The sequence below is a fragment of the Triturus cristatus genome, chromosome 4_1 (genome assembly GCF_964204655.1).
Source record: "Triturus cristatus chromosome 4_1, aTriCri1.1, whole genome shotgun sequence".
NCBI lineage: Eukaryota > Metazoa > Chordata > Amphibia > Caudata > Salamandridae > Triturus > Triturus cristatus.
In genome coordinates, this window is record NC_140585.1 from 205,749,538 (window position 1) to 206,037,895 (window position 288,358).

The 288,358-nt window shown below is 44.2% G+C and overlaps 1 pseudogene; it reads right to left on the bottom strand.

The window, feature by feature from the left end:
- Nucleotides 1-129,300: 129,300 nt before the first annotated feature.
- On the bottom strand, nucleotides 129,301-130,323 carry LOC146854056 (olfactory receptor 5AR1-like; annotated as a pseudogene).
- Nucleotides 130,324-288,358: the final 158,035 nt, after the last annotated feature.

Consider the following 288,358-nt stretch of genomic DNA (forward strand, 5'->3'; position numbering starts at 1 on the left):
ATAGCGACAAGGATAAATGTTATGGAAGGTACAACATCTTCCTATTTTACAAAAAACAAATTAAAACATTACAAAATTGTCATATCGCTTTGGAATCCTGACCTCCCTGCCAGACATAGTCCTCTTAACATTTAAGTTAGTTTGACGTTGAAAAGAATCATCAATATTGTCAACAATAACATTTTCTGTTTTACTTTCATTTTCATTTGCCTCATGTGAAATATCAACTTGTTCAAGTGAATTTCTGTCATTAACAAATAAACTATTTCTTCTGATGGTGTGTTTGTGTTTCTTTCTGGTATAGATGAATCAAAAGTATCATTTACATCATAAAAACTATTGTTACAAGATGATTTGTTTTCATAGTCCATTAAATTCTCATTGTTAATATCATCCTGTTCAGAATTAGCTTTCATTATAATCTTTTCCTGGCCTTCCTTCAACTTTACTACATCATCTTTGCTCCACCAACCTTTTTTCCCAAGGTAAACAGCCCCTTTAGAAACCTCTTTTACACAAAATTGAATAGTAAAAGTAGATTCACCTTTTGGCACTTTGTATGGTTTCTTTATTATGACCCAATCACCTTTCTTGAAGCGATTATTTTTAGCCTTATTTCTCAAATCAGTATATATTTTAGAGACCTTTTGCTTAGCTACAATATTCTCTTTTACTTCTATTACATCATCATTTACAGCATCAATTGTGTTACCCCTTTTATACCATTCATTGTCTTTAGGTGTAAGTATAGTGTTACAATGCCTACCTCTCATTAAATAAAAATGAGTGTGCTTTTTTGTATCATTGATAGTGTTATTGTAAGTACATACTTTATCTTTGATGTGCTCTTGTATATTCAAATTTGATGCTATTGCTAGCTGAACCCCTTCCTTTAAAAATCTATTTACTCTCTCCACTTGCCCATTAGAATTAGGCCTATAAAGTGGTGTTTTTTCTTGTTTTATTCCAAGTTTAGTAAGAAAATTACTCATTTTTTTAGATACTAATTGAGTTCCATTATCTGAAACGATAATTTTAGGTTGACCTTCCAATGCAAATATTATTTTAAGGAACTGTATTACCAAACCTGTAGTTATGTGAGGCAAGAACCCATTTGGAATAATAATCAGTTAAAACCACTAAATATTTACAGTCATTTTCCAGAACATTAAACTGACCTGAAAAGTCAATGGCAATTTTAGACAATGGTCCATTTGGTATTTCAACCATTTGCATTTCACTTTTAGACACTTTCCAATGTTTGTCTGCTTTCAAATATTGTTCACACTTATCAATGTAAACGTTGACATCACTGTTCTTTCCTGGCCACCAATAATAGTTTTTTAAAATGTTCTTTGTCGCAGTACATCCAGGATGACCCTTGTGAGCCAGGTTTATTAATTTTTTCCTTATCTTTAACGGTGGTACGAAGAGATCATTTCTTTTTTAGAATCCATTTCCAATAGTTAGTTCATCGCTAACTTCTTAAGCTTTTCAATTCCACGTTTAAGTTTCTAATAGGAGCCATTTAGTAGTTAGATACTGGAAAACATTTTTTTAAATAACATCCCTTTCTTGATTTTCCAACCATTCTTTACTGCTGATAGATCCCTCGCACATAATAGTTGCATCAATATGTGCCACTACACATTCAGTATCGTCAAGTATATTTTCCTCATTATCATCAACAAGCAAACGTGATAAGCAGTCTGCTCGACAATTTAATCCGCCTTTAATGTGTCTTATTTTGAAATTAAATTCTTGTAGTTTTGATAATAGTCTTATTAGTCTAGAACTTGCTTTTCCATTTCCGCGACCACATCGGTCCATCATCTAAATTAAAGGTTTATGGTCTTTTACAATTTCAAACTCTTTTCCCCATAAAAATGTCTTACATTTTTCTACAGCCCATACACATGCTAATGTTTCTCGTTCAATAGTACTGTAGTTTCTTTCAGCATTACTAAGTCTTCTGGAAATAAAGCAATTGTCTTTTCTTTTTCATCATTCTATTGGCAAAATACTGCTCCAATTCCCAAAGCGCTGGCATCCACAGTTATAATGTTCTTTAATGTGAGATCAAATGGTTGAAGTGTTGGTGCTTCTACGATACTCTTTTTAATTGGTTCAAATGCAGTGTTTTCTGTTTTGTTCACTTCTCCATTGATATTTTACACCTTTCCGCAACAATTATCTTAAGGGCTCAACTTTATCAGCCTATCCAGATATAAATCTAGAATAATACTCGCTTAGACCCATGAATGGTTTAAGTGTTTCTTTGTCATTTTGTTTCGGAGCTTCTCTAATGGCTTTTATTAAGTCATTTTTGGGTTTAATTCCCTCAGATGTCAAAACATGCCCTAAGTATTCAAAATTATTTACCAAAAATTTGCATTTATCCTTAGATAGCGTCATACCTTTCTCGTTTAATATTTTTAATACGTTGTTTAATATTTTATTGTGTTCTATTTCTGTTTTCGCATGAATAAGAATGTCATATTGAAAAGCCTCTACCCCAGCAATTTCTCCAAAAAGAATGTCCATAAATTTCTTGAAAACACTAGATGCAGATGCTAATCCAAATGGCAATCTAATGTACCTGTATGCCCCAAATGGGGTCACAAATGTAGTTAAATACTTGGATTCTTCAGATAAACACACTTGATATGCCGGCCTTAAATCTATCAATGAAAAACTTTTTGAGCCGGCAGTAGATGTTAAAAGCTCTTGAATCTTTGGCAGGAGATGACAATTTACGATAATGCTTTTATTAAGTGATCTAAAGTCAGCACAAAGTCTAATCTCTCATGCTTTCTTTTTCTTTGAGACAACAATTGCTGAAACACACTCTGAAGAATCATTTGGTTCGATTACTCCTTCTATGCACAATTTTTCTAAAAGTAATTTTAACTCATTCTTTACTGATAGAGGAACTGATCTTACTTTATGAACTATTGGTATTGCACCCTCTTTAAGTTTTATTTTATGTTCAAAACCCTTCACGCAACCAATTTTGTCTTTAAAAACATCCTTGTTATTTTCCAATATTTGTTCAATACTTTCACATTTTTCATGAATTTCCAAGTTATTTACGTATTCTTCATCTAGAACAATAGGGTCTTCTGCACCAGGTTTTAAAATAATTCCAAGCTTAGCTAAATCTTTCCAACCTACCAGGTTACGTCCACATTCTGCAACATAAATTTTAGTTTTAATTGTTCTTCCTTTAAATGAAAGTGTGTCTTGAAAGTAACCTACCATGTCGATATCATATTCCCCAAATGCCTTTGGGTTCACATCGGTTTCAGTAAGTTCCATTTTATTCCATTTTTCACCAAATGTTATGTCTGAAATTATAGTTATTGGTGAACCTGAATCGGCCATGACTTCCAATTCAACGTCACCACTTAGGACTCTACCAAGTGGTCCTTTAATTTTCCCGTCTGCTGAGTCAATACATAAAACAATATTAGCACACATGTCTTCTTCAAAACCCTCATTTGCATTTACTTTAACATTACTTCTTTTGCTTTTGCACAATGTTTTGAGTTGCCCGTACGTTTTACATTTGATGCATCTTTTCCCATTGGCAGGGCATGTTTTACAATCATCCAGATGCTCATGCGAACCACATCTAAAGCATGCAACATTTTTACCTTCAATCTTCTTAACACTCTTATTTTTATCATAGTTCTTGTTATCATTTTTCTTTTTATCCTGTAAATAGAAAACATTGGTGTTAGAATCTGTGCTTGTCAACTCTTTTGTAGAAATTAAAGACCTCTCTATTCCCTTCGCAATGTCAATTACTTCTTGCAAAGTTGGGTTCCTGCAAGCAAGTAGCCTCTCTTGAATTTTCTTTGAGAAGCAGTAAAAAACTAGTTGGTCACTTATATAAATATCGGTCATATCCTCAAATTCGCAATCTTTAGCTAAAACTCGCAAAGCAGCTATATATTCCTCGATTGTTTCTTCCTCATTTTGTTTTCTCAATGCAAATTTATGTCTGTCAACCATTACGTTAGTTTCTTCAGTAAACTGTTTTTCCAGTGTCTTAATTGCCTCTTGGTACTCATCCAGTGGAATAAAAACACCAGGTGGGCTTTCATACTCTGGTAAACTATCGAATATTTCCTGTCCTGCATTACCAAGTATCCCAAATAATAATGCTTTTTTCCGTTCTGCAGAATATCCTTTACCATCAATAGATATAATGTAGTTTTCAAATAATCTTAGCCAGTTTTTCCATGTTATTGTTGGCTTTCCTGGCTCATTTAAAAAATGTTGTGATACACAAAAATTGTTACTTTGAGCCATATTCCATTTTTCCTTTTTTATAAATTAAAATTATTTTACCTTTATAGTCTCATTATTTTCCCTTATCCACTCTTCGCTGTTTTTTAACCAGGATTAATATCGCTGTATGCTTATTATATTGATTTTTCCATTTACCGTTAATGCGCGGTGTTTAATTTATTCAATTTCAGTCAGATGATTGTCTCCAAAATGGCTGCACGTTTCTACCCGCAGCGCGTTCGTGTGACGTCTCCGGCATTCATTTCACAAGAAGCAGATCGAATGCCTACGTCACAACAACACGCTTGCGGTGAGACCGTTAATCTCCAACTGCCAAACGGTATCTTTGATATTTTTTAATAAAACTAGCGACTTACTTTTCTTTACCTGTTTTGATGGTAAAATGCGCTCTACTTGCTGAACGAAGCTTCTGGTCTTCTGCCGCATACGTTACAGGATTTCACTTGAACACGAAGTCACAAATTATATTAATTCAACTTCTCTGTGGGCCAATCTGTTTCAACCGTCCTCGTCGCCAAATTGTTAAGAAAAGAAGCCAGGACGATCAGTAAATGTTAAGTTAAGAGTTTATTTAAGTAAAATAACTTACAAAAAGGCCCACAGGCAGCAAAGAGTAGACAGGCTTATCAGTTGTAAGAACAAACAGCAAGTGTCCGTAAGCGTTCTATGACGTCACTTAAGTATCTGATGAGGGTTCTAATGTGACACATAGAAGCGCGAGGCAAAAGAAGAGAAATGGAAGAAATACAACATGGTAATGTAGAAAGTGGAAAACGAAAAGAATATATAACGACAAGGATAAATGTAATGGAAGGTACAACACACTGTATTGTTTAAAAGCTAACAACAATCTCTCATAGTAGGCATGTACAGATTATTTTACTTCTTGATGAGTTTTATCAATTTTTTACCCAATCAGTTTCTTTAGGAGGCACTATATTTTTCAGAAAGGTAACTACTTGTTCATATTTTCTCATTACTTCTGGATCAGGAGCACCTGTTTTTGGATCTCTAGGGTATTCTCGAGTAGGCCAACCTATTGTAATTTTTAATTCTGCCCATAGGTCTGCTGGCACAATTATGTCAAATAAACTATTCAAATCAATCCATAGTACTTTTGATAATTTTACAAACCTGTCTACCTGCCTGTACCACTCAAACGGCTTCTTGCGCAAAGTCATTGGTGAATGATAAAATGTCTTGTCTGGTCCAGAGGCCATGCACATAGCCTCCGCCTGGAATCTCCCTCATGGGACATTCAGTTACCACTTTTTCTCTTTCTCTTACTGGGAAAGCTGCAAACATTTTGTTTGTTGCATCGTCTCGTTTTCGAAACCACCTACTTTTCCATTTGTCTACATCGCCCTATTTTCTCAGTAAAATAATTAAATCTTTAATCTGAGTAATTCTTCCTGCAGTATTCAAATTTTCAATCTCTTTTTCAGAAAAGTCTACTCTGTATGGTTTTTGTAATGACTTTACTTTTTCAAAGTCGATACACATTTCACTTGCTACTTCTTCCAATATTTCATGTAAATTTCTCGCTCTCCATGTTATACTTTTGCATGAAAACATTAGTTCTTCATCCTGGTAGGCTTTTAACTTTTCTGTGGGAATAGTTCCTACTATTAATTCTTCTAAAACTATTTTTAATTTAGACACATCTAAAGGTCGAGGTTCAGCATCTTTTTGCTGTAAACTCCTTAACCATTCACTTAATTCATCAGAAGTAGGACCTACAGGAATCGTTTCATTTTGTGTTTGTTTTAAACCTTTTGGTGACCCTGTTACTGATTCTGTTGTCATTATTGCTCTATTCACTAGACTCTGATTTACTGTCAAATTTTTAGGTGTACTTAGTCCAGATGTTCCTACCACTTGTCCCCATGGATTTTCTCTTGAACTTCTTCTTTCCATTTCGGTTTGTTTATTACTGTTAGAAGAAATCGACAGACAATGCTCACTATCCTTTTGCTTATCAAAAATAGGCATTACGGGACCTATCGTTACAGGAACAGTTACAGCTTCCATGTTTTTAGTCAATACCCTAATCTTTTCAGTTAACTCTAAAGTAGTTCTGGCTAATTCAGCTGAATTCACAATTGTCATTTTACCAGGTTGTGTATTTTCTATTTCTCTAAAGGGATTATTTCTTCCTACCTCAGGTGGTATTGACTCAAACTTTATATTTTGTGGTGATTCTTTTACTGGGGCACTTGGTGTCAATAATGTGGAATTTGGTTGGTACGGGGTATATTTTTATAAAACATGTCCTGAAGAACATCATTCTCCGACTCAAGCACACCATACTTATAACCTTCTGATCCTGTATTATTTCTCTTTTCTGTACATTTTTTACTACTAGTCTCTTGGCCACGTGTGTGGCGGCCATGTTTTTTAAGGCAGGCATTGTGCTTTTGCCATAGGCTTACATTGACTGTTCCAAGCTTGTGGCCTAGTCTGCCAGTAGGCCCAGAGGTAGTCAGCCTCAAATCTTTGGTGCGTTATTTAAATTTACAGTTTGTGTTGTCTGTTGATTTTCTTTTACACCATGGATGGCTTTGGATTTTATTGCAAAAGGTGTTTTTTGGGGTGGAATTGCATTTGTGGGTGTGTGTTAGATAAATAGAGCTTTTTAGCTAGTATGTAACCCTAGGGATTCAGCTTGCGTACTTTTGGTAACTCTGCACAGCGCAACAACGCGGACTTACATTTTTCGTCATTTTCGCGCTCGCAATATGTGTGTTCGCGCACGCGATAAAGCCTTTTTGTACAGTTCGCGATCCCGAACACGCAGCTTTTGCAATCTGGCAAACAATATCTCGAATCCTTCTCGAAAACGCTTTTTTGTGCATTTCTGCTAAAAAATCTCCTCAGGTTGTCATTCAGCTGTAGGTTTGGAGCACGGAAAAGCTTTTAATTTTTGAAAAATATTTTTATGAGAGGAAGTAAGTTCCACGGACACTACAACTTCATGTTCCTGTCCTTTGTAATCACTTTTGGTTATTTGTGGTGTGTGGCCTGTGCATGTGTATTGCGGCCATTTTAGGAAGGCAGGCATTGTGCTTTTGCCATAGGCGTACATTGACTGTCTTCCATTTCTTGTGGTTGTGGGTGTGTGGCGGTTATTTTGTGGAGCCATCCAAGCAGTGTGCTTGCTTTAGCCATTCTGTTCCAAGCTTGTGGCCTAGTCTGCCAGTAGGCCCAGAGGTAGTCAGCCTCAAATCTTTGGTGCGTTGGGGTGGAATAGCATTTTTTGGGTGTGTGTTAACTTAAGAAGTGCCACGGGCCGATCTAATCGGCCCTGTGTTAAAAGCGAGAGTGCTCAGGCCGATCAGATCGGCCCAGGAGCTAACACTCATTTGTGAGTAGTTTCTTTCATGCTATACGTCTTGGAAATGGAAACTGGCCTCTAACATTAACCCCTTCGCTGCTGCGGACATTCCGCTGCTGCGCTGGGGGGGCAGGGGGGCAGCGCGGTGGGCCTGTGCTCATGACGGAGCCGCTCCGTCATGAGCCACAGTTGAGCTGTGCTCATGACGGAACGGTTCCGTCATGACTCCGCCCATTTGCGTTGTCGCCCCGCACAGGCGGGGAAACAGCGCCGCGCAGGCGGAGCGGCCGCCAACAGGATTGTCATGATGGAACCGTTCCGTCATGAGCACACGCCAACCGTGGCTCATGACGGAACGGTTCCGTCATGAGCGGGGAAGGGGTTAATCTGGAACACCTCTCTGTTTCTTTACATAGCTGTAGTTGGCAGAATTCCGACCCGCTCACAGAGATTTCCTCACTTAAACGTAACGGAGAAATCTTGTTCTCGGGATGTAAATCAGCGTCTGCTGAAAGCTGCACTGGCCCTGGTTTACCAGTAGAGGGCGCAGACAGCTGAAAGACATTGCTGTAATCTGCCAAAAGCCCCAGAGACAGTGCAGCAATTGTGCGCGCTCGAGGTGTCCACCGCTGCTGGCCTTGATCGGAAAACAAGAAACCAGTGCAGGTATGGCTCACCAAATAGCACCAATTAATTAGGTACTGTGGTGAGTTTAGCTCAAATTCATCAATCACTTTAATTGAAAAATGTTGAATGTGCCACGATCCGATCTAGTCAGCCCCAGCCTTCAGTTCACTCGTTCCCCATTGTAGTATTCCTTGGAACGGTAAACAATTATAGAGCTTTAAAAAAAAAAGTTACGGAGTTTTGAATCGACATAATCTGTGTTTTGTTCCGGGCAGCTGAGGTACGTACCCAGTGACAGCCTGGAGAAAGTTAGAGACGATACTCGAACGGCTGCAAAGGAGGCAAGGTTACACCATATGTAAAAAAAGTTTCCTTACTTTGCAATATCTGCACGATGTTTTTAGATGCCCAGCGTTATGCTACAATACTTTGCAAAAGTTATGAGGGTTATAATTGGGCCTGTAACAGGCATTCCCACAATCGAGGTAGCAATGAAGGAGGCTGGTTGGCTACGTGTTTAACTTATCTAAAAGAGGCCGCTGCTGTAAATGATCCGTGACTAGCTTGTATCTCACATACCTTCAGGATAGAAAATAGCTGTCAGCAACCTTTTAAAATAACATTCACGGCAGACAGGGGTGGAGAAGGTGGGCGGGGACAGCAGTATTATATGCTTTTTAAACTTATTTATGGCGCGAACTGTACCCAAATAGATTAGTGCACTTTACATGGGCACCAGTTACATTACGCTAGCACACACTCATTTTTTGGTAGGCACTGGGAAATTGTGATTAGTCCAGGAGCAGACGCCGAGACTCGAATCCCAGCTCCAAAGTCGGCAGAGAAGTAAGCAAAATGCAAGAAATGAAATTGCTTGTATGGCAATAAAAACACGTTGATATAGATTTAATTTCTTGTACTTTGTCACTGCGCTTACCTCTATGCTGACCTTGGAACTCTAACCCCAGCATTACTCATGTTATTATGTTGAAAGTTAAGACTTTCAAGATATGTAAAATGAGGCACTTGAAAATATCAGTGAACATATTTTCTGTATACTTCAGCTTACCTGGTTGGGTGGGGTAAGTCTTTTCTCTACGTTTTAAGGCATGGGCAAAACCCAGCCTTTCAGGGGCCCCCGTGATAGAGCCAGCTCTGTTCTGTAGAGTCTTGCCCCGAAGACCTTGACTAGTATTTAAACAGATGGTTTTAAATACCGTTTTCTTTACATTTATTTTTAGAGTGTGTAATTTGTGAGAAATATTATAGACAATTTGAAAAAAATGTGTTTATGTTTCAAGCAACATCCATCAAAAAAGTTTCTTTTACATCAAAGCAGGACCTCATATGAGAAATGCGAGGTTGTCACAGAGATTATTTGCAGTAATACTAGCTAGCTGCTGCTGTGTCACAATTTTGAAAATGCGTCACTATTCAGTCATGTTAAATTTCAACACATTTAAAATTTGCACCATTGTCCCTGTGCACTGCCAGTAGCCTGGCCAAAGAGGGCATGAAAGGGCTGAAATTGGGTCATAAATTCAAAGCTGTTCTGATCAGAGGCCCCCAAAATATGATTGGCTCAGGTCCCCAAAAATCTTTAAGATGCCACTGACCTAATTTCCTCAAAGAACAGCTTAACGAAATTTCGTAGCATTTTCCTTCAAAATCATTGCAGGTGTATTTGTAACATGCAATTTTATTAATGTGTGTTTGCTGGGCTGGCCAGTTCAGCCCATAATCTGAAAGTCGGCGTCAACCAAAAGCATGTGTCTGAGTAAAAAAAAGCTGCTTTCATGAAATGAACAGTTAAACAAGAAATGTGCAGAGAGAGACTCGGACTGATGGGCAATAATAAATGGTTGCACGTTTGTATGTGTGACTATGGCTGCAAATGTGATTTTGGAACAAATTGGCAGCTTGCAGTCAGACGACAACTTCGAGCTGGGGACGCATAAACTCTTTAGGTTTATGCAGCTATTGGCTCTGAAGTCTGCCCTGCAAGTGGTGTAAGTCCCAGAGACAGGGCAGCATGTGGTCTCAGCAGATCATGACTTTTGCTCACTTCCCACACACACCCTGCATCTGTACTACTAGGCATTTATTGTGCTGTGGAATGTTTCTCAGGCCACTGCAGTAGGCATGGGTCAGGTGAGCCGTTACCTTGGGTGTAGTGCCAGGCATCACCAAGGGATGGCACACACCAAAGGTAAGGTAAGCACAACGGCAGAGAGGATGAGTCTGAAGTGGAGCAGCAATATTGCACAAGATGGTAGCTGTAAAGATAGGCACCCTGTATGCTAAGGTACGCACTTGTATGACTCCCACTGGGAAAGCCGCAGAGGCTGAGAACACACTCGTTTTTATTTTCTAAAACGTCTTAGTACCAGGCCACGGTTTATATGGCTGGGTGTGGAGCATATGTGGCACAAAATGCAGTGGGAAATTGGTAGCCACCCATTTCCCAGCTGGTGCCTGTAGAAATGCCGTTCCCAGCAGGTCTGTCCTCTTAGGGGCACCACTCTAGGCCACTGCATGTACTATGGACTAGCCAAACCTTAAAGGAGATCGGAACGTTGGCGGGACACATGATGCTTCCTTGACTGCGATAAAGTAAAGGCTGCCTCGGCATAAGCAGTGGTTGGCAACATGAAATGTAAGGAGCAGTGGCAGATTGGAGAGGGCTTTTCTATCCTGGCTCCAAAAACATGGTTAATACTTTGCATTGTGCAATGTTTTCTGGAAAGAACCAACCAGTCGATTGCAGTGGTTAGTGAATGATGAGGTAGGTTATATATAGGGCTCCCGGTTTTCTGTTTTGACGGATTTTTACATATAAATACAGACGGAAATCTATATTTCCTTTGTCTGTATTTATATATAGAAACGGCGAAATACTAGAAAACTTTGCCGCGCTGCCATGCTCAAACCCTGAGTTCTCTCCAGGCCCCCTTCCTGCTGCTGGAAATTCTGTCCCGAGCAAACACAAAGCCACACCAGAGTACTTCACAGGTCTTTTGAAAGACCATTTACTTGTTAATGAGGCTTTATTGTTCTTTCACCCCATGCCGTAGCCTCCCCCAACGCCCCTGACTCCTCCTGTCCCAGGCCCATACAGTGCACGTTTTAAGCACTTAAATTCACAGTGCTACAGCAGCGCATCCTGGCACTCGGCTTTTTTAAACTACAAGAAAATTGTACTCAAGGGCGTACAGAATTAAGGCGAGATGTCAGGGGCTCGGGAGTATTGCTTTCAGTAGAAAATGTCTTGCACAGGTAAACCTCAGGTGTGCAGGTCTTCTATTTTCTTAACGAGCCAGTCTTAAGCCGGTGAGATTTTCATGAAAAATCGTGACAATTAATTTGGTGAAGAAGTATTCATAATATACTGTATTATATCGGGGGGTTCGCTTATGAGGTTTAATGAATTCCAGCAGTCGGTGGCTTACGTAATGAGGTTATCCATGCCTCAAGGATGGTTGTTTATTTATTCCAAAAAAAAAAGAAAATGACTGCAGAATACATTATTAATGTCCAGGACAAAAGACTAAAAAGAAAACGTCTTTGCTCTGAACGAAAACTAGTGGATTGTCCTTCAAGACAACTCAGGGAAGACTGAGTTGATATCTCTCCTGTCTCTGTCTCTTTTGGCCTTTTCTTGCTCTTCCTCCTCTCTGGTTCTCTTGGAGGTTAGGCTGACTCAGTCGTCTCGTGATGAGGATAAAAAAAAGAAAGGAAATAGGAAATGGGATCAGTCTAACGGCTTGTCAGCCACTGTAAGTGCTACCGTCACCAAAACAAATAAAATGGATTAGAGATCACCAGGGTGAGGAAAAAGGTGTGAGGAGGCGATTGATAGTCGGTGTCCCCTGACCCCCCTCCTATTTTTTGCTGCTCGCTATTCGGTCTCCTGCTTCTGACCTCCCCGCCCCGTAAGCCTTTTCAATATCTGTAACCAGTGTACTTGCCTGGAGCTACGGTCCTCCTGGACCGTAGCAGTGGGTATCGGGGCGTCCTCTTCCTCTCTGGGACGCCCGGATACTACAGCGTCTCTCCGCTCCGACAACGAGCCTCCACTGCAGTCTTCTCCCTCTACGCCAGCAGCCTCCTCTGTTGTCTTGTGTCCCGTGCGCTCCTCGTCTTGTCCGCGTCTCCCTCTTCCGTGTCCTCCTCTCCTCCGATGACCACCGAGTCCGTCTTCTCCACTCCTTTTCCACCAGCGTCTGACGTCATCGGGGAGCGCCGGTCGCCAACTAGACCGCTAACCGCCGTGTTGAGGAGGGCAGTGTCACGATCCACGCTGGAGTTCTTGGTCAGCTGGGGTTCCGTATAACATATACATAAGACAAAATAGAATTGCACAAGATTTTGCCCAGCTATTTGTGAAAGTGCACCCATACAGCTGAATACATGGGCATAACTTTTTAGTGTGCTAGAAAGGACGATGGAAAGCTGACACAGTTTTACCACCAGACTGAGCCTTCCTTCTGCTGTTTCACTATATACTGCTAGAAGGGGCTGCAGCTCATGTCAATCCGAGAAAGACATCAAGGCGCTGGAACATAAAGATGTTGAACCTTCTGTGTCCCAGCAGGATGGGTGACTGAAGAGGAGAGAAACAAAGACCTCCACATGACCTTGAAGGTTTCCTTGCCCTGGGCTGTGTTCTGTGTTCTTCCGGTTCACGGACGTGCCTGTGAGGGAAAGGAAGGAGAATGTGGAGTAGATTGCTGGTGGCAGAGAGGCGAACGAGGGGAGGTGGAAGGAATGTAAGACTACCCAAGAAAGAGGTAATGAGGGAAAGGTAAAATGTGAAATGCATGGAATAATAGAAAATTATTGCATTTTTGTAAGGACAGCATCTGTTCTGTTAACCAGCATCAGGTAATTTTTCACCCAAGGAGTTCTGTCTATATTTTAAATTTGAAAGTTAAGCTTGATGTGATGAAGCATTTCATGAGGCAGATCAAATGCAGTTCAATTTGTCACAAAATGTCCATCTGCCGTGGAATACCAATTTCACACAGCATTCTGTCTGTGGTTGAGAATGATCATTTTTTGGCACAGCTTCATATGTTCATGCCCTTCGAACTTTGCTGTGGGTGTGAGAAAACATGGATGGAGTGGAATAAGTGACAATTTATTCTGCTCGCTGGGATCACCCTAGAGTGGTTTAGCATCTATTTTCAGTTGGTGAACCTTAGACTGAGATAGTAACTTTCAGGGCACGTGGTGTGTAGCTTGGGATCTATTTATCTGTCTGTCTAACTACACATAAACACACCACCACCAATATAGGTAACCTTACGTACTTTCTGTGTGAAAACCATAGACATTTGAAGGCAGATCTCTAGCTGGCTTTAGATGGAAACACAGAAGCGCTGGCACATGTTTGCTCCTGATAAGTGCTTGTACTCTATCCTAAAGTGTTTTTATAGCAGAACTGAGAAGCACAGGTACTCTCCTTTTCAAATTACTCAGTACCGGACCATTTAAAGCACTGCTAAAGCCACAACAAATCGCTAGTTTAAGTGAGCGCATGTGTGTATTGTCATTTTAAATAAATGTGGAAAAATACAAGCTGTAGCATCGTCTTTTACTTGTGGCAAAAATAAATGTGGATAAATACAGAAAAAATGGACAAAAAATAAATATGGATAAATACAGACGGAAATGGCAAAAAAATAAATACCATAAAACCGGGAGCCCTTGTTATATAATATGCATAATACTGCAACATTTATAATTTTATTGAGGGAGTGATGTGTTTTGGGAAAGAGCTCATAGCAGGTGCTTGAAGCTTTCTAATATTCCCCTAACTCGTACACAGAGACTAGGCTTTTGGCTGTCTGGATGGAAGGTGTTTGCATGATCTCTTGGTGGTGAACAGTTGGAATCTTGCAGTTATTGTGGTGCTAGGTAAAGAATGATAAAAACAGGAGACTGCTGTTGAAGGAAACACCCAAGTTGCTGGGGGACAGGGAAGAATTTAAGCTAACTGCAAAAGACCAAGCTCACAGATGCTGAACACCAGGAATTGGCTGAGCAGATGGTGACTGTTTTTGAAATGTACACATGACTTCCTTTGCAAATGTAGCTTTGAGAATAGGGCCCTGTATGTTCATTGTTGGCATTACTGGTGGTGATGTGAGGTTTTCAGAGGGATGACATTAAGTTCATTGTGAAGTGTATCAGGTTGCGTGGTCTTTTGATTGTGTTTGGGGGCATTCAGAGTGTGTCATGTGGAGGTGCATGAGGCAATCTTGTGTACTTTGGGATTGTTTGCTTGAGTGTTAGTGTGCATGAGGCATTGAATAGGTCTGATATGCTCATGCACATCAGAGCAACCTCCTCAGTTTTTGAATTCCACAAGAAATTGAAGACCTGACTCTTCACATAGCCCCTACTCTGGCCTAAACATTTCCTGCTGCAGGACCAGGATACACTTCCGGGATAATATGACAAAACATGGATATCTGATATCCTGCAAAGGTATCTGCCTTTGTGCCTCTTGCTACATGGCTTGTTTGGTGAACCTGAATCAAGCATTGGTCTCTTGGTATCTTGTAAGGGGGATGGTCAGGTGGGTTGTTAGTCTAGAAGGCAGGGTCCTGTTCTGTGATTATCTTTTGATCTAGGCTTGGAACAAAGAGCTTAGCCTTGCATGACCTTGCGGACAGTGCAGAGTAAATAGAATGGCTCTAAGAAATAGCAGTCTAACTTAACAGTAAAGTACACGGAGAAGCATGCTTTGTTGACTGACAAGTGGGTTGATAGAAAGTAGTGGTAAGTCAGTCATGTTTGATGTGGGGGTGAGAGAGGGTGACCTATGACTTTTTGGTAGTGATTTGTTTGCCCTTGGCTTGGCACTACATGGTTTCACTAATATCAACCATTTTCTGCATGAGAGCTTCTGATAGGATGCTTTGCCTCTGAAAGTGCTACTTACTATCCAACTGTGCGTGGTAAGAGGGTGAGTGTAATAGAAATGGTTGGGTGCAATTTGGGGATGTGTGACTAGTAGTACTTAATCATTGAAATATGTTTTTTCTTATCACTGTGGAAAACGAACTCATGAGAACACTTTGATGATGTCTGTGATGAAGATGAAGAAGATGAACACTCACGTCAGGCTGGCAAGACTGTTGGATGTTGCCAAAGAAACATCATTCAGGTAAGTCGGTGACTAGAAGGTATACCAAATCTGTGGGCGTCCTGTGAAGCATCTTGGTATACGCTCTAGGAATCCGGATCTAGTTCTTACTCTTTCAACAAGAGGAGCATAGGGTCAGCTTATAGACATTCTCTTTTTTTCCTCCTAGGTGGACCATGAACTTTAACAATCGTCAACTACACATGTTTAACCTAGGGACAGCTTGTATGTTTATGGCAGCTTGCCTTGTGCTAATGCCCTCACTGAGGTGCTTTTGGTGTCAGGAGACCCACAGCACCACTTTGTACAGTTGGTTCAAGGCCAAATTTTGGACCAGTATCTGTGTGTTGCTCTCTCTGCTGCGAATTCGTATATTTTGCGGTCGCTTACATCAACCCCACCCATTCCTTTATTGTAGTCTAGAATGACCTGAGGTTTGATGATTGACTTCCCAGACCTTGTCTGTACAGTCACATCATCTGCTAGGCTAGAGGTGGACAGCAGTAGAACAGGCTTGCGTTGGCTTTTCTTTTCTCTAAAGGCACATGCCAATACCCCTTTCTTTCTCATATACTTAGACATTTCTGCCTGTAATTTGGCCCTTGCAATCTCTGGAGGCAGCCCTTTAGAGTTTGCCCGCACTGTGCCTGTTAATAGAGTTTTGTTCTCAAGTAGGTCCTCCGCTAGACTGACACTTGTGTAATAGTTGTCAGTCATTAGATGATACCCTTTACCTAGTAAATCACATGAGCGGAGAAGACTCATCACCTTGTTGAACACAAACCCCTTTTCTGTTCCTATTGTTTTATCCTTCCCAGAATATAAATCTACATGAAGGACATAACTGTTACTGCTGTCACATACCTCAAATTTCTTAATGCCAAACCTAGCATGCCTTTTATTAGGCATGTATTGAATGTAAGCCACCCTATTTTTCATGCCAATCATTGATTCGTCAATACAAATCACCTGATGTGGCACATAGTACCGCTTGAAAGCATGGTTTAGTGAATCAAGTACTGGCCTAATCTTATGCCACGGGTCATAACCTTCAACTCCCCTCACCTTTGCAGTGGCATTGTCATTTATGTGAAGCATTCTTGTGACAATAAGGTATTGCCACAATGGCATGACTTGCCCAAAGAAAGGTGTGGCCTGAGAAGGGTGTGACAAATCCCAGTAATGTTTCACATTGCGTTTCTTTATGAGGCCCATGTTAATAGATAAACCAATCCATTTTTTCAAGAGGCCCACAGTCAAGCCCCCATTCATCCATCGGCGTAGCCGTGAATGGGGATGCTCACTGATCCAGTTTGCCATTTTGTCCAGCAAATCTCTTGCATACTTGTTTGTTTCACGAACTATGTGTACAAGCAGTTCCATAGTTAAAAACAATTGCAAATATGCAACTGGGGGGGAATTTCGTGGTGGAACTTTCCGGACTCCTGGATTCCTCACAGTAAATTCAATACCATAACTGTTGTTATCATTGCCTGGTGCAATTTCATCCCAGACAGTCTCATACACATCTTCTTGAGAAAATTCCTCTTCTTCTCCACTCTCACCAAAGTCCTCCTCACCTACACTCTCTTCCCCACTGCTGGACTCCTGCCCATCCCCAGAATCCACCTCAATGTCACTGTCACCCTCTGAATAAATATCTGGAGCTTCATCCAAAAATTTGAACAAAGATTCCTCTGTGTCAATCTTAAATCGTTTGGTGTTCATGTTGTTAGTTTGAAAAAAAGCACAGGTGAAAAAATTAGCACCCTCCCTCACAAGCCTTAGTTGTGTAACTTCTGTGAGGTAAAAATCATTAACCAACACTTCCTACACCCAAAAAATTGGTGAGGACTATGGTTAATTAAAAAAACAAACCACACAGATAAACAATCCAAACCCTCCTTCACACTGCCCAATTTTTACTAATAATAATTAAAAAATTAAACCTAACACACCCTATATATTCACAAAAAAAGAATCTGTAGCATTGAAAAAACAAAACAATTGTAGATCAGTAATTCTCTCACAAGCTCCTAAAAACCCAACCACTCTCCAGCACACCCAAATCCCTGTCAGAGAAAATTCTGTAAGCGAGGGGGCTAATGTATCTTTTTGGCTGCTCATGGCAGAGTATGCTGACAGAGAGGAAGGACAAGCAGACACAGTGCACCTTTCAGTGGAAAGAGTCGGCCATTTTGTAATAACTGTTTGAGGTAATTTAGAAAAGCATTGCAGCAATATATGTTTTTCACAAACTGAAAAAGATAGCCTAAAACAAATTTGATCTTACCGACATGACTTATTTTTCTTCGGCTAATTCTTCTTATAGCGAAATAGGTATTTACATATATTTTCACAGTTAGTTTTGAATAGCTGATACTACTTTTAATACTGGTGACTGAATTAGATTGTAATGTTAACCTATACTGTAATGATGGCCTTATTTCCATTTCCTGGTAGTTAATCACTTTGAATCTCTCCATTGTATCCACCTTTGCCCTTGCTGACAAGCACTTGAACATGATTAAAAAGGGCTATAACTACATGTGACACTGCCATTCTCCCATGGCATTCCTTATTTCATGCTGTCTTGTTACTTTCTTGTTTTTAATTGGCCATAGACTAACAACGGTCCGCAGCATTACACTTGCATTTAAGCAGCATGATTGAACAAGACTCTGGGCACATTGGTGTTTTTAGGCATAGGTGAATGGCGCATTGAAAAGGTGTCATTCTCAATCACACATTGTGTCCTTTTGTGGGTTTTGAAAGTCCTAGAAAAAAATTAAGATGGCTTTAAGTTCTGTGTTTAACTTTTCACATTTGAAGGTGCTTCACAGACAGAGGTCAAATATCTAGCTATGTCTTCTGACAAATTGCTGCAGCATTGATGTTTACTTTTCTTTCTCTGACTTTAAAGTGAGAAGAGTTTTTATAGTGAATTATGTGAAAGAGTGTAGGAAGTTGGCTCTGTATATGATATTGCCACTAGGTGGTAATACCGTGCACAGCGTCCAGTGGTTCCCCAAAAGTGTACATGGGTCAATGTAAAACCCAAAACGCTCTATTAGTGGTACTGTGGGCAAGGAGCCTTAGGTCTAACACAGAGGAGTGTTGGACATTTATTGCTCGAAAATGATCAATAATAGACACATGACTCAAAAAGGAGATCCACAACAATTTAGAAACATATACTTTGTATTTTATTTTAAGACTTAGATCTTCACAATCAGATGTGTTAAATAAAAATACTTTTCACTTTCAAAAGTCGACAATTATAATATTTTCACAACAGTTCAGTGTTATTTTATGGGGAAAACAATATTGTGGCTAAACAGGTAAGTACCACACTTACAGTTAAAGTCTTTGAGGCCAAAGGTCAGCATGGGCAAAGGGTCAGGTGAGTGCCAAACCTGCACCTCCAGTACACAGGGGCAGCTGGGTGCAGAGGTCAAAGTTGGAGTTCGGCCCAGTGTGTTTCAATGGAAACTGGGGTGCATGGAGCCACACTACTTACAGGTAAGTATATCAGTTTCAGGAGGCTAACGTTGGGGGGTGGCATGGGGAAGGGGACAAAGCAGCACCAAACATACACCCCCAGCAGCACATGGGGGCAGAGTGCAGGGTACCACTTCAGCGTAAGGCACCTAATGCTTCTCAGTGGAGTTTCTTCTTTTGACAAACCAGCTGCAGGCATCGTTACAGAGATTGCAGGAGGGAGACCAATGACAGTAGAGGTAAATAGAGGTGTAGGGGGCGTAGCGGCAGGAAATATCCATCCATACTGGATTAATGACCTTGAAAGACTTAGAATAGTGGAATTAGAGGTCAACGGTCTACAGACATGAGCCCCCAACACCAATTAAACCAATGAAAATGAAAGCATTTTTCAAAAACATTGCAATGCAACACTAGTAACAAATGATCCAAGGGTAGTGCAATAACGACCTTGAAACACCTAAACAAGTATAATTAGAGGTCAAAGGACAAAAAGCATAACCTCCTGCAACACAGTAACTAAATAGGAATTAAGTACTTGTCATGATAATTCCAATAATGACTCACTTGAAACAAATGATCTAACTGTATTGGATTAATGACCATGAAACACATAGAACAGTGAAAATAGAGGTCAAAGGTCAAACCACATGACCCCATAACAATTTAAGCGTAATGTATGTCCTTATCATGACAATTCAAACACTGCAATACTTGCCAAAAATGAACAAGCAGTAATGGAATAAACAACTTGAAACACTTACAATAAGTGCAAATAGAGGTCAAAGGTCAAATATTATGACCTCTCCAACAATTTGAACAAATATTTTTTTGTTGCTTTTCTTGACAAGTCTGATAATACCACACTTGCTGTAATTGATCCAAGGGTAACAGAATAACAACTAAAAAAAGTTACAAGAAAACGTGTATTTAGGGGTCAAAGGTCACAGTTTTTTAACCTCTTAAAAAAATTGACTAGTTGACCCTTGAGATCAGACAATGACTTTTCAAATGATACCTCACTTTGCATAAACAATATCAGTGTTACAAAGATACATCCTTTGCACACTTCCAGGAGCTACCATTTGGGGTCAAAGGTCAAAGACTGTGACCTTCAAGAAACTATGCATGAAATCATCTGCCACCTATTCACAAAATAGGCATCACTGCATTACATAAAAGTCAGAAAATACATTTTGAGATGTTAAACACATGTCCAATAACAAAATTGAGACCATTATATGAAAAACAACAACAGACGAAACAGCATGTCGGCCATTTTGTAGTACGTAAAGTGCTGTCCAAAGCAGGAAAAATATGAATTTTCATGTCTTTACTAACCACCATCTCTGAAACATCAAATTTACTACTGTGCACCAATTTGACTAGGCTTATAACTTTAGATTCTGCAGAATAATAGAAACACGTGAAAAATGTATGTGCCTTATATGTATGTCATAGTAAGATAGATAGCCCTAAAAAACACAAAAACATAAAATAAATTCAAAACCTGCCTTTTTACCTGGTGAGCTAACAGAACAATAAATATGTATGTGTATCTGCATTTGGAAAACACCATTTTTTTCATTACCCTACCAACGCGGTCATTTACACTTATCATTTTCACCGTCACCTGTCGGCCATCTTGAATTGTGTCATGTGACTTCAGGCTGTTTTATAAATGTATGTTTTAGATATAAATTTATAGTACAAGAAGTACTGAAACCAAAAATATATAGTTTAACAACATTATAATCGTAATTACAGAAACTACAGCATGTTAGAGCAAAGCATTACAGAAAGTCATAAAATGGCTTGGCACTGAAGGATTTTCAATGGGCACTAATAGGGTTAAATAAATAGAGCTTTTTAGCCAGTATGTAACCCTAGGGATTCAGCTTGCGTACTTTTGGTAACTCTGCACAGCGCAACAACGCGGACTTACATTTTTCGTCATTTTCGCGCTCGCAATATGCGTGTTCGCGCACGCAATAAAGTCTTTTTGTACAGTTCGCGATCCCGAACACGCAGCTTTTGCAATCTGGCAAACAATATCTCGCGAGCAACATAGATCCTTCTCGAAAATGCTTTTTTGTGCATTTCTGCTAAAAAAAACTCCTCAGGTTGTCATTCAGCTGTAGGTTTGGAGCACGGAGAAGCTTTTATTTTTTTTAACTTATTTTTATGAGAGGAAGTAAGGTCCACAGACACTACAACTTCCTGTTCCTGTCCTTTGTATTCACTTTTTGGTTATTTGTGGTGGGTGGCCTGTGCATGTGTGTGGCGGCCATTTTAGGAAGGCAGGCATTGTGCTTTTGCCATAGGCGTACATTGACTGTCTTCCATTTCTTGTGGTTGTGGGTGTGTGGCGGCCATTTTGTGGAGCCATCCACGCAGTGTGCTTGCTTTTGCCATTCTGTTCCAAACTTGTGGCCTAGTCTGCCAGTAGGCCCAGAGGTAGTCAGCCTCAAATCTTTGGTGCGTTATTTAAATTTACAGTTTGTGTTGTCTGTTGATTTTCTTTTACACCATGGATGGCTTTGGATTTTATTGCAAAAGGTGTTTTTTGGGGTGGAATAGCATTTTTTGGGTGTGTGTTAAATAAATAGGGCTTTTTAGCTAGTATGTAACCCTAGTGATTCAGCTTGCGTACTTTTGGTAACTCTGCACAGCGCAACAATGCTGACTTACATTTTTCGTCATTTTCTCGCTCGCAATATGCGTGTTCGCGCACCCGATAAAGCCTTTTTGTACAGTTCGCGATCCCGAACACGCAGATTTTGCAATCTGGCAAACAATAACTCGCGAGCAACATAGATCCTTCTGGAAAACGCTTTTTTGTGCATTTCTGCAAAAAAAACTCCTCAGGTTGTCAATCAGCTGTAGGTTTGGAGCACGGAGAACCTTTTATTTTTTTTTACTTATCTTTATGAGAGGAAGTAAGGTCCACAGACACTACAACTTCCTGTTCCTGTCCTTGGTATTCACTTTTTGGTTATTTGTGGTGGGTGGCCTGTGCATGTGTGTGGCGGCCATTTTAGGAAGGCAGGCATTGTGCTTTTGCCATAGGCGTACATTGACTGTCTTCCATTTCTTGTGGTTGTGGGTGTGTGGTGGCCATTTTGTGGAGCCATCCAAGCAGTGTGCTTGCTTTTGCCATTCTGTTCCAAGCTTGTGGCCTAGTCTGCCAGTAGACCCAGAGGTAGTCAGCCTCAAATCTTTGGTGCGTTATTTAAATTTACAGTTTGTGTTGTCTGTTGATTTTCTTTTACACCATGGATGGCTTTGGATTTTATTGCAAAAGGTGTTTTTTGGGGTGGAATAGCATTTTTTGGGTGTGTTAAATAAATAGGGCTTTTTAGCTAGTATGTAACCCTAGGGATTCAGCTTGCGTACTTTTGGTAACTCTGCACAGCGCAACAATGCTGACTTACATTTTTCGTCATTTTCTCGCTCGCAATATGCGTGTTCGCGCACCCGATAAAGCCTTTTTGTACAGTTCGCGATCCCGAACACGCAGCTTTTGCAATCTGGCAAACAATATCTCGCGAGCACCATAGATCCTTCTGGAAAACGCTTTTTTGTGCATTTCTGCAAAAAAAACTCCTCAGGTTGTCAATCAGCTGTAGGTTTGGAGCACGGAGAAGCTTTTATTTTGTTTTACTTATTTTTATGAGAGGAAGTAAGGTCCACAGACACTACAACTTCCTTTTCCTGTCCTTTGTATTCACTTTTTGGTTATTTGTGGTGGGTGGCCTGTGCATGTGTGTGGCGGCCATTTTAGAAAGGCAGGCATTGTGCTTTTGCCATAGGCGTACATTGACTGTATTCCATTTCTTGTGGTTGTGGGTGTGTGGCGGCCATTTTGTGGAGCCATCCAAGCAGTGTGCTTGCTTTTGCCATTCTGTTCCAAGCTTGTGGCCTAGTCTGCCAGTAGACCCAGAGGTAGTCAGCCTCAAATATTTGGTGCGTTATTTAAATTTACAGTTTGTGTTGTCTGTTGATTTTCTTTTACACCATGGATGGCTTTGGATTTTTTTGCAAAAGGTGCTTTTTGGGGTGGAATAGCATTTTTTGGGTGTGTGTTAAATAAATAGGGCTTTTTAGCCAGTATGTAACCCTAGGGATTCAGCTCGCGTACTTTTGGTAACTCTGCACAGCGTGACAACGCGGACTTACAGTTTTCGTCATTTTCGCGCTCGCAATATGCGTGTTCGCGCACGCGATAAAGCCTTTTTGTACAGTTCGCGATCCCGAACACGCAGCTTTTGTAATCTGGCAAACAATATCTCGCGAGCAACATAGATCCTTCTCGAAAATGCTTTTTTGTGCATTTCTGCTAAAAAATCTCCTCAGGTTGTCATTCAGCTATAGGTTTGGAGCACGGAAAAGCTTTTAATTTTTGAAAAATATTTTTATGAGAGGAAGTAAGTTCCACGGACACTACAACTTCATGTTCCTGTCCTTTGTAATCACTTTTTGGTTATTTGTGGTGGGTGGCCTGTGCATGTGTATGGCGGCCATTTTAGGAAGGCAGGCATTGTGCTTTTGCCATAGGCGTACATTGACTGTCTTCAATTTCTTGTGGTTGTGGGTGTGTGGCGGTTATTTTGTGGAGCCATCCAAGCAGTGTGCTTGCTTTAGCCATTCTGTTCCAAGCTTGTGGCCTAGTCTGCCAGTAGGCCCAGAGGTAGTCAGCCTCAAATCTTTGGTGCGTTATTTAAATTTACAGTTTGTGTTGTCTGTTGATTTTCTTTTACACCATGGATGGCTTTGGATTCTATTGCAAAAGGTGCTTTTTGGGGTGGAATAGCATTTTTTGGGTGTGTGTTAAATAAATAGAGCTTTTTAGCCAGTATGTAACCCTAGGGATTCAGCTTGCGTACTTTTGGTAACTCTGCACAGCGCAACAACGCGGACTTACATTTTTCGTCATTTTCGCGCTCGCAATATGCGTGTTCGCGCACGCGATAAAGTCTTTTTGTACAGTTCGCGATGTTATGTTATGTTATGTTATAAATTTTATATAGCGCATCTGTTACCCGTGGGTGTCCTGGCGCTGTTTGGAGGTCATCCTTCAGGTGAGTGAGATAGTCTAAATTGCCTATTAATGCACAAAGAGCCAGGTTTTTAATGCCTTCCTAAAGCTGAGGTGATCCAGAATGCCTCTTAATTGTGGTGGTAGGTTATTCCAAGCCCTAGTGGCTCCAACCAGAAAACTCCGACCACCCCAGTTGGCTTTTTTTGCTGGTGCAATTTTGGCCAGTTTGGCCTCTGAAGAGCGTAGAGTTCTCTTGGGTTTATACCAGTGATTGTGCTTGGTAAGATAAGAGGGCCCTTTGCCCTGGAGCGACCTGTGCACAATACACATTGCTTTAAACAAAATTTGTTTTTTTACTGGAAGCCAGTGTAATTTTTTGATTTCTGGTGAAATAGCTGCATACTTGGGAATCCCTGTGATGAGTCGGGCTGCTGCGTTTTGGAGCAGTTGAAGTTTATTCAAAAGCCCTTCCCGCATATTTAAATATAGGCTATTGCAGTAATCTAGTTTAGAGAGCACAAGTGCTGATATTACCGTTCTTAGACTCTCTTTGGGAAGAAGGGGCAGGATTTTTTTGCAGGATCTAAGAGTGAATGAGGTGGCCGAAGCCACCGCATTTATTTGATCTTTGTGGGATTATTGATTGTCTATCATTATCCCTAGATTTTTAACTTTCCTGCTGGCTGTTGGAAGTGGCCCCATTGTGTCTGGCCACCATTCTGGAGTCCAAAAATGTAGGTCATTCCCAAAGAGGACCACCTCCGTTTTACTAGAGTTCAGCTTGAGGCAGTTTTGAGCCATCCATTTGCCAATCTCTGTCATGCAGTCCCTGAACCCAGAAGTAGTGTTCTGGTGTCCACCTGGTTGCAGGGACACCACAATCTGGGTATCGTCGGCGTATGAGGTGAGAGAAAATCCGAAGGATTCCACCAGCGGGGCTAGCTGTTTTACATATATATTAAAGAGAGTAGGGCTAATGGATGAGCCCTGAGGGACTCCACAGGAAAAGGAGAAAGGTTTGGCTGAGAAATCTCCCAGACTGACTGTTTGCACTCTGTGTTCCAGAAAGGATTTTATCAATTTCCAAGCCAGACCGCGAACACCGATCTCCTCTAGTCGGTCCATCAGCAGTCCGTGGTGGACCGTATCAAAGGCTGCTGATAGGTCCAACATGATCAGTGCCGCTTTTCCTCCTTTATCTAGGGTGGCCCTGATCTCTTCCGTCGATTTGAGGAGTGCCGTTTCTGTGCTGTGACCCGCACGAAAACCATATTGTGTGGGGTCCAGCAGCTGGCCTGTCTCCAAAAAGTCACTTAGTTGAATATTCATAATTTTTTCCACGATTTTAGCCGGGAACGGAAGCCTAGATATAGGCCTATAGTTGTTGGGGTCATTATTGTCCAGTTGGGGTTTTTTCAGGAGCGGTAGGATAGATGCTGTTTTCCAGGCTAAAGGGAAGTGGCCTTTTGTAAACATCTCATTAATTATGGATGTTAGAAATTTTGTCACTGGATCAGGGGCGAGTTTGAGAACAGATACCGGACATGGGTCCAGTGGGGATCCTGATTTTATTTTGGTCATTAGTTTCCCTAGTTCTGGTGCTGAAATAGGGACAAACTGGAGTAGCTGGTTTGGTGAGGGATTAGAGTTATTCTGATTAGACGTGTTTGGTTGGGATTTTTGAGGTAGTTGAGAAAAAGTAGAAAAGATTGCATTTACTTTGTCAAACAAATGATTAGCTATCCTGTCGCAGAGTTCTTGGGAGGAGATTAGAGGGGGGGGAACAGGGTGTGCCAACATCATAACTGTTTTAAATAATTCTTTAGAAGAGTTTATATTCTCTCTAATTTTAAGGGCAAAAAATTCTTGTTTCGTTGTGTGCACCAGGTTTTTGTATTCCTTAATGCACTCTTTATATGATGATTTTTCTGCTTCATCATAATTTCTCCTCCAGTTTCTTTCAAGTAATTTGCATCTAAGTTTTTTTTCTCTAAGTTCTGGTGTGTACCATGGGGACGTTGGTCGTTTCCTCGTGTTCTTGCATATTTTTTGTGGGGCTAGCTTATTGCTGGCGGCTTCTACCCAGCTATGGTAGTTTCTAGCGGCGTCTTCTAGATTAGAGGGGAGGTTAGGAGAGGTGGCACCTAATAAATTGTTTAATTCTTGTCCATTAACCTTCCCCCAAGCGCGATATCGCCGAAGTGAGGTTTTACCTAGAGCTTGGTCAGGAGAGGGGGAGGTGACAGAGAAAATTACTGCATTATGATCAGACCAGATCACTGGGAAGATGTCCAGGAACGTGAGTAGTTCATTGTTAGAAAAGATTCCGTCTAGGGTGTGCCCTGCTTTGTGTGTGGGCCCCTGGACCATCTGTTTCAAATCCATTGAGTTCATGAGATCGATTAACGTATTAGTATCTAGGTCTCCTTCTTTCTCTAAATGAAAGTTAAAATCCCCTAGTATCGTATAGGACTTTGAACCAAGTTCGTTTTCGATCCAGCTGGAGGCATGCGAGAGAAATTGAGATTTAATACGAGGGGGCCTGTATACCAGAGTCCCTTTGAACGTATCGCGTTGGGAGAGATAGAAACAGAAGTCCATTGCTTCACAATCTGGTGTTGTTGAGCCCTTAAACATGGCCTTCAATGACTCATGAAAGATTACCGCAAGCCCCCCTCCTTTCTTGTTCGCTCTATTGAGTGAATGACAACTATATCCAGGTGGAGTGGCTTTGACCAGATCTGGCCCTGAGGCCTCATTCATCCAGGTCTCTGTAATAAAAGCTATTTTAATTTTTTCATTTTCTATAAACTCCGCACACTCCAGACTGTGTTTGACTAGTGATCTTGTGTTTAGCAGCAGGCATTTAAATGTTTTGTTTTCGTGTGCTCCCTTAGTTCTTTTTTGGCTGATTTGTGTCTTCATTGACACGCCCTTGTGGTGTAGTAGGATCCTTCCGTTACAGTTGGGGCATGATATCTGGTCTATTCCTGGGAGTGTGTTTGGGAAAAGGCCGATACAGCCTGAGTTGTGAAATTTGCTGTTAAGATCATGCACTTGGGAGCTTGAATATATCTGCCGTATTGCTGCTTTACTAGTAAAGCCGACATTCGGGCTGGCACTGGTCGCTGATCGTGCGCGGACGGGTGGAGACGGGCTTGCCTTTGGCGCGCCTTCGGCGCACCAGCGGCGCGCCCGCTGCGCGCGTCCGCTGCGCGTTCGCTCCAGCTTCCGGCTAAATAGCCTGCAGGAGCGAACACTAGAGCGCCAACCAGCCTTCTGTTACTCAATGGCGGTTAGCGGTATGACGTGTGGACCCGTGAGGGGCAGGGCATCCACGAGGTAAAATTACAATTAAGTATCACACAGTAATGTTAAAATACTTAAAATTCGTTACCTAATTTTAAAAGCAGGATAAAACACAGTACGAGCTACAGTGAACACTTGCAATGTCGACCCGGCTCAAGCCTCAGGTGACGTCCGCTCGCGTTCGCTCCGGCTTCCGGCTAAATAGCCTGCAGGAGCGAACACTAGAGCGCCAACCAGCCTTCTGTTACTCAATGGCGGTTAGCGGTATGACGTGTGGACCCGTGAGGGGCAGGGCATCCACGAGGTAAAATTACAATTAAGTATCACACAGTAATGTTAAAATACTTAAAATTCGTTACCTAATTTTAAAAGCAGGATAAAACACAGTACGAGCTACAGTGAACACTTGCAATGTCGACCCGGCTCAAGCCTCAGGTGACGTCCGCGATCCCGAACACGCAGCTTTTGCAATCTGGCAAACAATATCTTGCGAGCAACATAGATCCTTCTCGAAAATGCTTTTTTGTGCATTTCTGCTAAAAAAAACTCCTCAGGTTGTCATTCAGCTGTAGGTTTGGAGCACGGAGAAGCTTTTATTTATTTTAACTTATTTTTATGAGAGGAAGTAAGGTCCACAGACACTACAACTTCCTGTTCCTGTCCTTTGTATTCACTTTTTGGTTATTTGTGGTGGGTGGCCTGTGCATGTGTGTGGCGGCCATTTTAGGAAGGCAGGCATTGTGCTTTTGCCATAGGCGTACATTGACTGTCTTCCATTTCTTGTGGTTGTGGGTGTGTGGCGGCCATTTTGTGGAGCCATCCACGCAGTGTGCTTGCTTTTGCCATTCTGTCCAAGCTTGTGGCCTAGTCTGCCAGTAGGCCCAGAGGTAGTCAGCCTCAAATCTTTGGTGCGTTATTTAAATTTACAGTTTGTGTTGTCTGTTGATTTTCTTTTACACCATGGATGGCTTTGGATTTTATTGCAAAAGGTGTTTTTTGGGGTGGAATAGCATTTTTTGGGTGTGTGTTAAATAAATAGGGCTTTTTAGCTAGTATGTAACCCTAGGGATTCAGCTTGCGTACTTTTGGTAACTCTGCACAGCGCAACAATGCTGACTTACATTTTTCGTCATTTTCTCGCTCGCAATATGCGTGTTCGCGCACCCGATAAAGCCTTTTTGTACAGTTCGCGATCCCGAACACGCAGCTTTTGCAATCTGGCAAACAATAACTCGCGAGCAACATAGATCCTTCTGGAAAACGCTTTTTTGTGCATTTCTGCAAAAAAAACTCCTCAGGTTGTCAATCAGCTGTAGGTTTGGAGCACGGAGAACCTTTTATTTTTTTTTACTTATCTTTATGAGAGGAAGTAAGGTCCACAGACACTACAACTTCCTGTTCCTGTCCTTTGTATTCACTTTTTGGTTATTTGTGGTGGGTGGCCTGTGCATGTGTGTGGCGGCCATTTTAGGAAGGCAGGCATTGTGCTTTTGCCATAGGCGTACATTGACTGTCTTCCATTTCTTGTGGTTGTGGGTGTGTGGCGGCCATTTTGTGGAGCCATCCAAGCAGTGTGCTTGCTTTTGCCATTCTGTTCCAAGCTTGTGGCCTAGTCTGCCAGTAGACTCAGAGGTAGTCAGCCTCAAATCTTTGGTGCGTTATTTAAATTTACAGTTTGTGTTGTCTGTTGATTTTCTTTTACACCATGGATGGCTTTGGATTTTATTGCAAAAGGTGTTTTTTGGGGTGGAATAGCATTTTTTGGGTGTGTGTTAAATAAATAGGGCTTTTTAGCCAGTATGTAACCCTAGGGATTCAGCTCGCCTACTTTTGGTAACTCTGCACAGCGTGACAACGCCGACTTACAGTTTTCGTCATTTTCGCGCTCGCAATATGCGTGTTCGCGCACCCGATAAAGCCTTTTTGTACAGTTCGCGATCCCGAACACGCAGCTTTTGCAATCTGGCAAACAATATCTCGCGAGCACCATAGATCCTTCTGGAAAACGCTTTTTTGTGCATTTCTGCAAAAAAAACTCCTCAGGTTGTCAATCAGCTGTAGGTTTGGAGCACGGAGAAGCTTTTATTTTTTTTTACTTATTTTTATGAGAGGAAGTAAGGTCCACAGACACTACAACTTCCTTTTCCTGTCCTTTGTATTCACTTTTTGGTTATTTGTGGTGGGTGGCCTGTGCATGTGTGTGGCGGCCATTTTAGAAAGGCAGGCATTGTGCTTTTGCCATAGGCGTACATTGACTGTATTCCATTTCTTGTGGTTGTGGGTGTGTGGCGGCCATTTTGTGGAGCCATCCAAGCAGTGTGCTTGCTTTTGCCATTCTGTTCCAAGCTTGTGGCCTAGTCTGCCAGTAGGCCCAGAGGTAGTCAGCCTCAAATCTTTGGTGCGTTATTTAAATTTACAGTTTGTGTTGTCTGTTGATTTTCTTTTACACCATGGATGGCTTTTGATTTTTTTGCAAAAGGTGCTTTTTGGGGTGGAATAGCATTTTTTGGGTGTGTGTTAAATAAATAGGGCTTTTTAGCCAGTATGTAACCCTAGGGACTCAGCTCGCGTACTTTTGGTAACTCTGCACAACGCGACAACGCGGACTTACAGTTTTCGTCATTTTCACGCTCGCAATATGCGTGTTCGCGCACGTGATAAAGCCTTTTTGTACAGTTCGCGATCCCGAACACGCAGCTTTTGCAATCTGGCAAACAATATCTTGCGAGCAACATAGATCCTTCTCGAAACCGCTTTTTTGTGCATTTCTGCTAAAAAATCTCCTCAGGTTGTCATTCAGCTGTAGGTTTGGAGCACGGAAAAGCTTTTCTTTTTTGGAAAATATTTTTATGAGAGGAAGTAAGTTCCACGGACACTACAACTTCATGTTCCTGTCCTTTGTAATCACTTTTTGGTTATTTGTGGTGGGTGGCCTGTGCATGTGTATGGCGGCCATTTTAGGAAGGCAGGCATTGTGCTTTTGCCATAGGCGTACATTGACTGTCTTCCATTTCTTTTCGGTTGTGGGCGTGTGGCGGTTATTTTGTGGAGCCATCCAAGCAGTGTGCTTGCTTTTGCCATTCTCTTCCTAGCTTGTGGCCTAGTCTGCCAGTAGGCCCAGAGGTAGTCAGCCTCAAATCTTTGGTGCGTTATTTAAATTTACAGTTTGTGTTGTCTGTTGATTTTCTTTTACACCATGGATGGCTTTGGATTTTATTGCAAAAGGTGCTTTTTGGGGTGGAATAGCACTTTTTGGGTGTGTGTTAAATAAATAGGGCTTTTTAGCCAGTATGTAACCCAAGGGATTCAGCTCGCGTACTTTTGGTAACTCTGCACAGCGTGACAACGCGGACTTACAGTTTTCGTCATTTTCGCGCTCGCAATATGCGTGTTCGCGCACGCGATAAAGCCTTTTTGTACAGTTCGCGATCCCGAACACGCAGCTTTTGCAATCTGGCAAACAATATCTCGCGAGCAACATAGATCCTTCTCGAAAACGCTTTTTTGTGCATTTCTGCTAAAAAATGTCCTCAGGTTGTCATTCAGCTGTAGGTTTGGAGCACGGAAAAGCTTTTAATTTTTGGAAAATATTTTAATGAGAGGAAGTAAGTTCCACGGACACTACAACTTCATGTTCCTGTCCTTTGTATTCACTTTTTGGTTATTTGTGGTGGGTGGCCTGTGCATGTGTGTGGCGGCCGTTTTAGGAAGGCAGGCATTGTGCTTTTGCCATAGGCGTACATTGACTGTCTTCCATTTCTTGTGGTTGTGGGTGTGTGGCGGCCATTTTGTGGAGCCATCCAAGCAGTGTGCTTGCTTTTGCCATTCTGTTCCAATCTTGTGGCCTAGTCTGCCAGTAGGCCCAGAGGTACTCAGCCTCAAATCTTTGGTGCGTTATTTAAATTTACAGTTTGTGTTGTCTGTTGATTTTCTTTTACACCATGGATGGCTTTGGATTTTATTGCAAAAGGTGTTTTTTGGGGTGGAATAGCATTTTTTGGGTGTGTGTTAAATAAGTAGGGCTTGTTAGCCAGTATGTTACCCTAGGGATTCAGCTCACGTACTTTTGGTAACTCTGCACAGCGCAACAACGCGGACTTACATTTTTCGTCATTTTCGCGCTTGCAGTATGCGTGTTCGCGCACGCGATAAAGCCTTTTTGTACAGTTCGCGATCCCGAACACGCAGCTTTTGCAATCTGGCAAACAATATCTCGCGAGCAACATAGATCCTTCTCGAAAGCGCTTTTTTGTGCATTTCTGCTAAAAAAACTCCTCAGGTTGTCATTCAGCTGTAGGTTTGGAGCACGGAGAAGCTTTTATTTTTTTGAAAATATTTTTATGAGAAGAAGTAAGGTCCACAAACACTACAACTTCCTGTTCCTGTCCTTTGTATTCACTTTTTGGGTATTTGAGGTGGGCGGCCTGTGCATGTGTGTGGCGGCTGTTTTAGGAAGGCAGGCATTGTGCTTTTGTCATAGGCGTACATTGACTGTCTTCTATTTCTTGTGGTTGTGGGTGTGTGGCGGCCATTTTGTGGAGCCATCCAAGCAGTGTGCTTGCTTTTGCCATTCTGTTCCAAGCTTGTGGCCTAGTCTGCCAGTAGGCCCAGAGGTAGTCAGCCTCAAATCTTTGGTGCGTTATTTAAATTTACAGTTTGTGTTGTCTGTTGATTTTCTTTTACACATTGGATGGCTTTGGATTTTATAGCAAAAGGTGCTTTTTGGGGTGGAATAGCATTTTTTGGGTGTGTGTTAAATAAATAGGGCTTTTTAGCCAGCATATAACCCTAGGGATTCAGCTCGCGTACTTTTGGTAACTCTGCACAGCGCGACAACGCGGACCTACAGTTTTCGGCATTTTCACGCTCGCAATATGCGTGTTCGCGCACGCGATAAAGCCTTTTTGTACAGTTCGCGATCCCGAACACGCAGCTTTTGCAATCTCGCAAACAATATCTCGCGAGCAACATAGATCCTTCTCGAAAACGCTTTTTTGTGCATTTCTGCTAAAAAATCTCCTCAGGTTGTCATTCAGCTGTAGGTTTGGAGCACGGAGAAGCTTTTATTTTTTTGAAAATATTTTTATGAGAGGAAGTAAGTTCCACGGACACTACAACTTCATGTTCCTGTCCTTTGTAATCACTTTTTGGTTCTTTGTGGTGGGTGGCCTGTGCATGTGTATGGCGGCCATTATAGGAAGGCAGGCATTGTGCTTTTGCCATAGGCGTACATTGACTGTCTTCCATTTCTTGTGGTTGTGGGTGTGTGGCGGTTATTTTGTGGAGCCATCCAAGCAGTGTGCTTGCTTTTGCCATTCTGTTCCAAGCTTGTGGCCTAGTCTGCCAGTAGGCCCAGAGGTAGTCAGCCTCAAATCTTTGGTGCGTTATTTAAATTTACAGTTTGTGTTGTCTGTTGATTTTCTTTTACACCATGGATGGCTTTTGATTTTTTTGCAAAAGGTGCTTTTTGGGGTGGAATAGCATTTTTTGGGTGTGTGTTAAATAAATAGGGCTTTTTAGCCAGTATATAACCCTAGGGATTCAGCTCGCGTACTTTTGGTAACTCTGCACAGCGCGACAACGCGGACTTACAGTTTTCGGCATTTTCACGCTCGCAATATGCGTGTTCGCGCACGCGATAAAGCCTTTTTGTACAGTTCGCGATCTCGAACACGCAGCTTTTGCAATCTGGCAAACAATATCTCGCGAGCAACATAGATCCTTCTCGAAAACGCTTTTTTGTGCATTTCTGCTAAAAAATCTCCTCAGGTTGTCATTCAGCTGTAGGTTTGGAGCAAGGAAAAGCTTTTATTTTTTTGAAAATATTTTTATGCGAGGAAGTAAGTTCCACGGACACTACAACTTCATGTTCCTGTCCTTTGTAATCACTTTTTGGTTATTTGTGGTGGGTGGCCTGTGCATGTGTATGGTGGCCATTTTAGGAAGGCAGGCATTGTGCTTTTGCCATAGGCGTACATTGACTGTCTTCCATTTCTTGTGGTTGTGGGTGTGTGGCGGTTATTTTGTGGAGCCATCCAAGCAGTGTGCTTGCTTTTGCCATTCTGTTCCAAGCTTGTGGCCTAGTCTGCCAGTAGGCCCAGAGGTAGTCCGCCTCAAATCTTTGGTGCGTTATTTAAATTTACAGTTTGTGTTGTCTGTTGATTTTCTTTTACACCATGGATGGCTTTGGATTTTATAGCAAAAGGTGCTTTTTGGGGTGGAATAGCATTTTTTGGGTGTGTTTTAAATAAATAGGGCTTTTTAGCCAGTATGTAACCCTAGGGATTCAGCTCGCGTACTTTTGGTAACTCTGCACAGCGTGACAACGCGGACTTACAGTTTTCGTCATTTTCGCGCTCGCAATATGCATGTTCGCGCACGCGATAAAGCCTTTTTGTACAGTTCGCGATCCCGAACACGCAGCTTTTGCAATCTGGCAAAAAATATCTCGCGAGCAACATAGATCATTCTCGAAAACGCTTTTTTGTGCATTTCTGCAAAAAAAACTCCTCAGGTTGTCATTCAGCTGTAGGTTTGGAGCATGGAGAAGCTTTTATTTTTTTGAAAATATTTTTATGAGAGGAAGTAAGGTCCACAGACACTACAACTTCCGGTTCCTGTCCTTTGTATTCACTTTTTGGTTATTTGTGGTGGGTGGCCTGTGCATGTGTGTGGCGGCCATTTTAGGAAGGCAGGCATTGTGCTTTTGCCATAGGCGTACATTGACTGTCTTCCATTTCTTGTGGTTGTGGGTGTGTGGCGGCCATTTTGTGGAGCCATCCAAGCAGTGTGCTTGCTTTTGCCATTCTGTTCCAAGCTTGTGGCCTAGTCTGCCAGTAGGCCCAGAGGTAGTCAGCCTCAAATCTTTGGTGCGTTATTTAAATTTACAGTTTGTGTTGTCTGTTGATTTTCTTTTACACCATGGATGGCTTTTGATTTTTTTGCAAAAGGTGCTTTTTGGGGTGGAATAGCATTTTTTGGGTGTGTGTTAAATAAATAGGGCTTTTTAGCCAGTATATAACCCTAGGGATTCAGCTCGCGTACTTTTGGTAACTCTGCACAGCGCGACAACGCGGACTTACAGTTTTCGGCATTTTCACGCTCGCAATATGCGTGTTCGCGCACGCGATAAAGCCTTTTTGTACAGTTCGCGATCCCGAACACGCAGCTTTTGCAATCTGGCAAACAATATCTCGCGAGCAACATCGATCCTTCTCGAAAACGCTTTTTTGTGCATTTCTGCTAAAAAATCTCCTCAGGTTGTCATTCAGCTGTAGGTTTGGAGCACGGAAAAGCTTTTATTTTTTTGAAAATATTTTTATGCGAGGAAGTAAGTTCCACGGACACTACAACTTCATGTTCCTGTCCTTTGTAATCACTTTTTGGTTATTTGTGGTGGGTGGCCTGTGCATGCGTATGGTGGCCATTTTAGGAAGGCAGGCATTGTGCTTTTGCCATAGGCGTACATTGACTGTCTTCCATTTCTTGTGGTTGTGGGTGTGTGGCGGTTATTTTGTGGAGCCATCCAAGCAGTGTGTTTGCTTTTGCCATTCTGTTCCAAGCTTGTGGCCTAGTCTGCCAGTAGGCCCAGAGGTAGTCAGCCTCAAATCTTTGGTGCGTTATTTAAATTTACAGTTTGTGTTGTCTTTTGATTTTCTTTTACACCATGGATGGCTTTGGATTTTATAGCAAAGGGTGCTTTTTGGGGTGGAATAGCATTTTTTGGGTGTGTTTTAAATAAATAGGGCTTTTTAGCCAGTATGTTACCCTAGGGATTCAGCTCGCGTACTTTTGGTAACTCTGCACAGCGTGACAACGCAGACTTACAGTTTTCGGCATTTTCACGCTCGCAATATGCGTGTTCGCGCACGCGATAAAGCCTTTTTGTACAGTTCGCGATCCCGAACACGCAGCTTTTGCAATCTGGCAAACAATATCTCGCGAGCAACATAGATCCTTCTCGAAAACGCTTTTTAGTGCATTTCTGCTAAAATATCTCCTCAGGTTGTCATTCAGCTGTAGGTTTGGAGCACGGAGAAGCTTTTATTTTTTTGAAAATATTTTTATGAGAGGAAGTAAGTTCCACGGACACTACAACTTCATGTTCCTGTCCTTTGTAATCACTTTTTGGTTATTTGTGGTGGGTGGCCTGTGCATGTGTGTGGCGGCCATTTTAGGAAGGCAGGCATTGTGCTTTTGCCATAGGCGTACATTGACTGTCTTCCATTTCTTGTGGTTGTGGGTGTGTGGCGGTTATTTTGTGGAGCCATCCAAGCAGTGTGCTTGCTTTTGCCATTCTGTTCCAAGCTTGTGGCCAAGTCTGCCAGTAGGCCCAGAGGTAGTCAGCCTCAAATCTTTGGTGCGTTATTTAAATTTACAGTTTGTGTTGTCTGTTGATTTTCTTTTACACCATGGATGGCTTTGGATTTTATAGCAAAAGGTGCTTTTTGGGGTGGAATAGCATTTTTTGGGTGTGTTTTAAATAAATAGGGCTTTTTAGCCAGTATGTAACCCTAGGGATTCAGCTCGCGTACTTTTAGTAACTCTGCACAGCGTGACAACGCGGACTTACAGTTTTCGTCATTTTCGCGCTCGCAATATGCATGTTCGCGCACGCGATAAAGCCTTTTTGTACAGTTCACGATCCCGAACACGCAGCTTTTGCAATCTGGCAAACAATATCTCGCGAGCAACATAGATCATTCTCGAAAACGCTTTTTTGTGCATTTCTGCTAAAAAAACTCCTCAGGTTGTCATTCAGCTATAGGTTTGGAGCATGGAGAAGCTTTTATTTTTTTGAAAATATTTTTATGAGAGGAAGTAAGGTCCACAGACACTACAACTTCCTGTTCCTGTCCTTTGTATTCACTTTTTGGTTATTTGTGGTGGGTGGCCTGTGCATGTGTGTGGCGGCCATTTTAGGAAGGCAGGCATTGTGCTTTTGCCATAGGCGTACATTGACTGTCTTCCATTTCTTGTGGTTGTGGGTGTGTGGCGGCCATTTTGTGGAGCCATCCAAGCAGTGTGCTTGCTTTTGCCATTCTGTTCCAAGCTTGTGGCCTAGTCTGCCAGTAGGCCCAGAGGTAGTCAGCCTCAAATCTTTGGTGCGTTATTTAAATTTACAGTTTGTGTTGTCTGTTGATTTTCTTTTACACCATGGATGGCTTTTGATTTTTTTGCAAAAGGTGCTTTTTGGGGTGGAATAGCATTTTTGGGTGTGTGTCAAATAAATAGGGCTTTTTAGCCAGTATATAACCCTAGGGATTCAGCTCGCGTACTTTTGGTAACTCTGCACAGCGCGTCAACGCGGACTTACAGTTTTCAGCATTTTCATTCTCGCAATAAGCGTGTTCTCGCACGCGATAAAGCCTTTTTGTACAGTTCGCGATCCCGAACACGCAGCTTTTGCAATCTGGCAAACAATATCTCGCGAGCAAAATAGATCCTTCTCGAAAACGCTTTTTTGTGCATTTCTGCTAAAAAATGTCCTCAGGTTGTCATTCAGCTGTAGGTTTGGAGCACGGAAAAGCTTTTATTTTTTTGAAAATATTTTTATGAGAGGAAGTAAGTTCCACGGACACTACAACTTCATGTTCCTGTCCTTTGTAATCACTTTTTGGTTATTTATGGTGGGTGGCCTGTGCATGCGTATGGTGGCCATTTTAGGAAGGCAGGCATTGTGCTTTTGCCATAGGCGTACATTGACTCTCTTCCATTTCTTGTGGTTGTGGGTGTGTGGCGGTTATTTTGTGGAGCCATCCAAGCAGTGTGCTTGCTTTTGCCATTCTGTTCCAAGCTTGTGGCCTAGTCTGCCAGTAGGCCCAGAGGTAGTCAGCCTCAAATCTTTGGTGCGTTATTTAAATTTACAGTTTGTGTTGTCTGTTGATTTTCTTTTACACCATGGATGGCTTTAGATTTTATAGCAAAGGGTGCTTTTTGGGGTGGAATAGCATTTTTTGGGTGTGTTTTAAATAAATAGGGCTTTTTAGCCAGTATGTTACCCTAGGGATTCAGCTCGCGTACTTTTGGTAACTCTGCACAGCGTGACAACGCGGACTTACAGTTTTCGTCATTTTCGTGCTCGCAATATGCGTGTTCGCGCACGCGATAAAGCCTTTTTGTACAGTTCGCGATCCCGAACACGCAGCTTTTGCAATCTGGCAAACAATATCTCGCGAGCAACATAGATCCTTCTCGAAAACGCTTTTTTGTGCATTTCTGCTAAAAAAACTCCTCAGGTTGTCATTCAGTTGTAGGTTTGGAGCACGGAGAAGCTTTTATTTTTTTGAAAATATTTTTATGAGAGGAAGTAAGTTCCACAGACACTACAACTTCCTGTTCCTGTCCTTTGTAATCACTTTTTGGTTATTTGCGGTGGGTGGCCTGTGCATGTGTGTGGCGGGCATTTTAGGAAGGCAGGCATTGTGCTTTTGCCATAGGCGTACATTGACTGTCTTCTATTTCTTGTGGTTGTGGGAGTGTGGCGGCCATTTTGTGGAGCCATCCAAGCAGTGTGCTTGCTTTTGCCATTCTGTTCCAAGCTTGTGGCCTAGTCTACCAGTAGGCCCAGAGGTAGTCAGCCTCAAATCTTTGGTGCGTTATTTAAATGTACAGTTTGTGTTGTCTGTTGATTTTCTTTTACACCATGGATGGCTTTGGATTTTATTGCAAAAGGTGTTTTTTGGGGTGGAATAGCATTTTTTGGGTGTGTGTTAAATAAATAGGGCTTTTTAGCCAGTATGTTACCCTAGGGATTCAGCTCACGTACTTTTGGTAACTCTGCACAGCGCAACAACGTGGACTTACGTTTTTCGGCATTTTCATTCTCGCAATAAGCGTGTTCTCGCACGCGATAAAGCCTTTTTGTACAGTTCGCGATCCCGAACACGCAGCTTTTGCAATCTGGCAAACAATATCTCGCGAGCAAAATAGATCCTTCTCGAAAACGCTTTTTTGTGCATTTCTGCTAAAAAATGTCCTCAGGTTGTCATTCAGCTGTAGGTTTGGAGCACGGAAAAGCTTTTATTTTTTTGAAAATATTTTTATGAGAGGAAGTAAGTTCCACGGACACTACAACTTCATGTTCCTGTCCTTTGTAATCACTTTTTGGTTATTTGTGGTGGGTGGCCTGTGCATGCGTATGGTGGCCATTTTAGGAAGGCAGGCATTGTGCTTTTGCCATAGGCGTACATTGACTCTCTTCCATTTCTTGTGGTTGTGGGTGTGTGGCGGTTATTTTGTGGAGCCATCCAAGCAGTGTGCTTGCTTTTGCCATTCTGTTCCAAGCTTGTGGCCTAGTCTGCCAGTAGGCCCAGAGGTAGTCAGCCTCAAATCTTTGGTGCGTTATTTAAATTTACAGTTTGTGTTGTCTGTTGATTTTCTTTTACACCATGGATGGCTTTAGATTTTATAGCAAAGGGTGCTTTTTGGGGTGGAATAGCATTTTTTGGGTGTGTTTTAAATAAATAGGGCTTTTTAGCCAGTATGTTACCCTAGGGATTCAGCTCGCGTACTTTTGGTAACTCTGCACAGCGTGACAACGCGGACTTACAGTTTTCGTCATTTTCGTGCTCGCAATATGCGTGTTCGCGCACGCGATAAAGCCTTTTTGTACAGTTCGCGATCCCGAACACGCAGCTTTTGCAATCTGGCAAACAATATCTCGCGAGCAACATAGATCCTTCTCGAAAACGCTTTTTTGTGCATTTCTGCTAAAAAAACTCCTCAGGTTGTCATTCAGTTGTAGGTTTGGAGCACGGAGAAGCTTTTATTTTTTTGAAAATATTTTTATGAGAGGAAGTAAGTTCCACAGACACTACAACTTCCTGTTCCTGTCCTTTGTAATCACTTTTTGGTTATTTGCGGTGGGTGGCCTGTGCATGTGTGTGGCGGGCATTTTAGGAAGGCAGGCATTGTGCTTTTGCCATAGGCGTACATTGACTGTCTTCTATTTCTTGTGGTTGTGGGAGTGTGGCGGCCATTTTGTGGAGCCATCCAAGCAGTGTGCTTGCTTTTGCCATTCTGTTCCAAGCTTGTGGCCTAGTCTACCAGTAGGCCCAGAGGTAGTCAGCCTCAAATCTTTGGTGCGTTATTTAAATGTACAGTTTGTGTTGTCTGTTGATTTTCTTTTACACCATGGATGGCTTTGGATTTTATTGCAAAAGGTGTTTTTTGGGGTGGAATAGCATTTTTTGGGTGTGTGTTAAATAAATAGGGCTTTTTAGCCAGTATGTTACCCTAGGGATTCAGCTCACGTACTTTTGGTAACTCTGCACAGCGCAACAACGTGGACTTACGTTTTTCGTCATTTTCGCGCTCGCAATATGCGTGTTCGCGCATGCGATAAAGCCTTTTTGTACAGTTCGCGATCCCGAACACGCAGCTTTTGCAATCTGGCAAACAATATCTCGCGAGCAACATAGATCCTTCTCGAAAACGCTTTTTTGTGCATTTCTGCTAAAAAAACTCCTCAGGTTGTCATTCAGCTGTAGGTTTGGAGCACGGAGAAGCTTTTATTTTTTTGAAAATATTTTTATGAGAGGAAGTAAGGTCCACAAACACTACAACTTCCTGTTCCTGTCCTTTGTATTCACTTTTTGGTTATTTGTGGTGGGTGGCCTGTGCATGTGTGTGGCGGCTGTTTTAGGAAGGCAGGCATTGTGCTTTTGCCATAGGCGTACATTGACTGTCTTCTATTTCTTGTGGTTGTGGGTGTGTGGCGGCCATTTTGTGGAGCCATCCAAGCAGTGTGCTTGCTTTTGCCATTCTGTTCCAAGCTTGTGGCCTAGTCTGCCAGTAGGCCCAGAGGTAGTCAGCCTCAAATCTTTGGTGCGTTATTTAAATTTACAGTTTGTGTTGTCTGTTGATTTTCTTTTACAACATGGATGGCTTTGGATTTTTTTGCAAAAGGTGCTTTTTGGGGTGGAATAGCATTTTTTGGGTGTGTGTTAAATAAATAGGGCTTTTTAGCCAGTATATAACCCTAGGGATTCAGCTCGCGTACTTTTGGTAACTCTGCACAGCGCGACAACGCGGACTTACAGTTTTCGGCATTTTCACGCTCGCAATATGCGTGTTCGCGCACGCGATAAAGCCTTTTTGTACAGTTCGCGATCCCGAACACGCAGCTTTTGCAATCTGGCAAACAATATCTCGCGAGCAACATAGATCCTTCTCGAAAACGCTTTTTTGTGCATTTCTGCTAAAATATCTCCTCAGGTTGTCATTCAGCTGTAGGTTTGGAGCACCGAGAAGCTTTTATTTTTTTTTAAATATTTTTATGAGAGGAAGTAAGTTCCACGGACACTACAACTTCATGTTCCTGTCCTTTGTAATCACTTTTTGGTTATTTGTGGTGGGTGGCCTGTGCATGTGTATGGCGGCCATTTTAGGAAGGCAGGCATTGTGCTTTTGCCATAGGCGTACATTGACTGTCTTCCATTTCTTGTGGTTGTGGGTGTGTGGCGGTTATTTTGTGGAGCCATCCAAGCAGTGTGCTTGCTTTTGCCATTCTGTTCCAAGCTTGTGGCCAAGTCTGCCAGTAGGCCCAGAGGTAGTCAGCCTCAAATCTTTGGTGCGTTATTTAAATTTACAGTTTGTGTTGTCTGTTGATTTTCTTTTACACCATGGATGGCTTTGGATTTTATAGCAAAAGGTGCTTTTTGGGGTGGAATAGCATTTTTTGGGTGTGTTTTAAATAAATAGGGCTTTTTAGCCAGTATGTAACCCTAGGGATTCAGCTTGCGTACTTTTAGTAACTCTGCACAGCGTGACAACGCGGACTTACAGTTTTCGTCATTTTCGCGCTCGCAATATGCATGTTCGCGCACGCGATAAAGCCTTTTTGTACAGTTCGCGATCCCGAACACGCAGCTTTTGCAATCTGGCAAACAATATCTCGCGAGCAACATAGATCATTCTCGAAAACGCTTTTTTGTGCATTTCTGCTAAAAAAACTCCTCAGGTTGTCATTCAGCTGTAGGTTTGGAGCATGGAGAAGCTTTTATTTTTTTGAAAATATTTTTATGAGAGGAAGTAAGGTCCACAGACACTACAACTTCCTGTTCCTGTCCTTTGTATTCACTTTTTGGTTATTTGTGGTAGGTGGCCTGTGCATGTGTGTGGCGGCCATTTTAGGAAGGCAGGCATTGTGCTTTTGCCATAGGCGTACATTGACTGTCTTCCATTTCTTGTGGTTGTGGGTGTGTGGCGGCCATTTTGTGGAGCCATCCAAGCAGTGTGCTTGCTTTTGCCATTCTGTTCCAAGCTTGTGGCCTAGTCTGCCAGTAGGCCCAGAGGTAGTCAGCCTCAAATCTTTGGTGCGTTATTTAAATTTACAGTTTGTGTTGTCTGTTGATTTTCTTTTACACCATGGATGGCTTTTGATTTTTTTGCAAAAGGTGCTTTTTGGGGTGGAATAGCATTTTTTGGGTGTGTGTTAAATAAATAGGGCTTTTTAGCCAGTATATAACCCTAGGGATTCAGCTCGCGTACTTTTGGTAACTCTGCACAGCGCGACAATGCGGACTTACAGTTTTCGGCATTTTCATTCTCACAATATGCGTGTTCTCGCACGCGATAAAGCCTTTTTGTACAGTTCACGATCCCGAACACGCAGCTTTTGCAATCTGGCAAACAATATCTCGCGAGCAAAATAGATCCTTCTCGAAAACGCTTTTTTGTGCATTTCTGCTAAAAAATGTCCTCAGGTTGTCATTAAGCTGTAGGTTTGGAGCACGGAAAAGCTTTTATTTTTTTGAAAATATTTTTATGAGAGGAAGTAAGTTCCACGGACACTACAACTTCATGTTCCTGTCCTTTGTAATCACTTTTTGGTTATTTGTGGTGGGTGGCCTGTGCATGTGTATGGTGGCCATTTTAGGAAGGCAGGCATTGTGCTTTTGCCATAGGTGTACATTGACTGTCTTCCATTTCTTGTGGTTGTGGGTGTGTGGCGGTTATTTTGTGGAGCCATCCAAGCAGTGTGCTTGCTTTTGCCATTCTGTTCCAAGCTTGTGGCCTAGTCTGCCAGTAGGCCCAGAGGTAGTCAGCCTCAAATCTTTGGTGCGTTATTTAAATTTACAGTTTGTGTTGTCTGTTGATTTTCTTTTACACCATGGATGGCTTTGGATTTTATAGCAAAAGGTGCTTTTTGGGGTGGAATAGCATTTTTTGGGTGTGTTTTAAATAAATAGGGCTTTTTAGCCAGTATGTTACCCTAGGGATTCAGCTCGCGTACTTTTGGTAACTCTGCACAGCGTGACAACGCGGACTTACAGTTTTCGTCATTTTCGCGCTCGCAATATGCATGTTCGCGCATGTGATAAAGCCTTTTTGTACAGTTCGCGATCCCGAACACGCAGCTTTTGCAATCTGGCAAACAATATCTCGCGAGCAACATAGATCATTCTCGAAAACGCTTTTTTGTGCATTTCTGCTAAAAAAACTCCTCAGGTTGTCATTCAGCTGTAGGTTTGGAGCATGGAGAAGCTTTTATTTTTTTGAAAATATTTTTATGAGAGGAAGTAAGGTCCACAGACACTACAACTTCCTGTTCCTGTCCTTTGTATTCACTTTTTGGTTATTTGTGGTGGGTGGCCTGTGCATGTGTGTGGCGGCCATTTTAGGAAGGCAGGCATTGTGCTTTTGCCATAGGCGTACATTGACTGTCTTCCATTTCTTGTGGTTGTGGGTGTGTGGCGGCCATTTTGTGGAGCCATCCAAGCAGTGTGCTTGCTTTTGCCATTCTGTTCCAAGCTTGTGGCCTAGTCTGCCAGTAGGCCCAGAGGTAGTCAGCCTCAAATCTTTGGTGCGTTATTTAAATTTACAGTTTGTGTTGTCTGTTGATTTTCTTTTACACCATGGATGGCTTTGGATTTTATAGCAAAAGGTGCTTTTTGGGGTGGAATAGCATTTTTTGGGTGTGTTTTAAATAAATAGGGCTTTTTAGCCAGTATATAACCCTAGGGATTCAGCTCGCGTACTTTTGGTAACTCTGCACAGCGCGACAATGCGGACTTACAGTTTTCGGCATTTTCATTCTCACAATATGCGTGTTCTCGCACGCGATAAAGCCTTTTTGTACAGTTCACGATCCCGAACACGCAGCTTTTGCAATCTGGCAAACAATATCTCGCGAGCAAAATAGATCCTTCTCGAAAACGCTTTTTTGTGCATTTCTGCTAAAAAATGTCCTCAGGTTGTCATTAAGCTGTAGGTTTGGAGCACGGAAAAGCTTTTATTTTTTTGAAAATATTTTTATGAGAGGAAGTAAGTTCCACGGACACTACAACTTCATGTTCCTGTCCTTTGTAATCACTTTTTGGTTATTTGTGGTGGGTGGCCTGTGCATGTGTATGGTGGCCATTTTAGGAAGGCAGGCATTGTGCTTTTGCCATAGGCGTACATTGACTGTCTTCCATTTCTTGTGGTTGTGGGTGTGTGGCGGTTATTTTGTGGAGCCATCCAAGCAGTGTGCTTGCTTTTGCCATTCTGTTCCAAGCTTGTGGCCTAGTCTGCCAGTAGGCCCAGAGGTAGTCAGCCTCAAATCTTTGGTGCGTTATTTAAATTTACAGTTTGTGTTGTCTGTTGATTTTCTTTTACACCATGGATGGCTTTGGATTTTATAGCAAAAGGTGCTTTTTGGGGTGGAATAGCATTATTTGGGTGTGTTTTAAATAAATAGGGCTTTTTAGCCAGTATGTTACCCTAGGGATTCAGCTCACGTACTTTTGGTAACTCTGCACAGCGTGACAACGCGGACTTACAGTTTTCGTCATTTTCGCGCTCGCAATATGCATGTTCGCGCATGCGATAAAGCCTTTTTGTACAGTTCGCGATCCCGAACACGCAGCTTTTGCAATCTGGCAAACAATATCTCGCGAGCAACATAGATCATTCTCGAAAACGCTTTTTTGTGCATTTCTGCTAAAAAAACTCCTCAGGTTGTCATTCAGCTGTAGGTTTGGAGCATGGAGAAGCTTTTATTTTTTTGAAAATATTTTTATGAGAGGAAGTAAGGTCCACAGACACTACAACTTCCTGTTCCTGTCCTTTGTATTCACTTTTTGGTTATTTGTGGTGGGTGGCCTGTGCATGTGTGTGGCGGCCATTTTAGGAAGGCAGGCATTGTGCTTTTGCCATAGGCGTACATTGACTGTCTTCCATTTCTTGTGGTTGTGGGTGTGTGGCGGCCATTTTGTGGAGCCATCCAAGCAGTGTGCTTGCTTTTGCCATTCTGTTCCAAGCTTGTGGCCTAGTCTGCCAGTAGGCCCAGAGGTAGTCAGCCTCAAATCTTTGGTGCGTTATTTAAATTTACAGTTTGTGTTGTCTGTTGATTTTCTTTTACACCATGGATGGCTTTGGATTTTATAGCAAAAGGTGCTTTTTGGGGTGGAATAGCATTTTTTGGGTGTGTTTTAAATAAATAGGGCTTTTTAGCCAGTATATAACCCTAGGGATTCAGCTCGCGTACTTTTGGTAACTCTGCACAGCGCGACAATGCGGACTTACAGTTTTCGGCATTTTCATTCTCACAATATGCGTGTTCTCGCACGCGATAAAGCCTTTTTGTACAGTTCACGATCCCGAACACGCAGCTTTTGCAATCTGGCAAACAATATCTCGCGAGCAAAATAGATCCTTCTCGAAAACGCTTTTTTGTGCATTTCTGCTAAAAAATGTCCTCAGGTTGTCATTAAGCTGTAGGTTTGGAGCACGGAAAAGCTTTTATTTTTTTGAAAATATTTTTATGAGAGGAAGTAAGTTCCACGGACACTACAACTTCATGTTCCTGTCCTTTGTAATCACTTTTTGGTTATTTGTGGTGGGTGGCCTGTGCATGTGTATGGTGGCCATTTTAGGAAGGCAGGCATTGTGCTTTTGCCATAGGCGTACATTGACTGTCTTCCATTTCTTGTGGTTGTGGGTGTGTGGCGGTTATTTTGTGGAGCCATCCAAGCAGTGTGCTTGCTTTTGCCATTCTGTTCCAAGCTTGTGGCCTAGTCTGCCAGTAGGCCCAGAGGTAGTCAGCCTCAAATCTTTGGTGCGTTATTTAAATTTACAGTTTGTGTTGTCTGTTGATTTTCTTTTACACCATGGATGGCTTTGGATTTTATAGCAAAAGGTGCTTTTTGGGGTGGAATAGCATTTTTTGGGTGTGTTTTAAATAAATAGGGCTTTTTAGCCAGTATGTTACCCTAGGGATTCAGCTCGCGTACTTTTGGTAACTCTGCACAGCGTGACAACGCGGACTTACAGTTTTCGTCATTTTCGCGCTCGCAATATGCATGTTCGCGCATGCGATAAAGCCTTTTTGTACAGTTCGCGATCCCGAACACGCAGCTTTTGCAATCTGGCAAACAATATCTCGCGAGCAACATAGATCATTCTCGAAAACGCTTTTTTGTGCATTTCTGCTAAAAAAACTCCTCAGGTTGTCATTCAGCTGTAGGTTTGGAGCATGGAGAAGCTTTTATTTTTTTGAAAATATTTTTATGAGAGGAAGTAAGGTCCACAGACACTACAACTTCCTGTTCCTGTCCTTTGTATTCACTTTTTGGTTATTTGTGGTGGGTGGCCTGTGCATGTGTGTGGCGGCCCTTTTAGGAAGGCAGGCATTGTGCTTTTGCCATAGGCGTACATTGACTGTCTTCCATTTCTTGTGGTTGTGGGTGTGTGGCGGCCATTTTGTGGAGCCATCCAAGCAGTGTGCTTGCTTTTGCCATTCTGTTCCAAGCTTGTGGCCTAGTCTGCCAGTAGGCCCAGAGGTAGTCAGCCTCAAATCTTTGGTGCGTTATTTAAATTTACAGTTTGTGTTGTCTGTTGATTTTCTTTTACACCATGGATGGCTTTGGATTTTATAGCAAAAGGTGCTTTTTGGGGTGGAATAGCATTTTTTGGGTGTGTTTTAAATAAATAGGGCTTTTTAACCAGTATGTTACCCTAGGGATTCAGCTCGCGTACTTTTGGTAACTCTGCACAGCGTGACAACGCGGACTTACAGTTTTCGTCATTTTCGCGCTCGCAATATGCATGTTCGCGCATGCGATAAAGCCTTTTTGTACAGTTCGCGATCCCGAACACGCAGCTTTTGCAATCTGGCAAACAATATCTCGCGAGCAACATAGATCATTCTCGAAAACGCTTTTTTGTGCATTTCTGCTAAAAAAACTCCTCAGGTTGTCATTCAGCTGTAGGTTTGGAGCATGGAGAAGCTTTTATTTTTTTGAAAATATTTTTATGAGAGGAAGTAAGGTCCACAGACACTACAACTTCCTGTTCCTGTCCTTTGTATTCACTTTTTGGTTATTTGTGGTGGGTGGCCTGTGCATGTGTGTGGCGGCCATTTTAGGAAGGCAGGCATTGTGCTTTTGCCATAGGCGTACATTGACTGTCTTCCATTTCTTGTGGTTGTGGGTGTGTGGCGGCCATTTTGTGGAGCCATCCAAGCAGTGTGCTTGCTTTTGCCATTCTGTTCCAAGCTTGTGGCCTAGTCTGCCAGTAGGCCCAGAGGTAGTCAGCCTCAAATCTTTGGTGCGTTATTTAAATTTACAGTTTGTGTTGTCTGTTGATTTTCTTTTACACCATGGATGGCTTTTGATTTTTTTGCAAAAGGTGCTTTTTGGGGTGGAATAGCATTTTTTGGGTGTGTGTTAACTAAATAGGGCTTTTTAGCCAGTATATAACCCTAGGGATTCAGCTCGCGTACTTTTGGTAACTCTGCACAGCGCGACAATGCGGACTTACAGTTTTCGGCATTTTCATTCTCACAATATGCGTGTTCTCGCACGCGATAAAGCCTTTTTGTACAGTTCGCGATCCCGAACACGCAGCTTTTGCAATCTGGCAAACAATATCTCGCGAGCAAAATAGATCCTTCTCGAAAACGCTTTTTTGTGCATTTCTGCTAAAAAATGTCCTCAGGTTGTCATTAAGCTGTAGGTTTGGAGCACGGAAAAGCTTTTATTTTTTTGAAAATATTTTTATGAGAGGAAGTAAGTTCCACGGACACTACAACTTCATGTTCCTGTCCTTTGTAATCACTTTTTGGTTATTTGTGGTGGGTGGCCTGTGCATGTGTATGGTGGCCATTTTAGGAAGGCAGGCATTGTGCTTTTGCCATAGGCGTACATTGACTGTCTTCCATTTCTTGTGGTTGTGGGTGTGTGGCGGTTATTTTGTGGAGCCATCCAAGCAGTGTGCTTGCTTTTGCCATTCTGTTCCAAGCTTGTGGCCTAGTCTGCCAGTAGGCCCAGAGGTAGTCAGCCTCAAATCTTTGGTGCGTTATTTAAATTTACAGTTTGTGTTGTCTGTTGATTTTCTTTTACACCATGGATGGCTTTGGATTTTATAGCAAAAGGTGCTTTTTGGGGTGGAATAGCATTTTTTGGGTGTGTTTTAAATAAATTGGGCTTTTTAGCCAGTATGTTACCCTAGGGATTCAGCTCGCGTACTTTTGGTAACTCTGCACAGCGTGACAACGCGGACTTACAGTTTTCGTCATTTTCGCGCTCGCAATATGCGTGTTCGCGCACGCGATAAAGCCTTTTTGTACAGTTCGCGATCCCGAACACGCAGCTTTTGCAATCTGGCAAACAATATCTCGCAAGCAACATAGATCCTTCTCGAAAACGCTTTTTTGTGCATTTCTGCTAAAAAAACTCCTCAGGTTGTCATTCAGTTGTAGGTTTGGAGCACGGAGAAGCTTTTATTTTTTTGAAAATATTTTTATGAGAGGAAGTAAGTTCCACAGACACTACAACTTCCTGTTCCTGTCCTTTGTAATCACTTTTTGGTTATTTGTGGTGGGTGGCCTGTGCATGTGTGTGGCGGGCATTTTAGGAAGGCAGTCATTGTGCTTTTGCCATAGGCGTACATTGACTGTCTTCTATTTCTTGTGGTTGTGGGTGTGTGGCGGCCATTTTGTGGAGCCATCCAAGCAGTGTGCTTGCTTTTGCCATTCTGATCCAAGCTTGTGGCCTAGTCTGCCAGTAGGCCCAGAGGTAGTCAGCCTCAAATCTTTGGTGCGTTATTTAAATTTACAGTTTGTGTTGTCTGTTGATTTTCTTTTACACCATGGATGGCTTTTGATTTTTTTGCAAAAGGTGCTTTTTGGGGTGGAATAGCATTTTTTGGGTGTGTGTTAAATAAATAGGGCTTTTTAGCCAGTATATAACCCGAGGGATTCAGCTCGCGTACTTTTGGTAACTCTGCACAGCGCGACAACGCGGACTTACAATTTTCAGCATTTTCACGCTCGCAATATGCGTGTTCGCGCACGCGATAAAGCCTTTTTGTACAGTTCGCGATTCCGAACACGTAGCTTTTGCAATCTGGCAAACAATATCTCGCGAGCAACATAGATCCTGCTCGAAAACACTTTTTTGTGCATTTCTGCTAAAAAAACTCCTCAGGTTGTCATTCAGCTGTAGGTTTGGAGCACGGAGAAGCTTTTATTTTTTTGAATTTATTTTTATGAAAGGAAGTAAGGTCCACAGACACTACAACTTCCTGTTCCTGTCCTTTGTATTCACTTTTTGGTTATTTGTGGTGGGTGGCCTGTGCATGTGTGTGGCGGCCATTTTAGGAAGGCAGGCATTGTGCTTTTGCCATAGGCGTACATTGACTGTCTTCCATTTCTTGTGGTTGTGGGTGTGTGGCGGCCATTTTGTGGAGCCATCCAAGCAGTGTGCTTGCTTTTGCCATTCTGTTCCAAGCTTGTGGCCTAGTCTGCCAGTAGGCCCAGAGGTAGTCAGCCTCAAATCTTTGGTGCGGGTTTTAAATTTACAGTTTGTGTTGTCTGTTGATTTTCTTTTACACCATGGATGGCTTTTGATTTTTTTGCAAAAGGTGTTTTTTGGGGTGGAATAGCATTTTTTGGGTGTGTGTTAAATAAATAGGGCTTTTTAGCCAGTATATAACCCTAGGGATTCAGCTCGCGTACTTTTGGTAACTCTGCACAGCGCGACAACGCCGACTTACAGTTTTCGGCATTTTCACGCTCGCAATATGCGTGTTCGCGCACGCGATAAAGCCTTTTTGTACAGTTCGCGATCCCGAACACGCAGCTTTTGCAATCTGGCAAACAATATCTCGCGAGCAACATAGATCCTTCTCGAAAACGCTTTTTTGTGCATTTCTGCTAAAAAAACTCCTCAGGTTGTCATTCAGCTGTAGGTTTGGAGCACGGAGAAGCTTTTATTTTTTTGAAAATATTTTTATGAGAGGAAGTAAGGTCCACAAACACTACAACTTCCTGTTCCTGTCCTTTGTATTCACTTTTTGGTTATTTGTGGTGGGTGGCCTGTGCATGTGTGTGGCGGCTGTTTTAGGAAGGCAGGCATTGTGCTTTTGCCATAGGCGTACATTGACTGTCTTCTATTTCTTGTGGTTGTGGGTGTGTGGCGGCCATTTTGTGGAGGCATCCAAGCAGTGTGCTTGCTTTTGCCATTCTGTTCCAAGCTTGTGGCCTAGTCTGCCAGTAGGCCCAGAGGTAGTCAGCCTCAAATCTTTGGTGCGTTATTTAAATTTACAGTTTGTGTTGTCTGTTGATTTTCTTTTACACCATGGATGGCTTTGGATTTTATAGCAAAAGGTGCTTTTTGGGGTGGAATAGCATTTTTTGGGTGTGTGTTAAATAAATAGGGCTTTTTAGCCAGTATGTAACCCTAGGGATTCAGCTCGCGTACTTTTGGTAACTCTGCACAGCGTGACAACGCGGACTTACAGTTTTCGTCATTTTCGCGCTCGCAATATGCATGTTCGCGCACGCGATAACGCCTTTTTGTACAGTTCGCGATCCCGAACACGCAGCTTTTGCAATCTGGCAAACAATAACTCGCGAGCAACATAGATCATTCTCGAAAACGCTTTTTTGTGCATTTCTGCTAAAAAAACTCCTCAGGTTGTCATTCAGCTGTAGGTTTGGAGCATGGAGAAGCTTTTATTTTTTTGAAAATATTTTTATGAGAGGAAGTAAGGTCCACAGACACTACAACTTCCTGTTCCTCTCCTTTGTATTCACTTTTTGGTTATTTGTGGTGGGTGGCCTGTGCATGTGTGTGGCGGCCATTTTAGGAAGGCAGGCATTGTGCTTTTGCCATAGGCGTACATTGACTGTCTTCCATTTCTTGTGGTTGTGGGTGTGTGGCGGCCATTTTGTGGAGCCATCCAAGCAGTGTGCTTGCTTTTGCCATTCTGTTCCAAGCTTGTGGCCTAGTCTGCCAGTAGGCCCAGAGGTAGTCAGCCTCAAATCTTTGGTGCGTTATTTAAATTTACAGTTTGTGTTGTCTGTTGATTTTCTTTTACACCATGGATCGCTTTTGATTTTTTTGCAAAAGGTGTTTTTTGGGGTGGAATAGCATTTTTTGGGTGTGTGTTAAATAAATAGGGCTTTTTAGCCAGTATATAACCCTAGGGATTCAGCTCGCGTACTTTTGGTAACTCTGCACAGCGCGACAACGCGGACTTACAGTTTTCGGCATTTTCACGCTCGCAATATGCGTGTTCTCGCACGTGATAAAGCCTTTTTGTACAGTTCGCGATCCCGAACACGCAGCTTTTGCAATCTGGCAAACAATATCTCGCGAGCAACATAGATCCTTCTCGAAAACGCTTTTTTGTGCATTTCTGCTAAAAAATCTCCTCAGGTTGTCATTCAGCTGTAGGTTTGGAGCACGGAAAAGCTTTTATTTTTTTGAAAATATTTTTATGAGAGGAAGTAAGTTCCACGGACACTACAACTTCATGTTCCTGTCCTTTGTAATCACTTTTTGGTTATTTGTGGTGGGTGGCCTGTGCATGTGTATGGTGGCCATTTTAGGAAGGCAGGCATTGTGCTTTTGCCATAGGCGTACATTGACTGTCTTCCATTTCTTGTGGTTGTGGGTGTGTGGCGGATATTTTGTGGAGCCATCCAAGCAGTGTGCTTGCTTTTGCCATTCTGTTCCAAGCTTGTGGCCTAGTCTGCCAGTAGGCCCAGAGGTAGTCAGCCTCAGATCTTTGGTGCGTTATTTAAATTTACAGTTTGTGTTGTCTGTTGATTTTCTTTTACACCATGGATGGCTTTGGATTTTATAGCAAAAGGTGCTTTTTGGGGTGGAATAGCATTTTTTGGGTGTGTTTTAAATAAATAGGGCTTTTTAGCCAGTATGTTACCCTAGGGATTCAGCTCGCGTACTTTTGGTAACTCTGCACAGCGTGACAACGCGGACTTACAGTTTTCGTCATTTTCGCGCTCGCAATATGCGTGTTCGCGCACGCGATAAAGCCTTTTTGTACAGTTCGCGATCCCGAACACGCAGCTTTTGCAATCTGGCAAACAATATTTCGCGAGCAACATAGATCCTTCTCGAAAACGCTTTTTTGTGCATTTCTGCTAAAAAAACTCCTCAGGTTGTCATTCAGTTGTAGGTTTGGAGCACGGAGAAGCTTTTATTTTTTTGAAAATCTTTTTATGAGAGGAAGTAAGTTCCACAGACACTACAACTTCCTGTTCCTGTCCTTTGTAATCACTTTTTGGTTATTTGTGGTGGGTGGCCTGTGCATGTGTGTGGCGGGCATTTTAGGAAGGCAGTCATTGTGCTTTTGCCATAGGCGTACATTGACTGTCTTCTATTTCTTGTGGTTGTGGCTGTGTGGCGGCCATTTTGTGGAGCCATCCAAGCAGTGTGCTTGCTTTTGCCATTCTGTTCCAAGCTTGTGGCCTAGTTTGCCAGTAGGCCCAGAGGTAGTCAGCCTCAAATCTTTGGTGCGTTATTTAAATTTACAGATTGTGTTGTCTGTTGATTTTCTTTTACACCATGGATGGCTTTGGATTTTATAGCAAAAGGTGCTTTTTGGGGTGGAATAGCATTTTTTGGGTGTGTTTTAAATAAATAGGGCTTTTTAGCCAGTATGTAACCCTAGGGATTCAGCTCGCGTACTTTTGGTAACTCTGCACAGCGTGACAACGCGGATTTACAGTTTTCGTCATTTTCGCGCTCGCAATATGCATGTTCGCGCACGCGATAACGCCTTTTTGTACAGTTCGCGATCCCGAACACGCAGCTTTTGAAATCTGGCAAACAATATCTCGCGAGCAACATACATCATTCTCGAAAACACTTTTTTGTGCATTTCTGCTAAAAAAACTCCCCAGGTTGTCATTCAGCTGTAGGTTTGGAGCATGGAGAAGCTTTTATTTTTTTGAAAATATTTTTATGAGAGGAAGTAAGGTCCACAGACACTACAACTTCCTGTTCCTGTCCTTTGTATTCACTTTTTGGTTATTTGTGGTGGGTGGCCTGTGCATGTGTGTGGCGGCCATTTTAGGAAGGCAGGCATTGTGCTTTTGCCATAGGCGTACATTGACTGTCTTCCATTTCTTGTGGTTGTGGGTGTGTGGCGGCCATTTTGTGGAGCCATCCAAGCAGTGTGCTTGCTTTTGCCATTCTGTTCCAAGCTTGTGGCCTAGTCTGCCAGTAGGCCCAGAGGTAGTCAGCCTCAAATCTTTGGTGCGTTATTTAAATTTACAGTTTGTGTTGTCTGTTGATGTTCTTTTACACCATGGATGGCTTTTGATTTTTTTGCAAAAGGTGCTTTTTGGGGTGGAATAGCATGTTTTGGGTGTGTGTTAAATAAATAGGGCTTTTTAGCCAGTATATAACCCTAGGGATTCAGCTCGCGTACTTTTGGTAACTCTGCACAGCGCGACAACGCGGACTTACAATTTTCGGCATTTTTATGCTCGCAATATGCGTGTTCGCGCACGCGATAAAGCCTTTTTGTACAGTTCGCGATCCCGAACACGCAGCTTTTGCAATCTGGCAAACAATATCTCGCGAGCAACATAGATCCTTCTCGAAAACGCTTTTTTGTGCATTTCTGCTAAAAATCCTCCTCAGGTTGTCATTCATCTGTAGGTTTGGAGCACGGAAAAGCTTTTATTTTTTTGAAAATATTTTTATGAGAGGAAGTAAGTTCCACGGACACTACAACTTCATGTTCCTGTCCTTTGTAATCACTTTTTGGTTATTTGTGGTGGGTGGCCTGTGCATGTGTATGGTGGCCATTTTAGGAAGGCAGGCATTGTGCTTTTGCCATAGGCGTACATTGACTGTCTTCCATTTCTTGTGGTTGTGGGTGTGTGGCGGTTATTTTGTGGAGCCATCCAAGCAGTGTGCTTGCTTTTGCCATTCTGTTCCAAGCTTGTGGCCTAGTCTGCCAGTAGGCCCAGAGGTAGTCAGCCTCAAATCTTTGGTGCGTTATTTAAATTTACAGTTTGTGTTGTCTGTTGATTTTCTTTTACACCATGGATGGCTTTTGATTTTTTTGCAAAAGGTGCTTTTTGGGGTGGAATAGCATTTTTTGGGTGTGTGTTAAATAAATAGGGCTTTTTAGCCAGTATATAACCCTAGGGATTCAGCTCGCGTACTTTTGGTAACTCTGCACAGCGCGACAATGCGGACTTACAGTTTTCGGCATTTTCATTCTCGCAATATGCATGTTCGCGCATGTGATAAAGCCTTTTTGTACAGTTCGCGATCCCGAACACGCAGCTTTTGCAATCTGGCAAACAATATCTCGCGAGCAACATAGATCATTCTCGAAAACGCTTTTTTGTGCATTTCTGCTAAAAAAACTCCTCAGGTTGTCATTCAGCTGTAGGTTTGGAGCATGGAGAAGCTTTTATTTTTTTGAAAATATTTTTATGAGAGGAAGTAAGGTCCACAGACACTACAACTTCCTGTTCCTGTCCTTTGTATTCACTTTTTGGTTATTTGTGGTGGGTGGCCTGTGCATGTGTGTGGCGGCCATTTTAGGAAGGCAGGCATTGTGCTTTTGCCATAGGCGTACATTGACTGTCTTCCATTTCTTGTGGTTGTGGGTGTGTGGCGGCCATTTTGTGGAGCCATCCAAGCAGTGTGCTTGCTTTTGCCATTCTGTTCCAAGCTTGTGGCCTAGTCTGCCAGTAGGCCCAGAGGTAGTCAGCCTCAAATCTTTGGTGCGTTATTTAAATTTACAGTTTGTGTTGTCTGTTGATTTTCTTTTACACCATGGATGGCTTTGGATTTTATAGCAAAAGGTGCTTTTTGGGGTGGAATAGCATTTTTTGGGTGTGTTTTAAATAAATAGGGCTTTTTAGCCAGTATATAACCCTAGGGATTCAGCTCGCGTACTTTTGGTAACTCTGCACAGCGCGACAATGCGGACTTACAGTTTTCGGCATTTTCATTCTCACAATATGCGTGTTCTCGCACGCGATAAAGCCTTTTTGTACAGTTCACGATCCCGAACACGCAGCTTTTGCAATCTGGCAAACAATATCTCGCGAGCAAAATAGATCCTTCTCGAAAACGCTTTTTTGTGCATTTCTGCTAAAAAATGTCCTCAGGTTGTCATTAAGCTGTAGGTTTGGAGCACGGAAAAGCTTTTATTTTTTTGAAAATATTTTTATGAGAGGAAGTAAGTTCCACGGACACTACAACTTCATGTTCCTGTCCTTTGTAATCACTTTTTGGTTATTTGTGGTGGGTGGCCTGTGCATGTGTATGGTGGCCATTTTAGGAAGGCAGGCATTGTGCTTTTGCCATAGGCGTACATTGACTGTCTTCCATTTCTTGTGGTTGTGGGTGTGTGGCGGTTATTTTGTGGAGCCATCCAAGCAGTGTGCTTGCTTTTGCCATTCTGTTCCAAGCTTGTGGCCTAGTCTGCCAGTAGGCCCAGAGGTAGTCAGCCTCAAATCTTTGGTGCGTTATTTAAATTTACAGTTTGTGTTGTCTGTTGATTTTCTTTTACACCATGGATGGCTTTGGATTTTATAGCAAAAGGTGCTTTTTGGGGTGGAATAGCATTTTTTGGGTGTGTTTTAAATAAATAGGGCTTTTTAGCCAGTATGTTACCCTAGGGATTCAGCTCACGTACTTTTGGTAACTCTGCACAGCGTGACAACGCGGACTTACAGTTTTCGTCATTTTCGCGCTCGCAATATGCATGTTCGCGCATGCGATAAAGCCTTTTTGTACAGTTCGCGATCCCGAACACGCAGCTTTTGCAATCTGGCAAACAATATCTCGCGAGCAACATAGATCATTCTCGAAAACGCTTTTTTGTGCATTTCTGCTAAAAAAACTCCTCAGGTTGTCATTCAGCTGTAGGTTTGGAGCATGGAGAAGCTTTTATTTTTTTGAAAATATTTTTATGAGAGGAAGTAAGGTCCACAGACACTACAACTTCCTGTTCCTGTCCTTTGTATTCACTTTTTGGTTATTTGTGGTGGGTGGCCTGTGCATGTGTGTGGCGGCCATTTTAGGAAGGCAGGCATTGTGCTTTTGCCATAGGCGTACATTGACTGTCTTCCATTTCTTGTGGTTGTGGGTGTGTGGCGGCCATTTTGTGGAGCCATCCAAGCAGTGTGCTTGCTTTTGCCATTCTGTTCCAAGCTTGTGGCCTAGTCTGCCAGTAGGCCCAGAGGTAGTCAGCCTCAAATCTTTGGTGCGTTATTTAAATTTACAGTTTGTGTTGTCTGTTGATTTTCTTTTACACCATGGATGGCTTTGGATTTTATAGCAAAAGGTGCTTTTTGGGGTGGAATAGCATTTTTTGGGTGTGTTTTAAATAAATAGGGCTTTTTAGCCAGTATATAACCCTAGGGATTCAGCTCGCGTACTTTTGGTAACTCTGCACAGCGCGACAATGCGGACTTACAGTTTTCGGCATTTTCATTCTCACAATATGCGTGTTCTCGCACGCGATAAAGCCTTTTTGTACAGTTCACGATCCCGAACACGCAGCTTTTGCAATCTGGCAAACAATATCTCGCGAGCAAAATAGATCCTTCTCGAAAACGCTTTTTTGTGCATTTCTGCTAAAAAATGTCCTCAGGTTGTCATTAAGCTGTAGGTTTGGAGCACGGAAAAGCTTTTATTTTTTTGAAAATATTTTTATGAGAGGAAGTAAGTTCCACGGACACTACAACTTCATGTTCCTGTCCTTTGTAATCACTTTTTGGTTATTTGTGGTGGGTGGCCTGTGCATGTGTATGGTGGCCATTTTAGGAAGGCAGGCATTGTGCTTTTGCCATAGGCGTACATTGACTGTCTTCCATTTCTTGTGGTTGTGGGTGTGTGGCGGTTATTTTGTGGAGCCATCCAAGCAGTGTGCTTGCTTTTGCCATTCTGTTCCAAGCTTGTGGCCTAGTCTGCCAGTAGGCCCAGAGGTAGTCAGCCTCAAATCTTTGGTGCGTTATTTAAATTTACAGTTTGTGTTGTCTGTTGATTTTCTTTTACACCATGGATGGCTTTGGATTTTATAGCAAAAGGTGCTTTTTGGGGTGGAATAGCATTTTTTGGGTGTGTTTTAAATAAATAGGGCTTTTTAGCCAGTATGTTACCCTAGGGATTCAGCTCGCGTACTTTTGGTAACTCTGCACAGCGTGACAACGCGGACTTACAGTTTTCGTCATTTTCGCGCTCGCAATATGCATGTTCGCGCATGCGATAAAGCCTTTTTGTACAGTTCGCGATCCCGAACACGCAGCTTTTGCAATCTGGCAAACAATATCTCGCGAGCAACATAGATCATTCTCGAAAACGCTTTTTTGTGCATTTCTGCAAAAAAAACTCCTCAGGTTGTCATTCAGCTGTAGGTTTGGAGCATGGAGAAGCTTTTATTTTTTTGAAAATATTTTTATGAGAGGAAGTAAGGTCCACAGACACTACAACTTCCTGTTCCTGTCCTTTGTATTCACTTTTTGGTTATTTGTGGTGGGTGGCCTGTGCATGTGTGTGGCGGCCCTTTTAGGAAGGCAGGCATTGTGCTTTTGCCATAGGCGTACATTGACTGTCTTCCATTTCTTGTGGTTGTGGGTGTGTGGCGGCCATTTTGTGGAGCCATCCAAGCAGTGTGCTTGCTTTTGCCATTCTGTTCCAAGCTTGTGGCCTAGTCTGCCAGTAGGCCCAGAGGTAGTCAGCCTCAAATCTTTGGTGCGTTATTTAAATTTACAGTTTGTGTTGTCTGTTGATTTTCTTTTACACCATGGATGGCTTTGGATTTTATAGCAAAAGGTGCTTTTTGGGGTGGAATAGCATTTTTTGGGTGTGTTTTAAATAAATAGGGCTTTTTAACCAGTATGTTACCCTAGGGATTCAGCTCGCGTACTTTTGGTAACTCTGCACAGCGTGACAACGCGGACTTACAGTTTTCGTCATTTTCGCGCTCGCAATATGCATGTTCGCGCATGCGATAAAGCCTTTTTGTACAGTTCGCGATCCCGAACACGCAGCTTTTGCAATCTGGCAAACAATATCTCGCGAGCAACATAGATCATTCTCGAAAACGCTTTTTTGTGCATTTCTGCTAAAAAAACTCCTCAGGTTGTCATTCAGCTGTAGGTTTGGAGCATGGAGAAGCTTTTATTTTTTTGAAAATATTTTTATGAGAGGAAGTAAGGTCCACAGACACTACAACTTCCTGTTCCTGTCCTTTGTATTCACTTTTTGGTTATTTGTGGTGGGTGGCCTGTGCATGTGTGTGGCGGCCATTTTAGGAAGGCAGGCATTGTGCTTTTGCCATAGGCGTACATTGACTGTCTTCCATTTCTTGTGGTTGTGGGTGTGTGGCGGCCATTTTGTGGAGCCATCCAAGCAGTGTGCTTGCTTTTGCCATTCTGTTCCAAGCTTGTGGCCTAGTCTGCCAGTAGGCCCAGAGGTAGTCAGCCTCAAATCTTTGGTGCGTTATTTAAATTTACAGTTTGTGTTGTCTGTTGATTTTCTTTTACACCATGGATGGCTTTGGATTTTATAGCAAAAGGTGCTTTTTGGGGTGGAATAGCATTTTTTGGGTGTGTTTTAAATAAATAGGGCTTTTTAGCCAGTATATAACCCTAGGGATTCAGCTCGCGTACTTTTGGTAACTCTGCACAGCGCGACAATGCGGACTTACAGTTTTCGGCATTTTCATTCTCACAATATGCGTGTTCTCGCACGCGATAAAGCCTTTTTGTACAGTTCACGATCCCGAACACGCAGCTTTTGCAATCTGGCAAACAATATCTCGCGAGCAAAATAGATCCTTCTCGAAAACGCTTTTTTGTGCATTTCTGCTAAAAAATGTCCTCAGGTTGTCATTAAGCTGTAGGTTTGGAGCACGGAAAAGCTTTTATTTTTTTGAAAATATTTTTATGAGAGGAAGTAAGTTCCACGGACACTACAACTTCATGTTCCTGTCCTTTGTAATCACTTTTTGGTTATTTGTGGTGGGTGGCCTGTGCATGTGTATGGTGGCCATTTTAGGAAGGCAGGCATTGTGCTTTTGCCATAGGCGTACATTGACTGTCTTCCATTTCTTGTGGTTGTGGGTGTGTGGCGGTTATTTTGTGGAGCCATCCAAGCAGTGTGCTTGCTTTTGCCATTCTGTTCCAAGCTTGTGGCCTAGTCTGCCAGTAGGCCCAGAGGTAGTCAGCCTCAAATCTTTGGTGCGTTATTTAAATTTACAGTTTGTGTTGTCTGTTGATTTTCTTTTACACCATGGATGGCTTTGGATTTTATAGCAAAAGGTGCTTTTTGGGGTGGAATAGCATTTTTTGGGTGTGTTTTAAATAAATAGGGCTTTTTAGCCAGTATGTTACCCTAGGGATTCAGCTCGCGTACTTTTGGTAACTCTGCACAGCGTGACAACGCGGACTTACAGTTTTCGTCATTTTCGCGCTCGCAATATGCATGTTCGCGCATGCGATAAAGCCTTTTTGTACAGTTCGCGATCCCGAACACGCAGCTTTTGCAATCTGGCAAACAATATCTCGCGAGCAACATAGATCATTCTCGAAAACGCTTTTTTGTGCATTTCTGCAAAAAAAACTCCTCAGGTTGTCATTCAGCTGTAGGTTTGGAGCATGGAGAAGCTTTTATTTTTTTGAAAATATTTTTATGAGAGGAAGTAAGGTCCACAGACACTACAACTTCCTGTTCCTGTCCTTTGTATTCACTTTTTGGTTATTTGTGGTGGGTGGCCTGTGCATGTGTGTGGCGGCCCTTTTAGGAAGGCAGGCATTGTGCTTTTGCCATAGGCGTACATTGACTGTCTTCCATTTCTTGTGGTTGTGGGTGTGTGGCGGCCATTTTGTGGAGCCATCCAAGCAGTGTGCTTGCTTTTGCCATTCTGTTCCAAGCTTGTGGCCTAGTCTGCCAGTAGGCCCAGAGGTAGTCAGCCTCAAATCTTTGGTGCGTTATTTAAATTTACAGTTTGTGTTGTCTGTTGATTTTCTTTTACACCATGGATGGCTTTGGATTTTATAGCAAAAGGTGCTTTTTGGGGTGGAATAGCATTTTTTGGGTGTGTTTTAAATAAATAGGGCTTTTTAACCAGTATGTTACCCTAGGGATTCAGCTCGCGTACTTTTGGTAACTCTGCACAGCGTGACAACGCGGACTTACAGTTTTCGTCATTTTCGCGCTCGCAATATGCATGTTCGCGCATGCGATAAAGCCTTTTTGTACAGTTCGCGATCCCGAACACGCAGCTTTTGCAATCTGGCAAACAATATCTCGCGAGCAACATAGATCATTCTCGAAAACGCTTTTTTGTGCATTTCTGCTAAAAAAACTCCTCAGGTTGTCATTCAGCTGTAGGTTTGGAGCATGGAGAAGCTTTTATTTTTTTGAAAATATTTTTATGAGAGGAAGTAAGGTCCACAGACACTACAACTTCCTGTTCCTGTCCTTTGTATTCACTTTTTGGGTATTTGTGGTGGGTGGCCTGTGCATGTGTGTGGCGGCCATTTTAGGAAGGCAGGCATTGTGCTTTTGCCATAGGCGTACATTGACTGTCTTCCATTTCTTGTGGTTGTGGGTGTGTGGCGGCCATTTTGTGGAGCCATCCAAGCAGTGTGCTTGCTTTTGCCATTCTGTTCCAAGCTTGTGGCCTAGTCTGCCAGTAGGCCCAGAGGTAGTCAGCCTCAAATCTTTGGTGCGTTATTTAAATTTACAGTTTGTGTTGTCTGTTGATTTTCTTTTACACCATGGATGGCTTTTGATTTTTTTGCAAAAGGTGCTTTTTGGGGTGGAATAGCATTTTTTGGGTGTGTGTTAACTAAATAGGGCTTTTTAGCCAGTATATAACCCTAGGGATTCAGCTCGCGTACTTTTGGTAACTCTGCACAGCGCGACAATGCGGACTTACAGTTTTCGGCATTTTCATTCTCACAATATGCGTGTTCTCGCACGCGATAAAGCCTTTTTGTACAGTTCGCGATCCCGAACACGCAGCTTTTGCAATCTGGCAAACAATATCTCGCGAGCAAAATAGATCCTTCTCGAAAACGCTTTTTTGTGCATTTCTGCTAAAAAATGTCCTCAGGTTGTCATTAAGCTGTAGGTTTGGAGCACGGAAAAGCTTTTATTTTTTTGAAAATATTTTTATGAGAGGAAGTAAGTTCCACGGACACTACAACTTCATGTTCCTGTCCTTTGTAATCACTTTTTGGTTATTTGTGGTGGGTGGCCTGTGCATGTGTATGGTGGCCATTTTAGGAAGGCAGGCATTGTGCTTTTGCCATAGGCGTACATTGACTGTCTTCCATTTCTTGTGGTTGTGGGTGTGTGGCGGTTATTTTGTGGAGCCATCCAAGCAGTGTGCTTGCTTTTGCCATTCTGTTCCAAGCTTGTGGCCTAGTCTGCCAGTAGGCCCAGAGGTAGTCAGCCTCAAATCTTTGGTGCGTTATTTAAATTTACAGTTTGTGTTGTCTGTTGATTTTCTTTTACACCATGGATGGCTTTGGATTTTATAGCAAAAGGTGCTTTTTGGGGTGGAATAGCATTTTTTGGGTGTGTTTTAAATAAATTGGGCTTTTTAGCCAGTATGTTACCCTAGGGATTCAGCTCGCGTACTTTTGGTAACTCTGCACAGCGTGACAACGCGGACTTACAGTTTTCGTCATTTTCGCGCTCGCAATATGCGTGTTCGCGCACGCGATAAAGCCTTTTTGTACAGTTCGCGATCCCGAACACGCAGCTTTTGCAATCTGGCAAACAATATCTCGCAAGCAACATAGATCCTTCTCGAAAACGCTTTTTTGTGCATTTCTGCTAAAAAAACTCCTCAGGTTGTCATTCAGTTGTAGGTTTGGAGCACGGAGAAGCTTTTATTTTTTTGAAAATATTTTTATGAGAGGAAGTAAGTTCCACAGACACTACAACTTCCTGTTCCTGTCCTTTGTAATCACTTTTTGGTTATTTGTGGTGGGTGGCCTGTGCATGTGTGTGGCGGGCATTTTAGGAAGGCAGTCATTGTGCTTTTGCCATAGGCGTACATTGACTGTCTTCTATTTCTTGTGGTTGTGGGTGTGTGGCGGCCATTTTGTGGAGCCATCCAAGCAGTGTGCTTGCTTTTGCCATTCTGATCCAAGCTTGTGGCCTAGTCTGCCAGTAGGCCCAGAGGTAGTCAGCCTCAAATCTTTGGTGCGTTATTTAAATTTACAGTTTGTGTTGTCTGTTGATTTTCTTTTACACCATGGATGGCTTTTGATTTTTTTGCAAAAGGTGCTTTTTGGGGTGGAATAGCATTTTTTGGGTGTGTGTTAAATAAATAGGGCTTTTTAGCCAGTATATAACCCGAGGGATTCAGCTCGCGTACTTTTGGTAACTCTGCACAGCGCGACAACGCGGACTTACAATTTTCAGCATTTTCACGCTCGCAATATGCGTGTTCGCGCACGCGATAAAGCCTTTTTGTACAGTTCGCGATTCCGAACACGTAGCTTTTGCAATCTGGCAAACAATATCTCGCGAGCAACATAGATCCTGCTCGAAAACACTTTTTTGTGCATTTCTGCTAAAAAAACTCCTCAGGTTGTCATTCAGCTGTAGGTTTGGAGCACGGAGAAGCTTTTATTTTTTTGAATTTATTTTTATGAAAGGAAGTAAGGTCCACAGACACTACAACTTCCTGTTCCTGTCCTTTGTATTCACTTTTTGGTTATTTGTGGTGGGTGGCCTGTGCATGTGTGTGGCGGCCATTTTAGGAAGGCAGGCATTGTGCTTTTGCCATAGGCGTACATTGACTGTCTTCCATTTCTTGTGGTTGTGGGTGTGTGGCGGCCATTTTGTGGAGCCATCCAAGCAGTGTGCTTGCTTTTGCCATTCTGTTCCAAGCTTGTGGCCTAGTCTGCCAGTAGGCCCAGAGGTAGTCAGCCTCAAATCTTTGGTGCGGGTTTTAAATTTACAGTTTGTGTTGTCTGTTGATTTTCTTTTACACCATGGATGGCTTTTGATTTTTTTGCAAAAGGTGTTTTTTGGGGTGGAATAGCATTTTTTGGGTGTGTGTTAAATAAATAGGGCTTTTTAGCCAGTATATAACCCTAGGGATTCAGCTCGCGTACTTTTGGTAACTCTGCACAGCGCGACAACGCCGACTTACAGTTTTCGGCATTTTCACGCTCGCAATATGCGTGTTCGCGCACGCGATAAAGCCTTTTTGTACAGTTCGCGATCCCGAACACGCAGCTTTTGCAATCTGGCAAACAATATCTCGCGAGCAACATAGATCCTTCTCGAAAACGCTTTTTTGTGCATTTCTGCTAAAAAAACTCCTCAGGTTGTCATTCAGCTGTAGGTTTGGAGCACGGAGAAGCTTTTATTTTTTTGAAAATATTTTTATGAGAGGAAGTAAGGTCCACAAACACTACAACTTCCTGTTCCTGTCCTTTGTATTCACTTTTTGGTTATTTGTGGTGGGTGGCCTGTGCATGTGTGTGGCGGCTGTTTTAGGAAGGCAGGCATTGTGCTTTTGCCATAGGCGTACATTGACTGTCTTCTATTTCTTGTGGTTGTGGGTGTGTGGCGGCCATTTTGTGGAGGCATCCAAGCAGTGTGCTTGCTTTTGCCATTCTGTTCCAAGCTTGTGGCCTAGTCTGCCAGTAGGCCCAGAGGTAGTCAGCCTCAAATCTTTGGTGCGTTATTTAAATTTACAGTTTGTGTTGTCTGTTGATTTTCTTTTACACCATGGATGGCTTTGGATTTTATAGCAAAAGGTGCTTTTTGGGGTGGAATAGCATTTTTTGGGTGTGTGTTAAATAAATAGGGCTTTTTAGCCAGTATGTAACCCTAGGGATTCAGCTCGCGTACTTTTGGTAACTCTGCACAGCGTGACAACGCGGACTTACAGTTTTCGTCATTTTCGCGCTCGCAATATGCATGTTCGCGCACGCGATAACGCCTTTTTGTACAGTTCGCGATCCCGAACACGCAGCTTTTGCAATCTGGCAAACAATAACTCGCGAGCAACATAGATCATTCTCGAAAACGCTTTTTTGTGCATTTCTGCTAAAAAAACTCCTCAGGTTGTCATTCAGCTGTAGGTTTGGAGCATGGAGAAGCTTTTATTTTTTTGAAAATATTTTTATGAGAGGAAGTAAGGTCCACAGACACTACAACTTCCTGTTCCTCTCCTTTGTATTCACTTTTTGGTTATTTGTGGTGGGTGGCCTGTGCATGTGTGTGGCGGCCATTTTAGGAAGGCAGGCATTGTGCTTTTGCCATAGGCGTACATTGACTGTCTTCCATTTCTTGTGGTTGTGGGTGTGTGGCGGCCATTTTGTGGAGCCATCCAAGCAGTGTGCTTGCTTTTGCCATTCTGTTCCAAGCTTGTGGCCTAGTCTGCCAGTAGGCCCAGAGGTAGTCAGCCTCAAATCTTTGGTGCGTTATTTAAATTTACAGTTTGTGTTGTCTGTTGATTTTCTTTTACACCATGGATCGCTTTTGATTTTTTTGCAAAAGGTGTTTTTTGGGGTGGAATAGCATTTTTTGGGTGTGTGTTAAATAAATAGGGCTTTTTAGCCAGTATATAACCCTAGGGATTCAGCTCGCGTACTTTTGGTAACTCTGCACAGCGCGACAACGCGGACTTACAGTTTTCGGCATTTTCACGCTCGCAATATGCGTGTTCTCGCACGTGATAAAGCCTTTTTGTACAGTTCGCGATCCCGAACACGCAGCTTTTGCAATCTGGCAAACAATATCTCGCGAGCAACATAGATCCTTCTCGAAAACGCTTTTTTGTGCATTTCTGCTAAAAAATCTCCTCAGGTTGTCATTCAGCTGTAGGTTTGGAGCACGGAAAAGCTTTTATTTTTTTGAAAATATTTTTATGAGAGGAAGTAAGTTCCACGGACACTACAACTTCATGTTCCTGTCCTTTGTAATCACTTTTTGGTTATTTGTGGTGGGTGGCCTGTGCATGTGTATGGTGGCCATTTTAGGAAGGCAGGCATTGTGCTTTTGCCATAGGCGTACATTGACTGTCTTCCATTTCTTGTGGTTGTGGGTGTGTGGCGGATATTTTGTGGAGCCATCCAAGCAGTGTGCTTGCTTTTGCCATTCTGTTCCAAGCTTGTGGCCTAGTCTGCCAGTAGGCCCAGAGGTAGTCAGCCTCAGATCTTTGGTGCGTTATTTAAATTTACAGTTTGTGTTGTCTGTTGATTTTCTTTTACACCATGGATGGCTTTGGATTTTATAGCAAAAGGTGCTTTTTGGGGTGGAATAGCATTTTTTGGGTGTGTTTTAAATAAATAGGGCTTTTTAGCCAGTATGTTACCCTAGGGATTCAGCTCGCGTACTTTTGGTAACTCTGCACAGCGTGACAACGCGGACTTACAGTTTTCGTCATTTTCGCGCTCGCAATATGCGTGTTCGCGCACGCGATAAAGCCTTTTTGTACAGTTCGCGATCCCGAACACGCAGCTTTTGCAATCTGGCAAACAATATTTCGCGAGCAACATAGATCCTTCTCGAAAACGCTTTTTTGTGCATTTCTGCTAAAAAAACTCCTCAGGTTGTCATTCAGTTGTAGGTTTGGAGCACGGAGAAGCTTTTATTTTTTTGAAAATCTTTTTATGAGAGGAAGTAAGTTCCACAGACACTACAACTTCCTGTTCCTGTCCTTTGTAATCACTTTTTGGTTATTTGTGGTGGGTGGCCTGTGCATGTGTGTGGCGGGCATTTTAGGAAGGCAGTCATTGTGCTTTTGCCATAGGCGTACATTGACTGTCTTCTATTTCTTGTGGTTGTGGCTGTGTGGCGGCCATTTTGTGGAGCCATCCAAGCAGTGTGCTTGCTTTTGCCATTCTGTTCCAAGCTTGTGGCCTAGTTTGCCAGTAGGCCCAGAGGTAGTCAGCCTCAAATCTTTGGTGCGTTATTTAAATTTACAGATTGTGTTGTCTGTTGATTTTCTTTTACACCATGGATGGCTTTGGATTTTATAGCAAAAGGTGCTTTTTGGGGTGGAATAGCATTTTTTGGGTGTGTTTTAAATAAATAGGGCTTTTTAGCCAGTATGTAACCCTAGGGATTCAGCTCGCGTACTTTTGGTAACTCTGCACAGCGTGACAACGCGGATTTACAGTTTTCGTCATTTTCGCGCTCGCAATATGCATGTTCGCGCACGCGATAACGCCTTTTTGTACAGTTCGCGATCCCGAACACGCAGCTTTTGAAATCTGGCAAACAATATCTCGCGAGCAACATACATCATTCTCGAAAACACTTTTTTGTGCATTTCTGCTAAAAAAACTCCCCAGGTTGTCATTCAGCTGTAGGTTTGGAGCATGGAGAAGCTTTTATTTTTTTGAAAATATTTTTATGAGAGGAAGTAAGGTCCACAGACACTACAACTTCCTGTTCCTGTCCTTTGTATTCACTTTTTGGTTATTTGTGGTGGGTGGCCTGTGCATGTGTGTGGCGGCCATTTTAGGAAGGCAGGCATTGTGCTTTTGCCATAGGCGTACATTGACTGTCTTCCATTTCTTGTGGTTGTGGGTGTGTGGCGGCCATTTTGTGGAGCCATCCAAGCAGTGTGCTTGCTTTTGCCATTCTGTTCCAAGCTTGTGGCCTAGTCTGCCAGTAGGCCCAGAGGTAGTCAGCCTCAAATCTTTGGTGCGTTATTTAAATTTACAGTTTGTGTTGTCTGTTGATGTTCTTTTACACCATGGATGGCTTTTGATTTTTTTGCAAAAGGTGCTTTTTGGGGTGGAATAGCATGTTTTGGGTGTGTGTTAAATAAATAGGGCTTTTTAGCCAGTATATAACCCTAGGGATTCAGCTCGCGTACTTTTGGTAACTCTGCACAGCGCGACAACGCGGACTTACAATTTTCGGCATTTTTATGCTCGCAATATGCGTGTTCGCGCACGCGATAAAGCCTTTTTGTACAGTTCGCGATCCCGAACACGCAGCTTTTGCAATCTGGCAAACAATATCTCGCGAGCAACATAGATCCTTCTCGAAAACGCTTTTTTGTGCATTTCTGCTAAAAATCCTCCTCAGGTTGTCATTCATCTGTAGGTTTGGAGCACGGAAAAGCTTTTATTTTTTTGAAAATATTTTTATGAGAGGAAGTAAGTTCCACGGACACTACAACTTCATGTTCCTGTCCTTTGTAATCACTTTTTGGTTATTTGTGGTGGGTGGCCTGTGCATGTGTATGGTGGCCATTTTAGGAAGGCAGGCATTGTGCTTTTGCCATAGGCGTACATTGACTGTCTTCCATTTCTTGTGGTTGTGGGTGTGTGGCGGTTATTTTGTGGAGCCATCCAAGCAGTGTGCTTGCTTTTGCCATTCTGTTCCAAGCTTGTGGCCTAGTCTGCCAGTAGGCCCAGAGGTAGTCAGCCTCAAATCTTTGGTGCGTTATTTAAATTTACAGTTTGTGTTGTCTGTTGACTTTCTTTTACACCATGGATGGCTTTGGATTTTATTGCAAAAGGTGCTTTTTGGGGTGGAATAGCATTTTTTGGGTGTGTTTTAAATAAATAGGGCTTTTTAGCCAGTATGTTACCCTAGGGATTCAGCTCGCGTACTTTTGGTAACTCTGCACAGCGTGACAACGCGGACTTACAGTTTTCGTCATTTTCGTGCTCGCAATATGCGTGTTCGCGCACACGTGATAAAGCCTTTTTGTACAGTTTGCGATCCCGAACACGCAGCTTTTGCAATCTGGCAAACAATATCTCGCGAGCAACATAGATCCTTCTCGAAAACGCTTTTTTGTGCATTTCTGCTAAAAAAACTCCTCAGGTTGTCATTCAGTTGTAGGTTTGGAGCACGGAGAAGCTTTTATTTTTTTGAAAATATTTTTATGAGAGGAAGTAAGTTCCACAGACACTACAACTTCCTGTTCCTGTCCTTTGTAATCACTTTTTGGTTATTTGTGGTGGGTGGCCTGTGCATGTGTGTGGCGGGCATTTTAGGAAGGCAGGCATTGTGCTTTTGCCATAGGCGTACATTGACTGTCTTCTATTTCTTGTGGTTGTGGGAGTGTGGCGGCCATTTTGTGGAGCCATACAAGCAGTGTGCTTGCTTTTGCCATTCTGTTCCAAGCTTGTGGCCTAGTCTACCAGTAGGCCCAGAGGTAGTCAGCCTCAAATCTTTGGTGCGTTATTTAAATGTACAGTTTGTGTTGTCTGTTGATTTTCTTTTACACCATGGATGGCTTTGGATTTTATTGCAAAAGGTGTTTTTTGGGGTGGAATAGCATTTTTTGGGTGTGTGTTAAATAAATAGGGCTTTTTAGCCAGTATGTTACCCTAGGGATTCAGCTCACGTACTTTTGGTAACTCTGCACAGCGCAACAACGCGGACTTACGTTTTTCGTCATTTTCGCGCTCGCAATATGCGTGTTCGCGCATGCGATAAAGCCTTTTTGTACAGTTCGCGATCCCGAACACGCAGCTTTTGCAATCTGGCAAACAATATCTCGCGAGCAACATAGATCCTTCTCGAAAACGCTTTTTTGTGCATTTCTGCTAAAAAAACTCCTCAGGTTGTCATTCAGCTGTAGGTTTGGAGCACGGAGAAGCTTTTATTTTTTTGAAAATATTTTTATGAGAGGAAGTAAGGTCCACAAACACTACAACTTCCTTTTCCTGTCCTTTGTATTCAGTTTTTGGTTATTTGTGGTGGGTTGCCTGTGCATGTGTGTGGCGGCTGTTTTAGGAATGCAGGCATTGTGCTTTTGCCATAGGCGTACATTGACTGTCTTCTATTTCTTGTGGTTGTGGGTGTGTGGCGGCCATTTTGTGGAGCCATCCAAGCAGTGTGCTTGCTTTTGCCATTCTGTTCCAAGCTTGTGGCCTAGTCTGCCAGTAGGCCCAGAGGTAGTCAGCCTCAAATCTTTGGTGCGTTATTTAAATTTACAGTTTGTGTTGTCTGTTGATTTTCTTTTACACCATGGATGGCTTTGGATTCTATTGCAAAAGGTGCTTTTTGGGGTGGAATAGCATTTTTTGGGTGTGTGTTAAATAAATAGGGCTTTTTAGCCAGTATGTAACCCTAGGGATTCAGCTTGCGTACTTTTGGTAACTCTGCACAGCGCAACAACGCGGACTTACATTTTTCGTCATTTTCGCGCTCGCAATATGCGTGTTCGCGCACGTGATAAAGTCTTTTTGTACAGTTCGCGATCCCAAACACGCAGCTTTTGCAATCTGGCAAACAATATCTCGCGAGCAACATAGATCCTTCTCGAAAATGCTTTTTTGTGCATTTCTGCTAAAAAAAACTCCTCAGGTTGTCATTCAGCTGTAGGTTTGGAGCACGGAGAAGGTTTTATTTTTTTTAACTTATTTTTATGAGAGGAAGTAAGGTCCACAGACACTACAACTTCCTGTTCCTGTCCTTTGTATTCACTTTTTGGTTATTTGTGGTGGGTGGCCTGTGCATGTGTGTGGCGGCCATTTTAGGAAGGCAGGCATTGTGCTTTTGCCATAGGCGTACATTGACTGTCTTCCATTTCTTGTGGTTGTGGGTGTGTGGCGGCCATTTTGTGGAGCCATCCAAGCAGTGTGCTTGCTTTTGCCATTCTGTTCCAAGCTTGTGGCCTAGTCTGCCAGTAGGCCAAGAGGTAGTCAGCCTCAAATCTTTGGTGCGTTATTTAAATTTACAGTTTGTGTTCTCTGTTGATTTTCTTTTACACCATGGATGGCTTTTGATTTTTTTGCAAAAGGTGTTTTTTGGGGTGGAATAGCATTTTTTGGGTGTGTGTTAAATAAATAGGGCTTTTTAGCCAGTATATAACCCTAGGGATTCAGCTCGCGTACTTTTGGTAACTCTGCACAGCGCGACAACGCGGACTTACAGTTTTCGGCATTTTCACGCTCGCAATATGCGTGTTCGCGCACGCGATAAAGCCTTTTTGTACAGTTCGCGATCCCGAACACGCAGCTTTTGCGATCTGGCAAACAATATCTCGCGAGCAACATAGATCCTTCTCGAAAACGCTTTTTTGTGCATTTCTGCTAAAAAAACTCCTCAGGTTGTCATTCAGCTGTAGGTTTGGAGCACGGAGAAGCTTTTATTTTTTTGAAAATATTTTTATGAGAGGAAGTAAGGTCCACAAACACTACAACTTCCTGTTCCTGTCCTTTGTATTCACTTTTTGGTTATTTGTGGTGGGTGGCCTGTGCATGTGTGTGGCGGCTGTTTTAGGAAGGCAGGCATTGTGCTTTTGCCATAGGCGTACATTGACTGTCTTCTATTTCTTGTGGTTGTGGGTGTGTGGCGGCCATTTTGTGGAGCCATCCAAGCAGTGTGCTTGCTTTTGCCATTCTGTTCCAAGCTTGTGGCCTAGTCTGCCAGTAGGCCCAGAGGTAGTCAGCCTCAAATCTTTGGTGGGGTATTTAAATTTACAGTTTGTGTTGTCTGTTGATTTTCTTTTACACCATGGATGGCTTTGGATTTTATAGCAAAAGGTGCTTTTTGGGGTGGAATAGCATTTTTTGGGTGTGTGTTAAATAAATAGGGTTTTTTAGCCAGTATGTAACCCTAGGGATTCAGCTCGCGTACTTTTGGTAACTCTGCACAGCGTGACAACGCGGACTTACAGTTTTCGTCATTTTCGCGCTCGCAATATGCATGTTCGCGCACGCGATAACGCCTTTTTGTACAGTTCGCGATCCCGAACACGCAGCTTTTGCAATCTGGCAAACAATAACTCGCGAGCAACATAGATCATTCTCGAAAACGCTTTTTTGTGCATTTCTGCTAAAAAAACTCCTCAGGTTGTCATTCAGCTGTAGGTTTGGAGCATGGAGAAGCTTTTATTTTTTTGAAAATATTTTTATGAGAGGAAGTAAGGTCCACAGACACTACAACTTCCTGTTCCTGTCCTTTGTATTCACTTTTTAGTTATTTGTGGTGGGTGGCCTGTGCATGTGAGTGGCGGCCATTTTAGGAAGGCAGGCATTGTGCTTTTGCCATAGGCGTACATTGACTGTCTTCCATTTCTTGTGGTTGTGGGTGTGTGGCGGCCATTTTGTGGAGCCATCCAAGCAGTGTGCTTGCTTTTGCCATTCTGTTCCAAGCTTGTGGCCTAGTCTGCCAGTAGTCCCAGAGGTAGTCAGCCTCAAATCTTTGGTGCGTTATTTAAATTTACAGTTTGTGTTGTCTGTTGATTTTCTTTTACACCATGGATGGCTTTGGATTCTATTGCAAAAGGTGCTTTTTGGGGTGGAATAGCATTTTTTGGGTGTGTGTTAAATAAATAGGGCTTTTTAGCCAGTATGTAACCCTAGGGATTCAGCTTGCGTACTTTTGGTAACTCTGCACAGCGCAACAACGCGGACTTACATTTTTCATCATTTTCGCGCTCGCAATATGCGTGTTCGCGCACGCGATAAAGTCTTTTTGTACAGTTCGCGATCCCGAACACGCAGCTTTTGCAATCTGGCAAACAATATCTCGCGAGCAACATAGATCCTTCTCGAAAATGCTTTTTTGTGCATTTCTGCTAAAAAAAACTCCTCAGGTTGTCATTCAGCTGTAGGTTTGGAGCACGGAGAAGGTTTTATTTTTTTTAACTTATTTTTATGAGAGGAAGTAAGGTCCACAGACACTACAACTTCCTGTTCCTGTCCTTTGTATTCACTTTTTGGTTATTTGTGGTGGGTGGCCTGTGCATGTGTGTGGCGGCCATTTTAGGAAGGCAGGCATTGTGCTTTTGCCATAGGCGTACATTGACTGTCTTCCATTTCTTGTGGTTGTGGGTGTGTGGCGGCCATTTTGTGGAGCCATCCAAGCAGTGTGCTTGCTTTTGCCATTCTGTTCCAAGCTTGTGGCCTAGTCTGCCAGTAGGCCCAGAGGTAGTCAGCCTCAAATCTTTGGTGCGTTATTTAAATTTACAGTTTGTGTTGTCTGTTGATTTTCTTTTACACCATGGATGGCTTTTGATTTTTTTGCAAAAGGTGTTTTTTGGGGTGGAATAGCATTTTTTGGGTGTGTGTTAAATAAATAGGGCTTTTTAGCCAGTATATAACCCTAGGGATTCAGCTCGCGTACTTTTGGTAACTCTGCACAGCGCGACAACGCGGACTTACAGTTTTCGGCATTTTCACGCTTGCAATATGCGTGTTCGCGCACGCGATAAATCCTTTTTGTACAGTTCGCGATCCCGAACACGCAGCTTTTGCAATCTGGCAAACAATATCTCGCGAGCAACATAGATTCTTCTCGAAAACGCTTTTTTGTGCATTTCTGCTAAAAAAACTCCTCAGGTTGTCATTCAGCTGTAGGTTTGGAGCACGGAAAAGCTTTTATTTTTTTGAAAATATTTTTATGAGAGGAAGTAAGTTCCACGGACACTACAACTTCATGTTCCTGTCCTTTGTAATCACTTTTTGGTTATTTGTGGTGGGTGGCCTGTGCATGTGTATGGTGGCCATTTTAGGAAGGCAGGCATTGTGCTTTTGCCATAGGCGTACATTGACTGTCTTCCATTTCTTGTGGTTGTGGGTGTGTGGCGGTTATTTTGTGGAGCCATCCAAGCAGTGTGCTTGCTTTTGCCATTCTGTTCCAAGCTTGTGGCCTAGTCTGCCAGTAGGCCCAGAGGTAGTCAGCCTCAAATCTTTGGTGCGTTATTTAAATTTACAGTTTGTGTTGTCTGTTGATTTTCTTTTACACCATGGATGGCTTTGGATTTTATAGCAAAAGGTGCTTTTTGGGGTGGAATAGCATTTTTTGGGTGTGTTTTAAATAAATAGGGCTTTTAAGCCAGTATGTTACCCTAGGGATTCAGCTCGCGTACTTTTGGTAACTCTGCACAGCGTGACAACGCGGACTTACAGTTTTCGTCATTTTCGCGCTCGCAATATGCGTGTTCGCGCACGCGATAAAGCCTTTTTGTACAGTTCGCGATCCCGAACACGCAGCTTTTGCAATCTGGCAAACAATATCTCGCGAGCAACATAGATCCTTCTCGAAAACGCTTTTTTGTGCATTTCTGCTAAAAAAACTCATCAGGTTGTCATTCAGTTGTAGGTTTGGAGCACGGAGAAGCTTTTATTTTTTTGAAAATATTTTTATGAGAGGAAGTAAGTTCCACAGACACTACAACTTCCTGCTCCTATCCTTTGTAATCACTTTTTGGTTATTTGTGGTGGGTGGCCTGTGCATGTGTGTGGCGAGCATTTTAGGAAGGCAGTCATTGTGCTTTTGCCATAGGCGTACATTGACTGTCTTCTATTTCTTGTGGTTGTGGGTGTGTGGCGGCCATTTTGTGGAGCCATCCAAGCAGTGTGCTTGCTTTTGCCATTCTGTTCCAAGCTTGTGGCCTAGTTTGCCAGTAGGCCCAGAGGTAGTCAGCCTCAAATCTTTGGTACGTTATTTAAATTTACAGTTTGTGTTGTCTGTTGATTTTCTTTTACACCATGGATGGCTTTGGATTTTATAGCAAAAGGTGCTTTTTGGAGTGGAATAGCATTTTTTGGGTGTGTTTTAAATAAATAGGGCTTTTTAGCCAGTATGTTACTCTAGGGATTCAGCTCGCGTACTTTTGGTAACTCTGCACAGCATGACAACGCGGACTTACAGTTTTCGTCATTTTCGCGCTCGCAATATGCGTGTTCGCGCACGCGATAAAGCCTTTTTGTACAGTTCGCGATCCCGAACACGCAGCTTTTGCAATCTGGCAAACAATATCTCGCGAGCAACATAGATCATTCTCGAAAACGCTTTTTTGTGCATTTCTGCTAAAAAACTCCTCAGGTTGTCATTCAGCTGTAGGTTTGGAGCATGGAGAAGCTTTTATTTTTTTGAAAATATTTTTATGAGAGGAAGTAAGGTCCACAGACACTACAACTTCCTGTTCCTGTCCTTTGTATTCACTTTTTAGTTATTTGTGGTGGGTGGCCTGTGCATGTGAGTGGCGGCCATTTTAGGAAGGCAGGCATTGTGCTTTTGCCATAGGCGTACATTGACTGTCTTCCATTTCTTGTGGTTGTGGGTGTGTGGCGGCCATTTTGTGGATCCATCCAAGCAGTGTGCTTGCTTTTGCCATTCTGTTCCAAGCTTGTGGCCTAGTCTGCCAGTAGTCCCAGAGGTAGTCAGCCTCAAATCTTTGGTGCGTTATTTAAATTTACAGTTTGTGTTGTCTGTTGATTTTCTTTTACACCATGGATGGCTTTGGATTCTATTGCAAAAGGTGCTTTTTGTGGAATAGCATTTTTTGGGTGTGTGTTAAATAAATAGGGCTTTTTAGCCAGTATGTAACCCTAGGGATTCAGCTTGCGTACTTTTGGTAACTCTGCACAGCGCAACAACGCGGACTTACATTTTTCATCATTTTCGCGCTCGCAATATGCGTGTTCGCGCACGTGATAAAGTCTTTTTGTACAGTTCGCGATCCCGAACACGCAGCTTTTGCAATCTGGCAAACAATATCTCGCGAGCAACATAGATCCTTCTCGAAAATGCTTTTTTGTGCATTTCTGCTAAAAAAAACTCCTCAGGTTGTCATTCAGCTGTAGGTTTGGAGCACGGAGAAGGTTTTATTTTTTTTAACTTATTTTTATGAGAGGAAGTAAGGTCCACAGACACTACAACTTCCTGTTCCTGTCCTTTGTATTCACTTTTTGGTTATTTGTGGTGGGTGGCCTGTGCATGTGTGTGGCGGCCATTTTAGGAAGGCAGGCATTGTGCTTTTGCCATAGGCGTACATTGACTGTCTTCCATTTCTTGTGGTTGTGGGTGTGTGGCGGCCATTTTGTGGAGCCATCCAAGCAGTGTGCTTGCTTTTGCCATTCTGTTCCAAGCTTGTGGCCTAGTCTGCCAGTAGGCCCAGAGGTAGTCAGCCTCAAATCTTTGGTGCGTTATTTAAATTTACAGTTTGTGTTGTCTGTTGATTTTCTTTTACACCATGGATGGCTTTTGATTTTTTTGCAAAAGGTGTTTTTTGGGGTGGAATAGCATTTTTTGGGTGTGTGTTAAATAAATAGGGCTTTTTAGCCAGTATATAACCCTAGGGATTCAGCTCGCGTACTTTTGGTAACTCTGCACAGCGCGACAACGCGGACTTACAGTTTTCGGCATTTTCACGCTCGCAATATGCGTGTTCGCGCACGCGATAAATCCTTTTTGTACAGTTCGCGATCCCGAACACGCAGCTTTTGCAATCTGGCAAACAATATCTCGCGAGCAACATAGATCCTTCTCGAAAACGCTTTTTTGTGCATTTCTGCTAAAAAAACTCATCAGGTTGTCATTCAGTTGTAGGTTTGGAGCACGGAGAAGCTTTTATTTTTTTGAAAATATTTTTATGAGAGGAAGTAAGTTCCACAGACACTACAACTTCCTGCTCCTATCCTTTGTAATCACTTTTTGGTTATTTGTGGTGGGTGGCCTGTGCATGTGTGTGGCGAGCATTTTAGGAAGGCAGTCATTGTGCTTTTGCCATAGGCGTACATTGACTGTCTTCTATTTCTTGTGGTTGTGGGTGTGTGGCGGCCATTTTGTGGAGCCATCCAAGCAGTGTGCTTGCTTTTGCCATTCTGTTCCAAGCTTGTGGCCTAGTTTGCCAGTAGGCCCAGAGGTAGTCAGCCTCAAATCTTTGGTACGTTATTTAAATTTACAGTTTGTGTTGTCTGTTGATTTTCTTTTACACCATGGATGGCTTTGGATTTTATAGCAAAAGGTGCTTTTTGGAGTGGAATAGCATTTTTTGGGTGTGTTTTAAATAAATAGGGCTTTTTAGCCAGTATGTTACTCTAGGGATTCAGCTCGCGTACTTTTGGTAACTCTGCACAGCATGACAACGCGGACTTACAGTTTTCGTCATTTTCGCGCTCGCAATATGCGTGTTCGCGCACGCGATAAAGCCTTTTTGTACAGTTCGCGATCCCGAACACGCAGCTTTTGCAATCTGGCAAACAATATCTCGCGAGCAACATAGATCATTCTCGAAAACGCTTTTTTGTGCATTTCTGCTAAAAAACTCCTCAGGTTGTCATTCAGCTGTAGGTTTGGAGCATGGAGAAGCTTTTATTTTTTTGAAAATATTTTTATGAGAGGAAGTAAGGTCCACAGACACTACAACTTCCTGTTCCTGTCCTTTGTATTCACTTTTTAGTTATTTGTGGTGGGTGGCCTGTGCATGTGAGTGGCGGCCATTTTAGGAAGGCAGGCATTGTGCTTTTGCCATAGGCGTACATTGACTGTCTTCCATTTCTTGTGGTTGTGGGTGTGTGGCGGCCATTTTGTGGATCCATCCAAGCAGTGTGCTTGCTTTTGCCATTCTGTTCCAAGCTTGTGGCCTAGTCTGCCAGTAGTCCCAGAGGTAGTCAGCCTCAAATCTTTGGTGCGTTATTTAAATTTACAGTTTGTGTTGTCTGTTGATTTTCTTTTACACCATGGATGGCTTTGGATTCTATTGCAAAAGGTGCTTTTTGGGGTGGAATAGCATTTTTTGGGTGTGTGTTAAATAAATAGGGCTTTTTAGCCAGTATGTAACCCTAGGGATTCAGCTTGCGTACTTTTGGTAACTCTGCACAGCGCAACAACGCGGACTTACATTTTTCATCATTTTCGCGCTCGCAATATGCGTGTTCGCGCACGTGATAAAGTCTTTTTGTACAGTTCGCGATCCCGAACACGCAGCTTTTGCAATCTGGCAAACAATATCTCGCGAGCAACATAGATCCTTCTCGAAAATGCTTTTTTGTGCATTTCTGCTAAAAAAAACTCCTCAGGTTGTCATTCAGCTGTAGGTTTGGAGCACGGAGAAGGTTTTATTTTTTTTAACTTATTTTTATGAGAGGAAGTAAGGTCCACAGACACTACAACTTCCTGTTCCTGTCCTTTGTATTCACTTTTTGGTTATTTGTGGTGGGTGGCCTGTGCATGTGTGTGGCGGCCATTTTAGGAAGGCAGGCATTGTGCTTTTGCCATAGGCGTACATTGACTGTCTTCCATTTCTTGTGGTTGTGGGTGTGTGGCGGCCATTTTGTGGAGCCATCCAAGCAGTGTGCTTGCTTTTGCCATTCTGTTCCAAGCTTGTGGCCTAGTCTGCCAGTAGGCCCAGAGGTAGTCAGCCTCAAATCTTTGGTGCGTTATTTAAATTTACAGTTTGTGTTGTCTGTTGATTTTCTTTTACACCATGGATGGCTTTTGATTTTTTTGCAAAAGGTGCTTTTTGGGGTGGAATAGCATTTTTTGGGTGTGTGTTAAATAAATAGGGCTTTTTAGCCAGTATATAACCCTAGGGATTCAGCTCGCGTACTTTTGGTAACTCTGCACAGCGCGACAACGCGGACTTACAGTTTTCGGCATTTTCACGCTCGCAATATGCGTGTTCGCGCACGCGATAAATCCTTTTTGTACAGTTCGCGATCCCGAACACGCAGCTTTTGCAATCTGGCAAACAATATCTCGCGAGCAACATAGATCCTTCTCGAAAACGCTTTTTTGTGCATTTCTGCTAAAAAAACTCCTCAGGTTGTCATTCAGCTGTAGGTTTGGAGCACGGAAAAGCTTTTATTTTTTTGAAAATATTTTTATGAGAGATAGTAAGTTCCACGGACACTACAACTTCATGTTCCTGTCCTTTGTAATCACTTTTTGGTTATTTGTGGTGGGTGGCCTGTGCATGTGTATGGTGGCCATTTTAGGAAGGCAGGCATTGTGCATTTGCCATAGGCGTACATTGACTGTCTTCCATTTCTTGTGGTTGTGGGTGTGTGGCGGTTATTTTGTGGAGCCATCCAAGCAGTGTGCTTGCTTTTGCCATTCTGTTCCAAGCTTGTGGCCTAGTCTGCCAGTAGGCCCAGAGGTAGTCAGCCTCAAATCTTTGGTGCGTTATTTAAATTTACAGTTTGTGTTGTCTGTTGATTTTCTTTTACACCATGGATGGCTTTGGATTTTATAGCAAAAGGTGCTTTTTGGGGTGGAATAGCATTTTTTGGGTGTGTTTTAAATAAATAGGGCTTTTAAGCCAGTATGTTACCCTAGGGATTCAGCTCGCGTACTTTTGGTAACTCTGCACAGCGTGACAACGCGGACTTACAGTTTTCGTCATTTTCGCGCTCGCAATATGCGTGTTCGCGCACGCGATAAAGCCTTTTTGTACAGTTCGCGATCCCGAACACGCAGCTTTTGCAATCTGGCAAACAATATCTCGCGAGCAACATAGATCCTTCTCGAAAACGCTTTTTTGTGCATTTCTGCTAAAAAAACTCATCAGGTTGTCATTCAGTTGTAGGTTTGGAGCACGGAGAAGCTTTTATTTTTTTGAAAATATTTTTATGAGAGGAAGTAAGTTCCACAGACACTACAACTTCCTGCTCCTATCCTTTGTAATCACTTTTTGGTTATTTGTGGTGGGTGGCCTGTGCATGTGTGTGGCGAGCATTTTAGGAAGGCAGTCATTGTGCTTTTGCCATAGGCGTACATTGACTGTCTTCTATTTCTTGTGGTTGTGGGTGTGTGGCGGCCATTTTGTGGAGCCATCCAAGCAGTGTGCTTGCTTTTGCCATTCTGTTCCAAGCTTGTGGCCTAGTTTGCCAGTAGGCCCAGAGGTAGTCAGCCTCAAATCTTTGGTGCGTTATTTAAATTTACAGTTTGTGTTGTCTGTTGATTTTCTTTTACACCATGGATGGCTTTGGATTTTATAGCAAAAGGTGCTTTTTGGAGTGGAATAGCATTTTTTGGGTGTGTTTTAAATAAATAGGGCTTTTTAGCCAGTATGTTACTCTAGGGATTCAGCTCGCGTACTTTTGGTAACTCTGCACAGCATGACAACGCGGACTTACAGTTTTCGTCATTTTCGCGCTCGCAATATGCGTGTTCGCGCACGCGATAAAGCCTTTTTGTACAGTTCGCGATCCCGAACACGCAGCTTTTGCAATCTGGCAAACAATATCTCGCGAGCAACATAGATCATTCTCGAAAACGCTTTTTTGTGCATTTCTGCTAAAAAACTCCTCAGGTTATCATTCAGCTGTAGGTTTGGAGCATGGAGAAGCTTTTATTTTTTTGAAAATATTTTTATGAGAGGAAGTAAGGTCCACAGACACTACAACTTCCTGTTCCTGTCCTTTGTATTCACTTTTTGGTTATTTGTGGTGGGTGGCCTGTGCATGTGTGTGGCGGCCATTTTAGGAAGGCAGGCATTGTGCTTTTGCCATAGGCGTACATTGACTGTCTTCCATTTCTTGTGGTTGTGGGTGTGTGGCGGCCATTTTGTGGAGCCATCCAAGCAGTGTGCTTGCTTTTGCCATTCTGTTCCAAGCTTGTGGCCTAGTCTACCAGTAGGCCCAGAGGTAGTCAGCCTCAAATCTTTGGTGCGTTATTTAAATTTACAGTTTGTGTTGTCTGTTGATTTTCTTTTACACCATGGATGGCTTTTGATTTTTTTGCAAAAGGTGTTTTTTGGGGTGGAATAGCATTTTTTGGGTGTGTGTTAAATAAATAGGGCTTTTTAGCCAGTATATAACCCTAGGGATTCAGCTCGCTCACTTTTGGTAACTCTGCACAGCGCGACAACGCGGACTTACAGTTTTCGGCATTTTCACGCTCGCAATATGCGTGTTCGCGCACGCGATAAAGCCTTTTTGTACAGTTCGCGATCCCGAACACGCAGCTTTTGCAATCTGGCAAACAATATCTCGCGAGCAACATAGATCCTTCTCGAAAACGCTTTTTTGTGCATTTCTGCTAAAAAATCTCCTCAGGTTGTCATTCATCTGTAGGTTTGGAGCACGGAAAAGCTTTTATTTTTTTGAAAATATTGTTATGAGAGGAAGTAAGTTCCACGGACACTACAACTTCATGTTCCTGTCCTTTGTAATCACTTTTTGGTTATTTGTGGTGGGTGGCCTGTGCATGTGTATGGTGGCCATTTTAGGAAGGCAGGCATTGTTCTTTTGCCATAGGCGTACATTGACTGTCTTCCATTTCTTGTGGTTGTGGGTGTGTGGCGGTTATTTTGTGGAGCCATCCAAGCAGTGTGCTTGCTTTTGCCATTCTGTTCCAAGCTTGTGGCCTAGTCTGCCAGTAGGCCCAGAGGTAGTCAGCCTCAAATCTTTGGTGCGTTATTTAAATTTACAGTTTGTGTTGTCTGTTGATTTTCTTTTACACCATGGATGGCTTTGGATTTTATAGCAAAAGGTGCTTTTTGGGGTGGAATAGCATTTTTTGGGTGTGTTTTAAATAAATAGGGCTTTTTAGCCAGTATGTTACTCTAGGGATTCAGCTCGCGTACTTTTGGTAACTCTGCACAGCATGACAACGCGGACTTACAGTTTTCGTCATTTTCGCGCTCGCAATATGCGTGTTCGCGCACGCGATAAAGCCTTTTTGTACAGTTCGCGATCCCGAACACGCAGCTTTTGCAATCTGGCAAACAATATCTCGCGAGCAACATAGATCCTTCTTGAAAATGCTTTTTTGTGCATTTCTGCTAAAAAAAACTCCTCAGGTTGTCATTCAGCTGTAGGTTTGGAGCACGGAGAAGCTTTTATTTTTTTTGAAAATATTTTTATGAGAGGAAGTAAGTTCCACAGACACTACAACTTCCTGTTCCTATCCTTTGTAATCACTTTTTGGTTATTTGTGGTGGGTGGCCTGTGCATGTGTGTGGCGGGCATTTTAGGAAGGCAGGCATTGTGCTTTTGCCATAGGCGTACATTGACTGTCTTCTATTTCTTGTGGTTAGTGGGAGTGTGGCGGCCATTTTGTGGAGCCATCCAAGCAGTGTGCTTGCTTTTGCCATTCTGTTCCAAGCTTGTGGCCTAGTCTACCAGTAGGCCCAGAGGTAGTCAGCCTCAAATCTTTGGTGCGTTATTTAAATGTACAGTTTGTGTTGTCTGTTGATTTTCTTTTACACCATGGATGGCATTGGATTTTATTGCAAAAGGTCTTTTTTGGGGTGGAATAGCATTTTTTGGGTGTGTGTTAAATAAATAGGGCTTTTTAGCCAGTATGTTACCCTAGGGATTCAGCTCACGTACTTTTGGTAACTCTGCACAGCGCAACAACGTGGACTTACATTTTTCGTCATTTTCGCGCTCGCGATATGCGTGTTCGCGCATGCGATAAAGCCTTTTTGTACAGTTCGCGATCCCGAACACGCAGCTTTTGCAATCTGGCAAACAATATCTCGCGAGCAACATAGATCCTTCTCGAAAACGCTTTTTTGTGCATTTCTGCTAAAAAAACTCCTCAGGTTGTCATTCAGCTGTAGGTTTGGAGCACGGAGAAGCTTTTATTTTTTTGAAAATATTTTTATGAGAGGAAGTAAGGTCCACAAACACTACAACTTCCTGTTCCTGTCCTTTGTATTCACTTTTTGGTTATTTGTGGTGGGTGGCCTGTGCATGTGTGTGGCGGCTGTTTTAGGAAGGCAGGCATTGTGCTTTTGCCATAGGCGTACATTGACTGTCTTCTATTTCTTGTGGTTGTGGGTGTGTGGCGGCCATTTTGTGGAGCCATCCAAGCAGTGTGCTTGCTTTTGCCATTCTGTTCCAAGCTTGTGGCCTAGTCTGCCAGTAGGCCCAGAGGTAGTCAGCCTCAAATCTTTGGTGCGTTATTTAAATGTACAGTTTGTGTTGTCTGTTGATTTTCTTTAACACCATGGATGGCTTTGGATTTTATTGCAAAAGGTGTTTTTTGGGGTGGAATAGCATTTTTTGGGTGTGTGTTAAATAAATAGGGCTTTTTAGCCAGAATGTTACGCTAGGGATTCAGCTAACGTACTTTTGGTAACTCTGCACAGCGCAACAATGCGGACTTACATTTTTCATCATTTTCGCGCTCGCAATATGCGTGTTCGCGCACGCGATAAAGCCTTTTTGTACAGTTCGCGATCCCGAACACGCAGCTTTTGCAATCTGGCAAACAATATCTCGCGAGCAACATAGATCCTTCTCGAAAATGCTTTTTTGTGCATTTCTGCTAAAAAAACTCCTCAGGTTGTCATTCAGCTGTAGGTTTGGAGCACGGAGAAGCTTTTATTTTTTTGAAAATATTTTTATGAGAGGAAGTAAGGTCCACAGACACTACAACTTCGTGTTCCTGTCCTTTGTATTCACTTTTTGGTTATTTGTGGTGGGTGGCCTGTGCATGTGTGTGGCGGCCGTTTTGGGAAGGCAGGCATATTGCTTTTGCCATAGGCGTACATTGACTGTCTTGCATTTCTTGTGGTTGTGGGTGTATGGCGGCCATTTTGTGGAGCCATCCAAGCAGTGTGCTTGCTTTTGCCATTCTGTTCCAAGCTTGTGGCCTAGTCTGCCAGCAGGCCCAGAGGTAGTCAGCCTCAAATCTTTGGTGCGGTATTTAAATTTACAGTTTGTGTTGTCTGTTGATTTTCTTTTACACCATGGATGGCTTTGGATTTTTTTGCAAAAGGAGTTTTTTGGGGTGGAATAGCATTTTTGGGGTGTGTGTAAATAAATAGGGCTTTTTAGCCAGTATGTTACCCTAGGGATTCAGCTCGCGTACTTTTGGTAACTCTGCACAGCGCGACAACGCGGACTTACAGTTTTCGTGATTTTCGCGATCGCAATATGCGTGTTCGCGCACGCGATAAAGCCTTTTTGTACAGTTCGCGATCCCGAACACGCAGCTTTTGCAATCTGGCAAACAATATCTCGCGAGCAACATAGATCCTTCTCGAAAACGCTTTTTTGTGCATTTTTGCTAAAAAAACTCCCCAGGTTGTCATTCAGCTGTAGGTTTGGATCACGGAGAGGCTTTTATTTTTTTGAAAATATTTTTGTGAGAGGAAGTAAGTTCCACAGACACTACAACTTCCTGTTCCTGTCCTTTGTAATCACTTTTTGGTTATTTGTGGTGGGTGGCCTGTGCATGTGTGTGGTGGCCATTTTAGGAAGGCAGGCATTGTGCTTTTTGCATAGGCCTCCAAGCTTGCGGCCTAGTCGTACAGTTGGCCCAGGGGTACTACTCATCAATCATCACGGGTGCATGGAATTTAAATAACTGTTTTTGTGTTGTGCGTTAAATTTCAACATCATGTATGGCTTTGGATCGAATTGTAAAATGTTGCCTTTACTTTTTTACGGGGTTAGATTTCACTTTTTGGGTGTTGGAAATAAACGCCTTTAGTTTTTATGTGTATATGTTCGCTGTGTTGTTGCTCCCTGATGCTGCATCAATCCCATAAGATTCACACATTTTTATTTAGGTCAAACAGGCTAGACTACATTTATGTTTTTGTTCCTTGCTATTCTTCTTCCTGAGTGTACACAGTACAAATACAACAGGATCCCTGGCCTTGTCAGTCTCTTAATGGCTGGCTATACTGTTGTTGTTCACTGACTTCATAAAATGTAATAATTGTGATGACCACCCACCAGACACTAATAAGTTATATATTATATTATGTATGTTTTGACTGATGTTCTTCTGGCTTTTTTGCTTTTAGGTGCACAAAATACTGAGGAGGTGTATCATCATCATCCACTGTTGTGGTGCCAGACCGACGTCCTGCTGCTGTACACAACGTGACGTGTGAGTGACCTGACCAGGCATCTCTGCAACTTGTGCAACTGAGTGCTGTTTTGACATCTGTTGAAGATGCCCCCAAAGAAAGTAGGTAGCAGGTCTTCCGGTACCAAGAAAATTGCCATGGAGAAGAAGGAACAGAAGAAGAAGGAAGTGTTACTTAAGTCTGGTGTGCCTCCCAAAACCTTTTTTGGTACACCAAAAATGACGCCTGCAGCAGCGGTGTCAGGGGGCCAAGCTGGGGGCAGCACCTCCACATCAGTGGGCCCAACCCACCAACCCAGGCCCAAGCAGATGAGTGTGGAAGAGGTAGCCAGCCTTATGGTGGAAAGCAGTGATGCTGAGCCTGAACTAAACTTATCGCTATCTCAAAGTAGTACACAATCAACGCAGGAGGGAACATCAACACAGCAGATAAATGGTCAACAGCCGCAGCCACCGCCCGCAATAGTAGCTGTTGTTCCTTCCGAAGTAGTGGCAGTTCAGGAAATTGAGCCTCATGCAGAGGAAGAAGAGGAAGCCACTCCTTTAGAAGTTCCTTTGGCTTCCAAATCCCCAGCATGGAAAAGGAGGGTTAGTACATCAAGTTCTTCACCAAGCCCCCCTTCTGATGATCTAGATGCCACTTGGAAGCCACAAACTGAGTCTGAGAGGGAAACACATCACAAGAGCAGGCATGGGAAAAGGAAGGTTCCAGAAAGCCTTACACTTATGGATGTTGATGTAGAAGAGCAGGATGATGATGATGATGATGATGATGATGAGCCAGTCATCACAAACATCACTCCCGGGCCTGAGGAGATGGAGACCAACATTTTTACACTATCCAAAATGGATGCGAGGGATGTAGCACGCATACCTCCAACACAGGTAACACCAACACGACCTCCAGCTTCCATATATACATTAGCAAAGGGCCGGCAGCGTCCTACATCCAGCACAACAAGCACCACCTCAGCAGAAGTAGGTAGTGGTCCTGCACAGAGTCAAATTCAATACACACCCTCCAGTTCATCCGGCATTGAAAGTGGGAGTGGCACCTCCAGCAGGAGACAAAAGTTAAGCTCCCCAGTGTGGGACTTCTTTACGGTTAACGGAAAGGAGGAGAACATTGCTATATGCTCCGTTTGTCATACCTCTGTTAGTCGTGGTAAGCTTGGTACAAACTATGGTACCGGAGGCCAAATGACCCATCTGAAAAAACATCACGCAATCCAGTGGGAAGAGCACCTTAGTCGCTTCAAAACTGGAACCATTGCTGTTGAGCATTAACGAGTAGAAAGTCCGCTCCCGGTGGAACAGGAAGAAGAGGGAGACATTCTCTGTGGTAGTGGTACACAAAGTAGCCCTGTCCCCAGCACTGCAGTGGTAACGCCCACATCCTCAGCCACATCTCATTGGCACAAGAGTAAGAGTCAGCCTGAGACACCAAGGAGTACTGCTGGCCCAAAAAGTGCGACATTGACCACAGGAAGGAATACCATGCAGCCTACCATTCTTAGCATGTTTAGTAGGCCGGAGGGGCAGTACGAACGCAACCACCGAATAGCACGTTTGTACAATGCAAAGCTGGCAAAAATGTTAGCACTGGACCCTCTCCCTTTCTCTTTTGTTGAAGGGGTGGGTTTTCTTGAGTTTGTGACCACCATCTGCCCAAAATGGAAAGTTCCCAGCCGCTACTATTTCGCAAGAGTTGCTGTTCCAGCACTACATCACGACATGCTGGAATTGCTTGGAAAAGCCTTAAAACAGAGTTCTGTTCAGAGTATACACCTGACAACAGACATGTGGACCAGTTGCCAAGCCACTGATTACATGTGCATCACTGCACACTGGGTCTCTTTTTCGGGTGTTAAAGATAAGATATCTGACGGTGTTGTTGACACCGCTGAGATTTTTAAAGACACTCGCAAACATGCAACTGTAGCCATGTTTGCTATGGAGAAATCTCATACTGCTGCAAACATTTTGGATGAGTTTAACAGCAAGGTGTTTGAGTGGCTGCGACCAAGAGGGCTTACCATTGGTTTTGTTGCCACGGACAATGGCAGTAATGTAGTTAGGGCCATGAAAGATGGTGGCTATTTCAGGGTGCCATGTTTGGCACACTGCATTAACATTGTTGTTCAAGACTTTCTGAAAAATGAAAGCAAAGTCAGCAGCTTACTGACCACCTGCAGAAGAATATGCACACATTTCAATCATTCTTTTAAAGCCCGGAAGGAGCTGAGGGTCATTCAACGTGAGCATAAAATGCCAGTCAAAGCACTCATCCAGGAGGTGCCAACACTTTGGAACTCAACGTATTACATGCTTGAGCGTCTGTTTGAGCAGTACTTACCACTTAATGCTTATGTCATGAAAAGGTCAGGGACAGTGAGGGACAGTGGCGCATTGATTTAGTCACTTCATTTGGAAAATGCTCAGTTGCTGCAGTGCATATGACATTTCTCTGGCTCGCTCAAAATGTAAGTAAGGGGTAGGGTGCCTGGCCTGTGCCGCGGTTCTCCTGTTCTGGCTCCTGAGTCCTGTCCCGTTGTTGTTGTACCTTAATGCTGTAGAGTAGACACTTATGTATCCTATCCAAGCTGCCTCAGTCTGATAGTGTTCTCTCCAGAGTATTGTCTTCTCGTCTTGCACTCCACTGTAATTGAGTTTATTGTTTTAAATGCAGTAATTTTTCAATACCCCATTTGTTTTTCCATCTACACTTACAGGCCGTCCTTTAACCTGTGCTATAGTGGGATAAACGACTCACACTTACCTTACCAATCCGCATCAGGCAGACAGTGGTACTCAAGATTGATGTGCGGAGTCGGAGTGTCCATGGAAGGGAGGACCAAGAGGAATGACGATAATGATGCAACTCCACATTTGGACCAGGATAATACAGTAACTCTAGTATCATTCATCATTGGTCTTTAAATGTATTTGATTGTTTTTTCTCTTCAATCATTACGACTGTGTCTTGTGGTTTGTTTGGTAATTGATCCCTACAACTATTTTTTAATTTCCTTTGCTTGCTTGAAAAATAAAAGTAAGCCCGGTACAGCATGTAATTGGGTTCGGTCTGAGCTCTGAGGGCGGCAGACAGGTAAGGGAAATTTTTCAATTTCTTCCCTGACTGTACTGTCTCATTGGGTAATAGTAGTTATAGTAAGTACAACTCATTATCATTACCATCAAGTTCTCTTCCTCAGCATGCATGCATTTGCTTTTTCTCACTTTATACTTTGATTTCTTTGATAATGGATCATGGTCGTCTTACAAGATTGTATTTTACTTTTGTTGTGTCCATGCATACTGTCTGTTTTTCTTTCTCAAACCTTTCCCAAAACCCCACTTCCCATCCATTCTTCAATCCCTAACCCTCTTCCCCCGGGCTGTGTGATTTATATTGAGGTGTGATGTGATGACTATGGACACCAATTGATCACACGCTTGCTGGGGCAGATGTGGTGAAAGCAACACTAATTGAATTTCAACTGAGGCTGTGCAAGGATCTTCTTCTGCTAGCCCACCCATGCTGCAGTTTACTTTGTGTTCTGTTCTACTACTCCTCCCACAGTCTCTCAGTCAAGTGACTTTCTCTTTCTTTTTTCAAATGCTATTGTCAGTGTCTACTACTACCACCACAATAATGGCATCTTGTCCGTTAGTTTGGGAAACCAACCATGCAGCCATCAGTGTGGCGAACTTCATCATCAATTGCAGGTAAGATAAGTTTGGTGGGAGGTATGGACCAGGAGGAGAGACTGACAGTACTATTATGACAATTAAAATAACTCAGTGAGGGGTACTGCATCTATCGGTTTGTGTGTTACAAAATCGGCAGATCTTTTAAATCAAACACTGGCTGTGGGCATGCAGCAGTACGGAAACAAAGTAAACAACCAAGTAACTTACATTGAATTCGGAAAACTGTAACCCACCAAAAAACATTAACATCGTATAAGTAAATAGTATATATTTAATATCCCTAACAAAAATAAACTACCCCACTCTGACCTAACCCACTCCCCTCCCTAACCCCAACCAATGTCCAAAACGAAAGTTCCAAGTCCCAAATGTCTGAAAAAATCCCCAACACCCACAAACCCACCCACCAACAAAAGGAATTAAAAAAGGGGCAAATGACGAGGTCCTCTATCGTCAGCGGGCCTTAAGGTGTTTACCCACCAGGATCTTTACCCGCTCCTCCAGGTTCTCCTCTAAGCGGGCCATCCGGCGGAGCAGCTGGCGGCGAAATGCCCTGCAGTTACATGCAGGGTTTGGGGCAGCAGTGCTTGACATTGATGGGCGCCGGCGGCCGGCTGCCAGACCACGGTGCCGTGAAAGTGGAGGCAGGGCCTGACTGGGGCCTGGGGCATTGGAGGAGGCTGCAGCTGCAGCCGCCTCCTCCTCCTCCTCCGCCTGAGCCACCAGCCGGCGATAATATTCACAAATGGCCTCCAGTTTCCGGCGCCGGGCCCTAGCGGCCAACTCCTTCCGAGAAGGTTTTGTTGGTGTGGAAGGAGTATCTATATCAAGAAAGAAAAAGAACATGTTGTAGCCAATACTCTTAACACTGAAATCATTCAACACATAGTGTCACAGTATCACTAGCTAGCACAGTTCATAACATTTGTGATTTGGTGGTAAGTATCTCTACTCCTACTTCCTTGGACTCTAACATTTGTGGGAGTTTCCGACATTATAAATATAATCGTACTATGTACTCCGGACCGGTACACCAGTCGTGTTGTTCTTATCTGTAGTTTAGCCCAATTACATAACCTTGTTGTAGCCGGCATGCCAGCTCAGTCAGCTAAGCTTGCACCCAAGAGAAACAGATATGAGCCACATGATGCAGACTCACGTTAGTTTTATTTACTACTACTGTCTGCAGGTGGGGAAGCTCATATTTTTGTACGACGCCTTACGGCCGTTGGCACTGGCCATACTCTGTTACATTTTTATGTTGATTACCTGTATTTGGCCGTAATACACAGTTTACTCGCCAGTGCCACCCACCCGTCCCCTCCCCATGTCACTGCCCGCAAACACTCCCATCACCAACCGCTACTGCAGAGGGTACTTTGCTTTCATTGATTGTGTAACCAATAACCATAAACAACAGATAGGCCACCCTTTGCAGGCTGGCTGCCACAATCGAAAATACATTCATAATAATAGGTAGGGAGTGGTCCCCAGAGTGTGAGGAAGGGGCTTCCGCTTGATAATGTATATATATATAAATACATATGACGTGCTTGCAAACTACTGCAAGAGTACTGTATCCTGATAATACTACCTATATTCCCTAGGCTTTGCTACTGTCGCGCAGTTTCTTTTACATTTTATTCAAAGTAAGAATCTCCAGTGACACTTTCCAATCCTATACTGTCTATAGTACATCCAGGAATACATCCATTCAAGTAAACGTTTATCCTTCTTTTTTATATCTCTCATACTTAGTTGGTTTCACCAACAACCACCCATGCTTCCACTCCTTCCTTGCTTGCCTTGGCTTTGAGTTTGAATTTGAACCAAACAACGCTGATTTTTGCTATCTAGCACTATCCACCCATACTTTGTCGCCCACCCAGGCAGGCATTCTTTCACCTTCCACCCATCCTTCAACAACCCATGCATCTGATCTGATTACTATCAGCCACCTATGCATGCTTCCAACAACATATCCTTCTCTGCCAGTCAGTCATATTATTTATCTCGCCCGTCCTTCCACCCTTAGTTCTTTCCCTCTTTGTTCAACACATCCATCAAGGTCATCTGATCTGAGTTTGTCTTCTCCATAAAACCTTCACAGCTGATTTTGGAGTCAAATCGAAGAGGCCATTGGTTACTCTACTCACGCTGCTAATGCTAAGTAAAGGGTGTCTTCTTCACCCGTTGTATAATAATAAGTTGCACAGTACAGTGAAATAGTGAACACACTTCCATCTAGTAGTAATGTCAAGAATTAATGAATATAACTTACCGCCGCCGGCCACTGCTGCTGCATCCCCCCTGTCTCTCCTGCAGGTGCCGCCAGTTTGCCTTCCCCATCCGGAATGGCCCCATCGCTGGCCCCGACGGCACTGGTGGATGGTAGTGTGCCTAGAAAAAAACATCACAAATTTTCAGATGCCTGGAAACCTCCCCCTATTTTAAGTGTTGTTCACTTGGAACATTGAAAAAAAAATGAATGCAACATACAGCAGCACCAGACAGTATGTACAGTCAGTAGTCAGACACTATTGGTGATATGGTTCCACTTCCAAGGGTCATCTAGTCCTACTCTACTCTTTTGAAAGTTAGCCTGAGCCATGTGTAACCCTTTTAGATTCATCATGTGGACTACTACTCTTTTGGCGCATATTTAATTATACCTGCAAGCTTAGTGAGATGTGCAGTAGAGTAGATGCCTTTGAGGCCACTTGACTGTTGCGTACAAGTGACGAGGTCGGAAAAAAACACACTTATTGAGTTTGTTTACTTCATATTGCTTAGCCATCACATACATGTTACAATTTTTGCCCTGACTGCAAAATGCTTCCATTCACCAGTCTACTATCTAACGGCTAACTCGCAGCATTTTTCTCATATAATAGGCAGATGATTCCCTTCTACAAACCAGAGATTTACAGAACATATTATGATGCAAGATTATGTAACCAGTATTTCTACATTCTACGGTGAGGGGTCTTCCAGAATTCTAAAGATCTTGGCTCTTGTTCTTGTTGTCATGCACTTGTAAATGTTTACTGTTTTAATGTTAGGCTTTTTGCTGGCTTATTGACTATGGCTGTAGTAAAATAAATTTCATATTAACGATGTACAGAGTTTGATACTTGTTTCAAATAAACCTTTTGAACTTACACATAGACTCTGTGGTATTTGGTGTGGTGGGGTGGACTTACACAAGTGAGTGTGCAAAATGGTATTATTATGTTCTGGGTTGTCTGTCTCAGTCATCATCAACATTTTGTATCTTCTTCGTGGGGGGGGGGGTCGGGAGTGGGACCCTAATGTGAGACACTATAGCTAGTCGGTCAGGGGATCCTGGGTTCTTCGGGCTGAGGTGTGATCAGTAAGTTCCAACCTCCCATCAGCAACATCCTATTTTGTTGTGCATAGTTCTGTATGTGGCTCTGCAGAATCACTAGACAATAGTAGTATCATGTACTATCCGATCAAAAATACTAGTCAAATATCTGGTTGGCCATTTTGTTTGTGGTAATTGTCAAAGCCTCAACATTGAGAAGACTTGAAGAGGACAACCCAAAGGACAGGACACAGTGGCTAGAGCTATTGGTCAATCAGAGTTTTATTATTCCAAAGAAAACCTTCTATAAAGAGTGGGCAACTGTGCAAGCTTCGCTACAGACAGAGTAATATAATAGTAATAGTAGTAGTAGTAGTACAGAGAGTCATAGCAGAGGCAGTTAGAAGCAACTTAGTTAGAGGCAGGGATACACAGAATTTGGAAACAGATAGTCAAGGTCAAAGAAGTAAGCTTTTGTAAATAGAATTAGAAAGTGGAACCATAATTTATAGTTCGGAAAAAAAAGATGCAGTAAAAGTTAGGGAAATATAAATGTCAATATAACCACTAGAGGACTTACTGGGGCCAGCAGCAGGAGCCTCAGTAGAGGAGCGGTCCTTCTGTGGTTCCCCCGCCGACTCCGACCCCGTCTTCTTGCCCCTGGGTGGTGCTGATGATCATGTAAAATATAATAAAGAAAGAGACAAACATTAAGGAGTGCTGTGAAAGAAATAATAATAAATCATTTGGAAAAATAAGTCAAACAACTCTTTCTCACAAGCCTACCAGTGCTTTGCCTCCAGGATCGTGCTCCCTGTGCTGGACTTGCATCTCGTGTCCTTCAGTCTCCCGCTGCCGCGTCTTCAACTTTCGCGGCCGCAGTGGGGAGACCAAAAACTACATCTCCCAGCACCTCTTGCGGCAGGAGAGCCGCTGAACCTGATTTGCGCGCCAGGAGGCGCATAAAACTGAGTAACAGCCCCGGCAGAGCGGGTTTTACTCTTTCTCACAAGCCTACCAGTGCTTTGCCTCCAGGATCGTGCTCCCTGTGCTGGACTTTCATCTCGTGTCCTTCAGTCTCCCGCTGCCGCGTCTTCACCTTTCGCGGCCGCAGTGGGGAGACCAAAAACTACATCTCCCAGCACCTCTTGCGGCAGGAGAGCTGCTGAACCATGATTTCCGCGCCAGGAGGCGCATAAAACTGAGTAACAGCCCCGGCAGAGCGGGTTTTACTCTTTCTCACAAGCCTACCAGTGCTTTGCCTCCAGGATCGTGCTCCCTGTGCTGGACTTGCATCTCGTGTCCTTCAGTCTCCCGCTGCCGCGTCTTCACCTTTCGCGGCCGCAGTGGGGAGACCAAAAACTACATCTCCCAGCACCTCTTGCGGCAGGAGAGCCGCTGAACCATGATTTCCGCGCCAGGAGGCGCATAAAACTGAGTAACAGCCCCGGCAGAGCGGGTTTTACTCTTTCTCACAAGCCTACCAGTGCTTTGCCTCCAGGATCGTGCTCCCTGTGCTGGACTTGCATCTCGTGTCCTTCAGTCTCCCGCTGCCGCGTCTTCACCTTTCGCGGCCGCAGTGGGGAGACCAAAAACTACATCTCCCAGCACCTCTTGCGGCAGGAGAGCCGCTGAACCTGATTTCCGCGCCAGGAGGCGCATAAAACTGAGTAACAGCCCCGGCAGAGCGGGTTTTACTCTTTCTCACAAGCCTACCAGTGCTTTGCCTCCAGGATCGTGCTCCCTGTGCTGGACTTGCATCTCGTGTCCTTCAGTCTCCCGCTGCCGCGTCTTCACCTTTCGCGGCCGCAGTGGGGAGACCAAAAACTACATCTCCCAGCACCTCTTGCGGCAGGAGAGCCGCTGAACCATGATTTCCGCGCCAGGAGGCGCATAAAACTGAGTAACAGCCCCGGCAGAGCGGGTTTTACTCTTTCTCACAAGCCTACCAGTGCTTTGCCTCCAGGATCGTGCTCCCTGTGCTGGACTTGCATCTCGTGTCCTTCAGTCTCCCGCTGCCGCGTCTTCACCTTTCGCGGCCGCAGTGGGGAGACCAAAAACTACATCTCCCAGCACCTCTTGCGGCAGGAGAGCCGCTGAACCTGATTTCCGCGCCAGGAGGCGCATAAAACTGAGTAACAGCCCCGGCAGAGCGGGTTTTACTCTTTCTCACAAGCCTACCAGTGCTTTGCCTCCAGGATCGTGCTCCCTGTGCTGGACTTGCATCTCGTGTCCTTCAGTCTCCCGCTGCCGCGTCTTCACCTTTCGCGGCCGCAGTGGGGAGACCAAAAACTACATCTCCCAGCACCTCTTGCGGCAGGAGAGCCGCCTAACCATGATTTCCGCGCCAGGAGGCGCATAAAACTGAGTAACAGCCCCGGCAGAGCGGGTTTTACTCTTTCTCACAAGCCTACCAGTGCTTTGCCTCCAGGATCGTGCTCCCTGTGCTGGACTTGCATCTCGTGTCCTTCAGTCTCCCGCTGCCGCGTCTTCAACCTTTCGCGGCCGCAGTGGGGAGACCAAAAACTACATCTCCCAGCACCTCTTGCGGCAGGAGAGCCGCTGAACCTGATTTCCGCGCCAGGAGGCGCATAAAACTGAGTAACAGCCCCCGCGTCGCGGGACCGCGCGCGGGCTAAGCCCGGGCAAAGGGCGGGCCGTCTGTGGCCGTCCGGGGCAGGAGGAGGCAGGGCTGGGCCCACTCTCTGACCGGTAACATCTACCTGCGTGCACCCGATATGACCATCTGTCCGTGAGTTGATTTACCGTCACATTGTATATTTTCATCTTGCCCATTGTCCTTGCACGTTATAGTGACATTCATTTTCCTGGCCCGTATTATATAAAAAAAAAAAAAAAGAAATTTTTTTTTTCAACCATGCCATCGAGAACCCCACAGAGAAGATCCTCATTGTTGGGTGGCTCAGTACGGGGTACATTGGACAATTTCATCACAAGGGCTGCGTCAGTACTGGAAAAGGAGATTGTTATGGTAGAACGGCGTCTATCATCGGAGCTCCTACAGAACAAACGCTCCTCAATCGGCCTAATCCAGACGGCTATTTCACCGCCCTCGGCTTCACCTGTCTCCCCCCTGATAACTAACATTTCGAAAGCCTGTGGTTCTACTTCGTGCACGTTAGATTCAAATCTCCCTGTAGATTCTCCATTATCTACTTATAATCCATCCTCAAACCCTCCACCTAATGTCAGCACTTCGGTTCCCAAACATAAACTCAAAGCTAAATCTAAGGGACCTTCTATTGCAGCTCCGCCATTAAAGAAAAGAAAGAGGGGAGGGAAAACGAAAAATAAAACTACTATTCCTGTCAGTATCAACACTTCACTCGTTGAGAACCAAGAAACTATTGATTCATCTTCGTCTGCTACAAACTTTTCATCCACGACGATTCAGCCAACTCCTTACAATTTTGACTCTTTAATAGTTGAACTATCGGCCCATTTGGAGCAACTCATAAAATCCCTTCTTCTCCCATTCCAAGAGAGGTTAAAAGGAGTTTCTAACAAACTCGGCACCATAGAGAAAATGCTCAAAAATAACACTGACTTACTTAAAGACATCTCGTCTGAAAGGTTAGCCTCCTTAAAAACTCCCGGTTTTCCCAAATCATCTCTATCAAAGGGAGACGCACAATCAGGGATCGAGGCCGAAAAACACCCTCTTCACCTACCAGGTCCAGATCCAGGGGCAACTAGTAGGAGAAACAAAACATACTTACAATCTGGCCAGATACCTGCCACCTCCCAAGCAACTGGGTCTGACTCTTTTTTTCGTACTACTCGTGTTACTGATCCATTGGCAAACTCCGATGGCATAAACTATCAACACATAGATCTCCCCCCAGAAGCGGCCCCATATGCCGTAATTTTGGCAGGTGTTCCTATTTTACAACCGGGGAAAAAAGAGGGCTATCACGATCTGAAGAATAAGGTCATTTATTGGTTAGGGCAAAATAGACCTTTACCTTCTCATATTGACGGCCAAATTCTGAATGTCAGAAGACTTGGATGGGTAGGCTCACGTCCAAAGGACATTGAGGGAGACGTGATTGTAATCAATTTTAGAGACCAAAGAGCCACTAGGCACATAATAAACTGGTTTGATTATTTAACCCAAAGCACTATCAAAACTTTCGATCTCACTTATTTTTATCCCCAGGCCTTAGCAACAAAAAAACCCCCGCCTACTTTTTATCAACGATTGGAATTAGGGGGTCCAAGATTTTACATTCCTACTTCTAATCGCTTTCTCCCTCTTAGGGGCTTAGAGGAAGTGGATTGACTTCCCACCCGAGAACCTACTAGCACTCCCCATGATCTTGGTTTTAGGGCCAATAAGAGTAGTGACAATGTTCCTCCGGTTTTAAACTTTGATTCCCCTTTAAATGTAAAATCGTCAGACAAAGTAACAGGTCTGGATTTTCAGTCGTTGAACAAGAAGCAAGGATCGCTTCTATTACCAACAACCCCTCTAATAATGACTGTGCAGGAGCCCCCTAAATCTAAATTAGAGATTGCATTCTTGAATATAGCAGGGCAACGCCATAACACGGGGAATGATGTCTGGACCAATTTTATCTCAAATTTTAATATCCTGTGTTTGCAGGAAACATGGCTAACCACAGCAATTCATCTAGCAATTCATCTAGATGGGTTTAAAACATACTTTTCACCCGCCCAACCTTCTCAATCTGGTAGGGCAAAGGGTGGACTTACGATCTACATATCAAACTTGATTAAGATTCATGAGATTGGGGTTGTTAAGCTTCAATTCCTCAGTCTCAATGTTAATTCAAAGGACACAATTTTATTGGTAAACTTCTATAATAATCTTCCTGACCTGGATGCAGTAGAAGTAATTAATAATATCTGCTCCCTGATAGTTTCCATAACACAGAAATCAATTAAGGAGCCTACCATCATATGGGGAGGTGATTTTAATTTGTACCCTTGTAGTCCCGCAAATCAAGTCACATGTGGTTTAACCGACGAGTTCGATCATCCCATCTCTCATTTTATACATTCTATTCTTGGTAATACTTTTAATGAAATTTTCTTTAAATTAGATATGGTAATTGCCAATAACTTTGCTAACCCTACCCTGAATATGGCCCCAACCTTTCATGGGAGAGGATGCAATTCCACCATCGACTATATACTACTGTCCAATGGTGCAGTAACCAGGGACACTATTTTTTGTATCCATCAGATTGTCCTTGGCGACCACTATCCTCTTAGTATCAGCCTCTCTCTTCTGGATAGGCCCGACGTTAAAATCGCAAGCCTTTTGGATGAAAATGCACTAGCCCTAGCTACAGTTAACGGCTATTCTCTTAAATGGGACATGGTCGATCCAAATGAAATTATTAATACTGTGATAACTGAAGCTTATTCATCCATTATCAATTGTCTGGACGTAAACACCTCAGACGTTGATGTCATTACTAACTTCACCACTGTGATGCAGTCAATCAATAAAGCCCTCACAGTAAAAAAGAAGAAACGCCCAGGGATCAAGCAGGGCTGGTTCAATCACTCCTGCACGGCAGCTTATTCTAGATTAAAACTAGCGTTGCATAAAACGGTAAGAGATCCTATTGAGATTTCAGATCTGAGAAGGGCCTATAAATCCGCCATCAAACTAAGGAAACTAGAGCTAAAAAGGCAGCTCTGGGACCAGCTGCATGATAGTTGCTCTAGTAAAAATAGCGCAGCTTTTTGGAAAGTTGTGAAATCTCCATTCCTGTCGGAAAACGATTGTTCTCCAAGAATGGAGGTGGCTATTGACGAAAAGAATTGGATAGAGCACTTCTCCAAGATTTTCATGTCTGGCCAGCAACCAATCCCTATTGACGAAAGCAGCTCCCATGACCAATTGGTCTCATCTCCTAAAAATCTGATCATTTCCCTAGACCAGGTTACACGGGCATTAAGTGCTTGTAAAAAAGGGAAGGCTCCAGGTCCTGATGGAGTACCAATAGACTTCTTCAAAATCCATACCGATCTGTGGATTCCCTTCCTAACTAGGGTATTAAATTCGCTGTGTATCGCTGGAATACCTGAGTCATGGAAGAAGTCTATTTTGGTCCCAATCTTCAAGAAAGGGGACAGGAGCTCAGTATCCTGCTATCGACCCATTTCCCTTTTAGATTCCACAGGGAAAATGATGGGTAGGATAATTCTTGATCGTATGCAGGAGTGGGCAGAGGAAAATAACATCTTGTCTGATTTGCAATTTGGGTTTCGAGCAGGCATGGGGACAATAGACCAAGCCTTAAATCTCTCGTTATTGATAGACAAATATGTAAATATAAAGGCAGGAGCCCTCTTTATGGTCTATGTCGATTTATCGGCAGCATTCGACTGTGTGAGCCACTCCAAACTATGGACTATCCTGCTTGAATTGGGGCTGGATCAAACTATAGTTACCTTTGTGAGGGAACTTTATAGTAACACGACAGCCAGAGTAAGGTTTGGGACCGGAGGAGAACTTACAGCGCCATTTGGTGTAGAGAGGGGCGTTAGACAAGGCTGCGTTCTGGCTCCATTCCTCTTCACTCTTTACACGAATGGATTAGAGGAGGAGATGTTGAACGAAGCCCGTGACCTCCCCATGGCAGCCAATCGCCCCATACCAGCTCTCTTGTACGCCGATGACGCGGTAATACTGGCCCGTACTCCAATCGAACTTCAAAGGGCCCTAAACAAATATGCATCCTTTATGGCAAAGCTAGATCTAAAAATTAACATAGGGAAAACCTTTGTCATGAAAGCAGGCAAAAAAGGAGTAACTAAAGCCAAATCCATATTCCTGAAAAATGAAAAAATACTGACCACTGACAAATACCCCTACTTAGGTGTCATGATGGACCACAAATTAAGTTGGAAGCAGGCAGTGGAGGTTAGGAAACTACAATTTATGAGAACGACAAACGCACTCGTAAATTTCTCTAGGAAGTTAGGTAGAAAACCACCGGTCGAAATGATTAAAATCTATAAAGCTAAATGTATATCGGTGGCATTATACCGAGCGGGAGTCAGGGGCCACGCAGCAGTGGGCCCCATTCAGGCAGTAGAAAACACCTTTCTGAGATACCTGCTTGCTCTACCACCCTCCGCGGCAAATTATTCTTCCCACCTAGAATTGGGCCTCCCTTATATCACTGACCTGGCGAGAATCCAACCGTTGCTATTGTGGCACCGAATTTGGTCATCGGAAAAAGCAGTTTTTACTCAAAAAATCATTCAAGACTGTTTAGCCCTTGATAATGTGCATAAATCTAAGTGGTTGGTTTACATTAAACATTTTTTAACGGATCTGGGGCTACCAGAATACTATGCTGACCCTATCTCGATTTCCAAGATTTCTCGGAAGTCCTTTCATAACCTTTGCTCTGACCATCTAGAAGAGTTACGATTAACTACAGAGATCATGAAAGAATCGGTCAGACATAGTCTAATAGTTCAGTCTACATTTGGTATTCAACCATACCTAACCTTAAACATAACATCATATGAATTGTTCTTATTGGTCAGGTTTAGGCTGAACCTTTTCCACCGGCTAGTTCTTTTCCCGTTGGGAAGTACCTGGGAGAAAATCTTATTGCCCTGCCCCTGTGACGGGACTTCCTCCCAATCTACTATTCACACCATTCTCTTTTGTAAATTATATGAGGAACATCGGAGAAAACTTCTTATCCCAGTCCTAAAGAGGGAGGGCTTTAGAACTTGCCGCCCAGCACTACTCTTCCTACAATTATTGGAGGGCGAGAGTCTGATTTATATTGTATTAAACTTCTTAAAACTTATCATGAGACATAGACCAAATTTAGGATGATCTTAAATACTTGTTCCCAGATGTTTTTTACTTTATTGTCATGTTAAAATTGTGATGAAATTGCTGTGTAATACTTCGTTTACTGTATTTTTTAATTAAGTAAAATTGTTTTTTTAGTAACTTTGCTTTTATATTGCTGTATTTGCACATGTATCTTTTATGACCTTTCTTCGGGAGGTCGAATAAAGAAAGTTTTGATTTGATTTGATTTGAAGTCAAACAACATTTTAGGAAACAACTATTGCAATAAAATCGAACTATATAATCAGATGGATCAACTACTGGCTTCTTCCTGCATTCACGGATCGTCCACTTATTTATGAACACTCCAGTGTTCCATAATCATTCTGATTACAAATACTAACGAAGCCTAGTAAGTACCACCTGACCTACACCACCTATTCCAGACGGGCCAATTGTTCACTAAGTCTGCATTTCCATTTTTTTTCAGCCATCAAATGCATAGATGAGATGGAGGACACATGGATACATTAGTGCATACATAGAAGATACAACAAATTGTGGGTTGGTTCGGTTGCATGATTCTGATCTAGTTCTGCTACTGACTGACCATGCTAAGCCTACCACTCACTAAACAAAGTACAAAAGGTTCGACGGAGGACTGGGGTAAGCAGCACTCAGTGACAGAGGAGGCGTCACACAGACCGCATAAAACAATTATTAACTAATACTAACAAACTAAACCTAGTATCCAATATCCATCCACCACTATTTCACAGTAGAACAATGGAAGGACTAGAGTCTCTCTAGAAAATCGCATTACCTAACTTCAGTTCTCTAAAATAAACTTACAGAATCTGCACAAGCTAGCGCAAAATAAGTTGCAAACAAGTAAGAGTACCACCGAGCACCTTAGTCCTTAAATCAAAGAAGATTTTGCTTTTTGGAACATAATTTAGTAGCGACGCGTAGCACGCAGCAGTAATCTTGTTGTTCGTCAAATTTAATTTATACACAATAAGTTACTCACCAAGCCCGACGACCTCGACACCTAACAGGTCCTGCTCCCGGTCCAGGATGTCGGATCACCGGTGAGCCAGCTGATTATGGGTGCGCCGGACCCCAGAGCACCGGAACACTGCCCGGCGCACCTTCGCCCACCAACGGTGCCGCTCCTGGGTAGCGTAACCGGAGCCGGGCCTGCCGCCTGCTGCCAAGGTCAAGAGGAGGTGGCGCTGAATGAAAAAAACAAGGGCGGCCACCTCCTCCTCCCCAAACAGTTGCCGGGCCTGCACCCCTGCAGGACGCATTCTTCCGCAAGGCAGACGGCCCTTCTCTGCTCCTGCAGGTCCCTTGCCCTTGCCACTCGGTGTGCCCTTGGCCATGGTTCTGGGGTGGGTGGGAGGTGGAAAAGAAAAGTTAGAAGGGGAAAAAAAAGTTAGGGGGAAGAAGATAGAAAGAACTTTATAAAAGTAACAGAAACACAGTAAAAGTAGAAATAAAATGGAAAATATAAACTTAGGCAAAGAGAGAGATAGATAATAATTTTAAAAAGTCAGGAAAAATGTTTTAAAGACAAAGGATGGCAAAGATTAAGGGAGGATACAAAAGTAGGCCCAGAACCATAGTATAGAGTGAAAAACAAGATGGCCGCGCCCATTCGCGACCGCGTGGGTTAGTTCGCGCAATATTTCTCGCGAACATGTACTATTCATCGCGAACAAGTAAAATGCGCTCCCGAACACGTCAATGCACATCGCGAACACGCTATCCACGACCCGGAACAGGAAATAAGGCATCGCGAGTGGGCGAGACAATAGAAAAACAAGATGGCCGCGCCCATTGGCGACCGCATGGGTAAGATCGCGAGATATATCCCCCGAGCATGCAAACAGCTCCCCGAACATGCTTACCGCGCTCGCGAACAAGAAAAAGCCATCGCGAACAGGTAGCCACAAGCAACTACGCAAGTTCGCAAAGCTACGCGAAGGTCGCGTAGTGCAATGACATCTTCGCGAAGCTTCGCGAAGCGCGGCTATGCGAACTACGCCCAGGGTTACTTCTGAACTTCATTTTGGACGCCATGATTTGGTAGGCCCAAATGCCAACTTAAGCGAAACAATCACAAAAGAGTAATTAATACAAAAAAATGAAGATTCTAATGTTAAACCCTCACTAATCCCTTTATGTTTTAGTATTTTCTTAGCCTTTAGCGACATTTGAAACAATAAAACTCACCCTTACGGTCCAAAACGGGAACGCAAACATCACAAAAGCAACATAAATCATGCGATATCTTATTACCACATGTACCACTATTAATATGAGTACATAATTTAGTTATTAGAGTTATTCTGCCCTGCAAATAGCAACGTCCCACGTGTAAATGTTGTCTAATAAAAATGCAAATAGTTGATTAATATGACACAGCACACTGTTAGTCAAATTATAATATAAGTAGGTTATATAATTAGTATTTTCATGCAAAATAGAGGAGGTATACAAAATTTAGCTTTACCTGCTCCATCACCATGTTCGCCATGGGTAAATGTCATACTGCTGTAAACATTTTGGAAGAGTTTCACAGCAAGGTCTTTGAATGGCTGTGCCCAAGAGGGCTTAAGATTGGTTTTGTTGCCACAGATATTAGCAGTAATGTACTTGAGGCAATGGAGCTTGGTTGCTATTTCAGGGTCCCATGTTTGATGCACTGCATTAACATTATAGTTCAAGACTTTTTGAAAAAAGAAGCTATAGTTAGCAACTTATTGACCACCTGCCGAAGAATATGCACTCATTTCAGCCATTCTTTTAAACCTCGGAAGCAGTTGAGGATCATTCAACGTGACTATAGAATGCCAGTCAAAGCACTCATCCAGGAGGTGGCAACATGTTGCAACTCAACCTATTACATGCTTGACCCTCTGTTTGAGCAGTACAGACCAATCAATGAATATGTCCTGCGAAGAGGGGATGCTACTGTGAAAGGCATGACCCTTCAGATGGACCAATGGTGCCTAGTTAAATGCCTGACAGAGATGCTTCTTCCTTTTGAGGTCTTCACACATGAAGTCAGCATGGAGGACTGTACAATGGGCCAAGCTATCCCATTGTTGCACCTGCTAGAGCAACAGCTGAAGGAGGTGCCTGAAGCGTACAAAGGTGTAGAGGAATAAAAAGAAGCATATGAGTTGGTGGAGAGCTTATCCCGTTGCTTAGCTAACAATACAAGGGTGCAAACTAAGATTTTGTCACAAGGACATTACATTTGTGCCACAATTCTGGATCCATGGTCCAAATCAGCACTGAACAGTAAGATATTAATTCCTTTTTCAGAAGTGGATGTTGCCCGGTACAAAACTTGGATGGTTGAGGCAGCCAGTAATTTGGAAAATGAACGGCTGGTAATTAAAAGCCCGCTACATAAACCCACAACAAGTACTGCTGCAGGGCATCCGGCGTCAAGTTCAACTTGGAAGCCTGAGCACAGTACGTTTGGCTCAGAACACTCACCAACACTATCGACAACAGCAAAATCTGGCTCATCGGCCCCAGTAAAATAGTTAAAGGATTGATATTTACAGCAAGGTCTTGGTAGGTCCAGTGCTGATGCAAAGCCAAAAGAGGCCAAACAAAGTGTAGCACCCCTGAACATTGAGTGGATGGTACAGGCCCATCTGGATGACCCAACAGAGGTGTACATTGATAAAAACCCATTGCGGTATTGGTATGGGAAAAAGGGCCAATAGCCAGTGCTCAGCAGGCTCGCAAGTGTCTCTTCTGAACATGTTTTCAGTGCTGCTGGTTCCATTGTAACAGTGAGAAGGACCAGTCTCTTGCCCCAAAATGTGGAGAGGTTAACCATGATCAAAATGAATCAGCACTTTATACCACCAAATTACACAATACATGAATCAATGGCGGTAGATGAGGACAGCGGTTCAGGTGACGGAAGTAGTGTGTTAGATGATGATTACCTACTTCTGGTTGAACCCCCAGAGTTTGAAGACGAGAATACTTCCTTGAAAATTAGGCTTGCACTTCTTTCTGTCTTCCTCCCTTATTTACTTTTATTTGTGTGTCTGTCTTTCTGGTTGGAAATTTCGAATCACAACAAGTCCATCACCACCGCCTTTTAGTCTTTTTATTGCCACATGAGTTTCAGCTGTCTGCATTTCAGTCCACTCTTCCGAGTCCTGCTCCTCCATCCTCCTGAATCACCCTAAATCCATTGCCCTTAAGCCAGATGATGATTGGATGTAGCATAATAGAATAAAAAAAAAAATCTTGCCTCGTTGAGTACCTCCAAAAGAAGTGCAACATGATGATGACTACTATAAGCTATCCTACTTTCCGAGCCAAGAGAGACTGCCTATTAACTGAGGATGAGAAGGAATAGGTAATGAATGATGCCATGCATTGGACGCAGACCGAGTGATTTTGTGTTGCTGTTGTTTGTTGTGCATGAAGTTAATTCATTGTGTACTATATATAATCTACACACTAAAAGTAACTCAAGACAATGTTTCCCTTCTTGTTTTTTAAAAACAAATTTGTACTTCTACTGCAGGCCGATCCATTGCATTTTGAATATGGAAAGGGGACTCAATCTGTACACTGCACATTGAGTTGGACAATACCATGATGATGACCACAGTCAATATCTTCGCAGTCACCCAGTAGGATCGGAGATGATTGATGGAATAAGTCAGGGCGTTAAATGAGTGGCATAAAAAAGGTAAACAACTCAACAACAACCACAGCAGACCTACATGTCTGTGTAGTGGTGGAGTCGAGTGTAGGGGTATGACTGACAGCGGTCCATTGATTTAGTCACTTAATTTGTAAAATGCTATGTTGCTGTATATGTGCTTTGTCTTACTCTGTCAAAAAGTGTACGCTAAATGGAGGATGGGTCAAGGGTGCCGTGGGCCTGCTCTGTCCTGTTGTTGTTGTAGGTTAATGCTGGAAACAGACTAGAGTAGACATGAAGTATCCATGTCCCCTCTGAAAGTGTTCCTGTTGCACTCCACCGTAATTTATGCATTTTTGTTTCTATTTGATTTATCAATATCCCGTTTGTTTTTCTATCTACAATTACAGGCCGGCCATTACCCTGTGCTATACTGGGAAAAACAACTCACACTTACCTTACCAGTAAATCAACATCTGCCAGGCAGGCAGTGGCATCACCCAAGATTGATGGACGGAGAGTCCATGTAAGGGAGGACCAAGAGGAATGCTGAGGAATGCCGATATGCAACTCCCCCTTTTGACCAGGATAACATACAGTAACAGTATTAACTTTCATCATATTTTATAGAATTTTATTCATTTTGTGTCTTCAATTGTTACTACTGTGTGTTGTTATTATTATGTTTGCTCTCTGCTTATAATAATTCATCCCTACAGCTATTTTTGAATTTTCTTTGCTATCTTTAAAAGTAAACCCAGTACAACAGAACAGAAACTGTATATAATTTGGGTCTCTCTGAGGGCAGACAGGCAAGGCAAATTGCATAATATACTGTTGCCCTGTACTGTCTAATTGTCTAGTAATAGTTAGTAAGTACTACTTCTCATTAACCATCAAGTTATCATCATCATGCATACATTTCCTTTTTCTCCCTTAACATATTTATGGATATGGTCGTCTGCCAAGATTGTGTTTATTTGTTTGTCAATGCTTACTGTTTTTCTTTGTCAAACCTTTCCCAAAAGCCCCCTTCCCAACCATTCATCAAACCCTAATCCTCTTCCCCCGGGCTTTGTGATTTATTGAGGTGTGACTAAATTAAATGTACACCAATAATTGATCCCACGCTTGCTGATGTGGCAAAAGCAACATTAATTAAATTTTAAGGCAGGGCAAGGATCTTCTTCTGCTTGCCCACGCATGATCAGTATATTTGCCAGGTAATTTTTTTTTCAAAAGGAACCAAATCCATCATCATTAATTGCCAGCATCGATTGGATTTGTCATTCTCCTACACAGCACTAAAGGTGGCAATTGTGTTGAATGTAGGCCTACTAGAGTAACTCGACACAACTACAGTTTCTAAGTTGTTATACGAGGCTATCCCCGCCACCATTATGTTTTATTTTATTTTGGCATATTATTGTTTGGCAGTAATTTCTGTACTGTACTTCGTTCTACTATTCCTCCCACAGTCTCTCTCAGGCGACTGACTGTCTCATTTTCTTTTTTGGCAAATGCTACTGCTAGTGTCTACTACTACCACCACAACCATGGCATGTTGGGAAGCAAACCAAACCATCATCATCACCATGCAGACATTGCTGTGCCTAAGTTAAACATCAAGCACAGGTAAGAGAAGGTGTTTGGGGGAGGCATAATTAATATTGGAACATTTTTCATTAGTTCACACACCCCTTGAGTCCAGTTACAGAATGCATAGACTAGGAAGAGAGACTGACAGTACTAGTAGGATAAGTCACTCAGTGAGTGGTACCACATCTGTCTGTTTGTGTCTTACAAAGTCAGCCGAATATTTAAATCAAACACTGGCTGTGGCCCTGCAGCATCAAGGAAACAGTGTGACTTAAAACTGTAACCCCACCCACAAAACATTAACAACATCGTATGTAAAGTAAAAATATAGTTTAATCCCCTAACAAAAATAAACTATGCAATAGATCCCCCAAAATAACACCTGACCCACCTCTCTCCCTAACCCCAACCAATGTCCAAAACTAAAAAGTCCAACCAATTATCCATGTCCATTATAAACCCCAACACCCAATTTTTACCCACCAAAAGAAGCAATAAAACAGGGTCACTCATCGGCGGGTTCGCCTCTCCAGGACCTTAATCCGCTCCTCTAGGTGGGCCATGTGGTGCTTCAATGCGTGACAATTGCATCCACGGGAGGGCAGTGAGAGCTATCGAAGTGTGGTGGCGGGTGATTGCCAGACGGCGGCGCCGTAACGCTGGAGGGGCCTGGCTGCTGGGGCCCGGGTCATTGGAGGAGGCTGCAGCTGCTGCCACCTCCTCCTCCTCCCCTGCCAGAACCACCAGCCTCCGGTATACATTGTAGATGGCCTCCAGCTTCCGGCGCCGGGCCATGGCTGCCAACTTATTCATTGTTGGTTTTGCTTTGGAAGGAGTAGCTATATCAAGAAAGAAAAACATACTATTGTTATAACCAATACTCTTAGCAAAACAGTAACACAAAATGAATTCAACACATAGTGGCACAGTAGCGCTAGCAAGCACAGTATATAACATTTGTGGTATGTAGCTATCCTCCCACTTCCTCAACCTCTAACATTTGTGGGAGTTTCAGGCATTATACTAGCACTATGGACTCAAGTACACAGTACACTAGTCTTCTTCTTCTCTCTTGCTTAACAAAATTACGTAACCTTGTTGTAGCTGGCATGCCAGCTCAGTCAGCTGCTTGCGCCCAAGACAAACATACTCGAGTCATGACGCAGACTCACTTTAGTTTTATTTACTACTGTCTGCAGGTGGGGAAGCTCGTATCCTTTTCTTCTCTGCCAGTCATAAATACTACATCTCGCATACCCTTCCTCCTGCCACCCTTCTTCCCCTTTTCGCTCAACCCATCCATAAAGGTCATCTGATCTGACTGTTAGTCTTCTCCATAAAACTTTCACAGCTGAGTTGAAGTCAGATAGAAGAGACATTGTTTACTAAACACTCCCACCACTAATGCTATTGCTAATGCTAAGTAAAGGGTGTCTTGTCCAACTGTTCACAACAACGTCTTACTTACTAAGTCTCAACAGTACAGTTTACAGTACAACCTTGCAGCAAGTGTAATCAATGTCAATAAGTAAGGAATGTAACTTACCACCGCCCGCCACTGCTGCTGGCTCACCCCCTGCAGCTCCAGCAACTCCCGCATCTCCTCCTGCTCCATTTGTGGCCGCATCGCCATCGCCGCTGGCCCCGGTACTGGTAGTCGTCGGTATTATGCCTAGAAACATTACACATTTTTTAGATGCCATATACACACATCCCCCTATTTATACTTTTCACTAGCAAGATTGAAAAAAAAGTTAAAAACATATATAACATACATCAGTAGTATAAATTGGGTACTAGAGTACAGTAGACAAAAGTAGTGTTATATCATGGTTCCTAGGGTCATTCTAGTCTTTTCTACGTTAGCCTGAGCCATGCAACCATTTTAGCTTTGTGTCTTTTTTTGTGTGCACGTTAACTCGCAGCTTGTTGTGTAAGACGCCTTTGAGCCCATATGAGCTCATAGTACTGCTACTGTCTAAGCGTTGCGTACAAGGTTGCAAAAACAAGCCACTTTGTTATGGAGTTCTGTTGGTCAGTCCGTATTGCTTAGCCATAACATGCTACACTTTTGGCATGACTGAGAAATGCTTGCAATATACTAACGTGCGCCATTTTCTCGTAACAGACGGAAGGTTCCCTTCTACAAACCAGAGATTTGGGGAGCTTATGATGCAACCAGTACTTCTAGGTTCTTGTAAGGTGAGGGGTCCCCCAGAATTGGCTCAGAGATCTTCATTTATAATTTTATATAAACTACATTTCTAGCAAGGGAAGGGTGGTTCTTCCACCACTGTTCAGTTATCATCATGATTGGTTTCCCCTTTTGTCTTCTATGGACTTGTAATTGTAACAATGTTTATTGTTTTAATCTTATGCATTTTGCTGTTGGTGCTGGCTCATAATATACTGCATTATAGAACAATGTACAGAGCTTGTTAGTTGAAAATAAACCTTTTGAACTTACATAGACTCCGTAGTATTTGGTGTCGACTTAAACGAGTGAGTGGATGAAAGGGTGTGAGAGGTCGGGAGTGTTGTGTTATGTTCTGGGTTGTCTAATCATTGGGTATCTTATGGGGGTTCGGGGAGCTAATGAGACACTATAGCTAGTCGGTCAGGGGATTGTGGGTGAAGACGGTATGAGGAAGGTCCAACCTCCTATCACCAACATCCTATATTCTTGTGCATAGTTCTGTATGTGCAGAATCCCTACAACAGTAGTAGTATGTCCTATGTATCCTATCAAAAATTAGTAAAATATCTGTTTGGGCATTTTGTTGGTGGGAATTGTCGAAAAGCCTCAAGATTAAGAAGACTAGAAGTGAAAAACCCAAAGCACTGGACTCAGTGGCTAGAGCGATTGATGAATCTGAGTTTTATTTAAAACCTTTACATAAAGAGTGGCCACCTGGGCAAACTTAGCTACAGAGTAGACAGACTAATAGTAGTAGTATAGAGAGTCATAGCAGAGGCAGTTAGAGGCAGGGATAACAAGAATTTGGAAACAGATTGTCAAGATCAAAGATGATTTTGTGAAAAATAGAATTAGGAAATCGAAATATTAGTTCGGAAAAAATAAGGTGCAGTAAAAGTTAGGGGAGTATAATTATCAATATTAACAACAGGAGGACTTACTGGGGCCAGCAGCAGAGCCCTCGTTAGAGGAGCGTCCCTGTCCCTGAGGGGCATCTTTACCAGCTCCCGTCGATTCCAACCCCGTCTTCTTGCCCCTGGGTGCTGGTCATGAAAAATGTAAGAAAGAAAGAGACAAACATGGATGATTGGTGTGAAAGTGAAACAAATAAAATATTTTGAAAAATGCTCCAAAAAACATTTATGGTTACAACAATTGCAATAAAATTTACCTATCCAATCTGGTCGACTAGTATTGCGGGATTCGCGGTCCATCTTATTATTTACAACACTAATCCAGTGTTCCATTCTGATTCCAAAATACTAACTAAGCCTAAGTACCACCTGATCTAGCCACCTATTCCAGACGGGCCATTTGTTCACTAAGTCTGCATTTTCATTTATTTTGTCCTCAAAAATGCATAGATGGAGGACACATGTATACACTTTAGCATACACCGAATTGTTGGTTGGTTGCTGCTGATGTTCTGCTAGTGATAGGCCTATTACCACTCACTAAACAAACTACAAAAGGTTCTACTAAGGACTGGGGTAAGCAGCACTCAGCAACACGGACGTGACGTGATGGAGGATGCGTCACACAGACCACAAAAAAATTACCTACTAATGAGTAACTAAACCTATCAATCCACCACTACCTCTTCTTAGTGGCAGGAGGACAAAGGAAGGACTAGAGTCTCTCTACCATTACCTAACTTAAATTCTCTGAAGTAAACTCTTACATAATCATGCCAAGCGAGCGCAAAGTTGCAAACAAGTAAGATTTCTAGCGATGGGCACCTGTGTCATAACAATCACAGAAGATATTTACATGCAGCATTCTTGCTGTTTGGGAAAAAAATATATCCGCAATATATAACACAGAGCAGAAGAACACAAAGTAGTAATATTAAATAGCTACTCACCAAGCCCTGGGACCTCCACTCCTAGAAGGTCCAGAAGATCCTGCTCCCGGTCCAGGATATCAGATCACCGGTGCATCAGTTGGTTAGGGATGTGCCAGACCCCAGAGCAGCGAAACACTGCCTGGCACACCGTTGCCCATCGCTGCTGACGCTCCCGGAGCCCGTACCTGGACCTAGGCCTGCCGAATGCTGCCAGTGTTAAGGGAAGGTGGCGCCGTACAAAAATGACAAGTGCGGCCAACTCCACTTCACTAAATAAGGCCCGTGTCTCCACCCCGTGTGGGCGCCGCTGTCAGCAGGGCAGGCCGTCGCGGCTGCGAGCAGCCTTGTCATTTGACTTGCCTACACCCTTGGGACTCAGGGGGCGGAAAAGAAAAAGGAGGAATTCGAAAAGTAGGTAAAATAAATGAAAAAAGCAAGTTATAGAAAAAGAGTGAAAAAGTAGCAAAAAAAGTCACAAACAGTAGGAAAAAAAGTCAAAATATAGAATCAGGAAAATAGAGAAATAGATAATAAATAAAAAAGATTTTAAAAAAGTGTACAGAAACAAAGGATTGCAAAGATAAAGGGAGGATAGAAAAGCAGGCCCAGAACCATAGCAATAGAGTGAAAAACAAAATGGCCGCACCCATTTCCCCGGGAGCATGCAAAAAGCGTCGCTAACACGTAATACGCGTTCGCGAAGAGGGAATACTCATCACAAACAGGCAGGAGCACGCAATACCCAACCCGGAACAAGAAATAAGAATTGCGAGAGGGCGGGACAAGTGAAAAACAAGATGGCTGCATCCGTTTGCGACTGCATTAGCAAGTTAGCGATATATTTCCCTGCGAGCACGCAAAAATACATCGCGAACGGGCGGGACAAGCAATTCCACGTCTTCGCGAAAGTTCCGCGTGCTCGCAGAGATTTTTTACATTTTTGCTATAATTTGCGTAGCGCGACTACGCAAATTCCGCCCACCCCTAGTCTCCGGATCCTATTTGAAATAGAAGTCCCTCAGCATTTAGTGAATAGATGAAACTCAGCTGGTTGCAGGATCTTGTCTCTAGTATGTATCTAGCAGAATGTGCTCAATCTACAGACAATAGCATATCAGGGTGTACATGAGTGTGTTAAGAAAGAGAGAGGATCAAGGAAGGTTAGTGGGATGGGTAGGAGAAAAGCAAGTCCCTGTGTTGGAAATGGGAAGCGTGGTGCAGAGCGGGTGGGCCAAACTCCGGAGGAAATGTGCAAAGCATCCACGCAGTACACACAGGCGACACACAGGGCACACTCCAAAAAGAGACGCTACACAGGATTGTGTAAGAATAACTTTTGTATTGTAGAACACAGGGTAAATTCCAGTAATCTCTATACCGCGCCAACCGGCGCCAGGTCAATATTTACAGGGGATAGTATATACATGACAGGGCCAATCGGGCCCCTGCCAGAACCATTGTGACATACAAGACACTAAAGATAAGTCCATCAGCCTCAATCCTGCAACAAAAACATCCTGGCATCAGACCTAAAAGGAAAAACAAGCTTACAGGCCAGGAGGCCTCACCTTAGGCATAATGACGTCGACAGGCCTTGGGGGAAAATATCGTCATTATCATAGAACATTAGGCCTAAACAGGTTAACCTTGGCCACATCACCATACAACCTAAAGCATTATCTGCAGGCACAATCCTGTGGGCATAAATCACATTAGATTCGGCATAACATTAGCAGTAGGCACATTGGCATTAGCCTAATCACATTAGAATGGGGCATACACATAGTAGCATTTGGCATCTTGCTAGCCCAGGAACATTAGCTTAGGCCTGGCAGCCGCATAGCAACCCTGAGGGGAAAACGCTGGGTAACATTATGGGCATACTGACATTATCCGGAGGACCCTCAGCAGACCCAACCCCTTCGTAGTGCCCTCCTTGCTATTCAAAAAATGTGCCCCAAGTTGCTACTGCTCACTGTCCGTCGGGGCAGTGGCGCAAAATAGTCAGTTCCAAGGCACGTTGGAGTCCCCTCCCTGGGACCCTGGTAGTCAACAAGGAATGATGTGGCCCACGAAAATAATGGCCCAGCACCGGGGGTGGGCACCGGCTGTGCCCCGACACACCCCCCAACCACAGGACATAAGAGCCCCACTCACCGGGCTCCTCTCGCGGTCTCCGCTCCTTGGGCCACAGTCAGGTCCCTCTGGCCGCAGCTCCGACGACCTGCACAGGGACACGGCAAACCCACACAGGACTCTTCTCTCCCCTGCTGGGGAGGCTTCCACGGCCCTCCGGGGATGTGGCGGAAATCCCAGGTGGCAGGGGCAGGCGCTGACAATGCGCCTCGGGCCCTCCCTTCCGCCTCACTCCTGGGCAGCTGCACTTGCGGGGCTCTCTTCACCGCGCGAGAGCCCTGCCCACAATGACACCGTTCGGGACTTCACCCGGCCCCCCTCCAGGGACCCGGGTCTTCTCTGGGCAGATGCGCGGGGCTCCCCTCACTGCATGGGAGCCCTTCGGGAGTGCTGACGTCCTCCGGCCACCATCCAGTGTGGGGTAGGCTCCCACCTGGATTCTTCTTCCGGTCGGCTTCCTGCTGCAGGGCAGGAATTCCCCTCGGGCACTCCTCCCAGCGCCAATCACAGCGCGGCTCCCCTCACGTCACGGGAAAGCCTGCGCTGCGGCAGTTTCACTTTCGCGCACAGAGGGGTAGGCTCCCTCCTAAGTATCAAACAATGTCAGAGGCGCCAAAACCGCGGGGTGGGCTCCTGCGGGTTCCCAAATAAGCAGGGACGCCATCTTCTTCTTACGGGATCAATGCGGGGTAGGCTCCCATTTTTAAATAAAGCGCCGATATGGGGTAGGCTACCGTTGAATCAGCATAAAAACCACGGGGTGGGCTCCCGCTGGTTTGAATAAGCCTGGAATCGCCACAATGCGGGGCCGGGATATATATATATAGCGCTCACCAGGCGCTAGATAGCAGAGGGGTGCAAGAATAAAGTCGATAGCGCTCCTCTTCTGGGAAACAGAAAATAGTGGCCACGAGGCTCTGGAGGGCAGGTAGGGCAGTGAATCCAAATATAGCTCCCTCCGATACAGCGCTGCAGGTGTCAGCTCCTCACTTCTGGGGTAGCAAGACCGGCGCTCCTCTTCTCCAGGCGTTAGCCAGCAGGCAGGGCCCAGTCATAGCGCTGGGTAGCAGAGCAGCAGGCACTACTGGGCAAGGTCAGTAGTCAGTGGGCACTCATCAGAACAGGGCTGAAAGTCCGGTGAACCATCATCCTCTGTAACGTGGCACTCCTCCTGATACAGCAGCCTTCACTCCAGCAGCGGGGCTGTCCCTAGCCCTGTGGACAGCAGAGGGGTTACTGTTGGGCACAGGGGCCAGCACACAGACCAAGGTGGCGGTACCTCCTGGCAGCAGGTCCCCTCTCTCTCAGGTCCACGCTCTGACTGAGCACATGGCAGCCCAGCTCCACCTACCAGACAGTGCCAGAAGCTTCTAGAAGCATCTGTGGAAAACTGGTTCTAACTGGCACATTGGGAGGTGTCCAGCAACCTGGGTGCCAGGCTTCCATCCAAAAGCTGGGGTTGCTGGGAAATAACAACTGGACTGGTAACCCAGCTCAGTCAGGCGGCACAACCACACAGCCATGGCATCCATTTTAAAAGTAGCATGTTTAAATATGGAAACTCAGTCTGCGTACACCATTGCACAGAATTCAACATTTGCATTTAACATGCATTCACATAACATGTGGTTTCCCATAAAAAGCGAAAAAATTCAAGGAAGAGGGCCAAGTCCAACACCCTGCCAGTCTCCTTCACAATTAGAGACTAAACATCAGTACTTCAATGAGGTCCCTCAACCGTAGGTTCAGGAAATCCTCAATCAAAGTATTAGTTCAAGGATTTGAAGTCGAGGAGAAAAATGAAAACAACAAAACCAATTAAGAACTGAGAGGAGAGGAAAACAAAGGAAGAAGCTCATAAATACTCTTAATGGAAGACATGTTTCCACAATTGGAGATAAAACACCTTGTTTTGAGTTTAGAGTTCAGTGGAGCAGAACATATTATTTGACATCAGTGCACGCATAGGACTTTAGATGGGACAACAACACATTTTTGGCAGATGCTCTGAGTCCGCTCACCTCTTTATAAGACCCTAAGTTCCGTCATGTGATGTGCCCTACTATTGTTTAAACAAAGGCTCTGGCTTAGTTCTACAATGTTTGACCTTACCCCATGGATGCCAAAACTTGGTTCAATCAGTTCACCAACACATGAGGGTGATGGTCCAGTCAAAACCCTACTCAACATACTGATTGATGTAGCATCTGTGCTTTATGGGTTACTAACGTTCCTTATGAAAAAGGGTCATGTACGCGGTAGTAATTCAAACCCAATTTCATTCTGTAGAATATCACAAAAAAGTATTGTACTAAATAAAGATATTTTCTGCTTAAAAGTGTTTATTTCACCAGTATCATCTGTTGCTCAGCACATGAGTAAAAAGCACACTAAATATTTTTGAAATAGCATTAACGCATGTCACTAACAATGAGAATGGTATAAACATTTCTAATATGGTTGGAATGTCATTTGGCAATCTAACCCCCAAAGACTACTTCTATGCTCTATACTATGAGAGCATAGAGTAACTTAATTTGCATCAAGAATTTATTTGGATTCAGGCCACCACATTCGTGTTTACAGCAAGAGAAAGGTCTAATTATCAGAAGACCAAGAGAATGTTTACTCCAAAGGAAAACACACATCAGCTGGTGTCAGTTCCTCCCAAAATTTGCTTGCTATCAGCTCTCAGCATAGGAACAGATGCTGTGGCAGTACAGCGGTCTGGCAGTCTCTGTCAGGATCTTTGAGAGGATCGCATGTGATAATCTGGAATTAATACCTCTCTGCCTCAGTGGCCACATCATGGATATTTCACAGTATTGGCCACCGACCTTTACCTTACATGAGTAATTCCCATTAAAATCTAGACATAACCAGTATGCATCAATATGGTAGTCTGAAGACAAACCAGTTTAAACTAATACGACAAGAGGACATAAATTCGGACTACACTGTTTATGTTATATTTCACATCTCCCATTACCCCGAAAAGCAAACTTTAAAAACAAATTGGTACAATAAACAAATACTGTAGCTATCTGCACTCACCTTAAAATAGGGTGGGTTAAATGTACCTGCTCTTGTTCATAATTAAACTGAAAGAATCACTCGTAAGTGGGCGCAGTTAAGTCCTATTAGAGCCCTGAATGTCCCACGGTATTGCTACCATTGCTGTTTGCAGATCTTTTGGGAATGATTGCCCAGCTACCGGAAACAACTAAAAAAGACAGTGCTGCAGAAGGTATTACTGGAACGAAGGGACCAAAGGCTAGGGTCATGCAGTCGACTTCAGTAGACTTAGACGAAGTGCATATCCTGCACACACGTATAGAGTCTACTGTCTGTCCCTTTAATATATCTGCAAACGCATTTTCTGATCACTCGTAAGGCCAGTCAGTGGGTTACAAATAGCCCCTGCAGCATTTGGCAGTGTGTGGGGCCTTGAGCTCCAAGGGGCCCCCTCCTGCACTGTGCATGGGTGGCAGCTGAGTGCTCCTGACTGGGTCCAGAGCATGGGGATTCCTCCTCCATGTACTTCGCAGGAGGGCCCCCTCTAGTTATGTTCTTTTTTAAAAATGTATTTATATATTTATATAGCAGAACTAATACCCAGAGGCGTCTAGGTGCTTAACGTCCAACCTCCTGCCAGGCATGAGAAATGAAGACTGAATTTATAATGGGAAAAGGAATAGAAGCAAGTTGCCGTAACTAGGCCCTAAAAAGACAAGTCTTCATTCCATTCCTGAAAGATATCAGGTCTGGTGAGTTTTTCAGTGAGAGTGGCAATTGATTCCACAATCTGGTAGTAATGTATAGGAAACTTTTGCCACCCCAGTTGGAAAGTTGTCCATTGGGAACTTCCACCAGCAGGTGTGAAGAGGACCGCAGCATTCTGGAAGGTGTGTACCAGCAAAAGTGGTCAATCAGATATGCAGAGCCCTGGTTGTGCAGAGCCCTAAAGGCAATGCAGTGTGCCTTAAACTTGATCCTTTTTTCCACCCGGAGCCAGTGTAGAGAATTAAGGGCCCCCTTGGCAGAAGCATATTTTGGTAGTTTAAGGAGCAGACCGGCGGCTGAATTCTGTAGGACTTGCAGTTTGACAAGGAGGGTTTTGTTAATTCCGATCAGAAGTTCATTGCAGCAGTCCAGCCTTGATAGAACTAATGCCGAAACCACTGTTTCCTGTAGGTCAGGTGGTATAAAGGGGAAGATTTTCCTCAGAATCTTTAAGGTGTAGCCGATAGCTGAGGGTTTTGCATTCACATGGTGGGGGAATGAGAGGGTGGTGTCAAAGATGACTCCCAGTTTCCTTGCCTTGGGGACTGGAATGGGAAGTTCGATAGGTCACCAGTCCGAGGACCAAAGGGAAACATCTCTGCCAAAAAGAAGAACCTCTGTCTTATTGGAGTTCAACTTGAGACAGTTCTCTGACATCCATCTACTCACCTGTCTTATACAAGAATGAAAGTTATGAATAGTGTTGCGGGAATCCTCTGAGATGGATACTATGATCTGGGTGTCATCGGCTTATAACACCATGGCATATCCAAAGGATTTGATGAGCCTGGCCAGGGTAACCACAAACAGATTAAAAAGAGTCAGACTAAAGGACGAGCCCTGTGGGACCCCACACGGAAGATTAAAACTCTGAGAGCTAAGGCCATCCATCTCCACAAATTGTTCCTGGTTGGAGAGGAAGGACATGCCACTGAGTAAGACCATACAAAACGAGGTGCTGCTCTCAGGCTCAGTTAAACACTAAAATCTAGCAACAAGACACTTTTTAGAGGTAGCAGTTGAAAAAGGAAGAGAATAGCAATGATGGAGAGCCTCAAGACCATCAAGAACATCAATTGCATAGGCCAAAATGATGTGTCTGCCCAATCAGGGGAAAGAAATCTTGGACCATGGAGAAACTCCTGAGACATTATTTCATTATGAAGGTCCCAGAATTACATAAAGAACAGAAGCCACTCAACATCCAGTAAAAAGGTAAAACTTAGCTGGGTGTAGGTGCTGGGCATAGGTGTGTCTATTGTTTTACCTCAGGAGCTCCTGGACAATCGACAGACAGTGGCATGCTGGGGTGTGGGCATAGCAATCAATCTCCCTTGCTGAAAGTTACCTAAACAATAGGCTACTCAAATGAGCTGGTAAGCACAACAACCTTAAACATCAGTCCCTGATGGATTGCTAAACACTTCACCCATTATGAAAGACCTGGGACCACGACCAGTTAACAAACACATTTGTGATTGATGTCTTCCTGTCATATCTCCTCTATATCCTGTGTTTAAAAATGTTCTTTTTACTTTGAGTCCTACTAAAGCTAGGAAAGTCAACATGTTACCACCGGACAACAGATAGCAACCTGCATAGAACTGTGTAGAACAAAATATTACAAGCTAAGTTGAGTGTAATTCCAGCATGGAATTGGAGTTCACTCAAACATGAGTGGGCTGTAGTTCCTACACCTGAACATACTGAGCATGAAAACTACTGGGTGGAGGGACTTTTTCTGGCCCCTGTGCAAGCCCCTTCCAAGGTACACAGGGAGCATTTAATGAATGATTCCATCTGCCAAATAATGTCCAATGCTTCCCTCTTCCACCTGCTGTTCCTCTCTCTCCAAACCGCACGCTACAGCAGCCACTAGCTCACATTTATCATCTGCTCAGAGTAGGATGTTAATGAAAGTATTAAGCCTTACCGAAAAGTGAATACCATGTGGAATTTTACCCAATAAAACCATGTGCACATAGTTATTACTGAAATACCTACACAATAAAGGTACAGACCGAATTACACACAGGCAGGTACGGTGCTATGCCCACATCCTGACATGCCACTGACTGATGATTGTCCACATTCTCCTGGGGTTGTCCCCCTTTCTTTAGAGATTACCTTGCAATTGCACAGTACTGGTGGTGGGTTATTTTTGCAGAGCAATCCTTCCACCAATAACATCCATCATTACTAAGGGATTTTCTTCAGACACTCATCTCTTCAATGGTTGAGTTTAATGTTCAAAACTAGGCACTCGGAGACATCTTAATATGTATAGTTTCTTCAAATGCTTTGCTTGTGAGTATTCAAGTACACTCCATTGCACTGATTAAGCTTAAAAAAATTAAACAACTTATCACTGAGATGTGGTGAGGAAAATACAAATATGGAAGGATTTTCCTGAGGATAAAAAGCTGGCATAAGCAACTCCTAGCAACAGAGTTTACTTGAATTACAAGAGCAAGTGAAAAACTGTAATATCTCCAAGATTACAAACCTGTTTAACAGTAATGAGACAGAAGGCCAAAGCAGAAGGCCAGTATGCATATGAGCAACTTCCCTATAGTTAAATAAAAATCTGGCTGGCAAAATCACATGAGAATCAGGCTTCAAGAGCACTCTGGGCCCTGTCTTTAGTTGCTGCCTGACCCCTTGTATCTCATGGTAGGAGTATGGAATGCTCCATCATGTAGTTTTGACGTGGTTTCTGAGCACCCATAAAACATCCTTGTAAATCCAGGTCATCAGATAAAAGGTACAAGTGCTGTTTTATCTAGCATAGTGTTGAGTTTTTTAGCCAATCAAGGCAAACCTTCCCAGCTCTGTAAGTAGTTACTACCCCTGAATATTCACTCTGCCAATCTCTCATGTCAGGACTATGTGCTATAATCCCACGATGTTACCCTGGAATCTGTCTTGACATTTGTTAGTGTCCAGCGGCCATATTAATCCTCCCCTCAATTGGGGTCTGATGAGTTATGTGTACTCTTCCGCAGCATATTATCAATAGTGTGTTCATTTTATGGTGTTCTGGCAAACTATTGTGACTTCTGCAGCGCTGTTCAGCATTGTCAATTCCCACTCCCCGTTCAGAAGCAGAATCCTCAAAGAGACATGGCAGATTTTTAGTCTGGCTACCTTGTCCTTTTTAAATTAAGGTTTCGATATCTTAGGTGTATCCTCTTGCTTCATTATATATTCAGGTGAGCATTGTGATTTTTTTCTTTGTTTGACATGCTCTTCTGTTCTCCTCTCTGACCATCCTCCTCTCTCCAATCATCTGTCTAGTGTATACTGAAAGGAACGAGAGGAATGTATATCGGTATCCTGGTGCCTATCAGGTGGTTTAACTTTATCACGGTTACGTAAGTTGTAACATTTTTCAGTAGATTCCTGTGTGGGAGACCCACCCTGTGATTTTGTTTTTTCTTTATTTTTATCATTGTTCCACTTCCTCTTTGTGGAAGAGTCGAGTGCTTGCTTAGAGTTATCCTTTAAGAATTACTTTTTACCTGTGCTTTCCCTGATATGACTCTCAAATTGTCTTTACCCAGCGTAGCATAGGTCTCTGACTGATGATTGTTGCTTTACTTTAAAAAATAAATAACACATTACATATATCACATTTATAGTCACAACTAAAACAATTATCTAACTTCACCCCTAGGGGAAGTTTCCAGCATACATTTGAATATTTAACATAATATAAAACAATTCCATATAGCTCCTGAAGAGTATCACATTTGTAATCACAGTTCAATGTGCAATTACCATCTTTCACCCCTGGGGGTGCTAACAAACAGAAAAATCTCTGTTAAACCACTTCAGACCGCAAGAACTGAAGCCATAGTCTCTGCCCCTAGAGAGCGCAGTACTCTCTACTATAAAGCAAAAGCTCTAGCCTTGGGAGGGTTTGCAAATTCACCAAAACCCTTGAGGGGTTTCCTTATTTGTTGAAAAGTGGTTTATTAGTTTTGGCAAATAGGCATCTAGCACTGGCAATAGGGCCACTATTACAGTCTAGGGCTCAGCACAGGTCTCAATAAATTAATCACATGCTCTACCCTGGTTATCTTGGGTGTGAGCAGGCAGGATTAACTTAGGCCTAATTTAGGAGACAGGTATATAAAGCATTTAAAACAACCAATTCAGTAACTAATTAAAGACACAACACACAATAGAAATCCAACACCAATTTATAAGAATAGGAAATATTTAAAGATTTACACTATATAGCACTTAGGAACCTTAGCGCCCCTCTGGAACATCTGGTCGTGCTTGACAGGGACAATGTTAATGTTTCAGGCCAACTGCGATGGATCCCTGCTCAGATACCCCTCACAGTAGGCCTCAGTCAAAAATTAACTTTTGGACTTAGAAACTTTTCTGGATCCCTCGATGCTCTTCACCAGTCCGAATTCGGTGAGGGATCACTGGCTTGCTCTTCAGGGAGCTGAACCTGCAAAGCTTTTCAGCAGGAGGAGCCAGTAGTTCAGGCCCTCTTGCGGTTTAAGGTGGCTGGCTTGGCTCTCGCAGTTGAGTCGGTTACCTTATGGAGCAATGTTTCCAAAGTTGCTCCAAACTTCTCCAAACTTCTCCCTGAAGTTCCTCTTAAGGGTCCAAAATGTCCAAAACCCAACCAAGGGTCTGGAATATCCAAGATGGTCCTTGAAATGTTGGGACCACAATTCCCACAAGGCACCGATACAAACCACTTACATATCCACTGGACGCACTCATGGTGCTGATGTTAACCTGTAGCTTGAAGGGAGTCTACTCTTTAATCCTTTTGAAGCAAAATACAACCACTGGTTTGTAATTCCAGAAAATGCAGCAGGTGCATTCTGTCAGTCAGAATGCAGGGCTTGATGGTGTAAGTCAGGTTTCAAGCTCAGCAAACCTTTTTCTTCTTTTAGTTTCAAGCTGAAGATCTGAGAGGCTCTGCTCCTCTCACATATTTATTCAGTGTAAGCTGGGGTCAAGCAGGAGAGCACTCCCTTCCAAGGAGTTGAAGGGCAACAAACCAGAGCATGACCACTTCCACTAAAGTGTGGCATAATCTCCTCCCAGAAAGCACTATTTTTCTAAAATTCAATATGGCAGAAATCTCAGCAGATGAGCAAGAACTAGTTAAATCAGCCTCCAGTATGAATCATTTCCATACGTCCCTCTACCATCTGCAAATGCCTGCATTAAGGCCGCCCTCTGTCTGGGTCAGAGGGGTTGGTGGTTAGATGAAACTGGCATTCCCTGACCCTCCTATCTCCCTTTGAAGCTTCATGCTTTATGACCCCTTCTTCCTGCTCGGTCATTCCGGTGTAGTAGAGCTTTCTCCGCCAGTTGACTTTTCCCTGGGTGAGCCATGTATCACTTCATCAAAGCAGCCTAGCTAATCCGGTTAACTTCGACCAATCAGGGCAGTGGGCAGGAAGGCTGAATTGTGGCTTACAGACAAGAGAGTATTATAACTGCTTTTCTGTATACTTTAGAATAAATTCAACCATGGCATATTGTTGGATGTATCAATACAATTCTCCTAAGTCCTTCAATTATACGTTTTATTTAATTCCTAGCAGTAGAAAGGTGTTCAGAAACTATTGCAATGTTATCACCAGGGCATATAAAGCATCTTTTATAAATGGCCTTCTAATAATTACATGGGGCACCTAGGGAGACTTTAGGGGTCCTAAATAGGCAAACATAGTGTAGATCCTCACTCAACTGTGCTACTATCACCTAAGTCAATTTTGAGAGGCACTTTACTGCAATGGGGAAAATGAAAATGTGCAATTTCTCTTTCCCCTAGGCACATAAATTATCTGTTATAAGAGCCCACCAAATAAGTACGTAGCCCCTCACCTCAGTGACACCTGGGGGAGACCCTGGGAGTATCTATTTTGCCAAATTATTCTAGATTATCACATTGTAACTCGAGCCTGGGTGCAATTTATTTTTATAAGCAGTGCTGCAACACCGGGCTGCTTTAAAATGACCTCTGGCTCTCAGCAGTGCACACATACAAGTGCAACAAAGGCTGATGGTCTCTAAACTGCCTTGCCCTAGAATAAACTATGGACTTAAAGGTAGTTTTAATCCCCATGCCCTATTATCCACTAGGGACGTATAGGGTAGGTCATGTCAGTCATAGGTGTACCCTAACACATAGTATACCCTAAAGTATGTTCATGTTTTCACCTGTATTTTCAACATAGCACTGGCCCTGGGCCTGCCCAGCAAAATCCAAGGCACTCTCAGAGTCAGAAAAGAAGCATCCAGGGGTCTCAAATGGGGCAAAAAGTGGGGGGACACTGCAAAGAGGTCCTGATTTCTAATGCTCTTGAAGTGCCTCCTAATTTAAGGAGGGGACTTTTGATTACCTTTTGATGGGGAGCTGCACTGTTCTTGTATCTACCCCGCACCGGCTGACCCTTTTACTGGTGAACCGACTCTCTTGGGTCCACCACAAAGCCAAAACAAGGGTTATTTAGTGAAAATGCAGGCCAGACCCAGCAAGGCATTATGCGGCGCTCCTTGCGCTTTCCTTTGAATTTTCGATCAGCCGTTCTCCTGCTGTGCCAGCGGGAGCTACATCAGTTTCCTCTTTTTATTTTTATTCAGCCTTGTGCCATGTGTCTTTTTCTTGGGGTTCTCTGTCCCACCAGGGCACCCTGTGTGCATAAACTTGGTTGAAGGGAAGCCTGGGAAGCCCACCTCCAGCTGTCATCACCGACTCCCGAAGCAAACAGCACTCTGGCCTGAGCACTCCTGCGGGCAGATGTGCACTCAAGGTCTGGCCTTACCACTCCCACCAGACATGGTACTGGGAGTGGGAAAGGCAGGACATGTGGGGAGTCCAGCAGCACTCCCCCCAACCTCCTCATAGTATTGGGACCCAGGCCATTGCAGGGAGCACAAAAGCGCTCCCTCACCAGACTCTTAAGCCGGGGCCCCTTCAGAACATCATGGGGGTGCAACAGTGCTACTACACTTTACCCTTCGTCATACGAGGACCGAACCCAATCCCCATTTCGGTGGGTAGTGAGAAGGCACTCTCGTTAATTCCTCCTCCTCATAGGGAAAGTACAACAGCGTTTACTCACATTTTTCCTGTTTTGGGGGCAACCTCCGTGCTGCAGCCCACCCCGGAGGCAATTTGAAAAATAGCAGAGAAGACCCACGCGCTTTGTTGCTGTTGCTGCTAAAGGTCAAAGGTTTCCAAAACCTTAAACAGCCAGAACCCGAGCCCCCTAGGGGCAATTTTGATGGTCGATGGCTCATTCTGCTCCTGGTGGCAAGCCCTAGCTGCCCATACCACTTTCATCAGCCCTTCTGGCCTATAAGGGTGACAAACTGTGCAGGGAGCTGGTTTCACTGGCTCCCTGTACCAGTCTTGCACTTGGTCTTCCTCTGGACTTCACTCCTTCCAGCGCAGAAGCCCAGTCTTTTCCCCAACTGTTCCTCAGGTTGTGTAAGGGGACCAGCAACTCTAGTCCTGGAGGAAGTACCCCACTGTTCCTGGGATCAATTAGAGGCATGGTCCTTAGTCCAGATGGCAGTCAGGGGGTCCTTCCTTCCAATTGTCCATGGTGTTAGCCTCCAGTCCAGGGGCTTATTTACAAGCCCTTTGCACCTCCGGAATGTCACTTTTCCCCATATTAAATGTTATGCTCCAGCGGCACAAGAGGCTTGTAAATAAGCCCCCCAGTGCTCAGCAGAACACCACATCCAAGAAAAAGCTCTCCTCCTGCGCAAGACCTTTTAAGTGGGGGTGAGGTTCCAGCAGAGATGTATCTCTGGCACATTGTGTTGGGCCACATCTCCCCTCTGCACTGTCCCAACCTTCCTGAACAGCCTTCTGGGACACCCAAAAATGGTGTCACTCAGGAGCCACTTGCCACATGTGCTCTAGGGTCCACCCTTCACTGATATCACTGCTATGACCTGAATCAGAAAAAACTACTCAGGAGACCTCCTGCAGGTTTTGACTCCAGTGTCTGGGCACCCTGCCTGTGGGCTTGGGCCAGCCCTCTTCCTGGCAATAGATTACAGCTTACTGATTGATGCTGAGCAATCCACCACACTCATTCCTTCTGAGGAATGGGAGGCCTTTGTTCCTGCCGCTGGACAAAAAAGTTATAACAAAGGCCAGAATGATGACAACAGGCCTAGGCTCTGATCCTGAGCTGAGTCAGAGAAATATGACATTCCTGGATGACCCACAAACTGTACAGAAATTCTTTTGGACTTTACCAAATTGTTCTTTTTACACAGGTTACAGTGTACATTGGTGCAAGTCTGGAGTTTGTAGACCAAAGAGAATTTGAGCTGCACCCTAAGGCAGCCTTCCCATAGCAGTATATGGAGTGTCACTACAGTAAAGATAGTAAAGCACACTGACTTTACCTACATGTGTACACACACATTATAAAGCCTATTCCTGGTTACCACCCAACCCTGCATAGTCCTTTCTGCACCAGGATAAGAGTGCACAGTTCCTGGGCTGCGCACAACAGGAGTCTTCCACACGTAGCCATTACATGTAGACAAACAAGTGTGCACCATGTGTTCCACGTGCAGCCAGTCTAGTGTCCCTTACCCTTACTGCATTGCTGAGGCCTTACTTTAAAAGATGGACACTGGCGGGAAACATGTGCAGTCAATTCTACCACGAGTTTACCATGGGTGAGTCACAGGTTATGAGGCTCTCCCGCAGTAAATGCTCAAAAACCAGGTGATCAAAAAGCGAACAATTCCGGTGGATTAGATTGTCAGAGCCACCTTTTCACATCTAGAGGAGCTAGACATGAGAGTCCACTGGTCTCCTAAGGAGCATGGGTTACATATCAACTTGCTCAATTTACCTGGCCCTGACGGCCCCCCGTCCTCTCTTCAAGGTTGATCTGTCCAGGTCTTGACAGACAACAAGACAATGATTTTGTATGTGAACAGATAAGCAGCAAGAAGCAATGAGACGGTGTGCCTGGGCTCAAGTGCAAAAGATCTGTCTGGATACCAACCACCAGGAAGGTTCCTTGAACACAAGAGCAGATAATCCAAGTCTACCTCACCTTGCTGACTTCAAGAGGTGTCTCTACCTGGAGGTGGTAATGACCACTTTGTCCTCCCGTCATGCATCCAGCCGATCTTTTTACTATGGGAGAAAATGTGTATTTCTCACTGTTCTATGCCTTACAGTTTTGATTGCAGGGAGCCTTTGTGGATGTTTTTCAGCTGATTTGGAATTGTTCACTAAACTATGCATATCCCAAAGGGCCTCGACCCTAGAGTACTGAGGTAGCTTAGCCGTGTATGGTTCTCCAGGAATATTGAGAGTTTTTTTGTCTGCAAATCTTTCCAAACTTTCTCTGAGCTCCCCCTTTCATATGCCCTCAGAGTGGACCTCTCTCATCGTTAGGTGAGCATGTCCTACTTGCCAACTTTCAGAGTCTCCACTTTGAAGCCTGGAGATCAAGTGTGGGCATCAGAGCTTAATACATCCTGTCAATGTCATCCTTTTGGTGTATCAGCCCTAAATTACTTTGGTGTACTCCAGATGGTGTAACAATGGGCTTGGTATATGACTGAGTGCATTGATCCACTGAAAGTGTTTCTTCCTGATGTGCTGAGCTTTGCACTTTGGTTGCATCTGCAAGGTTATGCAGTGGGCACAGTTCAGGTCTATTTTGTGGCCTATGTTATTTGATTGCCAGACCAACCCTCTATGTTAATGCCTCTGATCATTATGATGTTTTGAATGGATTGTCATTCATGTTTTCTCCCTCCCATCCATTATGCCTCATTGGAACATTCACTTGGTCTTAACCTTATTGATGGTGGCTCTGATTGAGCATATGCATATTTGTGACCTGCACATCATTGATTTACATGTATTATGACCAGACCACCTTCAAGCCTTTCTTCACAGACAAGCTGGTTCTTCTGCAATGTAAGGCACCCTTATTTCTGAAGGCGGCTACCCCATTCTATGAGGGGCAGTCCTCAACTCTCTTCACATTTTTCCTCTGCACACCCCACCAAGGAAGAGAAGAGGCTCTATAAGCTGAGCTCTCATAGGGCAATCAGAAACTATGTCAGAAGGAGGAAGGATTTTGGATCCAATGAACAACTTTCTGTCAGATGTGTAGGCAACAAGGAGGGCACTTGTCTTGGTGAATTGTGTTCTGTATTAAAATGGGTTAAAACCCAACCAAAAAGGAACCAGCTGGCATCAGAGCTCATTCTACTACAGGTAAAACAACTTATTCGGCTTTGTCCAGGGGGATTCCTATGTCATTATTGCTTGGATTTGAAAGCACAAACAGATGGTCATTTAACTTGTTCCATCCAGCAGCACTTTCTGGTGTGACCATTCCTTCAGACACACCAAAGGTAACTACCCATTTTCAATGGACTCCAAGTTAGAAATGTGATGTGACACCAAGGTCCTGACTTGCTATAATTTTGTGTCCGGTTTGAATCACTTTTATGGAGCAGCTTTGACACAAAATATTTTTGACAAGTAACAAGCCTTGCACAGTTTATCAAATAGATAGTTAGGCAACCTAGTGCATGGGCACTGCATCGAATGACTTTGCGCAGGGAAGCTTTACATGGGGGGGAGGCGATAGGCATTCCCATGATTCACCCATTCATGTATTTTGATGCAAATCGACATTTGCAAAGACTTTCAAACCTGGGTTTGCACCAGAATTATGTGACTAACCGACAAAGGCATAACAAGGAGAAAGATCCTTTTTCTGCAGCTCAATAGAAGAGGAATATGCCTCTAAAGAATGTTTTTGTGCATGGAGGTATCCCTTCCTTCCCCAAACCATCCTGTCCGTAGCACAGGCACCCTTGCTTCATGGTGTTGGCGCTAGGGATCACACAGTGCTCCAGGGCAGTGAGAGAGGGGAACTGCTCTATATCTATAAATATGGGGCATTCTGCACTCTCATTTATACTCAACGTGGAGCATGAATTAATTGTGAATGTGCCCCTTGATAGTTATAAGATGCACACAAATGAATGATTACTATGACAAGACATGTTAAACACCATGGTAGGTGTAATACATCTAGTCTATCTGGCATTCAAACTAGGATGAGAGGCATTACACTCCCTAGGATTGAACTATTATGCCCTTGTTATATTATAGATAGTAAAGAAATGAATGACATGGATTTGTATTTTTGAGATATGTGTTTTCTAATCCTATGATCATAACATTTCTCAGATATTTAAGTATCTTGATCGGAGACCAAACACTTAACAACCAAAACTCAGGTTTGTTGAATTTAACATATGTCCAAGGTCTGCAGCACTATACAAAAGATGTATGGCCCAGTTTTATCAATATTTGATGCGGTACAATGCAGCAAGACAATTTACTGAACTATATTAAAGGGAGAAAGCAGGAAAGTGTCATATTTACCAACATATGGCACATTCTTGTTTTCTATCTGTACTGGAGCTCTGTGTGCTGCTTAGCACCAACGCACCAATGAAAAGAGAGTCATTTTTTCACATATACCTAGCAAAGAATATCATTTTAAAGTGCTTATTCATTACATGCCTTAGGTTTTTGCTCTTACCATATCTGTCCAAAGTCTACGGATGTAAGGGACGATATATTTTCTGAAAGAACAAGTACTCTGCTTGACAGATACTTTTTTTAAATAAAAATATCTAACCTGATATATACTCTACCTATACAAATAATATTGTCTTGTATCATCAGGGGCATATATGTCTTCTCATTATTGAACTGAGGCCATATCAGACGTACTGTCTCTCAAAAACTGAGCCATAACCAATTTTCCTTGATTTATGTACAAATTCTCTGGATTTTCGTCATAATTTGAAGTAAGAATACTTCGTCAATTTCTAGAATAAAGCTTTATTGTTTGTGTGTCATCAAGGGAACAACTTGAGACTTAGCTTTGCCTATTAGATAGTTTCATAATATATTGGAATCAAGTGGGCAGCAATTTAACTATCTGAGATAGGTGACCATTATACTTCTTCTATTTTAGGGACTAAGTTTGGCCGTATAGTATATGAGTAAATTTGACATAATGATATAGAACATATCAGATTACTTAAAACTAATATAACTTTATTTTTTAGATTTGGATTTGCTCCTCTACGTAGAATATCTGCTGATTTACTATATTTTTGGACGCTACAGTGACATTGATTTTCACACTGATTTTCGAGTAAGTGTCAACACTTTACCCTTATAAAACTCAGAATCTAGGCAACCTTTGTCTTTTTAAATCAGATATATGTGAAGGGCTTACACTGACTAATACTCTGCCTTTTGCTATTACTCTAATCGAGACCGATTGAGAAATAATCTCACTTTTTTCTGTTACTTTTTACACACGGGTGATAACTTTTTCTTAACTAAGAATAAATATTAAAAAGAACACATGGTAATTATTGCTTTTTTCCATGTCCTACTAGAGGTCAACCATTGTTAACTCGCATAATCCTGAAGATGGTCTTACAGATGACAGTTTAAAGACCGAAACGTTGACAATTGCACTTATTTTCTGTGCAGTGTTACCATAGGCTGTATTCTTCTGTATTATCCATTTGATCTGCCTTAGTCTAATCTGTAAAAAGTGTACACAATTGTTACTGTGAAGTACAAAAACATCTTTATTTCTCCACATCTTCCTGTTTCATTGTGTGTTTGATGAATCAGTACCCTTTATTATCATTGTTTATGATAAAATGTGTCTTTTAATATACACCCGTAGGTTTTGATATTTCCTGATATAATCTGATGTTTTCATATTTTATTAAAAAAACACAATTGTATATGAGTCGTTTGTACATGAACAGTCTAAAATATACATAAAGAAATTAATCTGCATGTAAGATATAAGAACTTGCATTAAGTAAAGAGCAAAAATCGTTTAAAAATTGGGGGGCATATCCGCAACAACCGGCGATAATTATCGCTAAGTGCACTTAGCGCTAGGATAATTATTGCCGGCTAGCGTGGATTTTTATCGCTGAGATAGCGTGCTATTAACAAGGCTTATCTCAAAAGCGATAAAAATCCTAGCGCTAACTGCCAAACGTGTGATTATCGCTGGAAACCCAGCGATAATCCCACGAAGTTTGGCGATAGCTTGCTGATAGGGCCTCACATACTTAGCCATGATATCCACCTTCCATAGGATATCATGGCTAAGTCAGTTTCAAAGCAGGCGTAAGGAAAGGAGCGATAAAAGAGGTTATCGCTACTTTTCCTGTCACTATGCTGCTTTGCGTGAGGCTTGATAATAGGAGAAATGTTGCTTAGCAACATTTCTCCCGTTATCCTGTGGAGGAACGCCGACTTTGCATCTCATTAGAGATGCAAAGATGGGTGTTAAGGAAAATGGAGATAAGGCAAGGTTTCACGTGATAGCGTGACCTTGCAGATAAGGTGATAAAATTATCGCCGCTTTTCATCCGAAAACGTACGCAAAAGCGGCGATAATTTTTTAACGCCCACTTGCTGATATGCCCCCTAGTATTTAAGCAAATCCCTTGTAGGCACACCTACCAGTTCATACCATATTGCCCAAGCCGTCAAGGGTTGATTGGGTTTCCCAATGTACTTAATGCATACCTAGCACCAATGCAGGCACCCTTGCACCATGGTGCAATCCTTAGAGGTGTTTCCTCTTAACGCAGCACAATTATAAAGGGGAAAAGTGAGGAGAAATACATATACTTATTCTTGTTGTGCCTCTATCAGGAAGGAATACAATTTTGACACATTCCCAGGTTTACTTGTCTTGGTAAAACTGGGAATAATCCATAATAAATGGGGGCTACGTTTTTTTATTTATTTTATATATTTCCAGAGTTTTATATAGCGCAAACTTGACAGGTATTTGAGCACTTTACACCAGCACCACTTGCGTTACACAAGGACACATTAATTTTTGTTAGGCACGGGGAGGTTAAGTGACTTGCCCAGAATCACAGGATGTTGAGTGTCATTGCCAAGACTCGAACCCTGTTCCCCAGATCGGAGGTCGACCGCCATAGCCGTTAGGCCACATCCTCTCCCAGTGTCGGGACACACACTCTCCGCCCATGTAATGCCTTCCCAGCACAAAGTAACGCAAAGCAGCATATTGCGCTGCCTTGCATTACTACAAATTTACCAGGCCATGCAGGGCCATGCAAGGTGAGTTTGCATAGCTTGCTAAATCTGATTTAAAGATGGCTTTGCCCATCTGTTTCTTTGCTTGACACAATGGCAACGCAATCCTTTGATGGTGGATCGCAGATATTCAAGTTTTTTGTGGAGTGAGGCATTGCACATAATGCAGAACTGATTAAACGTTATTCTGGCTTCTAATGACAATAAAGGTCTTTGAGAATTGTCGTGATGTGATGATAATGTTTGGTGCCAATTATACTTATGTGAGCAGTGTGTCAGTGCTTTGATGGGTATAAATGAGGAAGAATGAATGCCAGGCTGGGTAGTTGTTCTTTATGTACTTTGAATAGAGCCAATTTTTGTTCAGACTTTCTAAACCGTTTAGTCTGTTTGGAAGGGTTTGAGATTTCTAAACACAACTGATAAGACTTGTGGTTTAGAGGCTAGATAGTAAACATTAAAAGCCATAGATAGATGTCTGTTGCACTAATGCCAAGAAAGTTCACCTCATTTGTAACGAGTTTGAAAAGCCACTTTTTTTTTACTTTGGAGTAGATTTCACCTCAAACAGCACATATTCAGTGTTTTTCCTAGGTTCTATTTAAAGAAGTTAGCATACATCCAATCTTAGGGGCATATTATCAAGACAGGCGATAACTTTATCATGTGAAGGACATCTAACATGGGCTTCAATTGGAATTCCATGGAGCATATTATCAATCCCATTATCGCCGTTTTAGCGGCCGTTTTCTGCCACTAAAGCGGCGATAATTTTATCGCCTGTCTTGATAATATGCCCCCAAGTTCTTCCCTAACGAATTCTGTGGCATTCATACAGTGATAAATAGCCAGTCCTGCCTTTCACATCAGGGAGGTTTTATGAACAGTCACAACACAGGAGCCACGATTAAATGCTTTGCAACCTCACAGAAATCAAGAGTAATCTTAGATGCACAGATCCATAAGGTAAACCGTTGTTTACAATCAGTCAAGAACAAGCCAAAGCACATGCAGGTTTCCAGCGCCTGCAGGAGTCGGTGATTATTAATGGTGTGAAAGACATCAGCAGAATTACAAAACAGTTTGCCTAATAATGGACTAATTTTTTTAAGGCTCTTTTCACGTCATGATTTCTAAGACTGTAGATCATTGGATTTAACATAGGTATCACAACTGTGTAAAACAAGGACAGCACTTTATTCTGAGTCATTGAAGAGCCGGTTTGCGGTTGTAGATAAATGATGAAAATAGTTCCAAAGAACAAAGTCACAAGTGTAGAGTGAGAGGCACATGTTGAAAATGCCTTAAATCGTCCTTTCACAGATTGAATCCTTAGGATTGTAGAGATGATATAGCAGTAAGAGGTAGCAATTATTGCACATGATGCAATACCAACACAAGACGTAAACACAAAAATGACCACCTCATTAGTGGAGGTGTCTGTGCAGGACAGTTTCAGGAGTGGTGAGAAATCACAGAAAAAGTGATCAAGTACATTAGAGCTACAAAAATAAAGACTAAAGGTAAGGGTGGTTTCCCCTACTGCATTAAGTAGACTCCAAAGATATGGGCAAACTACAAGATGAACACAAGTTCTCGGATTCATTATAACTCGATAAAGTAATGGTTTACAAATAGCCACATACCGATCATATCCCATTACTCCCAACAGGATCATCTCAGAAATCCCACACACTGTGAAACAGAAGAGTTGAAAGGCACAAGCAGAATAAGCTATAGTCTTATCAACAGACAATAAGTTTACTAGCATATTAGGTGTAATTAATGTGGAATAAAAGAGATCAACACAGGAAAGATTACAGAGGAAAAAATACATGGGTGTGTGGAGTTTAGAATCAACCACTATCAATACACACATAACAGAATTACCCAGCAGGGTTAGAATATAAACCATGGTGAAGACAAAAAAGAGTAGCACTTGCAGCTCAGGATCATTGGCAATTCCCAAAAGGATGAATTCAGTCACTGAAGTGCGATTCAAACCTGTCATAACTTATTATATGTGATGTTGTGAAATTGAAAAATCTGTGCTGATTATCGATAGGAACGAAAAAATGCTACACTGCTAGTTTTTTCCTCATCCTTTTAAATTTCAAAAGTGAGAGCACGCACGTCCATCTGGATGAAAATCTTCCATAATAACAATCCAGATTGTGAACTGTAAAAAGAAACAGAAGAATATATTTAATTTTGAATTAGTTCTTTTGAAACAGAGAGCTGGCAATTTTATTAAATAGTCTGACATAATTTTGCATAGCAAACAATGTTCTGATTGGACTATTGAATCTGAAAATGGCACATTAATCATGACTTTTAATTAAATAAAGCATCTACATTAGAACAAAATGAAAATATTAAAACATCATGTAAGACCTTACAGCCTTATTGTAGCCTTCCTCACATGTTTTGCTTTCACCCCAACTGTTTTCTGAAATTTGATTTTCTTAGCATTAGGACTCAAATGAAGCTCTTCATCTTCAGTCTAAGTTCCCCCTTTTTCTTACCCACTGCCCACCACAAATGGCACCACATTAAAAGGCAAAGAATTTAATTTTGAGGACAACCCATAATACTCCTACCATTTATCCCAATGTTTTGGGAATTTCCTCAGACAACCCTGAGCATTATAGGTCAGTTCCACCTGTATGGCACACCAGTCCATATCAGCATGCCATTGCTTCAACTTCAGCAGGTCAGTTTGTTTCCAAGATTGTGCTGTGTCTCTTTTGACCACCAGAAACCTATCACCCCAGGATTCCCCAAGGTTGCCCATAATATCCAACATTGCCACCTTTGGACTCAGTTGGATTAAGGTGTCCAGAATAACTGAGAGGGTAGTGCTAATCCGGGATCAATAATGAGCAATCTGTGGGCTTTGTCAAAAAATTTGAAAGAAAACTGCTGTTGGGGATTGACAGCAGGCACATCTGGAGTCTGAAAAGATACCTTCTTAAACTAGTCTTTGGGAAGTTATGTAGGTTTGGTGTAGGTATTGCAATTGGAACAAACGTAGACGGGCTGGGATCACTAGCTCTCTAGGAGCCATATTTTTCACCACTCAACCTCCTCCAGCTCCCCAATCCACCCCTCCCATTTCTTTGAAATTGATTCCAGTGTTTCCGGCTATTGCCTGTAAGGGCCGAATAAAGTGGGTAGATACCCCTTTTGTCTAAGTTGCCCCATCAATAATCTGGCCTCTAAGGGGGTAGAATCCCATAACACCCAAGGGCGTGATGCATCTGTTGGTATTTATGAAATTGGGTATGAGGGAGAGTAAATTGGGTATGATGACTGGCTAAGGAGAACATGGTGGATATGTGCCACATGTCAGTCAATAGAGTGATCCCTATGAAGTCCCAACGGGGGAAACCCTCTAAATGTGCCTGCTGTCCCAACCAACAGTCCCTCCAAAGGGGAGTCTGTCCAGTCAGGCATCCACCCCAGCCTGTGCTGAGCTCCTCTCCCCATCAAAAAGATCACTCTTGTAACCCCTGGAAGAGTGAGGGGGAGTGGGTGGCCATATAGATAGTGCATCACACCATCGAGGCCAAGGATACATAGTTCAAGCTGGTAATCCGGGTCATTCCAGCCGCCCATTCACCTGTCATGTATAACGAATAGGTGGGATGCCAAGTTATGGAGGTAGATGTCCCCTGCTCCAACAACTCCTTTGTAAATAGAGCAGCAACATTTAATCTAGGTAATGCGACAGCCATGCCAAGGAAAGGATTAAAACATCACTGCCACTTGTTTGAGCCAAACATTGGACATGTGGAGTGGGAAGTTTTGTAGGATATACAGGAATCAGGGCAATTTCATCATTTTATCTACTTTTTGCAGCCTTTTTAGTCCAATAGAAATAGCTGTGTCCCACAATCCACACTCGAAGCATTTCAAATTGAAGGAGCAATAGTAGTCAGTACCCAGGAGTAGGCTAGAGCTTAATGAGTTTGTTTTTCAAATGAAAACCAGTTAAAATGGGCATGTTTTAAAAAAATATATATTTCCTTAGATGCGGCTGTCAGCATGAAAGTGAATAAAACTTGGTAGTGTGTTGGATGTCTTAGCAAGAAGTCCTATTATTGGGTGTAGTTTAACAAAAGGAAATGTAATGCAGACATGGATGTGCTTTTGAATCTGTGGAGAAAACCACACCTGCGGTATCTCATTTGGCAGTAGCATGTTCCTTCTGGATTGTGCTGTCAACTTGTGACCTACTAGTTCCAGTGGGTTCCTAGGTACACTGAACTAAGAGCGTATTGGGGGTGCGGATTTTAAAGAGACAGAACATATTTATGACACAATTGACATAATGTCAAACTAGAATTTCCAACTCAGGTCTATGTAATAAACTGTTGTGCAGTATGTAAATAAAAAACCTGAACCTAAATATTGGTTTGGACTCCTGGTCTTTTTCACCATCACTCCTCGCTGGAGATGCTATTTTTTTATGATTATAGAGTTGAAAGTTGAAGAAGTTGCCGTTTTAGAGTTGCTTTCTAAAAGAGTAGTGTACGATTCTTGTGCTTAGTTTTTACAAATCTTAACAATGTCAAAACTCGAGAAAGAGCAAAAACAACAATATAATCTATAAACTCAATTCACTGGTATACATATAACATTTTAATTATTTAAAAAAATGTACATTAAAAATAAAGATATATATATTAAAAAGTGTATCACAGTGATGTGAATAAAAATATCAGATGAACTGTGTCTTGCAACAGGTTTGTGTTCAAGATGTTAGCACTGTTGAAAATTAGCATGAGCAATGCTTTTAAAAATGACAATGTTTTAAGGGCCAGAAGTATGACGGTTTTTACAGTGTGCGAACGGGTCTAGGACACGTTTGCGCATGATAAAAACAGTGCACCCATGAACAAACCGTATTTTGCGACTCGCAAATAAATTGCGACTCACAAAGTACTGTTATGCAACTCGATATTTGGAAGGGTCAACTCCATGGCCATGTACGAATGTTTTGCGACTGCAATTGCGTTCACAATACACTTGCAAATTACCTCCTACTTCAAGTAGGTGGAAATTTATTCACAAATGGGAAAGCGTCTCCAGGATACCCCTTCCCTTTTGCTAATGCATGCAAAAATATTTTTAAGGTCAGGCAGTGGTCCTTTGGACCACTGCCTGCCCTTAAAAAATGAAATGAAAATGTTTCTTTTTTTTTTCCTGTAAGGAAAACGGGCTGCATTTAAAAAATAAAAAAGCTGCTTTATTTAAAAGCAGTTCCAGACATGGTGGTCTGCTGAGTTTAGCAGGCCACCTTCCCTGGGAGGGCCAGCCATCCCCAATGGGGTCGCAAAATGCGAGTGGCTCATTAATTTTCAAGAGCCTCGCATTTTGCCACCCCATTGGGAATCGCAAACAATATCCAAGACACTGTTGTACATGCCAAATAGCGAATCGTAAATTGCGACTCGCAAAAGCGTTGCAATTTACTAATTGCTATTTGACCGGTTGTACATCTGGCCCTAAATGCCTAAGCATTATGTGCAGAATAGATACATCTATATTATTTGCATTCTGTGAGTTTGGTAGGTCTAGACACAGTATAATAAATAAAAGACAAGAACATGTTGTTACGTCTGAATATGAATTATAAAGTAGTAATACTTGTTAGATATATATTGGGAAGTGTTTGTCAATGTAGTTTTTAACTTATATGACTGGTTTGCATATAATTATATGGTGTCTTATGTTTTTTTGTGGTTGCAGATAGTTAGATGTACAATGAGACTCCTGAGTTCACTTAAAGATGTAAAGAACTATATATTTTAGTAAAGATGGCCTTAAGGTGTATATCTATGATGAAATCACATATATGTTTACATATATGTTCTTTAAGGCTGTTGTAAATTCCATGTATAGAGCGAGGGTGGTGTATTTCTTTAAACATGGTATGTTTAAAATTGTGGAGGTATATAGTGCAGCTTACTCTTGAGAGGTCTTGTGCTAGCTTCACTTGGCATGTAACATTTCTTTGTGAAATGCTGAATGTCTGTTTTAAAGACAGAAGAGATATTTGTGAAATATGCAGCTATTTTTATAAGAAAGGGTATTGTGCTTTGAAATGTTTTTTTCCGGTTTAGCATTGCCACGCTGAGTCATAGAGTAATGTATGCTCTTAGAGAGCCAGGGATGCAATTATATATTAAGTGTGATATCTAGACTTATTCAATCACCCAGACAGTACACATGTACTCTTCTAATCATGCAGGCACTAATTATGTACTCATTGATCTACGCAGGCAACACCCATGCATTCATCCGATCATCCAGATAGTCACAATATAGTCATGCGAATACACAACCACTACTTATGCAGATATGGGACTACTAATGTTGTTCCTACATACTCAGGGAATCATGCAGGCACTCCTTATATTCTGAGGGAATCACCTAGGCACTATCTATGCACTAATGCATTCATACAAGGCGTATTGTCTATTGTCGTACTCAACCACAAACACATGTAATTCCAAGTTTTAGTGAGCAATATGTAGTCTTTTAGAACCATCTGGTGAATTATATATGTAATCTGTCATACACTGTTTGCATGTACTCAGAAGAATTTGGACACTATATGCTGTATTACAGATTAATGTGCACATTTTTATATGCAGTGTTTCTCAAAATATAAATCTGACACATCGAAGTAGAAAAGTACTCAAACACTAATTTAACCAGTGACACAGTGGTAGAGAGGTACAGAAATAGCTGTTATGTTGTGTTTTCAGATTTACAGTATTGATTCACTCAATGTACTTTTACATTTTGGTTGATGTTTATTTAAAAATGTTCTAGAAAATGGATAAAGTGGTTGTTTACTGTGTATAAGTGAGAACTGAGATATGGTGCAGCTGTTTTTTAGGAGATGGTGCTATAATATTAAAAGGTAACTAATAAATTAAGTTTTGTATTTTGGTTTGGGTTTGGTAAGTTGAAGTATGTTATGTAGCTAGGTTCATCTGTAGATTTGAAACTGCAACATAACATAAAAACTGTTTTCCATTATTTATAAACCAGAAATAAAATAGTTGGTACATTGGCTAAAATAAAAATTAAAATACATGTATTTTGTTTATAGCACAATATCTGCTGAACTACAAACAGAATGCCTAAAAAAGCTCAGAGGCAAAAGGATTCGAAGCAACTACAGTATCTATGCAGAACTGAGACAAAAACGGGGTAAAATGAAGAAAAAGTGGTAGAAGGAAATAGAGCTACTGGTTAGAGGATAAAGTCATTTCTTAAAAATATATGTGGACATTTCTGAAGATTACTAAATAATGAATATACAATTCAGACTATCACAAGAAAGAATGTAACAACGATGGACACATCTTAAACAGGAGACAAAAGCAGTTTAATGAAATCAGAGCCAGGATATGTAATAGTAGAGTAGATAAATCTACTGAGAACTAGGAAAAAGTATAGAAAAAGGAGAGAGGCATTGAAACAGAAAGAACACATTGATAGACTAGTTGATAAGGCCTTTGCTTTGAAGGTGCAGCTTTCAATTTTGATTCTAAAGAGAATGAAGACTCTTGACAAAATGGTGTTGTGCATGAGGTGACAAAACCAGAAAGAAAGATTAGTGAATAGAAGTAACTTTCATACAGTTTTTAGTGTAGAATGCTTACATACGTCTAGTACACAGTCTTTCTTTAAAATGAAGAAACTGTGTCCGAGATAATAGATCAGTTCCGGCTATTAATTTCAACAGACGATGTTATAAAATGAAGATTGGCACTCGTATAGTGAAAGAGGAGTTGGTACCTACAAATATAGAGCAAGTTATTGGAGAACAGGTACAAGAAAGGCGGAGTCAGGCACCTGTATAGAAATTGAGTTGTAGTAGTCTTTTTACTATTCAACAGCAACCATCGATATGTTAAAGACATTTCTACATATCTTTCCTCTGCAAAGATTAAAACAGAAAATAAGTACTTTACAAGGATTGGACCATTGCATACAAATTTGCAGGGACATTCACTAGCTTGTTTATCAAACAAAGTGTGCCAAAGAACCTTTCATTATTTCAGGATGTTTGCTGTAAACCACTCAACAATGCAAACTTTAGTTAGGAGGCTGTACTATGTGAAAACTCCTGCTTTATGTTAGGAGAATAGGATAGAGCACTTTTGCATGGTACTGTGGCAGACACAAAAAAGGTTTCATTTAGTTGGTCCTGAACAGGATTCTAGGGAAAATTAAGTGTTGTTAAGAGGAGGAGTTGCAGAACAGGGCACATATATTACAGTTGATAATTTTGAAGAAGAGATTACAAAATGTAACGCAGCGTGGCCTAAAAAATCAGCATATGTTTGTATGTGTTATCGATGCATTCACTCGAAATTTAAAAAGCAGACTGTTGACTCATTTAAAAAGTGAAAAAGTAAATAATGATACATGGCAATATTTAGCGGTGTATTTATTTGTAGAGGAACGCTTTGACTTGTCCAAATGGCAAGTTATATGTAAGTAGTGTTACAATAAATTAGAGGAAAATAAACTGATCAACACATAGATATTAGATAACCATTTTATATGTAAAACTATGAAGGGCCAAAAATAAAAAATATATCAACATTTATGATTCTTTATGGACTGCTCTCCAGCACTCACTAAAACTCAACAAGCCATGCAGTATAATGCCCTCCTGGTAAACTGTGGAGCCAAATCTTAAAGTGTAGATTAGACATCTGATGGGACTGTCTGCCCCAGTGTTGTTGTGGCTGCTATTGAAGTTGAGGGTCCTTCAACCTCGTGTTGCTTTCTTGTCGCTTTTACAATATTGCTTTGGCATGTTTTTAGATGGCAAAGCAAGGACATAGTCTTAAAAGAATATTTTTATTTGTGCCCCTTGACAATGTCCTGTAACATATTGTGCATTGGTCAATTCTGCTCCTTATGAAGTCCTCTGAAAGATTGTTCAAGATAGAGAAATGTGTGTGTTCTTATTGTTTTAGTTGTATTATCCAACGGCATTCTCTTTTTTCCCAATTACTTGATTTTCTGGGTTTTTTGGGGGATTTTTCTTTTTTAGTGGATTTGAAAAGTTGTAAGTACATTTTTGTTCATTTTTATGGTAACAAAAATAGCAAATTGCCCAAGAGGAGTTTGAAATCCAGAGATGTGCACTGAGAAATGTGCAAAAAATATAAAAGGGAAAAAATTAGCTTGTATGATTTTTTGCAGCATTGTGATTAGCTTCAACACAATGCTCACCAGCTGTTATAACAACACTACAGTCCATACAATAAGCAGCCATTCTTGAAAACTCTGGAGCCATATCTGGTGCAGAAGTCTGCACGTCTGAATGGAATTTCTGGCTGGGAAATGTTGTTACTAATACTGATTTAGTTGGTCCTCTAGCTTCCCTTTGCTTGATTGTCAGTTGTAGATGTTGTTTATGTTAGATTATAAGATGACAGAACATGGACATCATCCCACATGAATATTTTTTGTGTGACACTCTAGACAGGGTCTTGTCACAGATTGTGCATTGCACTAGTTTAGCAGCCATTTTTGATTCCCCATAAGTATGTGTAACAATGGGTAGTTATGTTCTATTTGTGAATTCAGATATTGAAAGTTATTTTTTGAAATAGTCGTTTTTGTCAAATGTGTTGTTAAAGTAAAGTTATACCAGTATGTTACTAATCAACTCACACTCTGTAAAATATGTTTATATATCTGTTTTACACTTTGTAAATTGTATTTGTGACTCTGATATTATTGCGACCTCCGATGTTACTGTGAAGAAGAAAAATGCATCTTTGATATAGTTATTTTGACAAATGGATAAAATGGAGGAAAGTTCAATTTGTATCTTACTAAATAGCTACACTGAATCTTTGTGTAAAATGTACCTATATATGTGTTTTACACTTTGGAAAAAAAAAAGGTATTCACAGAGTGTCCTTGGCAATTGCACTCATAGAATCACACAGGCACTACCTGTGCAATCATCAAGGATGTAATTTCTCTACCACTCTGCAAACGAACCTCCTGGGACAAAACAAGTTTGGAAATGAAGTGCCCTTGGCTACTGAGGACTTCAGAGGCCACAACCCCTTTCTACACCACTCTTGGATGCTAAGAGACCTTGTGTCGGTGACTGTATAGGTGTGTGAGTATGCTTTAGTATCTGTATGAGTAAGTGAGTGAGTGTGTGTAACTGTATGGATGCGTGAGAGACTGTGTGATTTACTGTAAGGGTGAATAGGTGTGCTACTAACTCTATGGGTGACTGTGAGTGGCTGTATGAGTGGATATGTCAGTGGTTGTATTAGTGAGTGAGTAGGTGTGAGTGCCTGTATGGGTAAGTGAATGGTTATGTGTGTTGATCTATGAATCATTGACTAGCTGTGTAAGTACTCGTGCAGTGTGTGAATGGGGTTGAGAATGGTAGTTGAAAGTTGGAGTGGGTATATGAAAGATTATATCGGGGTGTGAGTGAGTGCATCAGAGATTCTGTAGATTATGTCATCAGTGATGTCAGTGACCATGTTATGAGTGATGCAATATGTGAAGCCAAAAGCAGTGCATTGCGGGATCATGAGTTAAAGTTAGCTCAGTTTGGCAGTGGTTTCTGCATAGAGGGTGTTGCCGTAGTCCAGCCTGCTGCTGACGAGGGCCTGGGTGACCGTCCTTTTGGTTCCGGTGGGGATCCATTTGTAGCCTTGCAAAGCATGCAGAGGGTGTTGAAGCAGGAGGAGGAGACGGCGTTGACTTGCATGGTCATTGATAGTGATGAGTCCAAGATGAACCCGAGGTTGTGTGCGTGGTCGATGGCTGTTGGTGCAGCTCCCAGCACGGCCGGCCACCAGGATTCGTTCCAGGCAGATGTGGTGGAGCCGAGGACCTCCATCTTGTCTGAGTTCAGTTTCAGTCGACAGTTCTTCATCCATTCGGCGATGGCCTTCATTCATTTGTGGAGGTTGGTTTTGGTGGTGGTGGGGTCCTTGGTGAGGGAGAGGATCAGCTGGGTGTCATCAGCATATGAAACAATGTTGAGGTCGTGTGATCAGACGATGTTGGCGAGCGGTGCCATGTAGATGTTAAAAAGGGTTGGGCTGAGGAATGATCCTTGGGGAACGCCGCAGGTGATCTTGGTGGCCTTGGATTGGAATGGGAGAGTTGGTCTCTCTGGGTTCTGCCAGTGAGGAAGAAGGTGATCCAGTCCAGGGCTTTGCTGCGGATCCCCATGTTGTGGAGGCGTGTGCGTAGGGTGTGGTGGCAGACGGTGTCGAAGGCAGTCGAGAAGTCCAGGAGGATGAGGGCCACAGCTTCACCTTTGTACATTAGGTTTCTGATGTCTTCGGTGGCAGCGATGAGGGCAGTTTCGATGCTGTGGTTGCTGCGGAATTTAGATTGGGACGAGCCCAAGGTGTTGCTCTCCTCAAGGAAGTGGGTCAGTTGCCTTTTGACAAATCTTCTTGATGACTTTCGACGGTAACGGTAGCAGGGAGATGGGCCAGAAGTTCTTGAGATCCTTTGGGTCTGTCTTGGGTTTCTTGAGTAGGACATTGATCTGGGCGTGTTTCCAGCTCTGCGAGAAGGTGGCAGTCTCAAAGGAGCTGTTGAGGATCTTCCGGAGATGTGGTGCAATGCTGGAGCTTGCCCTGTTGAAGATGTGGTGGGGGCAGGGGTCTGATGGTGTGCTGGAGTGGATGGTGTTCATGATTTGATGGTGTCGTCAGCGTTGGCGTGGTTCCAGGAGAGCAGGAGGCCGGTGTGGCTGGGGGCGGTGAGTTTGAGGTGTCGGCCGCTGTTGGGGGGATCTGGGTGTTGAAGCTGTCATGGATGTCTGGGATCTTGTGGTGAAAGAAGTTGGCTAGGGATTCGCAGAGGTCTTGCGATGGCGGGATGTCCTTGGAGCTGGATCTGGGGTTGGCGAGTTCCTTCACAATGTTGAAGAGCTCTTTGCTGTTGTGCGCGTTTTTGTTGATGCGCTCCTTGAATTAGGTCTTTTTGGCGGTTTGAATGAGTTGGTGGTGCTTGCGGCTGGTGTTATTGAGGGCAGGGTGGTTGTCTGGTGTCTGTTTGTGGTGCCACTTCTTCTCAAGTCTTCGGCAGGTCTGCTTGGATGCCTGGAGGTCGGTGGTGAACCAGCTGGCCCTTCTGTCAGTGCGTCTGTTTGAGGGTTTCTTGATTAGGGCAAGAGTGTTGGCGCAGCCGTCAATCCATTGCCTGAGGTTTAGGGTGGCTGTGTTGGTTCCGGTGGGGTCGGTTGGTGGGTCTTGAGTGAGGGTGGTGATTAGCTGGTCGTCGGTGACTTTGTTCCAGCTGTGGTAAGGGTTTTGTTGAGGGTGGTTGCACGTGGTGTGTTTCTTGAAAGAGATGTGGATGCAGCAGTGGTCGGACCAGTGGTGTGGCTGAAGGTGACATGGTTGCTGGTGGAAAAGATGGGGTTGAACCTGTGTCCGGCGGAGTGGGTGGGTGTCGTGACAAGCTGTTTGAGTCCGAGGTTGGTAAGGTTGTCGAGCAGGGTGGTTGAGTTGCTGTTCCTGGCGTTCTCAAGGTGGAAGTTGAAGTCTCAGAGGAGGATGTAGCCTGTGGAGGCCAAGGCATGCAAGCTGATGACGTCTGTGATGGAGTCGCTGAACTGTGGCCGGAGTCCGGGGGGTCTGTAGATGAGGGTTCCTCTGAGGGTGGTGTTGGGATCGATGTGAATATAGAAGTGCAGGTGTTCAGCCGTGCTGAGGGTGTTTTTGGTGCTGGTCGATATTCTGAGGGTACTCCTGTGGACAATGGCAATTCCCCCTGTCTGTTGGTGCGGTCCCTGCGGGTGATCTTGTAGCTGTCCGGGATGGCTATGGCAATGTCAGGTGCTGATGAGGCGTTCATCCAGGTGTCCATCAGGAAGGCGACATCCGGGGAGGATGAGTCGAGTAGGTCCCAGAGTTCAACGGCATGCTTGTGGACGGAGCGGGTGTTGAGTTGTATGCATCTGAAATGGTTGCGACCTGCCCTGGTGGGGGTGCAGGACGAGCAGGTGTTCAGTGGCTGGTGAAGCTGCAGCTCCGGCAGGAGAAGGGTCCGTGAGTGAGCTTTGGGGCAGCCTGGAGGCAGGTGGATGATCGGCCGGCATTGAGGTTGTGGAGAATGTTGGCGTCGTATCAGCATCGGGCGTCGTGGCGCTTTGGATAAAATAAAATAATATATAGTGTAAGAATTTGGAGCTACATTAGATTAGATGTTCTCCTTTCTTTTCTCTTACACTGATTTTAAATTTATGATAATCAGCTGGTCTCCTGTAAACTAGCATTGAACTTGAATTGAATTAAATATTCAATGTATGAACATAGGCTCATATAGGGCTCAATTTTGGGATATTCTACGCACGCCAACCACATGTTAGGTATAACAATGAATTTACACTATTTAATATTCTGAGAGTAATATAGGTTCATACAGAACTGGATTCATGTACTTATATGAACAAATCTATGCCAGAGTACGCAATTTATGATTATGGCCTTTTGTATGATGAGTATATTACAAATGATTTGATTTAAATGGTTTTGGTGTGAATGTGAAATTATATATAATGGGATGTATAATATTGCATTTATGATTTTAGGGCAACAAAGGCTCATCAAGAGCGTAATTATGTTGATACTTGGCTGTATCTGTGCTAATTAATAATTTTTTGCCATAGCATGGATGTTTTTGATTATGCTATGAATTAATTGTAAACAGTATAAATGCAATTCTAATAAAATCTGAGTAAAAATAGACAAATGAACTACAGTCTCATAGAGATTAACATGTACCAAGATGGCGCTCATGAAACACGCTATAGACTATGTATTAAACATTGGTTCTATGTTGTTGTTCCTGAATTAATGATGTTACAGGAATCCACAATCGATTATATGATTAAAAAACACGGTGGCGGTGTTTAAATGCTGAATGTTGAGAAAGGGCAAGCTGAAATGCGTCCTTGACTAAATAGAGTTTTTCTCCTCTCTCGCAAGTGTGGTCTATTCTCTGGAAGTGTGAGCTTGATGTTACCGATGGAACCACCACCACTCGTTTAGGCCAACACCCGCTAAGTGCTGTCTGGTGGACTTGAGCTGCAATATATATATTTAGCAAAAAAAAGCATTAAAAAAAATTGTCTTAATCTACAGGTCGGGACGAAAATTAAAAAACAAGCCCGCTCTTTGTTCATTATCAGTCGCTAGGTAGGCCAGGTCCATTGTTCTCATAAGTGAGGGGGGCACATGGGCCCCCCCTCCCATTTCTTAATATTGTCCCTGGGAGGCCTTACCCACTGCCCTGGGACTACCACCTACCCTGGGTTTATATATTTATAAAATACAGGGGCCTCTTGGACCCCCACCATCTCCGGGGACAACCACCTTACCACAGTAGATTTAAACAAAGAAGAAGAGCAAAGTAGCCCCCTCCTGGAGCCCAAATGGCCCTGGGGACCACCACCCCTTAGGGCCATGTCCTGGGGTGCCCACCCTGGAACATTGCAATTCTCTTTAGCTTGGTGAGAGCACTGCTCCGGCAAAGCCATAGCAAATAATGCTCTGCTTAGTGCAAGCACAAAGTGGAAAAGAATTGCTTATGGACAGAGGGAGCTGCATGTTACGCAGCTCCCTCTGTCCAAAAGCAATGCCAGCTCCTGCAGGATGCAGGGAGCTGGCAGGTACCGTGGGGGCCTTGAGCCTCTCCGCGGTCCCCAACAAAAACTGGGTGCTCTGGATGGGTCTGTGTCTGGGACTGCGATGGGTGCCTGCTTCACCCCCAGCTATGCGAATTTGCATATGGGCTGGTGGGAGGAGCAGGTAGTCCAATCGCGGTTCTCCATGATATGGCAGGAGAATGTGATGTTTTGGTGTCGTTACATTGACGATCTTTTTGTAGTATGGAAAGGATCTGCTGGGAGTGCAAGGGATTTTGTCAATGGTTTACAAGAGAACGACCTAAATTTGAAACTTACACATGAGATCAGTGAGTCCAATGTTAATTTCTTAGATGTAACAGTCTACATTGTTGACGGCAAACTGGAGACCAAACTATATCGTAAGGCGACAGATGGAAACACCTTACTACATGCCACAAGCTTCCATCCAAATAATCTTGTGAGAAGCATCCACTATGGTGAGTGCCTTAGGGCAATGAGGAATTGCAGTAATGTCCAAGACTTTAACTTAGAACTGGGTTGTCTCAAGGGACGCTTTGCAGCCAGAGGATATCCTCAATCCTGGGTGAAAACAGCTATTTGGAAAACACAGAAGACATCTAGGGAGGCAATACTCTTTGACAGGGGTCAAAATGCAGGCACCCAATCTACTACTAATGAGGATCAGTGTAGATTAATTACCAACTACAATGCACAGGAGGGCAGCCTACGTAAGATACTACATAGACATTGGCATATCATTGCCAATGATCCAGTGCTTGGAAAGCAAGTAGGACGCAAACCTCTGATAACCTTCAGGAAAGCCAAATCATTAAAACAATCATTGGTATCTAACATGCTGCCAATGTCTAAGGGGCAGACGTCCAATATTTGGCTTAAGAGAAAGGAAGGATTTGTCAAGTGCATGAAATGTAAGGCCTGTATCCATGGCAAAAACACTTCGGCTTTCATGGGAGGTCTATCATCCCATGAAAGTAAAATCAAGGGGCATCACTCCTGTAAAACTGAGTATGCTGTCTACGTGCTGCGTTGCCCATGTGGCTTGCGGTACGTGGGCAGCACAATCCTCCCTGTACACAAGCGTATTCTCCAGCACCTTAGGGCCATTAAAAATGGGGATAAAACCTACCCCGTGGCTAGGCACTTTGATGCATACCATAAAAGGGACATTAAGGGCCTTGAATACTACGTAATTGATGCAGTTCCAGTGAGCGCAAGAGGAGGTGATCGAGTGAAAAAATTGAGGCAATTAGAATCCAGTTACATCATTCGCCTCAACTCCAAAATTCCTGAAGGTCTTAATATTGAGGAGGACTTTCACACACATTTATGATCCCACCTCGGATGCACCTCCCTATCTGTGTTTTTTAATTATTTCACTTATAAGTCTTAGAACTTATTTTAACTAGCACAAGCACTTTACACAGACTAAATACAATTCGGAAATTGATATGAGCAATTTGCTCATAGGTCTACTACAGTGTCGAGTTTGCCCACTGGGGCTATACACGTAGAACCGCAATTATAGAAATTCTGTCCACTGGGACTGTGGTATGTACCCGCTGGGGTGGCAATCTTTTTGAATCCTTTTGAATGTATTTCCTTTTTTATATTTCTATAATGGTTATGGTTCTAACCCCCTTTTTGTAATTCTGTAATATTGTGAATTGCAACGTATAAATAGATGGTTAATTGTAGAGCATGACACTGTATTCACACTGTATCAATTGTTTGTAATTGTAACCGTGAGCGCACGTTCTAATTCGCATATGTCCCGAAACAACGAGTCTGTTAACACTTTCTATGCTTCAGTAGTTCTTAATTGTCACGTGAGCACTGTTTACTTCAAAAAGGCTGAAAACTTTATCTCAAACGTTGGTGAACAAGCCTGCTTTGCAGGCGAAACGCGTATAACGTTGTGAGCTGATTAAAGATTTATGCGCAGCAGACAAGGCGTCGACCTTCCTTTTTGACAAGAGGATTCTTTATATATATATATATATATATATTCACTGAAAAAACCATAGGTTTCACACACGTTATAGTTAGGAATTAGCATTTAAAAAACCTTGCAAATTCAGTGAAAAAACCATAGGTTTCACACATGTTATAGTTAGCTGGAAATTTTACTGATAAAAAACCAATGAAATTCCCCCGTTATAGTTAGTGCAGGCAACTATAACTCACGCGACCGCAATCCTCTGCTGATGACATATGTGTCTTTATGAAAAAAAAATATTTGTAATATATGTATAGCTAAAATTTAATGGAAGAAGACATGGGCAAATAAGTGTCTAAATACAGTATTAGCATCAGCAGAAGATTGCGGTCGCGTGAGTTATAGTTGCCTGCACTAACTATAACGGGGGAATTTCATTGGTTTTTTATCAGTAAAATTTCCAGCCGCATGTACCTATCACCATGACGATTTGCGTGATAATCATTAAAAGGCAACTATGCATAGAATGAATCCACATGGAATGTATTTACACCGCTAGTGAAGCTCTGACGTGTCTGACGCCCTACCGTGCCTAATCCCGGCGCCCCCGCCGGTGGGTGCTCTCCAAGTAGACACCCTTGTTGTTTATTTATACAAACATGGGTAGCTATTGAAGGGCACATTTAATATACACGCACACCAAGCCATTCAAAGGGGATTCAACAAAAATTCGACCAAACTATGCAAGAAACCCCCCTCACGGTTAATAAAACACACATCCACCGCCGGATGTGTAATACTTTTTATTTTACTCTCTGGAAAGGAGACAAACCTCACTTGAGAGTCACAGCGTGCTCCTGGCTGAGCCCAATGCTGTGTTACACCCACCAGTGCCCGCCGAGTGCCTCACACCTCTGTGTTGTATTCCACCAGGTAGTGCGTATGCTATGACACTCTCTAGCCCATGTGCACTGTAACACCACCCCGTGAATATGTTGCGCCACACTTGCCTTCGCACGGGTTATATTGCCCCATCTAACGTGCCTTCCTCGATGCCTATGTTATAACGCACAGCGCTATGCCATACATATTACAATCTGGGATCCATATCTTTGTCACAGTGCATATGCAACGTTACACTCCCCAGCACATATTTTATATTACAACTTTAGAGACTAGTTAGGTTACACAACACTGCCCTGTGCATATTACACTCCAAGGCGCATATCGCATAGCACGAGCTAGTGCCTGTGCTATCTCACGCTCTCCAATGAATCTGTCACTACGCACAATGTATTGCATATTATATTTCACGCCCCGGTTCATCTTATATCACACTTTTTGGTGCATAGTTTATACCATATACTATATCTAGTTTTCATTTTCAATCGTGCTCTCAGGACTATGTTCTATATAACACTGCGTCCACCTACCCTTTTCACGGACATTACATTTTGCGATGGGGGTGGAGGGTCAGGGGGTGTTTCTACCAAGTGAGCCCGGAGTCACAGTCACAAACGTCCTCTTCTTCTTGAATAAAAGTGAGATTATGCTGCATACTTGTTCATATTTTAAGTAGTTCGCACAGACACACATTTTAAAAACAATAAAGTTCCTAATACCCACCTTCTCTGAACAGTTAGCTTGCTGCCCCATCCACCTCCTCCCTATCCTCTGTTGTCTGAATCCATGGACTAGCCTCCTCCCTCCTGCCATGCATGGTCTGATGTGCTGCCACTGCCCTCCATTTAGCATGATGTACCAGTCCACTCCTCCTGCCCTCCATTGCCCAATTCTATGGCCCATCATTGACCTCCTGCTTAGCCTCTTTGCTTAGCTTGCTGCCCCTATTCTCCTTCCCCTGCCCTCCGATGTCTTTGTGCATGCCCCTGCTCCATCCTTTTTGCCCACCATGTTCCATGGACCTGCCACTCCTATCTTCTCTGAGTGTTCTGTTGAGCTGCCACTTCCCTCCCACCTGCCTAGCATTGTCAGATGACTGTAACCTGTCCCTGCCACCTCCACCCTGCCTGTCCACATGCCATGCCCCTATCCCCTTCCTCCTGTCCTCCATGGTCCATTTTACTGCCACACCCTTCTGCCCTCCCTGGTCTGTTGTGCTGCAACTGCTCCTCCTGCCTGCCCCGTGCGGTCTGTTGTGAGGCCCCTTCCCCTGAACTCTCTTGTCTGTGCCCAGGTCCTGACCCTCCCTTCTATCCTCCATGGTCCTTTGTGCATGGCCCTGCACCCTCCTTCTTGCCCATCATAGCCATTGTGCTGCCGCTAACCCTCCTGCTTGCCATGCATGGTCTTCTGTGGTGCCATGGCCCCTCCCACCTTCCCTGTGTGGTCAGCTAGCTGCCCCTGACCCCCTCCCACCTTCCCTCCATGGTTTGTGTGTATGACATCATAGTCTCATTGTTGCTCTCCATGGTGTGTCTTGTTTCTAGTGCCCATCCTGCCTGACCTCCATGGTCATCTTGCTGCTCCTGCCCTGCCCCCTTGCCCCCAGCCCTCTGTTTCCATGTGCAGACCCCTATTCCCTCCCTCCTGGCTTGTCTGTTCCATTGTAATGCCCCTGATCCATCCCTCCTGCCCTTTATGGTCTGTTATGCTGCAGCTTTCTCTCCTGTCTGTCCATTATGGTCAGCTAGCTACCATTGCCTCTTTCCCCTCTGTTCTCTGTTGTCCATGTGCATGGTCCTGTCCCCTCCCTATTGCTTTCCATGGATTGTTGTGCTGCACTCCCTGATGCCTGCCCTGTAGGGTCAGTTTGGTGCACCTCTCCATGTCCCTCCTGTCCTCTGTTATCCGAGTCCATGTCCCTACCCCAATTCCTCCTGCCTACCATGATCCAATATACCATACTTGCAAACATTTTGAACTTGGTAAGAGGGAGATTTTGAAAAAAAACTGGGGTATTGATTTTCCCCTTTGAGTTACATTGAAAAAGAGGAGATTGTAGACAGGAGACAGATCAAATAAATCCCATTTGAACTTAAAAACATTGGACGTTTCCTGGCTGAAACGGGTCTGTTGGCATGCATGGTTGTACTACCACTGCCTCTTCCTTCTACCCACAATGGTCTATTATATTGCCACAGCCTCTCTTGCCAGTCCTGTATTGTTGGTTTGTTGCCCCAGCCCCCCTTTCCACTGCCCTCCATAGTCTGTTGTGCTGCCACTGCCCTTCCTGCCTGCCCAGTGTGGTCAAATTGTTGCCTCTGCACTCTCCTACCTGCCTTCAATTTTCAGAGTCCTTGCCCCTGGCCTCTGCCTCTCAACAGTATCCCAATGAACAACTAGATTGCTAACATTCTATATTTATTACAAAAGTGTGGAACGCCTGACGTCATCTTGATGTAATCAAAACTGTAATACCTAGAGTATTTCCTTTAGAAATTACATATATGAGAGGGTCTTATTTGCATCAAAATTATGGTTAGTGCTCTATAAAACTGAAATGAGGACATATTTTCTGAGTTTTCAAATAGCGACAAAGAACTTTTTAATTATTTGTAATCTTTATGTTTTTTTATCCAGTTGACCACTTGATTAAATGTTGCACCTAGGGGAGAGGATGTGGTGTTACTTCCAGAGCTGCAGACTTTGCAACTGGGGAACCAGGTTGAAGTTTCTGCTTCAGCTCAACATTCTGTGATTCTGGTCAAATCACTTAATCTCCCCATGTCTACAATAGGGGTGGGCGGAATTTGCGAAAGCGACTTTCGCAAATTATCGCGAAAATGTTTAAAATCTCCGCAAACACGCAGAAATATCGCGAAGATGCAGAAGTTTTTTTCCCGCCCGTTCGCGGTATTTTCTGCGTGTTCGCGGCTCGCCAACTTACCCATGCGGTTGCTTGCGGGCGCGGCCATCTTGTTTTCACTCTTCTCGCGGTGCATGATCGCGAGAAGAAAGACGTGATCGCGCGACGCATGACGTCACTGCGGGCGCGAACTGTCGCGAGACAGCGCAAATGGCTAAAACAATACAACATCTCATGGAGAACGCGACCGGATCGGGAAAACTTGTCGGCGAACGCGGGGATTCAGGTAAGGCGATCGCGCGGGCGCGAGAATGTATTATTTTACAGCGCGAGCAAGAACCAAATTATCGCAAAGCTGCGGAATGCGGAAATTTTGACATTTTCGCGCTCTCCGCGGAACGCGGAAATGCCAAATTATCGCAAATTCCGCGAACGGAACGAAATTTTCGCCCAGGCCTAGTCTACAACCAAAATGAATTTGATCTTGTGTGATATAACCAATGCTCATGTAAAGCATTCCAATACCTGACAAGTTTGCACTATATAAAACTGCAAATACACAAAAAATAAGTGTTTTGCACACTTCTGTCATTGGGCTATACTTGGGCTACATCTCGGTGATATTTGGGCTACATTTGGGCTCTTTTGTCTCTGGTGGCCATCTTGGGAGATTTATTTGTTATGAACTGTCCTAATTTCCTCATTTACTGCAGTCTCCTCAGTAGGAAATGCTTTCAGTTTTTTACTTTGATTCCATCAAGATGGTATTCAGATATGTCACACATTTGCCATAAATTCTGAATGTTAGCACTCCAGTTGCTCATTAGATCACTGTAGTAAAGCTACTGCTCACCACGGAAGTCTGCTGCTGGTATTAAAAGTGTATGTTTCAGTCTGCATGTCAGAATATTTTTATGAATAGAAGAGAATTTGAGAAGTCAAAATGTGCCCTAATTTTTCTTTCTGCAGAACTATTCATAATTTCTATGGAATATGAACCCCCTCATTTTGTTCCTTTGTAAATTAAATGTTTTAAGTGTTACCACTTTATTCCAATCAAGATGGCTTCAGGTGTGCCATACTTTTGTCATAAGTAAGACTGTTAGCGCTCTAGTTGTTCGTTAGAACACTCTGGGACATTCTGTCATTGGGCTATACTTGGGCTACATCTCGGTGATGTTTGGGCTACATTTGGGCTCTTTTGTCTCTGGTGGCCATATTGGGAGACTTATTTGTTATGATGTTTCCTAATTTCCTCATTTACTACAGTCTCCTCAGTAGGAAAAACTTTCTGTTTTTTACTTTGATTCCATCAAGAAGGCATTCAGATGTGTCACACATTTGCCATAAATTCAGAATGTTAGCACTCTAGTTGCTTATTAGATCACAGTAGTAAAGCTACTGCTCACCAGGGAAGTCTGCTGCTGGTATTGAAAGTGCATGTTTCAGTCTGCATTTTTATGAAATAGAAGAGGATTTGAGAAGTCACTCAAAATGTGCCCTAATTTTTCTTTTTGCAGCACTAATCATACATTCTATGGCAAAATGAACCCCCTCATTTTGTTCCTTTTTAAATTAAGGTGCCGATTACGATCCGGTAAAAACCGGGTACGAACCGTCGGTCGGAGCGTTTTCCCCGTCCGACTCGTACCCGGTCGTAAAACTTTACAAGCATGGAATTACGATTCGCACGGAAACACCATTTCCGTACGAATCGTAAAAAACACCGACCGACGAAAATATACATACGAATGTGATCCGGGAATGCTGCGACGTGACGTCGGTACGATTTCAGGCAGCGTTTCACGACCCAGGAATTACGATTCGAACCGACAGCAGTCCGGACGGCAATATTTTCACGGCACCCAAAAAGTGCCGCAAATGCGAAGTACGGCGCGAATCGACCAGAGTAGGTGGCCCGGTACGCACCGTACCCCCCCCAGCCCCCGTACGTATGCGCCGACCCCCCCCCAGCCCCCATATGTACGCGCCGAACCCCCCTGTATGTACACCCGTGTACGTGTCGAACCCCCCCGTGTACGTTCGAGTCGAACCCCCCCGTGTACGTTCGAGTCGAACCCCCCGTGTACGTTCGAGTCAAACCCCCCCGTGTACGTTCGAGTCGAACCCCCCCGTGTACGTTCGAGTCGAACCCCCCGTGTACGTTCGAGTCGAACCCCCCCGTGTACGTTCGAGTCGTACCCCCACCCGTGTATGTACGGTGCGTACCCCCAGCGCGTACACGGGTGGGGGTACGACTCGAATGTACACGGGGGTTCGACTCGAACGTACACGGGGGGGTTCAACTCGAACGTACAGGGGGGGTACGCACCGTACATACACGGTGGGGGTACCACTCGAACGTACACGGGGGGGTTCGACTCGAACGTACATGGGGGGGTTCGACTCGAACGTACACGGGGGGGTTCGACTCGAATGTACACGGGGGGGTTCGACACGAACGTACACGGGGGGTTCGACTCGAACGTACACGGGGGGTTCGACTCGAACGTACACGGGGGGTTCGACACGAACGTACACGGGTGGGGGTACGACTCGAACGTACACGGGGGGGTTCGACTCAAACGTACACGGGGGGGTTCGACTCGAACGTACACGGGGGGTACGCACCGTACATACACGGGTGGGGGTACGACTCGAACGTACACGGGGGGGTTCGACTCGAACGTACACGGGGGGGTTCGACTCGAACGTACACGGGGGGGTTCGACTCGAACGTACACGGGGGGGGTTCGACTCGAACGTACACGGGGGGGTTCGACTCGAACGTACACGGGGGGGTTCGACACGAACGTACACGGGGGGTTCGACTCGAACGTACACGGGGGGTTCGACTCGAACGTACACGGGGGGTTCGACACGTACACGGGTGTACATACAGGGGGGTTCGGCGCGTACGTACGGGGGCTGGGGGGGGGTCGGCGCATACATACGGGGGCTGGGGGGGGTCGGCGCATACGTACGGGGGCTGGGGGGGGTCGGCGCATACGTACGGGGGCTGGGGGGGGTCAGCACGTACGTACGGGGGCTGGGGGGGGTCGGCGCGTACGTACGGGGGCTGGGGGGGTCAGCGCATACGTACGGGGGCTGGGGGGGGGTCGGCGCGTACGTACGGGGGCTGGGGGGGTCGGCGCGTATGCGGGCACGTCTCCATGGTTGCTATGGGAGTTCGGTGCGGACGGTGTTTTTTCCATCCGGTTGTAGCCTCGGACGCACGGGATGGATCGTGATTCCTCGGTCGGACTTGGCTTTTCACGTTTGTAAGGTAAATCGTCCGAGGACGTGTCGGACACATTTTTCGACCCGAGGACGTGTGGGGAATGATTCCCAATGCGGTTCGTATGGACTTTTTACCATGCGAATCGTGATTGCCAGTTCGTACGGCACTTGTACGATTCGTACGGTAAATAGACCGGATACGAGTCGCACGGGGTAATTTTTTACCGGATCGTGATCGGGACCTAAATGTTTTAAGAGTTACCACTTTATTCCAACCAAGATGGCTTCAGGTGTGCCATACTTTTGTCATAAGTAGGACTGTTAGCGCTCTAGTTGTTCTTTAGAACACTCTGGGACGCTGCAGTAGAACACAAAGGAATCAACTGACAGTCTCTGCCCTTGTTGGATGTACATGTTTTACTGAGAATGTCAGACTCCATTCTCCCATGACTGAGAAAGATAATGTGAATTTACAGAAATTATGCTCTCAGTTTAGCTTATAGATCACCTTCCAAACCTCTGTGGGAAAAGCATGAGAAAATAGTTTTCTCTCAAACATGATTCATGATATCACAGCAGAAGGCTTTTTCACATTGTAAAATCACCTTAGAACACACCACAGTTCCTAAAATGAGTATGGTACCATCAACAAATGATTTATAATGTAACTAAAGTCTTAAAACCTTCTATTAATTGCAAGGCTTTTTAATGAGGTGCTATCATGTATATTGGTCCCAAGATGGCTGCCAACACTTCTTGGATGAGGTGCTGACAGCCAATCAGATCTCACGATGAGATGTGTGGTTAGGCTCCGCCCAGATATATATATGATTTTACTTTTGATTTTCTCAGGAAATACTGAATAGATTTACACCAGACCTGCAAAAGGCACATCCCTGACCTGAGGACTACCTCTTTGCCAAATTTAAAGTAATTCTGTTCAGCCGTTTGGGCTGTAGCTTGGACTAAAGGTCCCTATGGAAAATTGCATGGGAAAAATGCGTTTTGGGACCCCCCTTTTTTCTCAGCCCCCGCTTGACGAATCCCCCTGAGACTTTCAGGGTACGAGTGGAGCGGAGCGCCCCACCTATTTTGAAAATTTCGCGAGGATTCGTTAATCGGTGCCAAAGTTATTCCAAATAGAATGTTGCGGATTTCCTATGGAAACACGTCCTAACTATAACTATCTACTGGCGACCGCCAGTAGATAATATATATATATATTTATTATCTACTGGCGGTCGCCAGTAGATAGTTATAGTTACAACCTAGTTTCCATAGGAAATCTCAAAATTCTATTTTGAATAACTTTGGCGCCGGTTGACGAATCCTCGCGAAATTTTCAAAACTAATGGGGCGCTCCGCTCAGCTCCTACCCTGAAAGTCTCGGGGTGATTCGTCAAGCGGGGGCCGAGAAAAAAGGGGGGTCCCAAAACGCGTTTTCCCCATGTAATTTTCCATAGGACATTTAGACACAGCTGCAGCCCGAACGGCTGAACAGAATTACGTGAAATTTGGCAGAGAGGTAGCCATAAGGTCAAGGAAATGCCTTTTGCAGGTCTGGTGTAAATCTGTTCAGTATTTCCTGAGAAAATAGCATTTAAAAGCATATCAATATCTATGCGCGCGCAGCGTGGCGCACTGTGCGCGCACCCTGCCGTGCGCGAGCGCAATTCTGATTGGTTGTTAGATGTCGGTAAACATTCGAATCGGTCGAAACCAGGAAGTGTCGGCCGCCATTTTGTCTCTCGCAGTCTGAGGGGGTGAAAAACAAAGGTGGAGAACGTGAAAAGGGGCAGAGTGGACAGTTCCTGACCCCCTAGCCTTGGTCAGGAGGTCACAGAAGGACGCCCAAGGGAGAAAAAAAACAATTTTTTTTTAAAAATTGCGAGGTGCGCGCACCCTGCGCGCACTGCACGCACCTTGTGATTTTTAAAAAAACCTGAAAAAAAAAAAATTTAATAAATACATAACTTAGCATTTAAAAAACCATACAAATTCACTGAAAAAACAATAGGTTTCACACACGTTATAGTTACGAATTAGCATTTAAAAAACCTTGCAAATTCACTTAAAAAACCATAGGTTTCACACATGTTATAGTTAGCTGGACATTTCCCTTGTAAAAAACCATTGAAATTCCCCCATTATAGTTAGCGCAGGCAACTATAACTCACGCGACCGCAATCCTCTGCTGATGACGTCAGATATTACATCACTGTATTTAGACACCTATTTACCCATGTCTTTTTCCATTAATCTTTAGCTATACATATATTACAAATATTTATTTTTCAGAAAGACACATATGTTATCAGTGATGTAATATCTGACGTCATCAGCAGAGGATTGCAGTCGCGTGAGTTATAGTGCATTCGGCGATTTTTAAAAAAAAAATTAAAATTAATTTTTGCCCTTGGGGGTCCTTCTGGGACCCCCTGACAAAGGCTAGGGGGTCAGGAACTGTCCAGCCTGCCTCCTTTTCATGTTCTCCACCTTTGTTTTTCACCCCCTCAGACTGCGAGAAACAAAATGGCGGCCGACACTTCCTGGTTTCGACCGATTCGAATGTTTACTAAGATCTAACAACCAATCAGAATCGCGCTCGTGCACGGCGCCATGCACGTACGGTAAGCTTACGGTACGCGCTCGGAGCGCGCCTATAGATATATATATTGATTTAAATGCTATTTTCTCAGGAAATATTGAACAGATTTACACGAGACCTTCAAAAGGCACATCCCTGACCTGAGGGCTACCTCTCTGCCAAATTTCAAATAATTCTGTTCAGCCGTTCGGGCTGTAGCTCGGACTAAAGGTCCTATGGAAAAATGCATGGGGAAAATGCGTTTTGGGACCCCCCCTTTTTCTCAGCCCCCGCTTGACGAATCCCCCCGAGACTTTCAGGGAAGGAGTGGAGCGGAGCGCCCCACCTATTTTGAGAATTTCTCGAGGATTTGTCAATCGCGGCCAAAGTTATTCCAAATAGAATGTTGCGTATTTCCTATGGAAACACGGTCCTAACTATAACTATCTACTGGCGACCGCCAGTAGATAATATATATATACATATATATATATATATATACACATATATACATATATACATATATATATATTCACTGAAAAAACCATAGGTTTCAGGGGCGTTATAGTTAGCTGGACTTTTCACTCGTACAAAACCATTGAAATTCCCCCGCTATAGTTAGTTCAGCTAACTATATATATATATCTGCATGAAATATCCCGTTCTCCACAGTATGACAGGAATAAAGACTCACACTCCAGGGCCAATGTAGTCAGGTAAGTTTACTGGCAAAATGTTTCGATCAAGCGATCTTCTTCTCAAATCCTAGGCTTTATTCCTGTCATACTGTGGAGAATGGGATATTTCATGCAAATTCAACGGGATCCGACACCCAGAACTCACACCAACCCTGTTAAGAGAGGAGCTGGTTTCATGTCGGAGGCTTTCTTCGTGAATATCTATCTATCTATCTATCTATCTATCTATCTATCTATCTATCTATCTATCTATCTATCTATCTATCTATCTATCTATCTATCTATCTATCTATCTATCTATCTATCTATCTATCTATCTATCTATCTATCTATCTATCTATCTATCTATCTATCTATCTATCTATATAAATTCACTGAAAAAACCATAAGTTTCAGGCCTGATATAGTTAGGAATTAGCATTTAAAAAACCTTAGAAATTCACTGAAAAAACAATAGGTTTTAGGGGTGTTATAGCTAGCTAGACATTTCACTCGAACAAAACCATTGAAATTCCTCCGATATAGTTAGTTGTACTAACTACATCTCGCGCGCCCGCAATCCACTGCTGATGATGTCACATATTACATCAGTCATGACATGGTCAGTGACATCACTGATGACATCTCACATGACATCACTGATGACATCACTGTTGACATAATCCACGTGACAATCAGATACACCTCATCATACACTAGTATAACCTTTCATCACTCACTGTAAAATACAGAGTGCCAGATTTAAAACCATTGGCACACCAATACAAGTTTCTAAACACCCACTCAGTGATTCCTAGATCTATTTACATGTAATCACTTACCTATAGATTCACTCATACATGCTGTCAATGATCAATAGAACACTATCAAATATACTTATACACCTACATCGACATTACACACAAGCACACATCCTAATCACTTATGAAGTCATCCTACTCACTTATGCAAACAATGGATCATACTTACTTTTACTCAGCTATACACTTATAAAAACACCACTTCATCTATTCATATAGATAATAACTGATACTTAGTGTGTTATAAAAACACTATTACAAGTATACAGTTATCCATACAGTCACTCATACAATCACTGAGTCTTATGTATACTTATTTATATACAACAACTGACACATACACTGGCTTTTATTTTTCTAGTTTGTTGGACATGTACCATTGAGACATATATTTGCTCATCGCCACACCCATACAGATATTCACTCACCCAAACAACTGTTATAACATGTAGTTTTAACTTCATATACCTACTGAATCAACTATTCACACATCTTTGGGCAGTCACACACCCCCCACCGAACCACACACACATTCATTCTCCCATACAAATACTCAGTTAACTAATCAATAAATAATATAAACTTTCATGAAGCTAGTAACCAACTAGTGCAGCAGTTTACACAACAACTGACAAAGTGATACAGATATTCACACAGTTTAGTCACTATCAAATATATTTAGTGAGTAACTATAAATTAGTCAAGTAAACAGTCAATCACACTGCTACTAAATCCTCCATCCAGATATTTATATTTATATATCCACTCATTCTTCAATGCAAATTGCTAGGTATACAATACATTTTAAATAACGAACCAAACAACATTCACTGGATGATGTCATCAGTGATATCATTTGAGATGTCATCAGTGATGTCACTGACCATGTGTCTTCAATCCTGCGGTCCCCTGGGGGCCAACTAGCCCACCAGGTACCTCCACTATGCGTCAGGGAGCTGCGTTGCAGAGAGGTGTTCAGAGGCCATGCCCCTTTTTACAACACTCTGCAATGCAGCTCCGTGGCGATTCCTGGAGGTACCTGGTGGGCTAGTTGGCCCCTAGGGGAACTCTGGATTGAAGAGGAATTAATTCCCCAAATTAAAACTCGCCACAGGGCGTGTTTGCACACATATCACCTCAGGCCCCGCCCCCTTCCTTTCCCACAGTTCAAACGCACCCTGTGGCATGTTTTAAGTTGGGGGATTAAGTCCCCTTGAATCCTGAGGTCCCCTGGTGCCCAAATTGCCCACCAGGTACCTCCAGTATGCGCCACGGAGCTCTGTTGCAGAGAGGTGTTCAGAGGCCACACCCCTTTTTACAACACTCTGCAATGCAGCTCCGTGGCGCTTACTGGACGTACCTGGTGGGCTATTTGGCCCCTAGGGGACCTCTTGATTGAAAAGGAATGAATTCCCCAACTTAAAATGCGCCACAGGGCGTGTTTGCACAGTATCACCTCAGGCCCCTCCCCCTACCTTCACCACTGTGCAAACGCGCCCCGTGGCGCGTTTTAAGTTGGGGAATTAAGTCCCCTTGAATCCTGAGGTCCCCTAGATGCAAACTAGGCCACCAGGTACCTCCAGTAAGCACCACAGAGCTGCGTTGCAGAGAGGTGTAAAAACGGGCATGACCTCATTACACCTCTCTGCAACGCAGCCCCCTGGCACATACTGAAGGTTCCTGGTGGGCTGGTTGGCCCCCAGGGACCCCCAGGATTTAAGGGGAATTAGTTCCCCCTCTGCAAACAAGCCAGGGGGTGCGTTTGCAGAGTGGTGTAAGGAGGGGGCATGGCCTCTGCCCAATCCCGTTTTTTTTTCCTTCTTTTTTTGTAGCCCCCCTCCATTTTCTATTTTCTTGGCCGTGGGGACCCCATCCCCCAGGGCCTGACCCCAATTTTTGTTTTGATATATGAAAAAAAAAATCAGGAAGGGGGCCACGTGGCCCACCTCCCGAGGCCATAATTCCCCCGGGGACCCCATCCCCTGGGGCATGGTACTTTTTTTAAAAAAAATGTATGGAGGGGGCTGCGTAGCCACACTCCTCTGGCCACTTTAAGGCCCCGGGGACCTCATCCCCCGGGCCGGCCATTGTTTTTATTTTTTTTAATTTTATTTAATGGGGGAGGGGGGCCGCGTGGCCCCCCTCCTGGGCCACTTCTGGCCCCGGGGACCCCATCCCCTGGGGCCTGGCCTCTCGTTGGAGACCGTGGGAGGGTCCTCAATCCCCCCACGGTCCCAGCCGGCACCCCGCCTCCTGCGGGAGCCGGCATCGCTTTTCCACATGGGGAGCAGCTAACATGCTGCTCCCCATGTGGAAAAGCATTCTGATTTGCTTCATTGAAGCGAGAGCAGGTTTCCCTGCTCTCGCTTCAATGAAGCAAAGCAGTTTGCAATGGCAGGGTGGGAGCCACGAGGCTCCTGCCTTGCCAGTGCAATCAGCAGTTTCCCAGGGGTGGGCACCCCGGGATACTGCAGGAGCCGGACCTGGGCGGTAGCGGTCACCAGGGCCAATACAAGGCTCCAGGAGGGGGCCCTCCTACATGTACAAGTTGCCCCGGGGGGTGGCGGTCCCCGGGGCTGGGGGGGCCTGAGAGCCCCCACATCAAATTGTTTGAAGGGTGGTGGTCCCTGAGGCTGGGGGGGCTGCGAGCCCCCCACCTATGTTAATGAAGCCCCGGGGGGTGACGGTCCCTGGGGCTGCGGGGGGACTGTGAACACCCCGCTAATACAATCTTCGAGCCCCAGGGTGTGGCGGTCCCCGGGGCAGTGTGGGGGGATTGGGACACAAAGCAAAAACCAAAGGAAATGATGGACGGAGTGTTGAACATTGCAAGCACTAACCCCCAGTCAACTGATCTGGGTTTAATCCATCACCGTTCTTTAGCCCACTCTGCCACCCCAGATCAGACATGGCCATATGCAAATCAGTCTGACCCTGTGCCTCATGGGAACAGTCCAGCCCGAACTGCCAAGCCATGTCTTCCCTGGACCGGAAACAAGCTTCCTAGGACCGGTTTCTGGCATTTCAGCCGTCTTCAGCCAGGCTTGCTTGAATCCAGTGGCAAAGTGAGCAAGGGACTCACGTCTGAGCATACACTGCCAACTTGTGGTGAACAAAGCAAAAACCAAAGGAAATGATGGACGGAGTGTTGAACATTGCAAGCACTCACCCCCAGTCAACTGATCTGGGTTTAATCCATCACCGTTCTTTAGCCCACTCTGCCACCCCAGTTCAGACATGGCCATATGCAAATCAGTCTGACCCTGTGCCTCATGGGAACATTCCAGCCCGAAGTGCCAAGCCATGTCTTCCCTGGACCGGAAATGAGCTTCCTAGGACCGGTTTCTGACATTTCAGGCATCTTCAGCCAGGCTTGCTTGAATCCCGTGGCAAAGTGAGCAAGGGACTCACGTCTGAGCATACCCTGCCAACTTGTGGCGAACAAAGCAAAAACCAAAGGAAATGATGGACGGAGTGTTGAACATTACAAGCACTCACCCCCAGTCAAATGATCTGGGTTTAATCCATCACCGTTCTTTAGCCCACTCTGCCACCCCTGTTCAGACATGGACATATGCAAATCAGTCTGACCCTGTGCCTCATGGGAACAGTGCAGCCCAAACTGCCAAGCCATGTCTTCCCTGGACCGGAAACAAGCTTCCTGGGACCGGTTTCCGGCATTTCCGCCGTCTTCAGCCAGGCTTGCTTGAATCCAGTGGCAAAGTGAGCAAGGGACTCACGTCTGAGACTACACTGCCAACTTGTGGCGAACAAAGCAAAAACCAAAGGAAATGATGGACGGAGTGTTGAACATTGCAAGCACTCACCCCCAGTCAACTGATCTGGGTGTAATCCATCACCGTTCTTTAGCCCACTCTGCCACCCCAGTTCAGACATGGCCATATGCAAATCAGTCTGACCCTGTGCCTCATGGGAACAGTCCATCCCAAACTGCCAAGCCATGTCTTCCCTGGACCGGAAACAAGCTTCCTAGGACCGGTTTCTGGCATTTCAGCCATCTTCAGCCAGGCTTGCTTGAAACAAGTGGGAAAGTGAGCAAGGGACTCACGTCTGAGCATACACTGCCAACTTTTGGCGAACAAAGCAAAAACCAAAGGAAATGATGGACGCAGTGTTGAACATTGCAAGCACTCACCCCCAGTCAACTGATCTGGGTTCAATCCATCACCGTTCTTTAGCCCACTCTGCCACCCCAGTTCAGACATGGCCATATGCAAATCAGTCTGACCCTGTGCCTCATGGGAACAGTCCAGCCCAAACTGCCAAGCCATGTCTTCCCTGGACCGGAAACAAGCTTCCTAGGACCGGTTTCTGGCATTTCCGCCGTCTTCAGCCAGGCTTGCTTGAATCCAGTGGCAAAGTGAGCAAGGGACTCACGTCTGAGCATACCCTGCCAACTTGTGGCGAACAAAGCAAAAACCAAAGGAAATGATGGACGGAGTGTTGAACATTGCAAGCACTCACCCCCAGTCAACTGATCTGGGTTTATTCCATCACCGTTCTTTAGCCCACTCTGCCACCCCAGTTCAGACATGGCCATATGCAAATCAGTCTGACCCTGTGCCTCATGGGAACAGTCCAGCCCAAACTGCCAAGCCATGTCTTCCCTGGACCGGAAACAAGCTTCCTAGGACCGGTTTTTGGCATTTCAGCCGTCTTCAGCCAGGCTTGCTTGAATCCAGTGGCAAAGTGAGCAAGGGACTCACGTCTTAGCATACCCTGCCAACTTGTGGCGAACAAAGCAAAAACCAAAGGAAATGATGGACGGAGTGTTGAACATTTCAAGCACTCACCCCCTGTCAACTGATCTGGGTTTAATCCATCACCGTTCTTTAGCCCACTCTGCCACCCCAGTTCAGACATGGCCATATGCAAATCAGTCTGACCCTGTGCCTCATGAGAACAGGTGAGTGCTTGCAATGTTCAACACTTCGTCCATCATTTCCTTTGGTTTTTGCGGGGATTGGGACACCTCACACTTTTTTTTTAATTATGCCCCCGGGATTTGGACCCCGGGGAAAAATTTGAATATTCAGCACGGGAGCCCGCTGGGTGCGCGAATCTCGTATATGTTTTTTAAAAAAAAAATGCTTTATTCACTGAAAAAACCATAGGTTTCACACACGTTATAGTTAGGAATTAGCATTAAAAAAACCTTGCAAATTCACTTAAAAAACCATAGGTTTCACACATGTTATAGTTAGCTGGACATTTCACTCGTGAAAAACCATTGAAATTCCCCCGTTATAGTTAGTGCAGGCAACTATAACTCACGCGACCGCAATCCTCTGCTGATGACGTCAGATATTACATCACTGATTACATATGTGTCTTTCTGAAAAATAAATACTTGTAATATATGTATAGCTAAAGATTAATGGAAGAAGACATGGGTAAATAGGTGTCTAAATACAGTGATGCAATACCTGACGTCATCAGCAGAGGATTGCGGTCGCGTGAGTTATAGTTGCCTGCACTAACTATAACGGGGGAATTTCAATGGTTTTTCATGAGTGAAATGTCCAGCTAACTATAACATTTGTGAAACCCATGGTTTTTTAAGTGAATTTGCAAGGTTTTTTAAATGCTAATTCCTAACTATAACGTGTGTGAAACCTATGGTTTTTTCATTGAATTATATATATATATATATATATATATATATATATTCAGTGAAAAAACCATAGGTTTCACACACGTTATAGTTAGGAATTAGCATTTAAAAAACCTTAGAAATTCAGTGAAAAAAACCATAGGTTTCACACATGTTATAGTTAACTGGACATTTTACTCGTAAAAAACCATTGAAATTGCCCCGTTATAGTTAGTTCAGCTAACTATAACTCGCGCGCCCGCAATGCACTGCTGATGACGTCACATATTACATCACTCATGACATAGTCAGTGACATCACTCATGACATCACTGATGACATCTCAAATGACATCACTGATGACATCACTGATGACATCATCCAGTGAATGTGTGTTTTTCTGAAAATTAAATATGTTTTATATATGTATATCTCAAGGTCGATGGAAGAATAAATGGGTATATAAGTGTCTAAATGGATGAATTGTTTTTGAAAAATTGATTGTATTACTGACTGATTAAGTGTATCTTAGTGAATACATGGCTTAGTGAGTAATGTTTAAATATGTAAATATCTGTATCAGTCTCTCACTTTGTGTATAAGTGGCTGCATGGGTTGGTGTGTAGCTACATGAGTGTCTAAATAGGTTATTAGTTGGTTTTTTGAGTATCAGTATGAGTGTGAGTGTCTGGTTCGGTGAGGGGTATTACGTAGTGCATGGGTGCATGAATGAGTGACTCATTGTTTGTATGTGTTGAAGACAGCATGTGTGCAGGACTGTATGGGTGGATGAGTGTATGTATGGGTGTGTTAGTGAGTGAATGACTGTCTCAATAGTGTCTTTATGTGTAACTACATATGTTTTAAACTAGTATATGTGACTATTGGTGTATATATGTGAGTATATGTGAGAGTGAGAGATTGAAAGAGTTCCTGTATGAATAAGTATGTGTTTCTATAAGTGATTGTTTAAAAGACTAAGTATGTGTAAGTTTCCGTAGAAGTAAGTGTGGTGGTGTGTGTATAACTGTATATGCAAGTAAATGTATGTTTGATTCTTTATTAGCATGACTAACTATGTGTGTGAGTACCTCTATGGATGAGTGGCATTGTGTAACAGAATGTATACGTGTATGAGTACATATGATGAGTGAGTACATGTATGAGTGACTGTATAGGACTGTTGGTGAATGAGTGGATGTGTATTTGGATCTTAGAATTACTGTATAGGTTGTTGTAACTGGTATTGGTATGTCCATTGTTTTTAAAATTTTAATTTCTATTTTTGATTGTGTGTATCAAAGGTTATATTAGGGGAAGAGGAGGTCTGCCACTCTATCACAAGGATGATGTCATCAGTGATGTCATCAGTGATGTCATTTGAGATGTCATCAGTGATGTCATGAGTGATGTCACTGACCATGTCATGAGTGATGTAATATGTGACGTCATCAGCAGTGCATTGCGGGCGCGCGAGTTATAGTTAGCTGAACTAACTATAACGGGGCAATTTCAATGGTTTTTTACGAGTAAAATGTCCAGTTAACTATAACATGTGTGAAACCTATGGTTTTTTTCACTGAATTTCTAAGGTTTTTTAAATGCTAATTCCTAACTATAACGTGTGTGAAACCTATGGTTTTTTCACTGAATTTCTAAGGTTTTTTAAATGCTAAGTCCTAACTATAACGTGTGTGAAACCCATGGTTTTTTCAGTGAATTTGCGAGGTTTTTTAAATGCTAATTTTGTTTTATTTCTTCTATTTTTTTAAACATATTTTTATTTTAATTTTCTATCCTTTTTTAAAGACTATGGTTAAATTTTTAAAATTCTATAATATGTTTTTTTAAATATATTTTATAAAATAAACATGTAAAATTTATTAGCAATACATTTTTTCCTTTTTTTTAAAAATTTTTTTAGTACGCGTACCGTAAGCTTACGGTAAGCGTACGGTTTACGCAACGTCCGTAATTTATCTACGCTGTTTGCGTATAGTTACGCAATTTGCGTAGCCGCGCGTCCTCCGCGTGGGACGCGTACGCGTGTACGCTACACGCGCACGTTACGCGGAAGTGTCGGGTAGTGACTGTTATGCGCATGCGCGCAAGCGCGTGTCTTTTTTACGCGCATGCGCACTTTTGCCGTAAGCGTACCGTAAGCGTACCGTAAGCGTACGGTAGGTCATGTGATCATGAAACACAACTTTTGATTGGTTGAAACTACTTTCAGTTCTAGAACTCTCCTACACCACACCCATTCCCCTCATTTCTGCTTGTGATCCCTTGGGAGAAGGAGCTGGTTTGTCTTTGGGATACGATGGCAGAACAGCAGAGCTCTTCTGAGAGTGAGGCTAGCACTAGCAGCACTGTCTTGAGGCAGAGATCGAGGAAACAAAAGCCCTCTTATGTATGGGATTATTTTACTTTTCCTGAAGGCCAGCAAAAGGTGAATGCAGCCTTAGTAACTTGCAGGCTGTGTCAGCGTGTACTTTCTAGAGGTAATCCTGACAGGAAGTATTCCTTTGGGAATCACACCATGAAGAGACACCTCCAGGATGTACACAGAAGGACACATGGTCATCTTTTTGGAGGTAACTCTTCAGAAAGACAAGCAAGTACATCCACAGCAGCTCAGCCTGGACCATCATCTGCAGGGCTGACTCCTTCTTCTGCAGGTCAGGTGAGCCCTTCATCTGTGGGGGGAGCATCTCCTTCTGCTGGCCCTCTGGAAATTAACCCTCGTTTTCTGAGGGTTGATATTCGATGTGCCTCTTGTCATGATCTAATTTGTCATAGGGAGACCAGTGTTTCCCTAGTGAACAACAAAATAGATCAGCACACTTGTCACAGAGACTAATTTTTCCATGCTTTCTTTCCTCTGTCCCTGCATGAACACAACGGTTCTTTTAAGAGCCAACCTTATCTTTCATCTTTTTTTTACATATGTTTTTAAAAACTTTTTTTTTTTTTTTTACCGTACGCGTACGGTGCGCGTACTTTTTTTTTATTTTTTAAAAAAAACACTAAAAATCAATTATCACATTACAAGGTCCTTGAGAGACTACAATTATTATTATTGACTTACCATACTCACTCAAAAAAATATTTATTCATTTGTTTTTTTTAAAAATAGTTTTAAAAATGGTTCTAGTTTTCGAAAATTTTCTATATCAATCTGAAAAAAAAGAAAAAAGTATTAATATTTTTAAAACAACAAGGCAACCAGCCTTAGTGATGCTGAATGTATTTGCATTACAGACTGAAACCTGAAAACCCCACTCGCTTGTAAATACTGTGCATGATTATACATGGCAAGCACATGGGTGTGTGCTAAGAGTCTGCTTCTTCCCCCAAAAAATCGCTCCCCCTTTCCATCTAATGCAACTGTGAAATCACCAGAGCAATACGCAATAAATCTCTGCCTATAATTCCTCTCTGCAAACAGAGTCATGTTTTCACATTAGTCCCAAAACGAAATTTCTTTGCCAATTTGAAAGCACACTTACTGCTCTTTTTTTTTTGGGCAAGTGAAAATCACTTTTACAGACTGACACATTATGAAACCACTTTTTTCGATTTTCTTAAATGCACATGTCCAAACTTCTTTTTCAGACCACCTCCATGTGTAACCTGGGTGGCTGCCTACACTCCAGCAAGGGCAACCAGCCTTAGTGATGCTGAATGTATTTGCATTACAGACTGAAACCTGAAAACCCCACTCGCTTGTAAATACTGTGCATGATTATACATGGCAAGCACATGGGTGTGTGCTAAGAGTCTGCTTCTTCCCCCAAAAAATCGCTCCCCCTTTCCATCTAATGCAACTGTGAAATCACCAGAGCAATACGCAATAAATCTCTGCCTATAATTCCTCTCTGCACACAGAGTCATGTTTTCACATTAGACCCAAAACGAAATTTCTTTGCCAATTTGAAAGCACACTTACTGCTCTTTTTTTTTTGGGCAAGTGAAAATCACTTTTACAGACTGACACATTATGAAACCACTTTTTTCGATTTTCTTAAATGCACATGTCCAAACTTCTTTTTCAGACCACCTCCATGTGTAACCTGGGTGGCTGCCTACACTCCAGCAAGGGCAACCAGCCTTAGTGATGCTGAATGTATTTGCATTACAGACTGAAACCTGAAAACCCCACTCGCTTGTAAATACTGTGCATGATTATACATGGCAAGCACATGGGTGTGTGCTAAGAGTCTGCTTCTTCCCCCAAAAAATCGCTCCCCCTTTCCATCTAATGCAACTGTGAAATCACCAGAGCAATACGCAATAAATCTCTGCCTATAATTCCTCTCTGCACACAGAGTCATGTTTTCACATTAGTCCCAAAACGAAATTTCTTTGCCAATTTGAAAGCACACTTACTGCTCTTTTTTTTTTGGGCAAGTGAAAATCACTTTTACAGACTGACACATTATGAAACCACTTTTTTCGATTTTCTTAAATGCACATGTCCAAACTTCTTTTTCAGACCACCTCCATGTGTAACCTGGGTGGCTGCCTACACTCCAGCAAGGGCAACCAGCCTTAGTGATGCTGAATGTATTTGCATTACAGACTGAAACCTGAAAACCCCACTCGCTTGTAAATACTGTGCATGATTATACATGGCAAGCACATGGGTGTGTGCTAAGAGTCTGCTTCTTCCCCCAAAAAATCGCTCCCCCTTTCCATCTAATGCAACTGTGAAATCACCAGAGCAATACGCAATAAATCTCTGCCTATAATTCCTCTCTGCACACAGAGTCATGTTTTCACATTAGTCCCAAAACGAAATTTCTTTGCCAATTTGAAAGCACACTTACTGCTCTTTTTTTTTTGGGCAAGTGAAAATCACTTTTACAGACTGACACATTATGAAACCACTTTTTTCGATTTTCTTAAATGCACATGTCCAAACTTCTTTTTCAGACCACCTCCATGTGTAACCTGGGTGGCTGCCTACACTCCAGCAAGGGCAACCAGCCTTAGTGATGCTGAATGTATTTGCATTACAGACTGAAACCTGAAAACCCCACTCGCTTGTAAATACTGTGCATGATTATACATGGCAAGCACATGGGTGTGTGCTAAGAGTCTGCTTCTTCCCCCAAAAAATCGCTCCCCCTTTCCATCTAATGCAACTGTGAAATCACCAGAGCAAAACGCAATAAATCTCTGCCTATAATTCCTCTCTGCACACAGAGTCATGTTTTCACATTAGTCCCAAAACGAAATTTCTTTGCCAATTTGAAAGCACACTTACTGCTCTTTTTTTTTTGGGCAAGTGAAAATCACTTTTACAGACTGACACATTATGAAACCACTTTTTTCGATTTTCTTAAATGCACATGTCCAAACTTCTTTTTCAGACCACCTCCATGTGTAACCTGGGTGGCTGCCTACACTCCAGCAAGGGCAACCAGCCTTAGTGATGCTGAATGTATTTGCATTACAGACTGAAACCTGAAAACCCCACTCGCTTGTAAATACTGTGCATGATTATACATGGCAAGCACATGGGTGTGTGCTAAGAGTCTGCTTCTTCCCCCAAAAAATCGCTCCCCCTTTCCATCTAATGCAACTGTGAAATCACCAGAGCAAAACGCAATAAATCTCTGCCTATAATTCCTCTCTGCACACAGAGTCATGTTTTCATATTAGTCCCAAAACGAAATTTCTTTGCCAATTTGAAAGCACACTTACTGCTCTTTTTTTTTGGGGCAAGTGAAAATCACTTTTACAGACTGACACATTATGAAACCACTTTTTTCGATTTTCTTAAATGCACATGTCCAAACTTCTTTTTCAGACCACCTCCATGTGTAACCTGGGTGGCTGCCTACACTCCAGCAAGGGCAACCAGCCTCAGTGATGCTGAATGTATTTGCATTACAGACTGAAACCTGAAAACCCCACTCGCTTGTAAATACTGTGCATGATTATACATGGCAAGCACATGGGTGTGTGCTAAGAGTCGGCTCTTCCCCCAAAAAATCGCTCCCCCTTTCCATCTAATGCAACTGTGAAATCACCAGAGCAATACGCAATAAATCTCTGCCTATAATTCCTCTCTGCACACAGAGTCATGTTTTCACATTAGTCCCAAAACGAAATTTCTTTGCCAATTTGAAAGCACACTTACTGCTCTTTTTTTTTTTGGGCAAGTGAAAATCACTTTTACAGACTGACACATTATGAAACCACTTTTTTCGATTTTCTTAAATGCCCATGTCCAAACTTCTTTTTCAGACCACCTCCATGTGTAACCTGGGTGGCTGCCTACACTCCAGCAAGGGCAACCAGCCTTAGTGATGCTGAATGTATTTGCATTACAGACTGAAACCTGAAAACCCCACTCGCTTGTAAATACTGTGCATGATTATACATGGCAAGCACATGGGTGTGTGCTAAGAGTCTGCTTCTTCCCCCCAAAAATCGCTCCCCCTTTCCATCTAATGCAACTGTGAAATCACCAGAGCAATACGCAATAAATCTCTGCCTATAATTCCTCTCTGCACACAGAGTCTTGTTTTCACATTAGTCCCAAAACGAAATTTCTTTGCCAATTTGAAAGCACACTTACTGCTCTTTTTTTTTGGGGCAAGTGAAAATCACTGTAAAAGTGAAATCACTTTTACAGACTGACACATTATGAAACCACTTTTTTCGATTTTCTTAAATGCCCATGTCCAAACTTCTTTTTCAGACCACCTCCATGTGTAACCTGGGTGGCTGCCTACACTCCAGCAAGGGCAACCAGCCTTAGTGATGCTGAATGTATTTGCATTACAGACTGAAACCTGAAAACCCCACTCGCTTGTAAATACTGTGCATGATTATACATGGCAAGCACATGGGTGTGTGCTAAGAGTCTGCTTCTTCCCCCCAAAAATCGCTCCCCCTTTCCATCTAATGCAACTGTGAAATCACCAGAGCAATACGCAATAAATCTCTGCCTATAATTCCTCTCTGCACACAGAGTCTTGTTTTCACATTAGTCCCAAAACGAAATTTCTTTGCCAATTTGAAAGCACACTTACTGCTCTTTTTTTTTGGGGCAAGTGAAAATCACTTTTACAGACTGTCACATTATGAAACCACTTTTTTCGATTTTCTTAAATGCACATGTCCAAACTTCTTTTTCAGACCACCTCCATGTGTAACCTGGGTGGCTGCCTACACTCCAGCAAGGGCAACCAGCCTTAGTGATGCTGAATGTATTTGCATTACTGAGTCCAACCTCAAACCCTTAAACTATTCTTTTTTTTTCCAGTACACCTTAATTTATTGAGAAAACATACTCCATATTATTTTACATGTTCCTCACATTTAAATTTCTCCCAAAACAGAAAATGATAAACGCAACTACAACAAAAAGAATTTCCATTTCTATTATTCATTTCTTAAGTTACCACATACATCCCCTCTCAAACTCTAAACTCACCTTTAAAATTAGTTAGTTGTGAAAGAAATGTGACACTCAAACAGCAGATTATCAGAGCCAGGATCTCTGTTGTGTTCACCTCTCTCCTCTCAGCAGAACCAGATAATGGCAAACTTTCCCTCTATTTTTCCACACATATACATGTAAGTTTCAAATCTCAGTGCTTCCCCCTTTTTTTCAAATGTAATCACACATTTCTATTGGTTGAAAACCAACCCTTTTCCAAAAGTACCCTGCCCCCAACTTGACTTCTGCCTAGTACCCTTCCCCCAACTTGACTTCTGCCTGCTACCATAGCAACAGCTCATGGAACACTGCTGTGTGGAGTTAGGTCAGAAGTTCGCCACACAATGTTTCAATTCCACAGAGCAAGAGTGCTTGACTTTTCAAACCTAACAGCAAATCCATAGTACAGTTCTTTGGTAACACATTTTTTTGTACCAATACAAAACATGCTTCTATTAGTTTACACATACAGCCTAGTTTTTATTCTAGAATGGTATGAAACAGCCAATCAGTTCTTTTTGTTTTGAAAAAAATATGTATGCCTCCATTTCCAAACTGTCTTTCTTTTCATATTGCCATTCTACTGAAAGACACCTCCTGAGTGCATCCAGTTCTCCTTTGAAGATGTTCACAGTGTGGATTGTAGGGCACAGCTATGTCTTCTGGAGTGAAAAGTTTGCAGAGAAAACAGATATGGTGAGAGACCTTGCTTTGCCAAATGTAGACATTAAATGGATTGGTCAGAGAGGGTTAAAGTGGCACCAATTGATGCCATTGGTGAAATCCTTCATGCAAATCCAACACCCTGACCTCATAATAGTGCACTGTGGTGGCAATGACCTAGGCACTTTGACTGGGGTAGGTCTGGAAATGCTTATGAAGGACACCTTTGCACAACTGTTTTCACTTTTCCCTAAAACTGCCTTTGTGTTTTCCAACATATGCCAAAGGCAAAAATGGAACTGGTCCAATCATTTCTGTCCGCAGATTGACAAAGCAAGAAAGCACGTCAACAAATCTGTTTCTGCTTTCCTCCGTGACTATGGTATGGGTGCCATTTACCACAACAACTTGCGTTTTGACATGCAAGACATTTATAGAGGAGATGGTGTGCACTTCAATGATAAAGGGAACAGAGTCTTCCTCTTGAACCTTAGACTCTGCATCGGTACTTACTTGTAGGTACCACTAAAAAATCATTTCATAAACACAACGGCTCTTTTTAGAGCCCCCTAATATCTAAACACTTAAATCTGAATTTCATTTATTTTTTTATTTTTTTTTCTACCGTACGCTTACCGTAAGCTTACCGTACGCGTACCCCGTGATTTTTTTAAAAACTCAATAAATGTTTTCTTTGTACTTTACAGTCCTTCTTTGACCCCCTCACAAATGTAAGGGGGTCTGTAACTCTCCTCATTGCCCCCTTTTCTTGTTTTCACTCTTTTTTTTCTGAGTGAAACACACAAAATGGCGGCCGCCGCTTCCTGGTTTCGGCCGATTCGAATGTTTACTAAGATCTAACAGCCAATCAGAATCGCGCTCGCGCACGCCACCGTACGCGTACCGTAAGCTTACCGTAAGCGTACGGTAAGCGTACCGTAAGCGGGCTCAGATATATATATTGATTTAAAGGCTATTTTCTCAGAATCTACTGAACAGATTTACACCAAACCTACAAAAGGCACTTCCTTGACATAGGGACTACCTCTCTGCCAAATTTCTAGTAATTCTGTTCAGCCGTTCGGGCTGTAGCTCGTTCTAAAGGTCCTATGGAAAAATGCATGGGAAAAACGCGTTTTGGGACCCCCCTTTTATCTCAACCCCCCCTTGACGTATCCCCCCGAGACTTTCAGGGTAGGAGCGGAGGGTAGCGCCCCACCTATTTTGAGAAATTCGCGAGGATTCATCGACCGGCGCCAAAGTTATTCAAAATAGAATGTTGCGGATTTCCTATGGAAAAGGGGTCCTAACTATAACTACCTACTGGCGACCGCCAGTAGGTAATATATATATATATATATATATATCCAGACAAAGGGATCCAAATTCCGGGGCACGCTGTCAGCGGGTGCTCAGCATAACGGGCCAGATCCTGGCCACGGAAAACCACAATAATTATCCAAAGATGGGGCACTCGGGAAGGAGATGATTTCAAACAGTTCTTTATTATTTACACAGCTCAACCAACGCGTTTCAGCCAACGGCCTTGCTCACAGTTAGTGAGTCCTTCTTCTATGGCACTATATATACACCCAGCTAGCCTTAGTATGGCATTGTGGGAAATGTAGTGCAATCAAAACAATGTTGTGCAATTTAACCAAAAGAAAATCGATCATATATTGTATTTAACAAGTAGATGAATTAGCATCAACGGGTCATGGTATAGTACCTGAAACGCAAAGGTATGCAAACAACTTATAGGTCATAGAGCATATTCAGCCTGGTGTCTCTGTATAGTACAAGGTATTGCCAAACGGCGGGATATCTGAACTCAGAAGGTAAAAAGTAGGTAGGAGAGGGTACTCTGTAGTGTCAAAAAAGAAGAAGAAAGGATCAGTGCTTAAAGTGCATGAGAGAGGGAAAGAAAAGGTGAGAAAGAGAAAGAGGGAAAAAGGGAGGATAAAGGAGACGGGATAAATGTTGCTGTCTCAAAAATGTCATTGGTGGCTAAGGAAAACTAAGTTTATGCCAAGTGCACGTAAAGTTCTTCATCATTGTTCATCCCTTTCGGGGTCTTAGTTTGTAATCTGATGATATAGCGGGATTCCAACTGTCGCAGTTTTTTAGTTCTATCGCCACCGCGTTCGTTTGGCATGATAGTGTCAATTCCATAGTAGCACATTGCTCGCCAGTCACCTTTTTGGCATGTTATCATATGTTTAGCAGTTGCATATGCGGTATCCTTATTTTTAACTGCTCGGATGTGCTCCAGAATGCGCTTTTTGAGTGGACAGATAGTACTACCTACGTACTTGTGACCGCAGGTGCATTCAATGATGTAAATGGCAAATTTGGTATTGCAAGTTATTCTTTTACTGATGTTTATAGTATTTCCATTTGGCTCAGCAATGTGTTTCACGTTTTTTCCAATTTTGCAAGCTTTGCAAGAGTTACATGTAGTAAACCCATTTTGTTGTTCAGTTAACCAGCTGGTTTTTGCTTCCTGAACGAAGTGGCTCTTAACAAGCATGTCCTTCAATGATGTCGTTTTTCTGTACGTTACTGTCGGTCTTACTCCAACAAGTTTCCCAATGTCAGGATCTTTTGTGATCAAGTGCCAATGTTTCTTAATTTTGCTCAAAATGAGCGCACTTTCTTTGCTGTACGTGGTGATAAACCTAGGAACTTGTTTATCATCTTCAGGGGTTGGTTTGGTTTTAGGCATAAGAGTATCCGCTCTTGTTTTGGCATCAATTCTATTCTTATTCCGCTTTAGGATGGATTCAGTATAGCCTCTTTGTTTGAGCCTTTCCATGGATTCATATATTTGGCTCTCTGCATCTTCTGGTTTAGAGCAGTTACGTTTGAGTCTTATGAATTCTCCAAAGGGAATACTGTTCAACAATGGTTTGGGGTGAAAGCTGGTTCCATGTAGAATGCTATTAGTAGCCGTTTTCTTCCTATAAAGAGTTGAATGGATCTGGTTGTTTTCAATATAGATCAGGGTGTCGAGAAATGGAATCTTCGATCTGCTCATCTCATATGTAAAAGATAGGCCAATGTTGTTGTTATTCAGTTTGTCAAAATAATTTCGAAAGTCCCCATCTGTGCCATTCCAGATGAGGAACAGGTCATCGATGTAACGGACCCATAAAATGATTTTGTCCATCTCTTCCTGATTGTCTGAGTTCCAGGCTATTGTCTTTTCCCACCATCCCATAGTGATGTTGGCGTAGTTTACAGAAAAGGAAATGCCCATTGCCGTTCCACACATTTGTTTAAAGAGTTCTTTGTTGAAACAGAAGATGTTGTTAGTAAGACATATCTCGATCATACTGAGTAACATTTGTGTGTGCTTCATTTCAGTTATTTTCCTTTGTTTTAAAAAGTAGGTACAGGCTCTATATATACACCCAGCTAGCCTTAGTATGGCATTGTGGGAAATGTAGTGCAATCAAAACAATGTTGTGCAATTTAACCAAAAGAAAATCGATCATATATTGTATTTAACAAGTAGATGAATTAGCATCAACGGGTCATGGTATAGTACCTGAAACGCAAAGGTATGCAAACAACTTATAGGTCATAGAGCATATTCAGACAATTAAATGATTCCACAAATTACAACAGGATTACCACCAACCCGATGAATAAAATGTTACATGAACTTGAGACCAAACTAACTGGATGGCATAAGGACAACCTAATCAACGATGAAGAACTTAAATTCTTAACGAATGAATTTCCGGTCATACCGACCATTTACTTTTTACCCAAAGTTCATAAAACCCTGAATCACCCACCAGGCAGACCGATCGTCTCTTCATGTCAATCACTACATGAAAATATTTCAGAATATGTGGATCATTTTCTTGCCCCCATCGCTCAGAGTATGAGCTCTTACATCAGGGACACTGGTGACTTCCTCCGGATCCTGGATGGAACTTCCTGGAACAACCAATACCTTTTAGTCACCATAGACGTTGTGTCACTTTACACGTCAATACGTCATGAAGTGGGAATGCAAGCCTGTACCTACTTTTTAAAACAAAGGAAAATAACTGAAATGAAGCACACACAAATGTTACTCAGTATGATCGAGATATGTCTTACTAACAACATCTTCTGTTTCAACAAAGAACTCTTTAAACAAATGTGTGGAACGGCAATGGGCATTTCCTTTTCTGTAAACTACGCCAACATCACTATGGGATGGTGGGAAAATACAATAGCCTGGAACTCAGACAATCAGGAAGAGATGGACAAAATCATTTTATGGGTCCGTTACATCGATGACCTGTTCCTCATCTGGAATGGCACAGATGGGGACTTTCGAAATTATTTTGACAAACTGAATAACAACAACATTGGCCTATCTTTTACATATGAGATGAGCAGATCGAAGATTCCATTTCTCGACACCCTGATCTATATTGAAAACAACCAGATCCATTCAACTCTTTATAGGAAGAAAACGGCTACTAATAGCATTCTACATGGAACCAGCTTTCACCCCAAACCATTGTTGAACAGTATTCCCTTTGGAGAATTCATAAGACTCAAACGTAACTGCTCTAAACCAGAAGATGCAGAGAGCCAAATATATGAATCCATGGAAAGGCTCAAACAAAGAGGCTATACTGAATCCATCCTAAAGCGGAATAAGAATAGAATTGATGCCAAAACAAGAGCGGATACTCTTATGCCTAAAACCAAACCAACCCCTGAAGATGATAAACAAGTTCCTAGGTTTATCACCACGTACAGCAAAGAAAGTGCGCTCATTTTGAGCAAAATTAAGAAACATTGGCACTTGATCACAAAAGATCCTGACATTGGGAAACTTGTTGGAGTAAGACCGACAGTAACGTACAGAAAAACGACATCATTGAAGGACATGCTTGTTAAGAGCCACTTCGTTCAGGAAGCAAAAACCAGCTGGTTAACTGAACAACAAAATGGGTTTACTAAATGTAACTCTTGCAAGGCTTGCAAAATTGGAAAAAACGTGAAACACATTGCTGAGCCAAATGGAAATACTATAAACATCAGTAAAAGAATAACTTGCAATACCAAATTTGCCATTTACATCATTGAATGCACCTGCGGTCACAAGTACGTAGGTAGTACTATCTGTCCACTCAAAAAGCGCATTCTGGAGCACATCCGAGCAGTTAAAAATAAGGATACCGCATATGCAACTGCTAAACATATGATAACATGCCAAAAAGGTGACTGGCGAGCAATGTGCTACTATGGAATTGACACTATCATGCCAAACGAACGCGGTGGCGATAGAACTAAAAAACTGCGACAGTTGGAATCCCGCTATATCATCAGATTACAAACTAAGACCCCGAAAGGGATGAACAATGATGAAGAACTTTACGTGCACTTGGCATAAACTTAGTTTTCCTTAGCCACCAATGACATTTTTGAGACAGCAACATTTATCCCGTCTCCTTTATCCTCCCTTTTTCCCTCTTTCTCTTTCTCACCTTTTCTTTCCCTCTCTCATGCACTTTAAGCACTGATCCTTTCTTCTTCTTTTTTGACACTACAGAGTACCCTCTCCTACCTACTTTTTACCTTCTGAGTTCAGATATCCCGCCGTTTGGCAATACCTTGTACTATACAGAGACACCAGGCTGAATATGCTCTATGACCTATAAGTTGTTTGCATACCTTTGCGTTTCAGGTACTATACCATGACCCGTTGATGCTAATTCATCTACTTGTTAAATACAATATATGATCGATTTTCTTTTGGTTAAATTGCACAACATTGTTTTGATTGCACTACATTTCCCACAATGCCATACTAAGGCTAGCTGGGTATATATAGTGCCATAGAAGAAGGACTCACTAACCGTGAGCAAGGCCGTTGGCTGAAACGCGTTGGTTGAGCTCTGTAAATAATAAAGAACTGTTTGAAATCATCTCCTTCCCGAGTGCCGCATCTTTGGATAATTATATATATATATATATATAAGTTTCAGGAACGTTATAGTTAGTTGGACATTTCACTTGTATAAAACCATAGAAATTCCGGCATTATAGTTAGTTCAGCTAACTATAACTCGCACCCCCGCAATGCACTGCTGATGACTTCACATATTACATCATTCATGGCATGGTCAGTGACATGAATGAATGAATATGTATTTGTAGAGCGCATGGCTATCAAATGCCTCCCAGCGCTAGCGACAAAGCAATGAGTCGATAAGCATTAAGGGAACAGCAGGGTCTTCAGAGCCTTACAAAAGGAAGAGTGATTGGTCTCAAGCCGAATCCTTTCTGGAAGTTGATTCCAGCTCTTCGCTGAGATGGTGGAAAACATCCGGCCCCCGCTCTGAGCTCTGTGCACTCTGGGAGCTATAGCGAGGCGTTTTGTTTCTGACCGTAATGTTCTCTTAGGGAGGTAAAGGGTGACGATAGTTCTTAGGATAGGAGGTGCCCTCAAAGACATTACCTTGTGAGCAATACAAAGGGCCTTAAACTGGATTCTTTCCGCGACTGGCAACCAATGCAGAGAGACAATCAGGGGCTTCACCGAAGCCCGATAAGGAGCCTGCAATAAGGATAGGGCTGCACAGTTTTTCACCATTCGAAGTTTTTATGGTGGCAAATGAAGCTCAAAGGTAGAGCACATTTGCATAATCAATCCTGGATAGTATCAGGGCCTGAACCATCATTTTCCCGGCACTAAAAGGCAGCACGGGAAGAATTTTCCTCATCATTTTAAGGATTTCAAACCAAGTAGCTGCCACTTTTCGTGCTTCTTCATTGAAATCGAGTTTATGGTCAAACCATACTCCGAGACTTTTTATGCGATCTTTTGGCGTGGGCATAACACCTAGGCATTTCGGCCAGAGAACATCGGGATTAATATTGGTGGGTTTCCCTAGGAACATCAACTCTGTTTTCGCACCATTTAATTTTCAGGAAGAGTTGTCCATCCAGGTGGCTATTCTCTCCAGGCAGTTGGCCAAGCAAAACTGTTTCTCTTCCAGCTGGTTGAGGGACACAATCAGCTGTGTATCGTCTGCATATGAGATGATCTTAACCCCGAAGGGCTTGACCAGTTCGCCCAGAGGACGCATATATACATTAAAAAGCGTGGGGCTAAGGGAAGATCCCTGAGGAACCCCACAACGCAACGGCATTTTCTCTGAGACTGAGTCATTCTCGAAGACTTGGAAAGACCGATCTCTGATGAAGGATTCCAACCATTTGAGTAGCAGTTCTGAAACTCCGCTCTCTTTGAGTCTTTCCATCAATATATGATGGTTGACAGTGTCGAAGGCCGCGCTGAGGTCAAGCAGCACGATGGCTACGGACCCGCCAACATCTAGAATTTTCCTTGATTCTTCCACCACTTTTCAGTGGCCTGCTGAGGTCGGAAGCCAGTTTGAGAGGGGTGCAAGCGGTCGTTCTCTTCCAGAAATGTGGAGAGGATGGAATTGACATATTTTTCGCATATTTTGGCAAACACTGGTAGCAGCGAAATGGCCCGATAGTTTGCGAAGATTTCCGGGCCCAGGGAGGGTTTCTTCAGGAGGGCTCTCACCATAGCCTGTTTCCATAAGGAGGGAACGACCCCCGTGGATAGTGAGAGGTTAATGAGGTCAAGAATGACTGGACCGATGAAGTCAAAAACCTGGTTGATGAGAGCAGGGGCAATCACATCATTAGGGGATCCGGATTTCAGCTGATGAGCATAAACTTTTAAGATTTTCAAATCCATAGGGGGCATAGTCTCGATTCCTAGACCTGACAGTTGGACTAGGCTTTGTGAAGGGGGAGCACCTCCTTGTCCCGATGGGTGCGGGAAGGTAGAATAGATATCATTAATCTTTATAAAGAAGAACTGAGCCAGATTATTTCACCGCCCTAGGGGGTCGGCAGACGAGGGAATAGGCTCGAGAGGCTGGATGAGGGATTTTGCAATTTTAAAGATTTCCTGGGGAGCGTTGGCGGTGGAAAGAATCTTCTTCTCATAATATTCTGCTTGAACTTGCCTAATTTCCTCTTTGTAGTTCTTGATGGTTTCTCTATACTTCAGTTTCTTAATCACAGAGAAATACTTTCTCCAACTTCTTTCCATGCGTCTACAAGTTTGTTTCAGCTCTCTAAGTTTGGGGTTATACCATTCGAGACCATGATTGTCTCTCTTATTGTTGGTAAGTTTTTTAGGAATTAGTGAATCTAGAGAGGATTCCAGCCAACTAATCACTTTCATATTGGCTCCTTCGGGATCATGACCTAAGAGAGGTGTGGATTTTTGAAGGGTCGATGTCCAGAGATCAATGTCAAGTTTGGACCAGTTTCGCCTCCAAATTTTTGTCTTACCTCGTGACTGAAGCCCATCCTGGTGAGTCCAGGTAAAGGGAATCAAAAAATGGTCAGACCATGGTAGAGGAGTATGTTTTCCTATTTTAATGTCCCTACTATTGGAGAAAAGTGGGTCCAGTAGGTGAAATTTTTGGGCAGTGGGGCTGGATACTTTAAGTTTCAATGCTAGGGCACCTAGGCAATCAGTTACGGCTACAGCCTCCATGGATGATTCCTTATCAAAGTGGAGATTAAAGTCTCCTAAAACGGTAAAGGTCGAAAATGAACTGACCAGTTTAGATAGATTGTCTGGGAGGTCCCTAACGAAATGGCCACTGTATCCAGGGGGTCAATATAAGAACAACAGAAAAGGTGCATGTGGGGGAGAACCCGAGGGAGAATAAACAGCTTTCACAATCAGTAATTTTGTTAGCTGACATACTACAATCATATTTTTCCTTATAAATGATGGCTAATCCCCCACTTGGTTATTTCTCGATCTAGTCTTTGAATCAGATAGCCCGGGGGCAGGGCTTGCACTACTGCGGTATCTGAAAATTCAGACAACCAAGTTTCAGTGAGCCACAGAGCATCGAGTTCTAGCTCATCTAGAAGTAACTGAAGCTCTGTGGCATGTTTGGGTAGGGAACAACAGTTCAAAAGTGCCATTTTGAAGGTCGGTGTCAATGCTAGGTTACAATCAATAGAACTAGAAGTAGAGCCTAGTTCAAAATGGCAGTGGGGGCATTTGTTGACATAATTTATTGGTGATATAGAGTGGGCACAAAGGGTGGGTAGTCTCTGTCTGTACGTGACTAGCTGGTCAAAGGTGTAGCAGAGTTTCTCTTTAACCAACGGTCCAGGGGTCCTAGCCCCTGGTCCCGGTCGGGCGCGGACGGGCGCAGACGGGCTTGCCTTAGGCACGCATTCGGCACCCCAGCGGCGCGGCCGCGTCATCCGCCCCTTAAGAGGAGTGGTGTGCGTGCTTGCCGTCGCAGCTAGAATGCGCAATTACGTAAGTTTAACCCTTCTATTCATCCCCCCGGAGCATTGAACGCAGCTCCTTTGGCAATAGTGCAAACAGTGTCACATGTGCAAAAACGCTATGTTTCAGATTAAAAAAATACTTTCAATGCAGATTATAACCGTTTTCAATACATTTGTCCCAACAAGCCCTTAAGTACAGTTTAAAATGAGGAGCTTAAAAGGTAAAAACAATTCCTTTCTGCAAAGATCTATAGCCTTACCGATCCGCTAATGAACGGCAAAGGCTTTGTCTGACATCATTGATGACATGTCAAATGGCATCACTGATGACATCACTGATGACATCATCCAGTGACTGTGTGTTTATGTAAAGTTTAATTTTGTTTTATATATATGCCAAGCTGTATTGAAGATTGAGTGGGTGTATAAGTGTCTGTATGGAGCATTTAGTAGGTACGTGACTGACTCTATAAGTGAGTGATCAAATGTGTCTTACTGAATGCATGGGTTAGTGAATAAACTGAGTGAAAGTCTGTATCAGTCTGTCTGTTGTTGTGTAAGCTGTTGCATGGGTTGGTGAGTAGTTGCATAAGTGTCTATATGGGTTATGGATTGCTTGCCTGAGTATTTGTATGGCTGCCTTAGTGTGTGTGTGGGTGGGTAGGAGGTGTGTGACTCTGTGCATAGATGTGTGAGTGGTTGATTCACTGGGTGTATGGGTTCAAGAGTGCATGTGGAAACAGCTGCATGGGTGGGTGAGTGTGTGTATGGGTGTGTCGGTGAGTGAATGGATGTCTCAGTGGTACATGTGCAAGTAACTACATATGTAAAAGGCAGTATATGTGAGTGATGTTGTATATAAATAACTATATATGAGAGTCAGTAATGGTGAAAGTGGCTGCATGGATGAGTGTATATTTTTATAAGTGAGTCTATAAGTATTTATGTGTTAGTATCTGTATAAATAAGTGAGGTGGTGTCTGTATAACTAGGTGAGTAAATGGAAGTACGATTGATTCTTTGCATGACTGACTAGGTGTGTGAGTAACTCTGGATATGTGGCAGTGTGTGAATGTCTGTATAGGTGTATGAGTGCATATGATAGTGTTATATTGATGAGTGACTGCATATATGAGTTACTATATGGGTGAATGAGTGGATGTGTGTGTAGACCTGGGAATCAGTCAGTGCGTATTTAGTAACTGGTATTGATGTGTCTATTCTTTTGAAAATTTTAGAGTGGATGTATCAAAGGTTATATTCAGGTGTGAGGAGGTGCATCAGATTTTCACGTGGTTAATGTCATCAGTGATATCATCAGTCATGTCATTTGACATGTCATCAGTGATTTCATCAGTGATGTCAATGACCATGTCATGAATGATGTAATATGAGACGTCATCAACAGTGCATTGCGGGGTGCGAGTTATAGTTAGCTGAACTAACTATAACGCCGGAATTTCCATGGCTTTATGCAAGTGAAATGTTCAACTAACTATAACGTTCCTGAAACCTATGTTTTTTTCAGTGAATTCCTATATTTTTTTAAATGCTAATTTCTAACTATAACGTGCCTGAAACCTATGGTTTTTTCAGTGAATTTCTATGATTTTTTAAAAGCTAATTTCTAACTACAACGTGCCTGAAACCTATGGTTTTTTCAGTGAATTTCAAAGGTTTTTTAAATGAAAGTTTGTAAGTCTAATGTACCTCAATCCGATGTTTTTATTTTTATTTTATATATATATTCACTGAAAAAACCATAGGTTTCAGGGGTGTTACAGTTAGCTGGACATTTCCCTCGTACAAAACCCTAGAAATTCCCCTGTTATAGTTAGTTCAGCTAACTATAACTCGCGCCCTCGCAATGCACTGCTGATGACGTCACATATTACATCACTCATGACATGGTCAGTGACATCACTGATGACATCACTGATGACATCTCAAATGACATCACTGAAGACATCACTGATGATGTCATCCAGTGAGTATGTGGTTCTGTAAAGTTTTAATATGTTTTAATATATACAGGGAAAGGCCTGTTGAAGAATTAGTGGGTGTACAAGTGTGTGAATGGATGAATTTCTAGGTGCGTAACTGACTCTATAAGTGTGTCATTAAATGTATCTTACTGCAGATTAGTGACTAAACTGTGTGAATGTCTGTATGTGTCTGTGTGTTGGTGTATAAGTGGCTGCATGGTTTTGTGAATAGCTATATGAGTGTCTACATGGGTTATTGATTGGGATGTGTGAGTGGGTGATTCTATGGGTGCATGGTTTTAAGAGTGCAACTGTGATGGACTGTATGGTTGGGTGAGTGTATGTATGGGTGTGTCAGTGATTGAATGTATATCTCAGTTGTACATGTGTGAGTAACTACATATGTGAAACGCAGTGTATATGTATGTAAGAGTATATAACTATCTATATGTGAGAGTGTGTGATTGCGGGAGTGGCTGTATGGATGAGTGTGTGCTTGTACCAGTAATTGTATAAGGGCGTCAGAATTTGTTAGTATTTTTATGAGTAAATGAACTTGAGTGTGTTTAACTGTATAGGTGAGTAAATTGGACTGTGATTAATTATTTGCATGACTGACTAGGTTTGTCAGTACCTCAATGGATGATTGGCGGTGTGTGAGTGTCTATATAGGTGTATAAATGCATATAATAGTCCTGTACGGAGTGACTATAAGTATGAGTGACTATGCAAGTGAGTGAGTGGAGATGTATGTAGACCTAACAGTCAATGAGTGGGTATGTAGTTATTGGTATTGGAGTATCTATGGTTTTCAAAATGGCCGTCTGAAATTTTCAGCCGGTGCATCAAAGGTTATATTAGGGTGTGAGAAGATGCACTAATTTATCACATGGATGACATCATCAGTGATGTCATTTGAGATGTCATCAGTGATGTCATCAGTGATGTCACTGACCATGTCATGAGTGATGTAATATGTGACGTCATCAGCAGTGCATTGCGGGGGCGTGAGTTATAGATAGCTGAACTAACTATAACAGGGGAATTTCTAGGGTTTTGTACGAGGGAAATGTCCAGCTAACCATAACGCCCCTGAAACCTATGTTTTTTTCAGTGAATTTCTAAGGTTTTTTAAATGCCAATTGCTAACTATAACGCCCCTGAAACCTTTGGTTTTTTCAGTGAATTTCAAAGGTTTTTTAAATGCCAATTCCTAACTATAACATGCATGAAACCTATGGTTTTTCAGTGAATTTCAAAGGTTTTTTAAATGCTAATTCCTATCTATAACTTTTCTCTAACGATATCATGTTTAATGATTTTCATTGGATTTCTATATTTTTCAAATTCAGTGTGTAAATTTCATTAATTATGTTTTTTTAAATTCTTTTTTATCACCATTTTTTTAAATTATTTTTTCAATTAATTCTTTTAAAAATGAAAAAATATAATTTGTTTTTATTTGGTTTTTCAAACATATTTTTTTATATTTTTTAAAATATTTTTTTAACTATATGTTCAAAACTTTATTTTATATATTTTTGTTCCATGTTTTTGGATCCGCGCACCCTATGCGCACCGTTCTCGATCCCTACGCGTTAGCATCCGTGCATGGTATGCGTTGGGTACGTGTTTAGTGCGCGATCGCAATGCGACCGGTACGCGACTCCCAGCCTATACGCGACAAGTTCGATGTACGTAACATGACATTTACGCGCTTCCGTGATGCGTCATCTGCGTCTATGACGCGGTAGGTGCGCGGATCCCGCGAAATATTTAACATTTAAAAAAACATATATATGTATTTCATGTGAATATTAATTGAAGACAAACTCTAAACTAGTCTTAAAAGTAATATATTTTTACATCTAATCCTATTTTTTTTTTTAATTCAATTTCGCGGATGTGCGCTGGGTGCGTGATGCATAAGCGCAGGGTACGCGGATCCCATGTGACCTGCAAAAAAAGAGATTTGATTGGTTCATTACACTTCCTGTTCTAACTATTGAAAGACCCCACCCAATTCAATCATTCTTCTTTCACCTTCTTTGGAGGAGCATCTCTTTGCAGAGAAGAAGATTTTTTAAATTAAGTTTACACTTAGCTCTAACTTTTTTCAACTAAAAATGGCTTCAGGGCAGCAGGCATCACCTGCATCTCCTCATTCATCTGAGGATGAATTTTTGAAAGAGGCACCACGCCCACAATGTTTTTCTTCAGTGGTGTGCACATTTTTTACTTTTCCCGAGGGACAAACAAAGACCAATGCCACCTTGGTCACGTGCAAGATTTGCAAAAGAGTGCTGTCGCGAGAGGATCCTAACAAGAAATACTCGTGCGGCACGGCAAGTATGATGAAGCACCTAAGGACCCTTCATCCGAACAATCTTGCATGAGAAGAGTGCAAACTGATGAGAAACACTCCTGCTCCTGCGCCTTCCACCTTATCGCAGCCGAGCACTTCAAGAGTGCATCCATCAGCCCAAAACTTGGAAATCCGTCCTCAATTTCAATTTTTAAAAGTGCTCTGCACTAAGTGCAATGCGACTTTGTCCTACGGTGAGCAGTCGATCGATCTGATCTGCCGCCAGCAAAAAAGTCACAATTGCTAGTATATTTTTTTTCGTTTTTTTTGTTCCCTGAAGTTCATTGTTTGGTTCCTCCTGTTTTGTTTTTTGTTTTTTTGTTTTCCAGAAAAAACAAAAAAAATCACAAAATTGTTAGAAAAACCAAAAAAAAATATAAAAGAAGAAAGAAGAAAGAAGAAAAAAAAAAGTTCTTCTAAGAACTAACTTTCCTGGTTTAAAAAAAGATCTAAATTTCTTTGTTAGTGTGTGAAAGTTTAGATGAATGTATGTGTAGTAGGCCTGGGCGAAAATTTCGTTCCGTTCACGGAAATTGCGATAATTTGACATTTTTCGCGTTCCGCGGAAAGCGCAAAAATGTCAAAATTTCCGCATTCCGCAGCTTGGCGATAATTTGTTTCTTGCTCGCGCTGTAAAATAATACATTCTCGCGCGCGCGCGATCGCCTTACCTGAATCCCTGCATTCGCCGACAAGTTTTCCTGATCCGGTCGCGTTCTCCATGAGATGTTGTATTGTTTTTAGCCATTTGCGCTGTCTCGCGACAGTTCGCGCCCGCAGTGATGTCATGCGTCGCGCGATCACGTCTTTCTTCTTTCTCGCGATCATGCACCGTGAGACAACTGAAAACAAGATGGCCACGCCCGCGAGCAACCACATGGGTAAGATGGCGACCCGCAACCATGCAGAAATCCTCGCGAACATGCGGGAAAAAAACTTCCACATCTTCGCGATATTTCTGCTTGTTTGCGATAATTTTAAACATTTTCGCGATAATTTGCGAAAGTTAATTTCGCAAATTCCGCCCACCCCTAATGTGTAGTACGTAATTAACTAAATGAATGCATTAGTAGCGTATGGTGAATGTATAAGTGCAGACCTATGAGGAAGTGCTGCAGCATCACGGGGGAACCTTTTAAACTGCAGTGTGCTGTAGTACTTCCGAAGCACAGGGATTCAACATATGTTCATAAATATGTTGCAAATCTATGCTTCTCTCTGCACGGCTGCTTAAACTGCAGCCATGTGGTGACACAGGCACCCTTGCACCATAGTGCAAGGATATCTGTGTCATGTGCTGTTTGTTTTTCTGCAGGAAGACACACCCTCCTGCACAAAAATAATGAGAAAATGCATTTTTCTCCTTCAATGTATGCTGAACATTTCAGCAGGCATTGAAGATATAAAAATGTGGAGAAATGAAAACAATTCTCCTTGTTGTGCTTTCCTACACCAATTTTAGAATGGTGCAGCATTCAAACACATATCGAGATTTATGATTTCTGATAAATCTAGACATGTGTCTTGTTCTATGAGTATTCAGTGCAATCATGCACAACAACACTTATAGAACACCCTTTCAACGCAAAGTGGTGTGCATAATGAGGTTGTATTTACATGGAGTATAAAAAGTGCACAGAGTACCTTTTCCTCTCTTTGTAAATATGAAAGAGTGTCTTGCGCAATAACTATGTTACAAAAAGTGACATATTTCCAGTTTTAAAATTCCTTTCGAATGATAGAAGGTAAGCACAGAGTTTTGTCTGCAAAGAGTTTCAAAGAAGAATGATTGAAATGATTGCGGTCCTCCAATAGGTACAATGGGAAATATTATGAACCCCTAAAATCTCTTTTCTTGCAGATCACATGATATCTGATTATGGTCTGATTTCAAAACTACTTAGGTATAAACAGAGTGTTTTTAGAAACGTGTTTCAACTTTGTAGCTTCTTGCAGACCTCCTCATTCTGTATATTGAGAATTAGTTAAACTTACATTCACAGTAATAGGAATAAAAAATGGTGTACATTTTTTTCAGATTTTCATTGCAATCTAAATTCATATAAATTGCTTATTTTAAAATTTGAATCTGTGAAAGAAAAAAAAAAAAAAATTATAACATGTAATAATACATTTTTTACACCACAGCATAATTTCCGCAATTTGTTTGCCTTTTTTGCTGTTCTCAGAATATATTGAATTTCACTAGAAATAGTGATTTCAATCGTACTCATCACTTAACAGCGGGCAAAAAAAAAACAATCAGAAAGATTGTTAAAAAAAAACCAACATGCTATTCTCAGTAAAATACCAGAAAATACAAATCACACATATATGAAATGCTTACAGCTTACAAAATTTTATAACTTTAAATTATAAAAACTGTAAATATTGCCGCATTAAAATATTCACCAAATCAATGACCACCAAAGAAGTCCATAATTCAAAAATATACCTTTCATTGAGGCCAAATGGTATGTTTGTACTACTTCTTTGTGTAAATTGTCCAATGGTAGTCCTATTAAATTATAATAAGAAATTCCTCAGAGAGTGAATTATCTTCCTAAAACTTTGAAAATATTAGGTAGGAATTTTGTAATTCCCTCGGCAAACGTTGTTTAAAAACCAACTGGGAATCATTACAAAGTGTCCAGCCTTTCTCACATTTTAGATAGGCAGTGTAATGTCCAGATGTTGTGGAAGGACCATCATGGAAAATTATTGCAAATGCTACAAAAGTCCTTCCTGATATGGATAGTTGTGCTGTTACAAATTGCTTTATTAAAGTATCCAATTTTCTTCCGTCAGCTGTACAACGTTGCATCATTAAAATTATGTTTTTTTCCATATTTTGTTAAGAATAATGTGGATAACATTTCTGATTTACATTGGCTACACTCCATGTTTTGATTTGCACCTGTAACTAATTTATTGAAAGACACTGATTTACAGTCTGGTAATGTTAAATACAGAAATAACTCAGTGTCTACATTGGTGCTACATGCATACATGCAATTTTCACAATAATGTTCCCATTTGTAAGAAAGGCCAAAAATATTTTCTATTTCTACACCTTCATTTTCAAAAATGGTAAGCATATACATTAAAATTTCCTGAGTATCTTGTTGGATATTTTGTGTAAATTGTGTAGAACCAGAACACACATCCAAAAGACTACGAACATCTGAAACAGATTGTATTTTACTTTTATCTGTTGTCAATTTTTCATACACAGAATGCAACAGAGAACAAAATCTTTTTTCCCGATTCTGCATAATTTGTTCTTGCAAACCTTCCAGATAAAAAACAACATTGGCCAATACATTAGCATAGCAGTTGACACCTGAACTATTTTCAAACTGATAACCAACAATCTCTTCAACAGTGTCCAATTTCTTTTTACCTGCAATCACAACATTATCTTGTTCTTTTCCCTTCTTGACACCTTCAGAACAGATATTCTCTAACCTTCTTTTTCGACCATCCACACGCTTTTCAAATACAGGATTGTGAGAAGTTGTCCTGGCATATGCTGTCCTCTAGTTATAGGGGACACCTTGCACCAGCCCAATTCGACTCTTAAGGTGATAGGTTTAAAGACAACCTTTAAAGAAAGCTATCCTAGTGGTAGCTGTGGAGAGCAGCCTTCAGGCTAAGTCTTGAAGGAGTGCTAAGCTTATTTTTTTACCATAGGTAACCTCTTGAATGACCAAATGAAAGAGTAGTCCACACAGGTATGTATATAAAAAATATGTATTTATTCTAAACAGAATCCCACAAGTCTCTTTATGAGGCTAGAGGCAAAGTTACAATTCAAACAAGCATTGATAGTTACAATAAATATCACTGGAATCATAGGGCCCCGGGGGGGACCAAACCATATATTAAAAAAGTGGTATAAGAACCACGACAATTCTACAGACAATGCCTAGGGCATTTAGGATCGCTGGCCGCTTAAGAAACCACCCCAGGTAGTGAGGAAGGGGACCCACGGGAGACGCATGCAGTGGTAATAGCTGGTATCGGGATCTCTATTAAAGCCTATGGAGAATGTCGCGGTTGAACTTTACAAGATTAAAAACACTTCTAGCAGGAGTTCAAAGTCAGGAGCTTAGAGTTAAGCTTTTGAAGAGCCCACACCCACGAGAGTACCGAGGTACCACTGTTACCTGCCCCAGGGAAGCCGGGTGCATAGGTTGTTTTCGATGTCGGGTCGCGGGCTGATTTTCAATGGGAAAATGTACAAAACTGCTGCTAGCCAAAAGCGTTGTCGATGTCGTGAAGATTGAAGATGTAGATCTTGAAGAGGAGGACCCGAAAGCAGAGGGGACAGAGTCTGGGTCACGGCACAGTGACCAGGGAGCTCAAAGTAAAGAGCCCTTCAATGTCGGGTACTTCAAGTGGAAAAAGGTGCAGCTTGGATCAGCAGCCACGGGCTCCGGGAGGCTTCAAGGAAGGCCAGTTTCTGGAGGGCGACTGTCCCACAAAGGATGAGGGTCGCTGTGGTGTTAGAGTCTGGATTGGATCCACTAATCCTTGGCAACCGCAACCCACACAAGATGAACAAATCAGCTGCTGGTGCAGACCCACGAGGTCTGAGAGAGGTCTCCTTCAAGGAGACTGTAGAGACGGCCTGGAGCAACCAGGGGAACTCTTGGAAGTAGAGATTGACCTCCGCTGGGGCCCACAAGTCGAGAGACAAGGGACAGCAGGAGGTAGCAATTTGGCGTGCGTAAAGATGCGCCCATGGGTCGCCGGAGCGGGCTAGGGCATTGATATTTAGCACAGATGTTGCTGAGAGGTTGGCTCACAAATAGGCTAAAGCACAACATCCCCACTGGTCGGGGTTGTGTGCTGTGCAAGAGGTGGCCGGTGTCCTGGGGTATTGGGGATCTCAGCACCCACGTGGTCCACGGTGCTCAGATTTGCTGTGCACACTCATTGGCCTCTGGGATGCTAGGAAACCCACCTCAAGGTCGAGAGGAGTCATCGATGACTAAAGGAACAGCAAAGTTCCAACTGGGTAACTTGCAGTGTTTCAAGTGCCTGCCAAGCAGGGGGGTAACTCCTTTACCCCAAGGGAGATTTCTTCAGTCAGCTGGGCAGCAGCTCATGGAAGGTCAAGTCTGTGAAGTCCAAGATTAATCTGAGGCTCTGGGGACACATTATTCACCTTTATCCAAAGATTAGGGGAGGGTCCAGATCAGCGCCCACCAATGGGAGGTCAGGCGGGAAAGGGTGGCTATACCCTGTCCCCTTTGTGTGTTTCCCGCCTGGGCAAGGGGCAGGATGCCCCTGAACTGGTTCCAGGCGGTGTATGCAGAATGTAGGCGCTGTAGCAGCCTACGTGCAGCTTTGAAAGGTATCCTATGGTGCACCCACCCAGTTCCAATCCACATAGTCTGTCTGGGGAGGTGGGAGCACCTCCCTGCAACAAGATCCCTATTGTCCAGCTGCTGTGGCTGGTGTTCTGCCCAGCAACAAGTAGCCAGAGTCGTGTGGATGGCGGGTAGCATCCATTTTGTAATACGTGTGCACTTTTAAATTGGTGTCTAAATTCTGCCGCTTTTCCCATATCGCCCCTCTAGCAGGGGGAATCGTGCCCTAATGCCCATGGCTGGACTGGGGGTATGATTCCTACATGTTTGACACCAAACACGATATGGTTCTGTGCAGCCACTCTTAAGTTATCACGCTATCGCGATTACTTATAATGTGGTTAAGAGTATATGGTATGGCTGCACTACAAACAACATTGCACTAGTTTTAATGAAGGTTGCAGAGGGGCCCTACTCAGGTAGGGGTCCCCTCTCACACAGATCCCAGCACCCTGCCTTGTAGGATTAGCAAGGCCTGCTTGAGGGGTGACCTTTGAGAATATATGTGTTGTAAATAGGTAGGGTACAGGTTACCCGTATCCCTGTAAGGGGTGCAAGCACCACCTTACCCAGACTACAGTAGTGGTCTGGTGGTGTCAGTTGGTATGGCTGTCCCAGGGTGGCACAATAAGTGCTGCAGCCCTGGTAGGCCTCTGAGGGACCCATGCCCTGGGTACCTAGGGTACCATCTACAAGGGGCTGATAGGGTGTCCCGAGTATCCAATTGGTATGTACCTAGGGTATTCACATCAGTTTTAGGGAGGAAGCAGATAGGCTGGGGTCCTGGATAGCAGGATCCCAGTCAGACTAGTCAAAAACCATTCAAATACCAGGCAAAAAGTTGGGGGCAACCATATAGTCAGATTCCACTTTCCTTCATAACCCCTCCCCCCCAAACGAAAGGAGATAAGGCTAACCTTGTCCAGATAAGCCTTTATTTCCTGAGTGGCCATATAAGGAAGAACCTGCTCTAGCATGGTTGCTCCCTGTCTCATGGTCCACTTGGGAAATCCTACCCCAAGGGGTATTAGAGTTTCTCCAAAGTCTAGGGAAATTACCTGTATTGGGTTTTGGTACAGAAGCAGGCTGGTGTGGTGTCTGAGTCTGGAAGTGAGGCCCTATTTAGGGTGGTCTCAACCTCCTCAGGTCACTGGTCACCATGGAAGCCTTTCTGTCCATGATTGTGTCATATCTGGCCCTAAGGGTCAACCTCTGGCTGCCTACAGCTGGGGGTTGGGTCCCTCTGGTTGGAATAGTGGAGGGCACTAGAAGGTTTGGGGCAACTATGCTCCAGGTTTCCCCGTGCTCAAAAAAGTCCATCTGGAGGGTACCTGTACCTAGGGGTAAGGGGGATCCCTCAGTTTGTAGAGGAATGGTCACCTGGCTAGAGCTACTCTGCTGGGTGTCCCCAATCTGCTGCTGTGGGGGTTCCTCTGGACAGGGGCCCATTAAGGGTCCACTGACTTCCCTGACCTCTGCAGCCCTTGGCTGACTGAGGCAGGATAGAGAGGGGCAGGATACCTGCTCCAGACTGGGTACTACCTTGGAAGGCTCCCCTGCCATCAGAGCTGTGGCCAGGACAGGCCTGACCACTTCTGGGGCAGTTACTTCACAAGGGGCAGGATCAGTTCCCTTAGAAAGCTGACCCTTCCTTTTGTCTGGTGGGGGGAGGACTGCTCGTCACCCCCTATGCTCTCTGTTTGGGTAGAGTAATCCATTGTTTCAGGCTTCACTCCCTTTAATTCCTCCTGGGGTGGAGGTGAGGCCCTCGGGGTCCCATCCACTCTCTCAGGGATGCCTAACATTCTTAAATGGGCATTGTGGACCACCTCAGCCCAGGCTGAGATTTCCAGGTCATTCCCCAGTAGGCAATCTACAGGTAAGGTTGGGGACACTGCCACTCTCTTTGGGCCAGTGACCCCTCCCCAGCTGAGATTTACCACTGACATAGGATGGTCTGTCCAAATTCCATCAATATTGGTCACCTGGTAGCTAAACTCAGGTAAAAACTGTTCTAGGGGCACTAGTCTCTTTGTCACCATGGTGACACTAGCCCCTGTGTCCCTGTAGGCCACAGCCTTCTGACCATTGATCATGGGCTCTTGTCTGTACCTGCCCAAGATATTGGGACTCATGGTAAAGTTGGCAAACCCCATGCCACCATCACAGACTAGAGTTGCTTGTGTAGGGGACCTCGTTAGGCCAGAGTCCACCTGAGTTCCCCAAGAAAGCCCAACTAAGTTTTTGGGTGCACTCCCACCACCTGGGGGATTACTACTAGTAGTAACAGGAGGTGTTGGAGCTGCAATGGGAGGAACATTTTCTTTATTGCCATTCTTTGGACAACTGGAGTCAGTTTTCCAGTGGCCAGGTTGTTTGCACACATGGCAATATGGTTTCTTATTGGAAGAGGAAGGATTTTGGGACCAACCCCCAGAACTGGGTTTTTGGGGCCCTTCAGAGAACTTTTCTGTTTTATGTTCCCCACCTTTCTCTTTGGGCTTTGTGGAATCTTTCTTCTGGTCACCACCTTGGTTCTTGGGCCTGATCCTGACCCATTTGTCTGCCTTCTTTCCCAATTCTTGGGGAGAGGTCAGACCATAGTCCCACAGGTACTGGTGTAAGAGTTGGTTTTGACAATTATTAAGGATCTGCTCCCTCATGATGAGATTGTACAATCCTTGGTAATCATTTACTTTACTGCCAGTTAACCAACCTTCAAGAGCCTTGGTAGCACAATCCACAAAGTCTGCCCAATCTTGATTCTGTACTTTCTGGGTATCTCTGAACTTTAATCTATATTGATCAGTGGTTAAACCAAACCCATCTATCAAAGCATCTCTCAAGATAAAAAATTCATCTGCATCCTCTTCCCTAACAGAGAGGAGCTTGTCTCTTCCTTTGTCTGCAAAGGAGAGCCATAAGATTGCTGCCCACTGCTCTACTGGGACCCTCTGTACTTTACAGGCCCTCTCAAGTGCAGTAATCCATTTATGGATGTCATCCCCTGTCTGATAGGGGGGCACAATCTTATGCAGGTTCCTATTGTCAGGAGCTTTCTCTCTAACTCTAGGGGTATTAGTACTGCCACCAGGGGTCTCTAGACTCCACTTTCTTGAAGCTTTCTAAAGCTCCAGGGACTCCCTGTCTAATGCTAACTGTTCTCTCCTGAGCTGAAATTTAGCCCGCTCAAACTGGATCAGTCTGCATTTCCTCTCTTGGGAGGATTCTCTTCTCTGAGAAGAGGCAGAGGTCCTTTTGGATCTCCCAGAATGGTTAGATTCCACTGAGGGGGATCTGTTCCTTCTATTTGGATCCACCACTCTTCCATTAGGGATGGAGGGAGTGCCTCTTGGGCCAGCACCTCCATGTTGTGAGTGGTTTGGTTCATCCAGGTCAAGTTCATCTTCCTCTTCCTGGTCCTCATCAGAACTCTTCTGGGGATGCCCACCCAACCTGTCTACCCCTTCAGACACTGCTGTGGCTGGTGTTCTGCCCAGCAACAAGTAGCCAGAGTCGTGTGGATGGCGGGTAGCATCCATTTTGTAATACGTGTGCACTTTTAAATTGGTGTCTAAATTCTACCGCTTTTCCCATATCGCCCCTCTAGCAGGGGGGAATCGTGCCCTCATGCCCATGGCTGGCCTGGGGGTATGATTCCTACATGTTTGACACCAAACACAATATGGTTCTGTGCAGCCACTCTTAAGTTATCACGCTATCGCAATTACTTATAATGCGGTTAAGAGTATATGGTATGGCTGCACTACAAACAACCTTGCACTAGTTTTAATGAAGGTTGCAGAGGGGCCCTACTCAGGTAGGGGTCCCCTCTCACACAGATCTCAGCACCCTGCCTTGTAGGATTAGCAAGGCCTGCTTGAGGGGTGACCTATGAGAATATATGTGTTGTAATTAGGTGGGGTACAGGTTACCTGTATCCCTGTAAGGGGTGTAAGCACCACCTTACCCAGACTACAGTAGTGGTGTCAGTTGGTATGGCTGTCCCAGGGTGGCACAATAAGTGCTGCAGCCCTGGTAGGCCTCTGAGGGACCCATGCCCTGGGTACCTAGGGTACCATCTACAAGGGGCTGATAGGGTGTCCTCAGTATCCAATTGGTATGTACCTAGGGTACACACATCAGTTTTAGGGAGGAAGCAGATAGGCTGGCATCCTGGATAGCAGGATCCCAGCCAGACTAGTCAAAAACCATTCAAATACCAGGCAAAAAGTTGGGGGCAACCATATAGTCAGATTCCACCTTCCTACAAGGATATTGACCTAAATTTGGAGCATACACCCTTCTTAACCTATTATACTCTTTTACACAGTTTGCATCTGCAGTAACCTTTGTCTCACGAACATCAATCAAAAACAAACCAGATAATGTTCTGACTCGCGACAAAGCAACATATGCCACATCCTCTTTAAATACAGAGGATCCAATGTTCACCAATGCACTGTCTACACTTAATCCTTGAGATTTATGAATAGTCACTGCATATGCCAGAGAAAATGGAAATTGTTTCCTACGAACATATAATTCTTTAACAAGCAAAAAACGAACTGAACAATGACCTATTTCTTTAACTTCATCAATCTGATTAAATTTAAATTTTAAAAATTCAATTCCTTCTTTTTTCTGATAATTCCCAAAATCCACCACTTTACCCATTGCACCACTAACTAAACCTTTCTCTACATCCAAATTACGCCTTAAAATTACCCGACAGTTTACACACGCATACAGTGTCTTTTCCAAACCAGCAGTTTTAGATATTTTTTTTTCTAAACAATCCAGTTTTGATCTCAACTTTCCCGTCAAAATAATAGTGATTCCTTCATGCAGTAATTTATCGATGGCTTCCATTTTTACAATTTCTTCATTTTCCAGTTTCAATAATTCTTTGTTGTGAATATGGAACACTCGCGCAGTGTTGGCATTAAGCAAATCACTGACTTATTTTCAGCAATTTCCAAGTACACTTTTGCAGGAACTGCATTTTCATTTGGAAAGACATTGCAAAGTAATCTACTCTCCAAAGCTTGTTTGCCTTGTTTTGAAAGAATTCCAATTCTTATATCTTGAAGAATACTTCCATATTCAGCATCATTTGCCTGTTGCATATTTGTTGTCAGTTCTTTGTATTCAAAATTACTCCAAATGTTCACATTACCAACACTGCCAAGAGACTTTCCGGTATCTTCATGGGCAAGTGTTTTAAATACCGGTTGTCCTTTTACCGGAGTCAGTTGCAGTAGATCTCCAAAAACTATGACGTGTTTTCCTCCAAATAACACGTCATACTCTGTTTTAAGAATTTGCTGCATTCTTAAATGCACAAAGGCAAGCATCAAGTTTGAGACCATGCTCACCTCATCAATAATGAGAAGTTTCCTTTTCTTCAGGACTCTTGAAACTTCACAACAAGCTTCTCCAGATAGCTTGTGGTATTCCAATTTGTTCTCATGCTCTACTGGCAGCATTAGTAAACGATGTAAAGTAATTCCTTTAATGTTATGTGCTGCCAACCCAGTTGGAGCAGTGACAACACAAGACAAATGCGACTCAGTTGTTTTCTGCAGATAACTTTTAATTACTTTAATTAAGAAACTTTCTCACATACATTCGGATAGGTTGAAATGATGTACATGAGCACCCTCTCTTTTCATGAATTAATCCATGGTCAATCTGCTCTTTCACTTGCTGATATATTTGTTTCTGTTCAACATTTAGGGCCCGATTCCGATCATGGAAAAAGGCCTTACAAATCGTTGTAAGGAGTTTTACCCGTATGACTCGTACCCTGCAAACACTCCTTACAACCTAGGAAGTACGATTCGTACAGAAAGCCTTTTTCTGTACGAATCGTACAAAAGACCATACAGGCAATAAATACCAGCGATTCCGATCCGGAACTGCTTGTCGTAAATTGGCTGCGATTAAATTAGCGTTAGCAGAATCCATCTGGTATTTAGAGGCTATCCTGTACATTTTGTGGAATCCATTTTGTATTTCTGGCAGCCATTTTGTCTTCCCTTGTGCTCTGGTTAAAGGACTGGCTATACTTAGACTCTGCTACCCTGCGCATGCGCAGGAATATCTAACTGTCCATACATCTGTTTTTAGTCTCTAACTGTCAGGCTGTTCTAACTGATGTCAGCAACTCTCATTACTCCTCCTACTTGTTGACTGTGCATTTCTGTATGACCATCTATGTATGCAATTCTCCTATGTGTGCTTGTACAGCCCTCTTTGTAAGCCCCTGTATGGGTATAAAAGACCCATGGTTCTTCTACTCTGTGTGCTACCTTCATTCAGCACCACAGGGTGCTGGGTGAATGTGGTTCCACCTCATGAGGTTTAATAAACTTTGTATTTTCTATTTCAGTTTCTGTGCCAACTTCTTTCTAATAGACTGAAGACTCTGTGCAGAGAAGGGCGAACCCCTTGCACTGGTAGGCCTAGCTGAGGCCTATTTTCTACAATTGGCGCCTCAACGTGGGACTCATCGGTGACTCGGATGCCCAAAGGATTGGTCACGACGAAGGATTGGAATCTCGCTCTGGACGTGATTACTGACCGATAAGACCCGAGTCTTGGCATCCACGGCGGCTTTTCCTTTCTTTCTGATCTGACCATCCAGGTGGCGCCGGTCCTCGACTGAGATCTCTTCTGTTGATCCACCGTGCAGTGACCATTTGGTCGATTTTAGAACTTGGCAGGATGAATCTGGACACCAAGTGATTGGTAAGTGTCCTTCTGCGGCGCTTGCTGTTGGTTTTGATGCCTGTGATTGGTAAGGTAGTTTAGTAACGCTTACTGTGGCTTTGAGTATGGTATATTTTGTGTTGGCCAACTTGGTTTGTTTTGACATATGTGACTTGCAATTCACATAGGCAGGTAATGAGGAGAATTTTCTCCAACTGAATTGATTTGAACGGCACATTGTACTAAAGGGACCTTAAGTGCTACTTTGATTATAATATTGCATATTCTGCACTATTTTTGGCATGCCTGTCTTTAGCACACTTCAAAAGATGTGTTGCTTTTGGAATGGTACCTTGAATCTTGATGAAGCACAACTGGCCCCTCCCCGGAGGGGACGCCTAATAGGGATATGTATATTAAGTATGGTCTTTCTTCTATAATGTACAGCGCATTACGGAATAAAATACTTGTAAGTGGTGACTAGTACCCCGAGGAACTAAATATGTACATAAAAGGATCCTGGTCTGTGCACTTAGTAACATTCATAAGTGATGAGATGCAGAGCGTTTTTTCTGGTGTTCTGCCAGCCAAATCTAGTGAATATGACTTGCAACTAGTATTTACAAATGGTTTGGTTTAAGTACAGTCTGTGGGCTGTCTTTTGTTTCTGTCTTAAGTGTTGATCTGTGGGTTAAATGTGTGTTTAAATGTTATGGTGTGGTAAATTGTGTTTTGGATGTTGCTAGCACTGGAAAAAGTGTGTGATTGAATGACTGTGAATATGTGAAAGAAATCTGAGAAGTGAATTTGTTAAGGAGTAAATTTAATTTGGTCTCATCACCTTTAATAAGTCGCAAAAGGAAATTGAGAGGGGTGTAGCTAGAGAAAGAGCAACCCCTGTGATTTGATGACACCCTTAATGTACAAAAGTATTAATGGAGAGTAATGAGGGACCGGTTAAAAGTTTAGCTTGCAAAAATTGTGGGTATTTCGAATTTGCGAATTGTTCCTATGCAGCTTTGTGTTCTTGGTGGTTCAGTGAGCCAATGTGCTGGGTCCACAGGGTTGTAGGTTCTAAATTAAGCTGAACCTGCTAATCTGAGAATTGAAAATAAACTTATGACCCCTGAAAATAAATTGTATATCAAAATAAATTTTTCCATAGGGCAAATTATTGCAGTTTAGATTAAATTAGGAAGGCTTTTTGGCTTTGACAGCTTCAGGGCTGTGCGAGGCAGATTTTGACCTTGCAGCCTGTAAGGTGGGGGCTAGCAATAGGAGCGACTGAACCAGGAGGTGAAATCACTGCTTAGAAAGCTTCACTGACATGAAAATGTGTAATGCTTGCAGCAGGACAGCCTTGGAGAGAGGTAGGGGCCAGGAGCACTCGCTGTGGCCCGGTTCTGCGCTGAGGGGCTATTTTTAGCTTCTCTGATAAGACAGGGCAGCTGAGGAACGAAACTCAAGGAGCCTTCCTCTGCCCTATTTTGTGCAAAGACCAGTTAGACTTTCCATAGAAAACTGTTTTTATTTTTTTTAAACTGTTGCTTTAATCCTAGACAAAAAGTAAAATGATGCTCTTGCTTGAAATTTTAAGGGCTATATGCCTATATAAAAACGATTTTCCAATAGAGAATTAATTTTCTCAGTGGAAATTGTGGCGCAAAGCTAACATGGACTATCAGATAAGAGTTTTACCTTTAGAAAGTTACAATTAAGATGACCTGTGTAAAGAGAAAAACGAAATTGTGTGTTTTACAATAGACTAAATTCAGATACAAAATGTCACAGCATTTATCTTTTGTATAGGGTATTCAAAGGCATTCACATTATACAGAACGACAGAGTTGTGTTGGCTTGAAAGGTTGACTTGAAAGGCGTGTCAATTCTACGCCTTTACGTGTCAAACAGCTGTGTCAGCAAGACTATTTCTATTCTCTGCGGACTCCGGCCACAGAGAACAGCTAAAGTCAAACACGTTGTAAAATGCGACATTTCAGACTGCTGTTTTAAAAGTTAGAAATATAGTTTCATTATTTTTGATAAACAGAGGACAGATTGACAGTAGGGATTTCTTTTGTTAATGCCTTTTCAAATAAGGATAAGAATGGTTTTTGATGTTACATAATAAAAGTGGCGCAGATTTAAAATGATTATATTACAAATGTTATCTAACATAGGTGCATTCAATTCGGTTTTTTTACTATTCATAATGCCTGAATCATGATGCTGTGACCTCCTAGCATCCAAATTGAATTTAAGCCGTGCTATACAGCAATAGGGGGCCAATTACATGTGAAAATGTCACTTTATTCAGGCGTACAAAACTCATTTTTATAAGGGCATACATTATACATTTCTGATGCCACATCTCTGGGATATGTAGAGGACATTCTGGGGATGAGTATTATGCAAAAAAATTGTAGGATAATAATTTTTAAGTGCCCTAAAAATCAAAGTCGAAATTGAGTAAAAATTCACTATTTAAATGAGATTTCTCCAGTCAGAGCAGCTTTTAAACTGCCTTAGACTCAAGTAAATGCACATATATAAGCATAAAACTTCATAGCTGACATTTATATTGCTCAAGCACTCAGCACCCTGATTCTAAATATACCTATGTACAAAAACTGGCAGAAGTTATTAAGCTTACCTCTGAAATTGCTGGTAGACACACGTTTAGAGTGGGTTTTGCTGCTCTGCCTTCGGTCTCTAGGGTCACTTTGACTTGGGAGCACCGCATGACAACCTTGCATACAAGATGGAACAGCTGCATAGGTTAAAGGCCGAACTCCTACATTTAGAAGCCTGGCAGGGCTCGGCTTCACATGAGCTTTGACATTTCGACATTTGAAAGACGAAATGGCAGGGGAAGAAAGAGGTTTTTGCTTACCTTTTTTTTGGCAAAAGCAAGTTTTTGTGTGCACTCAATGAACATAGTATATGTGACCTCTCTTTAAAAGACAATGGCTCTGCCATATATATATAGTATAAATGTTTTTAGGGTTGAATTCAGGAAGCAATGGGATTCAGTTTGAATTCATGCGGCCTCATGTTGCACTAGTACATTTGCTAAAGGAATATGTTCTTTGGCTAGCTGAAATGTGCTATTTAGCTCCTCAGAGTTTGTTTATGCCCAGTTGCTACAAATTGGGGTTGATAGTGTTGACAGAATGAAACCTGGTACAGGTTTCTTACTGTCAAAACTGGGGAGAGGAGGCTAGCTCCTCTACAAATTAAGGGAAGGCAAATTTATATGTTCTCTCTCTTTTTCTCAATTTTTTTCGAGCCTGTCTAAACTGTCTGTGAAATAACCATGAGACATTTAATTGGCTATTCAGTAATACTGTTTTAAACATTATTAGCATTAATAAAACAAATAAATATATTTTGCTATGTTACTACCCATCCTCTCTGATGGAATTCTGAGAGGATGAGTAGTCTAGATTGCTGCTTCCTTATTTGATCTTTAAGGGGAACTAGCTGTGGTTAGTTTTTGTTTGAAAATTCCCAGGTGACAACACCACTATTGTTTGTTATTCTCATGCTACATACAGTTTTGCAAGGGCATTGCTAGTTTTATTAGCTAGTCTGTGTAAATAAACTGACAGTCCTTACTAGAACTAATGTTGCATAGTTTGGATTGTGAAAACGTAGAATGCAGGGAAGAGGTCTATGTGATCCTTAGCAAACATTTTTGAGGAAAATATTGTTTTATAGGAGTCTGTTAGTCACAAGATGTTCCACTGGAGAACGGGTACCCAATATGTTGAAGTTTTTAGTTCTTTATGTAATAAGAATCTTTGTTAAATTAGCAGTGTTAGACTTTCCTGTTGCTCCTATAACATGAGAGCATGGTCCTGAGTATACAATGTAGGTGCTTTTATTAAGAAAAATCATTTTAGAAGTGTCTGCAGTCCTGTACAAATAATGCAATGTTTGGGAGTAAAACTGTATAACATTTCCTTTTTCTTGAGGGTCTTTAGAAATGAACACAGACTTCCTTGACTGCTTGGGATTGGGTGACGTATTACTCTTGTCTTTTCACTAAAGAGTTCCTTTTATACTTGCCAATAGGTTCAGGCTGTTGTTTTATTTACTCTCACATATATGAAAGTGGTTCCAGGGTGCCTTGTTAATATATGGGGCGTCCCTAGACTAGGAAGTATTCTGAGACTATCCTCTCTGTTGATAGATTATTTCTGTGCCTTGTCTAAAGACCTTTTGTTCTGTTCACCAATAGATATTTGCTGCTTTACAACCATTGCCAGAGGGGTGCGGACATCAGATCCAGCTTGAGGAGTCAGCACCAGTCAAAGTGAAGGTAACCAGCACAGGCATTGCTGGCAACCAGGACCTCAGTGAAGGTAGAAGGCCGGAAGCACTGGGATGAGTGTACCCCTGCTACTATCTTGGGCGAAAGACGGGGTCACAAATCAGAAAGGAGAAATCGTGGATCAAGCTTTTGATGCCCAGCCGAGAGTCACAGACCGACCAGGAAGGCGAGAAAGTTTTTGCTTGAGGTAACCCCCTTTGAAACAAGGGTTGCTTCAGAGATCCTAGCATCAGGCCTCTGAATCCTGGTCCTAAAGTAGCTGCAAAGTTTTCACCTTTGTTGGCCAAGAGATATGGCCCCAACGAAAGAGCAGTGTGCCAGTAGAGCAATACAGGAGTTAGGGAAGGACTGGAGTTCAGGGTACAGGTGCTGTGTCTCTGGTGCCTGTTAGATTGAAATGAAGAAAACTGGTGCACTGCCTGAGACACTGGACAGGATCGCTGAGCGCATTTGCCCTGGTGGGTGATTGCCCTATCCTGAAAGAAGAAACTTTTCCCTTGAAACTAGGCCATGATTCCTGAGTTGCGAGTTGTGCAGCTCCACCGTGGGAACAACAAGAGCCTGCCTGTGAGGCTCAAACGGACACAGGGAGAAGACTCCCCTCTGGTTGGTTGTACAGCGGCTTTAATTTCCCAAGGATTTCTTTTTTCTTTTTGTTGAAAATGTACCCCATTGATCGTCCCATTTTTGAGGAGGAGCAACCCTTTGCAGCTCTTCGTCCTAATTCTCATGCTCCTGTGTAGTCCTCCTGGTCCTCTGGATCCAGGATCATTTTTGTAAATAATATGTCTGACTGCTTTAATGTTTGTATTGGGTATAATGATAGATACTCTAGCCCTCATAAAGGAAACACTGGAAAAGTCTAGCGAAAATGTTTTTGAAGTTGAAATTGATGGTAACTGAAATGCATAGGAGCCTTGAAAATGTTTTTACTGGATGGTTCTAGGATTTGCTTAGGACTAGAAAGCTAATAATTCTGTTTCTGATAATAGTAATTACTCTCTCCTGCTATCTGTATGACCCAATTCTCTGTTCCCTTTGTACTTCTGTTTATACCTTATACATACTCGCTTAACAATATTTAGAATGAGAAATGCCCACCTAGCAATAAATTAGGATATTTATGAAAAAAAAAAAAATATTAAAAATTAATATGCATATTTTTCATTTTTCCTACTGGATTATGGGAGATGGCTTCAGCTAACGCTAAAAGGGTCGTCTGTCGTAAATTGGCTGCGATTAAATTAGCGTTAGCAGAATCCATCTGGTATTTAGAGGCTATCCTGTACATTTTGTGGAATCCATTTTGTATTTCTGGCAGCCATTTTGTCTTCCCTTGTGCTCTGTTTAAAGGACTGGCTATACTTAGACTCTGCTACCCTGTGCATGCGCAGGAATATCTAACTGTCCATACATCTGTTTTTAGTCTGTAACTGTCAGGCTGTTCTAACTGATGTCAGCAACTCTCATTACTCCTCCTACTTGTTGACTGTGCATTTCTGTATGACCATCTATGTATGTAATTCTCCTATGTGTGCTTGTACAGCCCTCTTTGTAAGCCCCTGTATGGGTATAAAAGACCCATGGTTCTTCTACTCTGTGTGCTACCTTCATTCAGCACCACAGGGTGCTGGGTGAATGTGGTTCCACCTCATGAGGTTTAATAAACTTTGTATTTTCTATTTCAGTTTCTGTGCCAACTTCTTTCTAATAGTCTGAAGACTCTGTGCAGAGAAGGGCGAACCCCTTGCACTGGTAGGCTTAGCTGAGGCCTATTTTCTACATGCTTGTACGTGACGTCTGCACGTATTTCAGCAGCGTTTTCCGGCCCAGCAAGTACGATTTGTCCTGACATCACCACATACCACGCTTTGATTACAGGAGCGAAAAACTGCTGGGAAAGCAGAACCCTACGCCACAGAGCCCCGGTACGTGACGTACAGCCATGAACCCCGCCCTACTTGTCATCCCGGTCCTCTTGGCCTATGACCTGGTGCACCGCACCCGACGCACACGCCGCAGAAGGTGAGAATAACACCCAGGGGCCAGGGTGGGGGTGAGGGGCAGGAAACATACCCCATACTCAAACCCAAACCTATAATATGGAGGCCATACGTTACCACCTGGGACGGGTCACTTGGGGGGCATGTCCAGCAACCCCTGCGTACCGCAACAACGGAAGTGGACGTGTACGGTGCGTACCACCCGTACCCCTACGGCACCATGACAACAGTGGTATGGACCGTACCCACGCATAAATGCATGGGTACAGTGGGTACCACACATACCCCTCCGGCACCATTACAACAGTGGTACGGACTGTACCCATGCATGAATACGTGGGTACGGTGCATACCCCTACGGCCTCATGACTATGCAGGTACGGACCGTACCCACGCATACTATGCGTGGGTACGGTCTGTACCCCACATACCCCGTTAGGGCAGCAGGAAATTTTGGATACGAGGTGTACACACGCCAGGAATGTGGGCATGGAGGACTGTCCCAACATGTTACCTTCATATTGTTGTGTGTGTAGGTCCTGGCCAGCAGTGTACAGCTCCAAGGGGGTACGTGGGTGGGTACAGAGGACTCCCAGCAGTGGACAGAGATATGGGTGTGGGTGCAGAGGACTGCCAGCAGTGGACAGACATATGAGGGGTGGGTGTATATCACTACCAGCAGTGGACAGACATATGAGGGGTGGGTGCATATCACTACCAGCAGTGGACAGACATATGGGGGTGGGTGCAGAGGACTCCCAGCAGTGGACAGACATATGAGGGGTGGGTGCATATCACTATCAGCAGTGGACAGACATATGGGGATGGGTGCAGAGGACTCCCAGCAGTGGACAGACATATGAGGGGTGGGTGCATATCACTACCAGCAGTGGACAGACATATGAGGGGTGGGTGCATATCACTACCAGCAGTGGACAGACATAAGGGGGTGTGGGCAGAGGACTCCCAGCAGTGGACAGACATATGAGGGGTGGGTGCATATCACTACCAGCAGTGGACAGACATATGGGGGGGTGCAGAGGACTCCCAGCAGTGGACAGACATATGAGGGGTGGGTGCATATCACTACCAGCAGTGGACAGACATATGGGGGTGGGTGCAGAGGTCTCCCAGCAGTGGACAGACATATGAGGGGTGGGTGCATATCACTACCAGCAGTGGACAGACATATGAGGGGTGGGTGCATATCACTACCAGCAGTGGACAGACATATGAGGGGTGGGTGCATATCACTACCAGCAGTGGACAGAGATATGGGTGTGGGTGCAGAGGACTCCCAGCAGTGGACAGACATATGAGGGGTGGGTGCATATCCCTGGTATAAAGATAGAATATCGACGGGAAAATATCGACTAGCATTAATATCGTGGTAAGAATATCGACTGTGAAAAATATCGTTATAGAAAATATCTTTTTAAAAAATATCGTTTCGTGAGAATGACAAAAATATCGTCATAAAAAAATATCGATGAACAGAATATCGTTGAAGAAAATGTCGTTTCATATAATATCGACAGAAAAATATAAGTTGTTATAAAATTTATAAAAAAATATGTATTATGTTTTTAAAAAACTTACAAAACTCCTACTAGTAATAATATGTGTTAAAAAATATTTTCTACAAAAGAATTGTTAAAATTTTAGTAGCGGGTTATTGGTATTATAGGGGATAAGGGTGGGTAGTAATTTAAAATTTGGTTTTTAAAAAATTGATAAAATATAAACAAATTAGAAAATATTTAAGAAATCCAAATTTTAAATTGAAATTTCGAATTCTTCACGAAATTAAATTTGTAATTACATTTTATAATTTCAAATAAAAATTTTAGGAGCGGGTTTTTGGTATTATAGGGGATTAGGGTGGGTAGTAATTTAAAAATGTAGTGTTTAAAAATTGTATAAAATATTAATAAATTAGAAATTTATAATGAAATCAAATTTTAACCTCGAAATTTAAAATTTTACACGAAATTTATATTTTAATATTAATAAAAAATATTACATTAATATTGAAGAAGCGTTATTTTGGTATTATAGGGGAATAGGGTCTAAAAAATAATTTAGATAGAAAAATTTATATTGTTTACTAACCTGCACATTTCCTGACTTATGTTGGATTGGAGTTAGAATAGTAAATTATTATAAAATATAAACAAATTTGAAAATAATTAAGAAATTAAAAATTTAATTTTAAATTTCTAATTGTTTACGAATTTAAATTTGTAATTAAATTTAAAAATTCCAAATAAAAATTTTAGGAGCGGGTTTTTGGTATTATAGGGGATTAGGGTGGGTAGTAATTTAAAAATGTAGTCTTTAAAAATTGCATAAAATATTAATAAATTAGAAATGTATCATGAAATCAAAATTTAACATCGAAATTAAAATTTTTACACGAAATTTATTTTTTAATAGTAATAAAAAATATTAAATTAATATTGAAGAAGCGTTATTTTGGTATTATAGGGGAATAGGGTCTAAAAAATAATTTAGATAGAAAAATGTATTTTGTTTACTAACCTGCACATTTCCTGACTTATGTTGGAATAGTAATTTATTATAGTTTACTATCCAGCACTTTCTCTGAGTTATGTTATGTTTGGAGTTAGAATAGTAATTTATTATGGTTTACTATCCAGCACTTTCCCTGACTTATGTTGGATTGGAGTTAGAATAGTAATTTATTATGGTTTACTATCCAGCACTTTCCCTGACTTATGTTGGATTGGAGTTAGAATAGTAATTTATTATGGTTTACGCGGGAGGGACAGACTCGTAGCTGATACTTTCAGTCAGGGCACAATTGAGGCTCCATTGCGATCCCACCCATTCTAGGTTCATGAGGCATTATCCTCATTACATATAAATTCACATACATACGATTAGGTATTGTATGTACGTGCACTATTTACTGCATTTGTTTCACTTTTGGTATATTATTGAGCACATGCTCCAAGTTGGGAGGGACCTTTTTCCCCGTCCTGATGAAGATGCTCCGCATCGAAACATGTTGACCCACATGGAGTAACCACACATTACGTAGGCAAACTCCGCACTTTTGTTTTTAACAGCACCAGCCCTCCTGGGACAAATTAAAGTTTTTTTCTCCCCCTGGGCCAGTTGCTTTTTAATACACACATTTTCACAACTACAATAGACCCTCCCTTTACACCACACATAGTCCTTCATCAAAAGTGCTCCCACGTAGTCGTAGGTCGCAGCACGCCCCGTCCCGCAGCGGGACGGGAAGACCCCTATGATGAAGCATGACACCATGGGCCATTCTTGGTGTGTGAGGGGTATTTAAACAACACTGAGTGTGCCCAACCACGTTTTGGGACACTCACTCACCACCACCCCTGTTACTAAAATAAGTTAGCCAAAGGGAACACACACTGTCACGCACATCACAGGAGTGATAGGAATGTCCAGGTGCTGGTCCAGCCACCCAGATGTTGTCTCTCATGGAAGGAATAGGGTTCACTGCGACTAGATACAATGCCCACAATTGTGAGTCAGGTGCCCAAATACCCTGCATTACACGTGCCATTTGTGTGTTAGGCCCTGATTACACACATGCATGTTGCTGAAAAGGGGCAATTGGTCCCTGATGCCATTCCTACATACCCAAAACACAAGTACAGTGACTGACAAGGATGGCACAGATGATTCAGCAGGAGACATTGGTGAGCAGGCATGGCCATTGTTGAAGGGATCCGTCACCAACAAAGGATATGTTGACACAGGTCAGCACAACAATTGTGCAACTACTTGCAGGGAACATGTCAGGTGCCACAGAGGAAAGAACACTCCTTGGGACAATGTCTCCCAATCCAAAGGAACACACACTACCAAATAATATTTTCACAGACATTGTGATGGCACACAGATACCATGGTCCACCTCATGACCATCATCCTAAAACATTTTTCAGAACCCTAACACATTACCAACTTCATGGGCCTCATCACCAACATCAAGTACCTGAAATGCAATAGTGTTGAAACTAAAAGAAAAGGCTTTATTCAGCACACAAAAAGAAAAATTTTAAGAGGACACTATTTACAAAGGCCAATGGCCAGTCCATAGTTCGAGTCCAAGGGTGGACGTAGGTGAGTGTGTCCACCCCTACCTTGCCCGCACAAAGTCACCTCAAGGGTTGTCGACCGGGGGGGGCATCATCAGTGGGAGTACCAGGCACTGCATGGACAGGAGTGGGTTGGGTAGGTGTGGGGGGTGCAGGGCTGGACGTATCCACCACAGGGGGTGTGGCAGCACCAAAGGTAGTGGTGAGCAGCTCGCTGCACACTGCTGCCAGTGCGTCCAGAGGAACCCCTGCACCTGAAGAAACAGCTGGGACAACGGAGGGGGGGTGTCCGAGGGATGGGGTGCAGCGCTCTTGAGGGAGGGTGTGGACATGGGGGGACTCAACTCCCCTGCCCGTGGACTTCCACATCTGCTTGCAGGGTGGTGTCACAGTGGGCTGAGGGACAGACTAGCCATGTAGGTCTCTTTGGGTGACAGTGTGGCAGGGGAGCTAAGGGGAGTGGATTTGGAGGAAGTGGGTCGTGAGGACTGTGGACTCTGACTGTGGCTGCGTGTCTGCCGTTTGCCCCCAGACCCTGTGGGTGTGACTTCATCCCCCTGAGTGTGCGTGACAGGAGGTGTGCGCTGTGCCTTACTTGGGGGTGTGCTGGATGTGTCTGTTGGGGTTTGTGCCTGTGACTGTCTGTGTGTGCTTTGGTCAGGCATGGTAGAGGGCAGTGTGGATGGGTCCAGGGTAGGGGGGGACAGAGCACCGCAGGAGAGACACTGCTTCCGTCAGTGAAGAGTCCATGGACCGCAGAATCCTGCGTTGATCAGTCATCGTTGATGACATGCCCTCCACGAACGACACCAACTATGTCAGCAGTCTAGTGTGTTCATGGAGGACATGCAGCATCGATGCCTGACCAACCTGCAACTGCCGCAGTGTGTCCACAGACTCTTCACTGAGGGCAGCAGGGGGTACAGGGGCAGGGGCAGGGGCTGCGGTGCCTGGTCCGAAGGAGACACGGTGGGACCCTGCACGGACAGAAGGGACGGGAGCAACTGGGAGAGCGGAGATGGCAATGGAGGAGGCGGGTGCAGATGGTGGGATGATGCCAGATGTTGTTGCATCCTCCGCCTCCTCAAGGATGTCAGCCTGGGACCCATCGGTGTTGTACATGCTCGCGCCTCCAGACAGGTCCTCTGACTGACTCCCCTCGCCCTCCGTGCCACTGGCTCCTGCTGACTCCACAGCACTGGTGGCACTGTCGCTGGGTCCCTCCTCAAGGTCCATGCAGGTGTCTCCCTCGATTGTGGATGATGATGCTGTGGGCAAGGAGAAGAAACAAAAAATCATCCGTCACCTGTATACATCTGACACATGAGCACAAGAACAATTGGTCACAGTGCATATCAGTCAATGTATCATGAGTAACAGCTAGATTACTCCACACATATGTAAGCCCTGTACTGCCCAGTTGGTTGACCCACCATGACACTTGGACACCAGGAAAATCAATACACAAAAGCCCACAACTTGAATGAGAAATACACTGAGAAGCTAGTGTCTGTGAACCGGTGAGCACAGCAATACAATGAAGTCATGACACCTCTTGTTTACCCTGAATGAAACAGTAGTGGTGCATTTAAGGTAAACTAACACACCTCAATACTCAAGGTGTCGCCAAACTCAGAGACCTGTAAGTCCTTTGGAACACAAAACGAACAAATGTTGGTACCTAGGGACTCACAATACTTTACCCAATCCACATGTTTGGAATGTGCCAATTGTCCATTTCGTGAAAAAAAAAGAACACTCATGTGCCTGCATGCAATATGTCGCACAAGGCAGTGCACACAAAAGTACATTGACACTGACATTGAAGAAGCTGGCACCTTTTCTGAGGAGCCACTGTTAGAAATAGATGGTGTTGCAGAAAGTACATATACATGGGCCCACGGAGGGCTTGATGTCTTGACACTCGTTAGTTTGTATCACCGACAACTAAGGAGTCTCACAAAATCAAGACCACCGTGGGAACATGTATATGGAGAATCTGCTACACCATTTATTTAGAACAGTGGCTTCTTTGAAGAGGTGCCAGCTTATTCAATGACAGTGTCAATGTACTTTATGTGCACTGCCTTATGCAACATATTGCATGCAGGCACATCAGTATTCTTAACACAAATCTTCAAATTTCCACACGTTAAACATGAACAACTGTTGACAAGTGCTGTGAGTGCCAGGGTACAATTTATGAAGAGTAACAACTTGAATCATGTCAGTTGTCACCAGGCCATCCATCACCTGATTATCCAGTTGGCTACACATATGACCTACTGCCTGTCATCTGGAGTGGCACACATGTCCACACCCAGGACAATGCATAAGCTAATGGGCCTGCAATTGGGTGGTAAAAAAGACCAGCTGTACTGTGGGGACACCCTCATGACAAGCCAGAATGTACACACAGATGTCAGCACACAAAGTCCAAACTGCGTTGCATCAGAATCACACACGTGCAAAAAATGTATGAGCAGGATTCTTGTTGGTAAAAAAATGACACAGGCTGCAAAGCACGTACATTAAGCACTGGCCAGCATCACAGGGACACAGCACAGAGTATTTTAGTCCAGGCAATTCTCACACACAAGTCAGACCTGGCAATGAAAAATCAGGGTTGCACATGTATGCCTCTCCCGCACCCCCCCAATACCTGAGTCAATGTGATTGATACAGATCAAGAAGTGACACCTCTTATTCAGGGTTACAACAACTGTGCTTGAAAAATTGCTTCATTTACACCACATCACATCGTGGGGCTGGCAACACATATTTGTGACAAACAACTATGAACAGATTGTTGTGAATAGCCACACAGGCACTGCCCAGTGTGAGTATGCACAAGCAAAATGGTGTATACCTGTCCAGTGGACACATGTAGCACACATTATCAAAATACAAACTAGGCCAGGGAACAATGCCACAGAGGGAGACCTATGCAGAGCACACAGAGAATGTGCACAGTGTTGGATGACACACATGATTAGGAGGCTCAGGGGACTGTAGTGGGCACACTGCTCCATGGTCCTGGAATGAGCTGACTGTACCATCTTCGACCGTTATGGCACTATGCATATCTCACACTCATGCACATCCTGTCTGAGGCCACAAGATTGGTCATGCATGCTGCAAGGGTTTCCAGTTGAAAGCTCACACTTCTATGTTGAGAATCAGCATCAGTGACAACAACTATGGACCCCCAACATAGTGAACAGGTTATGGCACAGGCAAGGTACCAACACAAGTCACAGACCACCCTGCCACATGATGCAGAAAGCAATGTGCACTTAGATGTACTGGCACCCTAGATGACCATGTGCAAATGTGATTACACACACACCAGGGGACACATGTCAAGGCGAGGAAGGGATGAAAAAGAGCCCCAGGTGACATTTGGGAACAGAAAATGCACTGCACATATGAACTCCGTGAGTGTATTCATGCAAAATAGCACCTCCTAAAGCTGGCAACACATAACACGACAAAAAGCCATGTGCCTTCCCCCTCCTTGCTGCAGTCTCTCCTGTAACTGCCTATCAAGTTCAGGGAAGACCACCGCCAAGACACGTTTCATCTGGGTGGTGAGGTGTCGGCGGCCGCTGTGGGGGCGAGGTGGCGATAGCTTGAGCTGGACCCGGGCGATCCGCCCGGTCCAGCACCGGATGTCCTGCCACCTCTTGCGGACCTGGGCCAGCTGGCGATCACGCCCCCCGGCAGTCCTCACGGCCCTGACGACGCTGGACCAGATCTCTCCCTTCTTGTAGGCAGTTACCTGTCAGGATGACAAGTGACACAACATCAATACACCTGCTCCATGTCCCAGAGACACACATTAGAACATCTTTGAAATGTTGAACAGGGCATAGGATGCTGACATGAATAGCCTCATTCACAACATGAAATTGGCCTGTGTCAAAGCGCCAATGCAGTACATGGCATTGAAAGTCTACAGGTGGCATGAGGGGTGTAACACACTCAATGAACATGCCACACACTGTGCAGCACATGCAACAGGAGGCTGATGGCCAGCACGTGCCATGCAGTCACATGTTCCACTCCACTGACACACCCTCAGCAGACTAGACAGACACACCCAGCCACAGATCACTGGCCTGTCATTGACAACAGCAGATACAACCCTCACTCGGCACATGTGCCATTTGCCAGTGGTGAGTCACAGGTGTGGTGCTAGCTCTGCAAGTCAGACACGAAGCACGGCTCACTTGTCACATCAGATGGGTAGATCTGTAGCCTCAAACATGCATCTGTGGTGCAACACTTCACATAGACACTCAGAAACATGACAAGGAACATTCACACACATCAATGTCCATGAGGTCGTACACATCATTTGGACACTCTCACCACAGGTCCACTCAACTCCTACACATCTGTGGGTACAGTCACCTGTCACACCGGGGGGACCACTGAATCACCTCAGGACAACAGGAACAAAAGCCCCCAAGGATTTGCCAGGCTGAATGTGTCATGCACTATGCAGTGAAAGTCACTGTAAGCACTATGCAAGTGAGGAGTGCACACAGGAACTACATGATGCTCTGCATGAGAGCCTTAAGCACCTGGACACAATATTGACAGTCACACAACAGGCACATAGGCAAAGGTAGAGCACTCACCTGCTCCCCTGGTCTCCCATACAGGCTGGTGTACTTCGGGAGGATGACATCCAGCAAGGCATTATTCTCCTCCTGGCCTCTCCACAGCATGAGACATGGTACAGGGAAGCAGAGACAGCAGCAATCTTGTCGACCGGAAAGTTGTGCAGGCAAGTGCCCTCTCATGGGTCCTGGCTGCCTTATATCTGTCTTGCTGAGGGGCATTCATTTTGAGGAGTACATAGTGATTGGTCAGAATCATTTGCATCTTACGTTAACTCCAATCCCTTTAAACATACACCAGTGACAGCATTTGCATCTTTCAAATTTTGAGCATCATGTCAAGTCAAGTACCACTTTGCAACATTGTATTTTGTGGCCAACTGACTTTTCCAGGACACCTGATTGAAAAATGCTAACTGAAAACTCAGTATCCATGACAACCAGCATGCATTTTGGGCCTAAAACTTGTCACTTATGTGTCCCCTATGTAATTTTGAATACCACACACAGGTACGGTGCGTTTCACACGTACCCCTACGGCACCAGTTGCACAGTGCGTTTCACACGTACGTGTAGGCACTAGTTGTACACATACGTGTTGGCACTGGTAGTACACGTACGGGTACGTGTACTACTAGTGCGATCCCCTTACGGGTATGCACTGGTAGTACATGTACGGGTACGTGTACAACTAGTGCCTACACGTACATGTACAACAAGTGCGTACACGTACGTGCAGACACTGGTAGTACACATACCCATACGTGTACTAAAAGTTCCTACACGTACGTGTAGGCACTGGTAGTACACGTACCCATACATGTAGAACTAGTGACTACACGTACGTGTACGCACTAGTTGTACACGTACGTGTAGGCACTAGTTGTACACGTACCCGTAAGGGGATCGCACTAGTAGTACACGTATGGGTACGTGTACTACCAGTGCCTACACGTACGTGTAGGCACTAGTTGTACACGTACGGGTATGTGTACTACTAGTGCGATACCCTTACAGGGACGCACTGGTAGTACACGTACGGGTATGTGTACAACTAGTGCCTACACGAACGTGTACAACTAGTGCGTACACGTACGTGTGGTCACTAGTTCTACATGTATGGGTACGTGTACTACTAGTGCCTACACGTACGTGTAGGCACTTTTAGTACACGTATGGGTATGTGTACTACCAGTGTCTGCACGTATAGTTGTACTCGTTCAGGTATGTGTACAACTAGTGCCTACACGTGCGTGTACAACTAGTGCGTACACATACGTGTAGGTACTAGTTGTACACGTACATGTAGGCACTGGTAGTACACGTACATGTAGGCACTGGTAGTACACGTACCCGTACGTGTACTACCAGTTCCTACACGTACATGTAGGCACTAGTTGTACACGAACGGGTACGTGTACTACCAGTGCCTACACGTACGTGTACAATCAGTACGTACCCGTACGTGTAGGCACTGGTAGTACACGTACCCGTACGTGTACAATTAGAGTGTACACGTACGTGTAGGCACTGGTAGTACACGTACGGATATGTGTACTACCAGTGCCTACACGTACATGTAGGCACTGGTAGTACTACTATTGGGTACACGTATGGATACGCATTTCACATTCTTACAATGGTAATACAGGCGTACACATGCCAGGAATGGAGGGCTAGGAGTCGCACACGGATGTCCATCATGTACTTGTCATTGCATACTGTCATGTGCAGGCCCTAGGTGTGTTAGCCAGTGATATTGCACAGGTCATCTCATCTAGTTGCACAATTGATGTGCGCAGACCTGTGGACACATGTCATGTGTGATGGTGCAATATGTGGCAAACATCACCTTGACATTTGCCACATGTGTGTCTGTAGTCCAACTGTGTCATGCGCAGCAGCAGTTGGATGGCACAGTCATCAACACCCGCACCTGTCTCCTGATGGCAGGGACAGGGATACTCCATCAACTGACATGTCACGATCAGCGTGCCCCTTCGTGACTATGTCAGGTGTGTGTCATGTGTTCACATGACCTGGATGTCAGTGTTCCGTCAACTGCATCTGCTGTTGGTGCGTCCAACATGGGTCTTTGTGGATATGGGCATGGAACACATCTACTCACACTATGCCCCATGTGGATTTCCACGGCTGTAGTCTCAGTGTGCATCAGACATCATGTCCCAGGCATAGATGTCTTCGTTGTCTCAATGGCTGTGTGTTTGTGTTGTCATGTGTTCCCCTTCATCGCAATGTGTTTGATAAGTACATTTGACATTCCATGTGACCTGTGCGTGTGCTTTGCAATCATCTGTCTGGATGAGATGACTTCCTTCCAATGCAGCTATGTGGTTGTGTGTCACTCCGGTGATAACTGTGGCTTTTCACTCAGACTGGGCCCAAGTACATTTCAAGGCATGTCATGTAGACTTGACAATAAACCGGTGTATCTTTGTTTTTGTAGGAGTGGCAGCAAGCTGGCATATGTGTCCTGTATGTATTGCACCCACCAGACTCCATAGTTACATGATGGGAATTGGCAGTGTAGCATGTGCTATGTTCAGTGACATTGATGTTTCCCCACTCTCAATCTTCCTTATTCTAAACAATGTTTTGCAGGGCACCACCTCTCCCAAGACCAATGCCAGACTTGGGTACCATGAGGGAATGTGCCTGCATCCGCCGGTACCGATTCACCCAGCAGTTGATTGAGGACTTGATGGACAGGCTGGCAGCAGACCTCCAACCGCAACACAGGTATCCTACTGACCCCCAAGGTGAAGGTGATGGCAGCCTTACATTTTTTTGCCACAGGTACGTTTTAATTGACCATAGGTGATGTGGGTGGGATGTCACAGACCATGTTCAGCCGTGTCTTGCATGATGTTTTAGCAGCTATGTTGGGACACCTTGATGAATTCATCAAATTTCCCACTCCAGAGGAGTTGACAGATGTCAAGGGTGATTTCTATGCCCTGGGAGGGATGCCCCATGTAATTGGGTTCATTGATGGTACACATGTGGCTTTTGTACCACCACAGGCACAGGAGCAAGCCTATCGCAACCGCAAACATTACCACTCGATAAATGCCCCTGTGGTGTGTCGTGCTAACATGCTGATTTCCCATGTCTGTGCACGTTTTCCAGGATCAGCACACGATGCCTACATAATGAGGCATAGCAGGGTGCCATAAATGATGCTGCGGCTGCACAACGAACAAGCATGTCTTGTTGGTGGGTATAGTCTTTTTGTCCTGTGTGTTGCGGTATCTTTGTCTCTTACGGCATCTCATGTCCAACTTCTTTACATGATGTTTCCATGTAGGAGACTCTGGCTATCCCAACATGCCATGGCTGATGACACCTCTCCGCAACCCAAGAACGGCTGCAGATGACCGATACAACAATGCACACAGGCAGACCAGGCGTGTGATTGAGAGGACATTTGGACTCCTGAAGAGCAGATTCCGGTGCCTGGACAAGACAGGCGGGTCCCTCTCTTATGCCACGGAGAAGGTCTGCAAAATATTCCTCGTGTGCTGCATGCTGCACAACATGGCAGTTGACAAGGTAGTTGCAAAAATAACAATTGATGGACAGAATGCAGAACAATGTCATACATTCACCCCAGTACAGAGATCTGGGCCTAAATCCATCGTTTTTTTGCTCACCATGCCATTCCAGTTTGAACCCAGCCATATGCAAATCAGTCTTGACCCTGTGCCCCATGGGAACAGTCCAGCCCGAACTGCCAAGCCAGGTCCTCCCTGGACTGGAAACAAGCATCCTAGGACCGGTTTCGGGCTTTCAGCCCTTGTCAGCCAGGATAGCTTGATTCGAGTGGCATGGAGAGCAAGGGACTCACGTCTGAGCATACCCTTCCCACTCGGGGTGACAAATGCAAAAATAACAATTGATGGACAGAATGCAGAACAATGTCATACATTCACCCCAGTACAGAGATCTGGGCCTAAATCCATCGTTTTTTTGCTCACCATGCCATTCCAGTTTGAACCCAGCCATATGCAAATCAGTCTTGACCCTGTGCCCCATGGGAACAGTCCAGCCCGAACTGCCAAGCCAGGTCCTCCCTGGACTGGAAACAAGCATCCTAGGACCGGTTTCGGGCTTTCAGCCCTCGTCAGCCAGGATAGCTTGATTCCAGTGGCATGGAGAGCAAGGGACTCACGTCTGAGCATACCCTTCCCACTCGGGGTGACAAATGCAAAAATAACAATTGATGGACAGAATGCAGAACAATGTCATACATTCACCCCAATACAGAGATCTGGGCCTAAATCCATCGTTTTTTTGCTCACCATGCCATTCCAGTTTGAACCCAGCCATATGCAAATCAGTCTTGACCCTGTGCCCCATGGGAACAGTCCAGCCCGAACTGCCAAGCCAGGTCCTCCCTGGACTGGAAACAAGCATCCTAGGACCGGTTTCGGGCTTTCAGCCCTCGTCAGCCAGGATAGCTTGATTCCAGTGGCATGGAGAGCAAGGGACTCACGTCTGAGCATACCCTTCCCACTCGGGGTGACAAATGCAAAAATAACAATTGATGGACAGAATGCAGAACAATGTCATAATTTGGGGGCGTCCTTGATCCATAACAACATATGTATATGAGGAGCACCTCTTGCTTGATACTCTTTTCTCCAAAAGAAATCCACAACTTCTCCAAGAGGAGGATTCTTTTTATTGCAGATGAAAGACATCATAGTTTCAAATCTATGATTGAAATATCTGCATACATTGACAGGATCCAAAGAGCACAATTCTCCAGGTGTCTTGTATTCAATATTTTTCATATTGGAATTTGCCTCTCGAAGAAATTCAAGTAAATCATCCCAAGCATACTCAGCACAGCTTAGTGTAACAAACCATGTAGGAGTTCTCAAGTTCCATAGCATACATTTCAGTTCTCCATGTCGACGGTACCAATATTCATTAGTCCCACGCTGACATGCCATCAGATTAATCAACTGAGATTCTAAATGATCATCTCTCTGATGCACTTTATCCATAAAATCCTTTGCAGTTACATTTTGAAGATGCATTCCAGTTTTTAAAATGTGATTTACTGCATATGAAAGTCCAGACAAGTCACTTTCAAACAGAAGATGAAACATATAAGGGATACATTGTCGAAATCTTGGATCTTCTGCATATAATCTTGTTGTCCGATATTCAGATGCAGGAATCTGCACAGGACGTTCATCATATCGTCCACCTTTTCCTGTTGGAAACAACGAGCTTCCAAGCTCTCTTCCCATACACTCATGGGACTTCCGGTTGCTTTTTTCATTTGAAACAACTCAATTGTATTCCCCATCACCTCTTTGGAATGAAGTGGATGTACACTGTAATGTTCATAGATTTCTTCACATCTGGACATGTCCACTTTTACTATTTGTCCACTTAATGTTTAGTATCTTCTGCTAAATCTATTTCTTCTTCTCCTACAAACACATTTCTATAGTACTCATTATTTTTAACAGATACAATGATGCCTTTTGCACTTTTCTAACATCCACTAATTCTTGCCAAATTTTCTTATTCTTAGTAGGAACACCATTAACTAGAAAGACAAGTGGCTCATTTTCTGCATGGTCTACACCAATAGTTTCAATATTTTTCCTTAAATCTAATAGTAAATAAACAACTCTTCCTTTCAATCCTCTTTGCAACTCTGATGGAGGTAATTTACCTGTTTTGGGCTCCATACGAACAATAGCCTGAAACGGGTGAACACATTGGTGCCGATTCCGATCCTGGAAAACTTTTCCCCGTACGACTCGTATCCGGTCTTTTTACCGTACGAATCGTACAAGTAGCGTACAAACTGCCAAGTACGATTCGTATGGGAAAAAGTCCATACGAATCGCATTGGGAAAATTTCCCCACACGTCCTCGGGTCGGAAAAAGTGTCCGACACATCCCCGGACGATTTTACGTACAAATGTGAAAAGTGAAGTCCGAGCGCGCAAGTACGATCCGTCCCGTGCGTCCGATGTGACAACCGTATGGAAAATGCACCGTACGGACCGAACTCCCATAGCAACCATGGAGACATGTGCCCGCATACGCGCCGAACACCCCCCAGCCCCCGTATGTACGCGCCGAACACCCCCCCAGCCCCCGTGAGTAAGCGCCGAACACCCCTGTGTATGTACACCCCCCCCCGTGTATGTACACCCGTGTACGTACGAGTCAAACCCCCCGTGTATGTACACCCCCACCCGTGTATGTACACCCGTGTACGTACGAGTCGAACCCCCCATGTATGTACACCCGTGTATGTACGAGTCGAACCACCCATGTATGTACACCCCCACCTGTGTATGTACACCCGTGTATGTACGAGTCGAACCCCCCGTGTATGTACACCCATGTACGTACGAGTCGTACCCCCACCCATGTATGTACGTGCTGGGGGTACGCACCGTACATACACGGGTGGGGGTACGACTCGTACGTACACGGGTGTACATACACGGGGGGTTCGACTCGTACGTACACAGGGGTACATACACGGGGGGGTTTGACTCGTACGTACACGGGTGTACATACACGTAGGGGGTTTGACTCGTACGTACACAGGTGTACATACACGGGTGGTTCGACTCGTATGAACACGGGTGTACATACACGGGTGGGGGTGTACATACACGGGGGGTTCGACTCGTATGTACACGGGTGTACATACACGGGTGGGGGTGTACATACACAGGGGGTTCGACTCATACGTACACGGGTGTACATACACCGGGGGGTTCGACTCGTACGTACACTGGGGCTGGGGGGATGTTCGGCGTGTACTCACGGGGGCTAGGGGGGTGTTCGGCGCGTACATACGGGGGCTGGGAGGGGTGTTCGGCGCGTACATACGGGGGCTGGGGGGTTCGGCGCGTACTCACGGGGGCTGGGGGGGTGTTCGGCGCATACTCACGGGGGCTGGGGGGGGTACAGCGCGTACCGGGCCCCCTAATCTGGTCGTTCCGCGGCGTACTTCGCTTTTCCGGCACTTTTTGGATGCCGTAAAAATATTGCCGTCTGGACTGCTGTCGGTTCGAATCGTACTTCCTGGTTCGTGAAACGCTGCCTGAAAGCGTCCCGACGTCACTTCGGCGCTTTCCCGGATCACATTTGTTTGTATATTTTTGTCGGTCGGTGTTTTTTACGATTCGTACGGAAATGGTGTTCCGTGCGATTCGTACTTGCATGTTTGTAATGTTTTTTTCCCGGGTACGAGTCGGACGGAGAAAACGCTCTGACCGACGGTTCGTACCCGTTTTTTCCAGGATCGGAATCGGCACCATTGTATGAGAATAGACTTATACGTATTTAAATCTATCAGCTCTGGAGGAATAGCAACCAACTCGGCGACAACAAATACAAGAAACATTTGGTCTTTCACCTGAAATTACCTTAAACTTTGTGATTTCATCCTCAAATTATTCTGTAATTACAGGTTGTACATTGTCTTCAACATTTTGTTCTACTAATGTGTCAGTTTCTTCACTCTCTTGCTGAGGACCAAAGTAACAAAACTCAATATCATCACAGACCTGCTTCACATCTGATACTGACCCACGCAAAAGAGCACTGTTCAACTCACTTAACTTTAGTGCTGGACTTTTGCATAATACAACCTTCTCACTAATTCCGCATTTGAGTATGATGTACTGCCAGCATTCTGAAATAGTGAAAAACACTTTGACAAACTTTCCTAGAAAGACAAGCCAGAGAATGACCTTGCAAACCAGTATGTTCTCTCACTCTGCAAGGGTCTAGTCCTTGCAACAGCTTAATCTTTTGTTTTACACTTTTTTTGGTATAGGCTCGTAAAAAACTACATAATTTTTCAATAGATTCCCGTCGTACACTGCAAACACTACTGCAATCCCAAGTGTACACAGGGTTTTTAGCACGTCTCCCTAAAACTTCATTAGCTATCACTTCTTCTGCATTTCTTTCAACCATTTTCTCTTTCTCAATTGAACCACCGTCGCTAACCTCATAACCTCTACCACTGGTGTCAACTGCATACAATAATTTTCCGCTCAGTGAATAACTCTCTTCGTTAAAAAAAAAAGCTCTGAACTGGAACTGTGTTTCCATTCTCCCAAAAAAATATCACAACTTTTTTTTTTATTAATATCTCTTTTCCTCCTACTTTTGGCCTTCATTACATGGATTGGTTTATCTAGTGATCGAATTCTGTTTAATACTAAAATAAACAGTTTCCTTTTTACTTCAAAAGCCTTTTCCACAATGTTTTCAATATGCTTCTTCTTTTTATAAAATAAAGCTCTCTTTTTATATTTCTTCACATCTTTCAGCAAATTATGCACTACTCTCTTGTAAAATATTTTTTTGCGTAATTCCTTCTACTGATTTTGCCTTCTTTTACCATACTTTATCTCCTTTGACTGACCATTTGCTTTTTTACTTTTCCTCTTATTTTGAATTTTTTTCTTACTTGAAGAATTCTCAGTAGTTCCAGCATTATCTACATTCAGTTACCTCCTACAAACATTTTTAATAAATTGCTTTGTGATCTTTCCAGAAGATTTTTTCCTTTTTGTATTAATTGGTAATTAGTTTTTATTAATTGATTAATTGATAATTATGTTAAGTGTATTATTTTATTATTGGAGTGTGTCATGCGTTTAAAGGGGAATCGTGTTGGAAGTAATTGAAATCTAATTAAGTAATTATTAAATTTGTTGTTGGGTATTGATAATTAATTTATTGGACATTAATTATTAATTGGTAAATATTTTAAATTATAAGATGTTGGTTATGAAAAATAATTTATTATTTATTAATCATAAATTGGTAATTAAATATGAGTAAATGTCATTTATTGATATTTCTAATGAATATATTAATAAGTAATTATTAATTTGTAATTAATGTTGACTAATTATTGTTTTGGGGTATAAAAAAATAATTAATTGTTCAATATTTTTTAATTGGTAATTACTTGTTGATAATTAATATGTTTTTGTTATGAAAATATTTTATTGTTCAATATGTATTATTTGGTAATTAATATGTATTAGTTATTATTTATTATTAATGTATTGTTAATTAATTATTCATTGGTAGTTGTGCTTTTGATTTATTGGTATTTGTAAATAATTTAGAGTTATTTAATAATTAAATCAATAATTGTTTTAAATAATTGTTTTATTTGTAAGTTTGTTATTTTTAACTTCTACGCTATCCAACACTTTCCCTACTGTTGCACTCTCTGGAGTTGGAATAGTAATTTTTACCCCTACGCTATCCAACACTTTCCCTACTGTTGCACTCTCTGGAGTTCGAATAGTAATTTTTACCATTACGCTATCCAACACTTTCCCTACTGTTGCACTCTCTGGAGTTGGAATAGTAATTTTTACCCTTACGCTATCCAACACTTTCCCTACTGTTGCACTCTCTGGAGTTGGAATAGTAATTTTTACCCCTACACTATCCAACATTTTCCCTACTGTTGCACTCTCTGGAGTGGGAATAGTAATTTTTAACCCTACGCTATCCAACACTTTCCCTACTGTTGCACTGTCTGCAGTTGGAATAGTAATTTTTACCCCTATGCTATCCAACACTTTCCCTACTGTTGCACTCTCTGGAGTGGGAATAGTACATTTTACCCCTACTCTATCCAACACTTTCCCTACTGTTGCACTCTCTGGAGTTGGAATAGTAATTTTTACCCCTACGCTATCCAACACTTTCCCTACTGTTGCACCCTCTGGAGTGGGAATAGTAATTTTTACCCCTACGCTATCCAACACTTTCTCTACTGTTACACTCTCTGGAGTTGGAATAGTAATTTTTACCCCTACGCTATCCAACTCTTTCCCTACTGTTGCACTGTCTGGAGTGGGAATAGTAATATTTACCCTTACGCTATTCAACACCCTACTGTTGCACTCTTTGGAGTTGGAATAGTCATTTTTACCCCTACGCTATCCAACACTTTCCTTACTGTTGCACTCCCTGGAGTGGGAATAGTAATATATACCTCTACATTATCCAACACTTTCCCTACTGTGACACTCCCTAGAGTCGAAATAGTAATTTTTAGCCCTACGCTATCCAAAATTTTCCTTACTGTTGTTTTTCTTGTTGTTGGAGAGGTAGTTTTATTCTCTCTGCTATTTAATATTTTTTTTATTATTTTAGCTTATGTAATATATAATTAATTTTAAAAATATTATTATTATTATTATTATGGAATTTTGTAAAGCGCATGGTTACGCACCCCGGCGTGTCCCCGCGCTGAGAGGAGAGAAGAGGCGAGTCAAGCAAGAGGTCATATCAGTGCTGTGCGGAACAGGTGAGTTTTTAGTGCTTTACGAAATCTGGTCTCTGAGGATTCAAGGCGCAGCTCAATCGGGAGTAGGTTCCATTTTTTTGCAGCCAGAAATCTGAAAGATCTCCCTCCCATTCTAGCTTTTCGGACATTGGGGATTGCGACCAGCCCAGTGCCCGAGGATCTGAGCGACCGCTCAGGTCTGTAGGGAGTAATAAGATTACAGAGAGGAGTGGGCGCCTTACACATAATGATGCGATGGCACAAGCACAGTGCCTTGAAGATAATCTGCTCCCTGACGGGCAGGCAGTGGAGGGACTTTAAGGCAGCCTTAGATGACGTTCTTCTAGGAAGCCTCAATACCAATCGGGCAGTTGCGTTCTGAAGAACCTGGAGACGGTTAAGGCATTTTGTTGTCACGCCCAGATACAGAAGATTTGAATAATCGAGTCTGGATGTGACCAAGGCATGAACAAGGGTCTGCCTAGCACTAACTGGAAGTAAGTCAAGAGTCTTCCTAAGACTTTTAAGCATGCCAAAGCAGATTCCGACCACCCGATTGATCTGGGCCGTGAAAGAAAGTTTGATGTCAAACACTACTCCCAGATTTTTTGCCTGCTGACAAGGTATAGGGGTGAGTCCTAGGCAGTCCGGCCACCATGCCGATGACCATACATTCGGTGCACCTCCCACCACGAGCACTTCAGTTTTTGACCCATTCAACTTCAGGCAGTTGTTAGACATCCAGGATGCAAGCTCCTGCATGCAGGCACTGAAGCTGGATGCTGCAGCGTCAGGAGCTCGTGACAGCGAGATGACCAGCTGTGTGTCATCGGCGTATGACACTAGTTGGAGGTCGTGGCTTTCCACAATGGTGGCAACAGGGGAGACATAAAGGTTAAACAGGGTGGGGCTCAGGGCCGAGCCCTGAGGAACCCCTTGGTTAAGAGAGAACATACGGGAGTAATGTTCTCCCTGTCTAACCTGAAAGCTCCTGTCAGTAAGAAAAGATTGAATCCACCTAAGTGCTGAACCAGTGACACCTCCTTTGTTAAGACACTGTAGCAAGGTGAAATGTGCTACAGTGTCGAAGGCCGCGCTAAGGTCAAGTAATATAAGGGCCATAGTGTGCCCCTCATCAGCCCCTTTCCTAATGGTCTCAGTGGCCAAGAGTAGTGCAGACTCAGTAGAGTGTTGGGCCCGAAAACCAAACTGAGTAGTATGAAGCAGGTTGGCTTTCTCCACATAAGCCATAAGTTGGAGATTGGCCACCTTTTCTGCCACTTTAGCCATATAGGGTAGGAGTGAGATGGGTCGGAGATTATCCAGCCTGTCCCAGCTAAGGTTGGGTTTCTTTTGGATCGGAAGTACCACAGCCTGTTTCCAGCTTTGAGGTACACTGCCGGAACTAAAAGAGAGGTCCAAAACCTCTCTGATGTAGGGTTCAAGGGTCTCAATACTCTCTGCCAAAAGCTTAGGAGATGCAGGGTCACGTGGGGATCCTGACGTGATCGAACGACATAACCGCTGAAGCTCTTTAGAGGAAGGAACAAGAAAGTTAGTCAAGCTGTTAGTTCCTACATCGACTGATTTACTCTCCTTGAAAGCTGTTCCCTTTGTTTTTCCTCCCGAGAAAGTGGAATAGATGGTGGCCACTTTATCCGAAAAGAAGGCAGCGATGCGATTGCAGGAGTCTTCCGAGACCAATGACGGGTCAGCCGAAGAACCACAAACGGCAATCTCTTTATAAATTTTAAAAAGCTCTTTAGTGGAGTTGTTGGCTTCAACTATTCTACCGGAGAAATAATTGGTTTTGGCACGCCTAATTAGGGTGTGATATTCTCTACGTTTCACCAGGCGTAGTTCTTTAGTATACCATGGGGCGGATTTCTGACGTCTGCTATGCGGATTTTTATAGCATAGCGGGGCAATATCGTCAAGAGCCTTGTTTATACGAGCTTCTAATTTCTCTAATGCGGATGTTGCATCCTCACCTCCTGGTTTGCCGTCTCTGGTGAGAGCAATGTCAAACTTGGATTTAGAGAAAGCAGTCCATTTGCGACTCATGTATTTAGAGTTGGTACTCTTATAGTTGTGGCTAGGAGGGATGCTTAAAGTAAAGGGCACCAGAAAGTGGTCGGACCAAGAAACTGGAACGGGGGCCTGAATTTCAATATTTTCCCAATTGATAAAAATAGGATCCAGTAAGTGTCCTTTTTGATGGGTAGGGGCTATGGATTTAATATCTAATTGGAGAGATTGTAGTTGCTGACTGAGATCAGTTGCTCCTTTGTCCAGTGGATCCTCCCAGTGGATATTAAGATCGCCTAGGAGCATAAATTTGTCTCTGCGTAGAGCTGTCTCAGTCAGGCCCTCAATAAGGCTGTTAGAGAAATGAGTAAAAGGGCCCGGAGGACGATAAATCAGAAGGCCCTTCAATGTGTTTCCCTCATTGACCTTAATGGAAAAGGCACCCGTCTCACTGTCAGCAATATTCAGTGGTTCAAGCTGGCAATATAGTGGTTGTTTGTAAGCTATGGCTATTCCGCCACCTCTGCCCATAGTTCTATCTAAGCGTGCCATGGCGTAACCAGTAGGCAGAGACGCCACTATGTCAGGCTCAGAGTCAGGATCAAGCCAGGTTTCAGTAAGAAATAATAAATCCATATTATGGTCTATAAGTAGCTCGTAGATGTCGAGACTGTGCTTTTGCAGTGACCTAGTGTTAAGTAATCCGCATAGTAGCCTTCTATTCATGGTCTTACACGCAGGGTCAATGCGCCAATTGTATTGACACTCTTTACATATAGAAGTGCCTTCTGCCTTGAGACTGTGAAAACAGGCTTTATCGACAGGCGGGCAGAAGGCATGGAGTTGCTGTGCGCTCCAGCGGATGGCGGGGCCTTTTTGGACAGGGGTTATGGCCCCTGTCCCCGGCCGGCTGCGGACGGGCGCAGACGGGCTTGCCTTAGGCGCGCCTTTGGCGCGCCAGCGGCGCTCCCGCTGCGCGCGTCCGCTGCGCGCGTCCGCTGCGCGGTCGCGGGGGCATCATCCTAAATAGGATACAGCTAGGAAGCCTAGAGCGCTACCCTCGCTCCTCCTAAGATGGCGGCTCTGTTTGAGCAACTAAAGACTCTCGAACTGTGCAAAAAAAGGCTCGGAGCAGATTGAAGTGCAAAATAGCAAAGAAGAATTCGTAGTACCAGGTAGAGTGAAACAACTTAATTGTAAAAACAGTAAATTGTAAAAACAGTTCTAGTTTAACTCACACGTCGCGCATTTACACTAAACACCCGGCTCAAGCCTCAGGTGTCCTCTTGCGCGGTCGCGGGAGCAGCATCCTAAATAGGATACAGCTAGGAAGCCTAGAGGGCTACCCTCGCTCCTCCTAAGATGGCGGCTCTGTTTGAGCAACTAAAGACTCTCGAACTGTGCAAAAAAAGGCTTGGAGCAGATTGAAGTGCAAAATAGCAAAGAAGAATTCGTAGTAGCAGGTAGAGTGAAACAACTTAATTGTAAAAACAGTAAATTGTAAAAACAGTTCTAGTTTAACTCACACGTCGCGCATTTACACTAAACACCCGGCTCAAGCCTCAGGTGTCCTCTTGCGCGGTCGCGGGAGCAGCGTCCTAAATAGGATAGTGCTAGGAAGCCTAGAGCGCTACCCTCGCTCCTCCTAAAATGGCGGCTCTGTTTGAGCAACTAAAGACTCTCGAACTGTGCAAAAAAAGGCTCGGAGCAGATTGAAGTGCAAAATAGCAAAGAAGAATTCGTAGTAGCAGGTAGAGTGAAACAACTTAATTGTAAAAACAGTAAATTGTAAAAACAGTTCTAGTTTAACTCACACGTCGCGCATTTACACTAAACACCCGGCTCAAGCCTCAGGTGTCCTCTCAATTTAAATGTAATTTTTTTAATTTGTTATACGTAATTATTTAATTATTATTCATGTTATTGTTTTATGTGTATAGATTTATTGGTAATTTATATTTGTTAATGATGTATAAGTTATTAAAATAATTATTAAAGCTAACTATTAAGGAGCCGATTCCGATCCGTCCAAAAAAATTTGCGTACGACTCGTATCCGTATATTTTTACGTACGATTCGTACAAGTGCCCTACCACCGGCGAAGTACGATTCGTACGATAAAAATACATACGAATAGCGTCGGGAAAAGTGAACGAGAGGGAGCCGGACATTTTTACGTGCAAATCGTAAAACAGAAGTCCAAGCGGGCAAGTACGATCCGTACCGCCCGTTCAAATACACAACATCATGTAAAAGGCCCCGTACGGAGCGAATGCTGTAGCACACATGTACACGGGTAAACTTGTGCCCGGATACGAGTCGTACAGTCCCCCCTCCCCCGCATATGTCAGCACCGTACCCCCGTATGTCAGCACCGTACCCCCCCGCACCGTACCCCAGGACCGTACCCCAGCCCCGCACCTGTACGCGCCGTACCCCAGCCCCCCACCTGTACGCGCCGCACCCCAGGCGCATACCCCAGCCCTGTACCTGTACGCACCGTAACCCAGGGCCGTACTCCAGCCCCGAACCTGTACGCGCCGCACCCCAGGACCGTAGTGCCTGTACGTGCCGCACCCCAGGCCCGTACCCCAGCCCCGTACCTGTATGCACCGTACCCCAGGCCCGTACCCCAGCCCCCCTCCTGTACGCGCCGCACCCCAGGCCCGTATCCCAGCCCCGTACCTGTACGCACCGTACCCCAGGACCCTAGTGCCTGTACATGCCGCACCCCAGGCCCGTACCCCAGACCCGTACCTGTGCGCACCGTACCTCAACACCGTACGCAACGTACCCCAACACTGTACCCAAGCCCCCCACCTGTATGCGCCGCACCCCAGGCGTGTGCCCCAGCCCCGTACCTGTACGCACTGTACCCCAGGACTGTACCCCAGCCCCGCACCTGTACGTGCCGCACCCCAGGCCCGTCTCCCAGCCCCGTACCTGTACGCACCGTACCCCAGCCCCCCACCTGTACACGGTGCACCCCAAGCCCGTATCCCAGCCCCGTACCTGTACGCACCGTACCCCAGGACCGTTGAGCCTGTAAGCGCCGTACCCCAGGCACGTACCCCAGCCCCTTACCTGTATGCACCGTACCCCAGGCCCGTACCCCAGCCCCCCTCCTGTACACGCCGCACCCCAGGCCCGTATCCCAGCCCCGTACCTGTACGCACCGTACCCCAGGACCCTAGTGCCTGTACATGCCGCACCCCAGGCCCGTACCCCAGACCCGTACCTGTGCGCACCGTACCTCAACACCGTACCCCAGCACCCTCACCCAGCATCGCTTATGTACAGACCTTACCTACGTGAAAAAGACTCGTACAGAACCAGGACACTGTAAAACAGCACAAGGAGGGTCAATTCGACTCGTACAGAACCAGGACACTGTACAATAGCACAAGGAGGGTCAATTCGACTCGCACAACACCACAAAACATGTCTACATGACAAACTACATCTCAATGACTGACCTGGCACATCCAAACAGGCAAACAGAGGCCCAAAATCACAACCACCTCTTATAACACACCCACCAAAAATTCAAACCCAACCACACCCATAAATGGACCAATAAAAAGGGCCCACACACACTACCCATGAGCCTTTGCAACAGACCCACTGCTGCCAGACACCACAGGCAAACAACTGCACCTTACTAACACCTTAACTACACCTTAACTTACACACATTCACACAACCTCCTTCACAAACACCCCCTCTTCACATTCACACACACACCGTCACATTCACACCCACACATCCACAACCATCCACACCCACACCCACACCATGCCCACAGACAAGAATCCAAAGTTCACAAGGGTGGAGCTGGACCTCCTTGTCAATGAAGTCATCAGAGTCGAGCCACAGCTGTTTGGAACATTGGTCAGACAGACCAGCATAGCCCAAAAAACTAGCCTGTGGCAGAGGATCGTCGATAAGGTGAATGCTGTTGCGCCCATCCGAAGGACCAGGCATGAATGCCAAGCCAGGTGGTACGATCTGCGCAGGGCAGTCAAGCAGAAAATGAACGAGGAATACGCCCAGAGCAACATCACTGGAGGTGGGCTGCCCCGCAGACCCGTACATTACCATCCCTGGGAGGAGAAGGTTATGGCCCTGCTTCCGCCGGTGGAGTACACGGAGTCGAAGGAGTCGCAGAGCCTGGTGAGTACACAAACTACTTACGTAACATGGGGGCAATGGCATCCACACCCCAAATGCACCAAATGCACGCAACTACCCCCAAGACCTCACCGGACACAACCACACTCAATAAGCACGCTCATGCCACTAACATGTCCATGCCCCATTCACAAAGCAAGGCCATGCCATGTCCCAGGCTACACGAACCACAAACCCAAGACTGGATGTCCGGGATGCTGGGAGAGTGGGCCTCACAAAACACATTGTGACACTCAGAAGCAGACACCAATGTCCTCAGAGCATATGGCCTAGGTACATATCCATGCACCATGCCCAAGGCACAGGGACTGGCAAAGTACTGACAAGGTAGCTGACACTTGGCCCTGCTGTATGCAGCACCAGGCCCTCCTGTGACCACTGTACACTCAAACACCAACTCCACTAGCTCAGATATCTAGCACAGGAACTCACACTCACTGTCATGCCAGCATGCACCTTGAGGGGACAGACACATCACCTGGGAGACCCAATGACAAATCACACTACACACAACAGCAGACCCGGTCACAACCCCCCTTACACAAGCACACACCCCTGGGGCAGGCAACGGATTCATCCACTCTCACAATGGACATGTGACACAACAAGATCAATCCATAGCCAAATAAGCATCCTAGCCACAATTCTACAGGTCAAACACTCAGGAGAACATATCAATCTGTCCGCCGCAACATACCCATCCACAAGTGGACATTGAGAGGAATGCTAGGCACATCCAACTACCTGGAGGAACTGTGCCAACTTGAAGATGTATGAAACATGGATGTCGCATGAAACAGCATTGACATTGTCTCTCTCACACACAGGGCAACGTCATGGATCTCCCCCCAACAATGGGGGGGAAAAATCACAGTCCCAGGCTCGGCGTGAAGATGATCCCACCGGCAGCGACGACTCTCACCACTCCGTGGATGACCCAGACCAACCTGGACCCTCTGGTGCCCAAGCCCCTGCAGCACCTGCTTCAGGTACATCTGTGCCAACCACCACCCCCATTCCTGCCACATCCCAGGAGACACCCAGGAGCCCTGCTCGCATTGAACAACAGAGTCAGTCTGACCAGGAGGGACAAGGTTGTCCGGGCACCCAGGAGGAGGCAGGCAACCCCGCAAATGCCATCCCTCAGGGGTCCCATAGACCCGATGTGCCCACAACGGCAGGCCAGGCTCGTGTGGGCAGGGGTGGTGGGAGTGGAGGCAGGCGGAGGTGAGAACCTGACCAGCCAGCTGAGGGAACCGGTATGTCACACATACGCCACATCCTGGACACATACCGGCGTGTCACCAGGGGCATCAGCCAGGTAGTGGGGAGCCTCACGGAGATGAAGGGGACCCTCGACAAGATGAAGAACCGGCAGGACGAGCAACATTCCAGTCAACAACAACAACAACAAGGACGGATGGAGGCAAGACTGGGTGAGCTCCTGGCGGTGCAAAGGGACATAAGCCATTCACTCCGTCGGATCGCCGACAACATGGGCAACCCTCCCTGTGTCACCAGGCGCAGACCAGCACCAGCCACAGGGAGGGAGGAGGAGAAGGAGGATTAGTCATTCGGAGCGTCCCAAACATCGTCAAGGCCTACATCTGAGGGTCCCCGGAGGAAGGTGGGTCGTCCACGGAAAAGACCGTGAGAGGCAGCGGACCATCCACATCTCCCAGGTCACCTGGCCCTCTGGCGCAACAGCAGCACCACATCCAATGACGTTCTCTGCCACATGGACTTGCTGGTCACAGTCTGACCAATGATGACCAACACTGTGGTCTGGACTCTGATGACTTCTAATGCCAAGGATACCATCTCCCCCTGTAAACTTTGGATTCCATGCACCCGGTAGAGCACCTTATTTTATCTACCAAAACACGTACCCAACCGCAAATAAAAAGATTTCTTTTGTATTATGAGATGTTGCAGTCATTTTGCATTAGTCCACAACATATGTGTGTGTAAATGTCAAACTATGCCTGAGTGTTGAACTAACTCCACCCATCCATACCCTTGGATCTAAGTCTGGTACAGGACACACATGGGTCACAATGTATCATGCAATGCAGACATGGAGCACAATACTCAGCTGTGATGGCCTCAAGCTGCTGAGGGTGGGCTTGCAATACTGTGTGGACAGACCAATTTGGAAGAGTATCATTAAGGCGTAGAGGTCATGGCTCATGTGGAGGTTCCCGGGGAGGGAGTCCCAGGTATGTTTTCCCAGGTGGGAGAACTATGTCCTGCATGCTGGAGTACAGTGGATGTGAAGAATGGTGGCCAGGGCAAGGTTGGATGCACGGAGATGGCCCAACCGGGTCTCGGATGACAGTGGTACAAGGTTGGTTTGGGGTCGGGGTTGTGGCCTACCTCCTGAGTGTGGGTGGGGAGTCTGAAGGTCATCCTGCAGCACACAGTGATCCATTGCAGCTATCTCTGCTGGACGGTGATGTGGCTGGGGCGCGGGATGTTGAAGCTGAGGTGTGCAGATGCACCCTAGATGTGTACTAGTTTCCCGGGAGTTTGGATGTACTTGCTCCGTAGAGGGCAGGACAGTATTTGACACGGATGTTGTCGTGGACCTGTCTTTCCTTGGAGTGGATCTATCTGTGGGTCATGTGCATAATGCAGAGGGTGTTGCAGCCTGAGGTACAGATGCTGGTGATTACCATGGCAAATGTGAGCGAGCAATACATGATGCACACCCTCTCGTGCGCGTGCCCACTGGGTGCTTGTGCAGGGCTCTTGCGGGTGGGACACAAGCAGTTGCCCCAGCTGTAAGGGGACAATCCGCAGATGATTACCTCAGTCCTGTACAAGTCCAGCCTCAGGTGGCTGATGTTCATCCATTCATCAATAGATCTCATGCATTCTTGATTATTGGAACTAGCAATGTCGGCGTCTTTGGTGAGGGTGAGGAGCACCTGGCTGTCAATAGCATACGAGCTGATGATGAGGTGCTGTGCGCATGTGATGGTGGTGAGGGGGGTCCTGGACACATTGTAGATTGACACTCTGAGAGATGATACCTGTGCCATGTGCCAGATGACGACACCATACTACATGTAGAAGCCTTGAGTCCCACGCACATGGCCTTGCTGGGGTACAGAGCCGGTGGGGAGTAGGAGGGACATGACCTCATTGGTGTGCCAGGGCCTGGAAGTCGTGGCAGCGCTGTGTAGGCAGTCGGAGTTGCACACTCATCATGCAAAGGTATTGTGTGTGCGCTTAGTGTATGCCTGAGAGCAGGCGGTAGATATGCGGATGGACATTGCATGGAGGGTGGCTGCAACATCAGACTGTAGTGTGATGTGGGTCATGCAAGGACATGAGGGTCGTGCAATGTGCACGTTGCATGTGCAGACGGTCCAGCCTGTGGCACCGCGTGGCCGCAACAGTGGCACAGACAAGCTGATGACAGCCAAATGAATGGGTGGAGGGAGGAAGGGAGGAGCATCTTTGAGGCGTGTGTTTTGCCAAATCCAGAAACTCTGTGTGCCCTTGCTGCAGGGGCTGCAGCAGCAGCCAGCATGTCCTGGAAAATATGCCACAAGTTGCACACAAAGACAAGGATGTCAGAAAGGCCAACTGCAACAGGCATATGTAAAGGAAGGAGTGTCCGGTTTCCCATGGCACACCCAGAGACAATGGATGCACAATCACCAAAGATGACTGACACTGGATCAGGAAACTGAAGGCCGAGCTGTGCACAGGAAACAAACCCTGAGCAGGTGTTGAGGGCCCGTTGTGGGGACCAACATGCCCAAATACGTACACAACCATGGACTTCATGCACAATAGAGATTCTAATCCATGAAGAACAGCATGCATGGTGCTAATCTACACATAGACTCATATGCACAATCTTTGACAACTATGCCAGAGATGCCGCATGCACAGTGGCAAGAGACCTGCATTGACAGAGATGAGGAACCTTGGAGGGTGAGGAACACCTTTATTACTCAGGCCCACACCAAGGGAAATGCATCAATATGAACAGACTCACAGGTCATTTGGCTGAATATGTGGGACCTACACTGGACACCCCCTTCACACCACAGATGCTGTAAATCCATTGAACTGGCACACAAGTGAAGGGGGTGAGCCAAACAACCCCTGCTGCACACGGAGAGGCTGCAATTCCCCATTGAGCCTCTTATGGGGATGTCCCACACTATGTCCACCCGTAGCCTCCCGTATGTTTCAGAGGGAAGTTTCACACACATTGATGCCTTCCTCTCAATCCACAATCCCATTACAGATGACTGTCACGTAGGGTGACTATCAATTCATGGGAGTCATGCTACATGCCAGGTGCCCCATGGTGATTCGACATGTATGCATAGTAAGGAAACATGCACAGGAGCAGTGCCCACACATTCCAAACAACTACCACACCCAAAATGCCTTGCTGCAATCCTACCCAAAGGAGACTTTTCACCATGTCCGTGCATGTAACGCTGATTCAGCACACAATGCAATACTCATGAGGAATAGCAGGAGCCCAACGATGCCACGAGCAGAAAGCATGCACAACTACCTGGGGATGACAGACAGACAAGAAGTCACCGAAAAGATAGTCAACCGCATGCATGGTCATTGACTCTACAGGAATAAGGTTGTCACCATGCTAGTTTTAAATTTACTGTCTCAGCTACAATGTATGGAATGACATCATCACTCGAGTGACACATCAGAACACACCTCAAAGTCACTTAGCATACAGTCAGCTGGACACACACATCGCAACACATGCCACACAAGGCTCAAAGCGTGCACACTCAGACCCAGGGACTTACCATTATGGGAAGAAGTTGCGTATGAGCTGACTCCGGATGTCCTCCTTCTCCTCCTCCTCCTCCTCCTCATTTGCCTCGTGACCAAGCCCTTCATCCTCCACGGGTGGATGTTCCTGCTCATACGGATCCAGGATGAGTGGCACAGCTTTCTCCACTGCCATGTTGTGCAGCATGCAGCACACGATGAAGATTTTGCAGACCTTCACCGGTGCATATGGGAGGGATCCGCCTGTCTTGTGAAGGCACCGGATTCGGCTCTTCAGGAGGCCAAATGTCCTCTTAATCACTCGCCTGGTCTGCCCATGGGTGTTGTTGTAACGGTGATCTGCAGCTGTTCTGGGGTTGCGGAGAGGCGTCATCAGCCTTGGCATGTTGGGATAGCCAGGGTCCCCTACATGGAAGCATCATGTAAAGAAGTGGGTCAGGAGATGCAATAAGATACAAAGATACCGCTAAATACAGGACAAACAGAGTATACCCACCAACCAGACATGCTCATTGGTTGTGCAGCCACAGCATCATTTCTGGCACCCTGCTACGCCTCATGATGTAGGCATTGTGTGCTGACCCTGGAAAACGTGCACAGACATGGGAAATCAGCATGTTAGGTAGACACACCACAAGGGCATTGAGGAAATGTGATTTTCGATCACGATCGAATCGACCCGCCATTTTGTGCTCCGCCGCCATTTTGTGTTGCCCTCACTCAGGCAGCACGGCGAACAAAGTCTTTTCTGCTTTTCCTGCAGCATCGTGTCGAAATAAGCCTTCTGCCTCTATTTACAAAGCTGGTGTCAGGGACTGGCCGAGTACACTAATCCCCGTCTGGTTTTTCTAATCCCTGTCTTAACTATCTGTTGGTTCACACTATTCTCCTCTGACTTTATCTTATCGTCTGGCCTTCGCTCTCCTCTGCTCGTATTCTCTTGTTTCACAACTATCCTCCAAAACACACAAACGTATCTCGCCACCTGCGAGTCGGTTACAAACCCGTTAATGAATTAGTTTGTGGGGAGCGGTGGCAAACACAGTTGGAGGAGAGGCTTCTTCGAGTTACCCGATACTTTGTTTTTAAACTTTTCCTATTGGTTCTGTTCTGTTTTTCAACTTCTCGTATTGGTCCCTTTTGTATGTCTTAGGTGTGTTCTTGGTTAATGTATATGTCACCTATGTACTATATAAGATTGTGCGCCACGGAGTGAAGTGGCAGTCTCCTGAGAACCTACCTCATGTACTTCTGGGATAACTGTACTAGCTGCAGCTAATAAATCCGATCTTTTACACCTGACAGAGTGTCCCGTGTCTCTGTGTAGCTGAGCAGGAGAACCCCGGAGATTAAGGCGTATCCTGCGCCGCCAGGCCCATAAGGTTCGGGTTCTTCAACTGGCGCCCAATGTGGGGCGGCTTCAGTGGTAGTGGTTCTTCCTGAAGATCGTGAGTGTTGGAGGGAGGACCACCGGGGAGTCAGGGGGACCACTCCGGGGAATCTTCCTACCGCAAGGATGTAGCCGAGCGCCGCTGAGAAGCCTCCTAGGAGAGGTCCTTCTCCTATGATCGTACTTAGCCCAGTAACACCACCACACAGGACTCGGGATAGGTTGTTCGTAAAGGTACTTTTATCAAACAGTAGCAGGTTTCGTTAGCAATATTTACAGTGGGATCGAGGGATCCCAAAGAGTCTCAATGTCTTTGTAGGGACAGGGTAGCGGGACAGTCTCAGTACCAGCCTGGTACGGGGTAGCTCTGCGCCAGACCTTACGTCTGGCCGAAGGATGCTCCGGGGGTCGGAGCGGCAGGTGCCGGTCTCAAGGCAGCTCGGACGTGGAGAGCCGCGACGGTGTCTGCAGGGCTCATGAGTTCTTCAGCTAGGACGAGCCGTGACACAGTCAGCAGGGCTCCGGTGGTAGGTCCGCTTCGGTCGAGCCGCGACGAGGTCAGCAGGGCTCTGGTGGAATGTTCAGCAAGGTCGGGCCGCGACAGCGTCAGCAGGGCCCCAAAGGTTCGTGAGGATCTTAAGCACGGTGGAGCCGTGACGTAGTCAGCAGGGCTCAGAGCGTAGTTTCAGGATGAGTCTTTTCCGTAGGGTCAGCCGCGATCCGATCAGCAGGGCTCTTGACTCCAGGATACAACTACTGTCCTGTTGCGGAGTTGCCCCAGATATAGGACTGGAGCCCTTTGATGTCCGGACCCTTGCGCCTGGGGGGGCGGAGAGGCCGAGTTGGGAGCAGCCAGACGCCCAGCAGGAGAGGCGCCAGGCCCAGAAAAGCCAGAGGGCGACCGCACCTTGGTGTGGGAGGACGGTTGGGGGTCCCATTGATACTACCCTCCACCGGGAGTGGGGAAGTGGCTATGTGGTACCCCCTGGCCAGTTCTTGGTGCCTCGATGTCGGGGCTTCGCTGGGGCCGAGGCCGGGTTGAGCGGGGTCACGTAGGCTGGTGCGAGGAGTTACGTACAATCCAAAATGGAGGAGCCCCGAGGTGTAGGGGATCAGGACCACGCCACGAGGCCAGCTCCAACAGTGAGGAACCCCGCAAGAAAATTCTGGAGGAATCGCGAACCACGTCAAGCGACCCCTGTATGTCGAAGTGGTCCAAAGGTCTTTTGCAGCGTGGTTACTCCTTCCTGACGGCTACTGACGACTGCTGCCCTGACTGCCGCCCTGCCTTGGCCCTTCCTTTGGTGATGTATGGTAAGGCGAGACGATAGACAGGCCTCTGTTGGCGTAAGAAGACATCCTTAGTTAAGTATTTGGTGGGTCGCCCCGACAACTTTGGTTCTTTGTTTTGTCCTTTGGTCCTTAGATTCGACTATTGCAATAGCCGACGCCGAGGGGTAAGTGCATTTGTGCTGCGTAACGTAAGTTTACCCCCTTGAAGTTTGTGAACAGTCCTGTGAAATCACGAGATGCCTAGTCTGACTAAGTTTGGAAAACTTTGTTGCTTTGGTTGTAATAAGGATTCCCGACTTGAGGACTCTTGTCCGATTCCTTCGGTTGGAACTCCCACATATGAGCTCTATTCAAAACATCGTGTTGGCCCCATTGCCTTCAACGAGGCATGGACCCGATACACGAAGAAAGATGGTGTTTTAAAATGGCCAGAAAATGATAGTTTCGAGCCTGATGTGCTACACAATTTGGAAGCAGTTTTATTTAAAAGAAAAGCCCGGCCGGCAATGTTTGACTCTTTCCGCCTTTGGCGTAAGAAAGCCAAACAGAGAGAAATTAAGCAAGCAAAACAAGATAGGAAAGCACAGGGTATGACAATTATACAGGCTGCCCAACAATTCAAAGATGATGAAATTGATAATGCGTTGGAAATTTCAGAGAGACAGCATCGTATGGTGATAGATAAATGCTATCCGGTGTTGCCTGCTTCCCATCCCGATAACAAGAAAGATTTAGAAAAAGATCCCCTGATGTCTCACTTATTGAGATTGCCTCCACCCTATGCACAAGGTGCAAATGCACCCCAGTTGTTACAGCCTGTTCAGCCGCCAGCAGTACCTCCGCCTGCTGCAGCTCTTCCGCATTTGCCCCTTCAAGTATTACCGCCCCAACCAGCTTTGCCTTCGACTTCTTTGCTCTCATCTCCTGAACTTCGATCTCCTTTGCCTTCTGCTCCTCCAGCAATTACTGGTTCTCCTTCAGTTAATTCGCCTAATACCTTGTCCCTTATCCTTATGTCCAATTCTCCGTCTGTGCGTAAGCGACTCACAGATACCGTCACTGGTATTCTATCTCCTTTCTTTGAAGCTTTAAATATATCTCCGGCTTTTGCTCGAAGGCAATCTCGTGGTCAGTTCCCAGCTGCCGAAGAACGAGAAAGGTTGGACTCTCTCGCACGTAAATGGATTAAGAGGGGTCCCCAGTATAGTGTGCCCGATATTATGTCTACCTTCTCACAATGGAATGCGCCTACGCAGAGATATGTTTTTAATGTTATGTGTGATACTCTCATTAAAGAATGGGAGGATGTGAATTCGAGTTTGGTTCCACAGGGTCTGTTAGATGTTCAGGCTGACTTTGATAAAGGACTTGTTGTAGGTTCCAAGGTTGAGAAAGCTGTAAGGATACTTATTTCCTTTAAAACCTTATTGTCCTCTCAGACTTTCCTTGACTCCGATCCTTCGGTTAGGCTGACACTAAAGAATTATCCTATGAGAGAGGTTCCTCCAGTGTGGAAGGAAAAAGTTGCAGCCCAGGGTGTTAATCCAGCTGTTGCTGCTCACTTCCATAGTATATGGGTACATGTCCCCTGGAAGAGATCTGAAGTTTTAGCACTTAAACAGACTCTACCGGATCCTCGTAAGAACCCTGCGGGTTATTATAAAGAATTATCACAGACTGTTGATGCTTGCATCATGAATCTAGCTGATATCGATATGTTGATGGGAAATGTAGTCCCACAAGCATTATGGGCTAAGATTCATAGAGAGGATCAAATTCAAGCATTAGGTGGTGATTGGGCTGCTATAGCTGCCACAGATACAGCTCAAGTGGGTGGTGTGAAGCCTGAAGCTTTGATCTCGGAACTCCCCGGTAGGATTATTACATTAATGAAAATGATGATGCCTGCCTTGAGAATTAACTGGGATAAACTGTCAGCATGCAAACAAAAGAAAGATGAGAGTGTCTCCGATTTCTTTACTCGTTTCGAGGAGACATTTATCGATCACAGTGGTCAAGATATGGCTACAGAGGGTGGACAGCGATTATTTGTGGACAAATTTGTATTTAATTTGCTTCCCGAGATGTCACACAAGTTGAAAGATTCTGAGAGTTCATGGGCTGTTTCTTCTTCTGCCCAGATATTGGCTACTGCACAATATTATGAAAACAGAGATAAAGAAGAAAAAGAAAAACAAGAGAAAAAGACGAAAGAATTAAAAATGAAGGTTCTCTTGCAACAAGCTTATCCTCTTTGTTATGTTCAGCCTCAGTTTCAACAGCCTCCGCAGTTTCAGAGGGAGTATCAAAAGCCTCAGCCATATATTTCGCGACCTTTGTTAGGACCTAATCAATGTGCCTATTGTAGAGAGGAAGGTCATTTTAAGAATAGTTGTCCGGTTTTATTGCAGCGCAGTGGAACACCATCTACTCCACGAGGTCCTGGTGGCCTCCAGTCAGCAAACAGAGGTAGAGGTGTGTTGACTCAAGAACAGCGTACCCTTCCTCCTAATAATTCTGTGAACTACTTTGATCAGCAAAATGTTAGATCTACACAGTACTACAATGAAGACCATTACATTGAAGGCGAGAATGAAAGTCTTCATGCCAACTAGGACAGCCATGGACAAAGTAAGGAAGTTATGTCGATTCCAGTAGATCAGAATAGACCTTCTGTTAATGTCACTACAATGTGTGTTTCAGAGCCATTTCTTCTAGATACTGGTGCAATGAGAAGTTCTATCATTTATTCTAAACTCCCTGGGGCACCTTTGTCTGGCTTAACGAATGTATCTGTAGGATTTTCTGGCGCCCCAGTTCGTACTCCGGTCTCTTGCCCTTTGCCTATTTCAATTGGCCCTTATGATTTGGAAGCTCCGCTTCTTTTGACGAATGGTTGCGGTGAGAACCTGTTGGGTTTGGACTTATTGAAAAGAATGCATGCCATGATATATTGTTCTCCTTCTGGTGTACATCTTACTTTGGGACAGAAACTGACTTCTCCAATGTATTTGTCTAAAGACCAATTTCCACCTGAATTGCTCTCTCTTCCTGCAACGCTTTGGGCTACGGGTCCGAACGATGTTGGTTGTCTTGAGATCCCACCTTATGTTGTCACTCTCAAGCCTAATGCTGAATTGCCACGTATTCCGCAATATAGAATTTCCACTGAAGGTGAAAAAGCGCTTTTGGAAATCATTCATGATTTGATTCAGAAGGGTGTGATTGAGGAAACAAGAGGAAACATATGCAATAGTCCTATTCTTCATGTTCTTAAACGCACTGATCCTTCTCAGCCTCCTGTCTATCGTTTCGTAATTGATCTTCGGGAAGTAAACAAAATTGTTGTACCACAATTTCCTGTTGTCCCAGATATCACTGCTCTGTTGACTATGATACCTTCCACAGCGACTTGGTTTTCTGTTATCAATCTAAAGAATGCCTTCTTTAGTATTCCTATTGCAGAAGAGAGTAGGGATATTTTTGGCTTCTCTCTTGGAGGCCGAAGCTTCCGGTTCAAGCGCGCACCTCAGGGCTATTGTGAAAGTCCCTCTATTTACAGTCAAGCTTTAAAATGCCATCTTGATACTTTTCATTTGCCGTCTGGTGCTGTTCTTATTCAGTACATGGACGACTTGTTAATCGCTGCTGATTCAGAGGATATTTGCAAAAATGTGACTGTTGCATTGTTACGTCATCTGTTTGATCTGAATCATAAGGTTTCACCTTCCAAACTACAATATGTTCGTCGAGAAGTTACCTATTTGGGTCATCTCTTGTCAAAGGAGGGACAACGATTAACCCCAGAACGAATTCAGGCGATTGCGCAAATGTCTGTGCCATCCACACAAAGAGAGGTAAGTGCCTTCCTAGGGATTACTTCTTATTGTAGGCAGTGGATTCCGAACTTTTCTTTGTTAGCTAAACCTTTGTTGGCATTCACTTTAAAAGATACACCTCAGCCTCTTCCGTGGACTGACGAATGTCAAAAGAGTTTTTCTGACTTGCGTACTGCTCTGTGCTCTGCTCCTGTGTTGGGTACTCCCAATTACAGTAAGCCGTTCACGCTCTATGTCCATGAGAGAGAGGGTTGTGCATTGTCAGCTTTAACGCAGCGTTTTGGAGACAAACAGCGACCATGTGCCTATTTTTCGGCTACGTTAGATCCAGTAGTCAAAGCATTGCCTAGTTGTCTTAAAGCGACAGCAGCAGCAGCAATTTCTATTCGACAGTCTGCTGGAGTGGTGTTAGATAACACTCTTATTGTTATGGTGCCACATACAGTGGATACCTTACTAAACAGGACTAAAACGCAGCATCTTACGAGTGCTCGTTTGTCTGGATATGAGCTGACGCTTTTGGCTAGTCATGTACACATCAAACGATGTAACTCTTCGAATCCAGCTACTTTGTTGCCTCTTCCGTAAGAGAAAGGTATTCAGGAACAACATGATTGTTTCCTCCGTACTGAGGAAGAAACAAAAGGAAGAATTGACTTGAAGGATACACCACTAGAAAATCCGGATGGAATTCTATGGGTGGATGGTTCTTGTTTTAAGCTTCCTAGTGGAGAAACAGTTTCAGCCTATGCTGTTACTACTTTACATACAGTTGTGGAAACAGCACGTATCAGACACAATTCAGCTCAAGCAGCAGAACTGATAGCTTTGACGAGAGCATGTGTGTTGTCGAAAGGAAAAGGAGTAAATGTGTATACTGACAGCCAGTATGCATTTGGTGTGGCGTTCAATTTTGGGCGTCTCTGGAAAGAAAGGGGATTCCTTACCTCCCACGGCACTAAGATACAGCATGGACAGTTGGTGACTAACCTTCTTGAGTCACTTGCTTTGCCTACTCAGATAGTGATCGTGAAGTGTAGTGCACACAAAAAGATTACAGACGATGTTGGTCGAGGAAATGCATTTGCAGATGAGGTAGTGAAAAAGACAGCGTGAGAAGCTCCCATTCGAATGCATGTTGCGGGTCCTGCGAATTGGGTTAAAGAAAGAGGAATGTATGAGGATACAGTAGAAAGTGTAAGGTCGATTCAAGAAGAGGCTACAGAGAAAGAATTGAGTAAGTGGAAATAAAGTACAGGAATGTTAGATGAGATAGGATGTTGGGTGGAATTATCTGAGCACCAACATTGGCTGTTACCAGACGCCTATGTACTACCAGTAGTTACTATGGTGCATGGTCCAGCCCACTTAAGTGCGAAAGGTATATGCAAGCTTTTGGCTCCAGTGTGGCAGAATGAAGGAATTCCAAAATGTGCAGAAAATGTAGTGAAACATTGTATTGTCTGTCTGATGTACAATCCAGGAAAGGGAACCCCAACTCCAGCGGGTCATTTTGCTCCTCCGACATATCCATTTGAGGTGTTGCAGATCGATTACATTCATATGGAACGATGCAACAACCTCAAATATGTTCTGGTGGTAGTATGCGCCTTTTCTAGATGGATAGAAGCATACCCTCTGAAAGACAACACAGCCTTATCCACAGCCAAAGTTATACTAAAATAATTTTTCCCCAGGTTTGGTTTGCCGCGCATTGTCTGGAGTGACAATGGGAGTGAATTTGTAGGCCAGCTCATGCAAAAATTTTGTGCAGGTCTTGGTATCAAGCAAAAGTTCCATGCGGCAAATCATCCACAGTCAGCGGGTTTAGTAGAATGTTACAACGGTACACTTAAGCTTAAGCTTGCGAAAGTGCAGGCTAGTACAGGACTTAATTGGCCCGATGCTCTGCCATTAGCTCTTCTATCCACCAGAACAGCAGTACACTCTCGTTTGGGACTTAGCCCTTATGAAGTGGTCTTTGGGCACCCAGCTAATATATGGGGAGTCCCTCGCCCTAAGAAATACTCAGACTTGCCATATCCAATGTTGATTGATTACTTGCATGACCTTACGACTAAATTGCGTGTTCTCCATCAACAGGTTCAAAGTGCATTACCAGAGGCCTCCACAGACTCGGGTCATTCCATCCAACCAGGTGACTGGGTCTGTGTAAAGAATTTCCAAATAACAAAGAATTTGGAGCCTCGGTGGAAGGAACCTCGACAGGTTCTCCTAACAACGAGAACAGCAGTAAAAGTCGAAGGAAAGAAAAACTGGATTTACGGTGTGCATTGTAAGAAAGTGCCTTTGCCTCTACCGTTTGATCAATGGGTGTGCAAGGGCATTAGTGACTCTGAGAGCGAGAAGGTTCCACGATTTGTACCTTTTAGTGATGCACGCCTGAATGGAACATTGTCTGAGAAAGAGGACGACGACATTCTTCAGGAAGCGATACCACCACATCGTCGCTTGAATACGACAAATCCGCAAACATTGTTCCAAGACCAAACTACACCTGACAAAGAGAACTATAACCTAAGACCTAGACTAAAGACAAAAATTTGAGATTCTCTCTTATATGTAGTTTTCTATCTCGGTTGCAGGGTCACGGTAGGAGTCTTGGTTGTGACCTGAGTAGTGGCAATAGGCCTGCAGGACTTGCAGTGTCATAGGACGGGAGACAATCGTGACCAAGTGATTGAAGAAGATTGCCGTGAGCATCCACTTAGACAGATGGAGACTACATTAAGGAATAGAGAGAAAAAGGATGTAATGAGAAAAGAATCCTGTAGATTAATGTACAGTTGTTTTAGTATAGCTTTATGTATTATTATATTATTGTGTATTCTATTGGCGTGTATAGGTTGGATTGTTTATGCTTTGCAGCAAAAAGTTGTCTCTCCTTCTACCTCTTCGTCTGCTTCTACTGTCTCTCCACACCTTTTTCATACACTTCCTCAACATGAACTCATTAGAAGAACTGAATATTACAATAACTCATTTATCCAATTATTACACCAACACCAATTAGTGATTAATACAACCAACTGTTGGGTGTGTGGACTTATGCCACACACCACAGAAAAAGGAATGCCGTATTTAGTTCTTCCATTTTCCTATGAAGGTTCCGCTTGGGCTTATTTTGTTATCTTCTCCCACGCCTATCAAAGCAAATTCAGACGATCCATTAGTTCATATATTGGTGGTCCAGATTTTAGTCACAACTCATTGATAAAAGGAATGGTAGCTATGGCTAAAATCATGGAAAATAGTAGGATTTCCATTGATGAAAGAAAAGCGTATACTAACTGGAACGTCACCCATTATATCACTAGCCTTAGTGATAAGGTTAAACAGGGAAAATCTCCACCGATTTGGACTGTTCCTCATCAGGGAAATTTCTGTCTGCAAATAAATAGTCAGTTTGCTGACACGGTACAAAGAAACAGCTGTTCCCACACGTATGTCTACTCTTCTCAGGATTCACCACCTCTAGTACCATCTCAGGGCATGTATTTTATCTGTCATGATAGGGCTTACACGTGGTTGCCAACTGTTTTTTCTGGTACCTGTTATACAGCTTTCCTTCTTCCTCCTACATATACCGCTTCTTCCAATCATGATCGAAGTAGATATGGCAGAGGAATTATTGATTCCAAAGACACAGCAGGACAAGAGGGAGGAGATTTCCTCAAAGGATTTCTTCCCTTTTGGGGTCCTATGGCCAACAGCAGAAATATAAGGCAACTGGTTTGTGTCGTAGAAACCACTATAGACATCACTGTAGGAGCCTTAAGTAATATCACGGCAGAACTACAGGCGGATCGTCTTATGACCTTACATAACCGAGTTGCCTTAGACTTTGTTCTTGCGGACCGTGGTGGAGTGTGTAAATTGATCGGGTCAAGTTGCTGTATTTTCATACCTGATGACGCTCCGACAGTATACCAAGCTATTTCTAAGTTACATATAATCCCCGAGTCGATTCATCAGGACGAAGGAGATTGGTCATTATTGGAATGGTTTTGGGGACTACTGTCCAAATGGGGTTGGAAGGTATTAACATTCCTTGGAATAATTCTAGCTATCATTTTTTCTTGTTGCCTTTGTATGCACTGTGGCCCCGCCATCTGCAACCTTTGTGCTACTGTGTGTATCCCTAAACCCAAGTCACAAAGAACAGAGAATATTAGAATGATGCTACAGCAACAGCTCGATGACCTCATGGCCATCAACATTGACTTAGATTAACGTGAGTCTATGTATCTTGACTGAGTTCTGGCAAAAGGAGGGTCTGAGGAAATTCGATTTTCGTTCACGATCGAATCGACCCGCCATTTTGTGCTCCGCCGCCATTTTGTGTTGCCCTCACTCAGGCAGCACGGCGAACAAAGTCTTTTCTGCTTTTCCTGCAGCATCGTGTCGAAATAAGCCTTCTGCCTCTATTTACAAAGCTGGGGTCAGGGACTGGCCGAGTACACTAATCCCCCGTCTGGTTTTTCTAATCCCTGTCTTAACTATCTGTTGGTTCACACTATTCTCCTCTGACTTTATCTTATCGTCTGGCCTTTGCTGTCCTCTGCTCGTATTCTCTTGTTTCACAACTATCCTCCAAAACACACAAACGTATCTCGCCACCTGCGAGTCGGTTACAAACCCGTTAATGAATTAGTTCGTGGGGAGGGGTGGCAAACACAGTTGGAGGAGAGGCTTCTTCGAGTTACCCGATACTTTGTTTTTAAACTTTTCCTATTGGTTCTGTTCTGTTTTTCAACTTCTCGTATTGGTCCCTTTTGTATGTTTTAGGTGTGTTCTTGGTTAATGTATATGTCACCTATGTACTATATAAGATTGTGCGCCACGGAGTGAAGTGGCAGTCTCCTGAGAACCTACCTCGTGTACTTCTGGGATAACTGTACTAGCTGCAGCTAATAAATCCGATCTTTTACGCCTGACAGAGTATCCCGTGTCTCTGTGTAGCTGAGCAGGAGAACCCCAGAGATTAAGGCGTACCCTGCGCCGCCAGGCCCATAAGGTTCTGGTTCTTCAGCATTAATGGAGTGATAATGTTTTCGGTTTCGATAGGCTACCTCCTGTGCCTGTGGTGGTACCAAAGCCACATGTGTCCCATCAATGGACCCAATTACATGGGGCATACCTCCCAGGGCATAGAACTCACCCTTGACACCTGTCAACTGCTCACGAGTCGGAAAATGGATGAATTCATCCAGGTGCTCCAACATGGCTTCTAAAACATCATGCAGGACACGGCTGAACATGGTCTGGGACATGCCACCCACATCAGCTTTGGTGAATTGAAACGTACCGGTGGCAAAAAAATGTAGGGCTGCCATCACATTCATCTTGGGGGTCAGTGCAGTAGGATACCTGTGTAGCGGTTGGAGGTGTGGTTCCAGACGGGCGGTCAAGTGCTCAATCAACTCTTGCGAGAAGCGGTAGCGTCTTATGCAGTCACGTTCCCTCATAGCACCCAAGTCTGGCATTGGTCGGGGAGAGGCGGTGCCCTACAGAAATTTGGAAGGAATAACGAAGAGTGAGTACATCACAACACCAATGTCAATAAACTGAGCACATGTTCAACAGCTAATACACATCAGCGAAATACAGAGTCTGGTTTGTGCAATACATCCAGGACACGTATGCCAGCCAGATGAGACTCCTACGAAGAGCCAGCTACAACCGTTGATTGTCAAGTTCTACATTACATGCCCTGAAACAAGCAGTGGGCCAGTGTAAGTGAACAGCCAGAGACATCACAGGAGTGGCATACATCCACATAGCTGCATTTGAAGGATGTCATCTTATACAGACAGCTGGCGGCAAGCTAGACGCACAGGGCACATGTCATTAAAAATTAGCAGCTCACACACATTGCGATGAAGGGGTACACGTGAAAAAAGAACACACAGACATGGAGACGACGCAGATATGTCCTCATGTCATAAGAACATGTTCGAAGCATCCAGACACACGTAACGTGTGAATCCACATCTACGCACAGACACATGTTAGATGCAGCAACAGCAGAAGCAGTGACGGAACACCAACAGCAAGCTCATGGGAACACATGACACACACGACATAGTCACATCGGGCCACGCTGGTAGTGAGATGTCAGGTGTCAGTGTCCCTGTCCCTGGCATCAGGGGATAGTTGCGGGTGTTGGTGACTGTGCCATACCAGTGATACAGTGCTTGACACGTTTGTAGTACATGCACACATGTGCAAAATGTGAAGGGGAAGTGTGCCACATAGTGCTCCATCACACATGCCATCTGTACACAGGCCATCACACATCTATTGTGCAAAAACATGAGGAGACATGTGCCATATCACTGCCTGACACACATAGGCCCTGCACAAGAAGGACTGCACTGACAATGACTTGATTTACAGCCGTGCACAAGTCTGACACCTCCATTCCTGTCCTGTGCACCTCCTATCACCAGTGGAAGATGTGAAACGCACCGTACACACGCTCTGAGGGTGTGTGTATGGTACGTATCACTATATTGGTGTTGGCGTAGGAGTACGCGTGTGTGTAAGGACCGTACATACGTACGTGTACGACCAGTGTGTACACGTACGTGTACAATGGTAGTACACGGACGTGTACTACGGTAGTACACGCACGTGTACACACTGGTCGTACACGTATGTGTACAACCAGTGTGTACACGTACGTGTACGACCAGTGTGTACACGTACGTGTCCTACCGTAGTACACGTACGTGTACGACCAGTGTGTACACGTACGTGTACTACAGTAGTACACGGACGAGTACACACTGGTCATACACGTACGTATACACACTGGTCGTACACGTACGTGTACGACCAGTGTGTACATGTACGTGTCAAACGCACTGTGCAACTGGTGACGTAGGGGTACGTGTCAAACCCACCGTACCTGTGTGTGGATTGCAAACTTACATAGGGGACACATGAGGGACAAGTATAATGGCCTAAATGCATGCTGGTTGTCATGGAGACTGAGTTTCCAGTTCAAATTTTTTCATCAGGTGGCCAGCAAAAGTCGGTTGGAGACAATATACAATGTTGCAAAGTGGTTGTTGACTTGACATGATGCAAACATTTTGAACCATGCAAAGTCACTCACTGGTGTATGTTTAAAGGGATTGGAGGAAACGTAGGATGCAAATGAGTCTGACCAATCACTCTGTACTCCTGTAAATGAAACAGCCCAGCAAGGCAGATATAAGGCAGCCAGAACCCATGAGAGAGCACTTGCCTGCACAACACATCATTGGACACCACTGCTGCTGTCATTGCTTCCTCTGTCACCATGTCCAGGTCTGTGGAGAGGGCCCAGCCATTCACCCAGGAGGAGAATGAGGCGTTGCTGGACGTCATCCTCCCACAGTACCCCAGCCTGTATGGGAGACCAGGGGAGCAGGTGAGTGCTGACTCCACTAGCTTTGACTGTGCATCTATTTTGTGACTGTCACTTCTGGCATTGTGTCCAGGTGTGACAGACATGCAATGTTGTTTAGAGTGGGTCCCAGGGGTGGAATGTCTTATGTCTCTCATGCAGAGCATGATGTAGTTCATGTCTGCACTCCTGACTTGCATTGTGCTTACTGTGACAATCACTTCATGGTGCATGGCACATTCAGCCTGGCTAATCGTCTTGGGCATTTTTGTTCTAAAGTCCTGATGTGATTCAGTGGTCCCCCCGGTGTGACAGGTGACTGTACCCACAGATGTGTGTGAGTTGAGTGGAGCTGTGGTGAGAGTGTCCAAATGATGTGTATGACCCCTGGACATTGATGTGTGTGAATGTTCCTTGTCATGTGGGTGAGTGTCTATGTGGAGTGTTGCACCACACCTGCATGGAGGAGGCAAATGCTCTACCCATCTGATGTGAGAAGGGAGCCGTGCTGTGTGTCTGATGTGCTGAGATAGCCCCACACCTGTGACACCCCCAGGCAAGTGGCACATGTGCAGACTGAGGTTTGTATCCGCTGTTGCCAATGGCAGGTGATTGATCTGTGCCTGTGTGTGTCTGTCTACTCTGCTGAGGTTGCGTCAGTGGCCTGGGGCATGTGATTGCTTAGAGGTGCTGTCCATCAGTCTTGTGTTGCTTGTGATGCACAGTGTGAGCCATGATCAGGGAGTGTGTCGCACCCCTCATGCCACCTGTGTACTTTCAATGCCATGTAGTGCATTGGGGCTTCCCCAGAGGCTAATGTCCCTATGACAAAGGTGCTATTAGTTGGCAGCATACTATGCCCTGTTCAAAAAAGCAAAGATGTTCAAATGTGTGTCTCTGTGACATGGAGCCGGTGTAGTGATGTTGTCTCACTTTGTCATCCTCACAGGTAACCGCCTACGAGAAGGGGAGAATTTGGAAGTGGGCCGTCAGGGCCGTGATGTCGGTGGAGGGTCGCTGTCGACGCCTACCCCAAGTGAGGAAACGCTGGCAGGACATCCGGTGCTGGACCAGGAGGATCGCCCGGGTCCTGCTGGGGGACTCACCTCCACGCCCCCATGGCGGGCGTCGACGACTGACCCACCAGATGAAGCGTGTCCTGGCGGTGGTCTTCCCTGACATGGATAGGCAGTTACAGGAGGGACAGCAGCAAGGAGGGGGTAGGTACATGTGTGTTTGTTGTGTGTCACCAGCTTTAGGAACTGCTCAGTCGCATGGATACACTGCCAGGGTTTCTATGTGCAGTGCATATCCTGTTGCCCCAAGTCAACCGGGACTGTACTTCCTCCCTTCCCCTCCTTGACATGTGTTCCCTGGTCTGTGTATAATCACTCTTGCACATGGTCATCTAGGCTGCCAGTTAATCCAAGTGCACAATGCTTGCTGCATCATGTGTGGGGGTGGTCTGTGACATGTGTTGGTACCTTGCCTGTGCCCTGTCCTGTTCAGTAATTTGGGGGTCCATAATTGTTGGCACTGATGCTGAGTCTCAACATAGGAGTGTGAGGCCTAAAATGAACAGACTTGCAGCATGCATGACCGATGTTGTTGCCTCAGACATGGTGTGCATGAGTGGGAGATATGCATAGTGCCGGGACGGTTGCTCATGTTACAGTCAGATCATTCCAGGACCATGGAGCAGTGTGCCCACTACAGTCCCCTGAGACACCTTTCCCTAGGAATCATGTGTGTCATCCAACACTGTGGACATTCTTGGTGTGTTCAGCATAGGTTGGCCTCTGTGCCATTGTTCCCTGGCCTCATTTGTATTTACGTAAAGTGTGCTACATGTGTCCACTGTACAGGGTGACCCCATTTGGCTTGTGCATACTCACACTGGCCAGTGCCTGTGTGTCTATGTACAACTATCTGATGATGGTTGTTTGTCACTAATATGTGTGGTCAGCCTCACAAGGTGGTGTTGAGTACATTTAGGAGTTCTTGATGCCCATTTTAGTAAACTCAGATTAAGAGGTGTAAGTACTTGCTCTGTCTCAATCACATTGTCTTAGGTGGGGGGGTTTGTGCGGGCAAGGCCTACATATCCAAACCTTATGTCTCCTTGCCTGGTCTGACCTGTGCGTGATAATTGTCTGGACAGACACTCAACATGCAGTGACCCAGTCATGTTGTGCAGGGTTTAATGTTTGTGTTTTGCAGCATGTGTCAAAAGTTAAAAGACATGGTTCCTGCTCATCCATTATTGGCAACTGTGTGTGGTCCAGATGCTACGTAGTTTGGTCTGTGTGTCCTGACATCTGTGTGGACAACCTTGGTTCCCATGAGGGTGTCTCCTCAGTGCAGGTGCTCCTTGTTCCGACACAATTGCAGGGCCATTAGCTAATGCATTGTCCTGTGTTTGGACATGTGTGCCACTCCACATGACAGGTAGTGGGTCAGATGTGTTGCCAAATGTGTCATGATGGTACAGATGGCCATGTGACAGGTGGCATGATTCAAGTTGTTAGTCAAGAAGTCTTTTACGTTGCCACTCACTACACTGGTCAACATGTCTCAATAGTTGATATTCATGACTTTGATGTTATGTGGTGAATGACAATAATGTGCCTGCATGACAGATGTCTCCCAAGGAAGTGCACAAGACACCACCTTTACACTTTTCTGGGACACGCTGGCACATTAAAAACAAAGGCACAGTTTTGAAAAATATTTGTTTAGAGATTATACATATACATGTTCCCACTGTGTGGTTGCATTTGGGTAAGTCCAACTTACGAGTGTCAAGTCATCCAGACCACCATGGTGCCATGTATATGTACTTACTGATACCCCATTTCTTCTTTACAGTGTCTTAATTGATTTGGGCTGCCAGCTCATACAATGACTGTGTAAATGTAGTTTTCTGTGCACCTCCTTGTGTGACTTCTGTTATACAGGCACATGTGTGTTCTGAACGAAAAGTGGCACATTCACTCATTCCAAACACGTCGATTGTGTAAAGTGTTGTGATTCCCAAGGGTTCACAATGTATTTATTTTGGCTTTCCAGATTACTCACAGGTCTCTGAGTGTGGAGACACCTTCAGCATTGGCGTCTGTGATTTGCCCTTGGGTGCACCAATACTGTTTCTTTCACAGTGAACAAGAGGTGGCATGCCTTCATAGTCTGGCTGTGCCTCAGCCCCACTGGTTCACCAGCCCGCAAACTGGCAAGGCACTCCACGGGTAGGAGAGTTGAGTCCCCCCCATGTCCACCACCTCCCCCAGTAGCGCTGCAACCCATCCCTCCGACCCCCCCTCCATGGGGCCTGTGGATTCTTCGGGTGCAGGGGAGACGCTGGACGAGCTTGCCAAAGTGTGCAGCGCCCAGTAACCACCACCTTTGGCGCTGCCCCACCCCCTGTGGTGGAGTCATCCATCCCTGCACCCACAACACCTACCCTTCCCCCTCCTGTCCCTGCGGTGCCTGGTCCTTCCCAACATGATGCCCCCCCCCAGTGGATGAACATGAAGTGTCTAATGTGCAGGCAAGCTAGGGGAGACGCGTGGCCATGTGTCCCCCCCCAGGACTTTGCATCTGGACTGGCCTATGGCCTTTGTAAATAGTGTCCTTTTATACGTTTTAATTTAATGCTGAATAAAGCATTTTGTTTTTCCTTTGAATACTATTGCTTTTCTGGTATTGATGTTGGTGCTGATGCTCCCTGACTTGGGGTGGTGATAGGTGATAATGTGTTAGGTGTCTGGGAAATGTTGAGGACTGCTGCTCATGGGGTGGACCCTGGTATCTGCGTGCCATCACAAGGTCTCTGCAAAGATTCTTTGGTCATGTATGCTCTTTGTGTTTGGAGACAGTGTCCCAAGGAGTGTTCCTTCCTCTGTGCCACCTGACATCTTCCCTGCAGGGAGTTGCACAATTGTTATGCTGACCTGTGTCTACATTTACCTTGGTGGGTGACGGATCCCTTCAACTATGGCCATGCCTGCTGAGCAATGTCTCCGCCTGCATCGTCTGTGCCATCCTTAGTAGTCACTGTACTTGTGTATAGAGTATGTTGCCATGCCTTCATGTAGAAATGGTCCCTTTTCTGCACTATGCATGTGTGTACTCCCAGCCTAGCACACATATGTTACTTGTTCTGCAGGGTATTTGGGCACCTGACTCACAATTATGGGCATTGTATCTGTGGGAACTCCACCCTATTCCTTCCATGGGAGACAACAACTTGGTGGCTGTCCCAGCACCTGTACATTCCTATCAGTCCTGGAATGTGCGTGACAGTGTGTGTTCCCTTTGGCTCTCTTAGTTTAGTAGGCTTTAACATGACTATACAGTCTTGTGGCATGATCTCAGTGTGTTTATTGTGCTGCATACACCAGGGGTGGGTATGCATGTGTCATTTGTCATCACACACACATGTGGTGTGTCATGCAGTGGGGTAAGGACATCCATCCTCATGGGAGTGGGACACTGCTGTCAGTGATGTGCTGTTCATACACCCATGGAGTTGTGGTCATCTGAGGATGATGTACTCACCCCCATGTCTCTGTCCACTGCTGGTATTCCTTTGCACCTACCCCCATGTCTCTGTCCACTGCTGGGAGTGATAGGCACCCACCCCTCTTATGTCTGGGCACTGCTGGGAGTGATGTGCACCCACCCCTCATTTGTCTGGGCACTGCTGGGAGTGATATGCACCCACCCCTCATATGTCTGGGCACTGCTGGGAGTGATATGCACCCACCCCTCACATATCTCTGTCCACTGCTGGGAGTGATAGGCACCCACCCCTCACATGCCTCTGTCCACTGATGTGAATCCTAGGCAGACACCCACCCACCTGCACCCTCGGTGCAGTACACTGCTCTCCTGGGCATACTCCCCCCAATATACTGGTTATATGCTGCACCAGGCCCTATGACGACATTCGTGGCGTGTGTACGCCTTGTATCACTAATGTACTGGTGCCCTAGGGGTACGCATGATGCGGTCTGTACCCACGTTCTCAGAGTGTGGGTATGGTCCGTACCCCTACATCACCACAACTATGGTGGTATGGCCCGTATCCACACCCTCAGAGCGTGTGTACGGGCCATACCACCATTGTTTGGGTGACGTAGGGGTACGGCCCGTACCCATGCTCTGAGGGTGTGGGTACGGGCCTTACCACCATTGTTGGGGTGATGTAGGGGTACGACCCATACCCACGCTCTGAGGGCGTGGGTACGGGTCATACCACTCGTACCCCTATGTCACCCCAACTATGGTGGTACGGCCTGTACACACGCCCTCAGAGCGTGGGTACGGGTCGTACCACGCATACCCCTACGTCACCCCAACAATGGTGGTACGGCCCATACACACGCTCTGAGGGCGTGGGTACGGGCCGTACCACCATTGTTGGGGTGACGTAGGGGTACGGCCCGTACTCACGCTCTGAGGGCGTGTGTACGGCCGTACCACCATTGTTGGGGTGACGTAGGGGTACGGCCCATACCCACGCTCTGAGGGCGTGTGTACGGCCGTACCACCGTTGTTGGGGTGACGTAGGGGTACGGCCCGTACCCACGCTCTGAGGGCGTGTTTACGGGCTGTACCACCATTGTTGGGGTGACGTAGGGGTACGGCCTGTACCCACGCTCTGAGGGCGTGGTTACGGGCTGTACCACCATTGTTGGGGTGACGTAGGGGTATGGCCCGTACCCACACTCTGAGGGCGTGGGTACGGGCCGAACCACCATTGTTGGGGTGACGTAGGGGTACGGCCCGTACCCACGCTCTGAGGGTGTGGGTATGAGCCGTACCACCATTGTTGGGGTGACGTAGGGGTACGGGCCGTACCCACTCTCTTAGGGCGGGGGTATGGGCCGCACCACCATTGTTGGGGTGACATAGGGGTATGCGTGGTACGATCCGTACCCACGCTCTGAGGGCGTGGGTACGGGCCGTACCACCATTGTTGTGGTGACAGGACGCGTCCACGTCCACTTCTGTTGTGGCGGGACAGAGGGCTTGGTGGACACGCCCCCCGAAGTGACCAGACCCTGGAGGTACTGTATGTACATGATATATGTGGTATAATTTGGGTAGGGGTTAAGTTGCATGCCACTCGCCCCCCCCCCTTTGACCATGGGTGTTGTTCTGACCTTCTGTGGCGTCTGCGTCGGTTTCTGTGCACCAGGTCGTAGGCTAGGAGGGCCGGGATTACACGTAGGATGGGGTCCATGGCTGTCCGTCGCGTACAGGTGCTCCTTCTTCGCGTCGTCCTCAATTTCCCGGGAGTTTTTGGCAGCCGTAAAAAATGAGCCGTGCGGAGTGACGTAGGCACGAATCGTACTTGCTGGTCCGTAAAACGCTGCCTGACTCCGTCCGGACGTCACGTACGCGATGTCCCGGGTCGGAACTGTGGGTATTTTTTAGCCACACGTAGGTTTGTACGAATCGTACGGATATGGTATTTCTTTACGAATCGTACTTGCTGGTTTGTAAGGAGGATTTCCCGGGTATGAGTCGTACGGAGAAAATGCTCCGTACGACCATTCGTACCCGGGTTTTCCAGGATCGGAATCGGCACCTAAGTAAGTATATATATTATGGTGTCGATTCCGATCCTGGAAAAACCGGGTACGAATCGCCGGACGGAGCGTTTTCTCTGTCCGACTCGTACCCGGGAAAAACACTGTACAAACATTCAAGTACGATTCATACGGAAACACCATTTCCGTACGAATCGGAAAAAAGTAAAACACCGACCGACTAAAGAATACATACAAATGTGATCAGGGACAGCGCATACGCGACATTCGCACGGAGTTAGGCAGCTTTTTACATACCAGCAAGTACGATTCGTACCGACAGCACTCCGGAAGGCAATATTTTTACGGGACCCAAAAAGTGCCGGAAAAGCTAAGTACGCCGCGATGCGTGAGGAAAAGGGGGCCAGGTACGCGCCGTACCCCCATCCCTACAAGTCCGCACTGTACCCCCAGCCCCCCCATGTATGGACCGTACCCCAGCACCCATACGTGTACGCACGGGACCCCCACCCCATATGGACGGTGCGTACCTCCACCCCCCATATGTATGGTGCATACCCCCACCCCCCGTATGGACGGTGCGTTCCCCCCTGTATGGACGGTGCGTACCCCCACCCCGTATGGATGGTGCGGACCCTCAGCGCTACGCGCTGGGGGTCTGCACTGTCCATACGGGGTGGGGGTACGCACCGTCCATAGAGGGGGGTGGGGGTACACACCGTCCATATGGGGAGGTGGAGGTATGCACCGTCCATACGGGGTGGGGGTCCGCACAGTCCATACGGGGTGGGGGTACGCACCGTCCATATGGGGGGGTGGGGGTACGCACCGTACATATGGGGGGGTAGGGGTACGTACCTTCCATACGGGTTGGAGGTACACACCATCCATACAGGGGGTGGGGGTACGCACCGTACATACGGGGGGTGGGGGTACGCACCGTACATACGGGGATCCGGGGTTCCGCGCGTACACATATGGGTGCTGGGGTATGGTGCATACATGGGGGGTCTGGGGTACGTCGCGTACATAGGGGGGGGTGTTCGGCACGTATGCGGGCACATGTTTGGACGTCTCCATGGTTGCTATAGGTGTTCGCTCCGTACAGTGTTTTTTCCATACGGTTGTACATTCGGACGGACGGGAAGGATCGTACTTGCGTGGTCGGACTTCAGTTTTCCGATTCGTACGTAAAACTGTGCGGGGACGTGTCGGAGTCTTTTTCCGATCCGAGGACGTGTCGGGGAATTTTCCCAATGCGATTCGTATGTACTTTTTCACATACGAATCGTACTTGCCAGTTTGTACGGGACTTGTACGATTCGTACGTAAAAAAATCCGAATACGATTCGTACGGGGAATATTTTTAACGGATCGGAATCGGCATCTATATCTTTTATGTGTATGTTTAATTTATGTTTTATTAAATTATATATATTAATTATTAATTTTGAACATTATAAAATATATTTAATTATGTTTACTTTATTTATAAGTATTATTTGATTTATTTTACATATTTTTTTAACTAAAAAAACCCAGATATGTTTTAATAACAATATTTTTGACATCTATATTTTATTTTCGATATTTTTGTACTTACCATGTTGTAGATAGAATGTCGATATTCTTGACATCGATATTTTTCCTCCGAGATTTTGTAGGTCGATTTTTTGACCTTCGATATTTTGGCAGTGATCCCTTTGAAGCAGTTCATGCCCTAAAGCCTACCTCACTAAAAGACTACATGCTAACTGACCGAATGATTACAGTACTATAAGGAGACACACTGGGTGAGTAACGGTGTTTGCTAGAAGTGTATGAATACTGACTGGGGAATTGAAGGTGGGAAAGACAACTGGGTAGGTGGTTAGAGGACTGCATGCACACTGGATAGGCATTTGAAGCAGCCCATGTGCTAAGGCATGGCTCACTGCATAAGTACTTGGGTACTGACTGAATGATTAGAGTACAGCAAGGAGAGTGCCTGGGTGAATTTATAAGTGGTAGGCTGTTGGCGCAGGGAATGGATTAGTACTTGGTACTGAATGGGTCACTAGAGGAGTGCAAAGGGAGTGACAGGATGTTTGCTGGACTGTATGGATACTGACTAGGGAATTGAAGGTGTGAAAGACAAGTGTGTAGGTGGCTAGAAGACTGCATGCATAGTGGATAAGGGTTTGAAGCAGTCCATGTGCTAAGACCTGAGCCGCTGGATGAGTACTTGGGTACTGACTGAATGATTACAGTACTGCAAGGAGAGTGCATGGGTGAATTTATAAGTGTTTGGGTTTTGGCGCAGTGAATGGATTAGTACATGGTACTGAATCGGTCACTAGAGAAGTGCAAGGGGAGTGACAGGGTGTTTGCTGGAGTGTATATATACTGACTGGGGAATTGAAGGTATGAAAAACAAGTATGTAGGTGGTTAGAGGACTGCATGCATAGTGGATAGGCGTTTGAAGCAGTCCATGTGCTAAGGCCTGGCTCAGTGCATGAATACTGAGGCACTGACTGAATAATTAGAGTACTGCAAGGAGAGTACCTTGATGAATTTATAAGTGTTTGGGTTTTGGCACAGTGAATGGATTAGTACATGGTGCTGAATGGGTCACTAGAGGAGTGAAAAAGGAGTGACAGGGTGTTTGCTGGAAGTGAATGAATACTGACTGGGGAATTGAAGGTGTGTAAAACAACTGTGTAGGCGGTTAGAGGACTGCATGCATAGTGAATAGGTGTTTGAAGCAGTCTATGTGCTAAGGCCTGGCTCACTGCATGAGCACTTGGGTACTGACTGAATGATTAGAGTACAGCAAGGAGAGTGCCTGGGTGAATTTATAAGTGGTTGGCTTTTGGCACGGTGAATGGATTAGTACTTGGTACTGAATGGGTCACTAGAGAAGTACAAAGGGAGTGACAGGATGTTTGCTGGACTGTATGGATACTGACTAGGGAATTGAAGGTGTGAAAGACAAATGTATAGTATGTTAGAAGACTGCATGCATACTGCATAGACATTTGAAGCAGTCTATGTGGTAATGTATGGGTCACAACATGAGTACTTAGAAACTGACAAAATCATCAGACTACTGCTAGGACAGTGCCTGGGTAAAACTTTTAAATTTTCATTTCTGGCGCAGTGAAGAGAATAGTACATGGTACTGCACTTTAGTGTCAAACCCTGACTCATTTTATCAATGCATTAGCAAAGACTAGCTTCTAATGCTACTAAAACTTGACAACATGACCGGTTTTAAAACAGTTATCTGTCAGCAAATACACGATGTTACCAAATGCTTCTCTCACAATCCTTACCCAAATGCACACAGACTCACAGTGTGATTTTAGACAAGCAACACTTTCCTAGGAGTTTACCAAAACTCATTCACTAGTATAGAAGAGGTAAGGTTACTGCACACAATCTACATATTTAAGTACTGCACTTTAGTGTCAAAGCCTCATTTTATCAATGCATAAGCAAAAACTGGCTTCTAATGCTACTAAAACTTGACAACATGACAGGTTTTAAAACAGTTATCTGTCAGCAAATACACGATGTTACCAAATGCTTCTCTCACAGTGGTTCCCAAATGCACACAGACTCACAGTGTGATTCTAAACAACAACCACTATCCCTAGGAGTTTACCAAAACTCATTCACTACTGTGGAAGTGGTAAGGGAACTGCACACAATCTACATATTTTAGGACTGCACTTTTGTGTCAATGCCTAACTCATTTAATCAACGCATAAGCAAAGACTGGCTTCTAACGCTACCAAAATTTGACAACATGACAGGTTTTAAAAGAGTTATCTGTCAGAAAATACATGATGTTACCAAATGCTTCTCTCACAGTGGTTCCCAAATGCACACACACTCACAGTGTGATTCTAGACAAGCACCACTATCCCTAGGAGTTTACCAAAACTCATTCACTACTGTGGAAGTGGTAAAGGAACTGCACACAATCCACATATTTCAGAACTGCACGTTTGTGTCAAAGCCTGACTCATTTAATCAAAGGATAAGCAAAAACTGCCTTCTAATGCTACTAAAACTTGACAACAAGACAGGTTTTAAAACAGTTATCTGTCAGCAAATACCCAATGTTACCAAATGCTTCTCTCACAGTGGTCCCCAAATGCACACAGACTTACAGTGTGATTCTAGACAAGCAACACTATCCCTAGCAGCTTACCAAAACTCATTCACTACTGTGCAAGGGGTAAGGAGACTACACACAATCTACATATTAAAGTACAGCACATTAGTGTCAAAGCATGACTCATTTTATCAATGCATAAGCAAAGACTGGCTTCTAATGCTACTAAAACTTGACAACATGACAGGTTTTAAAACAGTTATCTGTCAACAAATACACAATGTTACCAAATGCTTCTCTCACAGTGGTTCCCAAATGCACACAGACGCACAGTGTGATTCTAGACAACAACCACTATCCCTAGGAGTTTACCAAAACTCATTCACTACTGTGGAAGTGGTAAGGGAACTGCACACAATCTACATATTTCAGGACTGCACTTTTGTGTCAAAGCCTAACTCATTTAATCAACGCATAAGCAAAGACTGGCTTCTAACACTACCAAAATTTGACAACATGACAGGTTTTAAAAGAGTTATCTGTCAGAAAATACACGATGTTACCAAATGCTTCTCTCACAGTGGTTCCCAAATGCACACAGACTCACAGTGTAATTCTAGACAAGCACCACTATCCCTAGGAGTTTACCAAAACTCATTCACTAGTCTAGAAGAGGTAAGAGTATTGCACACAATCTACATAGTTCAGGACTGCACTTTTGTGTCAAAGCCTGACTCATTTAATCAAAGCATAAGCAAAACTGCCTTCTAATGCTACTAAAACTTGACAACAAGACAGGTTTCAAAACAGTTATGAGTCAGCAAATACACGATGTTACCAAATGCTTCTCTCACAGTGGTTCCCAAATGCACAGAGACTCACAGTGTGATTCTAGACAAGCAACACTATCCCTAGCAGCTTACCAAAACTCATTCACTACTAAGGAAGGGGTAAGGAGACTACACACAATCTACACATTAAAGTACAGCACATTATTGTCAAAGCATGACTCATTTTATCAATGCATAAGCAAAGACTGGCTTCTATTGCTACTAAAACTTGACAACATGACAGGTTTTAAAAGAGTTATCTGTCAGCAAATACACGATGTTACCAAATGCTTCTCTCACAGTGGTTCCCAAATATACATCAGACTCACAGTGTGATTCTAGACAACAACCACTACCCCTAGGAGTTTACCAAAACTCATTCACTACTGTGGAAGTGGTAAGGGAACTGCACACAATCTACATATTTCAGGACTGCACTTTTGTGTCAAAGCCTAACTCATTTAATCAACGCATAAGCAAAGACTGGCTTCTAATGCTACTAAAACTTGACAACATGGCAGGTTTTAAAAGAGTTATCTGTCAGCAAATACACAATGTTACCAAATGCTTCTCTCACAGTGGTTCCCAAATGCACACAGACTCACAGTGTGATTCTAGACAAGCACAACTATCCCTAGGAGTTTACCAAAACTCATTCACTACAGTGGAAGTGGTAAGGGAACTCCACACAATCTACATATTTCAGGACTGCACTTTTGTGTCAAAGCCTGACTAATTTAATCAAACCATAAGCAAAAACTTCCTTTTAATGCAACTAAAACTTGACAACAAGACAGGTTTTAAAACAGTTATCTCTCAGCAAATACACAATGCTACCAAGTGCTTCTCTGACAGTGGTTCCCAAATGCACACAGACTCACAGTGTGATTCTAGATAAGCAACACTATCCCTAGCAGCTTACCAAAACGGATTCACTACTGTGCAAGGGGTAAGGAGACTACACACAATCTACATATTAAAGTACAGCACATTAGTATCAAAGCATGACTCATTTTATCAATGCATAAGCAAAAACTGGCTTCTAATGCTACTAAAACTTGACAACATGACAGGTTTTAAAAGAGTTATCTGTCAGCAAATACACGATGTTACCAAATGCTTCTCTCACAGTGGTTCCCAAATGCACACAGACTCACAGTGTGATTCTAGACAACGACCACTATCCCTAGGAGTTTACCAAAACTCATCCACTACTGTGGAAGTGGTAAGGGAACTGCACACAATCTACATATTTCAGGACTGCACTTTTGTGTCAAAGCCTAACTCATTTAATCAACACATAGGCAAAGACTGGCTTCTAATGCTACTAAAACTTGACAACAAGACAGGTTTCAAAACAGTTATCTGTAAGCAAATACACAATGTTACCAAATGCTTCTCTCACAGTGGTTCCCAAATGCACACAGACTCACAGTGTGATTCTAGACAAGCAACACTATCCCTAGCAGCTTACCAAAACTCATTCACTACTGTGGAAGGGGTAAGGAGAGTACACACAATCTATATATTAAAGTACAGCACATTAGTGTCAAAGCATGACTCATTTTATCAATGCATAAGCAAAGACTGGCTTCTAATGCTACTAAAACTTGACAACATGACAGGTTTTAAAAGAGTTATCTGTCAGCAAATACACGATGTTACAAAATGCTTCTCTCACAGTGGTTCCCAAATGCACACAGACTCACAGTGTGATTCTAGACAAAAACCACTATCCCTAGGAGTTTACCAAAACTCATTCACTACTGTGGAAGTGGTAAGGGAGCTGCACACAATCCACATATTTCAGGACTGCACTTTTGTGTCAAAGCCTAACTCATTTAATCAACGCATAAGCAAAGTCTGGCTTCTAATGCTACTAAAACTTGACAACATGACAGGTTTTAAAAGAGTTATCTGTCAGAAAATACATGATGTTACCAAATGCTTCTATCACAGTGGTTCCCAAATGCACACACACTCACAGTGTGATTCTAGACAAGCACCACTATCCCTAGGAGTTTACCAAAACTCATTCACTACTGTGGAAGTGGTAAAGGAACTGCACACAATCTACATATTTCAGAACTGCACTTTTGTGTCAAAGCCTGACTCATTTAATGAAAGCATAAGCAAAAACTGCCTTCTAATGCTACTAAAACTTGACACCAAGACAGGTTTTAAAACAGTTATCTGTCAGCAAATACCCAATGTTACCAAATGCTTCTCTCACAGTGGTCCCCAAATGCACACAGACTTACAATGTGATTCTAGACAAGCAACACTATCCCTAGCAGCTTACCAAAACTCATTCACTACTGTGCAAGGGGTAAGGAGACTACACACAATCTACATATTATAGTACAGCACATTAGTGTCAAAGCATGACTCATTTTATCAATGCATAAGCAAAGACTGGCTTCTAATGCTACTAAAACTTGACAACATGACAGGTTTTAAAACAGTTATCTGTCAGCAAATACACGATGTTACCAAATGCTTCTCTCACAGTGGTTCCCAAATGCACACAGACTCACAGTGTGATTCTAAACAACAACCACTATCCCTAGGAGTTTACCAAAACTCATTCACTTCTGTGGAAGTGGTAAGGGAACTGCACACAATCTACATATTTCAGGACTGCACTTTTGTGTCAAAGCCTAACTCATTTAATCAACGCATAAGCAAAGACTGGCTTCTAACGCTACCAAAATTTGACAACATGACAGGTTTTAAAAGAGTTATCTGTCAGAAAATGCACGATGTTACCAAATGCTTCTCTCACAGTGGTTCCCAAATGCACACAGACTCACAGTGTAATTCTAGACAAGCACCACTATCCCTAGGAGTTTACCAAAACTCATTCACTACTGTGGAAGTGGTAAGGGAACTGCACACAATCTACATATTTCAGGACTGCACTTTTGTGTCAAAGCCTAACTCATTTAATCAACGCATAAGCAAAGTCTGGCTTCTAATGCTACTAAAACTTGACAACATGACAGGTTTTAAAAGAGTTATCTGTCAGAAAATACATGATGTTACCAAATGCTTCTCTCACAGTGGTTCCCAAATGCACACACACTCACAGTGTGATTCTAGACAAGCACCACTATCCCTAGGAGTTTACCAAAACTCATTCACTACTGTGGAAGTGGTAAAGGAACTGCACACAATCCACATATTTCAGAACTGCACTTTTGTGTCAAAGCCTGACTCATTTAATCAAAGCATAAGCAAAAACTGCCTTCTAATGCTACTAAAACTTGACAACAAGACAGGTTTTAAAACAGTTATCTGTCAGCAAATACCCAATGTTACCAAATGCTTCTCTCACAGTGGTCCCCAAATGCACACAGACTTACAGTGTGATTCTAGACAAGCAACACTATCCCTAGCAGTTTACCAAAACTCATTCACTAATGTGCAAGGGGTAAGGAGACTACACACAATCTACATATTAAAGTACAGCACATTAGTGTCAAAGCATGACTCATTTTATCAATGCATAAGCAAAGACTGGCTTCTAATGCTACTAAAACTTGACAACATGACAGGTTTTAAAACAGTTATCTTTCAACAAATACACAATGTTACCAAATGCTTCTCTCACAATGGTTCCCAAATGCACACAGACTCACAGTGTGATTCTAGACAACAACCACTATCCCTAGGAGTTTACCAAAACTCATTCACTACTGTGGAAGTGGTAAGGGAACTGCACACAATCTACATATTTCAGGACTGCACTTTTGTGTCAAAGCCTAACTCATTTAATCAATGAATAAGCAAAGACTGGCTTCTAACACTACCAAAATTTGACAACATGACAGGTTTTAAAAGAGTTATCTGTCAGAAAATACACAATGTTACCAAATGCTTCTCTCACAGTGGTTCCCAAATGCACACAGACTCACAGTGTAATTCTAGACAAGCACCACTATCCCTAGGAGTTTACCAAAACTCATTCACTAGTCTAGAAGAGGTAAGAGTATTGCACACAATCTACATATTTCAGGACTGCACTTTTGTGTCAAAGCCTGACTCATTTAATCAAAGCATAAGCAAAACTGCCTTCTAATGCTACTAAAACTTGACAACAAGACAGGTTTCAAAACAGTTATGAGTCAGCAAATACACGATGTTACCAAATGCTTCTCTCACAGTGGTCCCCAAATGCACACAGACTCACAGTGTGATTCTAGACAAGCAACACTATCCCTAGCAGCTTACCAAACTCATTCACTACTGTGCAAGGGGTAAGGAGACTACACACAATCTACATATTAAAGTACAGCACATTAGTATCAAAGCATGACTCATTTTATCAATGCATAAGCAAAGACTGGCTTCTAATGCTACTAAAACTTGACAACATGACAGATTTTAAAAGAGTTATCTGTCAGGAAATACACAATTTTACCAAATGCTTCTCTCACAGTGGTTCCCAAATGCACACAGATTCACTGTGTGATTCTAGACAAGCACCACTATCCCTAGGAGTTTACCAAAACTCATTCACTACAGTGAAAGAGGTAAGGGGAATGCACACAAACTAAATATTTCAGAACTGCACTTTAGAGTCAAAGCCTGACTCATTTATTCAAAGCTTAATAAAAACTGCCTTCTAATGCTACTAAAACTTGACAACAAGACAGGTTTTAAAACAGTTATCTGTCAGCAAATACACGATGTTACCAAATGCTGCTCTCACAGTGGTTCCCAAATGCACACAGACTCACTGTGTTATTCTAGACAAACAACACTATCCCTTGCACTATACCAAAACTCATTTCTTCATCATGAAGGAGTACTACATTTTAGTGTGGAAACATAACTCATTGCACAAATTCATAAACAATGACTGGTTTCTAATTCTACCAAAATATTAAAACAGCACAGTTATCTGTCTGCAAACACATGAAAAATACAAATGCTTATCACAGAATGGTTTCTACATGCACACACACTGTCAATAAGATTGTAGAGAGAAAAAATACTCCCTACACTTTAGCAGGAGAAATACATTAGTCTGATTAAAATCAAAATATTCTACATACATCCCCTCACAATTAAATAACTCACCTTTCAATTTGTTTTGTAGATTAAGAAGTATATCAGTCACACACCAGCTATCAGTCACACACCAGATTTTCTTATATAGAATCTCTGCACTGTGCACCTGTCAGCAGAACCAAAGAATGGCAATGTTTCCCTCTCATTTTCCACACATATACATGTAAACATCAAATCACATTCCTTCCCACATAAATTCAAAAGCAAACACACACTTCTATTGGTTAAACATTTCAACCCTTTCCAAATGACATAAATTTGAACCCTTCCCCCAATCTGCCTTCTGCCCATTACCATAGAAACAGATCATGGAACACTGTGCTGAGCACACAGGTCACAAGTTCAGCACACAATGTTGCTAATCAAGAGAGCAAGTGTGCTTGACTTTTCAACATATCAAATGTTCCTTACAATCAGTTTTTGTTAACCAATAAGAATCATGCGTTTAAAAAACAGAAATTTACACCCTACCTTTCAGTGTAGAAGGTTGTCAAACAACCAATGATTTCTTTTTCTTTTTCAAAACTGCATCTTAGCCACCATTTTAGAAACATCTTACTTTCCAAACTTCCATAGGAATCCATTGTGTGGTTTTCAGCAGAAAAGTTTCAAAGTGTCCATTTTTGAAACGTACAAATATTCCTCTAAAATCAGCCGAACTACGAATTCTGATTTACTCACCTGTTATCAGGAGAGAACCCAGGGCTGCATCTTTTAGCCCAGCACTGACCCTGAAAAGTAATTCTAAGCGTACTTACCAGTAACTTGTATTTCCTTTCATAGGAATCCATTGTGTGGTTTTCACCAGAAAATTTTTTGTGTCCATTTTTGAAACGTAGAAATATTCCTCTATAATCAGCCGAACTACGAATTCCGATTTACTCACCTGTAATCAGAAGAGGACCCAGTGCTGCATCTTTTAGCCCAGCACAGACCCTGAAAAGTAATTCTAAGCGTACTTACCAGTAACTTGTATTTCCTTCCATAGGAATCCATTGTGTGGTTTTCACCAGAAAATTTTCAGTGTCCATTTTTAAAACGTACAAATATTCCTCTAAAATCATCTGCATGACTTAACACATTCTTTCAACTGTTTACAGGAGGTTGGCCAGTGCTGGATCCAGGATCCACCACTGAGTAAGAAAAAGTAATGATAACACTACTTACCTGCTAAGTGAATTTTCTGCATAGGATAACATTGGTGATTCTATGTGAAAACATTTCTAAGTGTCAACTTTTAAAATACAATATTATTCCTTAAAAATAACTACTGTAACCAAAGCGCTTTTACTCAACTGTTTACAGGAGATGTCCAAGGACTGAATCTAGGATCCAGTCCTGTGGTTAGAAAAGTAATCCATAAAGTAACTAATTGCATTTCACTAGAAATTCGCATTGAGCTCAATGTTGCTTTGTGTTTGAAATTGTGTTGTCCATTGCAACAACTGTAACTACTGTACTTAAAAGTCTGTTGCCTATTTGCCAAGTATTTAAACTAAAGTAATCCATTCTGAGAAAGTATATTTTCTATTGTAATGTATAAGGTAATTATAATGTAATTAAAAAAAATATATCTAAAAATAAATGTTTAAAAAATATAGTAAATCAGTATCAAAAAAATCTGTATAACAATTAATACATTCAAAATTATCATTTACAAAACCTTTGAAATTCACTGGAAAAACCATAGGTTTCAGGCCTGATATAGTTAGGAATTAGCATTTAAAAAACCTTTGAAATTCACTGAAAAAACCATAGGTTTCAGGGGCGTTATAGTTAGGAATTGGCATTTAAAAAACCTTAGAAATTCACTAAAAAAAACATAGGTTTCAGGGGCGTTATAGTTAGCTGGACATTTCCCTCGTACAAAACCCTAGAAATTCCCCCGTTATAGTTAGTTCAGCTAACTATAGCCCACGCCCCCGCAATGCACTGCTGATGACGTCACATATTACATCACTCATGACATGGTCAGTGACATCACTGATGACATCACTGATGAGGGGGTCGTGCTGGGGGTAGTGATTTAGGATTTAGGGTAGTGCCGTCGTGTTTGTGTAGGGTAGAGGGTTGTGCTGGGGGTACTTTTTAGGCTTTAGGTGAGTGCAGTGGAGTTTTGGTGGAGTAGGGGGTCGTGCTGGGGGTACTGATTTAGGGTTTAGGGTAGTTCAGTGGTGTTTGTGTAGGGTAGAGGGTTGTGCTGGGGGTACTTGTTTTAGGCTTTAGGGTAATGCAGTGGTATTTGTGTAGTGTAGGGGGTCATGCTGTGGATAGTGGTTTAGGGTTTAGGGTACTGCAGTGGTGTTTGTGTAGTGTAGAGGGTCATGCTGGGGGTCGTGTTTTAGGGTTTAGGGTAGTGCATTGGTGTTTGGGTAGTGTAGGGGGTTGTGCTGGGGTTGTGTTTTAGGGCTTAGGGTAGTGCAGTGGTGTTTATGTTGTGAGGGGGGCATGCTGTGGGTAGTGTTTTAGGGTAGTGCTGTGGTATTTTTGTAGTGTAGGGGGTCATGCTGTGGATAGTGTTTTAGGGTTTAGGGTACTGCAGGGGTGTTTGTGTAGTGTAGAGGGTCATGCTGGGGGTAGTGTTTTAGGGTTTCGGGTAGTGCAGTGGTGTTTGGGTAGTGTAGGGGTCATGCTGGGGGTAGATTTAGGGTTTAGGGTAGTGCAGTGGTGTTTATGTTGTGAGGGGGGCATGCTGTGGGTAGTGTTTTAGGGTAGTGCAGTGGTGTTTGTATAGTGTAGGAGGTCCTGCTGGGGGTAGTGTTTTAGGGTTTAGGATAGTGCAGTGGTGTTTGGGTATTGTAAGGGGTCGTGTTTTAGGGATTAGGATAGTGCAGTGGTGTTGTGTAGTGTAGAGGGTTGTGTTTCAGGGTTTAGGGTAGTGCAGTGGTGTTTGTGTAGTGTAGGGGGTCGTGCTGGGGGTAGTGATTTAGGGTTTAGGGTAGTGCAGTAGTGTTTGGGTAGTGTAGCGGTAGTGCTGGGGCAGTGTTTTAGGGTTTAGGGTAGTGCAGTGTTTGGGTAGTATGGGGGATCATGCTGGGGGTGGTGTTCTGGGGTTTAGGGTAGTGCAGTGGTGTTTGGGTAGTGTAGGGGGTTGTGCTGGGTGTAGTGTTTTAGGGTTTAGAGTAGTGCAATTGTGTTTGGGTAGTGTAGGGGGTCATGCTGGGGGTAGTGTTTTAGGGTTTAGGGTAGAGCAGTGGTATTTGGGTAGTGTAGGGAGTCGTGCTGCGTATAGTGTTTCAAGGTTTAGGGTAGAGCAGTGGTGTATGTGTATTGTAGGGGGTCTAGCTGGATATATATGTAGGGATTAGGGTAGTGCAGTGGTGTATGGGTAGTGTAGCGGGTCATGCTGGGAGTAGTTTGTTATGGTTTAGGTTAGTGCAGTGGTGTTTTGGTAGAGTAGGGGGTCGTGCTGGGGGTAGTGATTTAGGATTTAGGGTAGTGCAGTCGTGTTTGTGTAGGGTAGAGGGTTGTGCTGGGGGTACTTGTTTTAGGCTTTAGGGTAGTGCAGTGGTGTTTGTGTAGTGTAGGTGATCATGCTGTGGATAGTGTTTTAGGGTTTAGGGTGCTGCAGTGGTGTTTGTGTAGTGTAGAGGGTCATGCTGGGGGTCGTGTTTTAGGGTTTAGGGTAGTGCAGTGGTGTTTGGGTAGAAAAGGGGGTTGTGCTGAGGGTAGATATAGTGTTTAGGGTACTGCAGAGGTGTTTGTGTAGTGTAGGGGGTCATGCTGGTGTAGTGTTTTAGGGTTTAGGGTAGTGCAGTGGTGTATGTGTAGTGTTAGGGGTCATGCTGGGGGTAGTGTTTTAAGGTTTAGGTTAGTGCAGTAGTGTTTGTGTAGTGTATGGGGTAGTGTTTTAGGGTTTAGGGTAGAGCACTGGTGTTTGTGTAGTAAAGGGGGTCGTGCTGGGGGTAGTGTTTTAGGGTTTAGGGAAGTGCAGTGGTGTTTGTGTTGTGTAGGGGGTCGTGTTTTAGGCTATAGGGTAGTGCAGTGGTGTTTGGATAGTGTAGGGGGTCGTACTGGGGTAGTGTTTTAGGGTTTTGTATAGTGCAGTGGTGTTTGTGTAGATTAGGGGTTTGTGTTTTAGGGTTGAGGGTAGAGCAGTGGTGTTTGGGTAGTGTAGGGGGTGATGCTGTTGGTCGTGTTTTAGGGTTTAGGGTAGTGCAGTGGTGTTTGTGTAGTGTAGGGGGTTGTGCTGGGGGTAGTGTTAGGGTTTAGGGTAGTGCAGTGGTGTTTGGGTAGTGTAGGGGTCAGGCTGGGGGTAGTGTTTTAGGGTTTAGTGTAGTGCAGTGGTGTTTGGGTAGTGTAGGGGTCATGTTGGGGTGGATTTAGGGTTTAGGGTACTGCAGCGGTGTTTGTGTAGTGTAGGGGGTCATGCTGGGGCACTGATTTATGGTTTCGGGTAGTGCAGTGGTGTTTGGGTAGTGTAGGGGGTCATGCTAGGGGTAGATTTAGGGTTTAGGGTAGTGCAGTGGTGTTTGGGTAGTGTAGGGGTCATGCTGGGGGTAGTGTTTTAGGGTTTAGTGTAGTGCAGTGGTGTTTGGGTAGTGTAGGGGTCATGCTGGGGGTAGTGTTTTAGGGTTTAGTGTAGTGCAGTGGTGTTTGGGTAGTAAAGGGGGTTGTGCTGGGGAATATTTAGGGTTTAGGGTACTTCAGCAGTGTTTGTGTAGTGTAGGGGGTCATGCTGGGGTACTGTTTTAGGGTTAGGGAAGTGCAGTGGTGTTTGTGTTGTGTAGGGGGTCGTGTTTTAGGCTATAGGGTAGTGCAGTGGTGTTTGGATAGTGTAGGGGGTCGTACTGGGGTAGTGTTTTAGGGTTTTGTATAGTGCAGTGGTGTTTGTGTAGATTAGGGGTTTGTGTTTTAGGGTTGAGGGTAGAGCAGTGGTGTTTGGGTAGTGTAGGGGTGATGCTGTTGGTCGTGTTTTAGGGTTTAGGGTAGTGCAGTGGTGTTTGTGTAGTGTAGGGGGTTGTGCTGGGGGTAGTGTTAGGGTTTAGGGTAGTGCAGTGGTGTTTGGGTAGTGTAGGGGTCATGCTGGGGGTAGTGTTTTAGGGTTTAGTGTACTGCAGTGGTGTTTGGGTAGCAAAGGGGGTTGTGCTGGGGTAGATTTAGGGTTTAGGGTACTGCAGCGGTGTTTGTGTAGTGTAGGGGGTCATGCTGGGGTACTGTTTTAGGGTTTAGGGTACTGCAGTGGTGTTTGTGTAGTGTAGAGGGTCATGCTGGGGGTAGTGTTTTAGGGTTTCGGGTAGTGCAGTGGTGTTTGGGTAGTGTAGGGGGTCATGCTGGGGGTAGATTTAGGGTTTAGGGTAGTGCAGTGGTGTTTATGTTGTGAGGGGGGCATGCTGTGGGTAGTGTTTTAGGGTAGTGCAGTGGTGTTTGTATAGTGTAGAGGGTCCTGCTGGGGGTAGTGTTTTAGGGTTTAGGATAGTGCAGTGGTGTTTGGGTATTGTAAGGGGTCGTGTTTCAGGGATTAGGGTAGTGCAGTGGTGTTGTGTAGTGTAGAGGGTTGTGTTTCAGGGTTTAGGGTAGTGCAGTGGTGTTTGTGTAGTGTAGGGGGTCGTGCTGGGGGTAGTGATTTAGGGTTTAGGGTAGTGCAGTAGTGTTTGGGTAGTGTAGCGGTAGTGCTGGGGCAGTGTTTTAGGGTTTAGGGTAGTACAGTGTTTGGGTAGTATGGGGGATCATGTTGGGGGTGGTGTTCTAGGGTTTAGGGTAGTTTAGTGGTGTTTGGGTAGTGTAGGGGGTCGTGTTTTAGGGTTTAGAGTAGTGCAATTGTGTTTGGGTAGTGTAGGGGGTCATGCTGGGGGTAGTGTTTTAGGGTTTAGGGTAGAGCAGTGGTATTTGGGTAGTGTAGGGAGTCGTGCTGCGTATAGTGTTTCAAGGTTTAGGGTAGAGCAGTGGTGTATGTGTATTGTAGGGGGTCTAGCTGGATATATATGTAGGGATTAGGGTAGTGCAGTGGTGTATGGGTAGTGTAGCGGGTCATGCTGGGAGTAGTTTGTTATGGTTTAGGTTAGTGCAGTGGTGTTTTGGTAGAGTAGGGGGTCGTGCTGGGGGTAGTGATTTAGGATTTAGGGTAGTGCAGTCGTGTTTGTGTAGGGTAGAGGGTTGTGCTGGGGGTACTTGTTTTAGGCTTTAGGGTAGTGCAGTGGTGTTTGTGTAGTGTAGGTGATCATGCTGTGGATAGTGTTTTAGGGTTTAGGGTGCTGCAGTGGTGTTTGTGTAGTGTAGAGGGTCATGCTGGGGGTCGTGTTTTAGGGTTTAGGGTTGTGCAGTGGTGTTTGGGTAGTAAAGGGGGTTGTGCTGAGGATAGATATAGCATTTAGGGTACTGCAGCGGTGTTTGTGTAGTGTAGGCGGGCATGCTGGTGTAGTGTTTTAGGGTTTAGGGTAGTGCAGTGGTGTATGTGTAGTGTTAGGAGTCATGCTGGGGGTAGTGTTTTAAGGTTTAGGTCAGTGCAGTAGTGTTTGTGTAGTGTATGGGGTAGTGTTTTAGGGTTTAGGGTAGAGCACTGGTGTTTGTGTAGTATAGGGGGTCGTGCTGGGGGTAGTGTTTTAGGGTTTAGGGAAGTGCAGTGGTGTTTGTGTAGTGTAGGGGGTCGTGTTTTAGGCTATAGGGTCGTGCAGTGGTGTTTGGATAGTGTAGGGGGTCGTACTGGGGTAGTGTTTTAGGGTTTTGTATAGAGCAGTGGTGTTTGTGTAGATTAGGGGTTTATGTTTTAGGGTTGAGGGTAGAGCAGTGGTGTTTGGGTAGTGTAGGGGGTGATGCTGTTGGTCGTGTTTTAGGGTTTAGGGTAGTGCAGTGGTGTTTGTGTAGTGTAGGGGGTTGTGCTGGGGGTAGTGTTAGGGTTTAGGGTAGTGCAATGGTGTTTGGGTAGTGTAGGGGTCATGCTGGGGGTAGTGTTTTAGGGTTTAGTTTAGTGCAGTGGTGTTTGGGTAGTTTAGGGGTCATGCTGGGGGTAGTGTTTTAGGGTTTAGTGTAGTGCAGTGGTGTTTGGGTAGTAAAGGGGGTTGTGCTGGGGTAGATTTAGGGTTTAGGGTACTGCAGCGGTGTTTGTGTAGTGTAGGGGGTCATGCAGGGGTACTGTTTTAGGGTTTAGGGTAGTGCAGTGGTGTTTGTGTAGTGTTAGGGGTCATGCTCGGGGTAGTGTTTTAAGGTTTAGGTTAGGGCAGTAGTATTTGTGTAGTGTATGGGGTAGTGTTTTAGGGTTTAGGTTGGTGCACTGGTGCTTGTGTAGTATAGGGGGTCGTGCTGGGGGTAGTGTTTTAGGGTTTAGGGTAGTGCAGTGGTGTTTGTGTAGTGTAGGGGGTCGTGTTGTAGGGTTTAGGGTAGTGCAGTGGTGTTTGGATAGTGTAGGGGGTCATACTGGGGTAGTGTTTTAGGGTTTAGGGTAGTGCAGTGGTGTTTGTATAGATTAGGGTGCCGTGTTTTAGGGTTTAGGGTAGAGCAGTGGTGTTTGGGTAGTATAGGGGGTCATGCTGGGGGTCACGTTTTAGGGTTTATGGTAGTGCAGTGGTGTTTGGGTAGTGTCAGGGGTTGTGCTGGGGGAAGTGTTTTAGGGTTTAGGGTAGTGCAGTGGTGTTTGGATAGTGTAGGGGGTCGTGCTGGGGGTAGTGCTTTAAGGTTTAGGGTAGTGCAGTGGTGTTTGTGTAGTGTAGGGGGTCGTGCTGCGGGTAGTGTTAGGGTTTAGGTTAGTGCAGTGGTGTTTGGGTAGAGTAGGGGGTCGTACTGGGGGTAGTGTTTCACAGTATTGCAGTGGTGTTTGAGTAGTGTAGGGGTTGTGCTGTGATAGATTTAGGGTTTAGGGTAGTGCAGTCGTATTTTGGTAGAGTAGGGAGTTGTGCTGTGTGTAGTGTTTCAATGTTTAGGGTATTGCAGTGGTGTTTGTGTAGTGTAGGGGGTAGATTTAAGGATTAGGGTAGTGCAGTGGTGTATGGGTAGTGTAGGGGGTTGTGCAGGGAGTAGTTTGTTAGGGTTTAGGATAGTGCAGTGGTGATTTGGTAGTGTAGGGTGTCGTGCTGGGGGTAGTGATTTAGGGTTTAGGGTAGTGCTGTGGTGTTTGTGTAGGGTAGAGGGTCGAGCTGGAGAGAGTTGTTATAGGCTTTTGGGTAGGGCAGTGGTGTTCGTGTAGTGTAGGGGTCATGCTGGGGGTAGTGGTATAGGGTTTAGGGTACTGCAATGGTGTTTGTGTAGTGCAGAGGCTCATGCTGGGGTCGTGTTTTAGGGTTTAGGATAGTGCAGTGGTGCTTGTGTAGTGTAGGGAGTCATGTTTTACGGTTTAGGGTATTGCAGTGGTGTTTGGATAGTGTAGGGGTTGTACTGGGGTAGTGTTTTAGGGTTTAGGGTAGTGCAGTGGTGTTTGTGTAGATTAGGGGGCCATGTTTTAGGGTTTAGGGTAGAGCAGTGGTGTTTGGGTAGTGTAGGGGATCATGCTGGGGGTCGTGTTTTAGGGTTTGGGGTAGAGCAGTGGTGTTTGGGTAGTGTAAGGGGTCGTTCTATGGGTAGTGATTTAGGATTTAGGGTAGTGCAGTCGTGTTTGTGTAGGGTAGAGGGTTGTGCTGGGGGTACTTGTTTTAGGCTTTAGGTTAGTGCAATGGAGTTTTGGTAGAGTAGGGGGTCGTGCTGGGGGTACTGATTTAGTGTTTAGGGTAGTTCAGTGGTGTTTGTGTAGGGTAGAGGGTTGTGCTGGGGGTACTTGTTTTAGGCTTTAGGGTAATGCAGTGGTATTTGTGTAGTGTAGGGTGTCATGCTGTGGATAGTGTTTTAGGGTTTAGGGTACTGCAGTGGTGTTTGTGTAGTGTAGAGGGTCATGCTGGGGGTCGTGTTTTAGGGTTTAGGGTAGTGCATTGGTGTTTGGGTAGTGTAGGGGGTTGTGCTGCGGGTAGTGTTTTAGGGCTTAGGGTAGTGCAGTGGTGTTTATGTTGTGAGGGGGGCATGCTGTGGGTAGTGTTTTAGGGTAGTGCTGTGGTATTTTTGTAGTGTAGGGGGTCATGCTGTGGATAGTGTTTTAGGGTTTAGGGTACTGCAGTGGTGTTTGTGTAGTGTAGAGGGTCATGCTGGGGGTAGGGTTTTAGGGTTTCGGGTAGTGCAGTGGTGTTTGGGTAGTGTAGGGGGTCATGCTGGGGGTAGATTTAGGGTTTAGGGTAGTGCAGTGGTGTTTATGTTGTGAGGGGGGCATTCTGTGGGTAGTGTTTTAGGGTAGTGCAGTGGTGTTTGTGTAGTGTAGGGGGTTGTGCTGGGGGTAGTGTTAGGGTTTAGGGTAGTGCAGTGGTGTTTGGGTAGTGTAGGGCTCATGCTGGGGGTAGTGTTTTAGGGTTTAGTGTAGTGCCGTGATGTTTGGGTAGTGTAGGGGTCATGCTGGGGGTAGTGTTTTAGGGTTTAGTGTAGTGCAGTGGTGTTTGGGTAGTAAAGGGGGTTGTGCTGGGGTAGATTTAGGGTTTAGGGTACTGCAGCGGTGTTTGTGTAGTGTAGGGGGTCATGCTGGGGTACTGTTTTAGGGTTTAGGGTAGTGCAGTGTTGTTTGTGTAGTGTTAGGGGTCATGCTGGGGGTAGTGTTTTAGGGTTTCGGGTAGTGCAGTGGTGTTTGGGTAGTGTAGGGGGTCATGCTAGGGGTAGATTTAGGGTTTAGGGTAGTGCAGTGGTGTTTGGGTACTGTAGGGGTCATGCTGCGGGTAGTGTTTTAGGGTTTAGTGTAGTGCAGTGGTGTTTGGGTAGTGTAGGGGTCATGCTGGGGGTAGTGTTTTAGGGTTTAGTGCAGTGGTGTTTGGGTAGTAAAGGGGGTTGTGCTGGGGTAGATTTAGGGTTTAGGGTACTGCAGCGGTGTTTGTGTAGTGTAGGGGGTCATGCTGGGGTACTGTTTTAGGGTTTAGGGAAGTGCAGTGGTGTTTGTGTAGTGTAGGGGGTCGTGTTTTAGGCTATAGGGTAGTGCAGTGGTGTTTGGATAGTGTAGGGGGTCATACTGGGGTAGTGTTTTAGGGTTTTGTATAGTGCAGTGGTGTTTATGTAGATTAGGGGTTTGTGTTTTAGGGTTGAGGGTAGAGCAGTGGTGTTTGGGTAGTGTAGGGGGTGATGCTGTTGGTCGTGTTTTAGGGTTTAGGGTAGTGCAGTGGTGTTTGTGTAGTGTAGGGGGTTGTGCTGGGGTAGTGTTAGGGTTTAGGGTAGTGCAGTGGTGTTTGGGTAGTGTAGGGGTCATGCTGGGGGTAGTGTTTTAGGGTTTAGTGTACTGCAGTGGTGTTTGGGTAGTAAAGGGGGTTGTGCTGGGGTAGATTTAGGGTTTAGGGTACTGTAGCAGTGTTTGTGTAGTGTAGGGGGTCATGCTGGGGGTAGTGTTTTAGGGTTTCAGGTAGTGCAGTGGTGTTTGGGTAGTGTAGGGGGTCATGCTGGGGGTAGATTTAGGGTTTAGGGTAGTGCAGTGGTATTTATGTTGTGAGGGGGGCATGCTGTGGGAGTGTTTTAGGGTAGTGCAGTGGTGTTTGTATAGTGTAGGGGGTCCTGCTGGGGGTAGTGTTTTAGGGTGTAGGATAGTGCAGTGGTGTTTGGGTATTGTAAGGGGTCGTGTTTTAGGGATTAGGGTAGTGCAGTGGTGTTGTGTAGTGTAGAGGGTTGTGTTTCAGGGTTTAGGGTAGTGCAGTGGTGTTTGTGTAGTGTAGGGGGTCGTGCTGGGGGTAGTGATTTAGAGTTTAGGGTAGTGCAGTAGTGTTTGGGTAGTGTAGCGGTAGTGCTGGGGCAGTGTTTTAGGGTTTAGGGTAGTGCAGTGTTTGGGTAGTATGGGGGATCATGCTGGGGGTGGTGTTCTAGGGTTTAGGGTAGTGCAGTGGTGTTTGGGTAGTGTAGGGGGATGCGGTTTAGGGTTTAGAGTAGTGCAATTGTGTTTGGGTAGTGTAGGGGGTCATGCTGGGGGTAGTGTTTTAGGGTTTAGGGTAGAGCAGTGGTATTTGGGTAGTGTAGGGAGTCGTGCTGCGTATAGTTTTTCAAGGTTTAGGGTAGAGCAGTGGTGTATGTGTATTGTAGGGGGTCTAGCTGGATATATATGTAGGGATTAGGGTAGTGCAGTGGTGTATGGGTAGTGTAGCGGGTCATGCTGGGAGTAGTTTGTTATGGTTTAGGTTAGTGCAGTGGTGTTTTGGTAGAGTAGGGGGTCGTGCTGGGGGTAGTGATTTAGGATTTAGGGTAGTGCAGTCGTGTTTGTGTAGGGTAGAGGGTTGTGCTGGGGGTACTTGTTTTAGGCTTTAGGGTAGTGCAGTGGTGTTTGTGTAGTGTAGGTGATCATGCTGTGGATAGTGTTTTAGGGTTTAGGGTGCTGCAGTGGTGTTTGTGTAGTGTAGAGGGTCATGCTGGGGGTCGTGTTTTAGGGTTTAGGGTTGTGCAGTGGTGTTTGGGTAGTAAAGGGGGTTGTGCTGAGGGTAGATATAGCGTTTAGGGTACTGCAGCGGTGTTTGTGTAGTGTAGGGGTTCATGCTGGTGTAGTGTTTTAGGGTTTAGGGTAGTGCAGTGGTGCATGTGTAGTGTTAGGGGTCATGCTGGGGGTAGTGTTTTAAGGTTTAGGTCAGTGCAGTAGTGTTTGTGTAGTGTATGGGGTAGTGTTTTAGGGTTTAGGGTAGAGCACTGGTGTTTGTGTAGTATAGGGGGTCGTGCTGGGGGTAGTGTTTTAGGGTTTAGGGAAGTGCAGTGGTGTTTATGTAGTGTAGGGGGTCGTGTTTTAGGCTATAGGGTAGTTCAGTGGTGTTTGGATAGTGTAGGGGGTCGTACTGGGGTAGTGTTTTAGGGTTTTGTATAGTGCAGTGGTGTTTGTGTAGATTAGGGGTTTATGTTTTAGGGTTGAGGGTAGAGCAGTGGTGTTTGGGTAGTGTAGGGGGTGATGCTGTTGGTCGTGTTTTAGGGTTTAGGGTAGTGCAGTGGTGTTTGTGTAGTGTAGGGGGTTGTGCTGGGGGTAGTGTTAGGGTTTAGGGTAGTGCAGTGGTGTTTGGGTAGTGTAGGGGTCATGCTGGGGGGTAATGTTTTAGGGTTTAGTGTAGTGCAGTGGTGTTTGGGTAGTGTAGGGGTCATGCTGGGGGTAGTGTTTTAGGGTTTAGTGTAGTGCAGTGGTGTTTGGGTAGTAAAGGGGGCTGTGCTGGGGTAGATTTAGGGTTTAGGGTACTGCAGCGGTGTTTGTGTAGTGTAGGGGGTCATGCTGGGGTACTGTTTTAGGGTTTAGGGTAGTGCAGTGGTGTTTGTGTAGTGTTAGGGGTCATGCTTGGGGTAGTGTTTTAAGGTTTAGGTTAGGGCAGTAGTATTTGTGTAGTGTATGGGGTAGTGTTTTAGGGTTTAGGTTGGTGCACTGGTGTTTGTGTAGTATAGGGGGTCGTGCTGGGGGTACTTGTTTTAGGCTTTAGGGTAGTGCAGTGGTGTTTGTGTAGTGTAGGTGATCATGCTGTGGATAGTGTTTTAGGGTTTAGGGTGCTGCAGTGGTGTTTCTGTAGTGTAGAGGGTCATGCTGGGGGTCGTGTTTTAGGGTTTAGGGTTGTGCAGTGGTGTTTGGGTAGTAAAGGGGGTTGTGCTGAGGGTAGATATAGCGTTTAGGGTACTGCAGCGGTGTTTGTGTAGTGTAGGGGGTCATGCTGGTGTAGTGTTTTAGGGTTTAGGGTAGTGCAGTGGTGTATGTGTAGTGTTAGGGGTCATGCTGGGGGTAGTGTTTTAAGGTTTAGGTCAGTGCAGTAGTGTTTGTGTAGTGTATGGGGTAGTGTTTTAGGGTTTAGGGTAGAGCACTGGTGTTTGTGTTGTATAGGGGGTCGTGCTGGGGGTAGTGTTTTAGGGTTTAGGGAAGTGCAGTGGTGTTTGTGTAGTGTAGGGGGTCGTGTTTTAGGCTATAGGGTAGTGCAGTGGTGTTTGGATAGTGTAGGGGGTCGTACTGGGGTAGTGTTTTAGGGTTTTGTATAGTGCAGTGGTGTTTGTGTAGATTAGGGGTTTATGTTTTAGGGTTGAGGATAGAGCAGTGGTGTTTGGGTAGTGTAGGGGGTGATGCTGTTGGTCGTGTTTTAGGGTTTAGGGTAGTGCAGTGGTGTTTGTGTAGTGTAGGGGGTTGTGCTGGGGTAGTGTTAGGGTTTAGGGTAGTGCAGTGGTGTTTGGGTAGTGTAGGGGTCATGCTGGGGGTAGTGTTTTAGGGTTTAGTGTAGTGCAGTGGTGTTTGGGTAGTGTAGGGGTCATGCTGGGGGTAGTGTTTTAGGGTTTAGTGTAGTGCAGTGGTGTTTGGGTAGTAAAGGGGGTTGTGCTGGGGTAGATTTAGGGATTAGGGTACTGCAGCGGTGTTTGTGTAGTGTAGGGGGTCATGCTGGGGTACTGTTTTAGGGTTTAGGGTAGTGCAGTGGTGTTTGTGTAGTGTTAGGGGTCTTGCTCGGGGTAGTGTTTTAAGGTTTAGGTTAGGGCAGTAGTATTTGTGTAGTGTATGGGGTAGTGTTTTAGGGTTTAGGTTGGTGCACTGGTGTTTGTGTAGTGTAGGGGGTTGTGCTGGGGGGAGTGTTTCAGGGTTTAGGGTAGTGCAGTGGTGTTTAGATAGTGTAGGGGGTCATGCTGGGGGAGTGTTTTTAGTTTTTAGTGGAGTGCAGTGGTGTTTGTGTAGTGTAGGGGGTCATGCTGCGGGTAGTGTTAGGGTTTAGGGTAGTGTAGGGGGTCATACTGGGATAGTGTTTTACAGTAGTGCAGTGGTGTTTGAGTAGTATAGGGGTCGTGCTGTGATAGATTTAGGGTTTAGGTAGTGCAGTCGTATTTGGGTAGTGTAGGGAGTCGTGCAGGGGGTAGATTTCGGGATTAGGGTAGTGTAGTTGTGTATGCGTATTGTAGAGGGTCGTGCTGGGAGTAGTTTGTTAGTATTTAGGGTAGTGCAGTGGTGTTTTGGTAGTGAATGGGGTCATGCTGGTGGTAGTGATTTAGGGTGTAGGGTAGTGCAGTGGTGTTTGTGTAGGGTAGAGGGTCATGCTGGGGATAGTTGTTTTAGGGTAGGGCAGTGGTGTTTGTGTAGTGTAGGGGGTCATGCTGGGGGAGTGTTTTTAGTGTTTAGGGGAGTGCAGTGGTGTTTGTGTAGTGTAGGGGGTCATGCTGCGGGTAGTGTTAGGGTTTAGGGTAGTGGAGGGGGTCATACTGGGATAGTGTTTTACAGTAGTGCAGTGGTGTTTGAGTAGTGTAGGGGTCGTGCTGTGATAGATTTAGGGTTTAGGTAGTGCAGTCGTATTTGGGTAGTGTAGGGAGTCGTGCAGGGGGTAGATTTCGGGATTAGTGTAGTGTAGTTGTGTATGCGTATTGTAGAGGGTCGTGCTGGGAGTAGTTTGTTAGTGTTTAGGGTAGTGCAGTGGTGTTTTGGTAGTGCATGGGGTCATGCTGGTGGTAGTGATTTAGGGTGTAGGGTAGTAGAGTGGTGTTTGTGTAGTGTAGGGGGTCATGCTGGGGGTTTGTTTTAAGGTTTAGGTTAGTGCAGTAATGTTTGTGTATTGTAAGGGGTAGTTTTTTAGAGTATAGGGTTGTGCACTGGTGTTTGTGTAGTATAGTGGGTTGCGCTGGGGGTAGTGTTTTGGGCTTTAGGGTAGTGCAGTGGTGTTTGTCTAGTGTAATGGGTCGTGTTTTAGGTTGTATGGTACTGCAGTGGTGTTTGAATAGTGTAGGGGGTCTACTGGGGTAGTGTTTTAGGGTTTAGGGAAGTTTAGTGGTGTTTGTGTAGTGTAGGGGGTCATGCTGGGGGTCGTGTTCTATGGTTTAGGGTAGTGCAGTGGTGTTTGTGTAGTGTAGGGGGTCGTGTTTTAGGGTATAGGGTAGTGCAGTTGTGTTTGGGGAGTGTAGGGGATAGTGCTGGGGAAAATGTTTTATTGTTTAGGGTAGGGCAGTGGTGTTTGGATAGTGAAGGGGTAGTGCTGGGGGTAGTGTTTAAGGGTTTAGGGTAGCGCAGTGGTGTTTGGGTAGTGAAGGGGGTAGTGCTGGGGGTAGTGTTTTAGGTATTAGGGTAGTGCATTGGTGTTTGGGTAGTGTAGGGGGTCGTGCTGGGAGTAGATTTAAGGTTTAGGGTAGTGCGGTGGTGTTTGGGTAGTGTAGGGTGTCGTGCTGGGGGTAGTGTTTTAGAGTTTAGGGTAGTACACTCGTTTTTGTGCAGTGTAGGTGTCATGCGGTAGTGTTTTAGGGCTTAGGGTAGTGCAGTGGTGTTTAGGTAGTGTAGGGGGGTAGTGTTTTAGGGTTTAGGGTAGGGTAGTGGTGTTTGGGTATTGAAGCGGGCAGAGCTGGGGGTAGTGTTTAAGAGTTTAGGGTAGCGCAGTGGTGTTTGGGTTGTGAATGGGGTCGTGCTGGGGGTAGTGTTTTAGGGTTTAGGGTAGTGCCGTGGTGTTTGGGTAGCATAGTGGGTCATGCTATGGGGAAGTGTTTTAGCGTTTTGGGTAGTGCAGTGGTGATTGGGTAGTGTAGGTGTCGTTCTGGGGACTGTTTTAGGGAAGTGCAGTGGTGTTTGAGATGTGCAGTGGGTCCTGCTGTGGTAGATTTAGGGTTTAGGCTAGTGCAGTCGTATTTGGGTAGTGTAGGGAGTCGTGCTGCGTATAGTGTTTCAAGGTTTAGGGTAGTGCAGTGGTGTATGTGTATTATAGGGGGTCTAGCTGGATATATATTTAGGGATTAGGGTAGTGCAGTGGTGTATGGGTAGTGTAGCGGGTCGTGCTGGGAGTAGTTTGTTATGGTTTAGGTTAGTGCAGTGGTGTTTTGATAGAGTAGGGGGTCATGCTGGTGGTAGTGATTTAGGGTTTAGGGTAGTGCAGTTGTGTTTGTGTAGGGTAGAGGGTTGTTCTGGGGGTACTTGTTTTAGGCTTTAGGGTAGTGCAGTGGTGTTTGTGTAATGTAGGTGATCATGCTGTGGATAGTGTTTTAGGGTTTAGGGTGCTGCAGTGGTGTTTGTGTAGTGTAGAGGGTCATGCTGGGGGTCATGTTTTAGGGTTTAGGGTTGTGCAGTGGTGTTTGGGTAGTAAAGGGGGTTGTGCAGAGGGTAGATTTAGGGTTTAGGGTACTGCAGCGGTGTTTGTGTATTGTAGGGGGTCATGCTGGTGTAGTGTTTTAGGGTTTAGGGTAGTGCAGTGGTGTATGTGTAGTGTTAGGGGTCATGCTGGGGGTAGTGTTTTAAGGTTTAGGTTAGTGCAGTAGTGTTTGTGTAGTGTATGGGGTAGTGTTTTAGGGTTTAGGGTAGTGCACTGGTGTTTGTGTAGTATAGGGGGTCGTGCTGGGGGTATTGTTTTAGGGTTCAGGGAAGTGCAGTGGTGTTTGTGTAGTGTAGGGGGTCGTGTTTTAGGGTATAGGGTAGTGCAGTTGTGTTTGGATAGTGTAGGGGGTCATACTGGGGTAATGTTTTAGGGTTTTGTATAGTGCAGTGGTGTTTGTGTAGATTAGGGGGTTGTGTTTTAGGGTTGAGGGTAGAGCAGTGGTGTTTGGGTAGTGTAGGGGGTCATGCTGTTGGTCGTGTTTTAGGGTTAAGGGTAGTGCAGTGGTGTTTGTGTAGTGTCGGGGGTTGTGCTGGGGGTAGTTTTTTAGGGTTTAAGGTAGTACAATGGTGTTTGTGTAGTGTAGGGGGTCGTGCTGCAGGTAGTGTTAGGGTTTAGGGTAGTGCAGTGGTGTTTTGGTAGTGCAGGAGGTCATGCTGGTGGTAGTGATTTATGGTTTAGAGTGGTGCAGTGGTGTTTGTGTAGGGTAGAGGGTCATGCTGGGGATTGTTGTTTTAGGGTAGGGCAGTGGTGTTTGTGTAGTGTATGGGGTCATGATGGGGGTAGTGTTTTAGGGTTTAGGGTACTGCAGTGGTGTTTGTGTAGTGTAGGGGGTCATGCTGGGGTAGTGTTTTGGGGTTTAGGGTAGTGCAGTGGAGTTTGCGAAATGTTAGGAGTCATGCTGGGGGTAGTGTTTTAAGGTTTAGGTTAGTGCAGTAATGTTTGTGTAGTGTACGGGGTAGTGTTTTAGGGTTTAGGGTTGTGCACTGGTGTTTGTGTAGTATAGTGCGTCGTGCTGGGGGTAGTGTTTTAGGGTTTAGGTTATTGCAGTGGTGTTTGTCTAGTGTAATGGGTCGTATTTTAGGTTTTAGGGTACTGCAGTGGTGTTTGGATAGTGTAGGGAGTCATACTGGGGTAGTGTTTTAGGGTTTAGGGTACTGCAGTGGTGTTTGGGTAGTGTAGGGTGTCATGCTGTGGGTCATGTTTTAGGGTTTAGGGTAGTGCAGTGGTGTTTGGGTAGTGTGGGGGGTCGTGCTGAGGGTAGTGTTTTAGGGTTTAGGGTAGTCCAGTGGTGTTTGTGTGGTGTAGGGGGGTAGTGTTTTAGCGTTTAGGGTAGTGCAGTAGTGTTTGTGCAGTGTAGGGGTCGTGCTGGGTTAGTTTTTTAGGGTTTAGTGTAGTGCAGTGGTGTTTGTGTAGTGTAGTGGGTCACGTTTTAGGGTTTAGGGTAGTGCAGTGGTGTTTGGGTAGTGTGGGGGGTTATGCTGGGGGTAGTGATTTATGGTTTAGGGTAGTGCAGTTGTGTTTTGGTAGTGTAGGGGGTCGTTCTATGGGTAGTGATTTTGGGTTTAGCGTAGTGCAGTGGTGTTTGTGTAGGGTAGAGGGTTGTGCTGGGGTAGTTGTTTTAGGCTTTAGTATAGTGCAGTGGTGTTTGTGTAGTGTAGGGGGTCATTTTGGTAGTAGTGTTTTAGGGTTTAGGGTAGAGCATTGGGGTTTATGTAGTGTAGAGTGTCATGCTGGGGGTAGTGTTTTAGGGTTTAGGTTAGTGCAGTGGTGTTTGTGTAGTATAGGGGTTGTGCTATGGGTAGTGTTTTAGGGTTTAGGGTAGTGCAGTGGTGTTTGTGTAGTGTAGTGGGTCGTGTTTTAGGGTTTTGTGTAGTGCAGTGGTGTTTGGATAGTGTAGGGGGTCATACTGGTGTAGTGTTTTAATGGTTTAGGGATGTGCAGTGGTGTTTGGGTAGTATAGGGGTGTCATGCTGGGAGTAGTTTTAGGGTTTAGGGAAGTGCAGTGATGTTTTGGTAGTGTAGGGGGTTATGCTGGGGGTAGTGTTTTAGGGTTTAGGGTAGTGCAGTGGTGTTTGGGTAGCGAAGGGTTGTTGTCATGGGGTAGATTTAGGGTTTAGGGTACTTCATCTGTGTTTGTGTAGTGTAGGGGGTCATGTTGAGTTATTGTTTTAGGATTTAGGGTAGTGCAGTGGTGTTTGTGTAGTGTTAGGGGTCGTGCTTGGGATAGTGTTTTAGGGTTTAGGTTAGTGCAGTGGTGTTTGTGTAGTGTAAGCCATAGTGTTTCAGGATTAAGGGTAGTGCAGTGGTGTTTGTGAATTATATGGGGTTGTGCTATGGGTAGTGTTTTAGGGTTTAGGGTAGTGCAGTGATTGTGTAGTATAGTGTCTCGTGTTTTAGGGTTTTGGGTAGTGCAGTGGTGTTTGAATAGTGTAGGGGTCATACTGGGGTAGTGTTTTTAGGGTTTTAGGATGTGCAGTGGTGTTTGGGTAGTATAGGTGGTCATGCTGGGAGAAGTTGTAGGGTTTAAGGTAGTGCAGTGGTATTTGTGTAGTGTAGGGGGTAGTGCTGGGGGTAGTGTTTTAGGGTTTAGTGTAGTGCAGTGGTGTTTATTTAGTGTAGTGGGTCATGTTTTAGGGTTTAGGGTAGTACAGTGGTGTATGGGTAGTGTAGCGGGTCGTGCTGGGAGTAGATTGTTAGGGTTTAGGGTAGTGCAGTGGTGTTTTGGTAGTGTAGGGGGTCGTGCTAGGGGTAGTGATTTACGATTTAGGGTTGTGCGAGTGGTGTTTGTTTAGTGTAGAGGGTCGTGCTGGAGGTAGTTTTTTAAGCTTTAGGATAGTGCAGTGGTGTTTGTGTAGTTTAGGGGGTCATTCTGGGGGCAGTGTTTTAGGGTTTAGGGTAGTGCAGTGGTATTTGGGTAGTATAGAGGGTTGTGCTATGGGTAGTGTTTTAGGGTTTAGGGTAGTGCAGTGTTGTTTGTGTAGTGTAGGGGGTTGTGTTTTAGGGTTTAGGGTAGTGCAGGTGTGTTTTGGTAGTGTAGGGGGTCGTTCTATGGGTAGTGATTTTGGGTTTAGTGTAGTGCAGTGGTGTTTGTGTAGGTAGAGGGTTGTGGTGAGGTAGTTGTTTTAGGCTTTAGTATAGTGCAGTGGTGTTTGTGTAGTGTAGGGGGTCATTTTGGTAGTAGTGTTTTAGGGTTTAGGGTGGAGCATTGGTGTTTATGTAGTGTAGAGTGTCATGCTGGGGGTAGTGTTTTAGGGTTTAGGTTAGTGCAGTGGTGTTTGTGTAGTATAGGGGTTGCGCTATGGGTAGTGTTTTAGGGTTTAGGGTAGTGCAGTGGTGTTTGTGCAGTGTAGTGGGTCGTGTTTTAGGGTTTTGTGTAGTGCAATGGTGTTTGGATAGTGTAGGGGGTCATACTGGTGTAGTGTTTTAATGGTTTAGGGATGTGCACTGGTGTTTGGGTAGTATAGGGGTGTCATGCTGGGAGTAGTTTTAGGGTTTAGGGAAGTGCAGTGATGTTTGGGTAGTGTAGGGGGTTATGCTGGGGGCAGTGTTTTAGGGTTTAGGGTAGTGCAGTGGTGTTTGGGTAGCGAAGGGGGTTGTCATGGGGTAGATTTAGGGTTTAGGGTACTTCATCTGTGTTTGTGTAGTGTAGGGGGTCATGTTGAGTAAGTTTTTTAGGATTTAGGGTAGTGCAGTGGTGTTTGTGTAGTGTTAGGGGTCGTGCTTGGGATAGTGTTTTAGGGTTTAGGTTAGTGCAGTGGTGTTTCTGTAGTGTAAGCCATAGTGTTTTAGGGTTTAGGGTAGTGCAGTGGTGTTTGTGAATTATATGGGGTTGTGCTATGGGTAGTGTTTTAGAGTTTAGGGTAGTGCAGTGATTGTGTAGTATAGTGGCTCGTGTTTTAGGGTTTTGGGTAGTGCAGTGGTGTTTGGATAGTGTAGGGGTCATACTGGGGTAGTGTTTTTAGGGTTTTAGGATGTGCAGTGGTATTTGGGTAGTATAGGTGGTCATGCTGGGAGAAGTTGTAGGGTTTAAGGTAGTGCAGTGGTGTTTGTGTAGTGTAGGGGGTAGTGCTGGGGGTAGTGTTTTAGGGTTTAGTGTAGTGCAGTGGTGTTTATTTAGTGTAGTGGGTCATGTTTTAGGGTTTAGGGTATTACAGTGGTGTATGGGTAGTGTAGCGGGTCGTGCTGGGAGTAGATTGTTAGGGTTTAGGGTAGTGCAGTGGTGTTTTGGTAGTGTAGGGGGTCGTGCTAGGGGTAGTGATTTACGGTTTAAAGTTGTGTTAGTGGTGTTTGTTTAGTGGAGAGGGTCGTGCTGAAGGTAGTTTTTTAAGCTTTAGGATAGTGCAGTGGTGTTTGTGTAGTTTAGGGGGTCATTCTGGGGGCAGTGCTGGGAGTAGTTTGTTATGGTTTAGGTTAATGCAGTGGTGTTTTGGTAGAGTAGGGGGTCGTGCTGGTGGTAGCGATTTAGGGTTTAGGGCAGTGCAGTAGTGTTTGTGTAGGGTAGAGGGTTGTGCTGGGGGTACTTGTTTTAGGCTTTAGGGTAGTGCAGTGGTGTTTGTGTAATGTAGGTGATCATGCTGTGGATAGTGTTTTAGGGTTTAGGGTGCTGCAGTGGTGTTTGTGTAGTGTAGAGGGTCATGCTGGGGGTCGTGTTTTAGGGTTTAGGGTAGTGCAGTGGTGTTTGGGTAGTAAAGGGGGTTGTGCAGAGGGTAGATTTAGGGTTTAGGGTACTGCAGCTGTGTTTGTGTAGTGTAGGGGGTCATGCTGGTGTAGTGTTTTAGGGCTTAGGGTAGGGCAGTGGTGTATGCGTAGTGTTAGGGGTCATGCTGGGGGTAGTGTTTTAAGGTTTAGGTTAGTGCAGTAGTGTTTGTGTAGTGTATGGGGTAGTGTTTTAGGGTTTAGGGTAGTGCACTGGTGTTTGTGTAGTATAGGGGGTCGTGCTGGGGGTAGGGTTTTAGGGTTCAGGGAAGTGCAGTGGTGTTTGTGTAGTGTAGGGGGTCGTGTTTTAGGGTATAGGGTAGTGCAGTTGTGTTTGGATAGTGTAGGGGGTCATACTGAGGTAATGTTTTAGGGTTTTGTATAGTGCAGTGGTGTTTGTGTAGATTAGGGGGTTGTGTTTTAGGGTTGAGGGTAAAGCATTGGTGTTTGGGTAGTGTAGGGGGTCATGCTGTTGGTCGTGTTTTAGGGTTTAGTGTAGTGCAGTGGTGTTTGTGTAGTGTCGGGGGTTGTGCTGGGGGTAGTTTTTTAGGGTTTAAGGTAGTGTAGTGGTGTTTGTGTAGTGTAGGGGGTCGTGCTGCAGGTAGTGTTAGGGTTTAGGGTAGTGCAGTGGTGTTTTGGTAGTGCAGGGGGTCATGCTGGTGGTAGTGATTTATGGTTTAGGGTGGTGCAGTGGTGTTTGTGTAGGGTAGAGGGTCATGCTGGGGATTGTTGTTTTAGGGTAGGGCAGTGGTGTTTGTGTAGTGTATGGGGTCATGATGGGGGTAGTGTTTTAGGGTTTAGGGTACTGCAGTGGTGTTTGTGTAGTGTAGGGGGTCATGCTGGTGTAGTTTTTTAGGGTTTAGGGTAGTGCAGTGGAGTTTGCGAAATATTAGGAGTCATGCTGGGGGTAGTGTTTTAAGGTTTAGTTTAGTGCAGTAATGTTTGTGTAGTGTAAGGGGTAGTGTTTTAGGGTTTAGGGTTGTGCACTGGTGTTTGTGTAGTATAGTGTGTCGTGCTGGGGGTAGTGTTTTAGGGTTTAGGTTATTGCAGTGGTGTTTGTCTAGTGTAATGGGTCGTATTTTAGGTTTTAGGGTACTGCAGTGGTGTTTGGATAGTGTAGGGAGTCATACTGGGGTAGTGTTTTAGGGTTTAGGGTACTGCAGTGGTGTTTGGGTAGTGTGGGGGGTCATGCTGAGGGTAGTGTTTTAAGGTTTAGGGTAGTGCAGTGGTGTTTGTGTGGTGTAGGGGGTAGTGTGTTAGGGTTTAGTGTAGTGCAGTGGTGTTTGGGTAGGGAAGGGGATAGTGCTGGGGTAGGGTTTGCAGTGTAGTGCAGTTGTGTTTGTGTAGTGTAGGGGTCGTGCTGGGTTAGTTTTTTAGGGTTTAGTGTAGTGCAGTGGTGTTTCTGTAGTGTAATGGGTCATGTTTTAGGGTTTAGGTTAGTGCAGTGGTGTTTTGGTAGTATAGGGGATCGTGCTGGGGTTAGTGTTCTAGAGTTTAGGGTAGTACAGTGGTGTTTGGGGAGTGTAGGGGGTCGTGCTCGGGGAGTGTTTTAGGGTTTAGGGTACTGCAGTGGTGTTTGTGTAGTATAGGGGGTCGTACTGGCGGTAGTATTTTAGGGTAGTGCAGTGGTGTTTGTGTAGGGTAGAGGTTTGTGCTGGAGGTAGTTGTTTTAGGCTTTAGGGTAGTGCAGTGGTGTTGTCTAGTGTAGGGGGTGATGCTTAGGGTAGTGTTTTAGGGTTTAGGGTAGTGCAGTGGTGTTTGTGTTGTGTAGAGTGTCATGCTGGGGATAGTGTTTTAGGGTTTACGGTACTGCAGCGGTGTTTATGTACTGTAGGGGGTCATGCTGGGGTAGTGTTTTAGGGTTTAGGGTAGTGCAGTGGTGTTTGGGTAGTGTTAGGGGTTGTGCTGGGGCTAGTGTTTTAAGGTTTAGGTTAGTGTAGTGGTGTTTGTGTAGTGTAAGGGGTAGTGTTTTAGCGTTTAGGGTAGAGCAATGGTGTTTGTGTAGTGTAGGGGGTGGTGTTTTAGGGTTTAGGGTAGTGCAGTGGTGTTTGGATAGTGTAGGGGGCCATACTGGCATAGTGTTTTAAGGGTTTAGCATAGTGCAGTGGTGTTTGGGTAGTATTGGGGGTCGTGCAGGGAGTAGATTTAGGGTTTAGGGTAGTGCAGTGGTGTTTGGGTAGTATAGGGGTGGTGCTGGGGGTAGTGTTTTAGGCTTTAGGGTAGTGCAGTGGTGTTTGAGTAGTTTAGGGGGTTATGATGGGGGTAGTGTTTTAGGGTTTAGGGTAGTGCAGTGGTGTTTGTGTATTGTAGGGAGTAGTCCTGGGAATAGTGTTTTAGGTTTTAGGGTAGTGCAGTGGTGTTTGGGTAGTGCAGGAGTAGTGCTGGGGGTAGTGTTTTAGGGTTTAGTGTAGGGCAGTGGTGTTTGGGTAGGGAAGGGGATAGTGCCGGGGTAGTGTTTAAGGGTTTAGGTTAGCGCAGTGGTGTTTGGGTAGTGAAGGGGGTCGTGCTGGGGGTTGTGTCTTAGGGTTTGGGGTAGTGCAGTGGTGTTTGTGTAGTACAGGGGGTTGTGCTAGGGGTAGATTTTTAGTTTTAAGGGTAGTGCAGTGGTGTTTGTGTAGAGTAGGGGGTTGTGTCAGTTATGTCATCAGTGATGTCACTGACCATGTCATGAGAGATGTAATATGTGACGTCATCAGCAGTGCATTGCGGGGAAACGAGTTATAGTTAGCTGAACTAACTATAACGGTAGAATTTCTATTGTTTTGTACGACTGAAATGTCCAACTAACTATAACTTTCCCTAAAACCTATTTTTTTAGTGAATTTCCAAGGTTTTTTAAATGCTAATTTTGAACTATAACGTGCCTGAAAACTATGGTTTTTTAGTGAATTTAAAAGGTTTTTAAATGCTAGTTTCTAACTATGCCTACAGAGGTTGGACATCTGAAGAAAAAAGAAAAACACACAGAAAGAAGCAAAAGAAATGCAGAAAGAGGCAACTAGCCCACCATGTACCTCCAGTAAGCACCACAGAGCTGCGTTGCAGAGAGGTGGTCCAAGGCCATGCCACATTTTACACCTCTCTGCAATGCAACTGTATGGCACTTACTGGACGTACCTGGTGGGTTAGTTGGCCCCCAGGGACCCTCAGGATTCAAGGAGACTTAATTCCCCAACTTAAAACGCAGCCACAGGGCGCGTTTTCATACTTGTGAAATCAGGTCACGCCCCCTCCCTGCACCACTGTGCAAACGCACCGCCTTGTGCGTTGTAAATTGTGGGATTAAGTCCCTGTGTGTCCTGAGGGTCCCTGGTGTTCAGCCATGCCCTTTTTTACACCTCTCTGCAACGCAGCTCTGTGGCACTTACTGGAGGTACCTGGTGGGCTAGTTGGCCCCCAGGGACCCTCAGGATTGAAGGGGAATTAATTCCCCAACTTAAAACGCGCCACATGGCATGTTTGCACACATGTCACCTCAGGTCCCTCCCTCTCCCTTCACCACTGTGCAAACGCACCCCGTGGCACGTATTAAGTTGGGGAATTAAGTCTCCTTGAATCCTGAGGGTCCCTGGGGTCCAACTAGCCCACTAGGTACCTCCAGTAAGCACCACAGGGCTGCGTTGCAGAGAGGTGTAAAAAGGGGCGTGGCCTGGACCACCTCTCTGCAACGCAGCCCTGTGGCACTTACTGGAGGTACCTGGAGGGTTAGTTGGCTCCCAGGGACCCCCAGTATTGAAGGGAAATTAATGCCCCAATTTAAAACACGCCACAGGGCGCATTTGCAGAGTGTTTCTGGGAGGGGGCGGGGCCTCTGGCACAATCGCAATCTTTTTTCTTTTTAGAAGAGGGGCTGTGTGGCCACCCTTTTTCCCCTTTTTTGGGCCCATCCCCAAGGACCTGATCCGTTTTTGAAAAAAATAAACAAAATGAATGAAAGGGGGCCGCGTGGGCCCCTTCCCGTGGCCAATTTCGGCCCCGGGGACCCCATCCCCTGGGGCATGGCCAAACATATTTTTTTATAGGAAGGGGGGGGCTGCATGGCCCCCCCTCCTAAGGCCTTTATTTTTTATTTTTTTGAGGGGGAGGGGGGCCGCGTGGTCGCCCTCTGGGCCACTTCTGGCCACGAGGCCCCCCCTGCTCAGGCCAAATATGGCCCCGGGGAACCCATCGCCTGGGGCCTGGCCTCTCCTTTTTTTATTTAAAAAATACACAGGGGTCGGGGGTCATGTGGCCCCTCTCCGGGCTACTCCTATCCCAGGGGACCCCATCCCCTGGGGCTGGCCCTCTCCTTTGGGGACCGTGGGGGGAGCTCCAATGCCCCCACGGTCCCTGCTGGCTTTCCACATCCTGCAGGAGCCGGCATTGCTTTTGCACATGGGGAGCTGCTAACATGCAGGTTCCCTTCTGGAAAAGCAATCTGCTTTGCTTCATTGAAGCGAGAGCAAGTTTCCCTGATCTCGCTTCAAATAAGCAAAGCAGTTTGCAATGACAGGACAAACAGCAGTGTCCCAGGGGTGGGCACCCCAGGACACTGCAGGAGCCGGCCCTTCATTTTGGACCCCCGAGCCCCAGGAACCACCATCTCCCTGGGGCTTTGCAAAAGATGTGAGAGGGACCATGGGGCCCCCCTCCTGGAGCCTTTGATGGCCTGCTATGGTAGGGCGGTAGCACATCTCCTGCCCTACCGTAGAAAACTCTGGTTTGGATTTTGGAAGAGAGAGCAGGGAAACCTGCTCTCTTCCAAAATCCATAGTAAAATTGCTTTTCCACACGGGGAGCTGCATGTCAGCAGCTCTCGATGTGGAAAAGCAATGCCGGCTCTTGGAGGATGCGGGGAGCCGGCTGGACTGTGGGGGCATTGGGGCTCTACTCGCGACCCTAGCGCGCACTCAGCGCGACCCCCTGGTGTGCATGCGAGGAGTGCATGACTCCCAGCGTGGCCCCCTGGTGTGCATGCGAGGGGTGTGTGACTCCCAGCACGGTCCCCTGGTGTGCACGCGAGGGGTGCGCGACTTCCAGCGTGGCCCCCTGGTGTGCACGTGAGGGGTGCGCGACTCAAAGCGCGGCCCCCTGGTGTGCACGCGAGGGGTGCGCAATTCCTAATCGCACTGGGTTCACGACTCCTAACACAAAAATCTAAGATTTTTTCATTAAAAGCGATATTATATGTTAGCATCTTGGGTGGCTCTAAAAAGAGCCCTTGTGTTCATTGGGAGATTTT